This window comes from Mytilus edulis, chromosome 4 (genome assembly GCF_963676685.1).
Source record: "Mytilus edulis chromosome 4, xbMytEdul2.2, whole genome shotgun sequence".
NCBI lineage: Eukaryota > Metazoa > Mollusca > Bivalvia > Mytilida > Mytilidae > Mytilus > Mytilus edulis.
This window is the reverse complement of record NC_092347.1, coordinates 56,771,028-57,059,385: the sequence shown is the minus strand read 5'-3', so window position 1 is coordinate 57,059,385 and position 288,358 is coordinate 56,771,028. Positions and strand designations below refer to the sequence as shown.

General features: G+C 34.4%; 4 protein-coding genes, 2 long non-coding RNA genes and 1 pseudogene across 24 annotated transcripts; 2 read left to right on the top strand and 5 right to left on the bottom strand.

Moving 5' to 3' along the window:
- Window positions 1–26,691: 26,691 nt before the first annotated feature.
- Window positions 26,692–42,959, bottom strand: LOC139518478 (uncharacterized). Of its 2 annotated transcripts, none has more exons than XR_011663367.1 (2): window positions 42,661–42,959; window positions 26,692–26,843 (listed from the first exon to the last, which is right to left on the bottom strand). It is a non-coding gene; the product is annotated as an uncharacterized lncRNA (long non-coding RNA). The 2 variants fall into 2 exon arrangements; XR_011663368.1 differs by lacking the exon at window positions 42,661–42,959 and adding an exon at window positions 35,786–35,981.
- Window positions 42,960–61,288: 18,329 nt separating this feature from the next.
- Window positions 61,289–65,152, top strand: LOC139520021 (uncharacterized). Its single transcript, XR_011663790.1, has 4 exons — window positions 61,289–61,409; window positions 62,095–62,162; window positions 62,426–62,489; window positions 63,258–65,152. It is a non-coding gene; the product is annotated as an uncharacterized lncRNA (long non-coding RNA).
- Window positions 65,153–68,492: 3,340 nt separating this feature from the next.
- LOC139520015 (uncharacterized) lies at window positions 68,493–266,116 on the bottom strand. Of its 18 annotated transcripts, none has more exons than XM_071312392.1 (20): window positions 146,469–147,189; window positions 142,381–142,514; window positions 141,496–141,585; window positions 133,089–134,021; window positions 131,914–132,018; window positions 125,579–125,676; window positions 118,821–118,884; window positions 118,236–118,409; window positions 108,139–108,246; window positions 102,564–102,731; window positions 92,845–93,761; window positions 91,316–91,418; window positions 89,230–89,330; window positions 87,879–87,977; window positions 87,420–87,605; window positions 84,060–84,144; window positions 83,387–83,452; window positions 75,541–75,692; window positions 73,956–74,075; window positions 68,493–69,149 (listed from the first exon to the last, which is right to left on the bottom strand). In XM_071312392.1, the coding sequence occupies exons 18-20, from the start codon at window positions 75,581–75,583 to the stop codon at window positions 68,818–68,820; spliced, it is 495 nt and encodes a 164-aa protein (XP_071168493.1). In that variant the 5' UTR covers window positions 75,584–75,692; window positions 83,387–83,452; window positions 84,060–84,144; window positions 87,420–87,605; window positions 87,879–87,977; window positions 89,230–89,330; window positions 91,316–91,418; window positions 92,845–93,761; window positions 102,564–102,731; window positions 108,139–108,246; window positions 118,236–118,409; window positions 118,821–118,884; window positions 125,579–125,676; window positions 131,914–132,018; window positions 133,089–134,021; window positions 141,496–141,585; window positions 142,381–142,514; window positions 146,469–147,189; the 3' UTR covers window positions 68,493–68,817. The 18 variants fall into 18 exon arrangements, with proteins under 18 accessions (XP_071168493.1, XP_071168494.1, XP_071168490.1 ...); XM_071312393.1 differs by having other exon boundaries at window positions 73,956–74,069; XM_071312389.1 differs by lacking the exon at window positions 89,230–89,330 and having other exon boundaries at window positions 146,469–147,220.
- LOC139520017 (uncharacterized) lies at window positions 121,823–122,962 on the top strand. Its single transcript, XM_071312402.1, has 2 exons — window positions 121,823–122,009; window positions 122,699–122,962. The coding sequence occupies exons 1-2, from the start codon at window positions 121,884–121,886 to the stop codon at window positions 122,960–122,962; spliced, it is 390 nt and encodes a 129-aa protein (XP_071168503.1). The 5' UTR covers window positions 121,823–121,883.
- On the bottom strand, window positions 236,312–240,748 carry LOC139520019 (cilia- and flagella-associated protein 206-like). The gene is made up of 4 exons (XM_071312405.1): window positions 240,573–240,748; window positions 239,929–240,012; window positions 239,388–239,478; window positions 236,312–236,658 (listed from the first exon to the last, which is right to left on the bottom strand). The coding sequence occupies exons 1-4, from the start codon at window positions 240,657–240,659 to the stop codon at window positions 236,600–236,602; spliced, it is 321 nt and encodes a 106-aa protein (XP_071168506.1). The 5' UTR covers window positions 240,660–240,748; the 3' UTR covers window positions 236,312–236,599.
- Window positions 254,036–265,865, bottom strand: LOC139520020 (uncharacterized; annotated as a pseudogene).
- An 8,574-nt stretch (window positions 266,117–274,690) lies between the features above and the next one.
- On the bottom strand, window positions 274,691–276,414 carry LOC139520013 (52 kDa repressor of the inhibitor of the protein kinase-like). Its single transcript, XM_071312381.1, has 2 exons — window positions 276,273–276,414; window positions 274,691–275,512 (listed from the first exon to the last, which is right to left on the bottom strand). The coding sequence occupies exons 1-2, from the start codon at window positions 276,310–276,312 to the stop codon at window positions 274,770–274,772; spliced, it is 783 nt and encodes a 260-aa protein (XP_071168482.1). The 5' UTR covers window positions 276,313–276,414; the 3' UTR covers window positions 274,691–274,769.
- Window positions 276,415–288,358: the final 11,944 nt, after the last annotated feature.

Sequence of the window (288,358 nt, the reverse complement as noted above, 5' to 3'; positions counted from 1 at the left end):
CTAATTGCGCCTTTTCTTTTTTTCTAGCAGGGCGCGACGCAGATTGAGGATTGCCAGGTATGTTTTCTGTTAAGACCTTTGTGTATGTCTAATGGTTTCTTTTTTTTTCCTTTAGGTCGTGTGGCCTTTTTTTTTTTGCAGGGCCCGATGCAAATTGAGGATTCCCAGGTATGTTTTCTGTTAAGACCTTTGTGTATGTCTAATTGCGCCTTTTCTTTTTTTCTAGCAGGGCGCGACGCAGATTGAGGATTCCCAGGTATGTTTTCTGTTAAGACCTTTGTGTATGTCTAATTGCGCTTTTTCTTTTTTTCTAGCAGGGCGCGACGCAGATTGAGGATTCCCAGGTATGTTTTCTGTTAAGACCTTTGTGTATGTCTAATTGCGCCTTTTCTTTTTTTCTAGCAGGGCGCGACGCAGATTGAGGATTCCCAGGTATGTTTTCTGTTAAGACCTTTGTGTATGTCTAATTGCGCCTTTTCTTTTTTTCTAGCAGGGCGCGACGCAGATTGAGGATTCCCAGGTATGTTTTCTGTTAAGACCTTTGTGTATGTCTAATTGCGCTTTTTCTTTTTTTCTAGCAGGGCGCGACGCAGATTGAGGATTCCCAGGTATGTTTTCTGTTAAGACCTTTGTGTATGTCTAATTGCGCCTTTTCTTTTTTTCTAGCAGGGCGCGACGCAGATTGAGGATTCCCAGGTATGTTTTCTGTTAAGACCTTTGTGTATGTCTAATTGCGCCTTTTCTTTTTTTCTAGCAGGGCGCGACGCAGATTGAGGATTCCCAGGTATGTTTTCTGTTAAGACCTTTGTGTATGTCTAATTGCGCCTTTTCTTTTTTCTAGCAGGGCGCGACGCAGATTGAGGATTCCCAGGTATGTTTTCTGTTAAGACCTTTGTGTATGTCTAATTGCGCCTTTTCTTTTTTTCTAGCAGGGCTTGACGCAGATTGAGGATTCCCAGGTATGTTTTCTGTTAAGACCTTTGTGTATGTCTAATGGTTTCTTTTTTTTTCCTTTAGGTCGTGTGGCCTTTTTTTTTTTTGCAGGGCGCGACGCAGATTGAGGATTCCCAGGTATGTTTTCTGTTAAGACCTTTGTGTATGTCTAATTGCGCTTTTTCTTTTTTTCTAGCAGGGCGCGACGCAGATTGAGGATTCCCAGGTATGTTTTCTGTTAAGACCTTTGTGTATGTCTAATTGCGCCTTTTCTTTTTTTCTAGCAGGGCGCGACGCAGATTGAGGATTCCCAGGTATGTTTTCTGTTAAGACCTTTGTGTACGTCTAATTGTGCTTTTTCTTTTTTTCTAGCAGGGCGCGACGCAGATTGAGGATTTCCAGGTATGTTTTCTGTTAAGACCTTTGTGTATGTCTAATTGCGCTTTTTCTTTTTTTCTAGCAGGGCCCGACGCAGATTGAGGATTCCCAGGTATGTTTTCTGTTAAGACCTTTGTGTATGTCTAATTGCGCCTTTTCTTTTTTTCTAGCAGGGCGCGACGCAGATTGAGGATTGCCAGGTATGTTTTCTGTTAAGACCTTTGTGTATGTCTAATGGTTTCTTTTTTTTTCCTTTAGGTCGTGTGGCCTTTTTTTTTTTGCAGGGCCCGATGCAAATTGAGGATTCCCAGGTATGTTTTCTGTTAAGACCTTTGTGTATGTCTAATTGCGCCTTTTCTTTTTTTCTAGCAGGGCGCGACGCAGATTGAGGATTCCCAGGTATGTTTTCTGTTAAGACCTTTGTGTATGTCTAATTGCGCCTTTTCTTTTTTTCTAGCAGGGCGCGACGCAGATTGAGGATTCCCAGGTATGTTTTCTGTTAAGACCTTTGTGTATGTCTAATTGCGCTTTTTCTTTTTTTCTAGCAGGGCGCGACGCAGATTGAGGATTCCCAGGTATGTTTTCTGTTAAGACCTTTGTGTATGTCTAATTGCGCCTTTTCTTTTTTTCTAGCAGGGCGCGACGCAGATTGAGGATTCCCAGGTATGTTTTCTGTTAAGACCTTTGTGTATGTCTAATTGCGCCTTTTCTTTTTTTCTAGCAGGGCGCGACGCAGATTGAGGATTCCCAGGTATGTTTTCTGTTAAGACCTTTGTGTATGTCTAATTGCGCCTTTTCTTTTTTCTAGCAGGGCGCGACGCAGATTGAGGATTCCCAGGTATGTTTTCTGTTAAGACCTTTGTGTATGTCTAATTGCGCCTTTTCTTTTTTTCTAGCAGGGCTTGACGCAGATTGAGGATTCCCAGGTATGTTTTCTGTTAAGACCTTTGTGTATGTCTAATGGTTTCTTTTTTTTTCCTTTAGGTCGTGTGGCCTTTTTTTTTTTTGCAGGGCGCGACGCAGATTGAGGATTCCCAGGTATGTTTTCTGTTAAGACCTTTGTGTATGTCTAATTGCGCTTTTTCTTTTTTTCTAGCAGGGCGCGACGCAGATTGAGGATTCCCAGGTATGTTTTCTGTTAAGACCTTTGTGTATGTCTAATTGCGCCTTTTCTTTTTTTCTAGCAGGGCGCGACGCAGATTGAGGATTCCCAGGTATGTTTTCTGTTAAGACCTTTGTGTACGTCTAATTGTGCTTTTTCTTTTTTTCTAGCAGGGCGCGACGCAGATTGAGGATTTCCAGGTATGTTTTCTGTTAAGACCTTTGTGTATGTCTAATTGCGCTTTTTCTTTTTTTCTAGCAGGGCCCGACGGAGATTGAGGATTCCCAGGTATGTTTTCTGTTAAGACCTTTGTGTATGTCTAATTGCGCCTTTTCTTTTTTTCTAGCAGGGCGCGACGCAGATTGAGGATTGCCAGGTATGTTTTCTGTTAAGACCTTTGTGTATGTCTAATGGTTTCTTTTTTTTTCCTTTAGGTCGTGTGGCCTTTTTTTTTTTGCAGGGCCCGATGCAAATTGAGGATTCCCAGGTATGTTTTCTGTTAAGACCTTTGTGTATGTCTAATTGCGCCTTTTCTTTTTTTCTAGCAGGGCGCGATGCAGATTGAGGATTCCCAGGTATGTTTTCTGTTAAGACCTTTGTGTATGTCTAATTGCGCCTTTTCTTTTTTTCTAGCAGGGCGCGACGCAGATTGAGGATTCCCAGGTATGTTTTCTGTTAAGACCTTTGTGTATGTCTAATTGCGCCTTTTCTTTTTTTCTAGCAGGGCGCGACGCAGATTGAGGATTCCCAGGTATGTTTTCTGTTAAGACCTTTGTGTATGTCTAATTGCGCCTTTTCTTTTTATCTAGCAGGGCGCGACGCAGATTGAGGATTCCCAGGTATGTTTTCTGTTAAGACCTTTGTGTATGTCTAATTGCGCCTTTTCTTTTTTTCTAGCAGGGCGCGACGCAGATTGAGGATTCCCAGGTATGTTTTCTGTTAAGACCTTTGTGTATGTCTAATTGCGCCTTTTCTTTTTTTCTAGCAGGGCGCGACGCAGATTGAGGATTCCCAGGTATGTTTTCTGTTAAGACCTTTGTGTATGTCTAATGGTTTCTTTTTTTTCCTTTAGGTCGTGTGGCCTTTTTTTTTTTTGCAGGGCGCGACGCAGATTGAGGATTCCCAGGTATGTTTTCTGTTAAGACCTTTGTGTATGTCTAATTGCGCTTTTTCTTTTTTTCTAGCAGGGCGCGACGCAGATTGAGGATTCCCAGGTATGTTTTCTGTTAAGACCTTTGTGTATGTCTAATTGCGCCTTTTCTTTTTTTCTAGCAGGGCGCGACGCAGATTGAGGATTCCCAGGTATGTTTTCTGTTAAGACCTTTGTGTACGTCTAATTGCGCTTTTTCTTTTCTTCTAGCAGGGCGCGACGCAGATTGAGGATTTCCAGGTATGTTTTCTGTTAAGACCTTTGTGTATGTCTAATTGCGCTTTTTCTTTTTTTCTAGCAGGGCGCGACGCAGATTGAGGATTCCCAGGTATGTTTTCTGTTAAGACCTTTGTGTATGTCTAATTGCGCCTTTTCTTTTTTTCTAGCAAGGCGCGATGCAGATTGAGGATTCCCAGGTATGTTTTCTGTTAAGACCTTTGTGTATGTCTAATTGCGCCTTTTCTTTTTTTCTAGCAGGGCGCGACGCAGATTGAGGATTCCCAGGTATGTTTTCTGTTAAGACCTTTGTGTATGTCTAATTGCGCCTTTTCTTTTTTTCTAGCAGGGCGCGACGCAGATTGAGGATTCCCAGGTATGTTTTCTGTTAAGACCTTTGTGTATGTCTAATTGCGCCTTTTCTTTTTTTCTAGCAGGGCGCGACGCAGATTGAGGATTCCCAGGTATGTTTTCTGTTAAGACCTTTGTGTATGTCTAATGGTTTCTTTTTTTTTCCTTTAGGTCGTGTGGCCTTTTTTTTTTTGCAGGGCGCGATGCAGATTGAGGATTCCCAGGTATGTTTTCTGTTAAGACCTTTGTGTATGTCTAATTGCGCCTTTTCTTTTTTTCTAGCAGGGCGCGCCGCAGATTGAGGATTCCCAGGTATGTTTTCTGTTAAGACCTTTGTGTATGTCTAATTGCGCTTTTTCTTTTTTTCTAGCAGGGCGCGACGCAGATTGAGGATTCCCAGGTATGTTTTCTGTTAAGACCTTTGTGTATGTCTAATTGCGCCTTTTCTTTTTTTCTAGCAGGGCGCGACGCAGATTGAGGATTCCCAGGTATGTTTTCTGTTAAGACCTTTGTGTATGTCTAATTGCGCCTTTTCTTTTTTTCTAGCAGGGCGCGACACAGATTGAGGATTCCCAGGTATGTTTTCTGTTAAGACCTTTGTGTATGTCTAATTACGCCTTTTCTTTTTTTCTAGCAGGGCGCGACGCTGATTGAGGATTCCCAGGTATGTTTTCTGTTAAGACCTTTGTGTATGTCTAATGGTTTCTTTTTTTTTCCTTTAGGTCGTGTGGCCTTTTTTTTTTGCAGGGCACGATGCAGATTGAGGATTCCCAGGTATGTTTTCTGTTAAGACCTTTGTGTATGTCTAATTGTGCTTTTCTTTTTTTCTAGCAGGGCGCGACGCAGATTGAGGATTCCCAGGTATGTTTTCTGTTAAGACCTTTGTGTTTGTCTAATTGCGCTTTTTCTTTTTTTCTAGCAGGGCGCGACGCAGATTGAGGATTCCCAGGTATGTTTTCTGTTAAGACCTTTGTGTATGTCTAATTGCGCCTTTTCTTTTTTTCTAGCAGGGCGCGACACAGATTGAGGATTCCCAGGTATGTTTTCTGTTAAGACCTTTGTGTATGTCTAATTGCGCTTTTTCTTTTTTTCTAGCAGGGCGCGACGCAGATTGAGGATTCCCAGGTATGTTTTCTGTTAAGACCTTTGTGTATGTCTAATTGCGCCTTTTCTTTTTCTCTAGCAGGGCGCGACGCAGATTGAGGATTCCCAGGTATGTTTTCTGTTAAGACCTTTGTGTATGTCTAATTGCACTTTTTCTTTTTTTCTCGCAGGGCGCGACGCAGATTGAGGATTCCCAGGTATGTTTTCTGTTAAGACCTTTGTGTATGTCTAATTGCGCCTTTTCTTTTTTTCTAGCAGGGCGCGACGCAGATTGAGGATTCCCAGGTATGTTTTCTGTTAAGACCTTTGTGTATGTCTAATGGTTTCTTTTTTTTTCCTTTAGGTCGTGTGGCCTTTTTTTTTTTTGCAGGGCGCGACGCAGATTGAGGATTCCCAGGTATGTTTTCTGTTAAGACCTTTGTGTATGTCTAATTGCGCTTTTTCTTTTTTTCTAGCAGGGCGCGACGCAGATTGAGGATTCCCAGGTATGTTTTCTGTTAAGACCTTTGTGTATGTCTAATTGCGCCTTTTCTTTTTTTCTAGCAGGGCGCGACGCAGATTGAGGATTCCCAGGTATGTTTTCTGTTAAGACCTTTGTGTATGTCTAATTGCGCCTTTTCTTTTTTTCTAGCAGGGCGCGACGCAGATTGAGGATTCCCAGGTATGTTTTCTGTTAAGACCTTTGTGTATGTCTAATGGTTTCTTTTTTTTTCCTTTAGGTCCTGTGGCCTTTTTTTTTTTTGCAGGGCGCGACGCAGATTGAGGATTCCCAGGTATGTTTTCTGTTAAGACCTTTGTGTTTGTCTAATTGCGCTTTTTCTTTTTTTCTAGCAGGGCGCGACGCAGATTGAGGATTCCCAGGTATGTTTTCTGTTAAGACCTTTGTGTATGTCTAATTGCGCCTTTTCTTTTTTTCTAGCAGGGCGCGACACAGATTGAGGATTCCCAGGTATGTTTTCTGTTAAGACCTTTGTGTATGTCTAATTGCGCTTTTTATTTTTTTCTAGCAGGGCGCGACGCAGATTGAGGATTCCCAGGTATGTTTTCTGTTAAGACCTTTGTGTATGTCTAATTGCGCCTTTTCTTTTTTTCTAGCAGGGCGCGACACAGATTGAGGATTCCCAGGTATGTTTTCTGTTAAGACCTTTGTGTATGTCTAATTGCGCTTTTTATTTTTTTCTAGCAGGGTGCGACGCAGATTGAGGATTCCCAGGTATGTTTTCTGTTAAGACCTTTGTGTATGTCTAATTGCGCCTTTTCTTTTTTTCTAGCAGGGCGCGACGCAGATTGAGGATTCCCAGGTATGATTTCTGTTAAGACCTTTGTGTATGTCTAATGGTTTCTTTTTTTTTCCTTTAGGTCGTGTGGCCTTTTTTTTTTTTGCAGGGCGCGACGCAGATTGAGGATTCCCAGGTATGTTTTCTGTTAAGACCTTTGTGTATGTCTAATTGCGCCTTTTCTTTTTTTCTAGCAGGGCGCGACGCAGATTGAGGATTCCCAGGTATGTTTTCTGTTAAGACCTTTGTGTATGTCTAATTGCGCCTTTTCTTTTTTCTAGCAGGGCGCGACGCAGATTGAGGATTCCCAGGTATGTTTTCTGTTAAGACCTTTGTGTATGTCTAATTGCGCCTTTTCTTTTTTTCTAGCAGGGCGCGACGCAGATTGAGGATTCCCAGGTATGTTTTCTGTTAAGACCTTTGTGTATGTCTAATGGTTTCTTTTTTTTTCCTTTAGGTCGTGTGGCCTTTTTTTTTTTTGCAGGGCGCGACGCAGATTGAGGATTCCCAGGTATGTTTTCTGTTAAGACCTTTGTGTATGTCTAATTGCGCCTTTTCTTTTTTTCTAGCAGGGCGCGACGCAGATTGAGGATTCCCAGGTATGTTTTCTGTTAAGACCTTTGTGTATGTCTAATTGCGCTTTTTCTTTTTTTCTAGCAGGGCGCGACGCAGATTGAGGATTCCCAGGTATGTTTTCTGTTAAGACCTTTGTGTATGTCTAATTGCGCCTTTTCTTTTTTTCTAGCAGGGCGCGACGCAGATTGAGGATTCCCAGGTATGTTTTCTGTTAAGACCTTTGTGTATGTCTAATTGCGCCTTTTCTTTTTTTCTAGCAGGGCGCGACGCAGATTGAGGATTCCCAGGTATGTTTTCTGTTAAGACCTTTGTGTATGTCTAATTGCGCCTTTTCTTTTTTTCTAGCAGGGCGCGACACAGATTGAGGATTCCCAGGTATGTTTTCTGTTAAGACCTTTGTGTATGTCTAATTGCGCTTTTTATTTTTTTCTAGCAGGGTGCGACGCAGATTGAGGATTCCCAGGTATGTTTTCTGTTAAGACCTTTGTGTATGTCTAATTGCGCCTTTTCTTTTTTTCTAGCAGGGCGCGACGCAGATTGAGGATTCCCAGGTATGTTTTCTGTTAAGACCTTTGTGTATGTCTAATTGCGCCTTTTCTTTTTTTCTAGCAGGGCGCGACGCAGATTGAGGATTCCCAGGTATGTTTTCTGTTAAGACCTTTGTGTATGTCTAATGGTTTCTTTTTTTTTCCTTTAGGTCGTGTGGCCTTTTTTTTTTTTGCAGGGCGCGACGCAGATTGAGGATTCCCAGGTATGTTTTCTGTTAAGACCTTTGTGTATGTCTAATTGCGCCTTTTCTTTTTTTCTAGCAGGGCGCGACGCAGATTGAGGATTCCCAGGTATGTTTTCTGTTAAGACCTTTGTGTATGTCTAATTGCGCCTTTTCTTTTTTCTAGCAGGGCGTGACGCAGATTGAGGATTCCCAGGTATGTTTTCTGTTAAGACCTTTGTGTATGTCTAATTGTGCTTTTCTTTTTTTCTAGCAGGGCGCGTCGCAGATTGAGGATTCCCAGGTATGTTTTCTGTTAAGACCTTTGTGTTTGTCTAATTGCGCTTTTTCTTTTTTTCTAGCAGGGCGCGACGCAGATTGAGGATTCCCAGGTATGTTTTCTGTTAAGACCTTTGTGTATGTCTAATTGCGCCTTTTCTTTTTTTCTAGCAGGGCGCGACACAGATTGAGGATTCCCAGGTATGTTTTCTGTTAAGACCTTTGTGTATGTCTAATTGCGCTTTTTATTTTTTTCTAGCAGGGCGCGACGCAGATTGAGGATTCCCAGGTATGTTTTCTGTTAAGACCTTTGTGTATGTCTAATTGCGCCTTTTCTTTTTTTCTAGCAGGGCGCGACGCAGATTGAGGATTCCCAGGTATGTTTTCTGTTAAGACCTTTGTGTATGTCTAATTGCACTTTTTCTTTTTTTCTAGCAGGGCGCGACGCAGATTGAGGATTCCCAGGTATGTTTTCTGTTAAGACCTTTGTGTATGTCTAATTGCGCCTTTTCTTTTTTTCTAGCAGGGCGCGACGCAGATTGAGGATTCCCAGGTATGTTTTCTGTTAAGACCTTTGTGTATGTCTAATGGTTTCTTTTTTTTTCCTTTAGGTCGTGTGGCCTTTTTTTTTTTTGCAGGGCGCGACGCAGATTGAGGATTCCCAGGTATGTTTTCTGTTAAGACCTTTGTGTATGTCTAATTGCACTTTTTCTTTTTTTCTAGCAGGGCGCGAGGCAGATTGAGGATTCCCAGGTATGTTTTCTGTTAAGACCTTTGTGTATGTCTAATTGCACCTTTTCTTTTTTTCTAGCAGGGCGCGACGCAGATTGAGGATTCCCAGGTATGTTTTCTGTTAAGACCTTTGTGTATGTCTAATGGTTTCTTTTTTTTTCCTTTAGGTCGTGTGGCCTTTTTTTTTTTTGCAGGGCGCGACGCAGATTGAGGATTCCCAGGTATGTTTTCTGTTAAGACCTTTGTGTATGTCTAATTGCGCCTTTTCTTTTTTTCTAGCAGGGCGCGACGCAGATTGAGGATTCCCAGGTATGTTTTCTGTTAAGACCTTTGTGTATGTCTAATTGCGCCTTTTCTTTTTTCTAGCAGGGCGCGACGCAGATTGAGGATTCCCAGGTATGTTTTCTGTTAAGACCTTTGTGTATGTCTAATTGCGCCTTTTCTTTTTTTCTAGCAGGGCGCGACGCAGATTGAGGATTCCCAGGTATGTTTTCTGTTAAGACCTTTGTGTATGTCTAATGGTTTCTTTTTTTTTCCTTTAGGTCGTGTGGCCTTTTTTTTTTTTGCAGGGCGCGACGCAGATTGAGGATTCCCAGGTATGTTTTCTGTTAAGACCTTTGTGTATGTCTAATTGCGCCTTTTCTTTTTTTCTAGCAGGGCGCGACGCAGATTGAGGATTCCCAGGTATGTTTTCTGTTAAGACCTTTGTGTATGTCTAATTGCGCCTTTTCTTTTTTCTAGCAGGGCGCGACGCAGATTGAGGATTCCCAGGTATGTTTTCTGTTAAGACCTTTGTGTATGTCTAATTGCGCCTTTTGTTTTTTTCTAGCAGGGCGCGACGCAGATTGAGGATTCCCAGGTATGTTTTCTGTTAAGACCTTTGTGTATGTCTAATTGCACTTTTTCTTTTTTTCTAGCAGGGCGCGACGCAGATTGAGGATTCCCAGGTATGTTTTCTGTTAAGACCTTTGTGTATGTCTAATTGCGCCTTTTCTTTTTTTCTAGCAGGGCGTGACGCAGATTGAGGATTCCCAGGTATGTTTTCTGTTAAGACCTTTGTGTATGTCTAATTGCGCCTTTTCTTTTTTCTAGCAGGGCGTGACGCAGATTGAGGATTCCCAGGTATGTTTTCTGTTAAGACCTTTGTGTATGTCTAATTGCGCCTTTTCTTTTTTTCTAGCAGGGCGCGACGCAGATTGAGGATTCCCAGGTATGTTTTCTGTTAAGACCTTTGTGTATGTCTAATGGTTTCTTTTTTTTTCCTTTAGGTCGTGTGGCCTTTTTTTTTTTTTGCAGGGCGCGACGCAGATTGAGGATTCCCAGGTATGTTTTCTGTTAAGACCTTTGTGTATGTCTAATTGCGCCTTTTCTTTTTTTCTAGCAGGGCGCGACACAGATTGAGGATTCCCAGGTATGTTTTCTGTTAAGACCTTTGTGTATGTCTAATTGCGCTTTTTATTTTTTTCTAGCAGGGTGCGACGCAGATTGAGGATTCCCAGGTATGTTTTCTGTTAAGACCTTTGTGTATGTCTAATTGCGCCTTTTCTTTTTTTCTAGCAGGGCGCGACGCAGATTGAGGATTCCCAGGTATGTTTTCTGTTAAGACCTTTGTGTATGTCTAATTGCGCCTTTTCTTTTTTTCTAGCAGGGCGCGACACAGATTGAGGATTCCCAGGTATGTTTTCTGTTAAGACCTTTGTGTATGTCTAATTGCGCTTTTTATTTTTTTCTAGCAGGGTGCGACGCAGATTGAGGATTCCCAGGTATGTTTTCTGTTAAGACCTTTGTGTATGTCTAATTGCGCCTTTTCTTTTTTTCTAGCAGGGCGCGACGCAGATTGAGGATTCCCAGGTATGTTTTCTGTTAAGACCTTTGTGTATGTCTAATTGCGCCTTTTCTTTTTTTCTAGCAGGGCGCGACGCAGATTGAGGATTCCCAGGTATGTTTTCTGTTAAGACCTTTGTGTATGTCTAATGGTTTCTTTTTTTTTCCTTTAGGTCGTGTGGCCTTTTTTTTTTTTGCAGGGCGCGACGCAGATTGAGGATTCCCAGGTATGTTTTCTGTTAAGACCTTTGTGTATGTCTAATTGCGCCTTTTCTTTTTTTCTAGCAGGGCGCGACGCAGATTGAGGATTCCCAGGTATGTTTTCTGTTAAGACCTTTGTGTATGTCTAATTGCGCCTTTTCTTTTTTCTAGCAGGGCGCGACGCAGATTGAGGATTCCCAGGTATGTTTTCTGTTAAGACCTTTGTGTATGTCTAATTGCGCCTTTTGTTTTTTTCTAGCAGGGCGCGACGCAGATTGAGGATTCCCAGGTATGTTTTCTGTTAAGACCTTTGTGTATGTCTAATTGCACTTTTTCTTTTTTTCTAGCAGGGCGCGACGCAGATTGAGGATTCCCAGGTATGTTTTCTGTTAAGACCTTTGTGTATGTCTAATTGCGCCTTTTCTTTTTTTCTAGCAGGGCGTGACGCAGATTGAGGATTCCCAGGTATGTTTTCTGTTAAGACCTTTGTGTATGTCTAATTGCGCCTTTTCATTTTTCTAGCAGGGCGCGACGCAGATTGAGGATTCCCAGGTATGTTTTCTGTTAAGACCTTTGTGTATGTCTAATTGCGCCTTTTCTTTTTTTCTAGCAGGGCGCGACGCAGATTGAGGATTCCCAGGTATGTTTTCTGTTAAGACCTTTGTGTATGTCTAATGGTTTCTTTTTTTTTCCTTTAGGTCGTGTGGCCTTTTTTTTTTTTTGCAGGGCGCGACGCAGATTGAGGATTCCCAGGTATGTTTTCTGTTAAGACCTTTGTGTATGTCTAATTGCGCCTTTTCTTTTTTTCTAGCAGGGCGCGACACAGATTGAGGATTCCCAGGTATGTTTTCTGTTAAGACCTTTGTGTATGTCTAATTGCGCTTTTTATTTTTTTCTAGCAGGGTGCGACGCAGATTGAGGATTCCCAGGTATGTTTTCTGTTAAGACCTTTGTGTATGTCTAATTGCGCCTTTTCTTTTTTTCTAGCAGGGCGCGACGCAGATTGAGGATTCCCAGGTATGTTTTCTGTTAAGACCTTTGTGTATGTCTAATTGCGCCTTTTCTTTTTTTCTAGCAGGGCGCGACACAGATTGAGGATTCCCAGGTATGTTTTCTGTTAAGACCTTTGTGTATGTCTAATTGCGCTTTTTATTTTTTTCTAGCAGGGTGCGACGCAGATTGAGGATTCCCAGGTATGTTTTCTGTTAAGACCTTTGTGTATGTCTAATTGCGCCTTTTCTTTTTTTCTAGCAGGGCGCGACGCAGATTGAGGATTCCCAGGTATGTTTTCTGTTAAGACCTTTGTGTATGTCTAATTGCGCCTTTTCTTTTTTCTAGCAGGGCGCGACGCAGATTGAGGATTCCCAGGTATGTTTTCTGTTAAGACCTTTGTGTATGTCTAATTGCGCCTTTTCTTTTTTTCTAGCAGGGCGCGACGCATTTTGAAGATTCCCAGGTATGTTTTCTGTTAAGACCTTTGTGTATGTCTAATTGCACTTTTTCTTTTTTTCTAGCAGGGCGCGACGCAGATTGAGGATTCCCAGGTATGTTTTCTGTTAAGACCTTTGTGTATGTCTAATTGCGCCTTTTCTTTTTTTCTAGCAGGGCGCGACGCAGATTGAGGATTCCCAGGTATGTTTTCTGTTAAGACCTTTGTGTATGTCTAATGGTTTCTTTTTTTTTCCTTTAGGTCGTGTGGCCTTTTTTTTTTTTGCAGGGCGCGACGCAGATTGAGGATTCCCAGGTATGTTTTCTGTTAAGACCTTTGTGTATGTCTAATTGCGCCTTTTCTTTTTTTCTAGCAGGGCGCGACGCAGATTGAGGATTCCCAGGTATGTTTTCTGTTAAGACCTTTGTGTATGTCTAATTGCGCCTTTTCTTTTTTCTAGCAGGGCGCGACGCAGATTGAGGATTCCCAGGTATGTTTTCTGTTAAGACCTTTGTGTATGTCTAATTGCGCCTTTTCTTTTTTTCTAGCAGGGCGCGACGCAGATTGAGGATTCCCAGGTATGTTTTCTGTTAAGACCTTTGTGTATGTCTAATGGTTTCTTTTTTTTTCCTTTAGGTCGTGTGGCCTTTTTTTTTTTTGCAGGGCGCGACGCAGATTGAGGATTCCCAGGTATGTTTTCTGTTAAGACCTTTGTGTATGTCTAATTGCGCCTTTTCTTTTTTTCTAGCAGGGCGCGACGCAGATTGAGGATTCCCAGGTATGTTTTCTGTTAAGACCTTTGTGTATGTCTAATTGCGCCTTTTCTTTTTTTTTCCTTTAGGTCGTGTGGCCTTTTTTTTTTTTGCAGGGCGCGACGCAGATTGAGGATTCCCAGGTATGTTTTCTGTTAAGACCTTTGTGTATGTCTAATTGCGCCTTTTCTTTTTTTCTAGCAGGGCGCGACACAGATTGAGGATTCCCAGGTATGTTTTCTGTTAAGACCTTTGTGTATGTCTAATTGCGCTTTTTATTTTTTTCTAGCAGGGCGCGACGCAGATTGAGGATTCCCAGGTATGTTTTCTGTTAAGACCTTTGTGTATGTCTAATTGCGCCTTTTCTTTTTTTCTAGCAGGGCGCGACGCATTTTGAAGATTCCCAGGTATGTTTTCTGTTAAGACCTTTGTGTATGTCTAATTGCACTTTTTCTTTTTTTCTAGCAGGGCGCGACGCAGATTGAGGATTCCCAGGTATGTTTTCTGTTAAGACCTTTGTGTATGTCTAATTGCGCCTTTTCTTTTTTTCTAGCAGGGCGCGACGCAGATTGAGGATTCCCAGGTATGTTTTCTGTTAAGACCTTTGTGTATGTCTAATGGTTTCTTTTTTTTCCTTTAGGTTGTGTGGCCTTTTTTTTTTTTGCAGGGCGCGACGCAGATTGAGGATTCCCAGGTATGTTTTCTGTTAAGACCTTTGTGTATGTCTAATTGCGCCTTTTCTTTTTTTTTCCTTTAGGTCGTGTGGCCTTTTTTTTTTTTGCAGGGCGCGACGCAGATTGAGGATTCCCAGGTATGTTTTCTGTTAAGACCTTTGTGTATGTCTAATTGCGCCTTTTCTTTTTTTCTAGCAGGGCGCGACACAGATTGAGGATTCCCAGGTATGTTTTCTGTTAAGACCTTTGTGTATGTCTAATTGCGCTTTTTATTTTTTTCTAGCAGGGCGCGACGCAGATTGACGATTCCCAGGTATGTTTTCTGTTAAGACCTTTGTGTATGTCTAATTGCGCCTTTTCTTTTTTTCTAGCAGGGCGCGACGCATTTTGAAGATTCCCAGGTATGTTTTCTGTTAAGACCTTTGTGTATGTCTAATTGCACTTTTTCTTTTTTTCTAGCAGGGCGCGACGCAGATTGAGGATTCCCAGGTATGTTTTCTGTTAAGACCTTTGTGTATGTCTAATTGCGCCTTTTCTTTTTTTCTAGCAGGGCGCGACGCAGATTGAGGATTCCCAGGTATGTTTTCTGTTAAGACCTTTGTGTATGTCTAATGGTTTCTTTTTTTTCCTTTAGGTCGTGTGGCCTTTTTTTTTTTTGCAGGGCGCGACGCAGATTGAGGATTCCCAGGTATGTTTTCTGTTAAGACCTTTGTGTATGTCTAATTGCGCCTTTTCTTTTTTTCTAGCAGGGCGCGACACAGATTGAGGATTCCCAGGTATGTTTTCTGTTAAGACCTTTGTGTATGTCTAATTGCGCCTTTTCTTTTTTCTAGCAGGGCGCGACGCAGATTGAGGATTCCCAGGTATGTTTTCTGTTAAGACCTTTGTGTATGTCTAATTGCGCCTTTTCTTTTTTTCTAGCAGGGCGCGACGCAGATTGAGGATTCCCAGGTATGTTTTCTGTTAAGACCTTTGTGTATGTCTAATGGTTTCTTTTTTTTTCCTTTAGGTCGTGTGGCCTTTTTTTTTTTTGCAGGGCGCGACGCAGATTGAGGATTCCCAGGTATGTTTTCTGTTAAGACCTTTGTGTATGTCTAATTGCGCCTTTTCTTTTTTTCTAGCAGGGCGCGACGCAGATTGAGGATTCCCAGGTATGTTTTCTGTTAAGACCTTTGTGTATGTCTAATTGCGCCTTTTCTTTTTTCTAGCAGGGCGCGACGCAGATTGAGGATTCCCAGGTATGTTTTCTGTTAAGACCTTTGTGTATGTCTAATTGCGCCTTTTCTTTTTTTCTAGCAGGGCGCGACGCAGATTGAGGATTCCCAGGTATGTTTTCTGTTAAGACCTTTGTGTATGTCTAATGGTTTCTTTTTTTTTCCTTTAGGTCGTGTGGCCTTTTTTTTTTTTGCAGGGCGCGACGCAGATTGAGGATTCCCAGGTATGTTTTCTGTTAAGACCTTTGTGTATGTCTAATTGCGCTTTTTCTTTTTTTCTAGCAGGGCGCGACGCAGATTAAGGATTCCCAGGTATGTTTTCTGTTAAGACCTTTGTGTATGTCTAATTGCGCTTTTTATTTTTTTCTAGCAGGGCGCGACGCAGATTGAGGATTCCCAGGTATGTTTTCTGTTAAGACCTTTGTGTATGTCTAATTGCGCCTTTTCTTTTTTTCTAGCAGGGCGCGACGCAGATTGAGGATTCCCAGGTATGTTTTCTGTTAAGACCTTTGTGTATGTCTAATTGCACTTTTTCTTTTTTTCTAGCAGGGCGCGACGCAGATTGAGGATTCCCAGGTATGTTTTCTGTTAAGACCTTTGTGTATGTCTAATTGTGCTTTTCTTTTTTTCTAGCAGGGCGCGACGCAGATCGAGGATTCCCAGGTATGTTTTCTGTTAAGACCTTTGTGTTTGTCTAATTGCGCTTTTTCTTTTTTTCTAGCAGGGCGCGACGCAGATTGAGGATTCCCAGGTATGTTTTCTGTTAAAACCTTTGTGTATGTCTAATTGCGCCTTTTCTTTTTTTCTAGCAGGGCGCGACACAGATTGAGGATTCCCAGGTATGTTTTCTGTTAAGACCTTTGTGTATGTCTAATTGCACTTTTTATTTTTTTCTAGCAGGGCGCGACGCAGATTGAGGATTCCCAGGTATGTTTTCTGTTAAGACCTTTGTGTATGTCTAATTGCGCCTTTTCTTTTTTTCTAGCAGGGCGCGACGCAGATTGAGGATTCCCAGGTATGTTTTTTGTTAAGACCTTTGTGTATGTCTAATTGCACTTTTTCTTTTTTTCTAGCAGGGCGCGACGCAGATTGAGGATTCCCAGGTATGTTTTCTGTTAAGACCTTTGTGTATGTCTAATTGCGCCTTTTCTTTTTTTCTAGCAGGGCGCGACGCAGATTGAGGATTCCCAGGTATGTTTTCTGTTAAGACCTTTGTGTATGTCTAATTGCGCCTTTTCTTTTTTTCTAGCAGGGCGCGACGCAGATTGAGGATTCCCAGGTATGTTTTCTGTTAAGACCTTTGTGTATGTCTAATGGTTTCTTTTTTTTCCTTTAGGTCGTGTGGCCTTTTTTTTTTTTGCAGGGCGCGACGCAGATTGAGGATTCCCAGGTATGTTTTCTGTTAAGACCTTTGTGTATGTCTAATTGCGCCTTTTCTTTTTTTCTAGCAGGGCGCGACACAGATTGAGGATTCCCAGGTATGTTTTCTGTTAAGACCTTTGTGTATGTCTAATTGCGCCTTTTCTTTTTTCTAGCAGGGCGCGACGCAGATTGAGGATTCCCAGGTATGTTTTCTGTTAAGACCTTTGTGTATGTCTAATTGCGCCTTTTCTTTTTTTCTAGCAGGGCGCGACGCAGATTGAGGATTCCCAGGTATGTTTTCTGTTAAGACCTTTGTGTATGTCTAATGGTTTCTTTTTTTTTCCTTTAGGTCGTGTGGCCTTTTTTTTTTTTGCAGGGCGCGACGCAGATTGAGGATTCCCAGGTATGTTTTCTGTTAAGACCTTTGTGTATGTCTAATTGCGCCTTTTCTTTTTTTCTAGCAGGGCGCGACGCAGATTGAGGATTCCCAGGTATGTTTTCTGTTAAGACCTTTGTGTATGTCTAATTGCGCCTTTTCTTTTTTCTAGCAGGGCGCGACGCAGATTGAGGATTCCCAGGTATGTTTTCTGTTAAGACCTTTGTGTATGTCTAATTGCGCCTTTTCTTTTTTTCTAGCAGGGCGCGACGCAGATTGAGGATTCCCAGGTATGTTTTCTGTTAAGACCTTTGTGTATGTCTAATGGTTTCTTTTTTTTTCCTTTTGGTCGTGTGGCCTTTTTTTTTTTTGCAGGGCGCGACGCAGATTGAGGATTCCCAGGTATGTTTTCTGTTAAGACCTTTGTGTATGTCTAATTGCGCCTTTTCTTTTTTTCTAGCAGGGCGCGACGCAGATTGAGGATTCCCAGGTATGTTTTCTGTTAAGACCTTTGTGTATGTCTAATTGCGCCTTTTCTTTTTTCTAGCAGGGCACGACGCAGATTGAGGATTCCCAGGTATGTTTTCTGTTAAGACCTTTGTGTATGTCTAATTGCGCCTTTTCTTTTTTTCTAGCAGGGCGCGACGCAGATTGAGGATTCCCAGGTATGTTTTCTGTTAAGACCTTTGTGTATGTCTAATGGTTTCTTTTTTTTTCCTTTAGGTCGTGTGGCCTTTTTTTTTTTGCAGGGCGCGACGCAGATTGAGGATTCCCAGGTATGTTTTCTGTTAAGACCTTTGTGTATGTCTAATTGCGCCTTTTCTTTTTTTCTAGCAGGGCGCGACGCAGATTGAGGATTCCCAGGTATGTTTTCTGTTAAGACCTTTGTGTATGTCTAATTGCGCCTTTTCTTTTTTTCTAGCAGGGCGCGACACAGATTGAGGATTCCCAGGTATGTTTTCTGTTAAGACCTTTGTGTATGTCTAATTGCGCTTTTTATTTTTTTCTAGCAGGGCGCGACGCAGATTGAGGATTCCCAGGTATGTTTTCTGTTAAGACCTTTGTGTATGTCTAATTGCGCCTTTTCTTTTTTTCTAGCAGGGCGCGACGCATTTTGAAGATTCCCAGGTATGTTTTCTGTTAAGACCTTTGTGTATGTCTAATTGCACTTTTTCTTTTTTTCTAGCAGGGCGCGACGCAGATTGAGGATTCCCAGGTATGTTTTCTGTTAAGACCTTTGTGTATGTCTAATTGCGCCTTTTCTTTTTTTCTAGCAGGGCGCGACGCAGATTGAGGATTCCCAGGTATGTTTTCTGTTAAGACCTTTGTGTATGTCTAATGGTTTCTTTTTTTTTCCTTTAGGTCGTGTGGCCTTTTTTTTTTTTGCAGGGCGCGACGCAGATTGAGGATTCCCAGGTATGTTTTCTGTTAAGACCTTTGTGTATGTCTAATTGCGCCTTTTCTTTTTTTCTAGCAGGGCGCGACGCAGATTGAGGATTCCCAGGTATGTTTTCTGTTAAGACCTTTGTGTATGTCTAATTGCGCCTTTTCTTTTTTCTAGCAGGGCGCGACGCAGATTGAGGATTCCCAGGTATGTTTTCTGTTAAGACCTTTGTGTATGTCTAATTGCGCCTTTTCTTTTTTTCTAGCAGGGCGCGACGCAGATTGAGGATTCCCAGGTATGTTTTCTGTTAAGACCTTTGTGTATGTCTAATGGTTTCTTTTTTTTCCTTTAGGTCGTGTGGCCTTTTTTTTTTTTGCAGGGCGCGATGCAGATTGAGGATTCCCAGGTATGTTTTCTGTTAAGACCTTTGTGTATGTCTAATTGCGCCTTTTCTTTTTTCTAGCAGGGCGCGACGCAGATTGAGGATTCCCAGGTATGTTTTCTGTTAAGACCTTTGTGTATGTCTAATTGCGCCTTTTCTTTTTTTCTAGCAGGGCGCGACGCAGATTGAGGATTCCCAGGTATGTTTTCTGTTAAGACCTTTGTGTATGTCTAATTGCGCCTTTTCTTTTTTTCTAGCAGGGCGCGACGCAGATTGAGGATTCCCAGGTATGTTTTCTGTTAAGACCTTTGTGTATGTCTAATGGTTTCTTTTTTTTTCCTTTAGGTCGTGTGGCCTTTTTTTTTTTTGCAGGGCGCGACGCAGATTGAGGATTCCCAGGTATGTTTTCTGTTAAGACCTTTGTGTATGTCTAATTGCGCTTTTTCTTTTTTTCTAGCAGGGCGCGACGCAGATTAAGGATTCCCAGGTATGTTTTCTGTTAAGACCTTTGTGTATGTCTAATTGCGCCTTTTCTTTTTTTCTAGCAGGGCGCGACACAGATTGAGGATTCCCAGGTATGTTTTCTGTTAAGACCTTTGTGTATGTCTAATTGCGCTTTTTATTTTTTTCTAGCAGGGCGCGACGCAGATTGAGGATTCCCAGGTATGTTTTCTGTTAAGACCTTTGTGTATGTCTAATTGCGCCTTTTCTTTTTTTCTAGCAGGGCGCGACGCAGATTGAGGATTCCCAGGTATGTTTTCTGTTAAGACCTTTGTGTATGTCTAATTGCACTTTTTCTTTTTTTCTAGCAGGGCGCGACGCAGATTGAGGATTCCCAGGTATGTTTTCTGTTAAGACCTTTGTGTATGTCTAATTGCACTTTTTATTTTTTTCTAGCAGGGCGCGACGCAGATTGAGGATTCCCAGGTATGTTTTCTGTTAAGACCTTTGTGTATGTCTAATTGCGCCTTTTCTTTTTTTCTAGCAGGGCGCGACGCAGATTGAGGATTCCCAGGTATGTTTTCTGTTAAGACCTTTGTGTATGTCTAATTGCGCCTTTTCTTTTTTTCTAGCAGGGCGCGACACAGATTGAGGATTCCCAGGTATGTTTTCTGTTAAGACCTTTGTGTATGTCTAATTGCGCTTTTTATTTTTTTCTAGCAGGGCGCGACGCAGATTGAGGATTCCCAGGTATGTTTTCTGTTAAGACCTTTGTGTATGTCTAATTGCGCCTTTTCTTTTTTTCTAGCAGGGCGCGACGCAGATTGAGGATTCCCAGGTATGTTTTCTGTTAAGACCTTTGTGTATGTCTAATTGCACTTTTTCTTTTTTTCTAGCAGGGCGCGACGCAGATTGAGGATTCCCAGGTATGTTTTCTGTTAAGACCTTTGTGTATGTCTAATTGCGCCTTTTCTTTTTTTCTAGCAGGGCGCGACGCAGATTGAGGATTCCCAGGTATGTTTTCTGTTAAGACCTTTGTGTATGTCTAATGGTTTCTTTTTTTTTCCTTTAGGTCGTGTGGCCTTTTTTTTTTTTGCAGGGCGCGACGCAGATTGAGGATTCCCAGGTATGTTTTCTGTTAAGACCTTTGTGTATGTCTAATTGCGCCTTTTCTTTTTTTCTAGCAGGGCGCGACGCAGATTGAGGATTCCCAGGTATGTTTTCTGTTAAGACCTTTGTGTATGTCTAATTGCGCCTTTTCTTTTTTCTAGCACGGCGCGACGCAGATTGAGGATTCCCAGGTATGTTTTCTGTTAAGACCTTTGTGTATGTCTAATTGTGCCTTTTCTTTTTTTCTAGCAGGGCGTGACGCAGATTGAGGATTCCCAGGTATGTTTTCTGTTAAGACCTTTGTGTATGTCTAATTGCGCCTTTTCTTTTTTTCTAGCAGGGCGCGACGCAGATTGAGGATTCCCAGGTATGTTTTCTGTTAAGACCTTTGTGTATGTCTAATTGTGCTTTTCTTTTTTTCTAGCAGGGCGCGACGCAGATTGAGGATTCCCAGGTATGTTTTCTGTTAAGACCTTTGTGTTTGTCTAATTGCGCTTTTTCTTTTTTTCTAGCAGGGCGCGACGCAGATTGAGGATTCCCAGGTATGTTTTCTGTTAAGACCTTTGTGTATGTCTAATTGCGCCTTTTCTTTTTTTCTAGCAGGGCGCGACACAGATTGAGGATTCCCAGGTATGTTTTCTGTTAAGACCTTTGTGTATGTCTAATTGCGCTTTTTATTTTTTTCTAGCAGGGACGACGCAGATTGAGGATTCCCAGGTATGTTTTCTGTTAAGACCTTTGTGTATGTCTAATTGCGCCTTTTCTTTTTTTCTAGCAGGGCGCGACGCAGATTGAGGATTCCCAGGTATGTTTTCTGTTAAGACCTTTGTGTATGTCTAATTGCACTTTTTCTTTTTTTCTAGCAGGGCGCGACGCAGATTGAGGATTCCCAGGTATGTTTTCTGTTAAGACCTTTGTGTATGTCTAATTGCGCCTTTTCTTTTTTTCTAGCAGGGCGCGACGCAGATTGAGGATTCCCAGGTATGTTTTCTGTTAAGACCTTTGTGTATGTCTAATGGTTTCTTTTTTTTTCCTTTAGGTCGTGTGGCCTTTTTTTTTTTTGCAGGGCGCGACGCAGATTGAGGATTCCCAGGTATGTTTTCTGTTAAGACCTTTGTGTATGTCTAATTGCACTTTTTCTTTTTTTCTAGCAGGGCGCGACGCAGATTGAGGATTCCCAGGTATGTTTTCTGTTAAGACCTTTGTGTATGTCTAATTGCGCCTTTTCTTTTTTTCTAGCAGGGCGCGACGCAGATTGAGGATTCCCAGGTATGTTTTCTGTTAAGACCTTTGTGTATGTCTAATGGTTTCTTTTTTTTTCCTTTAGGTCGTGTGGCCTTTTTTTTTTTTGCAGGGCGCGACGCAGATTGAGGATTCCCAGGTATGTTTTCTGTTAAGACCTTTGTGTATGTCTAATTGCGCCTTTTCTTTTTTTCTAGCAGGGCGCGACGCAGATTGAGGATTCCCAGGTATGTTTTCTGTTAAGACCTTTGTGTATGTCTAATTGCGCTTTTTATTTTTTTCTAGCAGGGTGCGACGCAGATTGAGGATTCCCAGGTATGTTTTCTGTTAAGACCTTTGTGTATGTCTAATTGCGCTTTTTATTTTTTTCTAGCAGGGTGCGACGCAGATTGAGGATTCCCAGGTATGTTTTCTGTTAAGACCTTTGTGTATGTCTAATTGTGCTTTTCTTTTTTTCTAGCAGGGCGCGACGCAGATTGAGGATTCCCAGGTATGTTTTCTGTTAAGACCTTTGTGTATGTCTAATTGCACTTTTTCTTTTTTTCTAGCAGGGCGCGACGCAGATTGAGGATTCCCAGGTATGTTTTCTGTTAAGACCTTTGTGTATGTCTAATTGCGCCTTTTCTTTTTTTCTAGCAGGGCGCGACACAGATTGAGGATTCCCAGGTATGTTTTCTGTTAAGACCTTTGTGTATGTCTAATTGCGCTTTTTATTTTTTTCTAGCAGGGACGACGCAGATTGAGGATTCCCAGGTATGTTTTCTGTTAAGACCTTTGTGTATGTCTAATGGTTTCTTTTTTTTTCCTTTAGGTCCTGTGGCCTTTTTTTTTTTTGCAGGGCGCGACGCAGATTGAGGATTCCCAGGTATGTTTTCTGTTAAGACCTTTGTGTATGTCTAATTGCGCCTTTTCTTTTTTTCTAGCAGGGCGCGACGCAGATTGAGGATTCCCAGGTATGTTTTCTGTTAAGACCTTTGTGTATGTCTAATTGCACTTTTTCTTTTTTTCTAGCAGGGCGCGACGCAGATTGAGGATTCCCAGGTATGTTTTCTGTTAAGACCTTTGTGTATGTCTAATTGCGCCTTTTCTTTTTTTCTAGCAGGGCGCGACGCAGATTGAGGATTCCCAGGTATGTTTTCTGTTAAGACCTTTGTGTATGTCTAATGGTTTCTTTTTTTTTCCTTTAGGTCGTGTGGCCTTTTTTTTTTTTGCAGGGCGCGACGCAGATTGAGGATTCCCAGGTATGTTTTCTGTTAAGACCTTTGTGTATGTCTAATTGCACTTTTTCTTTTTTTCTAGCAGGGCGCGACGCAGATTGAGGATTCCCAGGTATGTTTTCTGTTAAGACCTTTGTGTATGTCTAATTGCGCCTTTTCTTTTTTTCTAGCAGGGCGCGACGCAGATTGAGGATTCCCAGGTATGTTTTCTGTTAAGACCTTTGTGTATGTCTAATGGTTTCTTTTTTTTTCCTTTAGGTCGTGTGGCCTTTTTTTTTTTTGCAGGGCGCGACGCAGATTGAGGATTCCCAGGTATGTTTTCTGTTAAGACCTTTGTGTATGTCTAATTGCGCCTTTTCTTTTTTTCTAGCAGGGCGCGACGCAGATTGAGGATTCCCAGGTATGTTTTCTGTTAAGACCTTTGTGTATGTCTAATTGCGCTTTTTATTTTTTTCTAGCAGGGTGCGACGCAGATTGAGGATTCCCAGGTATGTTTTCTGTTAAGACCTTTGTGTATGTCTAATTGCGCTTTTTATTTTTTTCTAGCAGGGTGCGACGCAGATTGAGGATTCCCAGGTATGTTTTCTGTTAAGACCTTTGTGTATGTCTAATTGCGCCTTTTCTTTTTTTCTAGCAGGGCGCGACGCAGATTGAGGATTCCCAGGTATGTTTTCTGTTAAGACCTTTGTGTATGTCTAATTGCACTTTTTCTTTTTTTCTAGCAGGGCGCGACGCAGATTGAGGATTCCCAGGTATGTTTTCTGTTAAGACCTTTGTGTATGTCTAATTGCGCCTTTTCTTTTTTTCTAGCAGGGCGCGACGCAGATTGAGGATTCCCAGGTATGTTTTCTGTTAAGACCTTTGTGTATGTCTAATTGCGCCTTTTCTTTTTTTCTAGCAGGGCGCGACGCAGATTGAGGATTCCCAGGTATGTTTTCTGTTAAGACCTTTGTGTATGTCTAATGGTTTCTTTTTTTTTCCTTTAGGTCCTGTGGCCTTTTTTTTTTTTGCAGGGCGCGACGCAGATTGAGGATTCCCAGGTATGTTTTCTGTTAAGACCTTTGTGTATGTCTAATTGCGCCTTTTCTTTTTTTCTAGCAGGGCGCGACGCAGATTGAGGATTCCCAGGTATGTTTTCTGTTAAGACCTTTGTGTATGTCTAATTGCGCCTTTTCTTTTTTCTAGCAGGGCGTGACGCAGATTGAGGATTCCCAGGTATGTTTTCTGTTAAGACCTTTGTGTATGTCTAATTGCGCCTTTTCTTTTTTTCTAGCAGGGCGCGACGCAGATTGAGGATTCCCAGGTATGTTTTCTGTTAAGACCTTTGTGTATGTCTAATTGTGCTTTTCTTTTTTTCTAGCAGGGCGCGACGCAGATTGAGGATTCCCAGGTATGTTTTCTGTTAAGACCTTTGTGTTTGTCTAATTGCGCTTTTTCTTTTTTTCTAGCAGGGCGCGACGCAGATTGAGGATTCCCAGGTATGTTTTCTGTTAAGACCTTTGTGTATGTCTAATTGCGCCTTTTCTTTTTTTCTAGCAGGGCGCGACACAGATTGAGGATTCCCAGGTATGTTTTCTGTTAAGACCTTTGTGTATGTCTAATTGCGCTTTTTATTTTTTTCTAGCAGGGCGCGACGCAGATTGAGGATTCCCAGGTATGTTTTCTGTTAAGACCTTTGTGTATGTCTAATTGCGCCTTTTCTTTTTTTCTAGCAGGGCGCGACGCAGATTGAGGATTCCCAGGTATGTTTTCTGTTAAGACCTTTGTGTATGTCTAATTGCACTTTTTCTTTTTTTCTAGCAGGGCGCGACGCAGATTGAGGATTCCCAGGTATGTTTTCTGTTAAGACCTTTGTGTATGTCTAATTGCGCCTTTTCTTTTTTTCTAGCAGGGCGCGACGCAGATTGAGGATTCCCAGGTATGTTTTCTGTTAAGACCTTTGTGTATGTCTAATGGTTTCTTTTTTTTTCCTTTAGGTCGTGTGGCCTTTTTTTTTTTTGCAGGGCGCGACGCAGATTGAGGATTCCCAGGTATGTTTTCTGTTAAGACCTTTGTGTATGTCTAATTGCACTTTTTCTTTTTTTCTAGCAGGGCGCGACGCAGATTGAGGATTCCCAGGTATGTTTTCTGTTAAGACCTTTGTGTATGTCTAATTGCGCCTTTTCTTTTTTTCTAGCAGGGCGCGACGCAGATTGAGGATTCCCAGGTATGTTTTCTGTTAAGACCTTTGTGTATGTCTAATGGTTTCTTTTTTTTTCCTTTAGGTCGTGTGGCCTTTTTTTTTTTTGCAGGGCGCGACGCAGATTGAGGATTCCCAGGTATGTTTTCTGTTAAGACCTTTGTGTATGTCTAATTGCGCCTTTTCTTTTTTTCTAGCAGGGCGCGACGCAGATTGAGGATTCCCAGGTATGTTTTCTGTTAAGACCTTTGTGTATGTCTAATTGCGCCTTTTCTTTTTTCTAGCAGGGCGCGACGCAGATTGAGGATTCCCAGGTATGTTTTCTGTTAAGACCTTTGTGTATGTCTAATTGCGCCTTTTCTTTTTTTCTAGCAGGGCGCGACGCAGATTGAGGATTCCCAGGTATGTTTTCTGTTAAGACCTTTGTGTATGTCTAATGGTTTCTTTTTTTTTCCTTTAGGTCGTGTGGCCTTTTTTTTTTTTGCAGGGCGCGACGCAGATTGAGGATTCCCAGGTATGTTTTCTGTTAAGACCTTTGTGTATGTCTAATTGCGCCTTTTCTTTTTTTCTAGAAGGGCGCGACGCAGATTGAGGATTCCCAGGTATGTTTTCTGTTAAGACCTTTGTGTATGTCTAGTTGCGCCTTTTCTTTTTTCTAGCAGGGCGCGACGCAGATTGAGGATTCCCAGGTATGTTTTCTGTTAAGACCTTTGTGTATGTCTAATTGCGCCTTTTCTTTTTTTCTAGCAGGGCGCGACGCAGATTGAGGATTCCCAGGTATGTTTTCTGTTAAGACCTTTGTGTATGTCTAATGGTTTCTTTTTTTTTCCTTTAGGTCGTGTGGCCTTTTTTTTTTTGCAGGGCGCGACGCAGATTGAGGATTCCCAGGTATGTTTTCTGTTAAGACCTTTGTGTATGTCTAATTGCGCTTTTTCTTTTTTTCTAGCAGGGCGCGACGCAGATTGAGGATTCCCAGGTATGTTTTCTGTTAAGACCTTTGTGTATGTCTAATTGCGCCTTTTCTTTTTTTCTAGCAGGGCGCGACGCAGATTGAGGATTCCCAGGTATGTTTTCTGTTAAGACCTTTGTGTATGTCTAATTGCGCCTTTTCTTTTTTTCTAGCAGGGCGCGACGCAGATTGAGGATTCCCAGGTATGTTTTCTGTTAAGACCTTTGTGTATGTCTAATTGCGCCTTTTCTTTTTTTCTAGCAGGGCGCGACGCAGATTGAGGATTCCCAGGTATGTTTTCTGTTAAGACCTTTGTGTATGTCTAATTGCACTTTTTCTTTTTTTCTAGCAGGGCGCGACGCAGATTGAGGATTCCCAGGTATGTTTTCTGTTAAGACCTTTGTGTATGTCTAATTGCGCTTTTTATTTTTTTCTAGCAGGGTGCGACGCAGATTGAGGATTCCCAGGTATGTTTTCTGTTAAGACCTTTGTGTATGTCTAATTGCGCTTTTTATTTTTTTCTAGCAGGGTGCGACGCAGATTGAGGATTCCCAGGTATGTTTTCTGTTAAGACCTTTGTGTATGTCTAATTGCGCCTTTTCTTTTTTTCTAGCAGGGCGCGACGCAGATTGAGGATTCCCAGGTATGTTTTCTGTTAAGATCTTTGTGTATGTCTAATTGCACTTTTTCTTTTTTTCTAGCAGGGCGCGACGCAGATTGAGGATTCCCAGGTATGTTTTCTGTTAAGACCTTTGTGTATGTCTAATTGCGCCTTTTCTTTTTTTCTAGCAGGGCGCGACGCAGATTGAGGATTCCCAGGTATGTTTTCTGTTAAGACCTTTGTGTATGTCTAATGGTTTCTTTTTTTTTCCTTTAGGTCCTGTGGCCTTTTTTTTTTTTGCAGGGCGCGACGCAGATTGAGGATTCCAATGTATGTTTTCTGTTAAGACCTTTGTGTATGTCTAATTGCGCCTTTTCTTTTTTTCTAGCAGGGCGCGACGCAGATTGAGGATTCCCAGGTATGTTTTCTGTTAAGACATTTGTGTATGTCTAATTGCGCCTTTTCTTTTTTCTAGCAGGGCGTGACGCAGATTGAGGATTCCCAGGTATGTTTTCTGTTAAGACCTTTGTGTATGTCTAATTGCGCCTTTTCTTTTTTTCTAGCAGGGCGCGACGCAGATTGAGGATTCCCAGGTATGTTTTCTGTTAAGACCTTTGTGTATGTCTAATTGTGCTTTTCTTTTTTTCTAGCAGGGCGCGACGCAGATTGAGGATTCCCAGGTATGTTTTCTGTTAAGACCTTTGTGTTTGTCTAATTGCGCTTTTTCTTTTTTTCTAGCAGGGCGCGACGCAGATTGAGGATTCCCAGGTATGTTTTCTGTTAAGACCTTTGTGTATGTCTAATTGCGCCTTTTCTTTTTTTCTAGCAGGGCGCGACACAGATTGAGGATTCCCAGGTATGTTTTCTGTTAAGACCTTTGTGTATGTCTAATTGCGCTTTTTATTTTTTTCTAGCAGGGCGCGACGCAGATTGAGGATTCCCAGGTATGTTTTCTGTTAAGACCTTTGTGTATGTCTAATTGCGCCTTTTCTTTTTTTCTAGCAGGGCGCGACGCAGATTGAGGATTCCCAGGTATGTTTTCTGTTAAGACCTTTGTGTATGTCTAATTGCACTTTTTCTTTTTTTCTAGCAGGGCGCGACGCAGATTGAGGATTCCCAGGTATGTTTTCTGTTAAGACCTTTGTGTATGTCTAATTGCGCCTTTTCTTTTTTTCTAGCAGGGCGCGACGCAGATTGAGGATTCCCAGGTATGTTTTCTGTTAAGACCTTTGTGTATGTCTAATGGTTTCTTTTTTTTTCCTTTAGGTCGTGTGGCCTTTTTTTTTTTTGCAGGGCGCGACGCAGATTGAGGATTCCCAGGTATGTTTTCTGTTAAGACCTTTGTGTATGTCTAATTGCACTTTTTCTTTTTTTCTAGCAGGGCGCGACGCAGATTGAGGATTCCCAGGTATGTTTTCTGTTAAGACCTTTGTGTATGTCTAATTGCGCCTTTTCTTTTTTTCTAGCAGGGCGCGACGCAGATTGAGGATTCCCAGGTATGTTTTCTGTTAAGACCTTTGTGTATGTCTAATGGTTTCTTTTTTTTTCCTTTAGGTCGTGTGGCCTTTTTTTTTTTTGCAGGGCGCGACGCAGATTGAGGATTCCCAGGTATGTTTTCTGTTAAGACCTTTGTGTATGTCTAATTGCGCCTTTTCTTTTTTTCTAGAAGGGCGCGACGCAGATTGAGGATTCCCAGGTATGTTTTCTGTTAAGACCTTTGTGTATGTCTAATTGCGCCTTTTCTTTTTTCTAGCAGGGCGCGACGCAGATTGAGGATTCCCAGGTATGTTTTCTGTTAAGACCTTTGTGTATGTCTAATTGCGCCTTTTCTTTTTTTCTAGCAGGGCGCGACGCAGATTGAGGATTCCCAGGTATGTTTTCTGTTAAGACCTTTGTGTATGTCTAATGGTTTCTTTTTTTTTCCTTTAGGTCGTGTGGCCTTTTTTTTTTTGCAGGGCGCGACGCAGATTGAGGATTCCCAGGTATGTTTTCTGTTAAGACCTTTGTGTATGTCTAATTGCGCTTTTTCTTTTTTTCTAGCAGGGCGCGACGCAGATTGAGGATTCCCAGGTATGTTTTCTGTTAAGACCTTTGTGTATGTCTAATTGCGCCTTTTCTTTTTTTCTAGCAGGGCGCGACGCAGATTGAGGATTCCCAGGTATGTTTTCTGTTAAGACCTTTGTGTATGTCTAATTGCGCCTTTTCTTTTTTTCTAGCAGGGCTCGACGCAGATTGAGGATTCCCAGGTATGTTTTCTGTTAAGACCTTTGTGTATGTCTAATTGCGCCTTTTCTTTTTTTCTAGCAGGGCGCGACGCAGATTGAGGATTCCCAGGTATGTTTTCTGTTAAGACCTTTGTGTATGTCTAATTGCACTTTTTCTTTTTTTCTAGCAGGGCGCGACGCAGATTGAGGATTCCCAGGTATGTTTTCTGTTAAGACCTTTGTGTATGTCTAATTGCGCCTTTTCTTTTTTTCTAGCAGGGCGCGACGCAGATTGAGGATTCCCAGGTATGTTTTCTGTTAAGACCTTTGTGTATGTCTAATTGCGCCTTTTCTTTTTTCTAGCAGGGCGCGACGCAGATTGAGGATTCCCAGGTATGTTTTCTGTTTAGACCTTTGTGTATGTCTAATTGCGCCTTTTCTTTTTTTCTAGCAGGGCGCGACGCAGATTGAGGATTCCCAGGTATGTTTTCTGTTAAGACCTTTGTGTATGTCTAATTGCGCCTTTTCTTTTTTTCTAGCAGGGCGCGACGCAGATTGAGGATTCCCAGGTATGTTTTCTGTTAAGACCTTTGTGTATGTCTAATTGCACTTTTTCTTTTTTTCTAGCAGGGCGCGACGCAGATTGAGGATTCCCAGGTATGTTTTCTGTTAAGACCTTTGTGTATGTCTAATTGCACTTTTTCTTTTTTTCTAGCAGGGCGCGACGCAGATTGAGGATTCCCAGGTATGTTTTCTGTTAAGACCTTTGTGTATGTCTAATTGCGCCTTTTCTTTTTTTCTAGCAGGGCGCGACGCAGATTGAGGATTCCCAGGTATGTTTTCTGTTAAGACCTTTGTGTATGTCTAATGGTTTCTTTTTTTTCCTTTAGGTCGTGTGGCCTTTTTTTTTTTGCAGGGCGCGACGCAGATTGAGGATTCCCAGGTATGTTTTCTGTTAAGACCTTTGTGTATGTCTAATTGCGCCTTTTCTTTTTTTCTAGCAGGGCGCGACGCAGATTGAGGATTCCCAGGTATGTTTTCTGTTAAGACCTTTGTGTATGTCTAATTGCGCCTTTTCTTTTTTCTAGCAGGGCGCGACGCAGATTGAGGATTCCCAGGTATGTTTTCTGTTAAGACCTTTGTGTATGTCTAATTGCGCCTTTTCTTTTTTTCTAGCAGGGCGCGACGCAGATTGAGGATTCCCAGGTATGTTTTCTGTTAAGACCTTTGTGTATGTCTAATGGTTTCTTTTTTTTTCCTTTAGGTCGTGTGGCCTTTTTTTTTTTTGCAGGGCGCGACGCAGATTGAGGATTTTCAGGTATGTTTTCTGTTAAGACCTTTGTGTATGTCTAATTGCGCCTTTTCTTTTTTTCTAGCAGGGCGCGACGCAGATTGAGGATTCCCAGGTATGTTTTCTGTTAAGACCTTTGTGTATGTCTAATGGTTTCTTTTTTTTTCCTTTAGGTCGTGTGGCCTTTTTTATTTTTGCAGGGCGCGACGCAGATTGAGGATTCCCAGGTATGTTTTCTGTTAAGACCTTTGTGTATGTCTAATTGCGCCTTTTCTTTTTTTCTAGCAGGGCGCGACGCAGATTGAGGATTCCCAGGTATGTTTTCTGTTAAGACCTTTGTGTATGTCTAATTGCACTTTTTCTTTTTTTCTAGCAGGGCGCGACGCAGATTGAGGATTCCCAGGTATGTTTTCTGTTAAGACCTTTGTGTATGTCTAATTGCACTTTTTCTTTTTTTCTAGCAGGGCGCGACGCAGATTGAGGATTCCCAGGTATGTTTTCTGTTAAGACCTTTGTGTATGTCTAATTGCGCCTTTTCTTTTTTTCTAGCAGGGCGCGACGCAGATTGAGGATTCCCAGGTATGTTTTCTGTTAAGACCTTTGTGTATGTCTAATTGCGCCTTTTCTTTTTTCTAGCAGGGCGCGACGCAGATTGAGGATTCCCAGGTATGTTTTCTGTTAAGACCTTTGTGTATGTCTAATTGCGCCTTTTCTTTTTTCTAGCAGGGTGCGACGCAGATTGAGGATTCCCAGGTATGTTTTCTGTTAAGACCTTTGTGTATGTCTAATTGCGCCTTTTCTTTTTTTCTAGCAGGGCGCGACGCAGATTGAGGATTCCCAGGTATGTTTTCTGTTAAGACCTTTGTGTATGTCTAATTGCACTTTTTCTTTTTTTCTAGCAGGGCGCGACGCAGATTGAGGATTCCCAGGTATGTTTTCTGTTAAGACCTTTGTGTATGTCTAATTGCGCCTTTTCTTTTTTTCTAGCAGGGCGTGACGCAGATTGAGGATTCCCAGGTATGTTTTCTGTTAAGACCTTTGTGTATGTCTAATTGCGCCTTTTCTTTTTTCTAGCAGGGCGCGACGCAGATTGAGGATTCCCAGGTATGTTTTCTGTTAAGACCTTTGTGTATGTCTAATTGCGCCTTTTCTTTTTTTCTAGCAGGGCGCGACGCAGATTGAGGATTCCCAGGTATGTTTTCTGTTAAGACCTTTGTGTATGTCTAATGGTTTCTTTTTTTTTCCTTTAGGTCGTGTGGCCTTTTTTATTTTGCAGGGCGCGACGCAGATTGAGGATTCCCAGGTATGTTTTCTGTTAAGACCTTTGTGTATGTCTAATTGCGCCTTTTCTTTTTTTCTAGCAGGGCGCGACACAGATTGAGGATTCCCAGGTATGTTTTCTGTTAAGACCTTTGTGTATGTCTAATTGCGCCTTTTCTTTTTTTCTAGCAGGGCGCGACGCAGATTGAGGATTCCCAGGTATGTTTTCTGTTAAGACCTTTGTGTATGTCTAATTGCACTTTTTCTTTTTTTCTAGCAGGGCGCGACGCAGATTGAGGATTCCCAGGTATGTTTTCTGTTAAGACCTTTGTGTATGTCTAATTGCGCCTTTTCTTTTTTTCTAGCAGGGCGTGACGCAGATTGAGGATTCCCAGGTATGTTTTCTGTTAAGACCTTTGTGTATGTCTAATTGCGCCTTTTCTTTTTTCTAGCAGGGCGCGACGCAGATTGAGGATTCCCAGGTATGTTTTCTGTTAAGACCTTTGTGTATGTCTAATTGCGCCTTTTCTTTTTTTCTAGCAGGGCGCGACGCAGATTGAGGATTCCCAGGTATGTTTTCTGTTAAGACCTTTGTGTATGTCTAATTGCGCCTTTTCTTTTTTCTAGCAGGGCGCGACGCAGATTGAGGATTCCCAGGTATGTTTTCTGTTAAGACCTTTGTGTATGTCTAATTGCGCTTTTTATTTTTTTCTAGCAGGGCGCGACGCAGATTGAGGATTCCCAGGTATGTTTTCTGTTAAGACCTTTGTGTATTTCTAATTGCGCCTTTTCTTTTTTTCTAGCAAGGCGCGACGCAGATTGAGGATTCCCAGGTATGTTTTCTGTTAAGACCTTTGTGTATGTCTAATTGCGCTTTTTTCTTTTTTTCTAGCAGGGCGCGATGCAGATTGAGGATTCCCAGGTATGTTTTCTGTTAAGACCTTTGTGTATGTCTAATTGCGCCTTTTCTTTTTTTCTAGCAGGGCGCGACGCAGATTGAGGATTCCCAGGTATGTTTTCTGTTAAGACCTTTGTGTATGTCTAATTGTGCTTTTCTTTTTTCTAGCAGGGCGCGACGCAGATTGAGGATTCCCAGGTATGTTTTCTGTTAAGACCTTTGTGTATGTCTAATTGTGCTTTTCTTTTTTCTAGCAGGGCGCGACGCAGATTGAGGATTCCCAGGTATGTTTTCTGTTAAGACCTTTGTGTATGTCTAATTGCGCCTTTTCTTTTTTCTAGCAGGGCGCGACGCAGATTGAGGATTCCCAGGTATGTTTTCTGTTAAGACCTTTGTGTATGTCTAATTGCGCTTTTTCTTTTTTTCTAGCAGGGCGCGACGCAGATTGAGGATTCCCAGGTATGTTTTCTGTTAAGACCTTTGTGTATGTCTAATGGTTTCTTTTTTTTTCCTTTAGGTCGTGTGGCCTTTTTTTTTTTGCAGCGAGCGACGCAGATTGAGGATTCCCAGGTATGTTTTCTGTTAAGACCTTTGTGTATGTCTAATTGCGCTTTTTCTTTTTTTCTAGCAGGGCGCGACGCAGATTGAGGATTCCCAGGTATGTTTTCTGTTAAGACCTTTGTGTATGTCTAATTGCGCCTTTTCTTTTTTCTAGCAGGGCGCGACGCAGATTGAGGATTCCCAGGTATGTTTTCTGTTAAGACCTTTGTGTATGTCTAATTGCGCCTTTTCTTTTTTTCTAGCAGGGCGCGACGCAGATTGAGGATTCCCAGGTATGTTTTCTGTTAAGACCTTTGTGTATGTCTAATTGCGCTTTTTATTTTTTTCTAGCAGGGCGCGACGCAGATTGAGGATTCCCAGGTATGTTTTCTATTAAGAACTTTGTGTATGTCTAATTGCGCCTTTTCTTTTTTTCTAGCAGGGCGCGACGCAGATTGAGGATTCCCAGGTATGTTTTCTGTTAAGACCTTTGTGTATGTCTAATTGTCCTTTTCTTTTTTCTAGCAGGGCGCGACGCAGATTGAGGATTCCCAGGTATGTTTTCTGTTAAGACCTTTGTGTATGTCTAATTGCGCTTTTTCTTTTTTTCTAGCAGGGCGCGACGCAGATTGAGGATTCCCAGGTATGTTTTCTGTTAAGACCTTTGTGTATGTCTAATGGTTTCTTTTTTTTTCCTTTAGGTCGTGTGGCCTTTTTTTTTTGCAGCGAGCGACGCAGATTGAGGATTCCCAGGTATGTTTTCTGTTAAGACCTTTGTGTATGTCTAATTGCGCTTTTTCTTTTTTTCTAGCAGGGCGCGACGCAGATTGAGGATTCCCAGGTATGTTTTCTGTTAAGACCTTTGTGTATGTCTAATTGCGCCTTTTCTTTTTTCTAGCAGGGCGCGACGCAGATTGAGGATTCCCAGGTATGTTTTCTGTTAAGACCTTTGTGTATGTCTAATTGCGCCTTTTCTTTTTTTCTAGCAGGGCGCGACGCAGATTGAGGATTCCCAGGTATGTTTTCTGTTAAGACCTTTGTGTATGTCTAATTGCGCTTTTTATTTTTTTCTAGCAGGGCGCGACGCAGATTGAGGATTCCCAGGTATGTTTTCTATTAAGAACTTTGTGTATGTCTAATTGCGCCTTTTCTTTTTTTCTAGCAGGGCGCGACGCAGATTGAGGATTCCCAGGTATGTTTTCTGTTAAGACCTTTGTGTATGTCTAATTGTCCTTTTCTTTTTTCTAGCAGGGCGCGACGCAGATTGAGGATTCCCAGGTATGTTTTCTGTTAAGACCTTTGTGTATGTCTAATTGCGCCTTTTCTTTTTTCTAGCAGGGCGCGACGCAGATTGAGGATTCCCAGGTATGTTTTCTGTTAAGACCTTTGTGTATGTCTAATTGCGCCTTTTCTTTTTTTCTAGCAGGGCGCGACGCAGATTGAGGATTCCCAGGTATGTTTTCTGTTAAGACCTTTGTGTATGTCTAATTGCGCTTTTTATTTTTTTCTAGCAGGGCGCGACGCAGATTGAGGATTCCCAGGTATGTTTTCTGTTAAGACCTTTGTGTATGTCTAATTGCGCCTTTTCTTTTTTTCTAGCAGGGCGCGACGCAGATTGAGGATTCCCAGGTATGTTTTCTGTTAAGACCTTTGTGTATGTCTAATGGCGCTTTTTCTTTTTTTCTAGCAGGGCGCGACGCAGATTGAGGATTCCCAGGTATGTTTTCTGTTAAGACCTTTGTGTATGTCTAATTGCGCCTTTTCTTTTTTTCTAGCAGGGCGCGACGCAGATTGAGGATTCCCAGGTATGTTTTCTGTTAAGTCCTTTGTGTATGTCTAATGGTTTCTTTTTTTTTCCTTTAGGTCGTGTGGCCTTTTTTTTTTGCAGGGCGCGACGCAGATTGAGGATTCCCAGGTATGTTTTCTGTTAAGACCTTTGTGTATGTCTAATTGCGCCTTTTCTTTTTTTCTTGCAGGGCGCGACGCAGATTGAGGATTCCCAGGTATGTTTTCTGTTAAGACCTTTGTGTATGTCTAATTGCGCTTTTTATTTTTTTCTAGCAGGGCGCGACGCAGATTGAGGATTCCCAGGTATGTTTTCTGTTAAGACCTTTGTGTATGTCTAATTGCGCCTTTTCTTTTTTTCTAGCAAGGCGCGACGCAGATTGAGAATTCCCAGGTATGTTTTCTGTTAAGACCTTTGTGTATGTCTAATTGCGCTTTTTTCTTTTATTCTAGCAGGGCGCGATGCAGATTGAGGATTCCCAGGTATGTTTTCTGTTAAGACCTTTGTGTATGTCTAATTGCGCCTTTTCTTTTTTTCTAGCAGGGCGCGACGCAGATTGAGGATTCCCAGGTATGTTTTCTGTTAAGACCTTTGTGTATGTCTAATTGTGCTTTTCTTTTTTCTAGCAGGGCGCGACGCAGATTGAGGATTCCCAGGTATGTTTTCTGTTAAGACCTTTGTGTATGTCTAATTGCGCCTTTTCTTTTTTCTAGCAGGGCGCGACGCAGATTGAGGATTCCCAGGTATGTTTTCTGTTAAGACCTTTGTGTATGTCTAATTGCGCTTTTATTTTTTTCTAGCAGGGCGCGACGCAGATTGAGGATTCCCAGGTATGTTTTCTGTTAAGACCTTTGTGTATGTCTAATTGCGCCTTTTCTTTTTTTCTAGCAGGGCGCGACGCAGATTGAGGATTCCCAGGTATGTTTTCTGTTAAGACCTTTGTGTATGTCTAATTGCGCTTTTTCTTTTTTTCTAGCAGGGCGCGACGCAGATTGAGGATTCCCAGGTATGTTTTCTGTTAAGACCTTTGTGTATGTCTAATTGCACCTTTTCTTTTTTTCTAGCAGGGCGCGACGCAGATTGAGGATTCCCAGGTATGTTTTCTGTTAAGACCTTTGTGTATGTCTAATTGTCCTTTTCTTTTTTCTAGCAGGGCACGACGCAGATTGAGGATTCCCAGGTATGTTTTCTGTTAAGACCTTTGTGTATGTCTAATTGCGCCTTTTCTTTTTTCTAGCAGGGCGCGACGCAGATTGAGGATTCCCAGGTATGTTTTCTGTTAAGACCTTTGTGTATGTCTAATTGCGCTTTTTCTTTTTTTCTAGCAGGGCGCGACGCAGATTGAGGATTCCCAGGTATGTTTTCTGTTAAGACCTTTGTGTATGTCTAATTGCGCCTTTTCTTTTTTTCTAACAGGGCGCGACGCAGATTGAGGATTCCCAGGTATGTTTTCTGTTAAGACCTTTGTGTATGTCTAATGGTTTCTTTTTTTTTCCTTAAGGTCGTGTGGCCTTTTTTTTTTTTGCAGGGCGCGACGCAGATTGAGGATTCCCAGGTATGTTTTCTGTTAAGACCTTTGTGTATGTCTAATTGCGCCTTTTCTTTTTTTCTAGCAGGGCGCGACGCAGATTGAGGATTCCCAGGTATGTTTTCTGTTAAGACCTTTGTGTATGTCTAATTGCGTCTTTTCTTTTTTCTAGCAGGGCGCGACGCAGATTGAGGATTCCCAGGTATGTTTTCTGTTAAGACCTATGTGTATGTCTAATTGCGCCTTTTCTTTTTTTCTAGCAGGGCGTGACGCAGATTGAGGATTCCCAGGTATGTTTTCTGTTAAGACCTTTGTGTATGTCTAATGGTTTCTTTTTTTTCCTTTTGGTCGTGTGGCCTTTTTTTTTTTTGCAGGGCGCGATGCAGATTGAGAATTCCCAGGTATGTTTTCTGTTAAGACCTTTGTGTATGTCTAATTGCGCCTTTTCTTTTTTTCTAGCAGGGCGCGACGCAGATTGAGGATTCCCAGGTATGTTTTCTGTTAAGACCTTTGTGTATGTCTAATTGTCCTTTTCTTTTTTCTAGCAGGGCGCGACGCAGATTGAGGATTCCCAGGTATGTTTTCTGTTAAGACCTTTGTGTATGTCTAATTGCGCTTTTTATTTTTTTCTAGCAGGGCGCGACGCAGATTGAGGATTCCCAGGTATGTTTTCTGTTAAGACCTTTGTGTATGTCTAATTGCGCCTTTTCTTTTTTTCTAGCAGGGCGCGACGCAGATTGAGGATTCCCAGGTATGTTTTCTGTTAAGACCTTTGTGTATGTCTAATGGCGCTTTTTCTTTTTTTCTAGCAGGGCGCGACGCAGATTGAGGATTCCCAGGTATGTTTTCTGTTAAGACCTTTGTGTATGTCTAATTGCGCCTTTTCTTTTTTTCTAGCAGGGCGCGACGCAGATTGAGGATTCCCAGGTATGTTTTCTGTTAAGTCCTTTGTGTATGTCTAATGGTTTCTTTTTTTTTCCTTTAGGTCGTGTGGCCTTTTTTTTTTTGCAGGGCGCGACGCAGATTGAGGATTCCCAGGTATGTTTTCTGTTAAGACCTTTGTGTATGTCTAATTGCGCCTTTTCTTTTTTTCTAGCAGGGCGCGACGCAGATTGAGGATTCCCAGGTATGTTTTCTGTCAAGACCTTTGTGTATGTCTAATTGCGCCTTTTCTTTTTTCTAGCAGGGCACGACGCAGATTGAGGATTCCCAGGTATGTTTTCTGTTAAGACCTTTGTGTATGTCTAATTGCGCTTTTTATTTTTTTCTAGCAGGGCGCGACGCAGATTGAGGATTCCCAGGTATGTTTTCTGTTAAGACCTTTGTGTATGTCTAATTGCGCCTTTTCTTTTTTTCTAGCAAGGCGCGACGCAGATTGAGAATTCCCAGGTATGTTTTCTGTTAAGACCTTTGTGTATGTCTAATTGCGCTTTTTTCTTTTATTCTAGCAGGGCGCGATGCAGATTGAGGATTCCCAGGTATGTTTTCTGTTAAGACCTTTGTGTATGTCTAATTGCGCCTTTTCTTTTTTTCTAGCAGGGCGCGACGCAGATTGAGGATTCCCAGGTATGTTTTCTGTTAAGACCTTTGTGTATGTCTAATTGTGCTTTTCTTTTTTCTAGCAGGGCGCGACGCAGATTGAGGATTCCCAGGTATGTTTTCTGTTAAGACCTTTGTGTATGTCTAATTGCGCCTTTTCTTTTTTCTAGCAGGGCGCGACGCAGATTGAGGATTCCCAGGTATGTTTTCTGTTAAGACCTTTGTGTATGTCTAATTGCGCTTTTTATTTTTTTCTAGCAGGGCGCGACGCAGATTGAGGATTTCCAGGTATGTTTTCTGTTAAGACCTTTGTGTATGTCTAATTGCGCCTTTTCTTTTTTTCTAGCAGGGCGCGACGCAGATTGAGGATTCCCAGGTATGTTTTCTGTTAAGACCTTTGTGTATGTCTAATTGCGCTTTTTCTTTTTTTCTAGCAGGGCGCGACGCAGATTGAGGATTCCCAGGTATGTTTTCTGTTAAGACCTTTGTGTATGTCTAATTGCACCTTTTCTTTTTTTCTAGCAGGGCGCGACGCAGATTGAGGATTCCCAGGTATGTTTTCTGTTAAGACCTTTGTGTATGTCTAATTGTCCTTTTCTTTTTTCTAGCAGGGCACGACGCAGATTGAGGATTCCCAGGTATGTTTTCTGTTAAGACCTTTGTGTATGTCTAATTGCGCCTTTTCTTTTTTCTAGCAGGGCGCGACGCAGATTGAGGATTCCCAGGTATGTTTTCTGTTAAGACCTTTGTGTATGTCTAATTGCGCTTTTTCTTTTTTTCTAGCAGGGCGCGACGCAGATTGAGGATTCCCAGGTATGTTTTCTGTTAAGACCTTTGTGTATGTCTAATTGCGCCTTTTCTTTTTTTCTAGCAGGGCGCGACGCAGATTGAGGATTCCCAGGTATGTTTTCTGTTAAGACCTTTGTGTATGTCTAATGGTTTCTTTTTTTTTCCTTAAGGTCGTGTGGCCTTTTTTTTTTTTGCAGGGCGCGACGCAGATTGAGGATTCCCAGGAATGTTTTCTGTTAAGACCTTTGTGTATGTCTAATTGCGCCTTTTCTTTTTTTCTAGCAGGGCGCGACGCAGATTGAGGATTCCCAGGTATGTTTTCTGTTAAGACCTTTGTGTATGTCTAATTGCGTCTTTTCTTTTTTCTAGCAGGGCGCGACGCAGATTGAGGATTCCCAGGTATGTTTTCTGTTAAGACCTATGTGTATGTCTAATTGCGCCTTTTCTTTTTTTCTAGCAGGGCGTGACGCAGATTGAGGATTCCCAGGTATGTTTTCTGTTAAGACCTTTGTGTATGTCTAATGGTTTCTTTTTTTTTCCTTTTGGTCGTGTGGCCTTTTTTTTTTTTGCAGGGCGCGATGCAGATTGAGGATTCCCAGGTATGTTTTCTGTTAAGACCTTTGTGTATGTCTAATTGCGCCTTTTCTTTTTTTCTAGCAGGGCGCGACGCAGATTGAGGATTCCCAGGTATGTTTTCTGTTAAGACCTTTGTGTATGTCTAATTGTCCTTTTCTTTTTTCTAGCAGGGCGCGACGCAGATTGAGGATTCCCAGGTATGTTTTCTGTTAAGACCTTTGTGTATGTCTAATTGCGCCTTTTCTTTTTTCTAGCAGGGCGCGACGCAGATTGAGGATTCCCAGGTATGTTTTCTGTTAAGACCTTTGTGTATGTCTAATTGCGCTTTTTCTTTTTTTCTAGCAGGGCGCGACGCAGATTGAGGATTCCCAGGTATGTTTTCTGTTAAGACCTTTGTGTATGTCTAATTGCGCCTTTTCTTTTTTTCTAGCAGGGCGCGACGCAGATTGAGGATTCCCAGGTATGTTTTCTGTTAAGACCTTTGTGTATGTCTAATGGTTTCTTTTTTTTTCCTTAAGGTCGTGTGGCCTTTTTTTTTTTTGCAGGGCGCGACGCAGATTGAGGATTCCCAGGTATGTTTTCTGTTAAGACCTTTGTGTATGTCTAATTGCGCCTTTTCTTTTTTTCTAGCAGGGCGCGACGCAGATTGAGGATTCCCAGGTATGTTTTCTGTTAAGACCTTTGTGTATGTCTAATTGCGCCTTTTCTTTTTTCTAGCAGGGCGCGACGCAGATTGAGGATTCCCAGGTATGTTTTCTGTTAAGACCTTTGTGTATGTCTAATTGCGCTTTTTATTTTTTTCTAGCAGGGCGCGACGCAGATTGAGGATTTCCAGGTATGTTTTCTGTTAAGACCTTTGTGTATGTCTAATTGCGCCTTTTCTTTTTTTCTAGCAGGGCGCGACGCAGATTGAGGATTCCCAGGTATGTTTTCTGTTAAGACCTTTGTGTATGTCTAATTGCGCTTTTTCTTTTTTTCTAGCAGGGCGCGACGCAGATTGAGGATTCCCAGGTATGTTTTCTGTTAAGACCTTTGTGTATGTCTAATTGCACCTTTTCTTTTTTTCTAGCAGGGCGCGACGCAGATTGAGGATTCCCAGGTATGTTTTCTGTTAAGACCTTTGTGTATGTCTAATTGTCCTTTTCTTTTTTCTAGCAGGGCACGACGCAGATTGAGGATTCCCAGGTATGTTTTCTGTTAAGACCTTTGTGTATGTCTAATTGCGCCTTTTCTTTTTTCTAGCAGGGCGCGACGCAGATTGAGGATTCCCAGGTATGTTTTCTGTTAAGACCTTTGTGTATGTCTAATTGCGCTTTTTCTTTTTTTCTAGCAGGGCGCGACGCAGATTGAGGATTCCCAGGTATGTTTTCTGTTAAGACCTTTGTGTATGTCTAATTGCGCCTTTTCTTTTTTTCTAGCAGGGCGCGACGCAGATTGAGGATTCCCAGGTATGTTTTCTGTTAAGACCTTTGTGTATGTCTAATGGTTTCTTTTTTTTTCCTTAAGGTCGTGTGGCCTTTTTTTTTTTTGCAGGGCGCGACGCAGATTGAGGATTCCCAGGTATGTTTTCTGTTAAGACCTTTGTGTATGTCTAATTGCGCCTTTTCTTTTTTTCTAGCAGGGCGCGACGCAGATTGAGGATTCCCAGGTATGTTTTCTGTTAAGACCTTTGTGTATGTCTAATTGCGTCTTTTCTTTTTTCTAGCAGGGCGCGACGCAGATTGAGGATTCCCAGGTATGTTTTCTGTTAAGACCTATGTGTATGTCTAATTGCGCCTTTTCTTTTTTTCTAGCAGGGCGTGACGCAGATTGAGGATTCCCAGGTATGTTTTCTGTTAAGACCTTTGTGTATGTCTAATGGTTTCTTTTTTTTTCCTTTTGGTCGTGTGGCCTTTTTTTTTTTTGCAGGGCGCGATGCAGATTGAGGATTCCCAGGTATGTTTTCTGTTAAGACCTTTGTGTATGTCTAATTGCGCCTTTTCTTTTTTTCTAGCAGGGCGCGACGCAGATTGAGGATTCCCAGGTATGTTTTCTGTTAAGACCTTTGTGTATGTCTAATTGTCCTTTTCTTTTTTCTAGCAGGGCGCGACGCAGATTGAGGATTCCCAGGTATGTTTTCTGTTAAGACCTTTGTGTATGTCTAATTGCGCCTTTTCTTTTTTCTAGCAGGGCGCGACGCAGATTGAGGATTCCCAGGTATGTTTTCTGTTAAGACCTTTGTGTATGTCTAATTGCGCCTTTTCTTTTTTTCTAGCAGGGCGCGACGCAGATTGAGGATTCCCAGGTATGTTTTCTGTTAAGACCTTTGTGTATGTCTAATTGCGCTTTTTTTTTTTCTAGCAGGGCGCGACGCAGATTGAGGATTCCCAGGTATGTTTTCTGTTAAGACCTTTGTGTATGTCTAATTGCGCCTTTTCTTTTTTTCTAGCAGGGCGCGACGCAGATTGAAGATTCCCAGGTATGTTTTCTGTTAAGACCTTTGTGTATGTCTAATGGCGCTTTTTCTTTTTTTCTAGCAGGGCGCGACGCAGATTGAGGATTCCCAGGTATGTTTTCTGTTAAGACCTTTGTGTATGTCTAATTGCGCCTTTTCTTTTTTTCTAGCAGGGCGCGACGCAGATTGAGGATTCCCAGGTATGTTTTCTGTTAAGACCTTTGTGTATGTCTAATTGCGCCTTTTCTTTTTTTCTAGCAGGGCGCGACGCAGATTGAGGATTCCCAGGTATGTTTTCTGTTAAGACCTTTGTGTATGTCTAATTGCGCCTTTTCTTTTTTCTAGCAGGGCGCGACGCAGATTGAGGATTCCCAGGTATGTTTTCTGTTAAGACCTTTGTGTATGTCTAATTGCGCTTTTTCTTTTTTTCTAGCAGGGCGCGACGCAGATTGAGGATTCCCAGGTATGTTTTCTGTTAAGACCTTTGTGTATGTTTAATGGTTTCTTTTTTTTTCCTTTAGGTCGTGTGGCCTTTTTTTTTTTTTGCAGGGCGCGACGCAGATTGAGGATTCCCAGGTATGTTTTCTGTTAAGACCTTTGTGTATGTCTAATTGCGGATTTTCTTTTTTTCTAGCAGGGCGCGACGCAGATTGAGGATTCCCAGGTATGTTTTCTGTTAAGACCTTTGTGTATGTCTAATTGCGCCTTTTCTTTTTTTCTAGCAGGGCGCGACGCAGATTGAGGATTCCCAGGTATGTTTTCTGTTAAGACCTTTGTGTATGTCTAATTGCGCCTTTTCTTTTTTCTAGCAGGGCGCGACGCAGATTGAGGATTCCCAGGTATGTTTTCTGTTAAGACCTTTGTGTATGTCTAATTGCGCTTTTTATTTTTTTCTAGCAGGGAGCGACGCAGATTGAGGATTCCCAGGTATGTTTTCTGTTAAGACCTTTGTGTATGTCTAATTGCGCCTTTTCTTTTTTTCTAGCAAGGCGCGACGCAGATTGAGAATTCCCAGGTATGTTTTCTGTTAAGACCTTTGTGTATGTCTAATTGCGCTTTTTTCTTTTTTTCTAGCAGGGCGCGATGCAGATTGAGGATTCCCAGGTATGTTTTCTGTTAAGACCTTTGTGTATGTCTAATTGCGCCTTTTCTTTTTTTCTAGCAGGGCGCGACGCAGATTGAGGATTCCCAGGTATGTTTTCTGTTAAGACCTTTGTGTATGTCTAATTGTGCTTTTCTTTTTTCTAGCAGGGCGCGACGCAGATTGAGGATTCCCAGGTATGTTTTCTGTTAAGACCTTTGTGTATGTCTAATTGTGCTTTTCTTTTTTCTAGCAGGGCGCGACGCAGATTGAGGATTCCCAGGTATGTTTTCTGTTAAGACCTTTGTGTATGTCTAATTGCGCCTTTTCTTTTTTCTAGCAGGGCGCGACGCAGATTGAGGATTCCCAGGTATGTTTTCTGTTAAGACCTTTGTGTATGTCTAATTGCGCTTTTTCTTTTTTTCTAGCAGGGCGCGACGCAGATTGAGGATTCCCAGGTATGTTTTCTGTTAAGACCTTTGTGTATGTCTAATGGTTTCTTTTTTTTTCCTTTAGGTCGTGTGGCCTTTTTTTTTTTTTGCAGGGCGCGACGCAGATTGAGGATTCCCAGGTATGTTTTCTGTTAAGACCTTTGTGTATGTCTAATTGCGCATTTTCTTTTTTTCTAGCAGGGCGCGACGCAGATTGAGGATTCGCAGGTATGTTTTCTGTTAAGACCTTTGTGTATGTCTAATTGCTCTTTTTATTTTTTTCTAGCAGGGCGCGACGCAGATTGAGGAATTCCAGGTATGTTTTCTGTTAAGACCTTTGTGTATGTCTAATTGCGCCTTTTCTTTTTTTCTAGCAGGGCGCGACGCAGATTGAGGATTCCCAGGTATGTTTTCTGTTAAGACCTTTGTGTATGTCTAATGGCGCTTTTTCTTTTTTTCTAGCAGGGCGCGACGCAGATTGAGGATTCCCAGGTATGTTTTCTGTTAAGACCTTTGTGTATGTCTAATTGCGCCTTTTCTTTTTTTCTAGCAGGGCGCGACGCAGATTGAGGATTCCCAGGTATGTTTTCTGTTAAGACCTTTGTGTATGTCTAATTGCGCCTTTTCTTTTTTTCTAGCAGGGCGCGACGCAGATTGAGGATTCCCAGGTATGTTTTCTGTTAAGACCTTTGTGTATGTCTAATTGCGCCTTTTCTTTTTTCTAGCAGGGCGCGACGCAGATTGAGGATTCCCAGGTATGTTTTCTGTTAAGACCTTTGTGTATGTCTAATTGCGCTTTTTCTTTTTTTCTAGCAGGGCGCGACGCAGATTGAGGATTCCCAGGTATGTTTTCTGTTAAGACCTTTGTGTATGTTTAATGGTTTCTTTTTTTTTCCTTTAGGTCGTGTGGCCTTTTTTTTTTTTTGCAGGGCGCGACGCAGATTGAGGATTCCCAGGTATGTTTTCTGTTAAGACCTTTGTGTATGTCTAATTGCGCCTTTTCTTTTTTTCTAGCAGGGCGCGACGCAGATTGAGGATTCCCAGGTATGTTTTCTGTTAAGACCTTTGTGTATGTCTAATTGCGCCTTTTCTTTTTTTCTAGCAGGGCTCGACGCAGATTGAGGATTCCCAGGTATGTTTTCTGTTAAGACCTTTGTGTATGTCTAATTGCGCCTTTTCTTTTTTCTAGCAGGGCGCGACGCAGATTGAGGATTCCCAGGTATGTTTTCTGTTAAGACCTTTGTGTATGTCTAATTGCGCTTTTTATTTTTTTCTAGCAGGGAGCGACGCAGATTGAGGATTCCCAGGTATGTTTTCTGTTAAGACCTTTGTGTATGTCTAATTGCGCCTTTTCTTTTTTTCTAGCAAGGCGCGACGCAGATTGAGAATTCCCAGGTATGTTTTCTGTTAAGACCTTTGTGTATGTCTAATTGCGCTTTTTTCTTTTTTTCTAGCAGGGCGCGATGCAGATTGAGGATTCCCAGGTATGTTTTCTGTTAAGACCTTTGTGTATGTCTAATTGCGCCTTTTCTTTTTTTCTAGCAGGGCGCGACGCAGATTGAGGATTCCCAGGTATGTTTTCTGTTAAGACCTTTGTGTATGTCTAATTGTGCTTTTCTTTTTTCTAGCAGGGCGCGACGCAGATTGAGGATTCCCAGGTATGTTTTCTGTTAAGACCTTTGTGTATGTCTAATTGTGCTTTTCTTTTTTCTAGCAGGGCGCGACGCAGATTGAGGATTCCCAGGTATGTTTTCTGTTAAGACCTTTGTGTATGTCTAATTGCGCCTTTTCTTTTTTCTAGCAGGGCGCGACGCAGATTGAGGATTCCCAGGTATGTTTTCTGTTAAGACCTTTGTGTATGTCTAATTGCGCTTTTTCTTTTTTTCTAGCAGGGCGCGACGCAGATTGAGGATTCCCAGGTATGTTTTCTGTTAAGACCTTTGTGTATGTCTAATGGTTTCTTTTTTTTTCCTTTAGGTCGTGTGGCCTTTTTTTTTTTTTGCAGGGCGCGACGCAGATTGAGGATTCCCAGGTATGTTTTCTGTTAAGACCTTTGTGTATGTCTAATTGCGCATTTTCTTTTTTTCTAGCAGGGCGCGACGCAGATTGAGGATTCGCAGGTATGTTTTCTGTTAAGACCTTTGTGTATGTCTAATTGCTCTTTTTATTTTTTTCTAGCAGGGCGCGACGCAGATTGAGGAATTCCAGGTATGTTTTCTGTTAAGACCTTTGTGTATGTCTAATTGCGCCTTTTCTTTTTTTCTAGCAGGGCGCGACGCAGATTGAGGATTCCCAGGTATGTTTTCTGTTAAGACCTTTGTGTATGTCTAATTGCGCCTTTTCTTTTTTTCTAGCAGGGCTCGACGCAGATTGAGGATTCCCAGGTATGTTTTCTGTTAAGACCTTTGTGTATGTCTAATGGTTTCTTTTTTTTTCCTTTAGGTCGTGTGGCCTTTTTTTTTTGCAGGGCACGACGCAGATTGAGGATTCCCAGGTATGTTTTCTGTTAAGACCTTTGTGTATGTCTAATTGCGCCTTTTCTTTTTTTCTAGCAGGGCGCGACGCAGATTGAGGATTCCCAGGTATGTTTTCTGTTAAGACCATTGTGTATGTCTAATTGCGCCTTTTCTTTTTTTCTAGCAGGGCGCGACGCAGATTGAGGATTCCCAGGTATGTTTTCTGTTAAGACCTTTGTGTATGTCTTATTGTCCTTTTCTTTTTTCTAGCAGGGCGCAACGCAGATTGAGGATTCCCAGGTATGTTTTCTGTTAAGACCTTTGTGTATGTCTAATTGCGCCTTTTCTTTTTTTCTAGCAGGGCGCGACGCAGATTGAGGATTCCCAGGTATGTTTTCTGTTAAGACCTTTGTGTATGTCTAATTGCGCCTTTTCTTTTTTTCTAGCAGGGCGCGACGCAGATTGAGGATTCCCAGGTATGTTTTCTGTTAAGACCTTTGTGTATGTCTAATTGCGCCTTTTCTTTTTTTCTAGCAGGGCGCGATGCAGATTGAGGATTCCCAGGTATGTTTTCTGTTAAGACCTTTGTGTATGTCTAATTGCGCCTTTTCTTTTTTTCTAGCAGGGCGCGACGCAGATTGAGGATTCCCAGGTATGTTTTCTGTTAAGACCTTTGTGTATGTCTAATTGTGCTTTTCTTTTTTCTAGCAGGGCGCGACGCAGATTGAGGATTCCCAGGTATGTTTTCTGTTAAGACCTTTGTGTATGTCTAATTGCGCCTTTTCTTTTTTCTAGCAGGGCGCGACGCAGATTGAGGATTCCCAGGTATGTTTTCTGTTAAGACCTTTGTGTATGTCTAATTGCGCCTTTCCTTTTTTTCTAGCAGGGCGCGACGCAGATTGAGGATTCCCAGGTATGTTTTCTGTTAAGACCTTTGTGTATGTCTAATTGCGCTTTTTCTTTTTTTCTAGCAGGGCGCGACGCAGATTGAGGATTCCCAGGTATGTTTTCTGTTAGACCTTTGTGTATGTCTAATTGCGCCTTTTCTTTTTTTCTAGCAGGGCGCGACGCAGATTGAGGATTCCCAGGTATGTTTTCTGTTAAGACCTTTGTGTATGTCTAATTGCGCCTTTTCTTTTTTTCTAGCAGGGCGCGACGCAGATTGAGGATTCCCAGGTATGTTTTCTGTTAAGACCTTTGTGTATGTCTAATTGCGCTTTTTCTTTTTTTCTAGCAGGGCACGACGCAGATTGAGGATTCCCAGGTATGTTTTCTGTTAAGACCTTTGTGTATGTCTAATTGCGCCTTTTCTTTTTTTCTAGCAGGGCGCAGCGCAGATTGAGGATTCCCAGGTATGTTTTCTGTTAAGACCTTTGTGTATGTCTAATTGCGTCTTTTCTTTTTTCTAGCAGGGCGCGACGCAGATTGAGGATTCCCAGGTATGTTTTCTGTTAAGACCTATGTGTATGTCTAATTGCGCCTTTTCTTTTTTTCTAGCAGGGCGTGACGCAGATTGAGGATTCCCAGGTATGTTTTCTGTTAAGACCTTTGTGTATGTCTAATGGTTTCTTTTTTTTTCCTTTTGGTCGTGTGGCCTTTTTTTTTTTTGCAGGGCGCGATGCAGATTGAGGATTCCCAGGTATGTTTTCTGTTAAGACCTTTGTGTATGTCTAATTGCGCCTTTTTTTTTTTTCTAGCAAGGCGCGACGCAGATTGAGGATTCCCAGGTATGTTTTCTGTTAAGACCTTTGTGTATGTCTAATTGTCCTTTTCTTTTTTCTAGCAGGGCGCGACGCAGATTGAGGATTCCCAGGTATGTTTTCTGTTAAGACCTTTGTGTATGTCTAATTGCGCCTTTTCTTTTTTCTAGCAGGGCGCGACGCAGATTGAGGATTCCCAGGTATGTTTTCTGTTAAGACCTTTGTGTATGTCTAATTGCGCCTTTTCTTTTTTTCTAGCAGGGCGCGACGCAGATTGAGGATTCCCAGGTATGTTTTCTGTTAAGACCTTTGTGTATGTCTAATTGCGCTTTTTTTTTTTCTAGCAGGGCGCGACGCAGATTGAGGATTCCCAGGTATGTTTTCTGTTAAGACCTTTGTGTATGTCTAATTGCGCCTTTTCTTTTTTCTAGCAGGGCGCGACGCAGATTGAGGATTCCCAGGTATGTTTTCTGTTAAGACCTTTGTGTATGTCTAATTGCGCATTTTCTTTTTTTCTAGCAGGGCGCGACGCAGATTGAGGATTCCCAGGTATGTTTTCTGTTAAGACCTTTGTGTATGTCTAATTGCGCTTTTTATTTTTTTCTAGCAGGGCGCGACGCAGATTGAGGAATTCCAGGTATGTTTTCTTTTAAGACCTTTGTGTATGTCTAATTGCGCCTTTTCTTTTTTTCTAGCAGGGCGCGACGCAGATTGAGGATTCCCAGGTATGTTTTCTGTTAAGACCTTTGTGTATGTCTAATTGCGCCTTTTCTTTTTTTCTAGCAGGGCGCGACGCAGATTGAGGATTCCCAGGTATGTTTTCTGTTAAGACCTTTGTGTATGTCTAATTGCGCCTTTTCTTTTTTCTAGCAGGGCGCGACGCAGATTGAGGATTCCCAGGTATGTTTTCTGTTAAGACCTTTGTGTATGTCTAATTGCGCTTTTTCTTTTTTTCTAGCAGGGCGCGACGCAGATTGAGGATTCCCAGGTATGTTTTCTGTTAAGACCTTTGTGTATGTTTAATGGTTTCTTTTTTTTTCCTTTAGGTCGTGTGGCCTTTTTTTTTTTTTGCAGGGCGCGACGCAGATTGAGGATTCCCAGGTATGTTTTCTGTTAAGACCTTTGTGTATGTCTAATTGCGCCTTTTTTTTTTTTCTAGCAGGGCGCGACGCAGATTGAGGATTCGCAGGTATGTTTTCTGTTAAGACCTTTGTGTATGTCTAATTGCGCTTTTTATTTTTTTCTAGCAGGGCGCGACGCAGATTGAGGAATTCCAGGTATGTTTTCTGTTAAGACCTTTGTGTATGTCTAATTGCGCCTTTTCTTTTTTTCTAGCAGGGCGCGACGCAGATTGAGGATTCCCAGGTATGTTTTCTGTTAAGACCTTTGTGTATGTCTAATTGCGCCTTTTCTTTTTTTCTAGCAGGGCGCGACGCAGATTGAGGATTCCCAGGTATGTTTTCTGTTAAGACCTTTGTGTATGTCTAATTGTCCTTTTCTTTTTTCTAGCAGGGCGCGACGCAGATTGAGGATTCCCAGGTATGTTTTCTGTTAAGACCTTTGTGTATGTCTAATTGCGCCTTTTCTTTTTTCTAGCAGGGCGCGACGCAGATTGAGGATTCCCAGGTATGTTTTCTGTTAAGACCTTTGTGTATGTCTAATTGCGCCTTTTCTTTTTTTCTAGCAGGGCGCGACGCAGATTGAGGATTCCCAGGTATGTTTTCTGTTAAGACCTTTGTGTATGTCTAATTGCGCTTTTTTTTTTTTTCTAGCAGGGCGCGACGCAGATTGAGGATTCCCAGGTATGTTTTCTGTTAAGACCTTTGTGTATGTCTAATTGCGCCTTTTCTTTTTTTCTAGCAGGGCGCGACGCAGATTGAGGATTCCCAGGTATGTTTTCTGTTAAGACCTTTGTGTATGTCTAATGGCGCTTTTTCTTTTTTTCTAGCAGGGCGCGACGCAGATTGAGGATTCCCAGGTATGTTTTCTGGTAAGACCTTTGTGTATGTCTAATTGCGCCTTTTCTTTTTTTCTAGCAGGGCGCGACGCAGATTGAGGATTCCCAGGTATGTTTTCTGTTAAGACCTTTGTGTATGTCTAATTGCGCCTTTTCTTTTTTTCTAGCAGGGCGCGACGCAGATTGAGGATTCCCAGGTATGTTTTCTGTTAAGACCTTTGTGTATGTCTAATTGCGCCTTTTCTTTTTTCTAGCAGGGCGCGACGCAGATTGAGGATTCCCAGGTATGTTTTCTGTTAAGACCTTTGTGTATGTCTAATTGCGCATTTTCTTTTTTTCTAGCAGGGCGCGACGCAGATTGAGGATTCGCAGGTATGTTTTCTGTTAAGACCTTTGTGTATGTCTAATTGCGCTTTTTATTTTTTTCTAGCGGGGCGCGACGCAGATTGAGGAATTCCAGGTATGTTTTCTGTTAAGACCTTTGTGTATGTCTAATTGCGCCTTTTCTTTTTTTCTAGCAGGGCGCGACGCAGATTGAGGATTCCCAGGTATGTTTTCTGTTAAGACCTTTGTGTATGTCTAATGGTTTCTTTTTTTTTCCTTAAGGTCATGTGGCCTTTTTTTTTTTTGCAGGGCGCGATGCAGATTGAGGATTCCCAGGTATGTTTTCTGTTAAGACCTTTGTGTATGTCTAATTGCGCCTTTTCTTTTTTTCTAGCAGGGCGCGACGCAGATTGAGGATTCCCAGGTATGTTTTCTGTTAAGACCTTTGTGTATGTCTAATTGCGTCTTTTCTTTTTTCTAGCAGGGCGCGACGCAGATTGAGGATTCCCAGGTATGTTTTCTGTTAAGACCTATGTGTATGTCTAATTGCGCCTTTTCTTTTTTTCTAGCAGGGCGTGACGCAGATTGAGGATTCCCAGGTATGTTTTCTGTTAAGACCTTTGTGTATGTCTAATGGTTTCTTTTTTTTTCCTTTAGGTCGTGTGGCCTTTTTTTTTTTGCAGGGCGCGACGCAGATTGAGGATTCCCAGGTATGTTTTCTGTTAAGACCTTTGTGTATGTCTAATTGCGCCTTTTCTTTTTTTCTAGCAGGGCGCGACGCAGATTGAGGATTCCCAGGTATGTTTTCTGTTAAGACCTTTGTGTATGTCTAATTGCGCCTTTTCTTTTTTCTAGCAGGGCGCGACGCAGATTGAGGATTCCCAGGTATGTTTTCTGTTAAGACCTTTGTGTATGTCTAATTGCGCTTTTTATTTTTTTCCAGCAGGGCGCGACGCAGATTGAGGGACCCAGGTATGTTTTCTGTTAAGACCTTTGTGTATGTCTAATTGCGCTTTTTATTTTTTTTTAGCAGGGCGCGACGCAGATTGAGGATTCCCAGGTATGTTTTCTGTTAAGACCTTTGTGTATTTCTAATTGCGCCTTTTCTTTTTTTCTAACAAGGCGCGACGCAGATTGAGGATTCCCAGGTATGTTTTCTGTTAAGACCTTTGTGTATGTCTAATTGCGCTTTTTTCTTTTTTTCTAGCAGGGCGCAATGCAGATTGAGGATTCCCAGGTATGTTTTCTGTTAAGACCTTTGTGTATGTCTAATTGTGCCTTTTCTTTTTTTCTAGCAGGGCGCGACGCAGATCGAGGATTCCCAGGTATGTTTTCTGTTAAGACCTTTGTGTATGTCTAATGGTTTCTTTTTTTTTCCTTTAGGTCGTGTGGCCTTTTTTTTTTTTGCAGGGCGCGACGCAGATTGAGGATTCCCAGGTATGTTTTTTGTTAAGACCTTTGTGTATGTCTAATTGCGCCTTTTCTTTTTTTCTAGCAGGGCGCGACGCAGATTGAGGATTCCCAGGTATGTTTTCTGTTAAGACCTTTGTGTATGTCTAATTGCGCTTTTTTTTTTCCTTTAGGTCGTGTGGCCTTTTTTTTTTTTGCAGGGCGCGATGCAGATTGAGGATTCCCAGGTATGTTTTCTGTTAAGACCCTTGTGTATGTCTAATTGCGCCTTTTCTTTTTTTCTAGCAGGGCGCGACGCAGATTGAGGATTCCCAGGTATGTTTTCTGTTAAGACCTTTGTGTATGTCTGTTTGCGCCTTTTTTTTTTTTCTAGCAGCGCGATGCAGATTGAGGATTCCCAGGAATGTTTTCTGTTAAGACCTTTGTGTATGTCTAATTAGGCTTTTTCTTTTTTTCTAGCAGGGCGCGATGCAGATTGAGGATTCCCAGGTATGTTTTCTGTTAAGACTGTTGTGTATGTCTAATTGCGCCTTTTCTTTTTTTCTAGCAGGGCGCGACGCAGATTGAGGATTCCCAGGTATGTTTTCTGTTAAGACCTTTGTGTATGTCTAATTGCGCCTTTTCTTTTTTTCTAGCAGGGCGCGACGCAGATTGAGGATTCCCAGGTATGTTTTCTGTTAAGACCTTTGTGTATGTCTAATTGCGCCTTTTCTTTTTTTCTAGCAGGGCGCGACGCAGATTGAGGATTCCCAGGTATGTTTTCTGTTAAGACCTTTGTGTATGTCTATTTGGGCCTTTTCTTTTTTTTCTAGCAGGGCGCGACGCAGATTGAGGATTCCCAGGTATGTTTTCTGTTAAGACCTTTGTGTATGTCTAATGGTTTCTTTTTTTTTCCTTTAGGTCGTGTGGCCTTTTTTTTTTGCAGGGCGCAACGCAGATTGAGGATTCCCAGGTATGTTTTCTGTTAAGACCTTTGTGTATGTCTAATTGCGCCTTTTCTTTTTTTCTAGCAGGGCGCGACGCAGATTGAGGATTCCCAGGTATGTTTTCTGTTAAGACCTTTGTGTATGTCTAATTGCGCCTTTTCTTTTTTCTAGCAGGGCGCGACGCAGATTGAGGATTCCCAGGTATGTTTTCTGTTAAGACCTTTGTGTATGTCTAATTGCGCTTTTTATTTTTTTCTAGCAGGGCGCGACGCAGATTGAGGATTCCCAGGTATGTTTTCTGTTAAGACCTTTGTGTATGTCTAATTGCGCTTTTTATTTTTTTTTAGCAGGGCGCGACGCAGATTGAGGATTCCCAGGTATGTTTTCTGTTAAGACCTTTGTGTATTTCTAATTGCGCCTTTTCTTTTTTTCTAGCAAGGCGCGACGCAGATTGAGGATTCCCAGGTATGTTTTCTGTTAAGACCTTTGTGTATGTCTAATTGCGCTTTTTTCTTTTTTTCTAGCAGGGCGCGATGCAGATTGAGGATTCCCAGGTATGTTTTCTGTTAAGACCTTTGTGTATGTCTAATTGTGCCTTTTCTTTTTTTCTAGCAGGGCGCGACGCAGATCGAGGATTCCCAGGTATGTTTTCTGTTAAGACCTTTGTGTATGTCTAATGGTTTCTTTTTTTTTCCTTTAGGTCGTGTGGCCTTTTTTTTTTTTGCAGGGCGCGACGCAGATTGAGGATTCCCAGGTATGTTTTTTGTTAAGACCTTTGTGTATGTCTAATTGCGCCTTTTCTTTTTTTCTAGCAGGGCGCGACGCAGATTGAGGATTCCCAGGTATGTTTTCTGTTAAGACCTTTGTGTATGTCTAATTGCGCTTTTTTTTTTCCTTTAGGTCGTGTGGCCTTTTTTTTTTTGCAGGGCGCGATGCAGATTGAGGATTCCCAGGTATGTTTTCTGTTAAGACCCTTGTGTATGTCTAATTGCGCCTTTTCTTTTTTTCTAGCAGGGCGCGACGCAGATTGAGGATTCCCAGGTATGTTTTCTGTTAAGACCTTTGTGTATGTCTATTTGCGCCTTTTTTTTTTTCTAGCAGCGCGATGCAGATTGAGGATTCCCAGGTATGTTTTCTGTTAAGACCTTTGTGTATGTCTAATTAGGCTTTTTCTTTTTTTCTAGCAGGGCGCAATGCAGATTGAGGATTCCTAGGTATGTTTTCTGTTAAGACTGTTGTGTATGTCTAATTGCGCTTTTTATTTTTTTTTAGCAGGGCGCGACGCAGATTGAGGATTCCCAGGTATGTTTTCTGTTAAGACCTTTGTGTATTTCTAATTGCGCCTTTTCTTTTTTTCTAACAAGGCGCGACGCAGATTGAGGATTCCCAGGTATGTTTTCTGTTAAGACCTTTGTGTATGTCTAATTGCGCTTTTTTCTTTTTTTCTAGCAGGGCGCAATGCAGATTGAGGATTCCCAGGTATGTTTTCTGTTAAGACCTTTGTGTATGTCTAATTGTGCCTTTTCTTTTTTTCTAGCAGGGCGCGACGCAGATCGAGGATTCCCAGGTATGTTTTCTGTTAAGACCTTTGTGTATGTCTAATGGTTTCTTTTTTTTTCCTTTAGGTCGTGTGGCCTTTTTTTTTTTTGCAGGGCGCGACGCAGATTGAGGATTCCCAGGTATGTTTTTTGTTAAGACCTTTGTGTATGTCTAATTGCGCCTTTTCTTTTTTTCTAGCAGGGCGCGACGCAGATTGAGGATTCCCAGGTATGTTTTCTGTTAAGACCTTTGTGTATGTCTAATTGCGCTTTTTTTTTTCCTTTAGGTCGTGTGGCCTTTTTTTTTTTTGCAGGGCGCGATGCAGATTGAGGATTCCCAGGTATGTTTTCTGTTAAGACCCTTGTGTATGTCTAATTGCGCCTTTTCTTTTTTTCTAGCAGGGCGCGACGCAGATTGAGGATTCCCAGGTATGTTTTCTGTTAAGACCTTTGTGTATGTCTGTTTGCGCCTTTTTTTTTTTTCTAGCAGCGCGATGCAGATTGAGGATTCCCAGGAATGTTTTCTGTTAAGACCTTTGTGTATGTCTAATTAGGCTTTTTCTTTTTTTCTAGCAGGGCGCGATGCAGATTGAGGATTCCCAGGTATGTTTTCTGTTAAGACTGTTGTGTATGTCTAATTGCGCCTTTTCTTTTTTTCTAGCAGGGCGCGACGCAGATTGAGGATTCCCAGGTATGTTTTCTGTTAAGACCTTTGTGTATGTCTAATTGCGCCTTTTCTTTTTTTCTAGCAGGGCGCGACGCAGATTGAGGATTCCCAGGTATGTTTTCTGTTAAGACCTTTGTGTATGTCTAATTGCGCCTTTTCTTTTTTTCTAGCAGGGCGCGACGCAGATTGAGGATTCCCAGGTATGTTTTCTGTTAAGACCTTTGTGTATGTCTATTTGGGCCTTTTCTTTTTTTTCTAGCAGGGCGCGACGCAGATTGAGGATTCCCAGGTATGTTTTCTGTTAAGACCTTTGTGTATGTCTAATGGTTTCTTTTTTTTTCCTTTAGGTCGTGTGGCCTTTTTTTTTTGCAGGGCGCAACGCAGATTGAGGATTCCCAGGTATGTTTTCTGTTAAGACCTTTGTGTATGTCTAATTGCGCCTTTTCTTTTTTTCTAGCAGGGCGCGACGCAGATTGAGGATTCCCAGGTATGTTTTCTGTTAAGACCTTTGTGTATGTCTAATTGCGCCTTTTCTTTTTTCTAGCAGGGCGCGACGCAGATTGAGGATTCCCAGGTATGTTTTCTGTTAAGACCTTTGTGTATGTCTAATTGCGCTTTTTATTTTTTTCTAGCAGGGCGCGACGCAGATTGAGGATTCCCAGGTATGTTTTCTGTTAAGACCTTTGTGTATGTCTAATTGCGCTTTTTATTTTTTTTTAGCAGGGCGCGACGCAGATTGAGGATTCCCAGGTATGTTTTCTGTTAAGACCTTTGTGTATTTCTAATTGCGCCTTTTCTTTTTTTCTAGCAAGGCGCGACGCAGATTGAGGATTCCCAGGTATGTTTTCTGTTAAGACCTTTGTGTATGTCTAATTGCGCTTTTTTCTTTTTTTCTAGCAGGGCGCGATGCAGATTGAGGATTCCCAGGTATGTTTTCTGTTAAGACCTTTGTGTATGTCTAATTGTGCCTTTTCTTTTTTTCTAGCAGGGCGCGACGCAGATCGAGGATTCCCAGGTATGTTTTCTGTTAAGACCTTTGTGTATGTCTAATGGTTTCTTTTTTTTTCCTTTAGGTCGTGTGGCCTTTTTTTTTTTTGCAGGGCGCGACGCAGATTGAGGATTCCCAGGTATGTTTTTTGTTAAGACCTTTGTGTATGTCTAATTGCGCCTTTTCTTTTTTTCTAGCAGGGCGCGACGCAGATTGAGGATTCCCAGGTATGTTTTCTGTTAAGACCTTTGTGTATGTCTAATTGCGCTTTTTTTTTTCCTTTAGGTCGTGTGGCCTTTTTTTTTTTGCAGGGCGCGATGCAGATTGAGGATTCCCAGGTATGTTTTCTGTTAAGACCCTTGTGTATGTCTAATTGCGCCTTTTCTTTTTTTCTAGCAGGGCGCGACGCAGATTGAGGATTCCCAGGTATGTTTTCTGTTAAGACCTTTGTGTATGTCTATTTGCGCCTTTTTTTTTTTCTAGCAGCGCGATGCAGATTGAGGATTCCCAGGTATGTTTTCTGTTAAGACCTTTGTGTATGTCTAATTAGGCTTTTTCTTTTTTTCTAGCAGGGCGCAATGCAGATTGAGGATTCCCAGGTATGTTTTCTGTTAAGACTGTTGTGTATGTCTAATTGCGCCTTTTCTTTTTTTCTAGCAGGGCGCGACGCAGATTGAGGATTCCCAGGTATGTTTTCTGTTAAGACCTTTGTGTATGTCTAATTGCGCCTTTTCTTTTTTTCTAGCAGGGCGCGACGCAGATTGAGGATTCCCAGGTATGTTTTCTGTTAAGACCTTTGTGTATGTCTAATTGCGCCTTTTCTTTTTTTCTAGCAGGGCGCGACGCAGATTGAGGATTCCCAGGTATGTTTTCTGTTAAGACCTTTGTGTATGTCTAATTGGGCCTTTTCTTTTTTTTCTAGGAGGGCGCGACGCAGATTGAGGATTCCCAGGTATGTTTTCTGTTAAGGCCTTTGTGTATGTCAAATGGTTCCTTTTTTTTCCTTTAGGTCGTGTGGCCTATGGGACATTTGCAGGTATGTTTGTTGTTAAGGCCTTTGTGTATGTTTAATGTCGTCTTTTTTTTTCTGGCAGGGCGCGTCGCAGATTGAAGATATTTAATTTTTTCATTTTCTTGCTTAAGACATAAAATCTTGCATATGTTTAATTACATTTCCTATAAAGTTATCTCTTAGCTTAGCATTTTTTTTACAGTATAAAATAAAATGGGCTTTATCCTCCATTGTATTACAGGATGTGCACAGTCTTTTTTCTCTAGATAGGTATTTTTAAATGTCTTCCTTTTTCTATCACTAAATTATGATAGCTAATTCTCATTTTTGTTGTTACTTCTCTTTTCAAAAGATTTACAGTTTAAGTAGTTTTCCATTTTAAAAATTTGCTTTAAACTTTTATATAAATACAATTTACTTTTTTTATCTATTTTTTCAAATTTTTGTTAAAATATATTTGTGTAGAAATTAAATAATTGATGTTTTAAGGTTGTTTTTTTTTTAAATTTCAGTATTTTTTTCTTTTGTTTCCCTCAAGAATGGATATGTCCATGTTTACCTCTTTCAAAATATTTTTAACATATGTAAACCAGGTATAGCAACCTGAATTATCTAAACTTATAGAAAGTAAAAAGGATTCATATAATAATGGATTAATTTCAGAATTTGGTAATCTTGATATAAAGTAAAGTATACTTTGAGTTTTTATATGCATCTCTAGTGGGTATCTCCCTAGCTCTGTTCTCACAGCTATGTTTGATGAAGATTTTCTTGTTCTGAGGATATACTTACAGACAGACAAATGTATTTTCTACACTTGATTTTTCAGTAAAAATAAGGGGGGTCTATATTTGTTACATTTGGACTATCCTGGAATGTTTTCTTTCTTAATTTTTTTACTATTTGTTTGTATTTAGGCAACAACCATTTTATTATCTGGGGGGGCCTGGGATTTTTTTGAAAAAAATATTTTAATGGCCTAGATGAACAAAAAAAAATTATGTTTTAAACTGTAGCTGAAAAAAAAATTGTGTTTTGCAATGTAGCTGAAAAAAAAATTATGCTGTCACCTGCTTGAAATTTTTTTTTGCACTGCTGAATTTGAGAATAGTGAAAATAACAACAGTTGAGACAGTGAAACAGTGAAACAGCAGATTATAAACATCTGTCCAGTCTACAGATTAAGCTAAGATTTATATTTATACCTTATTACTTTTTGTATTTTCCTGTAAGTGTTTGATCCAGAAATATTTAAAAGCATTCCAAATCTCCCGCATGTACATGTATGCTACTAGATTAAGACATACTTAAAACTGCAAATATTATAAACATGATATGCAGGCACGGATCCAGAGGGGGGGTTCCAGGGTTGGAACCCCCCCTTTTTTTTGGCCGATCAATGCATTTGAATGGGAGCATATAGCTGGAACCCCCCCCCCCCCATTACTCTGGGTTGGGAACCCCCCTTTTTAAAATGGCTGGATCCGCCCCTGATATGGTCATTTTATAACAGGGATAGATATGGTATCATATTAAAGCAGTCTTTTAAAGTAGCCCTGATTGCGTATTTTCCTTTGTATCATTCTGCATCATTTTTTATACCTCTTTTTTCAATGGAATATTAATTATCATAGTTGGAAACAGTGGATGTTTATAATTTGGAGCTACTCACTCTTACATATGGCAATGGTGGCCACTTCAATTGCAGTATTAAAATTCAAGGACTGTGGTACCTGTATGACGGACTCAGAGAATATCATTATGTAGAAAGTGGGCTAAAAAAACCAACAGAGACAACAGCCAATGCCAGGATATAGACAGAGCCATGCAGTTTACATTTTACATCAATTAAAAAATTAAAATGAATTAATATGTAAATTTTATGGTTTTGAGAAAAATAGAATGTATTTCTGTTCCACATTATAGGAAAAAAAATTATCGGAGGAAGCTTAGGTTCCGAATTTTTTTTTTATGAACATAATAAAAATCCCAGGTGAAAGATAAGACTTCAATATTTGTAATTCGTTGTGTCCATGTGTCCAGACACATGCATGTCAATTTTTGCACCGGAACCTTGCCCTAATCGAAAATAAAGGTGGAATTTCCCCTTCTCGGAAGCTCTCTGGCTTTATCAATACCGGTGTCCTAAAAGTTTGAAAATGAGCAGCGAGAGTTTTCTGAATTTTTGGTATGTTTTGGGATAAAAGTCAAACTTTATGCACACCAAACCTTATCGGAAAAGAGCAGGTGGATTTTTTTTTTAATTGTCATTATGTTTTGATAGACAATTAAGGGAAAATAACTGTGTTCTCCGGCCTTTATAGGACAAATTTATGGACGTTTTGGTCCCCTAATTTGCACCATTTGCTTCAAATTTGAAATGCAAAGGTATTTATTTCATTGTTAATTCATAGTAAATGATTGAAAAATAATTTTTGATGCCTTTTTTACCATATTTTGGGGTTGTTAAGTTTATATGTTGAAACTTTTGCGGCAAATCTCAAATTAGGGGCTCATAATTTTTCTGTTTTGGGCAAATATTTCATTTAAAGGACTTATTCCAAAATATTGAGCAAATTTACAAGAAAAAACTGCCCCTAAGTAATATTAGATTAAATGTTTACTTTATTTAATTGGTGTAAACACCAATTTCACATATCTTTTTGAAGGATTTGGGTGGTCCTTAAAAGGACCTTTGGTTGCATGAGTTGCTGGGTTACTGTCTCATCTATGGTGCTGGTAATAGTTTTCTCTTGCAGTTAGTACTATGGCTAAGAAAGGCAGGTACTGGGTCCAACTGTCCTTTTCTGTAAACATCTTGCTCTTTACTTTTTAGCTTGGCCTCTCTATGTTCCACTATTTTTTCCCCACTCTGTGTAACAATGTGTAAGACATCTATGTTTAACTTCAGGGTTTTTTTCATAGTCTTGCTTGTAGGTAAACTGTTTGTCCATGCTTTGCTGAGTTTCTGGCATGTTGTTTCTGTGAATTCCAGATGCCAATCTGGCCTCCATGCCTCTTGAGAAGGTTACATACATTCTTAGGTAAATTTACACTCAAAGACCTGTGTTGTTGGTGGTGTTGTAAAGCTTCATACTACTAATTGCATCTTCGCTAAGCTTCATTCTCAAGATCTCTTGTAGTAACAACTTTTCTTTTTCGTCCATTTGTAGGATAGTAATGTTATGACAGCCAAGGATGCAATTCTGAAAACTGTAGGTTGAGTTTTGAACTTTTCATTGATTTTTCTCAAATAATCTGGGTAGGAATTTATGTGATTTGAAATGAATTTAGAAAAGTAACCTTAATTACACAATGATATGTTCTTCTTTTGGAATTTTATTATTGATTTAATTTCATCAATGTTTTTACTTTAACAAACACTTTAGTTTTTTCCAAAAACTTGCACTAATAAAAAAGTTATGAGCATTTAAATATAGAAGGTATTTTGAGGGAAATGAAAATTCCATTCCAGAAAAATGATAAAATTTTGGTGTGAAGGTTGTGCTAATTGTCTGCATTGGTCAAAGGGAATTTTTTTTTAAATTTTACAAAACTGGAAAGAAAACCTGTTGCGACTAATATTTATAGCCTTTCCATCATTATTTAAAGCAAATTTGTAATATAATAAATACATAAAAATTGTAAACACATATATCATGTTATGGGGGTATTTGCGAAAAAATATTAGTTATAACTTGAGGGACTGTTAAATTTTCCGAGCCGCTAGACAAGGGTATTTGGTCTCGAGGTATTTTTAAGGTGTCATTAACTGTTAACAAAACTTGGAACTTTTGAAAAACTAAGGCTTTTCTTCCTCAGGAATAGATTACCTTAGCTGTATTTGGCAAAACTTGAAGGAATTTTTGGTTCTCAATGCTCTTAAACTTTGTCCTTTATTTGGCCTTATAAACATTGTTTGATTCGAGCGTAACTGATGAATCTTTTTTAGACGAAACATGCTCTTGTATAAATATAATATTTTGAACCTGGTATCTATGATGAGTTTATTATATTTGAAATACCATTTAGTTATACATCAAATTGCTGGCCAATCCAACAGAAATCTGATTGCCATACTTTTAATAGGGATCATACTTTAGTTGAAGTAGTTTCTCATGAGTCCATAAGAGTCCAAAATAATTTGAATGCTTTCATTATTACAGGGATTCCTTTTAAGACTTCCAACAGTTTTCAAGAATTGCAAACAATTAGAATTATTAAACCAAGTAGTTTTAAATTTAAGTTTAAATTTTGTTTAGTTTTGACTGTTATCCTTTTAAGGAACCTGGGGATTTCAAGAGTTAGTTGATGATGATCTTACACTAAATAACTCAAAATGTGGTGATTAAGTTGAAAGCATCTATCCCATTGAACTAGAGATAAAGGATACAACAGATACAATTACGTCTGCCTCATATCTTGACTTACATCTAGAAATTGACAAAGAGGGTTGGTTGAAAACAAAACTTTACGACAAAAGCATGAAAAGAGATGATTTCAGCTTCCCAATTGTGAACTTTCCATTTCTATGTAGCAACATTCCAGCAGTGCCTGCATACAGAGTACATCTTCCAATTGATGCCATATTCCCTGGCTTGTATTTCCTATCATGATTGCCTTGATAGAGGGCAGGTGCTCACAAGGAAGCTATCAAATAAGAGTTCCAAATAATGAAGTTGAGATCATCCTTTCATAAATTTTCTGGATGCCATCACAATTTGGTTCACCTTTTTTTATGGAATAACCGTTTTACAGATGATATCGGAAATGTTCCTTATGTCATTACTACAATCCCCTTCCCTTTTTACATATGTGACCTATCGAATTAAACTATTACCAGGTTTAAATGAACAACACGACCTTCTGCTTATCCTTTCAGAGCACCGTTATTACTGCTGGTTTTTGACTGTCCCACTGGTATCTTTCGCCCCTCTTTTGAGACTTCTGAAGGATCACGTTAAGAATATTTTAAAGACGAAAGGCACGTCTGGCGTACTAAATTATAATCCTAGTACCTTTGATAACTATTTAAAGAATCATGGTTAAATGCTTTCCAATTTTACCCTTATGCTAGCCGAAAAGGACCATTTGACGTCTAACGGCAAAAGGCATTACTACCCTCATTACTAGACTGAACTTGTCGACCTGGAACTTAATTCATAACACTCAAGTAATATTAATCATTTCAAAATGAAAGGGTCCAGAATTGAGTATTTTTTAATCAACGGCATTGTCCTATGTTAGTTATAAATAAAGCTGAATTCTTTGATTCACAGTTTTTACGAAATATTTTAAAAGCTAAGAAAACTGTATCTTATAATCAGCATGACTTTATCAGATGACAATACCAAAAAAATACTAAAAGTTCAGGCTAAAATAAGGCTATACATAGTTATATACTGAAATTCAGTCACAAACCCATGATATCGCAGGGGTGTTCTAGTACATCTTAATAAAAGTGTAAGGGGTGGTAGAAATTGTGGGGTACTACACTTTTTGTTAAATTTTGAAAGTTTAAAATCATATATGGTATTTTTGTCTGAATTAAATAAATTATTTGTATTTTACTACTCCAGTTGCCATGGTTGGATAAAAAAGATATTGGGAGATAGTTTGGGATATTCTGGTGACTGAAAAACAGTAATTGGCGCAAAAGGACTGCTGCCCTGGTTTTGTACCAACAAAGACTGGTAGTTTAAAAGATATGTTAACATGTCAACTTAAAGCAAAGTAAAGAAATGTTATATACTGTACACCATTATTGTAATGCTCAGTTAATTATTCTTTTGCATCAAATATTGTTTCAATTATTTTTCTCAAATTGTTTTTCCATATCGCAGCCAGCAGAGCATTATTCCATGGAAGATGGTTAAAGAAATCTTCAACCAAGTCAGAAATTCTGCAGCTTTACCAAGAAAATAAGAAAGGCAAGTTTATTTAAGACTAACAATTTCTATACATTTTCTAGTAATATTTGATAAAAATTAAGAAACTTCTTATTCTTCTTCCGAATACAGGAGCAGTGGCGGATCCAGAACCAGGGGGGAAGGGGGGGGGCGCTCCAGTCGTGCTTCAATGATTCCCTATATAATCAACCAAATTTTTCCCACGAAAGGGGGGGCCCGGGCCCCCCAGGGCCCCACTGGATCCGCCTATGGGGAGAAGACTCCTAGTTAGGAGTGTAAAACTTACCGGGAAACAAGAAACAAAACTTCATTTTTTACATGCAAAACACTGAATTATTTTACCTGTTAAATATTTAAAGATACGTGTACCAGGTATATCAACAAGATTTACTATTAAAATTATAAAAAGTAAGCCTACAGATTGAAATATTACTTCCAAGGGGAGACAATTTCAACCAAGATTTGTTTATTCAATAAGAGATAACTCAGTAAATTATTGAGATTTTTGTGCAGTTGAAATCAAGTCATTATTCTTTTACTTCTTTTTTGTATTACATCTTTATAGGAATTTTACAAACTTAAGTGTTGATATAATACTAATCTGATTTATGTAGTAAGAAATCAAAACAATATTTAGTAAATGTTATCTTGACAAGTGAAATGGATTTGTAAAATATTTAATGTATCCATTTTATTTTATTTTTAGGTTCTTTCAGTGAGATGTTTTCATGTTCTTGGCAATAAACTTGGTTGTCTTATACAGCTTATACAAAGGTATGTACCAGTCTGTTATTTTGTTAAAAAAAAATATATCTATTTTTTTTATAAAATTTCTTTATTGCTCTAGGAATATAAGAGTTGGTCAGAAGTCTACTCTCATTTATCAGTACCACTACATGAGTAAATTAAAGGATATTTGTTAATTGCATAAGTAATTGCTGTGTTGCTGGATAGCTGTCTAATCCATATATTCTCAACATGTATTACCTTTATATACTATAAACCAATTTTTGATGATGAAGCATTTTATATTTTAGGTTAGCATCACAGCTTGTCCATAAGGATAGAGGCTGGCAATAGCCACTGGAGCTGACCTTTATGGTGAGAAACAGGAGACAGATTAATGAACTATTTATCTAATAGCATGTCAATGTTGATTTTTACCACTATGATAAAATTAAGAGATGCAGTGTGATTGCCAATGCAATGAGTCAATTGACACATATGACAAAGATTTTAGCAACTCATATCACTTTACCACCTTCAACAATGAGAAAAAACCTATACTGTATTGTTAACTATAAAAGTCCACAACATGAAAAAATGAGAAGCGTAATGGCCTGATGCAGATTTCTTGAAATTTACACGGGGAATGAAACGTAAACGCTAGAAAAATTGATATCACAACCTTTTTACATCCTTAGTCTAGTATGTATTAATTTGGAAGAAAAAAAACAACACACATTTCTTTTTAAATAGATTTTATTTGTCTCACATAATTAATAGGTTTAAAGGTTTAAATGTTTCAGCTGCCATCGGTTCACTTCTGTTTCTTAGTTTGTGTCCAAAACGGACGTTGATTAGAGAAGCTCAAGATTGGACGTCGATTAGAGAATGCCAAAAAAAAAGGACGTCGATTAGATAGACATAAAATTGGCCGTAGATTTGGAATGTTATTTCATTGTGTCGTCAGGTTTGGACGTCGATTTGAGGAACGGACGTCTATTAGAGACCGGACGTCGATCTGAGTCTTACATATATATTATTCTTATTGTTTAATGTCCAGATAATTATTCTCTTGCATTAAATAGTGTTTCAATTGTATAGTTATGACTGAGATATGTTTAAGAATCTATATTTCTTTTTCAGGTAACTTCTACTGTGGCTGCATAAAAGGTTTGTGGTGGATAACTATAACAAAAATACAATGTAATTCAGACAATTTTTGTGTATGCACAACAACAACAGACCATGGAGAAAATGGCAACTCTGACCTAAAGCCACAGCAGAACCAATAGCCAAATGGATTCCACCGGTAGAAGCTAGCACTAAACAGGAAATAACTCCAAAATTTAGAATCGTAGCAGCACCATCTAAATACCCAGCCTAAACTCTGGTTAACACATAAAAGACACCAGAAAAATCAACCGTAGATGTACTGACAGAGAATACTTACACCTCAGCAATCCTGAAGATTAAGATGACGATGTAATATGTGTTGAAACGGCAGGATTTCAGAAATACAGTACAAACCACCACTGCTATTTAGTGGAAGAAGAACATACATACCAGACTACCAGTAGTTATAAAAAAATACCAGTAATAATTGAAGGATAATTGAATGACACAAGTAACAGTACGAGGAATATATAACATCTTCACCAGTGGAAAACAGTGGACAATGATATTTTAATTTCTAAATTGTATTATTTTGAAAACTTTGCAACTTTATTAACATATTCTTTTAACTCAATACATTCAACACATAAGTAACGCATACTAAGAGAGACAATAGATAGAACATTATGATGTAAAAAACTTTAACCAAATTAGTGACATACAAAGAGTTGAATAAAACTCAAGTTGATTACTATATTAAGGTGGTACCTAACACTACAGGGAGATAACTCTGTAAAATCAACTAAACATTTAAATTACGTTGTGTTGTTAAGGGAATATTAAGCTGCTCGATTATCAAAATAAGTGCTTGTCAAACTGCTATATAACCAGTGTAATTTTTCTGATAAGACGGTTGGTTCAAATTTTTTGAAATTTTTATATTTTGTCAAAGGGTCAAAGTTAATACTTTGTCAAAATTTTATGAAAATTAAACGAGCCAAATTATATATTTCTTTTATAGATAGATCACCTTTGAAAAGGTTCATTTATCATTCTGTAAATATATACATGTATTGGGTGTTAGAAAATGCTCAACAAATTTGGCAACTCAGCTTGAAGTTGGAAGGTTACCAATAGAAAATTTTATTTAAGTCCAGTCTCTACTTTATTTGGCTAGGCAGCCTAGGCTACACACTAAAGATACTAATCCTCTTTTTAAAGAATCATTTGAAATTTGTAAGATGTTAGAAAAATGTTATCAAAAGAGGAATTTCAAATAAATATAAAAGCCTCTATAAAACTAATATTGAAAATTTATGTGAACATAATAAACTTTTTCTCTACAAAGATCTCAAAACAGATACTGAGACAGAAATTTACTTGTTACATTCAAACTTTGAATTTCGTAAACTTATTACGATCCTAGTCTGTAACTTGAATTAGGTAGACATAAAAAATTACCACGAAATCTTAGATAATGTAATTTTTGCCCTATTAAAGATAATTGATGATAAATTTCACTTCTTCTTTCATTGCGTAATAAATAAAAATTTAAGAAATAATTACTTAACTGAAAATGCTTCTCAAAATCCCAACTTTATGAGTTGCACTAATAAAAAAAGCTACAATATATACTTAATCCATCAAATTTTCAACATGTACAAAGTTTAGGTACCTTTTTAAAACAGTCAATGGAACTGAGGTTAGGGGACTCCTAATATACCAGGGTTAAAAGTTTTGTGTTATATTATTATGTTGTAATTGGTATTTTGACTTGTCACTATATTTCATACTTGCAACAATTGATATATATATACATTTGTACTAGTATATATACATATGCATGAGTGTATGTTAGTTTTTTTTGTTTTAGTTTGTCACAAACGTGTTTCATTTGTTTATATGGCAATAAAGATTGTTTATTATATTGTTTGATTTGTTTAAGCCTAAATATTTTAGGGGTAGAAGTTATAGTAACTAGATATAAGAAGATGTGGTATGAGTGCCAATGAGACAACTCTCCATCCAAGTCACAATTTGTAAAAGTAAACCATTATTATAGCTCAAAGTACAGCCTTCAACATAGAGCCTTGGCTGCTGAAATACCATTCAAACAGGAAAACCAACTGTCTAATTTATATAAAAAACGAGAAATGAGAAACACTTATGAAACACATCAACAAACAATGAACATCAGGTTCCTGACTATGGACAGGTGCAAACAAATGCAGCAACGCTATAATAGGCGCTTAAAAATACTGGTCAAGTCAGTTTTTTTTACAATAATTGTTTAAGAGTTGTGGCTTGCCTTTGAAAAGGGTATTTCATATATTTCTGGGTGATAGTTTTAGTCCCACTTGTGATTTTTGTGATTTTACTTTTGACCCAATCCTTTGAAATTGTATACACTATTGTGGATCATCACAATGCAGTTTAAGGTCTATTTTTTATGGTTTTTGTAGACTTCTGTCACAGAAAGCTCGACATAGGGATAGTGATCTGGGTAGCGTTAGTTAAATTATTAATAGCTTTATATTTTAGAAGGTGGAAGACCTAGATGCTTCATACTCTGTATATAGATGTCTTATGTTCCTTCTTTTACATGTCCATTGTCCTTGACCTCTTTTTCATGGTTCAGTGACTACTTGAAAAAAAAGTTGAGTTTTTGTAATGTTAGTTTGTCTTTTATTATGAGATATAGGATAACAATATTTGGTATGTGTGTACCTAGCAAGGTCATCATGCCTGTCAAACTTTTTTCACTTGACCCTAACCTCAGTTCATGGGTCAGTGAAATAGGTTTAGTTTTGGTGGTCAAGTCCATATCTCAGATACTATAACCAATAGGTCTAGTATATTTAGTGTATGAATGGATTGTAAGGTGTACATGTCCAACTGGCAGGTGTCATCTGAACTTGACCTCATTTTCTTGGTTCAGTGGTTATAGTTAAATTTTTGTGTTTTGGTCTGGTTTTCTTATACTTTATGCAATTATTATAGGGACTAAGTTCTATCATATTTGGTGCATGGAATGATTGCAAGGTGTATATGTCTAGCTGGCTGGCAGGTGTCATTTGACCTTGACCTCATTTTCATATTTCAGTGGTCAAAAGGTAGATCCGGTAAGTCCTGATTTTGGCCTCAATTTCAGGTTCATCTGACAAAGATTTTGCACACTTTTTAAACACTTTAAAAGAGACCATTTCAATTGATTCAATTAGTTTAAGTGAAAGATCTCAACTGATTTTTAAAATCATTAAAAGCGCTCCGATTCTAGCTGAAATATGAAAAATCTATAAAAATTATCACTTTTCAGATGTTTTTTGTCAAAAATGAAAGTGGACGCAGGGTTGGGATCCCGCTAACATGTTTAACCCCGCCACATTATTTATGTATGTGCCTGTCCCAAGTCGGGAGCCTGTAATTCAGTGGTTGTCGTATGTTTATGTGTTACATATTTGTTTTTCGTTCATTTTTTTACATAAATAAGGCCGTTAGTTTTCTCGTTTGAATTGTTTTACATTATCTTATCAGGGCCTATTATAGCTGACTATGCAGTATGGGCTTTGCTCATTGTTGAAGGCCGTACGGTGACCTATAGTTGTTAATGTCTGTGTCATTTTTGGTCTTTTGTGGATAGTTGTCTCATTGGCAATCATACCACATCTTCTTTTTTATAGCATCCGTGCTCATTCTCAACCTTTATACATGTTATGTTTTATCATCAAATACAACTTACATTTCAATATTAAGAATGAACACAAATGTGGCCACTATCATTTAAGACAGAAACCGTCTAAAATTCAACTAAAATGCTAAAATCGTGAAAATTTCAGTAATTTAACATGACTCAATGATGCTAGTACACAAGAAATGTGCATTGAATTGTCAAAAATAGCCCATATTTATGTAGCAGAAGCATTCTACTTTCCAATAAATAACTAACAGGTTTCATTTTAATAATGTTGTAAAACTGCTATAATTTTGGACCTACTCCTTTAAGTTTTTGACTTTTTGACTTTTTTCTTATACTACTACTGTATATGCAATAGGTCAACTATATTTGGTCACTTTGGTGTATGGAAATATTTTATGATGTACATGTCAGTATCACAGGTTTTATTTGACCTTGACCTCATTTTCATGGCTCATTGCTCAGTGTTAGGTTTTTGTGGTTTGGTCTGTTTTTCTTAGACTTCAAGCAATAGGTCTGATATATTTGTTGCAAGGAAGGAATGTAAGCTGTACATGTCTGCCTGGCATGGTTCATCTGACCTTGACCTCATTTTCATGGTTCATTGGTCAATTTTCATTTTCTTGGTTAAGCTTGTTTTTTAAAACTATAGGTTGCAATTCTGTAAATATAGACAATGCAATTTGCCATAGGAACTTGGACCTTTGCAGCTAAAACTGACACTTTTACTAGGAAGTTTCTTGAAAAATAACATCCCAGAAAGGAAAGTGTATATGCACTTCTAAAGACATGTGACAGAGTTGTCAAGCCACAACAGTTTGGGTCTCATAACTGGGGATTTTTTATCATTTTTTTTGGCGTACCCAATGTTTTTTGTGTGTTGAAACTGCATATCCTGTGTAGCCATTTTTACTTGATAATAATAGAAGATAAGGGGTTTTCAAATTTTTATTCATCATATATATTTTAAGATATGTAATAAGAAGTTACAATAACAGAACAATATAAAATTTCAAACAATAGTCCCTATGTTGAATGTTTCTTATAATGTTTATACTAAAGCACTAAATCAATAAGTTATTTTACACAACAGTTAAAGCACACTTGTTTAAATGTCACAAGAGAACATGATTTTAAATAAACATATAAAGCACAGTTTTTACAAGAGCAAGAGCTCTAATCATTGTTAAACATTAATTAGTTCAACCACAATTTAAGAAAGTGACTGTTTGTATAAAGCACAAGCTGCTTTGCGGCTTTGACTAGTTCTAGTAGTACTATTTTATCAAAGGTCAAAATATAGCGGTGTGTGGTATATTTTCAACATTAATACGTCCTGAACATCTAAAATTTTAAACTGACACTAAAATTCTATCTTTACCTTCATTTTTGGACCTTATTCGGTGAAATATTTTTGATGAACAATATGAAAAGAAATTAAATTCCAAAAATTAATATATTCTTACTTAAAAGATGGGTTTTTTTTTTTCGTTTTCAAAAGAGCACTTACTCGTACTGCCGAGCCGGCTTCAGCTGGTTGAAATGGGTAACCAAAGTTTGAAATTTTGATATATCTTAAAAAACAGAATTTAAACAATTTTTCAAGATACTTTAGATGTCATAGTTTCCAAAGGTAACATATAATCACATATATTTAATTCTTCCAGTAATTTACAAATACAAACCGTCATTAGTAAATAAAATAGAAACTAAGACGCCAGAATAAAACTTTCTACAACTATAAATAATATGCAGTAAATAATTGGAAGAAACATGACTTTAGAAACATTTGAAACATGACTTTAGAAACATTTGAAACATGACTTTGGAAACATTTGTCCACTTAAATATCTAACTCTGATGGAGGTTCATGGTTTTCTGCATTGTGGAGAGTTGTCATGGTAGCAATGTAGTAAAAATGATCATCACAATTTTCAAAAATAGGGCCATCACTCTCGGTGAATAAATACTGAAAGACATTGGTGTATCACAGTATAATTGAAAGACTGGTTTATTAAAGCTTCTGTTTGCCTGTCTTGGTAGCTGCACAGGTGACACTAAAGTTTTGCCATGTACCCGATACTGAGTTTTTGGATATGTATCACTTGGTGTTGCATCACTATTAGTTGATGAGTTATCTCCCTTTCTGTTATTTTGTTCATTTTCCATGATGCTCAATTGAGGATAATTTGTTGCATCAAGGCTTGTATCCAGGTCCAGTCTATTATCTACAAATATATAGACGTAAAGTATATAGTGTATGCTGTAACAAGAAAGTCTTCTAGTTTGCTATTGACCAAAATTCAATTAGTAAAAGAAAATCTTTAAGGCAGAAAGACTATATAGCACATGATATAAACTATTTTTTTTGGAAAAGGGAATTCTTGCAATCATATCTGCTTAAGAAAAGTTTACAATAATGAAAATATATTCAGTTTATGATTATTCACTAAATATTTGTTTTTACATTTAAAAGTAGATCATTTTAACTTATCATAGTTTACACATATACTGTTTTCCTCAGAAACAATATGATTTTTATCACTGATTGAGAATAGTTTGTTTAAAGACAAATCCTTCTATTCAGATCTACCAATAATATCTTCTTTATATTTTCTTTTTACTTTAGGTTAGGTAAAAGCTTCAAAATAGAAAATAAAAAATTGGGGTCACCGACCTCGTTTTCGATTTAAAACGCCATCTTTTTTATGGAATTAAGAAATCAGGACTTCTAGTCAATAGCAGTGTAATATTTTTTTTAAAGTTGGTATCCCATAAAACTTGTTTGTTCTGTTAACCTAGTTGTTAATACAAACTATTTTAATAATATGACCATTTTCTGAGTGGAAAATAATAAAGATAAGTTGCTATAATAGTTTTCCCGCCTTTTTTTATTGTGAAATAACTATAAAAAAATTAAGTTTAATAAGTTTAATAAAAATTGACCAATAATTTCTCTTTGAGTATTCAACAGAATAAGCGTTATTTTTAACTAAATAAAATCATGAAATAAAATGGAATGGAAAAAGAGATATTTCTAAAAAAAAAAAAGGTAAACAATTTGAATTGGCGGGAATACATTGTGCCAATTCTAAAACAACGTCGAAAGACGTTTGGCCAGTTTGAGCGATATTCTTACATATAACGGACAACACAGTTCTCGTTATTTGCTGTTTTGTTGTTTGTTTGTTTTCAACTACAATAAATGCACATTAATTTACACATGATAGTAATAGGTTTTCAGTCAGTTTCACAGATACGTAATATAAATGCGGTGGTTGGAAAACAATGCATTGTACAAATGTACTCACGAATGCTTCTATTAACAACATTTCTATTCAGGTTATTTATAGTGCTTACATGTCGGTGTTGAACAGAAATTCTTCTTAAAATAGTGAATACATTATTTATATTATTTCATAGTTCAGTCAAAGTATATATCTGAAAGACAAAACAGAACTTTGCTTTCGATTTCATGAATTTAAATTTCGGTTAAGAATGCTGTTCCTTTTTATTTTGATGACAATTACTTAAAATCAATAGAAATCTAAGACCGTGCTTCCACACAATAAAGATCGCCGATCTTTAGTATTGCAAAAATGAGAAAGATCGATCTCCATCGGACTTAAAAATACCACCTCCTGGATTGCTTTTAATATCGTAGCGGCTACATAGGGCTACGTAGATTTATGACTATTGATCGAGTAGCTAGTCTAGCTTCTATCAATATCTATGTAGTAGCTAGGCTTGCTACACATTCAATAGTCAACAATCTAAGTACCCCAATGTAGCAGCTACGATATTGAACGCAACCCTGATATTTGTTTAAGTGTATACGCTTAGATACATCGCGATAGACCGATCTAGAATTCAAAGTGTTTTATGAAGATATAAAAATAAATCTGCGCATGGTCAGTTTAATATTCTTATAAGTAACTGATTTCAGTGTTTCATCCATATTCTCAAATGATTTGGCAGAACATGGAGATAAAAATAAAATAAAATGTATACAACGTTTTTGCGTCATTCTTCTGAAAGATAAATAGAAAAAATGAGATGTGGTATGATTGCAAATAACACAACTTCCCGCAAGAGACCAATTAACACAGAAAATATAGGCCACCGTACGGATTTTAACAATGAGCAAATATCATACCGCATTTACAGCTATAAAAGGTCCAGAAATGACAAATGGAAAACAATTCAAACGAGAAAGTAACGGCTTAATTTATGAACCAACAAGCTTCTGACTTGGGACAGGACCCGTTTCAGTGCTCGACTGATACCGTTACTTATTCGTTCCGTATATGCTAATTACAAGTTGTAATACATTGCAACTTTTAAGAAAAACATCTTCTCTTTTTTTATTTTTTTATTGTCTCTGGTGTTAGCTATTGGTTATTAAAGGTGAAACATCCCTATTAGCGCGAATGTACCCGTATCAGCGCTAGACCAATGCCTTGTAACATATTCGCTTATAACAATTTTTTTCAATTTTTTCTTGCGTCTGGTAAATACTCGGTTCAGTACTTGACTAATGCCCTGTTATTTATTCATTCCTTGTTCGCTTAATATACGTGTGTTACGCGGTGCACATTTTAAACAAGAATGTGTCCAAAGTACACAAATGCCCCACTTGCACTATCCTTTTCCATGTTCCATGGACTGTAAAAATTTGGTAGTAATCTAATTTGGCATTAAAATTAGAAAGATTTTACTATAGGGAATAAATGTACTAAGTTTCAAGTTGATTGGACTTCAATTTCATCAAAAACTACCTTGACCAAAAACTTTTACCTGAAACTCCCACTTTCATTTTCTATGTTTAGTGAACCGTGAAATTGGGGTCAAAAGTCTAATTTGGCATTAAAATTAGAAAGATTATACTATAGGGAACATATTTACTAAGTTTTCAAGTTGATTGGACTTCAATTTCATCAAAAACTACTTTGACCAAAAACTTTAACCTGAAATTCCCACTTTCATTTTCTATGTATAGTGAACCATGAAATTGGGGTCAAAAGTCTAATTTGGCTTTAAAATTAGAAAGATCATATCATAAGCAACAAGTGTACTAAGTTTCAAGTTGATTGGACTTCAGCTTCATCAAAAACTACCTTGACCAAAAACTTTAACCTGAAATTCCCACTTTCATTTTCTATGTATAGTGAACCATGAAATTGGGGTCAAAAGTCTAATTTGGCATTAAAATTAGAAAGATTATACTATAGGGAACATATTTACTAAGTTTCAAGTTGATTGGACTTCAGCTTCATCAAAAACTACCTTGACCAAAAACTTTAACCTGAACGGACGCACGGACGCACAGACGAACGGACGGACGAACCCAGAAAACATAATGCCCCTCTACTATCGTAGGTGGGGCATAAAAATATTTTTTTTATTTTCTGTAAATTCCTCATCTTCAAACCAAATGACTGTTATAAGTAAAATTATTCTGACATTTCTTTGTTTTTAAAGACTTATGACATGTTAATTAAAAAGATAATTAATAAATGTAGAAGCATATCTAATGAACCAAATATTTCCTGGCTTATTCTATTTTCTACGATTTTTTAACGAAATGATTAGACCGATTGTTTTAAGATTGCAATGTATACTAAATGTAAACACACAAGTTATAAAAAGATCGTAAACGAGAGATGCTCTTAAAAGATCGATTCCATTTTGTGCAAGTGTTAACGGGGTCTATTTAACATACTTTCTGTTTTGATCATGCATCTATGGGCATCTATGCATATCGAAATATTCAGTAATGTTGCTAGAAACTCAGTCTAAGTATACTCATACAGTTGTCATACCGTGATTATGAATGGAACCTAGTCCAACCTTTTTTTCTCAAATCAACTATTGATTTTTTTTTCATATGTATTCCTCTTTAATTCTTTATTCCGACAACTTTTAAACACAGGCACGATTATGTTGGTTTTTTTATATAAATATTGTGCACCTAGTACTTAAATATAAAACTTGGCAAATCGGATCAGACTCGGATTTGTCAAATACAAAAACCTACAATCATTATGTTAGAAGCGTATATGTTAACTTCTCTAGATGGACTTTATTTTACACGTTTGCGTCCATGGTTACTGTTTTGTTGGTGTTTATCAGAAATCTAAATATTATATTCGTGTAAAAATGTAATCGCCGTACACATTCAAAATATGTATGTGCAATTTGCCATATCCATATATAGGTATATATGTACGAAATGTACCTTTTGCTATAGATACATTGAATTTTGATGACATGATTGATGATTTTCGTACTTTCTTAATGACTTGTGGAAATATAAATACAATTATAAACCTACCAAAGAGATTGACTCTAAAGAACAGATAAGTCCATACACGTAGCAAATTATGGAAATTAGTATTATATTATAATTTAATTGGCTCAACTTTTTGTTGAGTATCCAGATTTTGTTTCGGTTCTTGACAGCTCGTTTTGTGTGTTTTTTGTTGTTAGATTGCTGTATAGTTGACTTTCTTTTTATTCATATATTTTGTTATTTGCTGTTTTGTTGTGTGTTTCAGCTACACTAAATTCACATAATTAATGTGTATATTTAATTCTGGAACATGTCTATTATATAAAAACAATTTTCATTTTCTTCTCGGCAAATCTACCTATCAAACGATTGTCACTCTCTCCATCGGGTCAGAGGAATAACTCTCATTAACGTTTCAGGTTTGCGGAAACCGCGACGTCATAAACCGCTGACGGCATAGTACTGTTGCGCTTGTATATGCGCAAAAACAATAGAGGGATTTGTCTTTAATGTCAAGTTGCAAATATTTCAATCATATTCAAAACAGGTTTTTTTTTAATTTTAAAACAGTAGGTTTTCCCAGGGGTGTTGACTAAGACAAAGAACAAACATTTTGAGACTCGCTCTATAGGAGGTATGACAGATGGGATTCCGATTGAAAAGATGATATATGCAGGGGGTGAGTGTAGGTCATCAATTTGTTGCAAGCATTTTCTAGGATGAAAAGAACCATGGGATATACCTTGATCATGTTTATCATAAATTTCTGCATCTACTATCAGGTTACTTTCCAAAAATCTCCTGCCCATTAATGCTGCCATTTCTTTAGTTATAAGAATATAATCTGTAGGCAAACCTGGAACTAAAATAGATAATAAAAAAATATATTAGTTTCTGTCCATCATTCTTTTAAATTATTCCTAGACTTCTATAAGTTGAGAGAGACTTACAAGTGTATGAAACTTTGAAGTTTATTAACCATACCCCATTTTAAAAGATTATAAGTGTCTCTATAGAAAAGTTACAAAATAAGATCGATATTTGATATTGTAGAAAATACCACAAATAATATCTGAGGATTTTTTGTACTTTCGACCTTTTATATCCTTTATCATTATCTACGGGAGTTTCGTTTAAACTTTCAATCTGGTAGAAAATGTGCTTTTCTATGCTCACTCACAAACAATGGTAAACATAAAAATAAACGTTGGTTTTCCCGTTTGAATGATTTTACACTAGTAATTTTGGGGCCCTTTATAGCTTGTTGTTCGGTGTGAGCCAAGGCTCCGTGTTGAAGGCCATACATTGACCTATAATGGTTTACTTTTATAAATTGTTATTTGGATGGAGAGTTGTCTCATTGGCACAGATGCCACATCTTTCTATATCTTTTTTATTATTGTGTCTTTTGTGTTGTTTGAGAGATCACAAGAATATGTATGTATACTTCATAAAAACATCTGATTTCATAATGTCAACACAGCAACCATTGACTGGTTAAAAATGTTTTTTAATGGTGTTCCATTGATTATTGTCATCACCCTAACGTTTTGCATGTCATGTAAAAAAAAAAGGAAGACATTTACACATATATTAGTATATCTTGTGTCTGTAATGTTCAAAACCTTCAACTTTTATTATACTCCAATGTTGAAATTAAAGTGTTTTTTCATTTGTGGTACTCATTTGTTTGATATTGATCAACTGTTCGTTAAAGTCTTATGAAAGGAGTGACTAGTGAAAAATAGTGTTTATCCAATTCTTGAACCAATGCATTTATATATCATAAATTTAGTATTCTGTGCATGATTTTATCATTTTTTAAGGATCCATATAAAGTATAATCGTCAAAAAAAATTTCTCACAATCTGTTGATTTGAAAATATGGCAGCTAATTAATTGTCGTGTTTTGAGGCTGAAGTGTACAGATTGTCACCTTATAGTAAACAATCAAAAAAGAAGCATGGATATTGAGTGCAGGTTATTCAGTGTACACCACATTTTTGAAGTTATTTCTTCATAGACAGAAAAAAATATGACAGTTATTCCTTAAATTAAAAACGTATTCATAATTTTTTTTTATTTGAAGTTTCATTTGATTTATAAAAGTAAGTTAATGTTGATTACAACTTTAACAATTCAATACAGTTATTTTTTCTCATGTATTTTCCCATTCAGTGAAATTTGTACGCAGTGAAAATTTAACCTGCCATCATATCGTGAAAAAAAGCCAACACATGAAAAATCTTATATACGGTAATAATTTATATACCACAACCAACAAAATATAGATGAGGGAGAAAATCTGAGACCACTGTTTGACTTACCTAATTGTGAACTCAGTGGTTTAATCAAGTTATGGTTTTCCATTATCCACTTGACAAACTCTGATCTGCTGAAACCTGAAAAACTGTATGATTTAACAACACTAATAAAAACATAACTTCACTTCAGAAGTGTTTGCTTTGCTCTGGGAAACCTGAAAATCATTTAAAAATAAAATATGAGATGCATAATTTCAAAGGTACAGAGGTTTCTGTGTTTATATTCAATCGACATAGGAACAAACAAATCTTTTGAGTTACGTTAATTTCAGAAATTATTGCAGGCTTTTTTTTATTGCATATTATGGTTAAGACTGGTTAAGTATCGCAATAATAAGATCTCATTGGTTGATGTGCCTTTACATCGACCAGTACTATTTTCTAGCTATGTTAGGAAAACACTAAATGATATTGAAATGTTACTTATAAATCATTCATAAGGTCTTTGCTTACATGAAAGTACAGCCAAATTAAGCAAAAAGTTCCTATAACTCCTGTAAAAATCATTAATGACTAGAACACACCCGCGAAATCACGGGAATTAGAGCTTGGTTGAAAGTAATATAAACTGTTGTAGGTAAATTTTTTGTAAAAGATTTTGAGTCTGGAGAATTTCAGTAAAAGATTGCATGTCTGGAGAATTTTGGAAAAAGGTATCAAAATTCATAAGTACTAGAAAACAGCCCTTTACTCTCTCTTGTTTCCAACATTCGTTATTATTTTTTTTTTTCTGTTAAATTCTATCATTTTCACGTTTCTGTACACTATGAACATACGTTTACTATAAATAAAGTGTATTTGCTATTAACTATCAATTTTAAATTTCTTCTTGACTCCTAGGCGATCACTGCTATATTGTATAGAGAGTCTCCATCAAAGCGATAATTATTGTCCTGTCCCTGAGTACTCTTATGAAATTTTTGTCCATGTTTAAAACAGGAAGTCATGTTTGACTTAAAAGGGAAATCGCAGGCATTTTAAGCTTGGTTGAAAGTATGTTAACTATTTTAGGTTGATTTTTTGTAAAAGATTTTATGTCTGGAGAATTTAAGAAATGATATCAAAAGTCACATGGAGACAGGACAATATTTTTAAGCTCTCTCTCTTTTTTTCAAAGTCAGTGATTATTTTGTTTTCTGTTAAAGTCCATTATTTTTGTCCATGTTTAAAACAGGAAGTCATGTTTGACTTAAAAGGGAAATCGCAGGCATTTTAAGCTTGGTTGAAAGTATGTTAACTATTTTAGGTTGATTTTTTGTAAAAGATTTTATGTCTGGAGAATTTAAGAAATGATATCAAAAGTCACATGGAGACAGGACAATATTTTTAAGCTCTCTCTCTTTTTTTCAAAGTCAGTGATTATTTTGTTTTCTGTTAAAGTCCATTATTTTTGTCCATGTTTAAAACAGGAAGTCATGTTTGACTTAAAAGGGAAATCGCAGGCATTTTAAGCTTGGTTGAAAGTATGTTAACTATTTTAGGTTGATTTTTTGTAAAAGATTTTATGTCTGGAGAATTTAAGAAATGATATCAAAAGTCACATGGAGACAGGACAATATTTTTAAGCTCTCTCTCTTTTTTTCAAAGTCAGTGATTATTTTGTTTTCTGTTAAAGTCCATTATTTTCGAGTCTCTGTATACTAAGAACATACGTATCTATATTATAAATATTAAAGTGTATTTAATTTTCTATTAACTATTAATTCTAAGTTTCTTCTCCATAGCGATCACTGCTATATTATATAAAAAGTCCCTTTATACTATAGTAGTATATAAATCATAGTATACATGCAGATAATGGCGAAATAATTGTCCTGTATCCGTCCAAGTACTTATGAAAATTATGTGTAAGTGAAACCAAGGTTTAATAGTAGTGGTTCTTAAGATCTAAATACCACGATATCACGCTCTGATTGGCTTATTTATTTTTCATTTTTATTATCTATCATACAATTGGTTCTCAGTGTTAAAACCGGTAGTCATGTCTGTCTTAAAAGTCAGTCAGATGTTGGAAACAGTGTCCAGACGCCTTTATTTTCTTTTTTCTCCCAAAATAACCCAAACTGAATACTCATAAGAATGGATGACAAATGCGACTATGCATGGGTACCTATAGGACATAGAGTATGATGATTAATTTATTGTGGGAGGAAGAGAAGCTTCACACAAAATGAGATCTTCTCGTTTGATAGTATAGATACCCTGATTTTTCTATTCCTTGATTAAGAAATTCAAGAGGAGATAATCAGCCAAATAGATAAACTTAAAGCTACAGAAAGAAGTTGTGATGACCTGATGATGGTTCCCTTCCCTGATTTTTAATAATATTCATTATACCTACCAGTGAAAATTGACATTTATTAAATTAGAATATAATTCGTGTTAACTAGTTCTCATCGCAAACATCTAGGTGATCTAGAAATAAAAACATCCCTAGGATGTCCGATCACCTTACCTGTGTAATACACCCCACTACAGGTAAATATACAGGTATTCTCATCAGTTTTAATTTTTGCGAGCTAGCGAACAGATGTTCTCGTCGCTGCAAAGTTTTCAACAAAATTAGAAATTTAGTTTTTTTCTATTGAAGACTTCTTTAGATAACAAAGTTTTAATAATATATCGTTTAAATTGAAAATTTAAATATATTTTTGAGCATGGAATCCGATCTCGAGGTGCACGAGAATTCGGAGGAGGTAAACAAAGATACGCCATCTTTTTTACCGGCAAGTAAAGATATGTCCAGAACCAAAACCACTGGTAAGGCTAAGAAAAAGCCGTCAAAGTCAACTGCATTGCAGCAGGAATATGACAAGAAAATCCAAGGTTTGCAAGACAATTTTGATAGTAAATTTGATACATTATTTAGCATGATGCAGTCGTTAGCCAATGTTAGAGGGGCAAATAACGAGAGTATAGTTCAGAATAGGGATATGCAAGGTATGCCCAGATCTGAAACTAATCCAGATTCAAGGGGTCAGAATAGAGAAACACAAGGTTTGCTCAGATCTGACACCCTTAGACCCATTATCCCACTAGTTTCAAATCTAGACGAGGATTTGGGTTCTCCTAGAATTTCTAGAAATATAGATTTCGACGCAAGGTCGGAAATTTCTATTCATGTAAATCCGATAGAAAGGGATATACTTGGTGATATTCGCTCTGACAATGAGTCAGATAATGAGAGCGAAATTAGATTTGAGCAGTCAACAGGTAGTGTTGCTAGAAAAGGTGAAAGGTTTATGAAACATGTACAATTAAAAACTGTTTCAAATGATGTAAACAAAGATGTTGAGTTAAGCTCAGACAATATAACTAGACATAATGTTTTGTCAGAATTGTTTAGTGAGGATATTGCCTCAAACAATGATAAAGGTAGTGTTGGGTTGATTATGGATCAGGCACAAGTCACTATTTTGGAAAACTCCTGGCGGTGTCAGCACCCAGAGAAACTTTCCGCTTATAGAGAGGAATACAGGAGTTGTTTTCCTGTGCATGATAGTGCTGTAGAGTTCTTGCAAGTTCCTAGTCTGGACGACTTGCTAGAGCCAATGATGAGAAAGAATCATGGGCCAAAGGCAGTAAAGTCATGGGATACTGGCCATAGGCAATTATATACACAGCCTTTAAAACAAATTGAAAAACTTTCATATCAAGGGCAAATGGCGTCTCGAATGAATGTGATTTCAGGCATGTATATGCAACAGACAATGGGTACTCTGCTTGGGAAGCTTGAAAATTCTCCGTCTTTAGAGCATGAGGAGAAAGAATCATGTTGTCAAATTGTGAAAGATTTGTTCTCAATGTCAACTAAGTCTTTGGACCAGTCGGGTAGGACTGGTGCATTCTTTCATTTAGTCAGACGTAAGGCTGCATCACATGAATCAGGTCTTGTGAATTTGTCTGATATAAAAGACAAAACTCAATATTTGCCTCTATCAGGAGAAGGTGTTTTTGGGAATGGTCTTAAGACATGCCTTGAAAAGCGCAAGGAACAAAAAGATCAATTGAATGATTTATTACCTGAACTAGGTCAGGGTAGGAAGAGAAGGGCAGATTTTGACAGAGATTGGCAAAATAAAACTCCCAAGTTCAATGTTGAGCATAATATTGTAAATGCCAATAAGACTAGAGGCTCAAATAACAATAGGTTCAATGTGCCTAAGACATCAAATAGTGGGAGACAGCCACAAAGAGACAATCAAGGCTATAAGGGTCCTGCAAAAGAGTCAAATAAGGACAAGACCAACAAGGCTGGTCAGAGTAGCTGGGGGTCTTTTCGGATCCCCAGAAAGAACAACAGTTGACTCAAAGGTAGGCTCATGTTTAATGATGTGTACAGAGATTCCGGTAGGGGGGCGTCTAAAATATTTTCTTCAAAATTGGAAAATGATAACAACAGATCAGTGGGTACTTTCTATAATAGAGGAAGGTTACAAACTGGAATTTCTTCAAAGACCTGCATGGACAGGCATCAAGAAAACAATACTATCTCACAAAAACGCAGATATATTTTTGGCAGAAATAAATTCTTTATTAGAAAAAGATGCTATAGAAAAAGTATTTTTTCCGGAATCTCTCACAGGTTTTTACAGTACACTATTTCTGGTGCCAAAGAAAAACGGGAAAATGAGACCTGTGACAAATTTAAAACCATTAAATGCACATCTAAAGAAAGTCCATTTCAAGATGGACACAATGAGCAAAGTCATAAATCTAGTGAAACCAAAAGATTGGGCAATTTCAATAGATCTGAGCGATGCATATTTCCATGTACCAATTTTTCAGAAACATCGTCCGTACATGAGGTTTTGCATAGCAAATCAATGTTATCAATGGAAAGCAATGTGCTTTGGCCCAACATGTGCTCCTCGAATTTTTACAAAACTGGTGTCAGTAGTAGCTGCATATCTGAGAACTCAAAATATCAGAATGTCAGTATATTTAGACGATTGGTTGATAGTCAATCAAAACCAACAGCAATTAGTTCAGGATCGTCTGAAATGTCTCAATCTGTTGGTTTCACTAGGCTTTATGATAAACATAGACAAATCGAGCCTAGTTCCAAGTCAAGTGATAACTTACTTAGGGGGAGTTTTTCATTTAGACAAGGGCCTAGTTTATCCAACAATGGAAAGGATAGAAAAATTACAGATTTTACTAGAAAAAATGATTTCAGGTCAGAATTTGGCTCTAGATTTTTTGAAAATTTTGGGGATGATGGCATCATGCATCGAATTGATTCCCAATGCTCGTCTGTTTATGAGACCCATCCAACTTCATTTGTTAAGTTTTTGGAGACCAGTCAGCAAAAATATGTTGGCACATGTTCCATTGACACAACATCTGAAATCCCATCTTTTATGGTGGAAAAATTCAGCCAACACTCTGAAAGGCCGATATTTGCAATTGCCGAAAATCAATGTGACCATAACGACAGATGCTTCAATGAAAGGTTATGGGGGTCATATGGGAAAACAGATTTTTCAGGGAGTTTGGAACTCAGAACAGAAACTTTGGCACATAAATTGTTTGGAAATGAAAGCTGTAACTTTGACAGTTCAGCATTTTCTGAAAATTTTGAAGGGAAAATGTGTTCTGATAAGGAGCGACAACACAAGCGTAGTGCAATACATAAATCGTCAAGGGGGGACGAAGTCACCAAATTTATGTTACTTGACTTGGGAGCTATGGCAGATAGCAATTCAAAACAACATAGTATTGAAAGCAGCCCATATAATGGGCAAGAAGAATGTTTTGGCAGATCATTTGAGTCGGGAAAAGGTTTGTCCCACAGAATGGTCTCTGAACAAGTCAATAGTGCAGCAGATTTTTCAGATATGGGGAACTCCTTTGATAGATTTGTTTGCGTCATGGGAAAATCGCCAGACAGAAATCTTTTGCACTTGGATTCCTCATCCCAATGCTCTGGCCTTGGATGCTCTGACAATTCCTTGGGAGAACATGTACGCGTATGTGTTTCCCCCAATTTGTCTGATTCCAAGGATATTGCAATATATGAGGCTGTTCCACTGTCAGATTATCTTGATTGCACCCCAGTGGCCAAGGAGACACTGGTACACAGAGATTTTACAGTTACTGATAGCATGCCCAATAAGACTACCAGTAATGGACAATTTGTTGTCTCAGTCCAAAATGAAAATGTTTCATCCAAATCCAGAAATATTAAATCTGACAGCATGGCTTCTTTCGACAGACGTTTTAAAACAGAGGGATTTTCTGAATCAGCAAGAACATTGCTCTCAGCTTCATGGCGCGATGGTACAAAAAAGGACTATTCCTCAAAATTCGAAAAGTTTAATAGCTGGTGTGGTGAGAGACAAATTGATCCATATTCAGCAAATTTAAATCAGATTGCCGATTTTTTGGCTTATTTATTTCATTCTGGTTTGCAATATAGGACAATAGCAGGTTATCGATCTATGTTATCTGCAGTGTTACCTCCAGTGCAAAATTTTCCTGTCGGCCAACATCCTAACATAGTTAGAATTATCAAAGGTGTTTTTAATTCTAGACCTCCTAAGGTTAAAATTCTGCCTGAATGGAACTTAGAATTATTGTTACTGGCTCTTGAGAAGAAACCTTTTGAGCCTATGCAAGAAGTTGATTTAAAGCATGTAACTTTAAAAACAGTGTTTTTAGTTGCCATAACTACATTCAGAAGATGTAGTGATTTGCAAAGTCTCCGTATTGATGACAAGTCAATGAGAGTTCAAAGTAAGGGTATTACTTTTGTAAGACATGGCTTAGCCAAGCAAGATAGACAAAAACATTTTGGAGAAAAATTATTTGTTCCCAGTTTTCCAGAGAAAACTTTAATAGATCCAAAAAGAGCTCTTTCAGTTTATTTGGATAAAACTAAGAATTTTCGAGGAAAGTTGAGTGAATCAGAAAGAATTAAGCTTTTTCTGGGAATAAATGAACCGCACAAACCGGTATCAACAGCAACTATTTCAAGTTGGATTGTACAGGCTATTAGAATAGCATATAATGATGACAATATGAAAGTAAATGCACATTCCACACGTGCTATAGCTCCAAGTTGGGCTTTGAACAAGGGAGCTTCTTTGAAATCAATTCTAGATTCTGCCGACTGGGCAGTTGAATCAACATTCGCAAAGTTTTATTTGCCAGATTTTGATGCCACTAAAGTTTTAGAATAGGATATAAGCATACAAATTCATTTATTTGTATGATATTTTATTTGTATTTGCAGTATAACATGTAGCTGTATATAGATGTAAATAGTGGGTTTTTTGTTATGGTGGTAGTATTTTATCCTGTTGGAAAGATATTTGTTTGTGGATTTTTTCTTGAAGAAAAGGAAATTCATCCACCACCGTTGAATGAATTCAACACTGCTTTGGAATCAGTGAGTATTCTAATTTAATAAATGTCAATTTTCCCTGGTAGGTATAATGAATATTATTAAAAATGGAACAATTTGTTCCCAAGTTGAGATTTTTAATAATAGAGTTATACCTACCAGTGAAGGGGCCACCACCATCCCCCAGATGAATTTCGAGATACATGTAAGTGTAGATTGAAGGAACATGACAAAAATCAAAACTGATGAGAATACCTGTATATTTACCTGTAGTGGGGTGTATTACACAGGTAAGGTGATCGGACATCCTAGGGATGTTTTTATTTCTAGATCACCTAGATGTTTGCGATGAGAACTAGTTAACACGAATTATATTCTAATTTAATAAATGTCAATTTTCACTGGTAGGTATAACTCTATTATTAAAAATCTCAACTTGGGAACAAATTGTTCCATTTTCAAAATTCAAGGGGAGATAATCAGCCAAATAGATAAACTTACAGCTTCAGGTAAGAGTAGCAATACCCTGATGGTTCTCTTCTGTTCTGTCATAAACTTCATTACATGCTGGAAAAACAAATATCTGAACACTTTTAATTGGATTTAAATTAATATAACAAGATGACAAATTAGTAATCACATTTTCAATAAAAGTAAATTTTCAATTTTCACTCTGATCAAATGCAATTAAAATTTGACAGTTAGCAAAAATATCTTAAACATACATTTTTATATTTCAATAGATATATATTGGGGTAAAAAAATTATTTTGGCATTAAAATTATAGATAATTTCGTAGGGAACATGTGTAAGGTATAAAGTTTCAAGTTGATTGGACATCAACTTCATCAAAAACTACCTTGACTGAAAACATTTAACCTGAAGCAAGACAGACGGACAAACAAACAAACAAACAAACAAACAAACGAACAGACCAACTGATCGTGAAACATAATACCCCTAGGTTGAGCATAAAAACAAAATCCTCATTTTCATGTATCTAACAATGATCAAAACCATTCCTTTACATTCAATAGTTAGCAAATTCTGTTTACCTCTGCATTAGAATGTTTAGTCTATGTTTTCCCATATTCTTCAATTTTTTTTCTTCATAAAATGCAAATAAAAAATAAAAGAAGATACCCTTTTACCATTTTTATTGGTTTTAACATACCGTAAAGGCATTGTATCAAGAGCTGAGCATATTCTACAGAACCATGATCTCCTTTAAGTACCCCAAACACTTGTTTTTCAAAATTCTAGAATAAAAAAGACAATATATGACTAACAAAAAGACCTTTTATTATTAGTTAGTGGCTTTGAACTAGCTGTCAGATAACTGCAAGTACTCTCAGATCTGTTCCTAGTTTCTTTTTGTTGTTGGGATGTACAAGTACACGGCCACATCCACTTGAATTTTTGTCCATCTGATGAGTTAAGCCTTTTTCAACAGATTTTTATAATTCGTTCTTATGTTGTACTGTTATACCAATGTCCCAGGTTAGGGGGAGGTTGGGATCCCACTAACATGTTTAACCCCCGCTGCATTATGTATGTATGTGCCTGTCCAAAGTCAGGAGCCAGTAATTAAGTGGTTGTCATTTGTTAATGTGTTACATTTTTGTTTTTTGTTCATTTTTTGTACATAAATAAGGCCATTAGTTTTCTCGTTTGAATTGTTTTACATTGTCATTTTAGGGCCTTTTATAGCTAACTATGCGGTATGGGCTTTGCTTATTGTTGAAGGCCGTATGATGACCTATAGTTGTTAATTTCTGTGTCATTTTGGTCTCTTGTGGACAGTTGTCTCATTGTCAATCATACCATATCTTCTTTTTTTATATTATATCAGTAGATAAAAGTAAGAACCCAAGTTTTTATTGATTATTTATAACAGAAAAAGTGTCATACTTAAATTGGATTTTTAATAAGGAAAACTTTTGAACAATTTATCTAAACAAGACCTTTGGTTTTCCCAGTTTGAATGGTTTTACACCAATAATTTTGGGTCCCTTTATAGCTTGTTTTTCATTGTGAACCAAAGCTCCGTGTAGAAGGCCGTACATTGACCTATTATGGTTCACTTTTATAAATTGTTATTTGGATGGAGAGTTGTCTCATTAGCACTCACACCACATCTTCCTATATCTAAGAATTCATAATCTAAAATTGACAAAGTTTCAAGAAAACTCGTAATGTTTAGGAACTATTATGTTTTGACAAGGTGTTGCTAAGCAATCGGATAAAATCAAGCTTAATGTGAGCTTAAAATGGTACCCTTTGCAAGGTCCATGAGTTTGCTTATGAATACCCCCAAAATAATTTGGATAAAAAAAAGAACTAGAGGGTCCAAGGACCCTGTGTCGCTCACCTGATATTTTTATTTACAATTGTTGCATGATAAATGCAACTGTTGTACTGTCGTTTAGTTTCAGAGATATAATACTAAAAAGTGCATTTGAAACCTATGTTTTATTTCAGCCATGTGGGCAGGCAGGGTCATCATACACAGTGGTCTCTGGATATCCTAGTGGTGATTTAAACCAAGTTTGTTTAAATTCGACAGTTGTTTCAGGGGAGAATTTTTGTAAAATTTATCTAACAAGAAATGCAAAGTAATGAGAAAGTTGTGAAGTAGTTTTGTTGTTGCGTAACCCCCCCCCCCCCCACTTTGCCACCAGTGCAAGGGTTGTATAGCCAGCTGAGGTCGTGAAAAACTCTCTTTCTTTTGTTGTTGCAGATAGATCTTGACCTGATAAACAATTTACCACATGTCAGATTTGCTCTAAATGCTTTGGTTTTTGAGTGATAAGCCAAAAACTGCATTTTACCCCTATCTTCTATTTTTAGCCATGGCGGGCATCTTAGTTGGTTGGCTGGATCACCGGACACAATTTTTAAACGAGATACCCCAATGATGATTGTGGCCAAGTTTGGTTTAATTTAATCCAGTAGTTTCAGAGGAGAAGATTTTTGTAAAAGATAACTAAGATTTACGAAAAATGGTTAAAAATTGACTTTAAAGGGCAATAACTCCTAAAGGGGTCAACAGACCATTTTGGTCATGTTGACTTATTTGTAGATCTTACTTAGCTGAACATTTTTGCTGTTTACAGTTTATCTCTATCTATAATAATATTCAAGATAATAACCAAAAACAGCAAAATTTCCTTAAAATTACCAATTCAGGGGCAGCAACCTATCAAAGAGTTGTCCCATTCATCTCAAAATTTCAGGGCAGATAGATCTTGACCTGATAAACAATTTTACTACAGTCAGATTTGCTCTAAATGCTTCGGTTTTTGAGTGATAAGCCAAAAACTGCATTTTACCCCTATGTTCTATTTTTAGCCATGGCGGCCATCTTGGTTGGTTGGGCGGGTCACCGGACACAATTTTTACACTAGATACCCTAATAATGATTTTGGCCATGTTTGGTTAAATTTGGCCCAGCAGTTTCAGAGGAGAAGATTTTTGTAAAAGATAATTAAGATTTACGAAAAATGGTTAAAAATTGACTATAAAGGGCAATAACTTCTAAAGGGGTCAACAGACCATTTTGGTCATGTTGACTTATTTGTAGATCTTACTTTGCTGAACATTTTTGCTGTTTACAGTTTATCTCTATCTATAATAATATTCAAGATAATTACCAAAAACATCAAAATTTTCTCAAAATTACCAATTCAGGGGCAGCAACCCAACAACGGATTGTCCGATTCATTTGATAATTTCAGGGCAGATAGATCTTAACCTGATAAAAATTTTTACCCCTGTCAGATTTGCTCTAAATGCTTTGGTTTTTGAGTTATAAGCCAAAAACTGCATTTTAACCCTATGTTCTATTTTTAGCCATGGCGGCCATCTTGGTTGGTTGGGCGGGTCACCGGACACAATTTTTAAACTAGATACCCTAATAATGATTTTAGCCATGTTTGGTTAAATTTGGCCCAGCAGTTTCAGAGGAGAAGATTTTTGTAAAAGTTAACGACGACGGACGCAGGACGACGGACGACGACGGACGACGCCGGACGCCGGACGCCAAGTGATGAGAAAAGCTCACTTGGCCCTTCGGGCCAGGTGAGCTAAAAAAAATAGCAATGCAATGCAAAATGTTTATGGTGAACATTCTGAGAAATTTTCAATGTAGGGGAAGTTGCTGATATACAAAAGTTGAACAGACAAGTGAATAGACAGACAAAGAAAATAACTCACAGATGGACTCCCCATTACTAAATACTGCATGATTTTTGTACATTGTATAGAAAAAAAATCTTCTCTTTCCCATTTCTAAAGACAAACCAAGAGAAAATGATTTAATACTTTCTTATTCATTTCAACATTGTCCTCTTTTTGAGAAAGGCTAATACATAAAAGAATAGCAAATAGAAAAGGTGGTTGTGTCAAAGAGACAACTACCCAACAAAAGAGCAGAAACAGACAGATCTGTGCTTTGGCTGGTGCCTAAACAATAATGTATATTATTATGCCATTGAGTGAACTAAATGTCTGTGGTTTTTTATGTTTGACTTACCCGGACTATAAAAATCCAGAGAAATTCCATGACTCTTCTGTAACAGCTTCTGTATAACCACTCTTGTAATGAGTTAATGTAAGACTGTAGGAACTGTGTTAATGGTAATAGACATACTTCTACTGGTACCAATAGCCTCTTCAGGGATAGTAATACAGTCACTGCATCATTCACAAATAAATTGATCTATAATAAACAAATAATACCAGGATAATTTGTCGACTTTCCAAGAAATGATATAGTTTTTATTCTTAGAGGATTTGATTAAATATAAAAAAAAATTATGGTATGATTGCCTATGAAACAACTCACCACCAGATACCAAATGATATAAATACATGATTATTTACCTTGTTTTAACCAGCCTTTTGAATTAAGGAACAAATTAATTCTATAATGACCTTGCTTTTGATTGTCAATGATATGTTTACAATGTTTAAACCTTTCTAAGATAATTACCCTGTATGCCATAATTCGACACAATACACTAACTACATGTGATATATGACAGCAAATCTGCTGGATTCTGGGACGTCTGCTCCTTCCAATCATCACTATCTGTATAAATATTGGAAAGTAGAAAAAAATTCATAATTCATTAAATAACTTAAGATATACATGTTGTTGTAAATCTTAATCTGCTGAGATTTCAATGAAAAGTTTTGTGATCTATCTCCAGTCTCAATTAGAATTTCAAAAAGTCTTTAATTAAGTTTTCCTAACAAGTAATTTTTCTCCTGGAAAATTAATATTTCCCCCTTATTGGATAACGCAGTGAAAAATTGATCTATATTTTTGAATTGAAATCTCCCCTAATTCTATAAGATTATAGTCCTTCATTATAAAACCTTATCCTTCAGATTGTTTCCAACACAAAGATTGGGACGTACATGTATACAATGGAAAAATTGAAGTATTAGCTATTGATAGTTATCAAAATAAGTTTAAACAGTTATCTTACATGTAAGACCTGCTGTGAAACAGGGTTATACAAAGGCTAAAATTATAATATACCTGTGCTTTTCTGTTGCTGTGAAACAGGGTTATACAAAGCCTAAATTACAATATACCTGTGCTTTTCTGTTGCTGTGAAACAGGGTTATACAAAGCCTTAAATTACAATATACCTGTGCTTTTCTGTTGCTGTGAAACAGGGTTATACAAAGCCTTAAATTACAATATACCTGTGCTTTTCTGTTGCTGTGAAACAGGGTTATACAAAGCCTTAAATTACAATATACCTGTGCTTTTCTGTTGCTGTGAAACAGAGTTATACAGAGCCTTAAATTACAATATACCTGTACTTTTCTGTTGCTGTGAAACAGGGTTATACAAAGCCTTAAATTACAATATACCTGTGCTTTTCTGTTGCTGTGAAACAGGGTTATACAAAGCCTTAAAATACAATATACCTGTACTTTTCTGTTGCTGTGAAACACGTTATACAGAGCCTGAAATTACAATATACCTGTGCTTTTCTGTTGATGTGAACCATGGTTATACAAAGCCTTAAATTACAATATACCTGTGCTTTTCTGTTGCTGTGAAACAGGGTTATACAGAGCCTTAAATTACAATATACCTGTGCTTTTCTGTTGCTGTGAAACAGGGTTATACAAAGCATTAAATTACAATATACCTGTACTTTTCTGTTGCTGTGAAACAGGGTTATACAAAGCCTTAAATTACAATATACCTATGCTTTTCTGTTGCTGTGAAACAGGGTTATACAAAGCCTTAAATTACAATTTACCTGTGCTTTTCTGTTGTTGTGAAACAGGGTTATACAAAGCCTTAAATTACAATATACCTGTACTTTTCTGTTGCCACTTTAAAAATGTTTCCTAATCTTTTATAATAGACATCTATACATTCCAACAGCATGAACACATTATTAATCCTAGTACACATCTACAAAGTAAACATTCAATTAAAAAAATATACAAATATTCCTGTATTCAATTTGTCCTAAAACGCTTAAGTTCTGAATTACAGAAATCCAAGCAAAAAATAGTTTTCATTTTTAAACTTGTGAGTGAAAAGAGTAAAAATATTAATGTTAAGCAATATATTGTATCATACTCAATTCCACTATATTTCCTTTTGTTTTATTTACTCTTTAGATCTTTTCAGAAACTTATTTCAGAAATAAAGAATTTTACTCTATAACAATAAACAAGAATGCACACTAAGCATCCCCTACTCATAATTTAAAGTTTGGTATGGGCAAATAGACAAACAAGATGGATGCCATATAGCCCCACTTTTGGTATATAAAAAATATTAATAAATCACTGGATCCGGCTTTGTTGACAATCACTGAATTGAGCCAATTTATTAGAATCATAAATGACAAACTGGATTCTCTCTGATGGTAACCTGTCGGCTGTACTGCTTCTGATAAGGTTGTAATATAGTAATAACTCATGTGTGTGCTTCCTCAAAAAATGTACAATGTATGTTTTTCTGTATACCTTTGTTCAACTTAGGTGATACCAGAAAAATTTGTAAGGGTTCCGCGGAACCCAGTGTCTCGCCTATTTTTGCTGTAAATCGCAGGCTCAACAACAATGAGGAAAAAAATCAATAAAAATATTCCTCTTGTTACTATTTAATGATTGTAAGAAAATCTAAGTCCATTTAAAATTAAATTACAGAAAAAACAGAGTAATCTTTTTACAAACTTTACTTCTGGATACAATCTTATGATCATAAATAAGCTTCTGTCGAAGTTTGGTACAAACCCAGGATAGTTTAAGAAAGTTATTAAAATTTTAAAAACTTTAACCAGAGTGAATGTAATGGTTCCCCGCAGAAAAACTAAGTCCATTTAAAGGTAAAATATGGAAAAAAATGGATTTATTTATTTACAAAATTTACTTCTGGATACTATCTTATGATCATAAACAAGCTTCTGTCCAAGTTTGATACAAACCCAGGATAGTTTAAGAAAGTAATTAAAATTCTAAAAACTTTAACCACAGAGTGAATGTAATGTTTCCACGCAGAAAAAAACTAAGTCCATTTATAAGTAAAATACGGAAAAAGAGAATTTTATTTTTACAAAATTTACTTCTGGATATTATCTTATGATCATAAACAAGCTTCTGTTCAAGTTTGGTACAAACCCAGGATAGTTTAAGAAAGTAATTAAAATTCTAAAAACTTTAACCACAGAGTGAATGTTTTGTTTCCCCGCAGAAAAACACTAAGTCCATTTATAGTAAAATACGGAAAAAATGGAACTTTATTTTTACAAAATTTACTTCTGGATACTATCTTATGATCATAAATAAGCTTCTGTCCAAGTTTGGTACAAACCCAGGATAGTTGGAGAAAGTTATTAAAATTCTAAAAACTTTAACCACAGAGTGAATGTTTTGTTTCCCCGCAAAAAAATTAAGTCCATTTATAGTAGAATACGGAAAAAATGGAATTTTATTTTTACAAAATTTACTTCTGGATACTATCTTATGATCATAAACAAGCTTCTGTCAAAGTTTGGTAGAAATCCAGTATAGTTTAACAAAGTTATTAAAATTTCAAAAACTTTAACCACAGAGTGAATATTTGTTGACGCCGCCGACGACGCCGACGACGGAATGTAGGATCGCTTAGTCTCGCTTTTTCGACTAAAGTCGAAGGCTCGACAATAATATGATATACTACATCAAAAGACTCTAGAATACTGTCATAGCTCAAATAGGTTTAATAGCGACTTTAGTCAAAGCTTGATATTATAAACTTTAGAGCTAACAAAATGCAAGATGGAAAAAAAAATGTTGAGGTTATGAATGTTTAATGATAGTTTGTAATGACATGCTTTACAAGTATTTTTCCCTCCTTATTTCTATTGGCTTTTAATAAACTGGTAGATGAAGAGTAAAGATACTCACCAAGGAACCAGTCAACTTCCTTGTCTCACTATTTGTAGTTCGTTCCACACAAGTCAAAACATAAAATGTTATTTGCATACAAGTGAAGAATGTTATTCATCATCTACAAAATAAATATTAATCCATACATGTTTTAAAGCAAAAGTATTTGATGGAAAATAATGTTATCGATTTCAAAAAAAAAAGAGAAGAAAAATGATTGTTAAAAGTATCTAATCAACCTATTTTAGGACAACAATTTGCTATCAATAAATATAATTGAAAATTGAAAATAAATAACTAGCGAAGTTCATATTATTTAAGATAAAAAAAAATCTTCATCAAATACCAAACATTTATCTTTTAATATATCTTGTGTTTTAAGACACTATTTATCTTTTGGGCAGGGACAGTTTTTTTTAATGAACAAACAAATCTTCATACTCAAAGTCAATTTTTTTTTATATTGTTATACAGGAATAAGACCTAACCTTTTATTCAATTTCCTTCTGGAATAAATATCTTTTTACTAGAAATTTTGAACCAAACAATTTTTTATTTTAAAGAAAATTTGACCATCCCTCCCTCCCTATCCCAACAAAACAAGAGGCTCTCAAGAGCCTGAATCGCTCACCTTAATTCTTTTGGTTAAATCTCTCATCAATGATTATTTTGGCTTTTCAATTTATTTAAATGTTTTTTGGATCGTCCTATTTTCTTCAAAAGCCAAAAAAAATAATCATTTTCTCCTATGTTCTATTTTAGCCATAGGAGCTATGTTTCTTGACATACAAGGAAATAAAATATAAAATTTATACTAGATACTCTGAAACTCATTTAGCCTAAGTTTGGCTGAAATTGATACAGCAGTTTCAAAGGAGAAGATTTTTTAAAGTAAGTCAACATGATGAACAAATTGTGAAAAAAGTCTTTAAAGGGCAATAACTCCTTAAGGGGTCAATTGACAATTTTGGTCAAATTGACTTAATTGAAGATCTTACTTTGCTGAACATTATTGCTGTTTACAGTTTATTTCTATCTATAATTATATTCAAGATAATAAACAAAAACAGCAAAATTTCCTTAAAATTATCAATTCAGGGGCAGCAACCCAACAACAGGTTGTCTGATTCATCTGAAAATTTCAGGGCAGATAGATCTTGACCTGATAAACAATATTACCCCATGTCAGATTTGCTCTAAATGCTTTGGTTTTTGAGTTATAAGCCAAAAACTGCATTTGACCCCTATGTTCTATTTTTAGCAATGGCGACCATGTTTGTTGATAGATCAAAACTTCGGATACAATTTATAAATAAGATACCCTAAGGAACATTCAGTTAATGTTTGAAAGTATTTGGCTTAGTAGTTTCAGAGGAGAAGATTCTTGAAATAGTTTATGAAGACAGACGACAGACGACGACAGACGACGGACGACGACGGACGCCAAGTGATGGCATAAGCTCACTTGTCCCTTCGGGACAGGTGAGCTAAAAAGATGAATGGTTGGCATCTAAACTATTCATAGATATCTATATGAATCACTGTACCTTTATATTTGTTTCATGTAATTTCCTCTTCATTTCATAAGAAGAAATGGAAGCCATCTGGTATGTCCCAACTGTCCACACACTCTGCACAAATGACTGACACAATGTTTGACTGAATTCCACTAGTTTTTGTAAAATAACAACTATATCCAGAACTGGACCTGATACAGGTAGTACAGCTGTTTTCTTCACCTTTGAACTTGTATTGCTACACGAGGAGATTAACCTTACAGACGGTTCTGCTTTAAGTTTATGGGCAATTGGCTTAATAAGTTTTGGACCGGCAGTTTTAATGTTCCCAACATTCTCACTTTGATCTGAATCTGAATATGGTACAAGTGGTACAGTTTTAATATGTCATGGTTGGCCAGGTTCCTCATGTACAACATTTTTTATCACAGTTTTTACAGGATCTAGGTTGGTCATCAGTTTGAGCAATTTCAGACAATGGAGGGAAGCTGAATTCATCTGAATGATCCGAATGATCTGAATCTGTATGATCCATTTCAACGTCATCTTCATTGATGTCATTTTCAACCTAATCTGCTTTCTCTCCCTTTTTATCATTGTGTGTTTTTATCATTTACATCACTTTCATTGTCATTTTATCATTGTGTGTTTTTATCATTTACATCACTTTCATTGTCATTAATTTTAACCTTATCTATTCCATAATCCTTTTCGACACATTCTATTTTTGTAACATCATCTATTTTGACGGTTGTTTCAAAGTTGTCTATTTTATTGTCATGTTCAATACTCGCTTTTCTACCATCACCTCTTTTGAAATCATTTTCAAAATTGTCTGGGTTATATCTATGATTGAAAGAGCTGGTTGTCTTTATTGATTCAGAAGTTTTTGGTTTGAAAGCTGAGGTTTGTACATTTGATTGGGATACGTCACCAGGATGGCTCCACTGAAGTAAAACATATAACACAGGTAACATAGAACACTTATATATGAAGAAAAAGTAATGTACGAGTATAAAAGCATGTATTACTATTATCAAAAATTGTAGGTCATACAATTAATGTTAATTTTTTTTTTAAATTGTGTCTTTCTAAAATTAAAGAAAAAGCAAATAAAACTAGAATTGCCATTGCAAGCAATAGCGGATGTCACCCTTCCCCCAATGGCCACTAAGCGGCAGCCATTTCAAAATTGTTTAACAGTGAATGCACATATATGCATTGCAGTACATCTTTCTGTAAATTTTCAGTACATTGAGAGCATTTTAGAAAATTTCACATTTTTGCTGTTTCCATGGCAACGGCAGCCATTTTGAAAATTCCGAAGTCAAAAGTCTCATCTATACATGCAAGTTAACAATAATATTAAGTTTCATAAAGTTTGGAGCATTTTGAAAATATTTGACATTTCTGCAGTTTCCATGGCAACGGTGGCCATTTTGGAAATTCCAACTCCAAAAGTCTTATTCAGACTTGTCAGTGTACCATCATATTAAGTTTCATCAATTTTGGAGCATTTTGAATTTTTTGAAATTTTTGACATTTGGGATGGTTCCTATGGCAACAGAGACCGTTTCCAAAATTGAATGGCATATACCACATTGGTACATGGGAGGGACCATACCATCAAAGTTTCAATCAATTTGACCTACCATTTTAAGAAAGTAAATGCCACTTAAAGGTTTTTGGACTATTTTGACCTGTGTTGCATTGTTTCCATGGTAACTGCAGACATTTTCGATATTGCAACACCAAATTCCACATCTACCAATGTTGCTCATCATTACTGTGAAGTTTTATAAAATTTGGAGCATTTCCATATTTTTGAAATTTTTGGTGTAGTATCCATGGCAACATAGCAGTTCCAATGATTGCCAAAATCATCCAAAACCAGTATATGCCCGGCACCTACATTGTATCAAAATATAATGATTCTAAGTTAAAGCATTTCCAAATAATTCATCAAAACCAAAAACTGGAATTTTCCATTATTTTTCGGTTTCCATGGTGATGGCAGCCATTTTTTAGTTCCAAAGTTGCACTGCAACTGGAAAGTCAGGGTTCCTTGTTATAGTGCACCATCATTCAGATTGGTTCCTTTGGCTCTGAGAAAACTGCCGGACAAAACTAGGTGGAAGAAAAATAATAATAACTAGAATTGCCATTGCAAGCAATAGCGGATGTCACCCTTCCCCTCATTGCCACTAAGCGGCACCCATTTTAAAACAACTTAACAGTGAATGCAGATCTATGAATTGCGATATATCTTTCTGTAAATTTTCAATACAATAACAGCATTGTCAAAAGTTTCACATTTCTGCTGTTTCCATGGCAACGGCAGCCATTTTGAAAATTCCGAAGTCAAAAGTCTCATCTATACATGCCAGTAAACAATAATATTAAGTTTCATTAAGTTTGGAGCATTTTGAAAATATTTGACATTTCTGCAGTTTCCATGGCAACGGTAGCCATTTTGGAAATTCCAACTTCAAAAGTCTCATGCAGACTAGACAGTCAACAAATATATTAAGTTTCATCAAGTTTGAAGCATTTTGAAGTTTTTGAAATTTTTGACATTTTGGCTGGTTTCTATGGTAACACAGACCATTCCAAATTTTTAATGGCAGATACTCCATTGGTACATGGAAGGGAACATACCATCAGAGTTTCAATGAATTTGACCTACCATTTTAAGGAAGTAAATGCCACTTTTAAGGTTTTTTAAAGCGTTTTGACCATTTTTGCCTTGTTTCCATGGTAACACAAGACATTTTCAAAATTCCAACGCCAAATTGCACATCTACCAATGTTGCTCATCGTTCCTGTGAAGTTTCATTAAATTTGGAGCATTTTGATATTTTGGAAATTTTTGGTGTAGTATCCATGGCAACATAGTAGTTCCAATGAATGCCAAAAATCATCCAAAACAAGTATATAGTGGGCACCTACATTGTATCAAAATATAATGATTCTAAGTCTAAGCATCTCCAAATAATTCCCTAAAACCAAAAAGTGGAATTTTTCACAATTTTTCCGTTTCCATGGTAATGGCAGCCATTTTTAATGGTCCTATGACCTACTACAACCCGAAATTTTGTGTTCCTCATTATAGTTGACTATCACTAAGATTGGTTCCATTGCCTTCAAAAAATCTGCCGGACAAAAATCATTGGAAGAATAAGAAGAACTAGAATTGCCATTGCAAGCAATAGCGGATGTCACCCTTCCCCCATTGCCACTAAGCGGCAGCCATTTCAAAAACTTTTAACAGTGAATGCACATATTTGCATGGTAATACATCTTTCTGTAAATTTTCAGTACATTCAGAGCATTTTAGAAAATTTGACATGTTTGCTGTTTCCATGGCAACGGCAGCCATTTTGAAAGTTTCAAAGTCAAAAGTGTCATCTCTACTTGCCAGTTAACAATAATATCAAGTTTCATAAAGTTAAAAACATTTTATAAATCTTTGACTTTTTTGCAGTTTCCATGGCAACAGTGGCCATTTTGGAAATTCCATCTTCAAAAGTCCCATCCAAACTTGCCAGTCTACAAACATATTAAGTTTCATCAATTTGGACATTGTCGATCGGGTGACATAATAACTAGAATTGCCATTGCAAGCAATAGCGGATGTCACCCTTCCCCTCATTGCCACTAAGCGGCACCCATTTTAAAACAACTTAACAGTGAATGCAGATCTATGAATTGCGATATATCTTTCTGTAAATTTTCAATACAATAACAGCATTGTCAAAAGTTTCACATTTCTGCTGTTTCCATGGCAACGGCAGCCATTTTGAAAATTCCGAAGTCAAAAGTCTCATCTATACATGCCAGTAAACAATAATATTAAGTTTCATTAAGTTTGGAGCATTTTGAAAATATTTGACATTTCTGCAGTTTCCATGGCAACGGTAGCCATTTTGGAAATTCCAACTTCAAAAGTCTCATGCAGACTAGACAGTCAACAAATATATTAAGTTTCATCAAGTTTGAAGCATTTTGAAGTTTTTGAAATTTTTGACATTTTGGCTAATTTCTATGGTAACACAGACCATTCCAAATTTTTAATGGCAGATACTCCATTGGTACATGGAAGGGAACATACCATCAGAGTTTCAATGAATTTGACCTACCATTTTAAGGAAGTAAATGCCACTTTTAAGGTTTTTTAAAGCGTTTTGACCATTTTTGCCTTTTTTCCATGGTAACACAAGACATTTTCAAAATTCCAACGCCAAATTGCACATCTACCAATGTTGCTCATCGTTCCTGTGAAGTTTCATTAAATTTGGAGCATTTTGATATTTTGGAAATTTTTGGTGTAGTATCCATGGCAACATAGTAGTTCCAATGAATGCCAAAAATCATCCAAAACAAGTATATAGTGGGCACCTACATTGTATCAAAATATAATGATTCTAAGTCTAAGCATCTCCAAATAATTCCCTAAAACCAAAAAGTGGAATTTTTCACAATTTTTCCGTTTCCATGGTAACGGCAGCCATTTTTAATGGTCCTATGACCTACTGCAACCCGAAATTTTGTGTTCCTCATTATAGTTGACTATCACTAAGATTGGTTCCATTGCCTTCAAAAAATCTGCCGGACAAAAATCATTGGAAGAATAAGAATAATAACTAGAATTGCCATTGCAAGCAATAGCGGATGTCACCCTTCCCCCAATTGCCACTAAGCGGCAGCCATTTCAAAATTGTTTAACAGTGAATGCACATATATGCATTGCAGTACATCATTCTGTAAATTTTCAGTACATTGAGAGCATTTTAGAAAATTTCACATTTTTGCTGTTTCCATGGCAACGGCAGCCATTTTGAAAATTCCACAGTCAAAAGTCTCATCTATACATGCAAGGTAACAATAATATTAAGTTTCATAAAGTTTGGAGCATTTTGAAAATATTTGACATTTCCGCAGTTTCCATGGCAACGGTGGCCATTTTGGAAATTCCAACTTCAAAAGTCTCATTCTGACTTGTCAGTGTACAATCCTATTAAGTTTCATTAATTTTGGAGCATTTTGAAATTTTTGAAATTTTTGACATTTGGGATGGTTCTTATGGCAACAGAGACCGTTCCCAAAATTGAATGGCATATACCACATTGGTACATGGGAGGGACCATACCATCAAAGTTTCAATCAATTTGACCTACCATTTTAAGAAAGTAAATGCCACTTGAAGGTTTTTAGACCATTTTGACCTGTTTTGCATTGTTTCCATGGTAACGGCAGACATTTTCGAAATTGCAACACCAAATTCCACATCTATTAATGTTGCTCATCATTACTGTGAAGTTTTATAAAATTTGGAGCATTTCCATATTTTTGAAATTTTTGGTGTAGTATCCATGGCAACATAGCAGTTCCAATGATTGCCAAAATCATCCAAAACCAGTATATGCCCGGCACCTACATTGTATCAAAATATAATGATTCTAAGTTAAAGCATTTCCAAATAATTCTTCAAAACCAAAAACTGGAATTTTCCATTATTTTTCGGTTTCCATGGTGATGGCAGCCATTTTTTAGTTCCAAAGTTGCACTGCAACTGGAAAGTCAGGGTTCCTTGTTATAGTGCACCATCATTCAGATTGGTTCCTTTGGCTCTGAGAAAACTGCCGGACAAAACTAGGTGGAAGAATAATAATAATAATAATAATAATAATAGTGAAAAAGAAACAGAGGAATAGCAATATGTCACCCGACATTGTCGATCGGGTGACATAACTAGAATTGCCATTGCAAGCAATAGCGGATGTCACCCTTCCCCCAATGGCCACTAAGCGGCAGCCATTTCAAAATTGTTTAACAGTGAATGCACATATATGCATTGCAGTACATCTTTCTGTAAATTTTCAGTACATTAAGAGCATTTTAGAAAATTTCACATTTTTGCTGTTTCCATGGCAACGGCAGCCATTTTGAAAATTCCGAAGTCATAAGTCTCATCTATACATGCAAGTTAACAATAATATTAAGTTTCATAAAGTTTGGAGCATTTTGAAAATATTTGACATTTCCGCAGTTTCCATGGCAACGGTGGCCATTTTGGAAATTCCAACTTCAAAAGTCTTATTCAGACTTGTCAGTGTACCATCATATTAAGTTTCATCAATTTTGGAGCATTTTGAATTTTTTGAAATTTTTGACATTTGGGATGGTTCCTATGGCAACAGAGACCGTTTCCAAAATTCAATGGCATATACCACATTGGTACATGGGAGGGACCATACCATCAAAGTTTCAATCAATTTGACCTACCATTTTAAGAAAGTAAATGCCACTTAAAGGTTTTTGGACCATTTTGACCTGTTTTGCATTGTTTCCATGGTAACGGCAGACATTTTGGATATTGCAACACCAAATTCCACATCTACCAATGTTGCTCATCATTACTGTGAAGTTTTATAAAATTTGGAGCATTTCCATATTTTTGAAATTTTTGGTGTAGAATCCATGGCAACATAGCAGTTCCAATGATTGCCAAAATCATCCAAAACCAGTATATGCCCGGCACCTACATTGTATCAAAATATAATGATTCTAAAATAAAGCATTTCCAAATAATTCATCAAAACCAAAAACTGGAATTTTCCATTATTTTTCGGTTTCCATGGTGATGGAAGCCATTTTTTAGTTCCAAAGTTGCACTGCAACTGGAAAGTCAGGGTTCCTTGTTATAGTGCACCATCATTCAGATTGGTCCCTTTGGCTCTGAGAAAACTGCCGGACAAAACTAGGTGGAAGAAAAATAATAATAATAACTAGATTTGCCATTGCAAGCAATAGCGGATGGCACCCTTCCCCCATTGCCAGGCGAGCGGCAGCAAACTAGAGGATTCCAAAGTCAAAGAGTGCATCTACACATTCAAATTATCATTTTTGTAAAGTTTAATGAAGTTTGGAGCATTTTGAAATTTTGTACATTTTGCTGTTTCCATGGTTACGGCGGCCATTTTCAAAATTCCAACTTCAAAAGTCATGTCTGCTTATGCCATTGAGCATTCCTGTAAAGTTTCATCCAGTTTGCAGCATTTTTATTTTTTTTGAAATTTTTTGACCTTTTAGCATTGTTTCCATGGTAACAACAGATATTTTGGAAATTCCAACTCCAAATACCACATCTTCAAATGTTGCTCATCGTGACTGTGAAGTTTTTATAAAATTTGGAGCATTTTGATATTTTTGAAATTTTTCGTGTAGTTTCCATGGCAACATAGAAGTTCCAAAGATCGCCAAAATCATTCCAACACAAGTGTATAGTGGGCACCTACATTGTATTAAAATATAATGATTCTGAGTTTAAGCATATCCAAATAGTTCACCAAAACCAAAAACCGAAATTTTTCACAATTGTTCCGTTTCCATGGTAACGGCAGCCATCTTGAACCATTCCATGCTTACTGCAACTCTTCAACTGTGGGTCCTCAATATAGTAGAGTTCCATCAACATTGGTCCATTGGAATTCGAGAAATCTCGCGGACAAAAATGTGTGGAAGAAAAATAATAAAAATAATAATAAGAAAAAAAAGAAACGTAGAATAACAATACGTCACCCCAACTCCGTTGAGGGTGCCATAATAATAATAGTGAAAAAGAAACAGAGGAATAGCAATATGTCACCCGACATTGTCGATCGGGTGACATAATAATAATAGTGAAAAAGAAACAGAGGAATAGCAATATGTCACCCGACATTGTCGATCGGGTGACATAATAACAAAGAAACGGAGGAAAAGCAATATGTCACCCGACATTGTCGATCGGGTGACATAATAATAACAAAGAAACGGAGGAAAAGCAATATGTCACCCGACATTGTCGATCGGGTGACATAATAACTAGATTTGCCATTGCAAGCAATAGCGGAGGATGTCACCCCGTTCTTGACATTGTCACAGTAGCAGCAACCAGTTTGAGTGTATCAAAGTCACATGGCACGTCTAGTATACATGCCTTTGACCGCCCCCCCCCCCTTTTTCTCTTCTCGTAGACTAAGAGTGATGTCTATTTATAGTTGGGGAACTCTTTAAAATCTTAAATTAGACACACGCTTGAGGAAGAAAGGTGCTGTCACGTGATACTGAAGTATATTATCGTGGAGTTAGTACATTACTATTCTTTTTAGAGGGGACCTTGGACAGACAACATGTGTATATATTGACGGAGCGGCATACTAACTGTTCATTTTATTCTTCAATATCTCGCGTATCACACGATACAAGTATTTTATCTTGTACAATTTAATTACACGCTTATCGATTGATTTCAGCTAATGTGTATATTTTTGCAGGTGTTCGATTAACGGATGTGTACTTTAATGCAAGTGCAGAAATGTCAATTATGTGTACTCTTCATGTTTCTCTCTCTCTCTCTCTCTCTCTCAGTGGCGATTTTCTCTTCAGAGCACGATTTTTGTATAGAATAGAAAGAAGCACGTTAAATTATATATTCGTTTTCTTCTAGCATATTCTAGAAGATGTTTTGCACATAGTCTTCATCACAGAATTTTGTCTCAAATTTTCGAGTTTTTTTTTTTTTTTTTTTTTTTTTTTTAAAGGCTGTTTCCATGGCAACGGCGGCCATTTTGAAAATTTCGAAGACAGATGACAATACAATAGCATTTAAACGGGAATGAGCTTAAAATTTGTACGAAAATGTTACTTTGACGTTTTTTACCATATGGGTCCAATGTGCACTTTTAGCGTTATCTCCATGGTAACAGCAGCTATCTTAAAAATTCCAACGTCAATGAATTCTACAGTTTATACTGCTGTTTTCTACTTACGGTTTTTTTTGCCGTATCTGTAGCGGTTTATTTTCTATGAATTAATTAAGGATTTATTTTCGTTTTTTTCACGTTTGGACCGTTTCCATGACAACGGTAGCCATTTTAAAAGTTCTTAAGATGGATGTCACGCCTTCAAACGATGAGTTATTAGTTCTGAAAGTTTCATTAAATTTGGACCATTTTTCGGTTTTTTACATTTTTGCCGTTTCCATGGAAACGGCGGCCATCTTGAACCATTCCATGCTTACTGCAACTTTGCACATGGGGATTGTCATTATGGTGCAGTTTTATAAATATATGTCAAGGCATCTCCGAGAAATCGGCTGGACAAAAAGTGTGGAAGAAAAAATTCGTAGAATAACAATATATCCCCCCTTTTTCAAAGGGGTGACATAATAATAGTGAAAAAGAAACAGAGGAATAGCAATATGTCACCCGACATTGTCGATCGGGTGACATAAAAACAATTTTCTGACAAATTCCAGATGGATTTGGTGTTTCGAGTTTTGTACTCTGGTACTGACACTGAGAGCATGCTCTACATATACCTTAAGTCTAAAATAGAATTAGCGAATTAGAAATGTGAAATATCATATCATTACACTATATGTATTTAGAAAGGTTGATGCTTGTAAGACAACTGCATGTGTTTATACCTTTATATAGAAGTTTATATCTTGACATCAGTTATTCTCAAAATAACATTTAATTTAATTTCCCATACTTCAAATTTTTTTTCAAAAATCATGATGTAGTATTCGTTTTATTTTATTTTCGGGGTATTAGTAACCCAAACTTAATAAATTTGCCTTGTTTGCTAAGATTTGCATAAAAATATATTAATAATAATGATATTAGAATTCAAATGTACTGGTAACCCATAATCTCTTAGTAAAATGGTGGAAAAGCTATGATAACTTTAAGTATACCTACAATATTACTGTAAACTGGTGTGAAATTAGACGATACTAGTCCACTGAATGCACTGTTGATGGATGGTGTTATTTATTTCAAAGACATTGTTCTATCTCTGGGACTGGATACAGAACTTAATGATACTTGGTATGTTGATCCAATATTATCAAAGCACTGGGTAGTAAACTGAAAAAGAGACCAACTATTGTCACAGAATTGAGGGATAGAAGGAGGTCTCAATTAAAATTCAATAGAAATAAAGCAACTATCAACATTTTCTTTTAAAATTATGCAGTCTTGAATTGCTGTGACACCAGATCAAAATGTCATTCTTAAGCAGATACACAGTTTTTAAATATATTCATGTGCGGTTCGCGTATGATTTTTGAAGTATGTAATTTAACAAGCAAGTTGTTTATAGTAAGATTTCAAAATGGTTGTAAACCAGTTTTGGTTGTCAGTATATAATGAAAGTTTGCACAAGATTTAACTATCGAGGTTTGGGCAGTGACCATTGTCGCACGTTTCTTTTGTATTGAAGTTTAATTTCACTATGTCTGATATCGAGCCTGATAACCTACCTGATATGGAAGGTGTAGAGCTGCCGTGTCAAGCTGACTCTGATGAAATTACAAATGCTGATTTGTTGTCGTTGATGAAAACCTATTTTTCCAGAAAGTTGACGGGAATCTAGAGAAATTTTGCAGATACCACACATGATTTTGCCAAAAGGTACAGAAATCTGAGAGTTCCTTTAAGTTCAAGGGTAACAAAGTTCAGTTTGACTTAAATTCTGATATGTTGGACAATATTGATATTGCTGTAGACTGTATAGAGCACCAGAGATATGAGAAGGCCGTCAAAGTGCTGAAAGAATCGGGGAAATCTTTGAAGAAAAGGAATAAGCTGATTCGTACAGCGAATAAATCTGAAGGTGGTTGGAAAACTGTCGAAGAGTATTTGAATGATAACGTGGCTAGTGACTGAGAGGATGAGAAGCGTATTCGAGCAGCTGATGGCAGAGCATAATGAAATTGAAAACCGTGAAGCAGAATAAGCGTCAAAACATAAAGAAAAGGCCCGTGGAATCTGCTGGTGGTCTGTCAAGTAATGCTCACAACGGTAATAATGGAGGTTTTTCACAGCAACAGCCCTTTTATGGCAAGGGGGCCTCCGCCCCCATCACATCTCGTCAGAACAGACCTAGGGACATCTGTTACAATTGTGGTCTGTATGGACATTGGGCTAAAGACTGCCAAAAAGGGGGAAATTCAGCAGCTTCCAGAGGACCACCCTACTGAGAGATGTCCAGATATTCTTAAGGTACAGAATGTAGACAATTTTGACTCTTTTTATGATTATGAATCCCATACCTGTCAACCTGTGACGATGAAAATGCAGGTTATAACCTGCACTGAAGAATCAAATCTCAGGTCATAACGCGTACGAACTTTTTCGAGCTGAATTTCAGTATTTATTGTACATTTTTCTTATAATTTAAATCAAAGTTACCAAAACATCAATGCATGTTCACTTGGTTAAGTAATTTTAAATCTGATTAATTATTGTTTCATTGCACTTTTAAAAGATTTTTATAAATTTGTGTCACAGTCTTATGTTCTTTACTCATCGTGGTGATGTAATTCAACCTCACACACCAAATACTAGGATATATTTTCCATAAGTAATTCTATAATGTTTGAAACCAGCTGTTCAGCCATAAAACACATCATTAAATTTCAATTGAAATTAGACTTATAATAAAATATAGTAATACAATTAAAAGAAGTATAGTTGAACAAAATAATTTTCAACTTTTTTTTTAAATTGTATAAAGGTATAAAAATAATGAAAAGTTATATTTCAATATGTATTTGAATTTTATTTTTTTAAGATTTAATCTTTTTCACCCCAAAAACGTAAATATAAGGAATAATTTTGAATGGTGACAAAAAAGGGGAAGTAAATCTAGTTGAAATATGTTTGTAAAACAACAGTGCAATTTATTTACGACCTTAAAGCTAAAGTAATTGGTATTAATTAACAGTGTGTTTGACACCAAAGCTGTCAAGTGAAGCCATGCACTTAATGGGCAACTTAATCTGACAGTTTACACAGGTAGATGAACTTCCTGTTCATGGAAGTATTACGAATTTGCCGGTATTTCAAAGGAATATTACTTTTGAAATCAATCTCAAGGCTAAGAAATACGGGTGAAAACGGGTCATTTTCAGAATTCTTGGGTTTTTCAATGACCCGGTGGGTGTCCCGGGTGATCCCTCAGAATTGTGAAAATCTCAGGTCACACCCGCAGAATACGGGTCAGTTGACAGGTATGGAATCCGGTACTTCTTGTATAAATGTTAAAAATAGACTGAAAAATTCTTTGGATTTTTGGAAAAATATTAATGCTTCAAAGTTTTTTTTAGATTTAATTGAGAATGGTTATAAAATACCTTTAATTAATGAACCAGAGAGTGTTTTGCTAAGAAGTAATAAATCTGCTTTAGAACATAAAGATTTTGTAAAAAAGGCAGTTCAAGAATTAATTGATGCTAGCTTGATAAAAGAGGTATCGAACAGACCGCATGTTGTTAACCCGTTAACTGTATCGATTAATTCATCAGGTAAAGGTTGTTTAATTTTAGTCTTGAGACAAGTAAACAAGCAAGTTGTTAATAGTAAGATTAAGTTTGAGGACTGGAAAACTGCCAGTCAGTTTTTGACAAGCCATTGTTTTGGTTTTGCCTTTGATTTAAAAGCAGGATATCATCACATAAACATTTTCCCCAACCATCAGAAGTATTTGGGGTTTTCTTGGAAGTTTGGTGAAAGGTAAAATATTTTGTTTTTACAGTTTTGCCGTTTGGCCTCTGTTCAGCAGGGTACGTATTCACTAAAGTTGTAAGACCTTTAATTGCTCACTGCACAAAGACGGTATAAAAATTACAGTGTATTTAGATGATGGCTTATGTTTAGCGGAGACTGAAAAGACTTGTTGTGAACAATCTGTGAGGGTCAAAAACGATTTGATATTATCAGGTTTTGTTCCTAACAAGGACAAGTGTATATGGACACCTGTTCAAACTTTAGTTTGGCTTGGTTTCACTTGGAATTTGAAAAGTTCTTTGATGGAGTTGCCGTTAATTAAAATAGAAAATTTTATCAATTTGATTGATGTAATTCTGTCGAAAGCTTTTAAAGTTAAAATTAGATTATTAGCTAAATTATGTGTAAAAATAATTTCCTTCTCACCAGCTATTGGAAATGTTATTCAAATTATGACAAGGTGTACTTGATGCTCGTGCAAAATCTACAGTAGAAAAAATTGCTGGATATTTTCAGAGATTCGTTAAATGGACTGGAAAATACTCTGAAATTAAATGTGTTTTACCCTCTCAAGAATTATATGTAGGTCTATATTTACAAAATTTAATGCAATCAGCTAATCATTATAGCATTATAGAATCCGCTTTTTATGGAATTAAATGGGCACATAATCTTGCTGGGGTAGCTAATCCATGTATTCTGAAATGGTAAGATTGATCATAGAAGCATCAAGAAGAAAATTAAACAGACCTATAGAGAAAAAGAGTCCAGTAACTTCTGATATTATGATCAAATTATTTTCAAAGTACAATTCAGTTGGTTGTTCTCTTAAAGATTTACGCCTATTAATAATGTGTGCACTATCTTATACCGAATTTTTAAGGTATCAAGAACTTTGTAGTATAAAAGCAAAGCACATTTCAGTTTGTAATCAATATATAGACATTTTTATTGAGAAGAGACTGTTACAGGAAAGGCAGACATGTATTGATACAAAAGCTTGACACTCCACAATGTCCATGTATAATATTGGACTGCTATTTAAGGTAGATCATAAGTATATACTTTTTGAGACAGAGTTTTCTTATAATTTGCCAAAATGAAGATTTTACTATGTTTTTTTCAAAAATATAATAAAAAGTATGGGTCACCGTGCTATTTTTCAACCTAATTTTGGTTAGATTGTTCATAAAAAAAGTTCTACGAAATAGAATTTTGAAATAAATTGTAAGAAGATAGGTTTTATTACATGTTTTAAGAAAATAAAAAGAAAAAATGGTGTCACCGAACATGTTTTCTTGCTACAAGCATAAATTAAAAAAAATCCCTATTAGTCCAGTATAATTTTTTTCACTAAAAGAGTTATCTCCCCTTAAATGGTTCTTTGAAAGAAATGATTCTTACAACAATAGAAAATGATATTTGTTTAAATATTTTGGATAATACAATAAATCGCCAAGTTTTTCTTGTATAAATAAACAGTCTAACCATTAAATTGCAAATCTGTCTCAAAATTTGAACATTTGGGCAAATAACTAGACCGATTTTGTATTGTGATTGTACAATCCAAGATGGCAGTATACCATGTACCTACCTTAAGAGAAGCAAATATTGACTTATCTTCTGATATGTATATTTTTAGACCTTTGTCATTCTTGAAAAAATCACAGAATTTTGTTCTTAGGAAGAAAAACTATAGTCTGTCATATAACAGAGCGAGAGAATTAATTAAATGTGCATTATTCGAGATTGATTGTAACTCTAAAGATTTTGGTCTACATAGTTTTAGATCAGGTGGTGCTACAGCTGCCGCTCAAAACAATATTTAAGATAGGTTATTTAAAATGCATGGTTGGTGGAAATCAGATCAAGCTAAAGACGGCTATGTATTAGAAAGTTTACAGAAGCGTTTGTCAGTATCTCAAAATCTTGGTATATGATATGTACTTAATGTCAAGTTTGCTTTCTTTGTGCGTCGAGATGGTCATTGCGCCTAACAATACCTAAATATGTATTTAGTTTTCTATTATGACTTTATCGTATAAAGGTACATATCTGAATGTGCTCAGATATGTATGCTTTACAAAAACCTAGAGAGATTTAGCACATAAATACTTTATGTTTGTTTGAACACAGTGAATTTAGAACATAATGCTTATTATGTTGGTTTATGTAGATAAAGTAAAGTTATCTCCCCTTTATTAAGATTCTGATCAGTTGATGGACATGTGTTTGGAATAGCCTTCAGTATATTTCTTTCAGAACCATTACACTCAAGCCAAACCTAAGTAATAAACAGTTGATAAATCAAACAATTGTAAAATTTAAATTAAAAAATTCATTTTGGTCTCTTTGTGGACAGTTGTCTCATTGGCAATCATACCACATCTTCTTTTTTATACTTGCAAGTGTGGTATTTCACTGTCAAATTGCATCAATTATATTATTATTTGTAAAAAAGCTACTGACTGTAAAAACTCTCTGCTAAGACAAAATGTTTCCATAGAGTTTTATTTATAACATAAATAATGAAAACATGTTTGTGTAATGGTACATTATATGCTTCAAGCTTTGCACTGTTGTTTTCTTTTACTTATTCATTATCAGAGGCAAGTTAGAGGGGGGGGCCCTTACCTGGAAAAAATTTGGTTGATTTTATAGGGAATCACTGAAGCATGACTGAAGCTGGCCCCCTTTTTACAAGTTTAAGGCAGTCAGCAGGCCTATACCATGGAAAACCTTAATACAGTTATACATCACTTACTTTATCATTTGCCCATTTCTTGTACAAGAATTTTGATTTTCCATCATCTCCAAGGACAAATTTAATAGTGTGTGGTTGGGAATGGCCACTGATTGGATTGATAAAATCCTGAAATAGAAGAAAACAGTGTTAAATATTTTAGTGTTAATAAGCTGTTTCTGCACTGGCCCTGTTTTAGATTCAAGGTTAGCTGTATTGGACCTGAGACTAATGTGCATTACTAAATCACAGATTTCCATTACAAGTCATTAGACCTTACAAAACACTGAACATCATTTAAACTTTCTTTATATGATATTGAGTTAAAAAAAAAAAGTTGCCACTTATTTAAGCGACATTTTGATTCAACCAATGTTCCATTCGTGTTAATTATAATGCATAGCTGTGATTTTCTAATGCATTTCTGTAGCTAATTCTTCATTCATAATGACCAGTTGTCGAAACTTTCCTTTTATAAAACATGGGCATTTCTATACATAATGTAGTTAGTTGGTTAATAATTATCAATAATAGGCTGTTTTACAAGTTAAGTATGTTGGCAGTATTAACTATATATCTCCTATCATTGCTGCCTAAGTTATATGACTAGGACAGACTTCCGATGTGTCCCTTCCTAATTTTTCCCTTCCCTAAAAGTTAGGGGTCTGACATCATTCCAGTTATAACTAAGAGTGTGCAATAACATGTATATTGACACCTGCTGAATAATGCCTTTCTCAAAGGGCAATAAGTATCATGGCACTTCTCAGTACGTAAACAAACAAATTATAAGATATAAATAAATAAAAGAAAGGGAATTGTCCTTTTAAAAAGAACTACATTGACACCAAAAACTTTAACCTGAAACTCCCACTTTCATTTTCTATGTTCAGTGGACCGTGAAATTGGGGTCAAAAGTCTAAATTGGCTTTAAAATTAGAAAGATCATATCATAAGCAACAAGTCTACTAAGTTTCAAGTTGATTGGACTTCAGCTTCATCAAAAACTACCTTGACCAAAAACTTTAATCTGAACGGACGGATGCACAGACGAACGGAGCCACAGACCAGAAAACAAAATGCCCCTTTACTAGGTGGGGCATAAAAATAACTATAAAGGGCAATAACTCCTTAAGGGTAAACTAAAAACTTTGGTCATGTCGACTTATTTGTAGATCTTTCTTTGCTTCACATTATTGCTGTTTACAGTTTATCTCTATCTATAATAATATTCAAGATAATAACCAATCAAAGTGCTGGATAGCACCACTGGAAAGTTTGCAACTGTATATGTGTATTATTTCAAATAGGTTATTGACGTGTATTATTTTAAATATGTATTTAAATCACTGTTCAGTGGCGGATCCAGAACTTTTCCTAAGGGGGGGCCCGCTGACTGATCTAAGGGGGGCCTGCTCCAGTCATGCTTCAATGATTCGCTATATAATCAACCAAATTTTTCCCACGAAAGGGTCCGCCTATGCTGTTTTGATTTTTTAAACTAAACCATTGTCTCGCCAGCAATTTCCAAAAATCACTTTTTATGCCCCATTTATGGGCATTATGTTTTCTGGTCTGTGCGTCCCTTCGTCCGTCCGTCCATTCGTCTGTCTCATTCAGGTTAAAGTTTTTGGTCAAGGCAGCTTTGGATGAAGTTGAAGTCCAATCAATTTGAAACTTAGTACACACTAGAACACACCCGTGATATCGCGGGTCTGTGACTGAATTAAAGTATATAACTATGCCTACGCCTTATTTTAGTATTGGGATTGCCATCTGATAAAGTCATGCCGATTATAAGATGCACAGTGTTCTCTGCTTTCAAAATCTGTCTGTTTGAACCCGTCGACCTGGAACTTATCAATTATTGGTAATATTAATTGAAAACAAAAGGTCCTGGAATGGGGTATTTTTTAATCAACAGCATTGTCCTATATTTATTAATTTAGTTATAAATAAAGTTGAATTCTTTGATTCGCTGTTTTATGTCATGTCCGCTAACAAATTGAAAACTGTACCTATACACCTTATTTTAAGTCCAGATTTTTAGTACTCGTATTGTCATCTTAGATAGTCTTACTGCTTAAAATACTACAATAGGGAACAATTTGACAAGGATTGAATTTAGTAGTGTCAACCCTGTGACTATGACCCGTGTACATGGCAAAATCCAAAATACACTGTTTGGTGGTGCGCCTGTCAGATGAGAAACGTACCGATAAGTAATAGGTAACAGGTGAATATTAATTATGTGGAAGAGTGCTGTAATTTTTTTAAATCAACACCATTGTCCTATATTGGATATATATAAAATTGAATTCTTTGATTTGTCGTTTTTACCCCATGACGGCTGATAAATTGGACCTCGTCATTTTAGTATTATAGTTGTTCCCTATGATATAATCTTTCTAATTTAAATGCCAAATTAGAGTTTTTACTCCATTTTCACGGTCCACTGAACATAGAAAATGATAGTGCAGATGGGGCATGCGTGTACTGGGGACACATTCTTATATATCTATACTTCTAAATCTAAAGACCGTTTTTATGTTTATGTTTTATATATAAAGGTATATATACTTGATAGGGTATACTGAAAATTTCACCCCTTTACATCTAGAATGGTAAAAGTGACGCCAAAAAAATTCAAACTTGACTTGTGTTTTGTGGTTGTGTATAAGTTTCATAAAATTTGGTTCAGGCAAACTAAAGTAAGAGAACAGAAATCAATTTTGGGATGTATGGACGTACGTACAAGTAAGGGACGTACATACTTACAGAAAAAAACAAGGATAAAACTCAATATGGTGGGGGCATAACAATAGTAGTATGACCTCAGGAATAAAAAAGTTTATATACACTACTAGTCTAGATTCATACAATGTTGATCTGAAATGCTTATAACCCTGTAACACATTTTAGTTGCTGCTGCGTAATTGCCATTGAGGCAATGCCATTTGAGACTTTTGTTTTAAGCCATTTATTTAATCATTGCCTCTGTGGGGACACATTATTAATTATAGGTCAATCTTAAAAAATCATACTGCCCCAGGAATAAAGTGAGGATAAAAAGTTCTGGATCCGCCACTGCATTGTTAAGCACTAAGAAAGTCATTTTGCTAGTACATGGACAAATGTTATTAAATCATTTTAATAATTTCTACAGCACTTGTCTTTAGCTTGATCTCGGTCTTAATACACTGAACTATAATATTCTTAGAAGTAGTTGATGACTCAGTTGCTTTTAAATTATACGGATGCTATGATACTAATTGTCATTAAGACAATGTTTTTTCTGTTGTCAGTATGATCCACTTGAACATGCTGAACGAGTGAAGGTCCTTATATCCACATTGGAATGTGAAACAGCTAGTACTTAACGAATTAAAAGTTTTCAAATGATTTTTGGCATCAAAACTTTCAGATCGATGTCAGTTTGACAAAAACAATGCACTTTTCTATTAATTCTATAAGCTGGTATTTACCTTTAATCGTCCTTGGCGTGAGACATAAGCCATATAATTATCGATTATTTTATATTCTATCACCTGTGTATTGTTAAAATAAATCAAACCATTATCACTTGTCAATTATCCAACAATTTTGTCAAATATCAACTTGTTCTCGCATACAGGACTCTTTCGATGCACTCGGGCTTTTACTTATTCAATAATAAACAGTTGTAAATATCGTACATAGTAAAAAATAGTGCTGGAAAATGTTCATTCATGAAATATTCATGAATGAAACGCTGTCTCGCGTAGATTTCTTTGATTTTCTCTTCAGCCAATGGCCGATCCGCAAAGTAGTGTTTGTGATACTTATTTTCAATATGAAGCTAAATTCATCTGAATTGTCGTTGAACATTCATTCCTTTTTTATTCAAGCTGTAATCTTTTCGAAAGAGTAGCAACTCAAAGTATCCATGAATCAGAAGTCGATCACTAGTACTACATTATCTTGGAGCAGAACATTGGGATAGTCTGTCTCACCGGAAGTTGAGACCGACGCCTAAGGAAAGTAGCAATAGCAAGCTATAGCAAACTTTCCAAAAACTGCAAAATGTCCTTTAAGTTACTAATTCTGGGGCAGCAACCCAACAACAGGTTGTCTGTTTCGTCTAAAAATTTTAGAGCAGATAGAAATTGACCTGATAAACAAACTTACTCCGGTCAGATTTGCTCTAAATGCTTTGGTTTCAGAGATACAAGCCAAAATCTACATTTTGCCCCTATGTACTATTTTTAGCCATGGCGCCTATCTTGGTTGGTTCGCAGGGTCACGCCACATAATTTTAAAATTAGATACCTGCATGATGATTGTAGCCAAGTTTGGTTTAATTTGGCCCAGTAGTTTCAGAGGAGAAGATTTTTTAAAAGAATACTAAAATTTTAGAAAAAATGGTTAAAAATTGACTATAAAAGGGCAATAACTCTTAATGGGTCAACTGACAATTTTGGTCATGTTGACTTATTTGTAGATCTTACTTTGCTACACATTATTGCTGTTTACAGTTTATCTCTATCTATAATAATATTCAAGATAATAACAAACTAGAGGCTCTCAAGAGCCTGTGTCGCTCACCTTGGTCTATGTGAATATTAAACAATGGACACAGATCATTGCAGATGGATTCATGAAAAAATTGTGTTTTGGTGATGGTGATGTGTTTGTAGATCTTACTTTACTAAACATTCTTGCTGCTTACAATTATCTCTATCTATAACAGTACTTTCTGTGGAAAATGTTATTGAAAATCTTCAAATTTTAAGAAAATTGTTAAAAATTGACTATGAAGGGCAATAACTCCTTAGGGGTCAATTGACTATTTTGGTCATACTGACTTATTTTTAGTTCTTACTTTGCTGTACATTATTGCTGTTTACAGTTTATCTCTATCTATAATAATATTCAAGATAATAACAAAAAAACAGCAAAATTTCCTCAAAATTACCAATTCAGGGGCAGCAACCTAACAACCGATTATCTGATTCATCTGAAAATTCCAGGGCAGATAGATCGTGACCTGATCAACAATTTTACTTCCTGTCAGATTTGCTCTTAATGCTTTGGTTTTTGAGTTACAAGTCAAAAACTGCATTTTACCCCCATGTTCTATTTTTAGCCATGGCGACCATCTTGGTTTGTTGGCCGAGTTACCGGACACATTTTTTTAACTACATACCCCAATGATGATTATGGCTAAGTTTGGTTAAATTTGGCCCAGTAGTTTCAGAGAAGATTTTTCAAAAGATTACTAAGATTTACGAAAAATGGTTAAAAATTGACTATAAAGGGCAATAACTCCTAAAGTGGTCAACTGACCATTTTGGTCATGCTGACTTATTCGTAGATCTTACTTTGCTGAACATTATTGCTGTTTACAGTTTATCTCTATCTATAATAATATTCAAGATAATAACCAAAAACAGCAAAATTTCCTTAAAATTACCATTGCAGGGGCAGCAATCCAACAACGGAATGTCCGATTCATCTAAAAATTTCAGGGCAGATAGATCTTGACCTGATGAACTAAAAATGGTTAAAAATTGACTATAAAGGGCAATAACTCCTAAAGTGGTCATCTGACCATTTTGGTCATGTCGACTTATTTGTAGATCTTACTTTGCTGAACATTATTGCTGTTTACAGTTTATCTCTATCTATAATAATATTCAAGATAATAACCAAAAACAGCAAAATTTCCTTAAAATTACCATTTCAGGGGCAGCAACCCAACAACGAAATGTCTGATTCATCTGAAAATTTCAGGGCAGATAGATCTTGACCTGATGAACAATATTACCCCGTCATATTTGCTCTAAATGCTTTGGTTTTTGAGTTATAAGCCAAAAGCTGCATTTTTCCCCTATGTTCTATTTTTAGCCATGGCGGCCATCTTGGTTGGTTGGCTGGGTCACCGGACATACTTTTAAAACTAGATACCCCAATGATGATTGTGGACAAGTTTGGTTTAATTTGGCCCAGCAGTTTCAGAGGAGAAGATTTTTGTAAAAGTTAACAACGACGATGGACGACGACGGAAGCCGGACGCCGGACGCAAAGTGATGGGAAAAGCTCACTTGGCCCTTTGGGCCAGGTGAGCTAAAATAGGCAAAATTTCCTTAAAATTACTAATTCAAGGGCAGCAACCCAACAATGAATTGTCCGATTTGTCTGAAAATTTCAGGGCAGATAGATCTTCACCTAATAGACAATTTTAACACATGTCAGATTTGCTCTAAATGCTTTGGTTTCAGAGATAGAAGCCAAAATCTACATTTCGCCCCTATGTACTATTTTTAGCCATGGTGGCCATCTTGGTTGGTTCGCAGGGTCACGCCACATAATTTTAAAACTATATACCCCAATGATGATTATGGCCAATTTTGGTTAAATTTGGTCCAGTAGTTTCAGAGGAGAAGATTTTTGTAAAAGTTTACAGACGACAGACAACGGACGCCAAGTGATGAGAAAAAAATTAAACCAAATACTGAAACAGTTCACTACTATCAACAAAAAAATCTGGAAAATGACAGATATATCACGTATCATGATAACACTCTTAAAACTGTAAACTTGTGTTGTTTATAATATAAATTCAAGTTCTTCGTGTACATATTGTCAATATTTCCATTTCATTTCTTCAAAAACAAATTTGGTGTAGAAAATTCAGGGAGGCAGTTGCCTCCCCTGCCTCATAGGTAGTTACGGCCCTGCATCAAGTTAAATCTTATAATAACACGGCCGACACTCGGCTAACCGAGAGATTGGTCGGTTAATCTATATTGAGTATGCGGCTATATCGGCGGTTGGTCTGTTAATCGGGTTGGCTAAAGTCTGTTAAGCAGGTGTTATCGAGAAAATCATTGAAAGTTCAGCATGTTTCATTGTATAACTTTCTAAATATATTTTCATCATAAAAAGTATTCATGTCTAACAAAACAATTCAATGTACTGAATTCAGTGGTGTAATTATTATTTTTCTAACTTCGATGTACGATCTATAAAATGAAAAGGCGGGTTACTCATCAATAAATTTATACACATTTTACACACATAAAATGTACACAAAATGACAAATTGGTTAAATTTACTTGCATTCAATATTTTGAACATCGAAAAAAGAAAGGCATTATGTTTGTTAACCATATTGTTATCATTGTTTGAAAAATCTACACGAAAATCTGTATTTTGGTGACATAAATCAATCTTTATTTAAAACCTGGTCTGTTAATGGGTCGGATGTATAAAACCCAGTCTGTTAATTGGTCTGTTAAGAGTTATGAATGGCAATAAAAGTATAATTGTATTGCTATATGGGGTGTTATCGGATCAAATGAGTAGACTCAAGACGAGCGGCTAAAATATACGAAAACAGCACATGAGCAATGAAACATATAACATATACAGAAACAACACATGAAATTGAAAATTGATAAAAATGGTTTCAACAAATGTAATATTAATTTCATCCAAGAATGATTGCATATATCATGTTGATTCTGTTTAATTGTCATGAATGACACAAATTTGTCATCTACATTGGTAACCAGTATATAAATCAGAGATAAACGTCGTAATGTAACTAAACATCAGTAAGTAAAATATATTGGGATGACAAAATATGAAAAATAAAGAAAGAATAATGAGTAAGATAAATAAAATGTAGAAAAAAATGACATAACAATTTAAAGAATACAGAGATAAACAATACCCCCAATCCGGACCCTCATAGTATACACGAGAATCCGGATGGAAACGCAGAATATAGAATAATATATATAGACAGTACTAGACGCAACGTCAGATATTGCTACATGTACCACTTGGTGTAACAGAAAAATGACGTTAAAATTAGAAAGAGCACTATGTTTGTGCTTTCTTAGTTGTGTAAATGTAAAGTATTACACAACAGTATAAATGCCCTGTGATTCCAACCCAATAGGATTTTATTATTGACATAGGATATAAAATGTAATGTTAGTAATTTTATGGTGTTTGGGGAATATTTTTGCACATATTAAAACCACATCGAATATTAGTTTAATCTAGCGGTGGTCAAAGAGACAATACATGTAATTATGATACTTAAGTTTTCTTACTTTTATTTATATGTTCATATAGGTGGGTATTCTTTGTATTTGTGCATAATTTCGTTTTGTTGAAAGCAGTACATTACAGTAGGCGGAGAAATGAACTTGTGAATGCATGTTTATGCTGTTCCTGACATATTACGCATGTTGCAACATCAAATCATGTTAACGGACAACCTTGTAAGACATTTTTATTGGTCCGTATTTTTCATAGACAACCTGTAATCTTAATACAATTTGGTGTTCCAAATATAAATTTTAAAGTACTTTTTATTGGTACAGTCTTCAAAGCCGAAAAATAATCTACACAAAATTAACTCCCCGGATTTTAGCCTTATCAGTTTTGTGAAGGCATGACAGTTTACTTCGGACATTTTCGCAAGACATTGCAAACCTATTGTTTTGAATTGAATAAGTAACTCAATTTATGTTTTAAGTTTGTTACATGGGACAACGCTAAGTTAACGTTTTTCATAACAATCTGTATCTTCCAATACATCATACATTATATATTTTATTCTTCTTCTGTCATAATGTGAAAATTTGAGATACAACCTTTATTTTCATATATTAGTTGACATATTTCAGTATTTCGAAGAAAATTTTCCCGTTAAATGTTTACTTAACACTATTTTTCATGGTAGTAGCAATATCTAACGTTGCGACAGACTTAGAGAGTGATACATTGCTAAAAACGAGAGAAAAATAATACTTGTTTAAGAATATACACATGAAACACCGATGGCTGTTGAAACAGTAACGGATTGCGATGTACTTATATTGGTGACAAATTCTAGAAGTTTACATGCGGACAACTATGGTGGCAGGTTAATGCTATTTTGCGTTTTAGCGCTTTAGCGTTTTCACCTTACATATTCTATATAGAATATGAAAGGCGAAATCGCGAAAACGCGAAATGGACTTCACCGGCCACCATAGACACCTGTTGTTCTCCTCTGCACTTATGTAGAAAGGAACTAAAAGGAATAAAATGAATTGAAACTTAAAATAACCAAATGTAGCTGCATTCACTCATTTCCGTTTACCTCTTTAGAGTGATTTGTAAACAACATATGATTAAATAATAGAAGAAAAGAACCAATTGGATGATGCTGACGAATTAGGGTTTAACTTCCAGTGACAAATATCATTTGTTATATGTACCCTGTGTTGTATTAGAAAGACACTTTCAGTCGGAATTGAGATCGTGCTACTTCGAACAGACACAAAAATTAAGGCTGATTGAAAACGTCAATAAAAAAAATCATGCATATTCCAGAGGCAAATCCATATCACTCTATATTGAAGTGACACACCCTTCAATAAAATGCAAATACAGTCAAAATAAAAATGCTCCTTCTATCATACAGTGGCACCGTATTGTCATTTTTGTTTACTCAGGAACATCTCATTCTTAAATTTTTCAAGGGGAAAATATAAAGGTAGCAAAATTATTGTCGTGGCTAAATAACTCTTAACTGACACAATTTCAATTGTCCAACCCATTAACAGACTTTATTCCCATAATTTGCACTAAAACGTGGTATTATTCACGTTATTTTACAATTATGAAATATTTACTAATGTCAATTTATTTTTTAGAACCACAGTACTATTTTTTGTCCTTTAAATGATATCTAAATTTGTTTGTTTCGCCTTTTATTAAAAAAATTGCTATGCGTATAAGCATAAATACTACATACTTGCGCGACGCCTTTTAGTTTTACTTAAAAATGCGCAGACTAAGAAATGTTTTTACAAGTGCAAAATGTTAGATGAAAGATATCATTTTGTCAGACACTTTTCTTTTTTTGATTTGGTTCTTATAACATGCCAAAAATCTGTATATTTAATAGAGTTTAACATTAAATTAAGCGTTTTACTCTTAACAGACGTATAACCAACCCGATTAACAGACCAACCGCCAATATAGCCGCATACTCAATATAGATTAACCGACCAATCTCTCGGTTAGCCGAGTGTCGGCCGTGAATAACCAACTACATTTTCTATAGTTCTTACCTTATCATTCAGAGCAGAGTTTTCTGATTGAAGTTCAGCATTTTTTGTGGCATTAGTTTCTCCATTAATTCTACTTTCTCAGATTCTCTCCTTTAACACCCTTCCATTTCTATGCTTAAATCTTTATTGCTAATTTTAAGTTTTGCATCCAATGAAGCTATTGTATTTTGTGCTCTGAATAAAAAGAGAAATTTTGTTTAATATCATCTACAAAAGATTTTCTGGTTTCCAAAATAAAGATTATTATTTATTGCCTAAAAAATATTGTCTTGTTTAAAAACAAAACCTGGAAAACCTTTAAATTTTCTCAGTATATAAATTAAGTTTTGTGGAAAATTGTATGACTGGCATTGTACCTTAGAGATACCTTTTAAATATTTTTCCTGGTTATTTTTTATGATGTGATAATAAGTGCAGATCTACATTTAAAATGAGTGCATCAAAAGAAGCACCTGGTAGAAACTTTACTGATCTTTTCCCTACTTTTACACAAAATAACCATATTTTGGTGTCATTTTGGTCTCTTTAGGACAGTTGTCTCATTGGCAATCATACCACATCTTCTTTTTTATATATTATATATACCTTTTTAAATCTGATTCATGTGTTCAGTTTTATCTTGAACTGTTTTATTTTCAATTTTCTGTTTCTGTAACATATGTTTATAAATTTCAGAGGCGGATTTAGGGGGAGGCCCCCCCTTTTTGGGAAAAAGTTTGGTTGATTATATAGGGAATCACTGAAGCGTGACTGGAGCGGGCCCCCTCTTAGGTCAGTCAGTGGGCCCCCACTTATGAAAATTTCTGGATCCGCCACTGAATTTATTCAAAGTTTCTTCATCTGTTTTGTGTTCCTCTTTCAAGCAAATGATTTTATTTTGGTATGTATGAAGTTCTGAAAGTGTCTCACGATGTTTCATTCTTAACTGTTCAAGTTCCTTCATGGCTGTTGTATATGGAAGCAAGTCATTTTGAACCCTGTCATTTCGTACACGAATCTGCCATTTTGTACCAAACATTTACCATTCCCTACCCACGATAATATCCAGTTCATACCCAATGGGCCAAATGCATCTACCATTTCGTACCTCATGGACTTAATACATGTAAGCTATTTTTGTATAGTTTTTCATGATTTTAATGGGTTTTTTTTATAAAAATAAAACATGTTAAATAAAATTGTGCATCTAGACGTAACAATTTTATAAAGATCGATGAATAGTTTGATTAAGCAGCATTTGGAAACTTCAATAGTTACAGTTACAATTTGTTTGTTTGCAGGATTCGCCCCAACCTTGTTGTTCTTGAAACAATCTTTACTTGTATTCTTGTAAGTTTTCTGATGTATAAGTGCCATTGAGGATGAGTTCTAGAGGTTCTTTCTACCAGGCAAAGCAGACTAGTAGCATTTCGTTAATTTGATTGTTGGGACAGACGAGACCAACCACTTGTATACAGATAAACAGAATTACCATATAAGCTTATGTTGTCAACACTATCAGAGAAGAGTTCCCATAGTCGAATGTGGTACAAGAAGGCTTCCAATAATGTACAAGTGACATGTCTGACTCAAATAGTTAGTAAACGGACTTAACAGTGACCTATAGACATAGACCGCTAATTGTTCTTGATATTTGAAACTGCATGCACATATACGTTTTTGAGAGAGATTATTTATCTTGTGTCTGACGAAAACTAAATGCCTGCATGGTTATATCTTGCCATACGTTCGTGTTGGTTTGTTGAGTGTTCTCTCAAAATAGTAATTCAAAAATTGTTTTAGTGAGATGTAGATTTACACCAATACCGAATTTGGTATATATATTTCACAAGTAAATACCACGGAGAAGCTCTGAAGGTATTTTAACTACTTCCATTTTGTTTGGGTGTTAAACATCGATGTTTGCAGCAATATTTAATGAATAAAATGATGATGGTTGAAACAAATATGAGCGTCATGTGGCAAATATTACATGATCTCGGACCATGAGTTGTCAATCTGTATTCCAATACAACTATATTGAGTTGTTAGTAATTTACAGGGTTCTTATGTCGTTTGACTCTGACACACATCTTTTACTTTAAGATGTATGAAAATTCTCTCTCTCTATATATATATGATATGTAACAATAATCAAACTGGTATGAAGATTTTTTTTATACAGTTTACACAATCATTAATAAAGAATCACAGCAACACTACGATATAACAAATGGAAAACTTAATTATTTTTAAGTTATAACCATGCTATGCAGACATCAAGTAAGTGCATGTGAACATCAATTAGGAACACGATGTGTGATTTTGTATAACTAAAAATATCAAAGCGAGCAATAACTTTGTCATGCAAACATTTGTTTCCCAATGTGCCTCTCTTTTTATCTCCCCTCCTTTGCAATAACTATTTCCCTTTTTTGTCGATCATTTATAATAGATAAAAAACAAGAATGTGTCCTCAGTACACGAATGCCCCACTCGCACTATCATTTTCTATGTTCAGTGGACCGTGAAATTGGGGTAAAATCTCTAATTTGGCATAAAAATTAGAAAGATCATATCATAGGGAACATGTGTACCAAGTTTGAAGTCGATTGGACTTCAACTTCATCAAAAACTACCTCGACCAAAAACTTTAACCTGAAGCGGGACAGACGGACGGACGGACGAACGAACGGACGGACGGACGGACGCACAGACCAGAAAACATAATGCCCCTCTACTATCGTAGGTGGGGCATAAAAATGAAGAAACTATACCAATTCAAGAAATCCACTTCAAGGATTATTTTTTTTTTAAGAATGATAAATAACGACATTTGTATTATTATATGTACATGTAATAGATGAATACATAATGAAGGTGTTAATGGGTGTACATTCATGACGAATAATAATAAAAATTCTTGCCAATTTTTTTTCAAAAATGATGGTAACATTAGTAATTTGAGATCTCTGACAAATCACAGTAAAATTTTAATCAATTTAATGCTAACGGTAACTGAAAATGACCGCTTGTCGCCTGACAGTAAAGGATATTATTACCCTCAATAATGCTACATGTAATTGTTTTGTCTTTCTTTGTACCATGCATGCATGAAAAGGGTTTATTTCCACTTGTTCATAATTTTGTCATTTTTTTCAGCGTCAGCGACAAAATGGTTCAATATATTGGTGGTGCTCTGGACGTTCAAACAAATCTAGATGTCCAGCAACAGTTATCCAGTCCGGTTCAAATTTCAGACCAGGTTCTCATCAACACAACCATGACTCAGCTCCTGGAGCAATTATCAAACTGAAGATAGTTTCACAGGTATTTACCTATTAATTTTTATAACATACCTATGTAAATATCGAGAACATAATTTAAAATAACAGTTTACATTTCCATGTTATCAACATTTAGAATTATTTGAAAGATATACAAAAAAGGCGATGTGGTATGATTTCAAAGTAGACAACTATCAACCAGAGTTCAACTGACATAGATAGAAAGAAACTATTTATATAACTTAATATTTGTTCCAGTAAATTTTACTAAATTGATCTTGTTTCATATGAAATCAAACTTAACATATTTTTCCATTCACTGTCTAAGCAAGAAGCCACAACCAATGCCTTCAAGCCAGCAGTACAGATAGTCAATGATGCCATGGTTAGTCATTCCGACCATACAGCCCCAGCAGGTAGCAGACCTAATGTACACAACCTTCAGACGTCCACTAACCGTCTACGTGAGAAAAGCAGACCAAAAGATCCAACAGATTTAAACTTTGAGGTATGATTTAAAGTAAGTGAATGGTTTCTTCCAGTATTATCAGATTATTTACAATAATTATATGATATGTAATTTATTATCCGAAAATATAAATAAAATTGATATAAGATGTGGTATGAGTGCCAATGAGACATAATTGAAGTGTAAAAACACGTACAGCTCAGCAACATGAAGATTAGTGCGTCCTTCAACAATGTGCAATTATTTATCCGAAAATATAATAAAATTGATATAAGAAGATATGGTATGAGTGCCAATGAGACATAATTGAAGTGTAAAAACACAGCTCAGCAACATGAAGATTAGTGCGTCCTTCAACAATGTGCAATTATTTATCCGAAAATATAATAAAATTGATATAAGATGTGGTATGAAAGCCAATGAGACATAATTGAAGTGTAAAAACACAGCTCAGCAACATGAAGATTAGTGCGTCCTTCAACAATGTGCAATTATTTATCCGAAAATATAATAAAATTGATATAAGAAGATGTGGTATAAGTGCCAATGAGACATAATTGAAGTGTAAAAACAACATTGTGCAAAACCCAACCTCACAGCAAATATAAAACATTTTATAGCATTATCCATTGTACTAATTTGTTTATTACAATAAAAATACATTGTACTAATTTGTTCATTACAATAAATATACATTGTAATATAATAGTATTTATTCCCTATTTCAGATCAACTATGACTTTCTACCAGAGAACTTTTTCAAGAAAGATGTTGTTGTTGACAGCAATCGACACCTCATTTTTGCCACTGATAGCCAGTTAGACGTTTTATCCTCAGCCAAAGTGTGGTACATGGATGCAACTTTCAAGATCATCAGTAAACCATTCTACCAGATGTTTTCGATACACCCATTCATTCGTACTGGTGAAGATAACGCACAATTATGTCATAGGAAAGATTTTGAAGTTGAAGCAAAGGAAAAAAAAATATGAAACAAGTATAACATTTTAAAAATAAATTAAATAGTCCTGAGTCTAAATCCGAGACAGGTTTTTTTTTTATCACTTTCCTATTTTCTTGTGTTAAGATGACTAATTGGTAAATTTTAAAAAGCTCAAACAGGTGCAATATTTTAAGCACGTACACACTAAATTAATTACAATGCTTCATAGATAAGACATAGATAAGACATTTACATATGTAGTGCAGAAGATCTCATGTTTTTATCTCATGTTTTATCTCATGTTTTTGTGCTCGTTTGCCATTTTGGCATTATATGATTGTTTTTATTAGTGCTTTCTGTTTATATTGTTTTGTATATGCATACCAACAGTACAATAAAATATTTATTAAGTCTGTTTGTTTTTTTTAATTATTCATGATTGAGTAATTGTTTATTATGCACATGTGGACTATACGTCTTTGAAACAGTCTCACCAAGACACGCAACACATAAAAATGAAATGCCATACATAATAATCTTCCATGAGGTACAAAAAGCATACATAGCAGGCGCGTAGCTACGTTTACGTCAAAACGCCCGGGCGTACACTTGAATTTTGATTTAAAAAAAAAAATGAATCTAAAGAAAATAAAAAGAACTTGTTAGACACACATCAGTTTTATAATTCTTTCTTCATTTGCTTGTAATTGGGGATCAAATAGATGAAATTTACTTTTCAGCCAAATGGTATCATGTATATTATCTATTTGTTCATTTTCTGTCAAGTCTGAATCTATACTGTGAGTTCTATACTCACTTCTCATTTGTTTAAAGAAATTCATTATCTGCTGAGATTCGTTTTGTGGTTTACAGTTTTGTGGCCCCGGACGGTGACATATTATTTATGACTCAAAATCGAGACATGGCGATCCTAGATTTCGTTGGCGGCGTCAATATTTAGGTTCAGTATGTTGTTCAACTAGTTTTTTTTAAATAACAATAACTTTGCCAAACCTTTGTGAAATTTTACGATAGTTGAACAGAAACTGCTTATGGCCAAAAGAGTAAAGTGACTGAGAGCATAGTATTGAAATTATATGGAGTTAATTTTCCAGTGTTTTACAGACAAAAATTAACAGGTACTATTAGATAATAGTCTGCATGGGGCTTACATTTTTTACACAATTTCTTTGTCAACATTTCATCGAATTAAATGAAACTTTAGCAGAATCCAAGCATTTTTTACATTTTTTGTCTGAAGCAAAGTTTTGAAAGTAAAATATAGAATGCAAATAGGGAATTTGTTAAAGAGACAACAACCAGACCAAAGAGTAGACAACAGCCAAAGGCCACCAATGGCAATGGGTCTTCAATGTAGCGAGAAACTCTCACACCTGGAGGCGTGCTTCAGCTGGCCCCTAAACATGCTAAACAAAAATGTACTAGTTCAGTGATAATGGACGTTCAATGTTTATTCATTTTTCAGTATTATACTGAGAGACTGCATGGCTTTTAAAAAAATAATAAATGCATATTAACCTTCATAGTTTGTCATGAAACTTGGGCCGAAACTAATATTCGAGATCAAGAAAAATATTTAAAGAAAATGTTTTTTGTATAAATCCTGTAATGGAATGATAAATGGATACTCTTCGTGCAGAGAAAATCTCAGACGAGGAGTTTTTGTTGGTTCAGTGCCCCTACGGCTCTCTTTAAACATATTTCAAAGTTACTGGTTTTGACATTTTCTCTAAATCCAATGACCATTATATTTCAAATTAACAAAATGAATAATTTAACATAACAAATACACCATTTAGATTCTAAAGCATGTTGCAACTGGTGATTTTTTAATGACAGGAATGGTATCCATTCTTGATTAATCGTTATCCTCCGGGGGCTTCGCTCCTTAGCTCTAACCTACTACCAGCAAGTGTTTGACATGGACCCGTTTGGGGTCCTCAGACCCCTCGCCAAGGTTCAGGCGTACATATAAAAATGACCTAGCTACGCCACTGCATAGTTATCTTCCATGCGGTACAAAATGGTATTACATATAAATATTCGATGAGGTACGAAATGGCATACATATTAATCTTCCATGAGATTCTTCCATGAGGTACGAATTGTTATTACATGTTAATATTTGAAATGGTCAAGGTATGAAATGGTCAGGGTATGAAATGGTTTTTGCAAAGTACGAAATATGGGGTACGAAATGACTATAATTCTTGTATATATCTGTAAACAAATAAAAATAAATATATTGGTTATTTAGAAGTTTTATTAAATTTCTACAAGCTGCATCAAATTTTAATGAATTGGTACAGCACGGCTGATACCAATAAATAATTTTTTCAACAGTCTAAATGTTTGGTTAATTGGTTATATTCTGAATGGCATATGCAATGGTAACCTTTAAAATTTATGTGCTCTTTTGTGTTGTTTTTTTTATGTTTCATAATACATGTCAATTCCAATGCACTGACTCCTGAGCTGATGATACTCTCGGAGACTAGGAGTCCACAAGCAGTGGCAGTATCTCTTCAGGGCTAAAAAATGAAAATCATATTTTATAAATTTGGTGTAGTAGAGGGGCTTCTGAGATTCACCTTTGTCAGGAATACTCAATGTAAATTAAGACAGACAATAAACATTTATCTACCTCTTCTTTGTCTTTATTTTCTGTCTTCTGAAGTAAAAGTTCAGTCTGTTTTTCTTCACTTGTTGATTCGGACTGTTGGATTTTATCTCCTCAGATTCCTATAATAAAACACACAGTTATTTTGCAATTACAATAATGAATTTCAGCAACCTTATTTAAACTTTTTCTGAACACTTTAATATGTGAGTATTTACATTATCAAGGGCAAAATACATTACAGCTATTTTTATACACCCACAAAACAATTTTTGGAATCATATAATGGTATGATGTCGTAGTCCTCTGCGTTCTTTGAAGACACATTGGTTTCCGGACAATAACTTTAGTTTACGTGAATGGATATTTGAAATTTTATAACAATGTATAAGAAGCCTCAATACCACGAAAAGAAGGTTGGGATTGATTTTCAGGATGATGGTTCCAACTGTTTATAACTGGAATAAGGGCCCCAAAAGAGGTCCTAAACAAGCATTTTTCTACTTTCAGGGTAATAACTTGTGTATAAGGTTGCATTTCTGTAAATATTGACAATGCAATTTCCCATAGGAACTCCTTTTACGGCTAAAACTGTACCACTTTTACTATGAAGTTTTGAAAAAAATCTTATCCTAGAATTGAAAGTTCATATGCACCACATTTTTTTTCAAAGGTCAAAATATAGGGCTGTGCGGCATATTTTCAACGTTTATATGCCCTGAACTTCTCAGAGTTTAAACTTATACTAATTTTCTTAACTACCCCTACCTCGAATGAAAGGTTACCACAGATTTCAATGTAAACAATATGCACGTGTTTATTTACTGGTAACATTCCCAAGTTCTGTCTCTGCGATATGGAACACAGAGAGCATAACTGGGAACCAGTATGTAAACAAAATCAATTTTCTATGAATATTCAATTACTCCCCAAAAGAGGCGTGTTTTGAGAAACAGCTGTATTTACAAAGTGCAACCTATACAGACATTTATTCAAATAGAAAACTCTCTAAAATCAGTTTTTCTCACATTAATACTCATTTATCAGAATTAAAGTCTTAAAGAAATCAGTGTATACTCTAAATTTTTCTTTACTATACATTTTATACCCCCTCCCCTGTTTCAATTTTTAAAAGAATTTGAAATCAAAACTTTAATTATTGCCAGCTTACCCTATTTGCATATTTTCTGATAAAAAATGCCTAGAACCTGTTAAAAACTGTTTTGATAACATATTGAAAGCATATCAGAATATCATAAATGTAATGTTTAGCAGTCAATCATTACAACATTCAAGATTATATAAAGTATCCAATCCAGCCTCTGTCTCCAGTCCACATCTTACTGTATGCCTATTTGTCAATTGAAGGACACATTTTCTGCCTCAAATGGTCAATTTAGAATTCTTGTCACAACAGTATCATCTGTAACCATATATCTGACACAATTTAGCTACTATATATACTAGAAGTGTTCAAACAAAGCCATATTTGCAATAGTTGTATGTATGCAGATACCAGTCTGAGATATAAATCAGACCTGCCAACTTTTGAAAATCTCCATGGGGGATTTAGCGCGCGTCTAGATTTTTAAGGGTTACAATTTTAGCGACTTTTCTGTGTGCATTGTTTTTTACTCCTAAAATAGTCTAAGTTCTCTTCTTTTTTCTTTAGGTATATTACTGATGAGCTTGTAGGCTTTGATTTCTTTTATTTGCATTATTCTTGTGCTATTAATTTATAAAATTGACAAAATAACTGAAGAATAGAGAAAAATGGTATTAAAAATAAAGGATTCAAAGTAGAGACCCCCCTTTTCCCCTCCAAAGACCTTTTTATCTATGAATCTTGACTCAAAAGACCTAAAACTACATGTCCTAAAGTTAGAAGGATGAAGACAGATTTTGAATTAGTCTTGCTTATGGTCTTATCAGTGTCAATGAGAAAATGGATAAAATTTGAGTTATCTTTCTTTGTATTCAGAGGTGCTCTTACTGGCGGAGGCTTATACAGTAACACAGTAGAAGTGAATACAAAATGGCGTCCATTTTAAATCAACAGACACACGATGTGTGGTTTCAAAAATTAAACAGATTTCAAGATAGAAGATGTTTTCTTGAGAGTTCATTACAGTTCTCATCTTTCAATTAATTATGATTTTGTTGTGGAACTACGGCAAATGTTGCAAATTGTGCTTGTATGATAAATTGATTAAAAATGAAAGGCTGTTTGACCAAATTTGTGTATACAAATTAATTTTGAGGACTGTTACGACCCATTAGGTAATCTGATTACATACAACCAATAATTATGACACCTGTTGTGACTGTTGATTAGCGTAGGGTCGTTAACTTGTCATAATATGTCCCCAGGTAAAATTATAGATTTTTAAAAATTGATCAGAAAAACTTCAAAATCGGTAAACAATAATTTTTTCAGGTATATTTGGTGAAAATCGGGATTTTGACTAGTTTTACGATCCCGATATCGGGATTCGGGTTGAGGGATAAAAATCGGGATGATACCGCGAAAATCGGGATAGTTGGCAGGTCTGATAAATTCACTTAAAATGTTGTAGAGATGACTGCTAACATCTGATTTTTGCATAACTTCCAAGAATAGTTATTGTTTTCTATATCAAGAACTTTAAAATCATAAAATCATAGCATTTACAAGTTAAATTATTTGTTTTATGACACAGGGGGTAGGCAATTTTCTATGTTTTTTGCCCCTGGGGCCTCAAATTTCCTAAATCATTCTGCTGTTTCTAGCAATTTGGAATATTTAGTACATATTCAGGATAGAACACACTATTGTAAGTTTTCTTGAGATATTTTTGTTTTTCTAGCTTGTATTTATTATGCCGTGGTGACAAAAAAGCAGATTTAGGTGTTGCGGCTTACTTTTGGGTTATCGAAAGGACACAAATACCCCATAAATAATATTCAGGAAGGATCTATGAGTTTCAATGACTGCGAAGAGTAAATATAAGCACTTCTTAACAATTTAACTTACAAATATGCAAATATTATGATTTAATTTTGTATCCAGGACTTTGAGTAAACTTTGCATACTGTAAACTGTGAATGTATGCTGAGTCATCATATTTAAGGCCCAGGATTCTATCAATCTTCATTAAATATTTATAAAACTTCTTATTTGAGTTAATTTCTTTAAAATCTGTGAAATAAAGCAAATTTGGTTAAATTCTGAATGTTCCCCTTTTTCACCCTATATAGGTTGCATTTCTGTAAATATTGACAATGCAATTTCCCATAGGAACTCCTTTTACGGCTAAAACTGTACCACTTTTACTATGAAGTTTTGAAAAAAATCTTATCCTAGAATTGAAAGTTCATATGCACCACATTTTTTTTCAAAGGTCAAAATATAGGGCTGTGCGGCATATTTTCAACGTTTATATGCCCTGAACTTCTCAGAGTTTAAACTTATACTAATTTTCTTAACTACCCCTACCTCGAATGAAAGGTTACCACAGATTTCAATGTAAACAATATGCACGTGTTTATTTACTGGTAACATTCCCAAGTTCTGTCTCTGCGATATGGAACACAGAGAGCATAACTGGGAACCAGTATGTAAACAAAATCAATTTTCTATGAATATTCAATTACTCCCCAAAAGAGGCGTGTTTTGAGAAACAGCTGTATTTACAAAGTGCAACCTATAAGTATTTCAATTGCTCTGAAATTATTCCACAATGTTTAATACCACAAGTAGAAGGTTTGGTTTCAATTTGGGGGTTATGGCGCCAACAGTTTTGGAATTAAGGGACAAAAACACATTTTTGTAGTTTCTGGACAATAGCTTGTATGTAAGAGTACAAAATGTATGGATCTATCTGACACTGTACCACAAGGTTTCATATCACAAAAGGAAGGCTTGGATTGAGTTTGGGGGTTGATACCCCATTCATGCAGGAATTGGATCCAAAAAAAAGGGCCAAAATTGAGCACATATTTAGTTTCCAGATAATAACTTGTGTTTAAGGGTATGGATCTCTCTGAAATTGTACAAGGTTCCATACTACAAGGGAAAGGCAAAGATCAAGTGTGGGGGTAATTGTTCCAATGGGGATTTCAAAAAGTTTTGGGAGGTTCCAATTTTTATAAGGGGTTCAATTTTTTTTCAATTTTTTTTTAAAGTTTTAAGAAGAAATCTTTAATTGCACAGTATTGAGCAATAGATTTGTAAGATCTTGATATTTGTTTTGTGTCAGAAACCTATTTTATGACAAAGGAGTAGGGACTATAATGGCCTATAATAGCCCAAGTTTATAAGATAAAAAAAATTCTTACAGAGCAGTTTTTTCTCCATAAATTATTTGAATATGATTCAATGATTAATAAAAACTGTTTTTATCTTAAAAAAAAAAAAAAAAAAAAAAAAAAAGTTCAATGACGTCACAATGGTAGTGGCAAATGACGTCATACCTGGGGAAATAAGCAAAAATACAGAAATTTTTATGTTTTTTCTAAATTTTGACGACCTTACTATACTTGCACCTATTAAAAATTTTAACATTTTGACAAGTTCATACATATCAAACTAAAAAGATAAAAAATCTTTTTGGTGCAAAGTTGTGCGATAGTTTATTTTATATTTTTCATAGCCAAGCAGAGCAATAAAAAGCTGAAATTTGCCTTCCAAATTGGACCTATTCATCTGACAAAGTTTAGTTTATACATTCTTATGCCTATAGAAACTTTATTTTTTTGTTTATGAATGTAACGTGTATTCCTAATATTATTTCTGTTAGTATATGTCTAGTTACACTTCTTAAAAAAATCCGAAAGCAATGAACTACATGTGTAAGGGAGTCAATAACAACTTTGAGGATATTTTGTTTTAAATTATGAAATTTTAGATAGACATGCAATATAACAAAATCTGTACATTATTTATGTTTCTGCTAATTATCAATTCAAAATCTGGTGTTTGAATGTGGCAATCTTCTCTCCCTGGTATTCTCTCTCTGGTATTAGGGTCAGATCCATGATTTTATGTTAGGAAAAAGGGGGGGGATGGGGGGGACAAAGTATACAGAATTTAAAAGATTGTTTTGCTTAAATTACATAATAAGTGAGAAACATGAAAGGAGTAGGTTCGGTAAGGGCCAATTTTGGCCTCAAATTTCAGGTTCATCTAACGAAAGATTTTGAACATTTTTAAACACTTAAGTGTCTATTTCAATTGATTCAATTAGTTTATGTGAAAGATTTTAACTGATTTAGGCATTAAAAACGCTCCCTTTCAAGCATTAATATGAAAAATCTATCAAATATGCCAAAAATCGTCACTTTTCATATGGTTTTTGTCAAAATTATAAAGTAGCCGAATCCGTGTTCATCCTCAACCTTTATATATGTTATGTAATATCATCAAATACAACTTACATTTCAATATAATGAATGAACACAAATGCGGCCACTTTCATTAAAGACGGAAACTGTCTAAAATTTAACTAAAACGCTAAAATTGTGAAGATTTCAGTAATTTAGCATGACTTAATGATGGTAGTACCCGATATATGTGCATTGTATTGTCAAAAACAGCCCATATTTATGTAGCATAAGCATTCTACTTTCCAGTAAATAGCTAAAAGATTACATTTTCACAATTTTGTAAAACTGCTATATTTTGGGGATAAAAAGGGGTCTTACTGAACCTACTCCTTTATTTTAAAAATGAAAATACCTATATTCCAATTGGATGTGTCTTTGTTGGTAATGAACATAGAGAACAAGTTTTATCAAATTTGGTGGTAAGAGAACGGAAATGGCAAAAGGTAGACAAGATAAAAAACCATAAAAAATTTGGCCCAACTGTTCAGGGTTCAACCTCTGCAGTTGTATCAGGCTGCGCTCAGCAAACATTTCATAATATGCAAGTATGTGTAGAAATTTTAAGATACAAACAATAAATCAAGGTAGTTTTATTTGTATGAAAATCATACCATTATAGGAAAAAATTACTTTCCCATTGATTCAAGGTATTCCTGATATTCTGTGATTGCAATTTTGGTAGAATGGACATCAACGATAAATTAGCCATTACATGAAATGCTGTATACAAATTATGCTATCAAAATTTTAAGTGTGTGTATTTGTATTTGCTATACCTATAGCAAGTAGGGGGTGTAGGATGTTCTCGCTGTGTTGAAGACTCATTGGTGGCAGTGGGCTGTTTTCTGCCTTTTGAGGGGGTTGTTGTCTCTTTTACACATTCCTCATTTCCATTACTATTCTGTCACAGTTTTCTCAATAATAAAGACATCCTAAAAATTTCTTGTTTACATTGTTCTTTCAGGCCAATATCAGAATAGGTATTAAAACCATACCTGGTAAGTTTTGATAATGTCCCGACAATTCCTCCCGATTTGTTCTGTTTCTTCCTTCGCTTCTTTCAATCACAGATTTATTTTCTCTAAATTTGCTTTTGTTTCCTTAAAGAAAAAAATCAAATATCAATAACATTTGTTCATTTCACTAACATATATATTTCAATAGGTAATGAATGGGTTATAATATCTATTGTGCAAATATTAACATTTGAGGAGAGACCCACTTACATGTATGTATATCATCTTACAAATATATTGATTAGCCGTATTTCCTACACTCTTTCATGTCATTCTAAAATGAAAATAAACAAAGTTATCTACCTTGAATTAAAAAAAATTTTAATCTCTTTGTTTATACTGATGAACTTCATTGTTTGTCTTATTTTCTTTTTTTTTTATTAAAATTGAATTTTGATGCTAGTTTTATACTATCCACAACATCAATAGAATTGTGAAATATTATCATTGGAGAAAAAGAATTATATTAACTCTTTAGAAAATTGCTTTAATTCCAAATTACCATTGAACCACTGAAAAGTAGGGTAACTTAATCCACACATATGTTTTTATTTGGCTTTATCTGCATTTTGCACGCTGACGTCATAGAGCACAGATTTAAAAAAAAAAAGAAAATAGACATAAACAATGCAGTTCATCTGTATAAGCAAAGAGGTTAAAAAAAAATTCAATTCAAGGTAGATAACTTTGTTTATTTTCATTTTAGAATGACATGAAAGAGTGTAGGAAATACGTTTTTATTGGCGTAGGAAGCCGTATTGCCCGAAGAAAACCACTGACCCTCCATTGAAATGGAGTGCACTTGTAATCACTGGATTCGAAATAACAAGCTCAGTGTTGACTGGCTAGTGATTACAGTAATAACTACTTAGACTAACTCAGCCACCTAGGCGCATGTAGGATTTCTTAAAGAATCATAAAGCTGTAAGGAAAATATAAATATCATTGCAACATTTTCAAATCAAAATTTAATTCATCTTTCAAACTTCTTTTTTTTTGGTCCTTAGCTTACTTAGTGTGTGATTCCATTGTTGAAGGCTGCAGTCACCTATGGACCTTGTTCTGAATATATTTTAGTGTTCTGCGTTAACGGGATTAATGTCTCATGAATTATAACATTATTGCATGTTTCTTTATCTATACCAAAAACAAACCTTATAATCAAGCTTTAAATACTGTTTACAGTTGGATAATTGTTGGAATATACCATCTTCCCATTCTTTGCCCAATACATTTACAATTTTCTTCAGGTCATCAATATCTTTGGCTCCATCAGCTGCATAGTTATCTAGACCTTTCATACTTTTTCTGATATTAGGTTCAGTGGGCTGTAATATTCTCATATATGATCTGTCACTTGCCACATCACCAATTCCTGATTCCCTACAAAAAGTCTGGTACTGTTCTACAACACGAGAGCAAACACTATTCAAAATTATTTGAGGTACTTTATAAAGTTCTCCATTTGATAGTTTTAATTTTGTTTCCAGAAATGGTGAATCAGTCATTACGCTTGGAGACAAAACAAAATCAATAAAGCATTTAGTTTGATGTTCAGACAACCCTTTGCGGGTATATGGTGAAATTTATACAGGCTGTCCTTGTCCTTTTTCTGGCTGCTGTATATCTATCTTTTGTTAAATCTGGAATATAAGTACTCATTTCTTTAAAAGTAAAGTTATTTGCAAATACTGACAAAATCTGTCTCTGTGTTCCCCAATCAGATGATAAATCATAAGCTGTAGATTTTCAAGCGTTTTGTCAGATGATGTTGAAGGAGATAAATTCATGACTGAATGTAGAAGATGACTTCCTTGTCCTGGTGCAAGAACATTAACCACCTGTACAAATATCTGTTCGATCTTCATTGTATAGTCATATTGGGTGTGTTCGGATGATTGATTCCAGTTGATTTTAAGTTGTTTCTTCACAGGGCTAAGACCACAGGATTGCAAAAAATTATCAAGTGCTTTACGCTTCACTGAAATATCATAATGAGGGATATCTGAATTGTCTATATGTTCACTGGTGTCAGTGTACTGGCTATTCGGTAACCACAAACTACCCTGAGAATCAGCATTTAACATCTGAAAAGATAAGAAATATTATGATAATCTAGATAAAATTGAGATTCAAACCATCTCTTGAGTCTTGAGGCTGCGTAGATAAAATCATGAAGCTGAGTCAGTTTATATTTGATAACCAAAAGTAAGAGTTATATAAGTGCCTCAACATGGTCAAATTTATCAGAAAGTAATCTTTATTTGCAATGCATGGACACACCATTCATGCTCGATACAGCTCAGAATTTGAAGTGTGATTAAATATTTGACACAGCATAGGTTTCTGACAGAGAATGAAATTGGTCCAAGAACTTAAAAAATTTAATTTGGACATCTAAAAGTTGAGAATGGAAATGTGGAATGTGTCAAAGAGACTACAACCCTGAAGGTCAGCAAGAAACTCCTGCACCCAGAGGTGTCCTTCAACTGGCCCCTAAACAAATATATATACTAGTTCAGTGATAATGGACGTCATACTTAACTATAAATTATACACAAGAAACTTAAATTAAAAATCATACAAGACTAACAAAGTCCAGGGGCTCCTAATAATGTGACGGGTTAATTAAACATTTTTTGGAGATCTCAACCCTCCCCTATACCTCTAGTCAATGTAGAAAAGTAACGCATAACAATTTACCTATTTAGGTCCAATATCCAAAATCTTAATTTGTGGTTAGATACAGCATATCAAAGAACCTTAAGAATTCAATTTTTGATGAAATCAAACAAAGTTTAATTTTTTACCCTTTTGACCTCAATATGGACCAATTTGCTGATATGGCCAAAAAATCAAATATCTAAATACACGGTTAAATTCAGCATATCAAAAACCCCAATATATTTAATTTTTGTTGAAATCAACAAAGTTTAATTTTGGACCCCGATTTGGATCAACTTGAAAACTGGGCCCATAATCAAAAGAAATCTAACACCAGGTTTAGATTTAGCATATAAAAGAACCCAAAGATTTCAATTTTCGTTAAAATCAAATTCAGTTTATTTAAGACCCTTTGGACCTTAATGTAGACCAATTTGAAATTGGGATAAAAAAAAATAATCTAAATACAGTTAGATTAGGCATACATATATCAAAGAACGATCCATACACTTACACACAAGTTTATAATTGTCTGCAAAATCGTATTAAAGAACCTTAGTGAGCACGCTCACATACCCCATGTCCCCACATTGTCATTGGAGAAATGAAATATGTGTAAGAAAAAAAACAAGAATGTGTCCCTAGTACACAGATGCCCCATCCACACTATCATTTTATAATAAGAATAAGAATTTTATTAGTATAAAATCCAAATAATAGGATTGTTACTAAAATATACAACAAAAACAAACAAACAGACAGTGGCATATTAAATACAAAACGATAGTCATTAAACACTACAAACATGTAGCATTGAAAGAAAAACAAAAACATAGATTATTAGTATTAATTATAATACTATTTTTGACAGCATGCCTCCTCTTTAAAATTATCAATTAAAATATTATGCTTATGTTACAAAAAATATGTTATAATATATATAACATTATAAGTTGAGCCATCAATTACACAGTTCATATATTGACATTATAATTGTTTCTTTCATTATACATTTCACTTATGTAGTTAATTAACCCTTTCGCGGCGAGTGTATCCTTGAGGATACACAATGCGCAGGGCGGATGTATCCTTGAGGATACACGATGCGCAGGGCGAGTGTATCCTTCAGGATACATAAATATTGACCCAAGAAAAGCCGCAATTTTACGCTATTTGCCGTTCTTAACAGTTGAAATCAATGTTTCAATTAAAATCTGCGATATCTGAGGGTATTATTTCAGTTCTTCAACATCATTAAAAACATCGTGAAAGGTAAATAAATCAAATCGGAAAATTTTATTTTCTAAAATTAGAACCGGAAACACGTTTTGAGGTCATGTGGGGTTTCAAAATGGCTCCTCTCGATAACGAGGAGTGGAAGTACAGCTGTTTTCTGTGTTTTGATGAAGCCCTTTATTATTCTTAGGTAGTTTTAACTATACAATAAAAATAAATGGTTCAATATATCTTAAATAAATATGATAGCGATCTTTTTTATTCCCCCCACAAATCGGAACTAGACAAGTATTAAAGTTTTTTTCGCGTTCATGGCTTTGCTACAAAAACAATTCTCGATTTCGAGGGAACAAGAGATATGGCTTTGAAAAGCTGGTACTCGGGTGACACATACACTTTGATTGAAATAAGCGGATAGGGTTGTGAATGTACGGGAGAACAATGCACGAAATTGAAAGCAGTTTAGGAAGTGCAACTTCGTCTGCTAGTATTTCAGTGTGAAAATGTCGTCAGACGAAACTGATGTTATTAATGCCGGAAAAGAGGTCTTACTTACTTAATGAGGAAAGCTTAAGAATTGGTCAGAATGGGCAGGGGAAAGATGACAGTGAGGGCTATAATGAGTCAAATAATGAGGAAGCCAAAGGGGAGCAGGAGGTTAATATTAATTGGTGAGGAGATGGTGGTGATTTGTGGCACAAACAATGAGATTAGTAGTGTTGAAAAAGTCTACGCATATATTTGCCCCTTGTGGGAATACTGGGCTAAGTCATGTCATGGGTACTGAAAAGGAGGTGTCAGATGTAGGGCAACTTTATATGGACAATCCTTTTCTTGAATGCATTCTAAATCAACAAAACTGATAACTTGAAGCTTTCCACTGATTTTTAAAGGTGCTGTTATGTCACTATCCCAGATAAGGGGGAAAGGTTGAGCGCTCACAAACACGTTTAACTTTAACCCTGCCACACTCATTATTTGCCTGTCCCAAGTCAGGAGCATGTAGTTCACTGCAGGTTGTTGTTGGTTCATGTCTGTCATTTTCATTTTAGATTAATTGTTTTGTAATCAAGAACATGTAGCTATATATATATAGGCAGTTTATAGTTTTCTCAGTCGAATTGTTTAATATTTCTCATGTCTGGTGGGCCTTTTATAGCTGACTTTACATTATAGGATTTTCTCATTGATGAAGGCCATATGGTTGCCTATAATTGCTTACATCCACTGTATTTGAACTTTGGTGGATAGTGGTCTTATTGGCAATCATACCTCATCTCCCTATTTTCATATTCACTACAAAGGCAAAGGCCAAATGACAACAAAATGCCTTGGAGCTAAGAAATGAAAGCATTTTTTTGGTCTTGCATACCATTTACTAAGTTGTATTGGTTAACAGATCCAATAATGGTCACCTCAATATTTTCTTGTACAATGATTAGGGACAGGTATACCCATATTTTATGGTACCTTCATTTCTCTGACCATCATAGTAAATGAACAAAATGTTGATCCTTTCTGTAATATTAAACCTGTTGTTTCATTTATAGTTGAAACTCTGAAGAACAAAACAAATGTCTCAATCTTGTTAATATAATATATATATTGGTCAAGTTAAATGTGTACTAAATTTTGGCCAGTTAGCAAGATAAGAGGTTAAACTACCCCTTTGCCATTGTTGACTACCCTTCAAACAGGGGTGGCTGACCAATACATCTAGTATTATTGATATTATCAAAAAACCTTGCAATGGCTCAAAAAAGTATATTTCATTTTACTTGGGATAGTTAAATTTGTAATGCCTACATATTATTTACCATTCATCCAACCTAAAATTTCTTCAGTTTTCTTGTTTGCTGGTAAAAAGGATTGATAAATAGATATTTTGTGCTGGGGTAAGCAGGGTAAGGCCATTACTAGACATAATTTCACACACATGCCTTCAAACTGGAACAATAAAGAGAAAAGTCAAGTTTGCTGTATTTAATTTGTTCTTGTTGTTTGTTAAATTTTATTGTTGAAAGTTCATAATTTAGTTATCAAATTCTCTTAGTTAATTGTAATACTGATTATATAAATGGGAAAAAATTGCTTAATTTTTTATCAAAATCTAAAGTTTTGTGACTTGATATGGGAAAAATGAAACTGCACTGAATTATCAAGAAAAGGATGAAACATATGACAGATATGTGTACATATGTAATGAGAGTAGAAATTCATTGTGTAAGTGATTATTCTTCACATGATTACAATGTACATGCATATATATGATAACTAAAGTATCTATCATAATTAAAATAGTAATTTAATATATTTTATATACTCAGTGATTAAAAGTTTTTCAAATTACATAATCAGAAAATCTAGAACAAAGCTGTTGCATATTGGTAATCATGGTAATAGAGGAAGTTGAAAAAACACCAAACCTTTAAAAAAGAGAACAACTACAAAAATACTTGTATATTTATATATAATGGTTGACCCTGGTAAATAATTAATCCATTTTTGTTTATCTACTTATAAAAGATAATCATGACCAACTATATTCTGCTTTTTTATTCTTCAAAAATAGGCAGCATGGAAATTGAACCAGAGACGTTTATGTCTGATTGAACCAAAAATAATTTTTTTAGCAGATTTTTTTTTTTTTTTTTTTTTATAAAGTATTGTTATGTTTACAAGGGAAAATGAAACAACAAACATATCTTGTTTGTTTAATAACACTCTTTAATACCAGTGTTTACAATATCAACAACGTATCCGTGGTATCCGTATATGAGTATATGATCGTATCATGATCTATCACTTTGAAAACGAGTAGTCGTTCGTCGATTGACAGAGTTGTCTTTTCATCAATACAAATGGCGGTCGGAAACGAAAAGTCAAACGGTTAATTTAGGAGAGATAAAAAGCTTCGGTTTTGCTATAAACGATGTTTAAATGACAAAAAACGAGTGATAAGATAAATAAGAAGACTCGGTTATAATGATTTGCTGAATTATATCCGTTTAAACATATTTTTAACGTAAAAAAGTACATCCGAATGTCGACATTTTGGCAACATTGAGCTAAAAAGGTAACAAAAATCGATCTTTCAAGCATTGTAAAGACATTATTTTTTGTTTTAATTTTAATTCACTAGGAAAATCTTTTACAGAGCAACCTTTTTAACTTCTGTATCAGTTGTTTAGGCGATCTGAGACTGCGTTCTCGAGTTACAGGACGTTTTTCAATTTGCAACTTTTCTTGAAGCACCGGTCACGAAATTAATTCAGGCTGGGGAATCTGAGCGTGCAAATTTGCCTCGGCCACAGAAACCCGCGGAAAAAATAAAATCAGTAGTGAAAGTGTTAACAATGATAAGTAAAATATCACATTCTTCGCAGGAAAATATAAAATCAAATTTGTTTTCTTCACTCATTGAATTAAAACAGGGGACAATACTAGATATTTCATCAAACATTTTGATCCTAGTTTTATTAATTTCTGAACATGTTATGAGAAAATGAAATTCATCTTCCACCTCTTTATGGCATAAAGGACATATTCTATTTTCTAAAGCTGTTTTGTTGTATCTACCACGTTCAACAGCCAGCATATTATTACTTATTCTTATTTTAGCATAACTTTTTGTAACATTTTTATCTAAATTCAATAAAAGGTACTTTTCTAGTTCATACTTTACTTTAAATTTTCTGTAGGTTCTTAGTTTATTTCCATTTATTGAATTATCATCATTAAAGAGACAATTTCTCCAAAATATAATGTAATTTTCATTGAGCTTCTTCACGATGGCTAAAAGTAATCTGTTTTTAGAGAAGGTACATTGATTTTCCAAAACATGAGTGGAATTCAATTTTGAAAGTAGCATTTTAACTTTTGAAGCAAATCCATCATTTAACTGCTTGTTAGCTTTATAAACTTTATATAATAATGACTGATTTTCATTTGACTTTAAAATGTTTATGTTCAGTGGACCGTGAGAATGGGGTAAAAACTCTTATTTGGCATTAAAATTAGAAAGATCATATCAGAGGGAAAATGTGTACTAAGTTTCACGTTGATTGGACTTCAACTTCATCAAAAACTACCTCGACTGAACACTTTAACCTAAAGCAGGACAAACGGACGGACGAACGGACGCAGACCAGAAAACATAATGCCCATAAATGGGACATAAAAATGAATCTTAATTTCCTGTCAATATGCACATCTACATAATATTTCCTTATTATCTACAAAGTTTCATGAAATTCTATTGTGTAGTTTCAGAGGAGTTGTAGTACATTAATGTAAATAAGTTCAAAGGGACGTAACTCCAAGTAAAAAAATTGAATCCTAATTTCCTGTCGATATGCACAGCTACATTGTATGTCCTTATTATCTAGAAAGGTTTTGTGAAATCCTGTTGTGTGGTTTGAGAGGAGTTGTGATGACAAGAAACAGGATGGACGGACGGACAGGGCAAAAACCCTCTGCAACTTCAATGCATGGGGTTTAATAATGCTTCTTTGGGCCCTTTTTTATGCTCTTAATTTGTTAACTATTGGGACCATAATCCTCAACCTTCCTTTTATGGTTTCAAACTTTGCGTTAAAATTACAGGAAACTAAATATCTTCAGACGTCGCTGACGACAACAACATGATACCAATATACCACCTCAAATTTTGTTTACGGTTGTATAAAAAGTAAATACATGTGTAGATTACACAAAGTATCACAAGAATTCAATTGTGGTTAAAATCAAACTAAGTTTGAGTTGGAATCCTTTAAACCTTTATGTGGACCAATTTAAAAAAAACAGACGAAAAATCTTTAAAATTTAGATTAATTTTTTTCAATTAAGCACATTTAGGTCCCATAGAAATAATTTTTTGTTGAGGTCAAATAAAGTTTAATTTTGGACCTTTTAGACATAAACATTGACCCTATTTGAAAATTAGGCACAAAAGGTATTGACAAGCTTATACAGAGATATTTCTTGCATTATGAAATTTTGACATGGTTAAATGAATATTTTGAAATTAAAAGTGCAATATTTTGAACATGTTTACAACATAATAATAAATATCAAAGTCAAAATCTTCAGTCATGACGAAAAAATCTGGGAAACTGATCAAACTGATTATGCAAGTGAATTTTTTGAAGTTCAATTATAATTCTGCACAAAATTATCAGATCAGAACAAAAATCAAAATTGATCTGTAACTTGTCATGATAAAACAATATACCAAATATCAAATCAATATCTTCAAGCATGCAGGAAAAAGTGTGGAAAACTGATTTGCAGGACTGTCAGAATGGACATGCAGAGGGTCTGAGGAAACACAGTTATTTCGTGGTGCATTTCCTTAAGACAATAAATGGAAATAAAAAAATCCCACCTGCAGTTTCTCAATAAAATTCTTACAGTGTGTTGTTCTACTTTTGGGACAAATTATATCAAAATTATAGAAAACTTTATCGGCTCTAACTCACAATACGGACACATGTACAATAGGGAACATAATTGTGGACAACAAATATTCAAGGGACAATAACTGTGTACTCAGCCCAGAGTGCAAACCTTAAGTTCACTTCGCCTTCAACATTGTTTGCAAACTAGAGAATTCTTGTATTTTGGCCGTTAAAGTTAGGACAGTTAAGGTTTTCATTTTACCTGTGTGCTACAGCTTGCAGCATCTTCTTCCTGATATTCATCATTTTTGTTCTGTTGGAAATCACAGGAAATATTGTCTGGGCTTGCTCTCTGTATCATAATAAAAGAAATAGATTGTATACATCAAATGAACTTAATAGGGCAATATTATATATATGAATTTACAATATTTCACATACATGTAATATTGACCTCATGTGGCTTATTTTGTAATTTACACAAAGCTTATTTATAGCTAAAACAAATATAAAGGGATGTAAAAATTGGTCAAATACTTGAAATTGGTTAACAGATATATCTTTTGCAAAATCCTGTTTATATTTTCATCAGAAAATATTACTTTCCTAATTATGCTAATGCGTGTTACAATTTATTTTTCAATATTTTAAATCTTGCTATTTTTTTCTGGAGTTCAGAAGAAAAAGGAAGAAGCTTAAGTATTGGAGGCTTTTCTTAAATAGTTTTAAAGGAAGGATCATCTTCATCAACATCTTACATGCATGATGATGCATATTATTGGCAGTTTAGTGAATTTGCATGATAGTCATTTACGAACCAATAATTTGTTGTAATGTTAGAAAAAAATGCAATTTAGATGATGTCAGTACATACATGTAACTGCTCCATTCTACTGTTTTACTTGGAGAAAAAAAAAAGTTGTTTTGATACTTTTTTTATAAATCAATAGCATCTTACAATTACAGTTTCTAAGAAATACCGTAGCTACTTTGTAATACTTATTTTAAAACACAATTTGTACTGACTTTCCCAAAAGTAAATTCTTACATTATATATCATATATATTTTCACCCTAACAAACATCTCACAGTAATATTTCAATCATACATGTATCTGTTATCATGGTTATTGTAATAGAATTCCTACCTCCTCTGAGACAGTAGTAATGGTGGTACATGTATCTTCAGAATTTGCATTTATAGGTGCATATAGGCTTTCTGTAGGATTATCTTTGTCCAGGATGGCATGCACCATGTCACTTCTACATTTTCGACAGACTTCTGTGATGACAAACAAAAAATACAATTTTATCACCAGATTATAGACCTTTTTAATACAATGTACATATATATATTAATTGGAGAAAAAAATGAGCTACATGTACTCAAGTATTGATACAATGGTCTTCCTCTAGATTATATAAATATAGGAATGACTGTAACCATACATTAATTCATCCTGCAACAAACCAACTATTCAACTATTGTACAAATTGCAGGTACACAAATACCCTGTACAGAAATTGCTAACAAAAGCACATAAGTTTCACATGTGAAGCACATGAGATGCAAGTAAGAATTATATGCAAATCAGGTTGCTCGTATGTGCAGTTTGGTAGTTCATATGTGCCCACAAAAATCTAACATAATGCTCACGTGTGCAATTCAAACCTCAGGTGAGCTTTTATCATCCATGTTAGTTTTATGTTAGTTTTGTACCTTGAAAAGTTTTTCCATTCTTCTAACCATTTAAAACTAACCTACATCATTGCTCATATGAGCTTTTTCAAAATGACAAGCCCAGTCATGTACTTCCTGTAAATTCAAATTCATGAAAAGCATGCAATAATTGGAGGGAGATGGATATGAAAAATATTAAGTCCTACATTGTGCTATTTGAAGAAAATAACATTGTTGAAATCTGATAAAACCAGTGTGGCTGTGGTTAATTATTTGTAAGTTATATCATTTCTATTTCATTATGTTCATTTTTGTGTCAGATTTTGAAATATATTACAATTTTAAGTCCTTTATGGGAATATTATATATGCAGGTTGCTTCAAAATTAGTACTACATGTATGAAGACCAAATGATATGAAAATCATAATTAACTGACAATAATTAAATAATAACTGTTTTAACATGATGTATCAGTTATTTTATTTTCAACTGAATTATATATTTAAGATTTTCATTTAAATTTGAAAACTATTCCTATTTTGAAGCAGCCATTTTGTTTTGGTCAACTATAATATTCATGTGTGCAACTGCTCATATGAGCAATCTAATAAAATGTGCATGTGAAACAAAAGCTCATATGAGCAGTTGCACGTAAGGTTTTTAACATGCAAATTAGGTTAGTTTCATATGTGCAATTTTTTTGCTCACAAAATGCTCACCTAATTTGCATGTTAAAAAACTTGTGTGCAATCATGTTAGTTTCTAACGTGAGCATCATATGTGCAACTTATGTGCAACATGTTAGCACTTTTTGGTAAGGGACATGCATTGACAGGTATAATTAAAGCTCCACCTTTTCTGCAGGACTACTATTATGTGAAATTGATCTTGTACTGTGTGCGTGCCCTAGGCCTCCTTTATCAAGGTTAATGTTGCAAAGGTTTTATTATGTCTATAGAAAGCTCTTTTTTTGAGAGCCCAGGTGGTCGTGTGGTCTAGCGGGACGGCTGCAGTGCAGGCGATTTGGTGTCACAATATCACAGTAGCATGGGTTCGAATCCCGGCGAGGGAAGAACCATAAATTTGCTAAAGCAAATTTACAGATCTAACATTGTTGGGTTGATGTTTAGACGAGTTGTATATATATATATGACTAAAATAACATGTACAGATAATAACACAACTGTAAAATAAAGTACAAAATTCCAACATTTCAGTTCTTATGATTTGAGTTTGCTTTTCAACTGACAATGCAACAAGAATGTGTCCCTGGTACATAAATGCCCCATTTGCACTATCATTTTCTATGTTCAATGACTGTGAAAATTGGGGAAAATCTCTAATTTGGCATTAAAATTAGAAAGATCATATCAAAAGGAACATGTGTACTCCATCAAAAACTACCTTGACCAAAAACTTTAACCTGAAGCAGGACAGACGGAGGGACGAACAGACGAATAAACGTACGATGGACGGACGCACAGACCAGAAAACATAATGCTCTTAAATGGGGCATACAATAAAATTGAGAAAGGAAATGGTGAATATGTCAAAGCGACAACCACCCGACCATAGAGCAAACAACAGCCGAAGGCAACCAATGGGTCTTCAATGTAGCGAGAATTCCCGCACCCATAGGTGTCCTTCAGCTGGCCCCTAAAATATGCATAATAGTACAGTGATAATGGACGTCATACTAAACTCCGAATTATACACAAGAAACTAAAATTTAAAGTCATACAAGACTAACAAAGGCCAGAGGCTCCTGACTTGGGATAGGCGCAAAATTGCGGCGGGGTTAAACATGTTTATGAGATCTCAACCCTCCCCCTATACCTCTAGCCAATGTAGAAAAGTAAAAGAATAACAATACGCACATTAAAATTCAGTTCAAGAGAAGTCCGAGTCTGATGTCAAAAGATGTAACAAAAGAAAATAAATAAAATGACAATAATACATAAATAACAACAGACTACTAGCAGTTAACTGACATGCCAGCTCCAGACCTCAATTAAACTGATTGAAAGATTATGTCTTCATCATATGAATATCAGGTACAATCCCTCCCGTTAGGGGTTTAGTATCATACTATCATAAAATATATGAGAAGAACATAACCCATGTCATGCCAACAACTGTTTTTTTAGAAGTAAATGTGTTTAGTTCCGATGCAAAGACCCTATCAGTGAATCAATGTTAAAGCCAAAATATGCAATCTTTAATGACCTGACAACAGTATCGTAACTATATCCCCTTTTAATAAGTCTCTTTCAAGGGCCTTAAATGTTGACTGGCAGGAAGAGAATAGGTGAGGTGAGGTGACAAATCTTTCATGACGGTTGAAAATAAAATAACAAGAGTGAACCCGCTGAAATGTCTCTCCTTCTTTACTAATCATTGATATTATGTTGATACATTACCGGTAGTCCTAAATATAAAAGCTTAATTACAATTTAAACATAAACTTACACTGAGCAATGAACCATGAAAATGAGGTCAAGGTCAAATTCAATCTGAGCGACCGACATATAGTCATCAAATATTTCCATACACCAAATATAGTTGACTTATTGCATGGTATTGGATAAACACCAAATATAGTTGACTTATTGCATATAGTATTGGATAAAAAGACCAAACTCAAAAACTTAACTATAACCACTGAACCATGAAAATGAGGTCAAGGTCAATTGACACCTGCCAGTTGGACATGTACACCTTACAGTCCTTCCATACACTGATTACAGTAGACATATTGCTTATAGTACATGTACATGTATCTGAGATATGGACTTGACCACCAAAACTTAACCTTGTTCACTGATCCATGAAATGAGATTGAGGTCAAGTGAAAAATGTATGATCGTAATGAGGACCTTGCAAGGTATGCACATACCAAAATATATAGTATCCTGTTACTTACAATAAGAGAGTATTTCATATTACAAAAAATCTTTTTTCAAGTAGTCACTGAACAATGAAAATGAGGTCAAGGAAATTGGACATGTGACTGTCAGAAACTTGGTAACATGAGGCATCTATATACAATTAAAGTATGAAGCATCCAGGTCTTCCACCTTCTAAAATATAAAGCTTTTAAGAAGTTAGCTAGCGCCGCCGCCGGAACACTATCCCTACATGTATGTCCAGCTTTCTGCAACTTTTTTTCAACAAAAATGATAGTCTCATATTATACACTAGGACAAAACATGCTTATACATGTAAATAACAAAAAAAAGAAATAATTGTTTACAAAAGCTTACAAACCTGGTCTACATGTGAGTCACATGTACATTGTATATGTAGGTTAGCATAACTTGTTGCATTCCTTAATACCAGTAAACTGAGATACATGCATGTTTCAAATAAGTAACACAAATGTCATGTATGTTGAGTTGATTTTTTTCTAAACCAAGAAGTGGGAGATACAAAGTTAAATAATCATGGCTTAAGTCAGGGTATTTGTAATTTACATGTAAAAAATGTTCAATGATCATATTAAGTTGAAGAATTTAATGTTATCTTATATATACATGTACATGTTGTATATTTACCTTAACTTTGGGACCAGGGCCAGGGGACTGATTCTGTGAGTCTGAGTGTGAGTTCTTGGAATGGGTGTATAGAGAACTGCAGTCTCTTTCTGTTGCATTAGGAGTTAATCCTCTGGGTGGGCAGAATTTCTTTCCTTTTGGTGTTAGAAGGGGTTAAACAGTCCCTGTTTCGCCTTACACTACGTACATATTCTAACTTAATGGTGAGATTCTTAAAGTTATTAGAAACTTTTTTTTTAGAGTGTCAGTCAACTGTTTGCATTGTTTCTGGCTGTTGTATAATTGTTTTAAGAGATTTAAAACATGCATCACATACATAAGGGTCTTCATTTTCTTCAACATGATATACTTTCTCAACAGATTTTCCTCCAACTGGTATCAATTTGCAGTAGTTTCAATTAGATCAACATCACTATGTTTCATAAGTTGTTTACGCCTTCGCTCCGTTTTTAAATTGTTCACATCAAAAATTACAAAATAATGTTGACCAAGGATTTGTAAGACTAATTAATACAAATCCTTGTGTTGACAATGCAAACACGTGTTGTCAAATTCCATTGTTATTAAGGTGTTTACTTTTAATCATGCTCCGCCTTCTTTTCCAAGTATTTGCGAACAGGTAAATAGGTAATATAACCTAAGGAGTTTACTGTAATCGTATCATCTGTTTATGCTCCGCCTTTTTCTCCCGCCAAATCTGTAATTGTAAACAATTGCCCATAATTCACCGCGTCAATCAATTTCCGCTTTGACGCATTTCCCGATTTCTCGATTTCGCGTTTTCGCTCTCTCGATTTCTCGATTTTCCGATTTCCCGATTTCTCTATTTCTCGATTTCCCGATTTCCCGATTTCTCGATTTCTCGATTTCTCGATTTCGCGTGAAAGTGAAAGGAGAAAACGCGAAAAGGCGAAATGGCCGCATTCGGCCACCATATTATATAGTTTATACGGCAATAAATATTTGAATTGAAAGAATAAGAATATTTTATTATTCCAATCAAGGACCCTTGATGGGCAGCATAACATGTACACATAGAACAATACATCATGATTTGTAACAGAAAACATTAAAAAAAAGTTCAGACAGGTGTTATTATCTTCATTCTATAAAAATCAAATACATTTAGTTCCAGGCAGGATCAGAACCTTAAAATCATTACATTATCATTGTTATTACATACATTAATTAACATTTCGTCTTACATCTAGACATGTAATAATATAGCTCCCTAAATATTTAAGTACAGACACATTTTCATTAGTAAATAACCAAACAAATTTTGCCTCATTTGAAAGGGCAGGGTGCTTGTCAGAAAAGGAGCAATTTAACGCGTCAATGGGTCCGTGTAACACTTATCAATTCAAAGTTTTAAAACGTTTTGAAATTTTAGATTTTTGGAATTTTGATCAAAGTTTTAAAATATCAAAATTTCAAATTGCGTAAAAGTTTTGAAATTTAGAAAGTTTAACCAAATAATTAAGATATCAAAATTCTAAATATCGTTTTTAAATTTGATAGTTTAAAAATTTGATCAAACTTTTAAAATACTAAACCTAACGTGCAATTTTGATTATTTCACTTTTTGAAAGTTTGATATTTTAAATTTTTGATTAAAATATCAAAAATAGAAAAGGGGCGAAAAGAGGGAAACATAAACACACGGCACCTATTTAAACCGGCATCAAAAAGGCCAGAGGCTCCTGAATTGGGACAGATGCAGGCCCACAAATGCACATGTTTCGTGAGATCACAACCCCCCTTCTACCTCTAGAAAATGTAGAATGAACTAACATTCACACAGTTAATTAAACACACTTTAAAAGAAATCCAAGTCCTATGTAAGAATAGGAAACATAATAAAGTAATCAAAATGACAATGTTAATAAATTAACAAAGGACTGCCATATATATAAAGCCAGCTCCAGACCTCAATTAAACTAATTGAAAGATAATGTCTTCATCAAATGAATAACAAACACAAATCCTCCCTGGTGTATTTATTGCTATCATTCATGAAATATTTGTCACTGACAACCAAAAATCGATAATTCAAAATAGGTTCTTTACATACAAATTTCAAAGAAACTCTGGATTCAGCTGGCTCGGGCAAAGTAGCCCTTATAGATGTATTTTGGTATGTTTAATAGATAAAGGAAGATGTGGTATGCGTGCCAATGAGACACTCGACATCCAAATAACAATTTATATAAGTAAACCATTATGGGTTAAGGTAAGGCCTTCAACACGGAGCGTTGGCTCACACCGAACAGCAAGCTATAAAGTGCCCCAAAAACTACTAGTGTTAATCATTCAAACGGGAAAACCAACGGTCTTATCTATATCAAAACGAGAAACACGTATGAACTACATCATCAGAAGACAACCATTGTACATCAGATTAACTTCATTTTAGCGAAACACCTCTTCAATTGATTCGGTTCTTATATATACTTCACTTTCAAATATTCAGTTTTCAGTGTTCTGTAGGTGAATGCTTTACTTGAAATTCAGCATTTTACAATGTACTGTTTTTTCGAGAGCAACATTGGTGTATGGCCAAAAATGGAAAAATCCATCATGCAGCTGACAGCGTGGCACTCTCTTTACACGTCCCATTCTGATTGGACGTACCTGTGTTCTTTTACTTTGATTAAAGTTGATTATCGTTCGATAACTTAAAAATGCATAAATAACAAATACGGAAAAATGATATCTCTTGATACCAAAAAAAAAACCCTTTTCCTTTTATGTGCTATTTAAAAACAGAGATTGATTTAGAGCCCCCAATGGAGCTACGTATATGATAAATGCATATACTTTTTACAAGCATCAGTCCAAACGTTATCTAAGGGAGCGCCCATTTAACTCCAAAAGTTGTTTTATTGAAGTAAAAAAATCGCGCTAAGCTCTTAAAATTTAATTTATGAAGTTTTTTCTATCGCTATTGATCAAATTATTTGGTTCAAAATTTAACACTTTAAGGTATGGGGGGAATCTGAATTCAGATGATATTTGTTTTGTCCTCTGCTTGCACAGATTTTCCCCTATCAAACTGGGGTTCAAAATATTTTTATGTACCATTATTGAAGCCCCTCGTGAATGTATCCAAGTAAAATAAAATTTAAAAAAAAAAGTGTCACCTTAGTGACAATATTTATATATCAGATTCCCAAATAAGATTACCATTTATCGCTAAAATAAAATATTCAAAATATTTTTTTAATTTTCAAAATGCCGACGCCTACAAGTGGATAGATGGGGCATAATGTACAGCGGCAACTTTTACATTAATATGAAGCCTGGAAATAATGTGTATGGTATACGTTTATGATAAATATGATGAATGTGTTCAGCTTTTACAAAACCAGAACGATAAGTTGTATGTTAATGTTTCTTATTTTTTTTTTTTTTTTTTACCTTTTTAATTTAATTTGGTTTTATTGGCTTTTTTTAAACTATATTTGATTCGAGTGTCTTTGATTAGTCTTTTGTAGACGAAACGCGCGTCAGGCGCAAATAAAAAATTTACACTCGGGCAACTATCTATGAAGAGTTTACACGGTGGGTATGGTTGTCCTGCGAGAGAATGTTCTGTGCTGGTGATTTGGTCCTGTCAGGTGCTGGTGGGTCCTGATTCTGTGCTGGTGGGTTTGTTTACATTATATCAGAACGGCAATAAAACGACAGTTTTGTTGCTTAATTTTTCTCTGATGCGTCATAAGTACCATGCAAAGTATATTACAACAATATTATATTGCAAAAGTCGTGCAAGTTCGTTAAACGGAATTGTCCTGACGCTGTGCTGGTGACAAGAAAAACGGTCCTGGTTCTGTGCTCCTATGTCCTGGTTCTGTGCCTTTATATTTTAGTTAAAAGTGGCATATATTCTAGATCATTGATGCTGTACTGTTATTGACTAATTAACTGTTGTCTGCTTTCTTGAAATTGACATTGTTGTGAATCTGTTTACTGTTATTATGAGAGAAAAAATACCCCTATTTTTTTTTTTTTTTTAATTAACTGTAATTTTATTTATTGGCCTGTTAATGGAACCCTTCTTGCCCCCTTTTAAGATAAGAAAATGTGTTTACGATTTTCGGGATTACGATCATTTTGCAAGATCACCAAAATACGTTGTAATTTATACAATACTTATATAAAGTAGATGATGTGGTATGTTTGTTGTCAATGGACTTTCCATAAGAAACCAAAGGAAGTATGTGTTAACAACCATACGTCATCGTACGACCTTCAACAATAACCCATAAAATAAAAATGTAAAAGGTTTTGCATAAAAATGGAGAGCAAAAATATAGAACAAAAGACTTTCTGAGCGTTTGAATCATATGTCTAGCAGCTTAAAACACATTTGTTTGTGAACAATTTAGTGCTGACTATAAGAATGACAATATTATAGTATTGCGGGTTTGTTTGTTTGGTTTTTTTTGGGGGGTGGGGGATAAGTTAGAGCGAGGTTACAGTGAAAGTTTTAAGCTTGGAGTAGTTTCCAGTAAGATTTAAAAGTTGTATATTTTAAAAGAAAAATGTATCTTATAGCTATTAAGAACCACTTGCTGTATCTGTAAGATTTTTTCATCATATTTTTTTTGTCTGAACGGTTATCAGGTATTTTTTTTCGAAAGTTCGATAGAACACTAAAAAAAAATCACTATTCAATGAAAGGGCAGACTAGAATATGTCAATTTCAAAAATTAAAATACCCCGTAGCTTCATACTACCAATTGAGTAGAAAACAAGTATATAAGTTTAAAAAAGAAATTCTTAGATTAAACACCTACATTTAACTTTAAAAGGTCACAACAGTTTAAAACAATACAAATCTACACACACACAAAACTGGCTTAATTTCAACTGGTTATCAACCCGAATCGCTATAAGATCATATATAAGCTCACCTGTGTCGAGGGGGTCGTGTGAGGTTCATGTAGTGTCTTGACGTCCGCAATTACATTAAGATATAATCTGAAATTACTTGACCAAATGTTACCAAATGGTTTTTCAAGAGTGAATCTAGGGAAAACAACATGACCACTGTCTGTTAAAATGTATTCGAGTTTTTAGTGACGTTTCGTCCCCGAGGGTATCACCAGCCCAGTAGTCAACACTTCGGTGTTGACATGAATATCAATAATGTGGTCATTTTTATAAATTTCCTGTTTACAAAACTTTGAATTATTCGTAAAACTATGGATTTTCTTATCCCAGGCATAGATTACCTTAGCCGTATTTGGCACAACTTTTTGGAATTTTGGATACTCAATGCTCTTCAACATTGTACTTGTTTGGCTTTATAAATATTTTGATATGAGCGTCACTGAGGAGTCTTATGTAGACGAAACGCGCGTCTGGCTTACTAAATTACAATCCTGCCCATGGCCAACTATTGTCCTCAGTGTAAGCCAGTACGAGTTATCGCGCATGATTTTGATTTCTTATCCGTCTGATCAGTCTTTTCTGTGTGTGATATCTTATCAAGACAACATGCTGAGTTTGTAAAGACAATGTTGACACTTGAAATAATTTGACTACCCTAAGTAAACAATATTATAAATATATGACACTGTAGCATGCTAGGTTCCGCGGCATGAATACGAGTTGTATAAAGATTATAAACTGACTTTATTTCCCGAAAGATATACAATTCGATTTTACCGAATATCAAACCATGCATACAAAATAAAAAGTCGAAAAAGGATAAATATGATATCATGATTACCAAACATATATATATTACGGATTACAAATGTGTCGAGGTTTGTGATTGGATAACAACACAGAGATGTCAGTATATATTCAGGAAACTGCCGGGGTATATATATGGCGTATCATTAGGGTCAAAAGTATATTTTGTTGCAAATGCTATATTAAATACCGCAAATGCTCTAATAGATATAGCAAATGCTATAAATAATACTGCAAATGCGGTAATTGTAACTGCAAATGCGACAAATTGTAACTGCAAATGCGACAATTGTAAATGCAAATGCGACAATTGTAACTCCAAATGCAAAAATTAAAGCTGCAAATGCTATTTTTGTTTTAATTGTAGCATTTGCTATTCTCTCACGTATCAAAAGGGTCAAAAGTAAATTACTGCAAAAACAGCAAATTGTAGCATTTGCACCATTTGCAATTTCATTTCGCAAATGCATTTAGAATAAATTGATTAATCTTCAATAGTCCGCCTACTTTTTGCTAAATGATTATATCTTATTAGAATAAATTTGAATATGTAATCCACCTTATTTTATGAAATGGTGAAATATGGCATGAATGAATAATAAATATTACAATGAATCATTTATTATACATTCATGCCAATTATAAAATTCTATAATGCAGGTGTGTTAGTCAGTCATCTATGCAGTTTCAATTATTGCAGAATGATACCCGAAACTAGCTATAAAGATCAAGGGATTCAAGAACTTTTTTAACACTTTGTTAATATCAGGCACCGACCATTTATGTTCTTCTTTTTTACCGGGTTGGTTTAGGGGTGGTTGGGGGGGGGGGATTTTTAACCATTTTCTCGATTTAATAAATTTGGATATTAGTTATTGATGATGGAAAAAATATTTCAGTAATAAACACAATCTTTATTTATGAAACATAATATACAGTTAAACTGGGACTGAGAAATAGGGCCTGAGCCCTGACATCAAAAGTGTCCTAAGATTTGTCTTAAAATATATCTTGGGACAAATTACAGGACAGACCTAAGACAGTCTTATGATGTATCTCAGACTGTGCATCCAAGGTATCTTAAGACAATCTTAGGATAATATTAGCAGATGCGTAGTCCTTAGTGATTTTTTTTAGTTGCCGTATATTGCCAAAAAACATGAAACCCTGACGGGTTAAAATGTAAACATAGTACATTGTATACACAAGTGACAAGAAACATAACACATGATAAATGTTTTATAAAGTGAAGTTGATATTAATAACATATATCTATATATATTGACCAATGTGGACCTTATTTTCGCGGTTCCATGGCTAGATTGCTTTATATAGTCTACAACACTAGACAAAATATCTTTATTGGGATCTAGAATAGTTTTAAGTTTAGAGTTTGAGTCAAGCTGGTTAAAATTAGGATAATGGGTTTTAATTGCATTTATAAGGGAATGTCTTACATTACTGTTAATTTGGCAATGAAGGAAAAAGTGTTCCTCATCATCTAAAATTTTACAAACTTTGCACGGTCTGTGTTCTCTTTGAATTTTTTTATAACGTCCTAATTCAATTTCCAAATTATCACTTACACGTAATTTTGTTAAAAGTTGACGACTATTAAAATTGTTTAGATTGTGCAAGTAGTCCTCGAATTTAATTTCATTTTTAAGTTTACTATAAAGATAAAGTTTTGAACTGTTATCAATATTTGAAAGTTTTTCAAGAGTGATGTTATGATACTTTTCCTGCACAATATGTTTAAAAGTTTTTTTGAGTGAATTTTTTATAAGTTTAAAAGGTTTATCAAAATCAACATATTCTTCTTCATCAATATTAAATTCTTTAAAAATATGCTTGGCAAAAGTGTACCAAGTATATATTCCATCTTCAGACATAGACTTATTTACTGCAAAAGCTTCTTTAACAAGAGGGTTTATTTCATGGCAGTTTATTCTACAAAAATATAATAAAACTTGAGTTTTAATAAAGGAGTCAAGTGGAAATCGTCCTAACTCAGACTTTGCAGCTATATTACATGAGGTTTATTTAATTCCAAGAACAGTTTTACAAAATTTATGATGCACTTTCTCAAAGCTGAATCTATCTGTCAATGATAAAATATCACAGTTAGTTCCATGCAAAGTGACTTTATTTATGGCTCTAAAAATTGAGTAATAATCTTCCATAAACCAGATCTCGCTATTAGATAAAATTATGGGTTTAATTAGTGAATCAAATAATTTACATGATAAATCAACAGGGACATGATGAAAATTAGACATATATTTTTTTAATGAAAATAACGCTTTAAGCGCTTTCTTGGATAGTTCATGTGTAGATCTCTTAAATTTTCCTTTATTATCAATAATGTTCCCAAGAAAATTATACTCTTAAACTTCAGTGAACTGATTTTGTTTATAAAAAAAATTTGACTCAAAAAAAATTTCTAGAATGAAAAATCATAATTTTTGTTTCATTTGTATTTACAGTCAGTTGCCATTTTAGCAATATTTTTCCAGTTTATTCAAAGCAGATGGTAAACCGTTTTGTGATTTTGATAATATTAAAAGATCATCAGCAAAACTAAGACTACTTATTGTTGTTTTATCTAAGGACACAGGATCACATGTCCCATCAAAAATTGAATGGAGATCATTAATAAAACAATTAAACAATGTGGGGCTCAAACTGTCCCCTTGTTTGACCCCTTTATTTATTTCAAAAAAATCAGATTGTTTATTATCTATTTTAACTGAAGATTCACAACGATATAATCATTTTAACAAGTACATGTATTTATGTTTCTTGTAACATGTGTATATTATGTTTGCATTTTAACCCGTCTTTAAACATTTCTACATCTTATGGTATTTATTTATATTATAAGAAATAAGTACCATAAGATATTATAAATCAGTCGTGTAGTTATTTGAAAATATTCTTTTGACAAATATTGATTTTAGTCGAGATGATAGGACATTTTTTGAGTGAGAACTCACTTTTAAACATTTTAAAATTTAAAATAAAAAATTATACTAAATAATATGAAATAAAATAATATTTACAATATATAAAGAAAATTTTTAATAACAAGAAACATACAATACATGATTATAAAAGTTGATAATAAAAAATAATAATATATATATAAAATGACTGAATAAATAGTCAACGATAAATCTTATGGTTCATATATTTATGATACATATAGCCCTAGATATATCAATATATATAATTATTGACCAATGTACTTTATTTTCGCAATTCCATTAATATATAAAAGTTTTACGCCTTTTTAAAATCAAATGACCGCGGTTTTGGCGCACACACGTACCATATTTACATCTGATAATAAAAACACTTTGAGATTTTGGTCATCAATAGAAAATATGGTGCAGTATTTCAAAAATCAAGGTCAAAGGTCGCATGCCGTTTTCAAGGAAAAACAAAATTGAATATCTAATGCCAATTTGAATAAATACCCTTTTTACAGAAGAACGATCGACAAATTGAATCTATTTTCTTCCTTATTCAATTTTCATATACAAAGTGGAAATCTATTAGATCATTAAATGAATTTTTTCGACTACACGTATGCGACTTTACAAAAAGGGGATAGTTTTCAGTTTAAAATGATGTATTTTTTTCAAGTTATAAGAACAACGGCCGTCAAAACTTTACAAAATTGATTGAATATTCCATATAAAGCTAAATCCAGTGTTGTCAAATATGAATTAAATATGTTCAATCCATTTAAACTTATGCAATTCGGATTCGTTCGATTTGAACATTGTATGGTACAAAATGGAAGAAAGTTTATGATAATGGCAAATAATTCGGTTTTCCTCTTACAAAAGGTAACAACCTTCGTTTTCAACTGATTTATTTTTAATTTCCATTGTAGACAAAACTTTTCAAACGCTAACAGAGCTTTGATAGATCATAGACAAATGCTTATGACATTTGATCTCGAGGCTTTGCAAGTGGGAAACATCGTTCTCTAAGACGAAGTCTTCAAGATCATTTAAGTACACTGCAAAAAGAAAGGGTGAAATGTTTTCTCCTTGCCGAACTCTATTATCGCAATTAAAAAATGATGACATTTCGTCACCGTCTTTGATTCAAGATTTGACATCGCTATACAAATTATGGGTGATTTTATACACTTTACCTGTGGTTTCTGATGTTCGTAATTTGATCCACAATTCGGACCGTGATAGAGTGCCAAAACCTTAGAAAAGTCTACAAAAGTACAGCGAAACTAGCGTAATGGGTCTATAAGAGCTGTTCGGGTCAGATGTGTCTCCTTTATTTTTGACCCCAATATCACGGTCCACTGAACAAAGAAAGTATGCCCCACCTACAATAGTAGAGGGACATTATGTTTCCTGGTCTGTGCGTCCGTTCATCCATCCGTACTTCTGTGCTGCTGTACGAACGGACGCACAGACCAGAAAACCATTATGCCCACAAATGGGGAATAAAAATAGGTCGAAAAGGGCTGAACTCATCATATCGATAAAAAGCACACAAACTTTTAACACAAATACACACTTATTTTTCATTCAAAGATTGGTTCCATGAAGAGAATTATTTTGATATCATTGATTTTATGAAAAGGCCGTTTATATTGTTAAAATTTAAAGAATTAACTAAAGATAAACATGTTAAATCTTCAAAATTTGTTTTGAAGTTAACACAAAAAAAAACTTAACTATAATGGAAACAAAATGATGATTGTATTGGTTGTTCTTTTGGTTTATGTAAAGAACAGGTCTTGATACTGTTATTTGATATCAATGTGTTAGTTGTTATTTCTATTTTGTTTTGGCTCCGACTCTGACTGAGGCTTATGGTGATATAATAATAACTATATTATACTAGTATTGTAATATCTTAATGTTGACCCAATCTATACCCTCCGTGTGGGTATACTGTTTTACCTCTGTCCGTCCGTCCATCCGTCCGTCTGTCCTGCTTCAGGTTCAAGTTTTTGGTTAAGGTAGTTTTTTGATCAAGTTGAAAGTGATAGTGCGATTTCGGCATCCTTGTACTATGGACTCATTCTTGTTATAGTTTGTTTTTCAGGTTGTTGTGCTGTTACACCATTGGCCCAGGTTTAGGGAGGGTTGGTGCCTTCAAATATTTAACCCCGCCACATTCTTAATGTGCCTGTCCCAAGTCAGGAATTGCCCAAGTCAGTATATCTGGTAGTTAGGTGGTTGTCGTTGGTTCATGGCTGTCATATTTGTTTTTCGTAACTGGTTTTATTATAATTCATAATGCTTGCCCCTCCCCCAACCAGTATAAAAGTAGCATGTTTTTCGGGATTTTAAAATAAGCTCGCGATATAAAATCGGTACCCCTATATTGAGTGTCATCATCTATGTCTGATTGGTCACCACGATATTCATCAAATCGCACGGTTGGGTGTCTTAATAAATTGAGAGAATCTGGAATTGCTCATCTTTTTGGAACACATATTTCATCCTATTTGTCATCTTATTTTTTAAGGACCTGGGTTTGAATTTGTCTCCTGATTTTCTCATTTTTCGCTGAGTTACATTAGTCGCTAATTTTCGCTACAAAATTAGATAAAACTCAGATGAGTGATACATGTACAAGGGGTAGAAAGTGTTACGACCAAAGAAGGCGGGTACATAGGGTTATCCAACTCTTATATTTTTATTTGTGTAGTAAATAGTGGTGAATCAATCCGTTGAAACGAAAGGGGGAAACCGAAGATCTAGTAAAAAGAAAATAGATCAAGATAAAAAAAAACCCAGCGAACTAGAACACCACAGAAGGACAGTGGACACACAAACAACGAAAGAAGAACGAGGATAACTGAGCAGTTGCAATAAGTAAGTGTATCAACTCCAATATACTGAGACAAATACCCCGCATGAGAAGAACAATCGGAATCTAAACGGACAACCATACATATTATAGAGAACGGAGTTGGTCTTTTAAGAGAAAAATTTATCCATACACTTATGAAACCATCTTCGCTAGCCAAGGGTTACGATCCACTCCCCTCCTCTCCAGAGAGAGGGGAATGGATCGTACCCTCCAGAGAGAGGGGAATGGATCGTACCCCTTGGCTAGCAGAGAGAGGGGAATGGATCGTACCCCTTGGCAAGCAAAGATGTTATGAAAGATGCATTGTCGGAATAATGAGCTGTCGGAATAAAGGGATTTCGGAATAATGGTCTGTTGTAGTAATGGGCTGTCGGAATGATGGGGCAGCCCTGTTATTCCGACGCCCCATTAGTCCGATACACCATTGGTCCGACATAGTCCAACGCTCCATTAGTGCGACACCCCAGTAGTCCGACATTGAATAATTGAACAATATTTTATATAAATAATCTTTATTTCAAGAGAATAACCCCATTAGTTAATAGCTAATCCCTTGAAATAATAATAAAATATTCATAAAGTATTTAAGATATCAAAATTTTGCTTTATGTCCAGTGGCAAATATTACATGCATGCTCAGGTTGAAAACAATGTTATAATAAATAGAATAGGTAGGTCCTGTAACAGATGCTATCCGCAATGAAAAAAGGTCAATAAAAACTTGGATTGCGACTGGACACTCAGAATATTGAATATGGACAGGAAATTGCCTTGCAACGGGCTCAGACAAAAGCCACCGACAGCCCCTCAAGGAGTTGTTGCAATGGTTCTTAACCTGCAATGAGAGATGTACACAATGCATGGAATACCACGTCACCACTCTGCATGACATTTGTTGCATCCCGCACAACCAAACGGACGTCCAACTTTGGCAAGGGTTTACTACCATTCGGAAAAGACCAAAGTGATCATATTTCTATACCCACTTGCATTGTAAATATATATTAAAATCACTCGACCTTGTCCATCGAATGACTAAGAACAGATAATGCAATTTATCAAGGTTGGTTGGTAGATATGCTTTAGTGAAAATAGTGGGATATATTTACCCAAACAACGTTTAATTTATGATTTGGAATAATTGAGACGCGGAGTATCGAACATTTTGTCAAACTAAATATACTCTGTGAATCAATGGTTGTCGTCTCTTTATGTGGTTCATAAGTGTTTCTCGTTTCTGGTTTTTGTTTTTGGTTTTACACTAGTAATTTGTTGGGCCCTTTATAGCTTGCTGTTCGGTGTGAGCCAAGGCTCCGTGTTGAAGGCCGTCCCTTGAGCTATAACTGTTTACTTTTACAAATTGTTACTTGTATGCATGGAGAGTTGTCTCATTGGCACTCATACCACATTTTCCTATATCTATTTGTGAAGTTTTGTCGAATAACTAACGTGAAGAAACGCAGCTATATATCTCTCCCAAATATGTAGATTTAATATTCAAAGCAATGTCTAGCTAAATAAAATCTATGAACGGTCAGCACTGATTTAAAGTAGTGTCTCCTTCATGCCAGTCTTGATTTACCTGATAATGGTTTACTTTTACAAAGTGTGACTTGGATGGAGAGTTGTCTCATTGACACTCATACCAAATCTTCTTATATATATTGATCAGTAAAACACAATATTGAATGTAAGACTGTTATTTTCAGTGGTACAGGTTGACTGTCACTGGGGACAACAGTTCAACATAGAACCCTATGCAGAAAACCAGAAAACTCTTTTTGTCAGAAAACACTGTCAAACATCAAAACGTACTATTGACACTGATCTGTGTCCACATTTGTTTGTATAGAAAAATTGTCACCGATTGAACAATTTTACTATCGATGTCACAGTTTAAACTTAAACTCGCCAATTTTTGAGTGTATTATCAATTAACAATTCGACAACTCTCTGTTTGTTTTAAAAGTTTCTGGTCTTTGTTTCGTGTACAGTATAGCTGATGAATGTAAATAATAATGTTTCGATACAATAGTCCCACTTTATGGTAAAATGACACTTTAAGTTTTTATAGTTTTGACTGTATCCGAGACCTAATCATGTGAACATTATTCTTTATGATGAGAGACATCTCCACATCTGATGACATGTCCTTCTTAGTACAACGTGTTCCCATATAGATCACATTTTGTATATGTTTACCAAAACTTGCAAGGTTCTCGAGTCATGGTATTTCTTTAATAGTAATACCAGATAGGTGGTATGGTATTATCTGTTCTGTGATATACTTACAAAAAAAGAGTAGTTCAAATACTACGTCAACAACGATTCTACGAAGGAGGGTCTGGATTTGAGGGGGGGGGGGGCATACATTTCTGTATACTTTAATTTGTATGTATTTATATTTTAGCATCTTATTATACACTTTTCTTTATTTCTTGGTCCTTTTTTCTCTATTCTGTATATATTCGCCCATTATGTTCTCTGTTCTGTAAACCCCATCCACACCCTCATGAAGTAGATTTTCAATTACTGCAGTTATTAAACTTTGTCGGACTATTGGAGTGTCGGACTAATGGGGTATCGGAACATATTGGGGCGACCTCCGTATTTTACATTGAACCCCCTACTCTAGACCTTTTAATTTAAAAATTCTAGCTGTTATAACTCATTTTCGTAGTAATTATACTTCAATGAGTAGTTTGTATGTATTTTACTTGCTCGAACAGATGTTTTGAAAATTTTATTTTCAATGCATTCAGCCGGTTCAATGCAACATCCATAAAATTAAAGGAACCATCGTCATTTTCTAAAGCACGTTCTTTGTCATTTACAATGTTTTGAAATACGCCCAGAAATCCGTGCATGCAAATTATTGTTATACGCCATTTTGAAAACAGTTAACGAAAAACGCTGCACATGTTGTAGAAGTTTACCAAGTTTACAGGAATAATGTCAGAAGAGTTCTTATTCTGCCATGTCTAGCATGTAGTTAAAAGTGGTTGAAATAATTTTAGAAATGGGTGGAGACTCAAGTAAAAAGAAATAACAAGGCGTTTCCATAATTCTTGAAAATTTAAATAATTTAAACTATTGCAAACGCTTTATTTATAACTTGAAGTGGTAACTGAATTAGTGCAAATGGTATTTTAATTAGTGCAAATGCTATAACTATTAGTGCAAATGCTATACTTATAAGTCCAAATGCTACATTTATGATGGCAAATGCTAAAACTATTGGTGCAAATGCTATACTTATTAGTCCAAATGCTACATTTGTGATGGCAAATGCACCATTATATACTTTTGAGCCTTTTGATACGTAGGCATACAGCATTTGCTACAAATTAAGATAAACTACCTTTTGCTATAATAATTACAGCATTTGCAGTATTTATTATAGCATTTGCACTAATTATATAGCATTTGCAGTATTTAATATAGCATTTGCAATTGAAGATATAGCATTTGCAACAAAATATACTTTTGACCCTTATGATACGCCATATATATACGATGTTTTAATCCCCAATTGGAACCTCAAAAACGTCATCATAACACCGGTTACAATGTGACGTAGTCATAAGCTATCAGACTGTCATAGGCTCACAGAGGGAAAATAATGACGTGCTTCAGTCAATAATACATTTTTAATACAAAATCATGCAATTTACGCTTTTAATACTTAAATTTAATGTTAAAAGTGTTATTATAAATTATTACATACACGATAAAATTATGTTCACAGCAAATTAGAAAATCCTTCACGTATGCCGAACATATCAGGTTGGGTTTTTCAATATATGTGTTGTCAACAAATACCTGCACTGGAAAATAACATTAAGTCAGTGGTAATCCGTAATATATGTGTAATTCAGGTCTCAGAAAGGGTATATACTGTGACATTCCCGGCTTAGGGCTTATATCCCCTTCGCCTTCGGCTCAGGGGATATAAACTCTAAGCCGGGAATGTCACAGTATATACCCTGTTTGAGACCTGAATAACATATAATATCTTTGGAAGTAAACCCGAATATGAGACAGCGTAGAATTTGAATATACATACACAAACACAAACTCATTGCAACATTTTGCTTTTTTATTAAAAGAATAAATTCAGTCTTTATTAAAAGAATAAATTCAGTCTCTGATTTTACTCTTATTTTCAGTTACCTCCCAGAATTGTTTGTTGATCAATATTTGCTCTAACTTTTCAGCCATGATTTCTGAGAGAAAAAATGGTCTTCAACACTAAATGCTTAATAGTGCGTTTGCCCGCGACGATGCAGTTTAATAGTACTTTTGCCCGCGACGATGCAGTTTGTTTATAAATCACAATGGAAAACACGCTACAGTACATCAACGTATTGTCCTTAAAATAGCTTTAATTTTGCTATGTGAAAAAAAGACAAATGTCGTATTAATAATGAATAAGTATAAATGTACAGCTACATTTTCAAATTTCTTTAAAAATGTCTTCAGTTAAGACAAACTGTTTAACGATTTGAAAAGCAGCGTCTTCTATGTAAAATAAGATTGTAGATTTTGGCACTTCTATCACATTCACTGGCTACCTATAAAACAATAGACAATTTTTCAAATTGGATTGTTTTTTTTAAATTTGGATGTTCCGAGGTGACAAAGTTTTTGCAATAAAAGATCAGTTTGCAGGTGATCTTAGAATGGACACTATATCAATACATATTTCTCAGTTTCAACAATATTCATACACGCTTCACATGTTCGTTGATGGATGGAAAGGTCTCTCACTTACAATAATGATATAGTCTTAGATTATTTTTTTTTTATATAGATATAAGCCAATCGAAGCACATACTAATGAATTTATATACTGATATTCTCAAATTTTCCTAAAACCGTAAAGAAAGTCACACAGAAAAAGTGTTTACAATAATGTTCCGAGTATAATATATAAAAAAGGGGGGGGGGGGGAAATACCCTACCGGAAAATAATATTACTGATATGAATAGGAAAGTTTAAACCACGGATTTGACTGAACTTGACAGTGTTCTCTGAAATTCACAACAGCACAAATGAATGATGAACTTCACACGGATATCTTTAGAAAACATGCTAATCGAAACAACAGGGGTCGCAGGCATCTGTTTGCATGTATAATGCTAAATTTTAACGATTCCAACTATCTTATTCATTCGATAAATAAAAAAATAAAAAATTCTGCAAATACATGTACAATATAAATGCAAGAAGATTTCCGGGGATGAGTTGGTATGAGTTCCAATGAGAGAGCTCTCCGTAAACTTTACCTTAACAGAACAATAATTAAAATAAGTTTCCTTTTTAATACAAATTTTACATAAATGTTCAAGTATAAAATTAAATATATTTCCCGATAGAAACTTCTGAAAGGAGAGAGACAAATTAAAATTAATTTTATTTTGTTCTATGCGATTTATTTTTCTCAGTAACAGTTAAAATGATAAAAGGAGAATGTACATCAAACAAGCAATAGACTAGTATACATCACATGTACATGTAAGATAGTACAGCGATTCATATTGCCAATCAAAAGCAGTGAAAAGGTATAACATTGATGAAAGAAAATTTGACGTTTAAGATTTCATTCCAAATCTCCATCTACTACAAAAGATCTTCTGAAAGTGTTACTGCATCTGAAAAATTTAAGATAATGACACTTTTCCTGTTTCATCAAAACAAATTGGTCTTTTTAGAACATGAAAATAGAAAAATCTATTACTTCTATGTAAATCAGATGAGCATGTTTAAGTATCAAAATTGTTTAGTTACGGCCGCCTAATTATTTAAAAAAAAAACTTTTAAAAAGATATGTAAGAAAATTGCAAAAAAAAAAATCATTTTAGATGGGATTTCAATTTTTTTAATACGCTTCACGAAAAACATCCAAAAGTCTGAGTTAATGTAGTAGTGAAAGATTTTATATTATCAAAAATAAAGAAAACTGACGGCTGGACAAAAAAATTCTTTTAAATTAAAAGTTACACTTCTTTTACTACTATTTACTGAATTTTTAAATTCATGATATAAAACATTGCATTATTAAAATGTATAAATATTTTATGTGCAAATAGATTAAACTTTGTTTTGTGACTTGTGATCGAGCGATTTACTTGGTAGGACCATGGAAGTACTATATCAATATAATACTTCCATGGACTTAGAATTTTTCTCGCAATCTTCAAACAATGACAATAACTCCAGTTTTGGATAAAAAAGGCCCGATTCATTAAATTTTCTAAAATATCAAATATATATCATAGGAAAGATTATAAAGCAAAGAATATATATTTATGCCAATGAATTTATTTCTAAAAATAGTGAAAGATGTAATCTTATATGAAAACTCCTTTGCAAACGTTTTTGATTTTGAATTGTATGAAGTAATAGGGAATGAACCACTTTTTTGAAAATGAAAAAGGCCGTACCTTCTGCTATCCCGATTCAATTATAAAATATGTCATTAGAAAGCTAAGAAAATGTATTTTCTAATGTGATGCCAATGAAAAAGATATTTATTTTTGTTTACTGTCAGCTAACCAAAATTCAATATTTCCTTTAATGATCTATAGTAAATTTATCGATATCGATTGCAATCAAATTTAGCGCATGCACACTGCGGGTGCTGATAATAGTTGCGTATGACGGTACTTTTGATAACTATTTACACCACTGGGTCGATGCCACTGCTGGTGGACGTTTCGTCCCCGAGGGTATCACCAGCCTAGTAGTCAACACTTCGGTGTTGACATGAATATCAATAATGTGGTCATTTTTATAAATTTCCTGTTTACAAAACTTTGAATTATTCGTAAAACTAAGGATTTTCTTATCCCAGGCATAGATTACCTTAGCCGTATTTGGCACAACTTTTTGGAATTTTGGATACTCAATGCTCTTCAACTTTGTACTTGTTTGGCTTTATAAATATTTTGATATGAGCGTCACTGATGAGTCTTATGTAGACGAAACGCGCGTCTGGCGTACTAAATTACAATCCTGGTACTTTTGATAATTATTTAGTTACAGCCGATTCCATTGAGTATGTAGGCAGGGGTTATATCTTTGGTTAGCTTGCTTGTTAGCTAAACCGTGAAGTCATTGTTAGGTAAGGTATACTACCCTCCTTTCGAAGTAGTCTGGTCCTACAGACAGAAAGATGTGTCATTTGTCGGACTAGTCTACTCTTAAAGTAGGGTAGTTTACATAACCTAACAATGTCTTTTCTGTTCTGCAAGCAAGATAACCAAGGATATTCCCTTTGTTTACACACTCATTGAAATCGGCTTTAATATTGAAAAAGTTCAACCAATTAGGGCAAAACTTACCGAGTAAAAAAAAATCAAAAGGCCAATGTCTATCTACCTTGCACATTTCAGAAAATTCAGATCAGATAACGAAACTGGGTCCAGCAACATTTATAAGCAATTTAAGATTTTGACCCTCACAGTTTCCATTCACCACAAATATTCTCGTTACAACGAATCATTTTAAATACAAAAATACCAGTTGCAGCCTTTTGTTTATCTATTAATATATGTACACGGATAAAGCTATGAAAGGCAGCAGGGTCACCAGAGCGAGGAGTCCATGTCATCTGAAATAAATGCTAGTAAGCATAGATCTAGAAAGCGACAGATAATCATGACATTAAAAAAACTCTCTTCTTTTCGACTTTTTTCAAACAAATTGACACATACAATGAATTTTATAGTATTGTGGAATTTTTAACTTCTGTTAAATTCATTGGTTACACCTTTTACTAGGATAACAATCCTGTCAAGTATGAGCTGGGTAAAATATTTCAGAAAAGAAGATGGAAATGTGAAAGTTTCCGTGCGTCAGGTGCAAGAGCATACGAACAGCTAACATGCCTCGTCAGGGTGGAAGCCAAAAAGTCCACGAAAATTTGATTTAAAACCTTTATTCGTTCCAACAAAGTTATTGAGATTTTGTTGAGGATTTAACCATCTACGACAACAAGAATTTTTCTTTTAGAATTTACAGCTCTTCTATAAATATATGCAAAGCAAACCATTGATCAAATTGCTTGCTATGATTGTTTGGATGTTTGTAAACGACAGGTAAGTTGTCTGTTTACTATATACTAGAATTTGTTTGGACAATAAAAATTCCCTCCACTCCCATTTCGATGTAATAAAACAAAACTCAACACATAAGTAATGATAATCATATTTTGGCATAAATAAAAAAATTACAATCATACATATGTCATAAATAATTTCTCATTTTAAGTCCATATTCTTGATAATTATTAATTTCCAAAATATATAAATGCACTAGTCACTTCCCAAACAGACATCACATTCATCAATCTGCATTATCTGAAAAAGACTAACTTCTTCGATTTAATAAGGTATAACTCATGTACAAAAATCAAATAATACAAAATAAAATGGGTGGGAGGGTGGGTAAATTTAACGTGTTGAATTGAACAGTACACAATTCGAAATGACCAGGAAATATTTGTATGAAAATTTACCTGAAGTGAACAGGTATTTCTATTAACCAATCAAATGCGGTTAAATAACGAACGATAAATTTTGTACAAACAGGTAACGAGTAATGTCGAAAGGTAACGAGTAATGTCGAAAGCATCCGAGATGGAATTAAGTATTTTTAATTAATTAAAAATTTACCAATTCCCTCCACTCCCATTTCGATGTAATAAAACAAAACTCAACACATAAGTAATGATAATCATATTTTGGCATAAATAAAAAAATTACAATCATACATATGTCATAAATAATTTCTCATTTTAAGTCCATATTCTTGATAATTATTAATTTCCAAAATATATAAATGCACCAAACCAACGGCCACTATAAAGTGTTCAGTGTTAAAGAAAAACCTACATTAATTTATAATATAAACATACCTGATAATACAAACAACAACTACTGGAATCCTGCAAACTAATATAGGTTCACAGGTAAACCAGATGTAGAAGTAATGGTCTAGCCCAGCTTTCTTGACCATCATCTTCTGAAAAATAAAATTAAAAACCACAAAGTATCTTGACCAAAAATACATGTAAATACAATATTCTATAATTACAAATGATTAACTACACCTATAAAAAAGTTCCTTAAAACTGAAACACCAAAATAACTTAAATGTAATCTATCTTTACAAAAACATTTACTTTTATAAATTGATCCAGGTTGCTGAACAAATTGCTTATAAGTTTTGACAAATAAAATATTTTTCTTCAAAGATAACTTAGCCAAAGCTTTATTACAGTCTATTACAGTTTGTTTTGTGTCATCATAATCTAGGGGTCTTGGCAAAATTGCTGAAACTATTATTTTTAAAGAAGGAAAAACATTGCAAATAAAATCAATTAAGTTATTATAATATTGAATAATCAATTTACTAGATAAACCATTCCCAACATCGTTTGTGCCTACATGCAATAACAAATGTGTATATTTTCTTAAAAGTGATTTGTTGTCTTTTACAAATTGTTGGATTTTACCGGAAGTAGGGTTTTTGAAGACATCTTATCTATATCATATATCCAAAAGTAGTACAAAACAAAGGTTTGTACCAAATATTATGGTAGTAGCATGTTAATAACACCTTTTCACATACTAGCCTTCGATATTGGGCTAATTTAAGTATGATGTCCGCCATTTTGGATTTGACCGGAAGTGAGGCATTTTTTTTCAAATGCCTCCCTATCTGAAATGAAAGAGAAATAGTTGAGGAAGGTCTATGCCAAGTTTCATGCTTGTAGCAGGATGTGCACAATTTTTCACAAAGCCGCCGTACTACAATCCCAGTTCTTACAAATGTAGACATTTGACACAATTGTAAACCATGACGATATGGGTCACTGACATTTTTCTCTGATTTTAATATCTAACCATTTAATAATTTCTGAATTATCTATATTGACAATATCTTTGTATTTTGTGTGTTATCATGAACAGATCTTCAATTTGTTCAAGTAAATACACAATACATTGCTAATTCTGAGTATGCTCACATTAAGATTAGATGGCGATATACAATATTAGGTCAATGTCAGGAAAAATATAAACTTTTTGGTATGAGGCTGAGAAACTGGGGAAGGGCGGGGTTCTACCGAGCCCCTCCCTAGTTTTTCGCCGAGTACTAAACAAAATTTATATTTTTCTGACATTGACCTAATATTGTTTTTTTACTGCAACTAAAATTGATAAATTGATAGGTTTTTTTTAAATCTTAACACAAATGTCAAACTTATTTTCATCCCTTAAATGGACCGGCCTGATTGTGGAGAAAGTTTTCCATGGTGAAATTGACATTATACAAAATATAGCTTTGTTACTATATTTAGGAAATAGTTTTGAACTAATATGCCCATGAAACGTAGTCAATAGACAATACATTCTCATCATCCATATACATATATACATGTATGTAAAATAGCTATACTATAGTCTGCACGAAGCAACACATTGAAAATATAATTTCCACAAACATGATGTTCAATGGTAAAAAAATACATGCAATGAAATCTTTTGGTTAAAATACATATGTTTAATATATATAGTTGCATATGATTTCTGTAATGCTTTTTCCCTTCATATTAGTATTACAAAATGTACTTGTCCGCGATTACTATCACTTCCAAGGCCACGGCCCCAGCTTGTCTGACAAAACAGCGAATGTACGTGTATGACAGTATGCACTACATTTATTTTTTAAATGTTTTTCCAAAATAATGAGTATTATGTTTGTAAAACTCAGAAACGAGATGTTGATCCCTCAAGCCGGTCCTTTTTATGATTATGAATACTAAAACGCTCCCTATGAAGCCAAAAATGTCTTGCTTTATAGTTTTATCAATGCTAAATCATGCCCAATGTTTTAGAAAATGAATTATAAATTCACTAACAACTTGACTTATTTTTTGGCAGTCACCATTACATGAATGACAGCTGCAATTGTAGCTGAAAAAAGAGATAAAAAGTCACTTAAATATCCTGTACACTAGTTAAAAATATATTTTTTTTTGTGTACCAGCGCAATCGCAAAATTGAAATGCGCTAAAAATCCGAAGTCATTTCTTAAAGATGTAGTATGGTAAAAGAGACAAACACTTGTTTCGTCGCCATCTGCTGACGTACACTAACAGATGTGGTTAAGGGCTCAAATTAATCCTCAGATAACCAGCAATGTGATTTACTGTGCATCAAACTTCTATCATTATCGGTTTAGAGTCAAGTCGACTCCAATGACTTTTCTGTTGAAACCATGTGTTTTTCTTTGATTTTTGAAGAATATTTTCAAAATGAAGGGCTTAGAAAACTGTGCTTTTTGGTGGAATAATAACTTTTTTGAATAATTGTGCAGTGAGATTTTGAAGAATAGTATCAAATTAATAGTTATAACATGTACACTAGTTAAAAATTATTTTTTTTTGTGTACCAGCGCAATCGCAAAATTGAAATGCGCTAAAAATCCGAAATCATTTCTAAAAGATGTAGTATGGTAAAAGAGACAAAAAGTCAACAAAATATCCTGAACATTTTTGGCAAAGTTGAAATAGATGTAACAAAACATGGTTTCGTCAGTGTTGGGGTGTAATACAGTTGAAAACACTTTTGTTCAGATAAATGAACATGAATATTTTCAATGGGAAAATGACAGACTAAGGAGGTGATTCTTCTTCCTATATTTGCGTAAAAATCATGCATTTAGCAACAAAAATATATGATCTGAACACATAATTTCTTAAAAGAAATCAAACTGGGATAGGATCTTCTTAATTTTTTTTCTTTCGATTATTAGTAGAGTTAAGTACTTAAATTTTAAAATTTTCGAGACGTTGCCAGTGGTACAGGGGTATGCTGAACTCTCCCAAGGAAGAAAGGTTGCGTGTTCGAATCTCGCTGCCGGGGGTGCAAAAATCATCTCCTATATTAAATGTAACTTTTATTTCGGAGACATCCATTACCACTTAACTATAGTACACAGTTTAGTTTAACCATTCAAGCAAATTTTAAGATATTTTGGGGTCATTTCAAACACTTGTTTCGTCGCCATCTGCTGACGTACAGATGTGGTTAAGGGCTCAAATTAATCCTCAGAAAACCAGCAATGTGATTTACTGTGCATCAAACTTCTATCATTATCGGTTTAGAGTCAAGTCGACTCCAATGACTTTTCTGTTGAAACCATGTGTTTTTCTTTGATTTTTGAAGAATATTTTCAAAATGAAGGGCTTAGAAAACTGTGCTTTTTGGGGGAATAATAACTTTTTTGAATAATTGTGCAGTGAGATTTTGAAGAATAGTATCAAATTAATAGTTATAACATGTACACTAGTTAAAAATATTTGTTTTTTGTGTACCAGCGCAATCGCAAAATTGAAATGCGCTAAAAATCCGAAGTCATTTCTTAAAGATGTAGTATGGTAAAAGAGACAAACACTTGTTTCGTCGCCATCTGCCGACGTACACTAACAGATGTGGTTAAGGGCTCAAATTAATCCTCAGATAACCAGCAATGTGATTTACTGTGCATCAAACTTCTATCATTATCGGTTTAGAGTCAAGTCGACTCCAATGACTTTTCTGTTGAAACCATGTGTTTTTCTTTGATTTTTGAAGAATATTTTCAAAATGAAGGGCTTAGAAAACGGTGCTTTTTGGTGGAATAATAACTTTTTTGAATAATTGTGCAGTGAGATTTTGAAGAATAGTATCAAATTAATAGTTATAACATGTACACTAGTTAAAAATTATTTTTTTTTGTGTACCAGCGCAATCGCAAAATTGAAATGCGCTAAAAATCCGAAATCATTTCTAAAAGATGTAGTATGGTAAAAGAGACAAAAAGTCAACAAAATATCCTGAACATTTTTGGCAAAGTTGAAATAGATGTAACAAAACATGGTTTCGTCAGTGTTGGGGTGTAATACAGTTGAAAACACTTTTGTTCAGATAAATGAACATGAATATTTTCAATGGGAAAATGACAGACTAAGGAGGTGATTCTTCTTCCTATATTTGCGTAAAAATCATGCATTTAGCAACAAAAATATATGATCTGAACACATAATTTCTTAAAAGAAATCAAACTGGGATAGGATCTTCTTAATTTTTTTCTTTCGATTATTAGTAGAGTTAAGTACTTAAATTTTAAAATTTTCGAGACGTTGCCAGTGGTACAGGGGTATGCTGAACTCTCCCAAGGAAGAAAGGTTGCGTGTTCGAATCTCGCTGCCGGGGGTGCAAAAATCATCTCCTATATTAAATGTAACTTTTATTTCGGAGACATCCATTACCACTTAACTATAGTACACAGTTTAGTTTAACCATTCAAGCAAATTTTAAGATATTTTGGGGTCATTTCAAACACTTGTTTCGTCGCCATCTGCTGACGTACAGATGTGGTTAAGGGCTCAAATTAATCCTCAGAAAACCAGCAATGTGATTTACTGTGCATCAAACTTCTATCATTATCGGTTTAGAGTCAAGTCGACTCCAATGACTTTTCTGTTGAAACCATGTGTTTTTCTTTGATTTTTGAAGAATATTTTCAAAATGAAGGGCTTAGAAAACTGTGCTTTTTGGGGGAATAATAACTTTTTTGAATAATTGTGCAGTGAGATTTTGAAGAATAGTATCAAATTAATAGTTATAACATGTACACTAGTTAAAAATATTTGTTTTTTGTGTACCAGCGCAATCGCAAAATTGAAATGCGCTAAAAATCCGAAGTCATTTCTTAAAGATGTAGTATGGTAAAAGAGACAAACACTTGTTTCGTCGCCATCTGCCGACGTACACTAACAGATGTGGTTAAGGGCTCAAATTAATCCTCAGATAACCAGCAATGTGATTTACTGTGCATCAAACTTCTATCATTATCGGTTTAGAGTCAAGTCGACTCCAATGACTTTTCTGTTGAAACCATGTGTTTTTCTTTGATTTTTGAAGAATATTTTCAAAATGAAGGGCTTAGAAAACGGTGCTTTTTGGTGGAATAATAACTTTTTTGAATAATTGTGCAGTGAGATTTTGAAGAATAGTATCAAATTAATAGTTATAACATGTACACTAGTTAAAAATTATTTTTTTTTGTGTACCAGCGCAATCGCAAAATTGAAATGCGCTAAAAATCCGAAATCATTTCTAAAAGATGTAGTATGGTAAAAGAGACAAAAAGTCAACAAAATATCCTGAACATTTTTGGCAAAGTTGAAATAGATGTAACAAAACATGGTTTCGTCAGTGTTGGGGTGTAATACAGTTGAAAACACTTTTGTTCAGATAAATGAACATGAATATTTTCAATGGGAAAATGACAGACTAAGGAGGTGATTCTTCTTCCTATATTTGCGTAAAAATCATGCATTTAGCAACAAAAATATATGATCTGAACACATAATTTCTTAAAAGAAATCAAACTGGGATAGGATCTTCTTAATTTTTTTCTTTCGATTATTAGTAGAGTTAAGTACTTAAATTTTAAAATTTTCGAGACGTTGCCAGTGGTACAGGGGTATGCTGAACTCTCCCAAGGAAGAAAGGTTGCGTGTTCGAATCTCGCTGCCGGGGGTGCAAAAATCATCTCCTATATTAAATGTAACTTTTATTTCGGAGACATCCATTACCACTTAACTATAGTACACAGTTTAGTTTAACCATTCAAGCAAATTTTAAGATATTTTGGGGTCATTTCAAACACTTGTTTCGTCGCCATCTGCTGACGTACAGATGTGGTTAAGGGCTCAAATTAATCCTCAGAAAACCAGCAATGTGATTTACTGTGCATCAAACTTCTATCATTATCGGTTTAGAGTCAAGTCGACTCCAATGACTTTTCTGTTGAAACCATGTGTTTTTCTTTGATTTTTGAAGAATATTTTCAAAATGAAGGGCTTAGAAAACTGTGCTTTTTGGGGGAATAATAACTTTTTTGAATAATTGTGCAGTGAGATTTTGAAGAATAGTATCAAATTAATAGTTATAACATGTACACTAGTTAAAAATATTTGTTTTTTGTGTACCAGCGCAATCGCAAAATTGAAATGCGCTAAAAATCCGAAGTCATTTCTTAAAGATGTAGTATGGTAAAAGAGACAAACACTTGTTTCGTCGCCATCTGCCGACGTACACTAACAGATGTGGTTAAGGGCTCAAATTAATCCTCAGATAACCAGCAATGTGATTTACTGTGCATCAAACTTCTATCATTATCGGTTTAGAGTCAAGTCGACTCCAATGACTTTTCTGTTGAAACCATGTGTTTTTCTTTGATTTTTGAAGAATATTTTCAAAATGAAGGGCTTAGAAAACGGTGCTTTTTGGTGGAATAATAACTTTTTTGAATAATTGTGCAGTGAGATTTTGAAGAATAGTATCAAATTAATAGTTATAACATGTACACTAGTTAAAAATTATTTTTTTTTGTGTACCAGCGCAATCGCAAAATTGAAATGCGCTAAAAATCCGAAATCATTTCTAAAAGATGTAGTATGGTAAAAGAGACAAAAAGTCAACAAAATATCCTGAACATTTTTGGCAAAGTTGAAATAGATGTAACAAAACATGGTTTCGTCAGTGTTGGGGTGTAATACAGTTGAAAACACTTTTGTTCAGATAAATGAACATGAATATTTTCAATGGGAAAATGACAGACTAAGGAGGTGATTCTTCTTCCTATATTTGCGTAAAAATCATGCATTTAGCAACAAAAATATATGATCTGAACACATAATTTCTTAAAAGAAATCAAACTGGGATAGGATCTTCTTAATTTTTTTCTTTCGATTATTAGTAGAGTTAAGTACTTAAATTTTAAAATTTTCGAGACGTTGCCAGTGGTACAGGGGTATGCTGAACTCTCCCAAGGAAGAAAGGTTGCGTGTTCGAATCTCGCTGCCGGGGGTGCAAAAATCATCTCCTATATTAAATGTAACTTTTATTTCGGAGACATCCATTACCACTTAACTATAGTACACAGTTTAGTTTAACCATTCAAGCAAATTTTAAGATATTTTGGGGTCATTTCAAACACTTGTTTCGTCGCCATCTGCTGACGTACAGATGTGGTTAAGGGCTCAAATTAATCCTCAGAAAACCAGCAATGTGATTTACTGTGCATCAAACTTCTATCATTATCGGTTTAGAGTCAAGTCGACTCCAATGACTTTTCTGTTGAAACCATGTGTTTTTCTTTGATTTTTGAAGAATATTTTCAAAATGAAGGGCTTAGAAAACTGTGCTTTTTGGGGGAATAATAACTTTTTTGAATAATTGTGCAGTGAGATTTTGAAGAATAGTATCAAATTAATAGTTATAACATGTACACTAGTTAAAAATATTTGTTTTTTGTGTACCAGCGCAATCGCAAAATTGAAATGCGCTAAAAATCCGAAGTCATTTCTTAAAGATGTAGTATGGTAAAAGAGACAAACACTTGTTTCGTCGCCATCTGCCGACGTACACTAACAGATGTGGTTAAGGGCTCAAATTAATCCTCAGATAACCAGCAATGTGATTTACTGTGCATCAAACTTCTATCATTATCGGTTTAGAGTCAAGTCGACTCCAATGACTTTTCTGTTGAAACCATGTGTTTTTCTTTGATTTTTGAAGAATATTTTCAAAATGAAGGGCTTAGAAAACTGTGCTTTTTGGTGGAATAATAACTTTTTTGAATAATTGTGCAGTGAGATTTTGAAGAATAGTATCAAATTAATAGTTATAACATGTACACTAGTTAAAAATTATTTTTTTTTGTGTACCAGCGCAATCGCAAAATTGAAATGCGCTAAAAATCCGAAATCATTTCTAAAAGATGTAGTATGGTAAAAGAGACAAAAAGTCAACAAAATATCCTGAACATTTTTGGCAAAGTTGAAATAGATGTAACAAAACATGGTTTCGTCAGTGTTGGGGTGTAATACAGTTGAAAACACTTTTGTTCAGATAAATGAACATGAATATTTTCAATGGGAAAATGACAGACTAAGGAGGTGATTCTTCTTCCTATATTTGCGTAAAAATCATGCATTTAGCAACAAAAATATATGATCTGAACACATAATTTCTTAAAAGAAATCAAACTGGGATAGGATCTTCTTAATTTTTTTTCTTTCGATTATTAGTAGAGTTAAGTACTTAAATTTTAAAATTTTCGAGACGTTGCCAGTGGTACAGGGGTATGCTGAACTCTCCCAAGGAAGAAAGGTTGCGTGTTCGAATCTCGCTGCCGGGGGTGCAAAAATCATCTCCTATATTAAATGTAACTTTTATTTCGGAGACATCCATTACCACTTAACTATAGTACACAGTTTAGTTTAACCATTCAAGCAAATTTTAAGATATTTTGGGGTCATTTCAAACACTTGTTTCGTCGCCATCTGCTGACGTACAGATGTGGTTAAGGGCTCAAATTAATCCTCAGAAAACCAGCAATGTGATTTACTGTGCATCAAACTTCTATCATTATCGGTTTAGAGTCAAGTCGACTCCAATGACTTTTCTGTTGAAACCATGTGTTTTTCTTTGATTTTTGAAGAATATTTTCAAAATGAAGGGCTTAGAAAACTGTGCTTTTTGGGGGAATAATAACTTTTTTGAATAATTGTGCAGTGAGATTTTGAAGAATAGTATCAAATTAATAGTTATAACATGTACACTAGTTAAAAATATTTGTTTTTTGTGTACCAGCGCAATCGCAAAATTGAAATGCGCTAAAAATCCGAAGTCATTTCTTAAAGATGTAGTATGGTAAAAGAGACAAACACTTGTTTCGTCGCCATCTGCCGACGTACACTAACAGATGTGGTTAAGGGCTCAAATTAATCCTCAGATAACCAGCAATGTGATTTACTGTGCATCAAACTTCTATCATTATCGGTTTAGAGTCAAGTCGACTCCAATGACTTTTCTGTTGAAACCATGTGTTTTTCTTTGATTTTTGAAGAATATTTTCAAAATGAAGGGCTTAGAAAACTGTGCTTTTTGGTGGAATAATAACTTTTTTGAATAATTGTGCAGTGAGATTTTGAAGAATAGTATCAAATTAATAGTTATAACATGTACACTAGTTAAAAATTATTTTTTTTTGTGTACCAGCGCAATCGCAAAATTGAAATGCGCTAAAAATCCGAAATCATTTCTAAAAGATGTAGTATGGTAAAAGAGACAAAAAGTCAACAAAATATCCTGAACATTTTTGGCAAAGTTGAAATAGATGTAACAAAACATGGTTTCGTCAGTGTTGGGGTGTAATACAGTTGAAAACACTTTTGTTCAGATAAATGAACATGAATATTTTCAATGGGAAAATGACAGACTAAGGAGGTGATTCTTCTTCCTATATTTGCGTAAAAATCATGCATTTAGCAACAAAAATATATGATCTGAACACATAATTTCTTAAAAGAAATCAAACTGGGATAGGATCTTCTTAATTTTTTTTCTTTCGATTATTAGTAGAGTTAAGTACTTAAATTTTAAAATTTTCGAGACGTTGCCAGTGGTACAGGGGTATGCTGAACTCTCCCAAGGAAGAAAGGTTGCGTGTTCGAATCTCGCTGCCGGGGGTGCAAAAATCATCTCCTATATTAAATGTAACTTTTATTTCGGAGACATCCATTACCACTTAACTATAGTACACAGTTTAGTTTAACCATTCAAGCAAATTTTAAGATATTTTGGGGTCATTTCAAACACTTGTTTCGTCGCCATCTGCTGACGTACAGATGTGGTTAAGGGCTCAAATTAATCCTCAGAAAACCAGCAATGTGATTTACTGTGCATCAAACTTCTATCATTATCGGTTTAGAGTCAAGTCGACTCCAATGACTTTTCTGTTGAAACCATGTGTTTTTCTTTGATTTTTGAAGAATATTTTCAAAATGAAGGGCTTAGAAAACTGTGCTTTTTGGGGGAATAATAACTTTTTTGAATAATTGTGCAGTGAGATTTTGAAGAATAGTATCAAATTAATAGTTATAACATGTACACTAGTTAAAAATATTTGTTTTTTTGTGTACCAGCGCAATCGCAAAATTGAAATGCGCTAAAAATCCGAAGTTATTTCTTAAAGATGTAGTATGGTAAAAGAGACAAACACTTGTTTCGTCGCCATCTGCCGACGTACACTAACAGATGTGGTTAAGGGCTCAAATTAATCCTCAGATAACCAGCAATGTGATTTACTGTGCATCAAACTTCTATCATTATCGGTTTAGAGTCAAGTCGACTCCAATGACTTTTCTGTTGAAACCATGTGTTTTTCTTTGATTTTTGAAGAATATTTTCAAAATGAAGGGCTTAGAAAACTGTGCTTTTTGGTGGAATAATAACTTTTTTGAATAATTGTGCAGTGAGATTTTGAAGAATAGTATCAAATTAATAGTTATAACATGTACACTAGTTAAAAATTATTTTTTTTTGTGTACCAGCGCAATCGCAAAATTGAAATGCGCTAAAAATCCGAAATCATTTCTAAAAGATGTAGTATGGTAAAAGAGACAAAAAGTCAACAAAATATCCTGAACATTTTTGGCAAAGTTGAAATAGATGTAACAAAACATGGTTTCGTCAGTGTTGGGGTGTAATACAGTTGAAAACACTTTTGTTCAGATAAATGAACATGAATATTTTCAATGGGAAAATGACAGACTAAGGAGGTGATTCTTCTTCCTATATTTGCGTAAAAATCATGCATTTAGCAACAAAAATATATCATCTGAACACATAATTTCTTAAAAGAAATCAAACTGGGATAGGATCTTCTTAATTTTTTTTCTTTCGATTATTAGTAGAGTTAAGTACTTAAATTTTAAAATTTTCGAGACGTTGCCAGTGGTACAGGGGTATGCTGAACTCTCCCAAGGAAGAAAGGTTGCGTGTTCGAATCTCGCTGCCGGGGGTGCAAAAATCATCTCCTATATTAAATGTAACTTTTATTTCGGAGACATCCATTACCACTTAACTATAGTACACAGTTTAGTTTAACCATTCAAGCAAATTTTAAGATATTTTGGGGTCATTTCAAACACTTGTTTCGTCGCCATCTGCTGACGTACAGATGTGGTTAAGGGCTCAAATTAATCCTCAGAAAACCAGCAATGTGATTTACTGTGCATCAAACTTCTATCATTATCGGTTTAGAGTCAAGTCGGCTCCAATGACTTTTCTGTTGAAACCATGTGTTTTTCTTTGATTTTTGAAGAATATTTTCAAAATGAAGGGCTTAGAAAACTGTGCTTTTTGGGGGAATAATAACTTTTTTGAATAATTGTGCAGTGAGATTTTGAAGAATAGTATCAAATTAATAGTTATAACATGTACACTAGTTAAAAATATTTGTTTTTTGTGTACCAGCGCAATCGCAAAATTGAAATGCGCTAAAAATCCGAAGTCATTTCTTAAAGATGTAGTATGGTAAAAGAGACAAACACTTGTTTCGTCGCCATCTGCCGACGTACACTAACAGATGTGGTTAAGGGCTCAAATTAATCCTCAGATAACCAGCAATGTGATTTACTGTGCATCAAACTTCTATCATTATCGGTTTAGAGTCAAGTCGACTCCAATGACTTTTCTGTTGAAACCATGTGTTTTTCTTTGATTTTTGAAGAATATTTTCAAAATGAAGGGCTTAGAAAACTGTGCTTTTTGGTGGAATAATAACTTTTTTGAATAATTGTGCAGTGAGATTTTGAAGAATAGTATCAAATTAATAGTTATAACATGTACACTAGTTAAAAATTATTTTTTTTTGTGTACCAGCGCAATCGCAAAATTGAAATGCGCTAAAAATCCGAAATCATTTCTAAAAGATGTAGTATGGTAAAAGAGACAAAAAGTCAACAAAATATCCTGAACATTTTTGGCAAAGTTGAAATAGATGTAACAAAACATGGTTTCGTCAGTGTTGGGGTGTAATACAGTTGAAAACACTTTTGTTCAGATAAATGAACATGAATATTTTCAATGGGAAAATGACAGACTAAGGAGGTGATTCTTCTTCCTATATTTGCGTAAAAATCATGCATTTAGCAACAAAAATATATGATCTGAACACATAATTTCTTAAAAGAAATCAAACTGGGATAGGATCTTCTTAATTTTTTTTCTTTCGATTATTAGTAGAGTTAAGTACTTAAATTTTAAAATTTTCGAGACGTTGCCAGTGGTACAGGGGTATGCTGAACTCTCCCAAGGAAGAAAGGTTGCGTGTTCGAATCTCGCTGCCGGGGGTGCAAAAATCATCTCCTATATTAAATGTAACTTTTATTTCGGAGACATCCATTACCACTTAACTATAGTACACAGTTTAGTTTAACCATTCAAGCAAATTTTAAGATATTTTGGGGTCATTTCAAACACTTGTTTCGTCGCCATCTGCTGACGTACAGATGTGGTTAAGGGCTCAAATTAATCCTCAGAAAACCAGCAATGTGATTTACTGTGCATCAAACTTCTATCATTATCGGTTTAGAGTCAAGTCGACTCCAATGACTTTTCTGTTGAAACCATGTGTTTTTCTTTGATTTTTGAAGAATATTTTCAAAATGAAGGGCTTAGAAAACTGTGCTTTTTGGGGGAATAATAACTTTTTTGAATAATTGTGCAGTGAGATTTTGAAGAATAGTATCAAATTAATAGTTATAACATGTACACTAGTTAAAAATATTTGTTTTTTTGTGTACCAGCGCAATCGCAAAATTGAAATGCGCTAAAAATCCGAAGTTATTTCTTAAAGATGTAGTATGGTAAAAGAGACAAACACTTGTTTCGTCGCCATCTGCCGACGTACACTAACAGATGTGGTTAAGGGCTCAAATTAATCCTCAGATAACCAGCAATGTGATTTACTGTGCATCAAACTTCTATCATTATCGGTTTAGAGTCAAGTCGACTCCAATGACTTTTCTGTTGAAACCATGTGTTTTTCTTTGATTTTTGAAGAATATTTTCAAAATGAAGGGCTTAGAAAACTGTGCTTTTTGGTGGAATAATAACTTTTTTGAATAATTGTGCAGTGAGATTTTGAAGAATAGTATCAAATTAATAGTTATAACATGTACACTAGTTAAAAATTATTTTTTTTTGTGTACCAGCGCAATCGCAAAATTGAAATGCGCTAAAAATCCGAAATCATTTCTAAAAGATGTAGTATGGTAAAAGAGACAAAAAGTCAACAAAATATCCTGAACATTTTTGGCAAAGTTGAAATAGATGTAACAAAACATGGTTTCGTCAGTGTTGGGGTGTAATACAGTTGAAAACACTTTTGTTCAGATAAATGAACATGAATATTTTCAATGGGAAAATGACAGACTAAGGAGGTGATTCTTCTTCCTATATTTGCGTAAAAATCATGCATTTAGCAACAAAAATATATGATCTGAACACATAATTTCTTAAAAGAAATCAAACTGGGATAGGATCTTCTTAATTTTTTTTCTTTCGATTATTAGTAGAGTTAAGTACTTAAATTTTAAAATTTTCGAGACGTTGCCAGTGGTACAGGGGTATGCTGAACTCTCCCAAGGAAGAAAGGTTGCGTGTTCGAATCTCGCTGCCGGGGGTGCAAAAATCATCTCCTATATCGTCGCTGTTATACAAAAACCTCGTATCTAAGGTTTTGATTATTTCACACCAGGCAGTAAAAACTGAAATCTTTTTATCGATTATTTAGAATTAAATGTGTATGTTCCACTGTATGCGAAAATATCTGATCTTCTAACCAATAAATTACCAAGACGAGCAAAAATGTCTGCACCTATATTGTATTTTGAAAGCTTTTCACATTATTTCTAAGCTTTATTAGCTTTGAGAACCTAAAATTGATTCAGTAAACTGTAGCTGTTATGATGTCAGCTGCCGTGCCGTGTGTTTTTCTTTTGAGATACGATATTTTCGAACAACAAAATGTCTCACCAATCCGACTACACTTTTTCGTCACATGTCAGAATTCAGGTTAATGATTGGTTAGAAGATCAGATATTTTCGCATACAGTGGAACATACATATTTAATTCTAAATAATCAATAAAAAGATTTCCACAAAAAATTGAGATACGAGGTTTTTGCATAACAGCGACGATATTAAATGTAACTTTTATTTCGGAGACATCCATTACCACTTAACTATAGTACACAGTTTAGTTTAACCATTCAAGCAAATTTTAAGATATTTTGGGGTCATTTCAAACACTTGTTTCGTCGCCATCTGCTGACGTACAGATGTGGTTAAGGGCTCAAATTAATCCTCAGAAAACCAGCAATGTGATTTACTGTGCATCAAACTTCTATCATTATCGGTTTAGAGTCAAGTCGACTCCAATGACTTTTCTGTTGAAACCATGTGTTTTTCTTTGATTTTTGAAGAATATTTTCAAAATGAAGGGCTTAGAAAACTGTGCTTTTTGGGGGAATAATAACTTTTTTGAATAATTGTGCAGTGAGATTTTGAAGAATAGTATCAAATTAATAGTTATAACATGTACACTAGTTAAAAATATTTGTTTTTTGTGTACCAGCGCAATCGCAAAATTGAAATGCGCTAAAAATCCGAAGTCATTTCTTAAAGATGTAGTATGGTAAAAGAGACAAAAAGTCACTAAAATTTCCTGAACATTTTTGGCAAAGTTGAAATAGATGTAACAAAACATGGTTTCGTCAGTGTTGGGGTGTAATACAGTTGAAAACACTTTTGTTCAGATAAATGAACATGTATATTTTCAATGGGAAAATGACAGACTAAGGAGGTGATTCTTCTTCCTATATTTGCGTAAAAATCATGCATTTAGCAACAAAAATATATGATCTGAACACATAATTTCTTAAAAGAAATCAAACTGGGATAGGATCTTCTTAATTTTTTTTCTTTCGATTATGAGTAGTAGAGTTAAGTACTTAAATTTTAAAATTTTCGAGACGTTGCCAGTGGTACAGGGGTATGCTGAACTCTCCCAAGGAAGAAAGGTTGCGTGTTCGAATCTCGCTGCCGGGGGTGCAAAAATCATCTCCTATATTAAATGTAACTTTTATTTCGGAGACATCCATTACCACTTAACTATAGTACACAGTTTAGTTTAACCATTCAAGCAAATTTTAAGATATTTTGGGGTCATTTCAAACACTTGTTTCGTCGCCATCTGCTGACGTACAGATGTGGTTAAGGGCTCAAATTAATCCTCAGAAAACCAGCAATGTGATTTACTGTGCATCAAACTTCTATCATTATCGGTTTAGAGTCAAGTCGACTCCAATGACTTTTCTGTTGAAACCATGTGTTTTTCTTTGATTTTTGAAGAATATTTTCAAAATGAAGGGCTTAGAAAACTGTGCTTTTTGGGGGAATAATAACTTTTTTGAATAATTGTGCAGTGAGATTTTGAAGAATAGTATCAAATTAATAGTTATAACATGTACACTAGTTAAAAATATATTTTTTTTTGTGTACCAGCGCAATCGCAAAATTGAAATGCGCTAAAAATCCGAAGTCATTTCTTAAAGATGTAGTATGGTAAAAGAGACAAAAAGTCACTAAAATTTCCTGAACATTTTTGGCAAAGTTGAAATAGATGTAACAAAACATGGTTTCGTCAGTGTTGGGGTGTAATACAGTTGAAAACACTTTTGTTCAGATAAATGAACATGTATATTTTCAATGGGAAAATGACAGACTAAGGAGGTGATTCTTCTTCCTATATTTGCGTAAAAATCATGCATTTAGCAACAAAAATATATGATCTGAACACATAATTTCTTAAAAGAAATCAAACTGGGATAGGATCTTCTTAATTTTTTTTCTTTCGATTATGAGTAGTAGAGTTAAGTACTTAAATTTTAAAATTTTCGAGACGTTGCCAGTGGTACAGGGGTATGCTGAACTCTCCCAAAGAAGAAAGGTTGCGTGTTCGAATCTCGCTGCCGGGGGTGCAAAAATCATCTCCTATATTAAATGTAACTTTTATTTCGGAGACATCCATTACCACTTAACTATAGTACACAGTTTAGTTTAACCATTCAAGCAAATTTTAAGATATTTTGGGGTCATTTCAAACACTTGTTTCGTCGCCATCTGCTGACGTACAGGTGTGGTTAAGGGCTCAAATTAATCCTCAGAAAACCAGCAATGTGATTTACTGTGCATCAAACTTCTATCATTATCGGTTTAGAGTCAAGTCGACTCCAATGACTTTTCTGTTGAAACCATGTGTTTTTCTTTGATTTTTGAAGAATATTTTCAAAATGAAGGGCTTAGAAAACTGTGCTTTTTGGGGGAATAATAACTTTTTTGAATAATTGTGCAGTGAGATTTTGAAGAATAGTATCAAATTAATAGTTATAACATGTACACTAGTTAAAAATATATTTTTTTTTTGTGTACCAGCGCAATCGCAAAATTGAAATGCGCTAAAAATCCGAAGTCATTTCTTAAAGATGTAGTATGGTAAAAGAGACAAAAAGTCACTAAAATTTCCTGAACATTTTTGGCAAAGTTGAAATAGATGTAACAAAACATGGTTTCGTCAGTGTTGGGGTGTAATACAGTTGAAAACACTTTTGTTCAGATAAATGAACATGTATATTTTCAATGGGAAAATGACAGACTAAGGAGGTGATTCTTCTTCCTATATTTGCGTAAAAATCATGCATTTAGCAACAAAAATATATCATCTGAACACATAATTTCTTAAAAGAAATCAAACTGGGATAGGATCTTCTTAATTTTTTTTCTTTCGATTATGAGTAGTAGAGTTAAGTACTTAAATTTTAAAATTTTCGAGACGTTGCCAGTGGTACAGGGGTATGCTGAACTCTCCCAAAGAAGAAAGGTTGCGTGTTCGAATCTCGCTGCCGGGGGTGCAAAAATCATCTCCTATATTAAATGTAACTTTTATTTCGGAGACATCCATTACCACTTAACTATAGTACACAGTTTAGTTTAACCATTCAAGCAAATTTTAAGATATTTTGGGGTCATTTCAAACACTTGTTTCGTCGCCATCTGCTGACGTACAGATGTGGTTAAGGGCTCAAATTAATCCTCAGAAAACCAGCAATGTGATTTACTGTGCATCAAACTTCTATCATTATCGGTTTAGAGTCAAGTCGACTCCAATGACTTTTCTGTTGAAACCATGTGTTTTTCTTTGATTTTTGAAGAATATTTTCAAAATGAAGGGCTTAGAAAACTGTGCTTTTTGGGGGAATAATAACTTTTTTGAATAATTGTGCAGTGAGATTTTGAAGAATAGTATCAAATTAATAGTTATAACATGTACACTAGTTAAAAATATTTGTTTTTTGTGTACCAGCGCAATCGCAAAATTGAAATGCGCTAAAAATCCGAAGTCATTTCTTAAAGATGTAGTATGGTAAAAGAGACAAACACTTGTTTCGTCGCCATCTGCCGACGTACACTAACAGATGTGGTTAAGGGCTCAAATTAATCCTCAGATAACCAGCAATGTGATTTACTGTGCATCAAACTTCTATCATTATCGGTTTAGAGTCAAGTCGACTCCAATGACTTTTCTGTTGAAACCATGTGTTTTTCTTTGATTTTTGAAGAATATTTTCAAAATGAAGGGCTTAGAAAACTGTGCTTTTTGGTGGAATAATAACTTTTTTGAATAATTGTGCAGTGAGATTTTGAAGAATAGTATCAAATTAATAGTTATAACATGTACACTAGTTAAAAATTATTTTTTTTTGTGTACCAGCGCAATCGCAAAATTGAAATGCGCTAAAAATCCGAAATCATTTCTAAAAGATGTAGTATGGTAAAAGAGACAAAAAGTCAACAAAATATCCTGAACATTTTTGGCAAAGTTGAAATAGATGTAACAAAACATGGTTTCGTCAGTGTTGGGGTGTAATACAGTTGAAAACACTTTTGTTCAGATAAATGAACATGAATATTTTCAATGGGAAAATGACAGACTAAGGAGGTGATTCTTCTTCCTATATTTGCGTAAAAATCATGCATTTAGCAACAAAAATATATCATCTGAACACATAATTTCTTAAAAGAAATCAAACTGGGATAGGATCTTCTTAATTTTTTTTCTTTCGATTATGAGTAGTAGAGTTAAGTACTTAAATTTTAAAATTTTCGAGACGTTGCCAGTGGTACAGGGGTATGCTGAACTCTCCCAAAGAAGAAAGGTTGCGTGTTCGAATCTCGCTGCCGGGGGTGCAAAAATCATCTCCTATATTAAATGTAACTTTTATTTCGGAGACATCCATTACCACTTAACTATAGTACACAGTTTAGTTTAACCATTCAAGCAAATTTTAAGATATTTTGGGGTCATTTCAAACACTTGTTTCGTCGCCATCTGCTGACGTACAGATGTGGTTAAGGGCTCAAATTAATCCTCAGAAAACCAGCAATGTGATTTACTGTGCATCAAACTTCTATCATTATCGGTTTAGAGTCAAGTCGACTCCAATGACTTTTCTGTTGAAACCATGTGTTTTTCTTTGATTTTTGAAGAATATTTTCAAAATGAAGGGCTTAGAAAACTGTGCTTTTTGGTGGAATAATAACTTTTTTGAATAATTGTGCAGTGAGATTTTGAAGAATAGTATCAAATTAATAGTTATAACATGTACACTAGTTAAAAATTATTTTTTTTTGTGTACCAGCGCAATCGCAAAATTGAAATGCGCTAAAAATCCGAAATCATTTCTAAAAGATGTAGTATGGTAAAAGAGACAAAAAGTCAACAAAATATCCTGAACATTTTTGGCAAAGTTGAAATAGATGTAACAAAACATGGTTTCGTCAGTGTTGGGGTGTAATACAGTTGAAAACACTTTTGTTCAGATAAATGAACATGAATATTTTCAATGGGAAAATGACAGACTAAGGAGGTGATTCTTCTTCCTATATTTGCGTAAAAATCATGCATTTAGCAACAAAAATATATCATCTGAACACATAATTTCTTAAAAGAAATCAAACTGGGATAGGATCTTCTTAATTTTTTTTCTTTCGATTATGAGTAGTAGAGTTAAGTACTTAAATTTTAAAATTTTCGAGACGTTGCCAGTGGTACAGGGGTATGCTGAACTCTCCCAAAGAAGAAAGGTTGCGTGTTCGAATCTCGCTGCCGGGGGTGCAAAAATCATCTCCTATATTAAATGTAACTTTTATTTCGGAGACATCCATTACCACTTAACTATAGTACACAGTTTAGTTTAACCATTCAAGCAAATTTTAAGATATTTTGGGGTCATTTCAAACACTTGTTTCGTCGCCATCTGCTGACGTACAGATGTGGTTAAGGGCTCAAATTAATCCTCAGAAAACCAGCAATGTGATTTACTGTGCATCAAACTTCTATCATTATCGGTTTAGAGTCAAGTCGACTCCAATGACTTTTCTGTTGAAACCATGTGTTTTTCTTTGATTTTTGAAGAATATTTTCAAAATGAAGGGCTTAGAAAACTGTGCTTTTTGGGGGAATAATAACTTTTTTGAATAATTGTGCAGTGAGATTTTGAAGAATAGTATCAAATTTATAGTTATAACATGTACACTAGTTAAAAATATTTGTTTTTTGTGTACCAGCGCAATCGCAAAATTGAAATGCGCTAAAAATCCGAAGTCATTTCTTAAAGATGTAGTATGGTAAAAGAGACAAACACTTGTTTCGTCGCCATCTGCCGACGTACACTAACAGATGTGGTTAAGGGCTCAAATTAATCCTCAGATAACCAGCAATGTGATTTACTGTGCATCAAACTTCTATCATTATCGGTTTAGAGTCAAGTCGACTCCAATGACTTTTCTGTTGAAACCATGTGTTTTTCTTTGATTTTTGAAGAATATTTTCAAAATGAAGGGCTTAGAAAACTGTGCTTTTTGGTGGAATAATAACTTTTTTGAATAATTGTGCAGTGAGATTTTGAAGAATAGTATCAAATTAATAGTTATAACATGTACACTAGTTAAAAATTATTTTTTTTTGTGTACCAGCGCAATCGCAAAATTGAAATGCGCTAAAAATCCGAAATCATTTCTAAAAGATGTAGTATGGTAAAAGAGACAAAAAGTCAACAAAATATCCTGAACATTTTTGGCAAAGTTGAAATAGATGTAACAAAACATGGTTTCGTCAGTGTTGGGGTGTAATACAGTTGAAAACACTTTTGTTCAGATAAATGAACATGAATATTTTCAATGGGAAAATGACAGACTAAGGAGGTGATTCTTCTTCCTATATTTGCGTAAAAATCATGCATTTAGCAACAAAAATATATCATCTGAACACATAATTTCTTAAAAGAAATCAAACTGGGATAGGATCTTCTTAATTTTTTTTCTTTCGATTATTAGTAGAGTTAAGTACTTAAATTTTAAAATTTTCGAGACGTTGCCAGTGGTACAGGGGTATGCTGAACTCTCCCAAAGAAGAAAGGTTGAGTGTTCGAATCTCGCTGCCGGGGGTGCAAAAATCATCTCCTATATTAAATGTAACTTTTATTTCGGAGACATCCATTACCACTTAACTATAGTACACAGTTTAGTTTAACCATTCAAGCAAATTTTAAGATATTTTGGGGTCATTTCAAACACTTGTTTCGTCGCCATCTGCTGACGTACAGATGTGGTTAAGGGCTCAAATTAATCCTCAGAAAACCAGCAATGTGATTTACTGTGCATCAAACTTCTATCATTATCGGTTTAGAGTCAAGTCGACTCCAATGACTTTTCTGTTGAAACCATGTGTTTTTCTTTGATTTTTGAAGAATATTTTCAAAATGAAGGGCTTAGAAAACTGTGCTTTTTGGGGGAATAATAACTTTTTTGAATAATTGTGCAGTGAGATTTTGAAGAATAGTATCAAATTTATAGTTATAACATGTACACTAGTTAAAAATATTTGTTTTTTGTGTACCAGCGCAATCGCAAAATTGAAATGCGCTAAAAATCCGAAGTCATTTCTTAAAGATGTAGTATGGTAAAAGAGACAAACACTTGTTTCGTCGCCATCTGCCGACGTACACTAACAGATGTGGTTAAGGGCTCAAATTAATCCTCAGATAACCAGCAATGTGATTTACTGTGCATCAAACTTCTATCATTATCGGTTTAGAGTCAAGTCGACTCCAATGACTTTTCTGTTGAAACCATGTGTTTTTCTTTGATTTTTGAAGAATATTTTCAAAATGAAGGGCTTAGAAAACTGTGCTTTTTGGTGGAATAATAACTTTTTTGAATAATTGTGCAGTGAGATTTTGAAGAATAGTATCAAATTAATAGTTATAACATGTACACTAGTTAAAAATTATTTTTTTTTGTGTACCAGCGCAATCGCAAAATTGAAATGCGCTAAAAATCCGAAATCATTTCTAAAAGATGTAGTATGGTAAAAGAGACAAAAAGTCAACAAAATATCCTGAACATTTTTGGCAAAGTTGAAATAGATGTAACAAAACATGGTTTCGTCAGTGTTGGGGTGTAATACAGTTGAAAACACTTTTGTTCAGATAAATGAACATGAATATTTTCAATGGGAAAATGACAGACTAAGGAGGTGATTCTTCTTCCTATATTTGCGTAAAAATCATGCATTTAGCAACAAAAATATATCATCTGAACACATAATTTCTTAAAAGAAATCAAACTGGGATAGGATCTTCTTAATTTTTTTTCTTTCGATTATTAGTAGAGTTAAGTACTTAAATTTTAAAATTTTCGAGACGTTGCCAGTGGTACAGGGGTATGCTGAACTCTCCCAAGGAAGAAAGGTTGCGTGTTCGAATCTCGCTGCCGGGGGTGCAAAAATCATCTCCTATATTAAATGTAACTTTTATTTCGGAGACATCCATTACCACTTAACTATAGTACACAGTTTAGTTTAACCATTCAAGCAAATTTTAAGATATTTTGGGGTCATTTCAAACACTTGTTTCGTCGCCATCTGCTGACGTACAGATGTGGTTAAGGGCTCAAATTAATCCTCAGAAAACCAGCAATGTGATTTACTGTGCATCAAACTTCTATCATTATCGGTTTAGAGTCAAGTCGACTCCAATGACTTTTCTGTTGAAACCATGTGTTTTTCTTTGATTTTTGAAGAATATTTTCAAAATGAAGGGCTTAGAAAACTGTGCTTTTTGGGGGAATAATAACTTTTTTGAATAATTGTGCAGTGAGATTTTGAAGAATAGTATCAAATTAATAGTTATAACATGTACACTAGTTAAAAATATTTGTTTTTTGTGTACCAGCGCAATCGCAAAATTGAAATGCGCTAAAAATCCGAAGTCATTTCTTAAAGATGTCATATGGTAAAAGAGACAAACACTTGTTTCGTCGCCATCTGCCGACGTACACTAACAGATGTGGTTAAGGGCTCAAATTAATCCTCAGATAACCAGCAATGTGATTTACTGTGCATCAAACTTCTATCATTATCGGTTTAGAGTCAAGTCGACTCCAATGACTTTTCTGTTGAAACCATGTGTTTTTCTTTGATTTTTGAAGAATATTTTCAAAATGAAGGGCTTAGAAAACGGTGCTTTTTGGTGGAATAATAACTTTTTTGAATAATTGTGCAGTGAGATTTTGAAGAATAGTATCAAATTAATAGTTATAACATGTACACTAGTTAAAAATTATTTTTTTTTGTGTACCAGCGCAATCGCAAAATTGAAATGCGCTAAAAATCCGAAATCATTTCTAAAAGATGTAGTATGGTAAAAGAGACAAAAAGTCAACAAAATATCCTGAACATTTTTGGCAAAGTTGAAATAGATGTAACAAAACATGGTTTCGTCAGTGTTGGGGTGTAATACAGTTGAAAACACTTTTGTTCAGATAAATGAACATGAATATTTTCAATGGGAAAATGACAGACTAAGGAGGTGATTCTTCTTCCTATATTTGCGTAAAAATCATGCATTTAGCAACAAAAATATATGATCTGAACACATAATTTCTTAAAAGAAATCAAACTGGGATAGGATCTTCTTAATTTTTTTCTTTCGATTATTAGTAGAGTTAAGTACTTAAATTTTAAAATTTTCGAGACGTTGCCAGTGGTACAGGGGTATGCTGAACTCTCCCAAGGAAGAAAGGTTGCGTGTTCGAATCTCGCTGCCGGGGGTGCAAAAATCATCTCCTATATTAAATGTAACTTTTATTTCGGAGACATCCATTACCACTTAACTATAGTACACAGTTTAGTTTAACCATTCAAGCAAATTTTAAGATATTTTGGGGTCATTTCAAACACTTGTTTCGTCGCCATCTGCTGACGTACAGATGTGGTTAAGGGCTCAAATTAATCCTCAGAAAACCAGCAATGTGATTTACTGTGCATCAAACTTCTATCATTATCGGTTTAGAGTCAAGTCGACTCCAATGACTTTTCTGTTGAAACCATGTGTTTTTCTTTGATTTTTGAAGAATATTTTCAAAATGAAGGGCTTAGAAAACTGTGCTTTTTGGGGGAATAATAACTTTTTTGAATAATTGTGCAGTGAGATTTTGAAGAATAGTATCAAATTAATAGTTATAACATGTACACTAGTTAAAAATATTTGTTTTTTGTGTACCAGCGCAATCGCAAAATTGAAATGCGCTAAAAATCCGAAGTCATTTCTTAAAGATGTAGTATGGTAAAAGAGACAAACACTTGTTTCGTCGCCATCTGCCGACGTACACTAACAGATGTGGTTAAGGGCTCAAATTAATCCTCAGATAACCAGCAATGTGATTTACTGTGCATCAAACTTCTATCATTATCGGTTTAGAGTCAAGTCGACTCCAATGACTTTTCTGTTGAAACCATGTGTTTTTCTTTGATTTTTGAAGAATATTTTCAAAATGAAGGGCTTAGAAAACTGTGCTTTTTGGTGGAATAATAACTTTTTTGAATAATTGTGCAGTGAGATTTTGAAGAATAGTATCAAATTAATAGTTATAACATGTACACTAGTTAAAAATTTTTTTTTTTTGTGTACCAGCGCAATCGCAAAATTGAAATGCGCTAAAAATCCGAAATCATTTCTAAAAGATGTAGTATGGTAAAAGAGACAAAAAGTCAACAAAATATCCTGAACATTTTTGGCAAAGTTGAAATAGATGTAACAAAACATGGTTTCGTCAGTGTTGGGGTGTAATACAGTTGAAAACACTTTTGTTCAGATAAATGAACATGAATATTTTCAATGGGAAAATGACAGACTAAGGAGGTGATTCTTCTTCCTATATTTGCGTAAAAATCATGCATTTAGCAACAAAAATATATCATCTGAACACATAATTTCTTAAAAGAAATCAAACTGGGATAGGATCTTCTTAATTTTTTTTCTTTCGATTATTAGTAGAGTTAAGTACTTAAATTTTAAAATTTTCGAGACGTTGCCAGTGGTACAGGGGTATGCTGAACTCTCCCAAGGAAGAAAGGTTGCGTGTTCGAATCTCGCTGCCGGGGGTGCAAAAATCATCTCCTATATCGTCGCTGTTATACAAAAACCTCGTATCTAAGGTTTTGATTATTTCACACCAGGCTGTAAAAACTGAAATCTTTTTATCGATTATTTAGAATTAAATGTGTATGTTCCACTGTATGCGAAAATATCTGATCTTCTAACCAATAAATTACCAAGACGAGCAAAAATGTCTGCACCTATATTGTATTTTGAAAGCTTTTCACATTATTTCTAAGCTTTATTAGCTTTGAGAACCTAAAATTGATTCAGTAAACTGTAGCTGTTATGATGTCAGCTGCCGTGCCGTGTGTTTTTCTTTTGAGATACGATATTTTCGAACAACAAAATGTCTCACCAATCCGACTACACTTTTTCGTCACATGTCAGAATTCAGGTTAATGATTGGTTAGAAGATCAGATATTTTCGCAAACAGTGGAACATACATATTTAATTCTAAATAATCAATAAAAAGATTTCCACAAAAAATTGAGATACGAGGTTTTTGCATAACAGCGACGATATTAAATGTAACTTTTATTTCGGAGACATCCATTACCACTTAACTATAGTACACAGTTTAGTTTAACCATTCAAGCAAATTTTAAGATATTTTGGGGTCATTTCAAACACTTGTTTCGTCGCCATCTGCTGACGTACAGATGTGGTTAAGGGCTCAAATTAATCCTCAGAAAACCAGCAATGTGATTTACTGTGCATCAAACTTCTATCATTATCGGTTTAGAGTCAAGTCGACTCCAATGACTTTTCTGTTGAAACCATGTGTTTTTCTTTGATTTTTGAAGAATATTTTCAAAATGAAGGGCTTAGAAAACGGTGCTTTTTGGTGGAATAATAACTTTTTTGAATAATTGTGCAGTGAGATTTTGAAGAATAGTATCAAATTAATAGTTATAACATGTACACTAGTTAAAAAAAATTTTTTTTGTGTACCAGCGCAATCGCAAAATTGAAATGCGCTAAAAATCCGAAATCATTTCTAAAAGATGTAGTATGGTAAAAGAGACAAAAAGTCAACAAAATATCCTGAACATTTTTGGCAAAGTTGAAATAGATGTAACAAAACATGGTTTCGTCAGTGTTGGGGTGTAATACAGTTGAAAACACTTTTGTTCAGATAAATGAACATGAATATTTTCAATGGGAAAATGACAGACTAAGGAGGTGATTCATCTTCCTATATTTGCGTAAAAATCATGCATTTAGCAACAAAAATATATGATCTGAACACATAATTTCTTAAAAGAAATCAAACTGGGATAGGATCTTCTTAATTTTTTTCTTTCGATTATTAGTAGAGTTAAGTACTTAAATTTTAAAATTTTCGAGACGTTGCCAGTGGTACAGGGGTATGCTGAACTCTCCCAAGGAAGAAAGGTTGCGTGTTCGAATCTCGCTGCCGGGGGTGCAAAAATCATCTCCTATATCGTCGCTGTTATACAAAAACCTCGTATCTAAGGTTTTGATTATTTCACACCAGGCTGTAAAAACTGAAATCTTTTTATCGATTATTTAGAATTAAATGTGTATGTTCCACTGTATGCGAAAATATCTGATCTTCTAACCAATAAATTACCAAGACGAGCAAAAATGTCTGCACCTATATTGTATTTTGAAAGCTTTTCACATTATTTCTAAGCTTTATTAGCTTTGAGAACCTAAAATTGATTCAGTAAACTGTAGCTGTTATGATGTCAGCTGCCGTGCCGTGTGTTTTTCTTTTGAGATACGATATTTTCGAACAACAAAATGTCTCACCAATCCGACTACACTTTTTCGTCACATGTCAGAATTCAGGTTAATGATTGGTTAGAAGATCAGATATTTTCGCAAACAGTGGAACATACATATTTAATTCTAAATAATCAATAAAAAGATTTCCACAAAAAATTGAGATACGAGGTTTTTGCATAACAGCGACGATATTAAATGTAACTTTTATTTCGGAGACATCCATTACCACTTAACTATAGTACACAGTTTAGTTTAACCATTCAAGCAAATTTTAAGATATTTTGGGGTCATTTCAAACACTTGTTTCGTCGCCATCTGCTGACGTACAGATGTGGTTAAGGGCTCAAATTAATCCTCAGAAAACCAGCAATGTGATTTACTGTGCATCAAACTTCTATCATTATCGGTTTAGAGTCAAGTCGACTCCAATGACTTTTCTGTTGAAACCATGTGTTTTTCTTTGATTTTTGAAGAATATTTTCAAAATGAAGGGCTTAGAAAACGGTGCTTTTTGGTGGAATAATAACTTTTTTGAATAATTGTGCAGTGAGATTTTGAAGAATAGTATCAAATTAATAGTTATAACATGTACACTAGTTAAAAAAATTTTTTTTTGTGTACCAGCGCAATCGCAAAATTGAAATGCGCTAAAAATCCGAAATCATTTCTAAAAGATGTAGTATGGTAAAAGAGACAAAAAGTCAACAAAATATCCTGAACATTTTTGGCAAAGTTGAAATAGATGTAACAAAACATGGTTTCGTCAGTGTTGGGGTGTAATACAGTTGAAAACACTTTTGTTCAGATAAATGAACATGAATATTTTCAATGGGAAAATGACAGACTAAGGAGGTGATTCTTCTTCCTATATTTGCGTAAAAATCATGCATTTAGCAACAAAAATATATGATCTGAACACATAATTTCTTAAAAGAAATCAAACTGGGATAGGATCTTCTTAATTTTTTTTCTTTCGATTATTAGTAGAGTTAAGTACTTAAATTTTAAAATTTTCGAGACGTTGCCAGTGGTACAGGGGTATGCTGAACTCTCCCAAGGAAGAAAGGTTGCGTGTTCGAATCTCGCTGCCGGGGGTGCAAAAATCATCTCCTATATCGTCGCTGTTATACAAAAACCTCGTATCTAAGGTTTTGATTATTTCACACCAGGCTGTAAAAACTGAAATCTTTTTATCGATTATTTAGAATTAAATGTGTATGTTCCACTGTATGCGAAAATATCTGATCTTCTAACCAATAAATTACCAAGACGAGCAAAAATGTCTGCACCTATATTGTATTTTGAAAGCTTTTCACATTATTTCTAAGCTTTATTAGCTTTGAGAACCTAAAATTGATTCAGTAAACTGTAGCTGTTATGATGTCAGCTGCCGTGCCGTGTGTTTTTCTTTTGAGATACGATATTTTCGAACAACAAAATGTCTCACCAATCCGACTACACTTTTTCGTCACATGTCAGAATTCAGGTTAATGATTGGTTAGAAGATCAGATATTTTCGCAAACAGTGGAACATACATATTTAATTCTAAATAATCAATAAAAAGATTTCCACAAAAAATTGAGATACGAGGTTTTTGCATAACAGCGACGATATTAAATGTAACTTTTATTTCGGAGACATCCATTACCACTTAACTATAGTACACAGTTTAGTTTAACCATTCAAGCAAATTTTAAGATATTTTGGGGTCATTTCAAACACTTGTTTCGTCGCCATCTGCTGACGTACAGATGTGGTTAAGGGCTCAAATTAATCCTCAGAAAACCAGCAATGTGATTTACTGTGCATCAAACTTCTATCATTATCGGTTTAGAGTCAAGTCGACTCCAATGACTTTTCTGTTGAAACCATGTGTTTTTCTTTGATTTTTGAAGAATATTTTCAAAATGAAGGGCTTAGAAAACGGTGCTTTTTGGTGGAATAATAACTTTTTTGAATAATTGTGCAGTGAGATTTTGAAGAATAGTATCAAATTAATAGTTATAACATGTACACTAGTTAAAAAATTTTTTTTTTGTGTACCAGCGCAATCGCAAAATTGAAATGCGCTAAAAATCCGAAATCATTTCTAAAAGATGTAGTATGGTAAAAGAGACAAAAAGTCAACAAAATATCCTGAACATTTTTGGCAAAGTTGAAATAGATGTAACAAAACATGGTTTCGTCAGTGTTGGGGTGTAATACAGTTGAAAACACTTTTGTTCAGATAAATGAACATGAATATTTTCAATGGGAAAATGACAGACTAAGGAGGTGATTCATCTTCCTATATTTGCGTAAAAATCATGCATTTAGCAACAAAAATATATGATCTGAACACATAATTTCTTAAAAGAAATCAAACTGGGATAGGATCTTCTTAATTTTTTTCTTTCGATTATTAGTAGAGTTAAGTACTTAAATTTTAAAATTTTCGAGACGTTGCCAGTGGTACAGGGGTATGCTGAACTCTCCCAAGGAAGAAAGGTTGCGTGTTCGAATCTCGCTGCCGGGGGTGCAAAAATCATCTCCTATATTAAATGTAACTTTTATTTCGGAGACATCCATTACCACTTAACTATAGTACACAGTTTAGTTTAACCATTCAAGCAAATTTTAAGATATTTTGGGGTCATTTCAAACACTTGTTTCGTCGCCATCTGCTGACGTACAGATGTGGTTAAGGGCTCAAATTAATCCTCAGAAAACCAGCAATGTGATTTACTGTGCATCAAACTTCTATCATTATCGGTTTAGAGTCAAGTCGACTCCAATGACTTTTCTGTTGAAACCATGTGTTTTTCTTTGATTTTTGAAGAATATTTTCAAAATGAAGGGCTTAGAAAACTGTGCTTTTTGGGGGAATAATAACTTTTTTGAATAATTGTGCAGTGAGATTTTGAAGAATAGTATCAAATTAATAGTTATAACATGTACACTAGTTAAAAATATTTGTTTTTTGTGTACCAGCGCAATCGCAAAATTGAAATGCGCTAAAAATCCGAAGTTATTTCTTAAAGATGTAGTATGGTAAAAGAGACAAACACTTGTTTCGTCGCCATCTGCCGACGTACACTAACAGATGTGGTTAAGGGCTCAAATTAATCCTCAGATAACCAGCAATGTGATTTACTGTGCATCAAACTTCTATCATTATCGGTTTAGAGTCAAGTCGACTCCAATGACTTTTCTGTTGAAACCATGTGTTTTTCTTTGATTTTTGAAGAATATTTTCAAAATGAAGGGCTTAGAAAACGGTGCTTTTTGGTGGAATAATAACTTTTTTGAATAATTGTGCAGTGAGATTTTGAAGAATAGTATCAAATTAATAGTTATAACATGTACACTAGTTAAAAAAATTTTTTTTTGTGTACCAGCGCAATCGCAAAATTGAAATGCGCTAAAAATCCGAAATCATTTCTAAAAGATGTAGTATGGTAAAAGAGACAAAAAGTCAACAAAATATCCTGAACATTTTTGGCAAAGTTGAAATAGATGTAACAAAACATGGTTTCGTCAGTGTTGGGGTGTAATACAGTTGAAAACACTTTTGTTCAGATAAATGAACATGAATATTTTCAATGGGAAAATGACAGACTAAGGAGGTGATTCATCTTCCTATATTTGCGTAAAAATCATGCATTTAGCAACAAAAATATATGATCTGAACACATAATTTCTTAAAAGAAATCAAACTGGGATAGGATCTTCTTAATTTTTTTCTTTCGATTATTAGTAGAGTTAAGTACTTAAATTTTAAAATTTTCGAGACGTTGCCAGTGGTACAGGGGTATGCTGAACTCTCCCAAGGAAGAAAGGTTGCGTGTTCGAATCTCGCTGCCGGGGGTGCAAAAATCATCTCCTATATTAAATGTAACTTTTATTTCGGAGACATCCATTACCACTTAACTATAGTACACAGTTTAGTTTAACCATTCAAGCAAATTTTAAGATATTTTGGGGTCATTTCAAACACTTGTTTCGTCGCCATCTGCTGACGTACAGATGTGGTTAAGGGCTCAAATTAATCCTCAGAAAACCAGCAATGTGATTTACTGTGCATCAAACTTCTATCATTATCGGTTTAGAGTCAAGTCGACTCCAATGACTTTTCTGTTGAAACCATGTGTTTTTCTTTGATTTTTGAAGAATATTTTCAAAATGAAGGGCTTAGAAAACTGTGCTTTTTGGGGGAATAATAACTTTTTTGAATAATTGTGCAGTGAGATTTTGAAGAATAGTATCAAATTAATAGTTATAACATGTACACTAGTTAAAAATATATTTTTTTTTGTGTACCAGCGCAATCGCAAAATTGAAATGCGCTAAAAATCCGAAGTCATTTCTTAAAGATGTAGTATGGTAAAAGAGACAAAAAGTCACTAAAATTTCCTGAACATTTTTGGCAAAGTTGAAATAGATGTAACAAAACATGGTTTCGTCAGTGTTGGGGTGTAATACAGTTGAAAACACTTTTGTTCAGATAAATGAACATGAATATTTTCAATGGGAAAATGACAGACTAAGGAGGTGATTCTTCTTCCTATATTTGCGTAAAAATCATGCATTTAGCAACAAAAATATATGATCTGAACACATAATTTCTTAAAAGAAATCAAACTGGGATAGGATCTTCTTAATTTTTTTTCTTTCGATTATTAGTAGAGTTAAGTACTTAAATTTTAAAATTTTCGAGACGTTGCCAGTGGTACAGGGGTATGCTGAACTCTCCCAAGGAAGAAAGGTTGCGTGTTCGAATCTCGCTGCCGGGGGTGCAAAAATCATCTCCTATATCGTCGCTGTTATACAAAAACCTCGTATCTAAGGTTTTGATTATTTCACACCAGGCAGTAAAAACTGAAATCTTTTTATCGATTATTTAGAATTAAATGTGTATGTTCCACTGTATGCGAAAATATCTGATCTTCTAACCAATAAATTACCAAGACGAGCAAAAATGTCTGCACCTATATTGTATTTTGAAAGCTTTTCACATTATTTCTAAGCTTTATTAGCTTTGAGAACCTAAAATTGATTCAGTAAACTGTAGCTGTTATGATGTCAGCTGCCGTGCCGTGTGTTTTTCTTTTGAGATACGATATTTTCGAACAACAAAATGTCTCACCAATCCGACTACACTTTTTCGTCACATGTCAGAATTCAGGTTAATGATTGGTTAGAAGATCAGATATTTTCGCATACAGTGGAACATACATATTTAATTCTAAATAATCAATAAAAAGATTTCCACAAAAAATTGAGATACGAGGTTTTTGCATAACAGCGACGATATTAAATGTAACTTTTATTTCGGAGACATCCATTACCACTTAACTATAGTACACAGTTTAGTTTAACCATTCAAGCAAATTTTAAGATATTTTGGGGTCATTTCAAACACTTGTTTCGTCGCCATCTGCTGACGTACAGGTGTGGTTAAGGGCTCAAATTAATCCTCAGAAAACCAGCAATGTGATTTACTGTGCATCAAACTTCTATCATTATCGGTTTAGAGTCAAGTCGACTCCAATGACTTTTCTGTTGAAACCATGTGTTTTTCTTTGATTTTTGAAGAATATTTTCAAAATGAAGGGCTTAGAAAACTGTGCTTTTTGGGGGAATAATAACTTTTTTGAATAATTGTGCAGTGAGATTTTGAAGAATAGTATCAAATTAATAGTTATAACATGTACACTAGTTAAAAATATTTGTTTTTTGTGTACCAGCGCAATCGCAAAATTGAAATGCGCTAAAAATCCGAAGTCATTTCTTAAAGATGTAGTATGGTAAAAGAGACAAAAAGTCACTAAAATTTCCTGAACATTTTTGGCAAAGTTGAAATAGATGTAACAAAACATGGTTTCGTCAGTGTTGGGGTGTAATACAGTGTTATATGTCAGTTTGGTATGGCAAGTCGTTTGGTAAAGTTAACATACTTTTATGAGAGTTATCTCTCCTTAACCAGCCTTTTGTGTATTGATATGCGGATTGCATTCCGTATTTGTATGATATGTTAGTTTAATATCTTGTTCTCTTGTTTTATTGTAACGATTGGATATGGATGTGTTTTGAAGAATAGAACATCATTAATTTGAACTGTTGTTTAATTATTTATGCCAAGTTCAGCATAAAATGGTGGAGGAACCCGGTTGTTAGTAAGAACATTCAAACACAATTCAGTCTGCACCGTTAGCCACTAGTCCGATGCCCCAGACTACTAAATATTGATTCGGACTAGTGAAAATTTTCAAAATTTTATATAGTCCGATAAAGACAACGATTGATATTTAGTTTACAGACTAGTAGATGAAAAAGTTTTTGGCGCAGACTGACACATTACTTATAACAAAACAACATCTATTTAAGCACGATCCTGTGAAATTAACCCCAGTGGGAAGGCGGCCATGCGGTCGGACACGTGGAAGTATTGCATTTTCTTGCGTACATAGCCTATGGAAAATCATTGGTAGACTTTGAACTGATTATTATAATTTCGATGTATTACGATTGGGATGATGATAAAGTAAGGTACAGTGACAGTGAGGAAGACTTGTACATAAACCCTTCGTATCGAGATATAACAATTCTAGACAATACTTTTGTAAACACATACCTTACAACATCGATAAACCATGATTCCGCAAATATACCTGCCTTCAATGATTTACCTAATTCTTTGAACGATCAACCCAATAAAAGCAAACCACCAAAGAAAAACATTATGGACAAATTAGCCTCCTGTAAAAAGTTTTCCGGATACCCCAAAGACAATGGCTCAAAATTTATAAAAGAATTTGAATCCTTTGCCACTCTCCATGAGCTTGATGATGCCAAAATTCTAGCAGCATTTCACCTCCATCTTCAGGGCCCCGCGCTAACATGGTACAACGGACTAACTTCTGATTTAGACTGGCAAACAATTAAAGAACTTTTTAACGCTAAATATGTTAAATTCAACTGGGAAAATCCATCCGTCGTTATTGAAAATCAGTTATTCAATAGTTTGAAATTAAACCCCGGACAAGAGATTGAAGATTTTTATTGTCAGCTCGTAGAAAAAGCGGACTTGCTTTCCAAACCTGAACACGAAGTCATGTCAAAATTTGTTGATGGGTTGCCTGACAAACTTGCATTTTATGTCCGCGCAAGTAAACCAAAAGATGCATCAGACGCATTAACACTAGCGAAAACAGGCGAGGCGTATAAATACAGGGAATGTGAAAATACAGTTGCCGCCGCACGAAATATTTCAACAAGCCAATCCGAAATTTCGAGTTTAAGATCTCAAATGAATCAGCTGACCGATCTCATGAATGATATGAAAACACAAAAACAAACAGACTACAATGTAAAACCACCTATGGGCTACAATAATTTTTCTCACAACACATATCCAAGCGCACCACGTCGAAATTTGCCCTGCTATAAATGTAATGCAACAGGACACTTCAAAAGAAATTGTAATTGGAACGGTACGGGAAATCTCTCTCCTCAAAACATATGCCAATTATGCTCTCAAAATGGACATGTTGCTTTGCAGTGTTTTATTTTCGGACAAACAGTTCAACACAATGACACTAACATGCAATGCCAAATATGCAGACAGACGGGACATTCGGCAAAAGAATGCGGTCAACTTCAGAAGGGAAACTCTTTCCTCCTGGGGGCCACACAGCACGCTCCCCTAGGAGACCGTCCATAAGTGCTTCAAGAATTCGGAGTAGATCTAGATCTCGTGTAAATAAATGTATGAATGTAAATAAAGATTTTTGTGTTGAGAATATGACATTGTATACTGGTGAAAATGATGTAATTACGTCATCCGAAAATGATTCTGGTACTGATTCCTTCATTTCTTCGGACTCTAAATTTTTATATTTAACTGTTCGTTTTGATTCTTTGAAAGTTTCTGCATTGGTTGATACAGGAAGTTCAGTGAACATTATTTCAGAACAACTTTATGATTCGTTGCCGTATAGTAAGAAGTCAGATTTTAATGCAGATGTTCGTGAGTCCATTGTTTTAGCTAACAGTCAAAAGATTGAAGTTGTTGGTACGGCTTACGTACAAATGAATATTTCAAGAGCCAATCATCGTGTTTTTACTTATATTTTGAAAATGTCATCACATCCTATTATTTTGGGAACAAACTATTTAATTGCGAATAAAATGGTGATTGATTTTAGTGAAATGTCCGCTGTTCCAAAAACATCAAATGTATATTGTACAAAAAGGACAACGATTTTACCACATACAGAGACAATTATATGGGGAAAAGTTCCGTCAAATATTTATTATGGAAAACAAGGAATTTGTACGTCTAGTAAATATATTGTATCTAGAGGATTGGTTATTTCTAAAGGAGTCGTTTCTGTGTCAAAAGGTAGACTTATTCCAATTAAAATAATAAATCCAAACAGTTGTAGTATTGACTTGTATAAAGGAAAAACATTAGCTATGTTTGACGAAATTACATCTGAACACTCGCTTCTTCCGTTCAACGATACTACAGATCATTGCGTTCAAAACGTGAATTTGATAAACGATACAAATAGTGTAAACAGTAAAAGTGACCCGGTTAGGCTTGATTCTACTGTACAATCCGAGAACAACAACACGTTTAACAGTGAAATCACGGATTTTATTGCGAATTTTCTGTTTGAAAAATCTAATTTGGACAAAGTTCAGCGTAACGATTTACACAAGTTTTTGTACAACAATAAAGACATTTTTGTGACAAAGTCAGATCCTGCTTTAGGATTCACGGATTTAGTTAAACATAAAATACTGTTGAAACCTGATGCCAAACCGAAGTATCAGAAACCTTATCGTTTGTCGCCCGATAAAAAGGACGTTTTAAGGCATCATTTGGACAATTTGCTTGAGCAAGGAATTATTTCTCCTGTATTTCCAGATGAAGACCTACCGATAACAAGTCCGATTGTGCTAGTTACTAAGCGTGTACATGGAACAAAACAAGGACCTCCATATGACAAAGACTCCAGTCTTTCGCAATTTCGTTTTTTGCTGCGACTTCAGATATCTAAATTCTCAGTGTAAAATTTTCTCATATAATATACCGGATTTACAAGACTTAACAGAATCTTTTTCACAAAGAAAACCAAATTTCATAACATCCATTGACATGAGTTCCGGATTTTTCCAAATGAAAATAGACCCTTCAAGTTCGAAATATACGGCTTTCAATACATGTTTTGGGACATACAAATTCAATCGATTACCCATGGGACTTAGCTCAGCACCGAACTCGTTTCAACTTTTAATGGACAAAGTTTTGTCCGGACTAACTTTCAGGTCATGTCTTTGCTATTTGGACGATGTGTTAATCTGTTCAGAGACATTTCAAGAACATATTAATGACTTGACCGATGTATTCAATCGTTTTAGAAGTGCTGGTCTTAAACTGAACCCGAAAAAGTGTCAATTTGCAGAACAGTCATGTATATTTCTTGGACACCATATTTCGTCAAAAGGAATAAAACCGCCCCCAGATCGTGTTCAAGCTTTACAAACATATCCGTCACCTCGAAATTTAAAAGAACTCCGCAGAGCTTTAGGTTTATTTGGATGGTTCCGAAAGTTTATACCGAACTATAGTGAAATAACTCAATCATTGACAAAATTATTGCGAAAAGGTGCCTTATTTCAATGGAACAAAGAACAAGAAACGGCATTAAATGCACTTATCCCCGGCTTAGTATATATCTAGGATTTTGATTGGTTAACGCACGTCGTTACAAAACCCATAGCCCCTGGGTGTTGCTAACCCATATCCCCGGACGTTGCTAACCATTATCCCGGGGAACTTCACTCAAGTTTTCCTTAGTTCCATGATTGTTCCTTGTAAAATATTGAAATCTGTAGATTATCTATGATGTTTGTAATTAAATATTTAATTCATTAACGATTTGTCCTATTATGCCGATCATTTACACTCATTTCATTAAATGCATCACTTGACTGCCACATTTTCAAGGAATGGGACTACTGACATGCTATGCAAATTACCCACGTTGACGTCACACCATCTATGGCGTAACGCTCATAACATTGAGCGCCAAATTTGACTCAATCCAGTTTCTCTGTCTCCGTATTAAAAACGTCTTATATTTGACTACCTGTAGGGTTCTACCAAAGGTAGTACCCTACACCCCGTAAAAAATATGTAAAATTTCCAAATTTCAATAAAACCTTTTTAGATAATGAAAAAAACGTTGTTTTCGCGTTACACTTTGTACCCGAATTTCCATAAAACTCGCCCGATTCGGACTAAGACCGGGGATAAATTCGTTATCTACGTTCATATCCGTAGATATGGATATTTTAACACCCTTCAGTACCCTGTACACCCTTCGGCTACGCCTCATGGTGTACTGAGGTACTTCAGGGTGTTAAAATATCCATATCTACGGATATGAACGTAGATAACTTATATTAAAACACGTTTACTCAACTCGGAAATCTTAGCCTTTCCTCAATTTAACCTTCCGTTTTATTTGGCCGTTGATTCATCTTCAAAAGGGATAGGATATATGTTGTACCAAAAACATCCTGATGAAAATAAAAACATTGAAAAAGTTAGAGTAGTCCGTTTTGGTTCGAAAGCTTTAAATCATTGGCAAAGGTCATACGGTTCAACTAAACTCGAGCTATTAGGAGTCGTTACAAGCGTTACTGATTGTTCAAGTTACCTAAGATTCATCGTTGAGTGTGACCACAAGGCATTGCGACCGCTAATTGAAAAACAACTGAAAGGAGCGATATATGATCGTTGGCTTGCTATATTACAACAGTACAATTTCGAAATTCGTTACAAACCAGCCGCGCAAATGCAAGTACCGGATGCATTATCTCGTTGTATTGGAAGTGATGTGTCCGGTGAGAATTTAAGTCCGGCGGAAGATGACCTCTTTTTCCCGTATGTTCAGGAAACGACAGGACAAATTAGTATTTCGAATCCCGTTGAGAACAATACACAAACTTTAAACTTTATCGACTTTGAAACAGAAGAAACCGATCTTGACGCAGGATATACAGCCGATACCGAATATGAATATATTTCTCCAAAATTAAGCGAAAATCACTGCATTAGTACAGTATTTACATTGCCTAAATGTAGCCCGATTGAGCAGACAGAGGATGAAGCGAATCGTATTGAATTAGAATTTTTCGATTCTCCGTGTGAAGATACAACTGCGCTTTTGAAACCGACGCTGCAACAAAAATGTAAACATTCCGCCGATGCTCAGGACGTAGCAAAGGTGGAAATTGAATGTATTACTGAAGATCAATGTTTTGCACTAAACTACATAGACAATATTAGTATGTTAAAACCGTTGGAAGCCATAGATGGAACTTATTTGATGAATGAAAGTACTCATAATTGCGACACTCAAGACAATGTTTTACATGAATTTGACCCTTTGAAAGTTAAGACACAAGATGAACAATTAAACGACGAAATAGATTGCAATTCCGCATTGAACTTGCACGAGCGTGAATGGTTGAAATTCACAAATGCTTCCAATTTAAATGACATTTCTGTAAATGCAGTGCAGAAAATTTTATTAGGTGAAAAAAGTGACAATGAACTTACAAATGAAAGTCAAAAGGATAATGATACATCGACAGAGGACGATACATCGATTGAAAATAAACCTGTTCCGATAGTTTCAAGTGACGACGAACTTGTGAAACGAAGCATAGAACTATTTAAGCGAAGTGATTTTAGTCCAGACAGTGTGAAAGAATTGCAACGAAATGATGTTAATTTACGACAAATTATTGACTATCTTGAAAATCAAGTTTTGCCACATTTACAACGAGATGCACGACGGCTTATACTACGTTCTGCAGATTATTTACTGATGAATAATTTGCTTTTTCACAACCGAAATGCTAAGTGCAAACGAACTAGAGACCACAAGCCAAAATACCAGTTAGCTTTACCGAAAATACTCATAAGACCAATTATGGAAATTTTTCACGATTCGCCTATGGGAGGCCATGGAGGCATACAAAACACTATAGATTTAATAAGTGAGCATTTTTATTTCGACAAATTTGTCAATCTAGAAAAATGACAAAAGCTCATACTAAAACTGGAATTATATCGTACCGTACACCTTCTGGACCATTTCAAATATGGCAAGTTGACCTCTATGGACCTTTACCGACATCACAAAGATCGTATACACACATTTTATCAGCTATAGATATGTTCAGTAAATTTGTATATAATGTGCCTATTCCAAACTGTGACGCAATGACAGTTTCATATGCTCTTTTTGATATGTTTTGTCAATTTGGTGTTTGTGATACGATTATATCTGACAACGGAAGTGAGTTTATTTCAAACTGTACTAAGGAAGTGTGTAAATTGCTTGAAATTCGTCAAAATTTTACGCCCAGTATGATTCATCATTGTTTAGGAGCATGCGAGAGAACTCATCGAACGTTAGCCGAGAGACTAACTCCATACATTCAAAAGGGAACGCAATGGGACAGTGTACTACCTGCCGTTACGTTTTCTATGAACGCTTCGATAAATTCCTCTACAAAGTATTCGCCTTATGAGATTATATATGGAACAAGACCTAAATTTCCGCTTTGTTTGTCACATCAAACCGATTTCTCAACTTTACCTGACGATTATCGTGACTATGTAGAAAAACAGGCCAAAAAGTTAGATATAATTAGAGAAGAAATTCGTACCAATGCACAACGATCAGGAGAACTTATGATGGATCGATATAACAAAAAGACTAATCCGTTGTATTTATCTGTTGGAGACTATGTATATATGCTTAAAGATCCGAGTGGCCCAGGACGAAAGTTTCAACCAAAATACAGTGGACCCTTTATCGTAAACGCTATAAAATCACCTCACATTGTGAATCTTAAAGAACCATCTTCCGGCAAAATTCTTAAATATGACACACATTTGGATAGACTAAAAATTGCATATGTTCGTGCACCCGAACCGTCAGACTATTTTTTATCAAAAGTTCATACAGCCGAAATTAACCGTGAATCAGATGATCCTTCTACAGACAGTGATTCAGAACATACAGAAGCTATCCCACCGTTACCACAGACTCAACCGGTTGTCAGACGTTCAACACGAACTAGAAAACGTCCTATTCGTTTTCAACTTTCCACTTTAGATACAAACTCGTCCGATGAATTTACGACCCAATCAGACACTTATTATAAAGTTAAGAGAATTTTGTCTCAACGTAAAATAAATGGAAAAACTGAATACCGTGTGCAATTTAAAGGTGAACCGGCACAAAATGCGTTGTGGATTCCATTTGAACAGCTAAATGAACATACAAAGAAGATGGTACAGTCCAAACCACCGCCATGTGCTAACTAATTGTGTATTTTTTTATGAACATTAATAAATTATGTTTTATGGCATTTAAAACCATGTTAATTTTGACAAGAACTATTTCAAGGACTAGATTCTTTAAAAGAACAATGTGTTTAATTGTAATTTCGTTTAACAGTAATAATATGTGTATAAATTGATAGTGAAATTTTTGTGAGAAAAGGAAACAAATATTGACAATGTAATCAATGGGTGTCAGTTGATTGGGAAAAGTATTTTGTAAATAGATTTGTTGAAGTATTACTCTGTAATAAGAATTTGTTTTATACAAAATATCGAGAGAATATTTTCGTAAATATTGCTATGGTAGCAGTTTTAAAAGATTTTTACTTCAAAGTTACTGTTTTTGATATTTTGTTGAAGTTTTATTCTTAATTGTATATTTTTTAGTTACGGATCAGTTACGATTTGAGAAGAGAAGTTAATTTAGTAGAGAAAGTTTTGAATTTAAGTAATTCATTTTGTTGAAGAAAAATATATTTTAACGTTTGCTTTCAAATGAATAGTCATAGTTATGGATCAGTTACGATTTGAGAAGAGAAGTTAATTTAGTAGAGAAAGTTTTGAATTTAAGTAATTCATTTTGTTGAAGAAAAATATATTTTAACGTTTGCTTTCAAATGAATAGTCATTTTTGAAGTTTGATTAATAGCAAATATTGCATTTAGGCAATTAAAATGAAATTACTGCGTTTTAATGAGCATTTACAGTGTTGTCATTTGTAATGACGGATTTGGTGTACAATGCCAGAAATAACCTATTTGTTTATGGTTATATTTTTTGAGCCAGCGTAAATGGCCATTGTGTTGCTTTAATTGTATTTCCATTTAATAAGAGCTAGGGTCTCTGCTGGTGTCATCATTTATTAAAGTTTGCTCTATATAACCAATTTTATTATGGAAGATGCAGTAGGAAGTAATTTTTATTTTGAGTATAGTCAAAGATTTTGATATTGATTGAATGAATAATAGCTTGGAAGAAATAAAAAGCCATAATTTTTATGAAATTAATTATTTTTTTGAACTATTTTAAATGACCAAACGCCTTGACCATTGAAAACAAACGGGGTTTGTTTATTTGTTCGAGGGGATGTTATATGTCAGTTTGGTATGGCAAGTCGTTTGGTAAAGTTAACATACTTTTATGAGAGTTATCTCTCCTTAACCAGCCTTTTGTGTATTGATATGCGGATTGCATTCCGTATTTGTATGATATGTTAGTTTAATATCTTGTTCTCTTGTTTTATTGTAACGATTGGATATGGATGTGTTTTGAAGAATAGAACATCATTAATTTGAACTGTTGTTTAATTATTTATGCCAAGTTAAGCATAAAAACAGTTGAAAACACTTTTGTTCAGATAAATGAACATGTATATTTTCAATGGGAAAATGACAGACTAAGGAGGTGATTCTTCTTCCTATATTTGCGTAAAAATCATGCATTTAGCAACAAAAATATATGATCTGAACACATAATTTCTTAAAAGAAATCAAACTGGGATAGGATCTTCTTAATTTTTTTTCTTTCGATTATGAGTAGTAGAGTTAAGTACTTAAATTTTAAAATTTTCGAGACGTTGCCAGTGGTACAGGGGTATGCTGAACTCTCCCAAAGAAGAAAGGTTGCGTGTTCGAATCTCGCTGCCGGGGGTGCAAAAATCATCTCCTATATTAAATGTAACTTTTATTTCGGAGACATCCATTACCACTTAACTATAGTACACAGTTTAGTTTAACCATTCAAGCAAATTTTAAGATACTTTGGGGTCATTTCAAACACTTGTTTCGTCGCCATCTGCTGACGTACAGATGTGGTTAAGGGCTCAAATTAATCCTCAGAAAACCAGCAATGTGATTTACTGTGCATCAAACTTCTATCATTATCGGTTTAGAGTCAAGTCGACTCCAATGACTTTTCTGTTGAAACCATTTGTTTTTCTTTGATTTTTGAAGAATATTTTCAAAATGAAGGGCTTAGAAAACTGTGCTTTTTGGGGGAATAATAACTTTTTTGAATAATTGTGCAGTGAGATTTTGAAGAATAGTATCAAATTAATAGTTATAACATGTACACTAGTTAAAAATATATTTGTTTTTGTGTACCAGCGCAATCGCAAAATTGAAATGCGCTAAAAATCCGAAGTCATTTCTTAAAGATGTAGTATGGTAAAAGAGACAAAAAGTCACTAAAATTTCCTGAACATTTTTGGCAAAGTTGAAATAGATGTAACAAAACATGGTTTCGTCAGTGTTGGGGTGTAATACAGTTGAAAACACGTTTGTTCAGATAAATGAACATGTATATTTTCAATGGGAAAATGACAGACTAAGGAGGTGATTCTTCTTCCTATATTTGCGTAAAAATCATGCATTTAGCAACAAAAATATATGATCTGAACACATAATTTCTTAAAAGAAATCAAACTGGGATAGGATCTTCTTAATTTTTTTTCTTTCGATTATGAGTAGTAGAGTTAAGTACTTAAATTTTAAAATTTTCGAGACGTTGCCAGTGGTACAGGGGTATGCTGAACTCTCCCAAAGAAGAAAGGTTGCGTGTTCGAATCTCGCTGCCGGGGGTGCAAAAATCATCTCCTATATTAAATGTAACTTTTATTTCGGAGACATCCATTACCACTTAACTATAGTACACAGTTTAGTTTAACCATTCAAGCAAATTTTAAGATATTTTGGGGTCATTTCAAACACTTGTTTCGTCGCCATCTGCTGACGTACAGATGTGGTTAAGGGCTCAAATTAATCCTCAGAAAACCAGCAATGTGATTTACTGTGCATCAAACTTCTATCATTATCGGTTTAGAGTCAAGTCGACTCCAATGACTTTTCTGTTGAAACCATTTGTTTTTCTTTGATTTTTGAAGAATATTTTCAAAATGAAGGGCTTAGAAAACTGTGCTTTTTGGGGGAATAATAACTTTTTTGAATAATTGTGCAGTGAGATTTTGAAGAATAGTATCAAATTAATAGTTATAACATGTACACTAGTTAAAAATATTTGTTTTTTGTGTACCAGCGCAATCGCAAAATTGAAATGCGCTAAAAATCCGAAGTCATTTCTTAAAGATGTAGTATGGTAAAAGAGACAAAAAGTCACTAAAATTTCCTGAACATTTTTGGCAAAGTTGAAATAGATGTAACAAAACATGGTTTCGTCAGTGTTGGGGTGTAATACAGTTGAAAACACTTTTGTTCAGATAAATGAACATGTATATTTTCAATGGGAAAATGACAGACTAAGGAGGTGATTCTTCTTCCTATATTTGCGTAAAAATCATGCATTTAGCAACAAAAATATATGATCTGAACACATAATTTCTTAAAAGAAATCAAACTGGGATAGGACCTTCTTAATTTTTTTTCTTTCGATTATGAGTAGTAGAGTTAAGTACTTAAATTTTAAAATTTTCGAGACGTTGCCAGTGGTACAGGGGTATGCTGAACTCTCCCAAGGAAGAAAGGTTGCGTGTTCGAATCTCGCTGCCGGGGGTGCAAAAATCATCTCCTATATTAAATGTAACTTTTATTTCGGAGACATCCATTACCACTTAACTATAGTACACAGTTTAGTTTAACCATTCAAGCAAATTTTAAGATATTTTGGGGTCATTTCAAACACTTGTTTCGTCGCCATCTGCTGACGTACAGATGTGGTTAAGGGCTCAAATTAATTCTCAGAAAACCAGCAATGTGATTTACTGTGCATCAAACTTCTATCATTATCGGTTTAGAGTCAAGTCGACTCCAATGACTTTTCTGTTGAAACCATTTGTTTTTCTTTGATTTTTGAAGAATATTTTCAAAATGAAGGGCTTAGAAAACTGTGCTTTTTGGGGGAATAATAACTTTTTTGAATAATTGTGCAGTGAGATTTTGAAGAATAGTATCAAATTAATAGTTATAACATGTACACTAGTTAAAAATATTTGTTTTTTGTGTACCAGCGCAATCGCAAAATTGAAATGCGCTAAAAATCCGAAGTCATTTCTTAAAGATGTAGTATGGTAAAAGAGACAAAAAGTCACTAAAATTTCCTGAACATTTTTGGCAAAGTTGAAATAGATGTAACAAAACATGGTTTCGTCAGTGTTGGGGTGTAATACAGTTGAAAACACTTTTGTTCAGATAAATGAACATGTATATTTTCAATGGGAAAATGACAGACTAAGGAGGTGATTCTTCTTCCTATATTTGCGTAAAAATCATGCATTTAGCAACAAAAATATATGATCTGAACACATAATTTCTTAAAAGAAATCAAACTGGGATAGGATCTTCTTAATTTTTTTTCTTTCGATTATGAGTAGTAGAGTTAAGTACTTAAATTTAAAAAATTTCGAGACGTTGCCAGTGGTACAGGGGTATGCTGAACTCTCCCAAGGAAGAAAGGTTGCGTGTTCGAATCTCGCTGCCGGGGGTGCAAAAATCATCTCCTATATTAAATGTAACTTTTATTTCGGAGACATCCATTACCACTTAACTATAGTACACAGTTTAGTTTAACCATTCAAGCAAATTTTAAGATATTTTGGGGTCATTTCAAACACTTGTTTCGTCGCCATCTGCTGACGTACAGATGTGGTTAAGGGCTCAAATTAATCCTCAGAAAACCAGCAATGTGATTTACTGTGCATCAAACTTCTATCATTATCGGTTTAGAGTCAAGTCGACTCCAATGACTTTTCTGTTGAAACCATTTGTTTTTCTTTGATTTTTGAAGAATATTTTCAAAATGAAGGGCTTAGAAAACTGTGCTTTTTGGGGGAATAATAACTTTTTTGAATAATTGTGCAGTGAGATTTTGAAGAATAGTATCAAATTAATAGTTATAACATGTACACTAGTTAAAAATATATTTTTTTTTGTGTACCAGCGCAATCGCAAAATTGAAATGCGCTAAAAATCCGAAGTCATTTCTTAAAGATGTAGTATGGTAAAAGAGACAAAAAGTCACTAAAATTTCCTGAACATTTTTGGCAAAGTTGAAATAGATGTAACAAAACATGGTTTCGTCAGTGTTGGGGTGTAATACAGTTGAAAACACGTTTGTTCAGATAAATGAACATGTATATTTTCAATGGGAAAATGACAGACTAAGGAGGTGATTCTTCTTCCTATATTTGCGTAAAAATCATGCATTTAGCAACAAAAATATATGATCTGAACACATAATTTCTTAAAAGAAATCAAACTGGGATAGGATCTTCTTAATTTTTTTTCTTTCGATTATGAGTAGTAGAGTTAAGTACTTAAATTTTAAAATTTTCGAGACGTTGCCAGTGGTACAGGGGTATGCTGAACTCTCCCAAAGAAGAAAGGTTGCGTGTTCGAATCTCGCTGCCGGGGGTGCAAAAATCATCTCCTATATTAAATGTAACTTTTATTTCGGAGACATCCATTACCACTTAACTATAGTACACAGTTTAGTTTAACCATTCAAGCAAATTTTAAGATATTTTGGGGTCATTTCAAACACTTGTTTCGTCGCCATCTGCTGACGTACAGATGTGGTTAAGGGCTCAAATTAATCCTCAGAAAACCAGCAATGTGATTTACTGTGCATCAAACTTCTATCATTATCGGTTTAGAGTCAAGTCGACTCCAATGACTTTTCTGTTGAAACCATTTGTTTTTCTTTGATTTTTGAAGAATATTTTCAAAATGAAGGGCTTAGAAAACTGTGCTTTTTGGGGGAATAATAACTTTTTTGAATAATTGTGCAGTGAGATTTTGAAGAATAGTATCAAATTAATAGTTATAACATGTACACTAGTTAAAAATATTTGTTTTTTGTGTACCAGCGCAATCGCAAAATTGAAATGCGCTAAAAATCCGAAGTCATTTCTTAAAGATGTAGTATGGTAAAAGAGACAAAAAGTCACTAAAATTTCCTGAACATTTTTGGCAAAGTTGAAATAGATGTAACAAAACATGGTTTCGTCAGTGTTGGGGTGTAATACAGTTGAAAACACTTTTGTTCAGATAAATGAACATGTATATTTTCAATGGGAAAATGACAGACTAAGGAGGTGATTCTTCTTCCTATATTTGCGTAAAAATCATGCATTTAGCAACAAAAATATATGATCTGAACACATAATTTCTTAAAAGAAATCAAACTGGGATAGGACCTTCTTAATTTTTTTTCTTTCGATTATGAGTAGTAGAGTTAAGTACTTAAATTTTAAAATTTTCGAGACGTTGCCAGTGGTACAGGGGTATGCTGAACTCTCCCAAGGAAGAAAGGTTGCGTGTTCGAATCTCGCTGCCGGGGGTGCAAAAATCATCTCCTATATTAAATGTAACTTTTATTTCGGAGACATCCATTACCACTTAACTATAGTACACAGTTTAGTTTAACCATTCAAGCAAATTTTAAGATATTTTGGGGTCATTTCAAACACTTGTTTCGTCGCCATCTGCTGACGTACAGATGTGGTTAAGGGCTCAAATTAATTCTCAGAAAACCAGCAATGTGATTTACTGTGCATCAAACTTCTATCATTATCGGTTTAGAGTCAAGTCGACTCCAATGACTTTTCTGTTGAAACCATTTGTTTTTCTTTGATTTTTGAAGAATATTTTCAAAATGAAGGGCTTAGAAAACTGTGCTTTTTGGGGGAATAATAACTTTTTTGAATAATTGTGCAGTGAGATTTTGAAGAATAGTATCAAATTAATAGTTATAACATGTACACTAGTTAAAAATATTTGTTTTTTGTGTACCAGCGCAATCGCAAAATTGAAATGCGCTAAAAATCCGAAGTCATTTCTTAAAGATGTAGTATGGTAAAAGAGACAAAAAGTCACTAAAATTTCCTGAACATTTTTGGCAAAGTTGAAATAGATGTAACAAAACATGGTTTCGTCAGTGTTGGGGTGTAATACAGTTGAAAACACTTTTGTTCAGATAAATGAACATGTATATTTTCAATGGGAAAATGACAGACTAAGGAGGTGATTCTTCTTCCTATATTTGCGTAAAAATCATGCATTTAGCAACAAAAATATATGATCTGAACACATAATTTCTTAAAAGAAATCAAACTGGGATAGGATCTTCTTAATTTTTTTTCTTTCGATTATGAGTAGTAGAGTTAAGTACTTAAATTTAAAAAATTTCGAGACGTTGCCAGTGGTACAGGGGTATGCTGAACTCTCCCAAGGAAGAAAGGTTGCGTGTTCGAATCTCGCTGCCGGGGGTGCAAAAATCATCTCCTATATTAAATGTAACTTTTATTTCGGAGACATCCATTACCACTTAACTATAGTACACAGTTTAGTTTAACCATTCAAGCAAATTTTAAGATATTTTGGGGTCATTTCAAACACTTGTTTCGTCGCCATCTGCTGACGTACAGATGTGGTTAAGGGCTCAAATTAATCCTCAGAAAACCAGCAATGTGATTTACTGTGCATCAAACTTCTATCATTATCGGTTTAGAGTCAAGTCGACTCCAATGACTTTTCTGTTGAAACCATTTGTTTTTCTTTGATTTTTGAAGAATATTTTCAAAATGAAGGGCTTAGAAAACTGTGCTTTTTGGGGGAATAATAACTTTTTTGAATAATTGTGCAGTGAGATTTTGAAGAATAGTATCAAATTAATAGTTATAACATGTACACTAGTTAAAAATATATTTTTTTTTGTGTACCAGCGCAATCGCAAAATTGAAATGCGCTAAAAATCCGAAGTCATTTCTTAAAGATGTAGTATGGTAAAAGAGACAAAAAGTCACTAAAATTTCCTGAACATTTTTGGCAAAGTTGAAATAGATGTAACAAAACATGGTTTCGTCAGTGTTGGGGTGTAATACAGTTGAAAACACGTTTGTTCAGATAAATGAACATGTATATTTTCAATGGGAAAATGACAGACTAAGGAGGTGATTCTTCTTCCTATATTTGCGTAAAAATCATGCATTTAGCAACAAAAATATATGATCTGAACACATAATTTCTTAAAAGAAATCAAACTGGGATAGGATCTTCTTAATTTTTTTTCTTTCGATTATGAGTAGTAGAGTTAAGTACTTAAATTTTAAAATTTTCGAGACGTTGCCAGTGGTACAGGGGTATGCTGAACTCTCCCAAAGAAGAAAGGTTGCGTGTTCGAATCTCGCTGCCGGGGGTGCAAAAATCATCTCCTATATTAAATGTAACTTTTATTTCGGAGACATCCATTACCACTTAACTATAGTACACAGTTTAGTTTAACCATTCAAGCAAATTTTAAGATATTTTGGGGTCATTTCAAACACTTGTTTCGTCGCCATCTGCTGACGTACAGATGTGGTTAAGGGCTCAAATTAATCCTCAGAAAACCAGCAATGTGATTTACTGTGCATCAAACTTCTATCATTATCGGTTTAGAGTCAAGTCGACTCCAATGACTTTTCTGTTGAAACCATTTGTTTTTCTTTGATTTTTGAAGAATATTTTCAAAATGAAGGGCTTAGAAAACTGTGCTTTTTGGGGGAATAATAACTTTTTTGAATAATTGTGCAGTGAGATTTTGAAGAATAGTATCAAATTAATAGTTATAACATGTACACTAGTTAAAAATATTTGTTTTTTGTGTACCAGCGCAATCGCAAAATTGAAATGCGCTAAAAATCCGAAGTCATTTCTTAAAGATGTAGTATGGTAAAAGAGACAAAAAGTCACTAAAATTTCCTGAACATTTTTGGCAAAGTTGAAATAGATGTAACAAAACATGGTTTCGTCAGTGTTGGGGTGTAATACAGTTGAAAACACTTTTGTTCAGATAAATGAACATGTATATTTTCAATGGGAAAATGACAGACTAAGGAGGTGATTCTTCTTCCTATATTTGCGTAAAAATCATGCATTTAGCAACAAAAATATATGATCTGAACACATAATTTCTTAAAAGAAATCAAACTGGGATAGGACCTTCTTAATTTTTTTTCTTTCGATTATGAGTAGTAGAGTTAAGTACTTAAATTTTAAAATTTTCGAGACGTTGCCAGTGGTACAGGGGTATGCTGAACTCTCCCAAGGAAGAAAGGTTGCGTGTTCGAATCTCGCTGCCGGGGGTGCAAAAATCATCTCCTATATTAAATGTAACTTTTATTTCGGAGACATCCATTACCACTTAACTATAGTACACAGTTTAGTTTAACCATTCAAGCAAATTTTAAGATATTTTGGGGTCATTTCAAACACTTGTTTCGTCGCCATCTGCTGACGTACAGATGTGGTTAAGGGCTCAAATTAATCCTCAGAAAACCAGCAATGTGATTTACTGTGCATCAAACTTCTATCATTATCGGTTTAGAGTCAAGTCGACTCCAATGACTTTTCTGTTGAAACCATTTGTTTTTCTTTGATTTTTGAAGAATATTTTCAAAATGAAGGGCTTAGAAAACTGTGCTTTTTGGGGGAATAATAACTTTTTTGAATAATTGTGCAGTGAGATTTTGAAGAATAGTATCAAATTAATAGTTATAACATGTACACTAGTTAAAAATATTTGTTTTTTGTGTACCAGCGCAATCGCAAAATTGAAATGCGCTAAAAATCCGAAGTCATTTCTTAAAGATGTAGTATGGTAAAAGAGACAAAAAGTCACTAAAATTTCCTGAACATTTTTGGCAAAGTTGAAATAGATGTAACAAAACATGGTTTCGTCAGTGTTGGGGTGTAATACAGTTGAAAACACTTTTGTTCAGATAAATGAACATGTATATTTTCAATGGGAAAATGACAGACTAAGGAGGTGATTCTTCTTCCTATATTTGCGTAAAAATCATGCATTTAGCAACAAAAATATATGATCTGAACACATAATTTCTTAAAAGAAATCAAACTGGGATAGGATCTTCTTAATTTTTTTTCTTTCGATTATGAGTAGTAGAGTTAAGTACTTAAATTTAAAAATTTTCGAGACGTTGCCAGTGGTACAGGGGTATGCTGAACTCTCCCAAGGAAGAAAGGTTGCGTGTTCGAATCTCGCTGCCGGGGGTGCAAAAATCATCTCCTATATTAAATGTAACTTTTATTTCGGAGACATCCATTACCACTTAACTATAGTACACAGTTTTGTTTAACCATTCAAGCAAATTTTAAGATATTTTGGGGTCATTTCAAACACTTGTTTCGTCGCCATCTGCTGACGTACAGATGTGGTTAAGGGCTCAAATTAATCCTCAGAAAACCAGCAATGTGATTTACTGTGCATCAAACTTCTATCATTATCGGTTTAGAGTCAAGTCGACTCCAATGACTTTTCTGTTGAAACCATTTGTTTTTCTTTGATTTTTGAAGAATATTTTCAAAATGAAGGGCTTAGAAAACTGTGCTTTTTGGGGGAATAATAACTTTTTTGAATAATTGTGCAGTGAGATTTTGAAGAATAGTATCAAATTAATAGTTATAACATGTACACTAGTTAAAAATATATTTTTTTTTGTGTACCAGCGCAATCGCAAAATTGAAATGCGCTAAAAATCCGAAGTCATTTCTTAAAGATGTAGTATGGTAAAAGAGACAAAAAGTCACTAAAATTTCCTGAACATTTTTGGCAAAGTTGAAATAGATGTAACAAAACATGGTTTCGTCAGTGTTGGGGTGTAATACAGTTGAAAACACGTTTGTTCAGATAAATGAACATGTATATTTTCAATGGGAAAATGACAGACTAAGGAGGTGATTCTTCTTCCTATATTTGCGTAAAAATCATGCATTTAGCAACAAAAATATATGATCTGAACACATAATTTCTTAAAAGAAATCAAACTGGGATAGGATCTTCTTAATTTTTTTTCTTTCGATTATGAGTAGTAGAGTTAAGTACTTAAATTTTAAAATTTTCGAGACGTTGCCAGTGGTACAGGGGTATGCTGAACTCTCCCAAAGAAGAAAGGTTGCGTGTTCGAATCTCGCTGCCGGGGGTGCAAAAATCATCTCCTATATTAAATGTAACTTTTATTTCGGAGACATCCATTACCACTTAACTATAGTACACAGTTTAGTTTAACCATTCAAGCAAATTTTAAGATATTTTGGGGTCATTTCAAACACTTGTTTCGTCGCCATCTGCTGACGTACAGATGTGGTTAAGGGCTCAAATTAATCCTCAGAAAACCAGCAATGTGATTTACTGTGCATCAAACTTCTATCATTATCGGTTTAGAGTCAAGTCGACTCCAATGACTTTTCTGTTGAAACCATTTGTTTTTCTTTGATTTTTGAAGAATATTTTCAAAATGAAGGGCTTAGAAAACTGTGCTTTTTGGGGGAATAATAACTTTTTTGAATAATTGTGCAGTGAGATTTTGAAGAATAGTATCAAATTAATAGTTATAACATGTACACTAGTTAAAAATATTTGTTTTTTGTGTACCAGCGCAATCGCAAAATTGAAATGCGCTAAAAATCCGAAGTCATTTCTTAAAGATGTAGTATGGTAAAAGAGACAAAAAGTCACTAAAATTTCCTGAACATTTTTGGCAAAGTTGAAATAGATGTAACAAAACATGGTTTCGTCAGTGTTGGGGTGTAATACAGTTGAAAACACTTTTGTTCAGATAAATGAACATGTATATTTTCAATGGGAAAATGACAGACTAAGGAGGTGATTCTTCTTCCTATATTTGCGTAAAAATCATGCATTTAGCAACAAAAATATATGATCTGAACACATAATTTCTTAAAAGAAATCAAACTGGGATAGGATCTTCTTAATTTTTTTTCTTTCGATTATGAGTAGTAGAGTTAAGTACTTAAATTTTAAAATTTTCGAGACGTTGCCAGTGGTACAGGGGTATGCTGAACTCTCCCAAGGAAGAAAGGTTGCGTGTTCGAATCTCGCTGCCGGGGGTGCAAAAATCATCTCCTATATTAAATGTAACTTTTATTTCGGAGACATCCATTACCACTTAACTATAGTACACAGTTTTGTTTAACCATTCAAGCAAATTTTAAGATATTTTGGGGTCATTTCAAACACTTGTTTCGTCGCCATCTGCTGACGTACAGATGTGGTTAAGGGCTCAAATTAATCCTCAGAAAACCAGCAATGTGATTTACTGTGCATCAAACTTCTATCATTATCGGTTTAGAGTCAAGTCGACTCCAATGACTTTTCTGTTGAAACCATTTGTTTTTCTTTGATTTTTGAAGAATATTTTCAAAATGAAGGGCTTAGAAAACTGTGCTTTTTGGGGGAATAATAACTTTTTTGAATAATTGTGCAGTGAGATTTTGAAGAATAGTATCAAATTAATAGTTATAACATGTACACTAGTTAAAAATATATTTTTTTTTGTGTACCAGCGCAATCGCAAAATTGAAATGCGCTAAAAATCCGAAGTCATTTCTTAAAGATGTAGTATGGTAAAAGAGACAAAAAGTCACTAAAATTTCCTGAACATTTTTGGCAAAGTTGAAATAGATGTAACAAAACATGGTTTCGTCAGTGTTGGGGTGTAATACAGTTGAAAACACGTTTGTTCAGATAAATGAACATGTATATTTTCAATGGGAAAATGACAGACTAAGGAGGTGATTCTTCTTCCTATATTTGCGTAAAAATCATGCATTTAGCAACAAAAATATATGATCTGAACACATAATTTCTTAAAAGAAATCAAACTGGGATAGGATCTTCTTAATTTTTTTTCTTTCGATTATGAGTAGTAGAGTTAAGTACTTAAATTTTAAAATTTTCGAGACGTTGCCAGTGGTACAGGGGTATGCTGAACTCTCCCAAAGAAGAAAGGTTGCGTGTTCGAATCTCGCTGCCGGGGGTGCAAAAATCATCTCCTATATTAAATGTAACTTTTATTTCGGAGACATCCATTACCACTTAACTATAGTACACAGTTTAGTTTAACCATTCAAGCAAATTTTAAGATATTTTGGGGTCATTTCAAACACTTGTTTCGTCGCCATCTGCTGACGTACAGATGTGGTTAAGGGCTCAAATTAATCCTCAGAAAACCAGCAATGTGATTTACTGTGCATCAAACTTCTATCATTATCGGTTTAGAGTCAAGTCGACTCCAATGACTTTTCTGTTGAAACCATTTGTTTTTCTTTGATTTTTGAAGAATATTTTCAAAATGAAGGGCTTAGAAAACTGTGCTTTTTGGGGGAATAATAACTTTTTTGAATAATTGTGCAGTGAGATTTTGAAGAATAGTATCAAATTAATAGTTATAACATGTACACTAGTTAAAAATATTTGTTTTTTGTGTACCAGCGCAATCGCAAAATTGAAATGCGCTAAAAATCCGAAGTCATTTCTTAAAGATGTAGTATGGTAAAAGAGACAAAAAGTCACTAAAATTTCCTGAACATTTTTGGCAAAGTTGAAATAGATGTAACAAAACATGGTTTCGTCAGTGTTGGGGTGTAATACAGTTGAAAACACTTTTGTTCAGATAAATGAACATGTATATTTTCAATGGGAAAATGACAGACTAAGGAGGTGATTCTTCTTCCTATATTTGCGTAAAAATCATGCATTTAGCAACAAAAATATATGATCTGAACACATAATTTCTTAAAAGAAATCAAACTGGGATAGGATCTTCTTAATTTTTTTTCTTTCGATTATGAGTAGTAGAGTTAAGTACTTAAATTTTAAAATTTTCGAGACGTTGCCAGTGGTACAGGGGTATGCTGAACTCTCCCAAGGAAGAAAGGTTGCGTGTTCGAATCTCGCTGCCGGGGGTGCAAAAATCATCTCCTATATTAAATGTAACTTTTATTTCGGAGACATCCATTACCACTTAACTATAGTACACAGTTTTGTTTAACCATTCAAGCAAATTTTAAGATATTTTGGGGTCATTTCAAACACTTGTTTCGTCGCCATCTGCTGACGTACAGATGTGGTTAAGGGCTCAAATTAATCCTCAGAAAACCAGCAATGTGATTTACTGTGCATCAAACTTCTATCATTATCGGTTTAGAGTCAAGTCGACTCCAATGACTTTTCTGTTGAAACCATGTGTTTTTCTTTGATTTTTGAAGAATATTTTCAAAATGAAGGGCTTAGAAAACTGTGCTTTTTGGGGGAATAATAACTTTTTTGAATAATTGTGCAGTGAGATTTTGAAGAATAGTATCAAATTAATAGTTATAACATGTACACTAGTTAAAAATATTTGTTTTTTGTGTACCAGCGCAATCGCAAAATTGAAATGCGCTAAAAATCCGAAGTCATTTCTTAAAGATGTAGTATGGTAAAAGAGACAAAAAGTCACTAAAATTTCCTGAACATTTTTGGCAAAGTTGAAATAGATGTAACAAAACATGGTTTCGTCAGTGTTGGGGTGTAATACAGTTGAAAACACTTTTGTTCAGATAAATGAACATGAATATTTTCAATGGGAAAATGACAGACTAAGGAGGTGATTCTTCTTCCTATATTTGCGTAAAAATCATGCATTTAGCAACAAAAATATATGATCTGAACACATAATTTCTTAAAAGAAATCAAACTGGGATAGGATCTTCTTAATTTTTTTTCTTTCGATTATGAGTAGTAGAGTTAAGTACTTAAATTTTAAAATTTTCGAGACGTTGCCAGTGGTACAGGGGTATGCTGAACTCTCCCAAGGAAGAAAGGTTGCGTGTTCGAATCTCGCTGCCGGGGATGCAAAAATCATCTCCTATATTAAATGTAACTTTTATTTCGGAGACATCCATTACCACTTAACTATAGTACACAGTTTTGTTTAACCGTTCAAGCAAATTTTAAGATATTTTGGGGTCATTTCAAACACTTGCTTCGTCGCCATCTGCTGACGTACAGATGTGTTTAAGGGCTCAAATTAATCCTCAGATAACCAGCAATGTGATTTACTGTGCATCAAACTTCTATCATTATCGGTTTAGAGTCAAGTCGACTCCAATGACTTTTCTGTTGAAACCATTTGTTTTTCTTTGATTTTTGAAGAATATTTTCAAAAAGAAGGGCTTAGAAAACTGTTCTTTTTCAGGGAATTATTTAGTTAAAAATATCATTTTTAGTGTAGCAGCGCAATTGCAAACTTGAAATGCGCTAAAAATCCGAAGTCATGTCTTAAAGATGTTATGGTAAAAGAGACAAAAATCACTGAAATATCCTGAATATTTTTTTGCAAAGTTGAAATAGATGTAACAAAACATGGTTTGTCAGTGTTTGGGTATGATAAAGTTGAAAACACTTTTGTTCAGATAAAGGAACATGTATATTTCACTTCTTTACGTAAATCTCTCCAGCGTTGGAGCACACTTATTTACAGCTGTGTTCCCCTATAAGCAATGTCTAGCTAAATAAAATCTTTGGACGGTCAGCACTGATTTAAAGTAGTGTCTTCTACATGACAGTCTTGATTTTGTTCCTGATAATGGTTTACTTTTAGAAAATGCGACTTGGATGGAGAGTTGTCTCATTGGCACTCATACCACATCTTCTTATATATACTGAACAGTAAAACGCAAATTTGAATATAGACAGTTATGTTCAGTGTTTGGTACAAGTTGACTGTCACTGGGCACAACAGTTCAACATAGAACCCTATGTGGAAACCAGAGGCCTTTTTTTTTTTTAACAGAAAACAGTCAACCATTCAAACGTACTATCCATACTGATCTGTGTCCACACTTGTATCATTACAATCTATTCTATAAAAATACATGAGTGTTTGAGTTTTTATATAGGAGTCCAAAGTAAATCTACCTAATTCTGATCTAGCATCTATGTTAGTGGCTGTATTTGTTAGTCCTAATACTGCTTTAATTACAAAATTTATAATAAACCTTCTCAAAGGGATATTTTATGCTAATGCAAGAGTATCACCTAATTACTTAGCAATGCTAAATATTGATGATGTGAAACACCATAACTTACGATATGTCTCTGCACAGTCGCTTGAATTTTAGTGATATATGTATGAAAAAAAATAAAAAAATACTGTTATATGTATATACATGTACTGTTATATGTATATGTATACATATAACAGTATTTTTTTATTTTTTTTTCATACATATATCACTAAAATTCAAGCGACTGTGGTCTCTGATAATGATCTATTTGTTCTAAGACCAAATACAAATTTTAGTAAAAAATCTTTTCATTATTCTGCAACCAAAGTAAGGAATAATCGTAATGTGGAATTATTCAAAAAACATTGTTATAATCATTTTCTTGAAAAGTATATGCAAGTCAAATATTTTTTTCTTCTTTTTTTGTTGTTGTAAGAACAAGTATGGACACTGATAAGTGTGGATAGTAATTTCTTATTTTAGGTTTTCTCTGATGAAGCATGTTCCATAGTTGTTGCTTTCATGAATATATATATTGATAGGTCAGTTGAGTAGTACAGTATGTATACTGTTTGTTGTTTTTTTTTAGTTATATCCTTTTATTTTTAATTCTGTTGTACCTAGACTTCCAAGGCCTTGTTGACATTATTTAAATTGAATATCAAATGATTTTCTTTAGGGGTAGTAATTTAGTAAACATGAATTTCAAACATGGAAAGCAGTGCAGGATTTTGAGTTTTTATTTATATTAAGATGGAGATACAAATGATCCTTGTAATTGGTAAATTGATTTTAAAAACTAGTATAAAATTTTGGGGTTTGGGAGTCTGTTTGGCCTTGCAAGTTTCGTCCTGTATATAAACATTAATAAAAGACCATTTGTGCTCAGGACTCTTCAGTAGGTAACACATATGGCTATAAGATCTTCAAAAACAGATTTGAAAAAGGCACATTAAGGTGGTTCGCGGGTCTAAATCAAAATTTTATTTCAATGTAGTATTTCGCTATATTTTTCTACAAATGAACTTTATCTTATACTTAATAAGAAAATAAAATAAAAAGATGGGGTCACCGTTCATTTACGCTAACAATCTGCCTTGGAAAGAAGTATACATTTTTTTCTGTTGAACTAATAGGAGAAAAAATAGGTAACATCGAAATAAAAAAAGAACTAAATTACAGAAATCGCTCAAATTTTACAAAAGTTTAGTGGCACACTAAAAATTGAGAACAGGTATAAAAAATTCACTAGTTTTCCATTTGGAAAGGGGCATAACTGTTACAGTGATGCCACTATAATTGATGCGTGTTTTGTTGTGTAAATATATGCTTAGTAAATATTTGGCCAAGAGATAGTTTAATTAGAGAACAGAAACCTTGGAAAGTTTCAGCAGACATACATGGAAGTCTGGCTGTTTGCTGTGGTAGGTGGGGTTTTTAAAATCAGCTTCACTCTAAACATAAAATCAAATTTTACAACATTTCACAGGGCAAACAAATATATATTTACATTGTATTTCAAGAGGTGTAAATTTGCAAATGTTGATAACCATATCAAGCCTTAGTTTTCTCCTTTGAATTATTTTACATTGTCATTTCAGGGTCTTTTATAGCGGACTATGTGGTATGGGATTTGCTCATTGGTGAATGCCATATGGTTACCTATAGTTGTTAATTTCTGTGTCATTTTGGTCTCTTGTGGAGAGAAAAGTGTCTCATTGGCAATCATACTACATCTTCTTATTTTGTGTTGATCAGAAAAGTTATCTTACATAATAATCTGCCATATTATTCTTTTTTTAATGATGTATTGAATGTAAAGTATTTTGATACTGGGAAGAGTAGATGGAAGTGTTTGTCAACTGTAATGATTTATTCTAAGAAGGCATGGTTTGAGATTCTCAGTAATATTTATAATCACATGCCCAGTAGTAATACTTGGGTCAAAATAGTCATAAAATGATCTGTTTACAAAACTTTGTATTGCTTAAAATAGATTTTCTAACTTGGGAATAGATTAACCCTTGCTGTGAATGAAGATAAAGAATATATAGAGTCAAAAGAAATTTTTTTTGTCAGTTTTTCACCGATGTGTGAATGATTACATATTTAATATGCTGGTTTATGATATATATATAATCTGCATTTGATTTGATTATAGTATGTTCATGTTTCGTCGATCATATAATGATCATACAATACTTGACATCAAGGTTTGCTGCTTCATATAACACATAGACTCCCAAGGCCATGTTGACATTATCACAACTATATAAATTTAAACTTTTGCTTCTAGAAACTAATCTAGAATGATTAATCATATTGTGTCAAAATATACTTCACTGAATCATATAAGAGAATTAATTTTGGGTCAGTCAGGCCTTGTGAGTTTCGTCCTTTCTAAATGCTGAAATAAAAAAAAAAAAAAAAATGTGTTTTGGTTCATATGCAATTAGGACTCATCAGTAGGTATTGCATATGGGTTGCAATAACGAACTCTGTTGCAGATGATTAGAAGGCTGCTTTTTAAACAATGTTTATGTCTTGTATATATCCAGGAAGACTTTTTAACAGGTGGATCCCCTTAATTTCTAATAAATAATAACGATTGAAGCCTATCTGTGAAATGGACAACGGTTAATAGTATACATTCCATGGCTATAAAAAAAACCTGAAGCAGTGTATGGAATTGCCAAACAGAAATGGGTTATTTTTCGCCCTCACTATCGCTCGGGCAAAAATAATCACGAATATAATGCCTACCCATGTCAAAATTAAAATAAAGTATAGCTTGCATCAATTATTTCTTAACTCAGATATACTGTAACTTGAAATGGTGTGGGCAGGGTGTTATAGAATGTCAGAGACACTTGACAATATATGACACAAAGCAGCCAGTAGCCCAGTACCATGCTTCTTGTACAAATCAGGTTAAAATTTGAAGAGTTTGTTTATATATTTGTTATTATTTTCTTATTTTATCAGATATGTAATATTCTTGCATGTTATACTTGTTTGTGTTTGTTGTGAAGAAAAGAAGACCAAATTTAAGTATTTTCACTGGTTTACACATTGTGTCAGATTTTATGTTTGATTTTTCTGCACTATGTTTTATCCATTGTTATGCAAAGATCTCTCCAAGCTCACAGACATACAACTCATGGTAGCTGACAAAACAGAACAGGATTATAATAACAGTTTCATTTCAAACTTAAATTAATTCATTGTCTAAAACTTCTTTTTTCTCACAAGGTTTCTTTTTAATGTTTTTAATTTTGTAATTCTATTTCTATTGCAGCAGTTATTAAACATCCAGAAAAGATGATGCCTTATCAAAGATTGAATCAACAATAAAAAGGGAAATTTAAATTTAAGTAACATGTTACCTTTAAATGAGGCCAATAGTTATTATAAGGTGTGTTAAAAGTAGCTGAAAAATGATAGAAGGCAAACAGGTAAAAGTAATAGTTGAAGTGATATTAAATGAAACCAACATTCCATATTATATATATATTGGCAGCAGAAAATCTAACTCTAACGCTGTTTGGTGTAATTTTCAGACTTATATATACATATTTATCTGCAACTATTCCATCTTTATGTCTTACTATATCATGTACTGTATTACGACGCTAGATTAAAACTGACGAGGAAAGGAAGTCGTATATGTATATAAGATATATAAGATTATTTCATCTGTAAATGGTTGTCGAGCTAAGGAAGTACTTCCCTTGTAACACAACACAGAGGTACTGGTGGAGACAAAGATGATTTTGTGAGAAAAATCACACAACACAGAGGTACTGGTGGAGACAAAGATGATTTGGTGAGAAAAGTCATACTCTCTTATCACAGTTGCTTCACGACAGAGACATGTGACACCTTGAGTTACAGAACACTATCATTCTTCTACATTACACATAAATGGCCTGTATGGTCTACCATAAACAAACTTTAAGATTAGGTCATATACATGTATGACTTAGTAAGCTCAGTAATTATGTCAGTATTGAATTCTGTCACTGAGATTGACACTATGTACCACGCTTGAGGACACAGACTAGCTGATGATTACCACTTTTATCGCATACCGAAGACATATATGCAGGAGAAGACAAAAAAGGTATAAAAAAAAGCTAAAATGATTGCACTTACAATCAAGGACAAAAAGACAAAATTAATGTACATCAACACAGAGAGACTGCCTGCCATATTTTTAGAAGGGACACAGGTCGTAGCATTAGGCTCACTTAATAACCAAGGATTGTGTATAATTATCAGAATAGGAAAAGCTATATCAGCATTCATTATACATTGTGTACTAGGTGACATCTTGAAAAAAAGTCTTTTCAGAGAAGACCAAGCTCAGACTCTACAAAAGCTGTGTATTATCTGTACTCCTTTATGGCTCTAGCTTCAATAACAGAGGTCTGAGGGAGATGGTGAAAATATTCTGGCCAAACAAATCTTCAACAAAGACCTACATGAGATTACCAATCACACAAAACACACTAACATGAATGGACTATAAAATAAAATGCTGAAAATATTGAGATTATTGAGATTAATGGCAAGTGTTGTAATAGAAACATTCTTTCATTTCAAATTTCGTACAAGTTAAAACTATTTTTAAGCAATATTTTGTACAGGTAATAACATCTACGAGGTACTTTTGTACATGTTATAACTTGTATTTTTGCTTTGTACAAATATTTTGTACATGTTCAACATGTAACCTGTACACAATCGCAACTTGTACACAACATATATATATGTAATATTTTTCCGTCTAATTCGATGTTAGAGTGTTATATCTTATAATATGAGGAAGGCGCTACCTTAAATGCCAGCTTTATACCAAGACAATGTCCTATATTGATTGGTTGTTGGTTGCTTAACGTCCAGTGGCAAATATTTCATGCATGTTCAGGACGAATGTCCTAGGCTACACTAACATATATTTTTTGTCTAAAATGAAATAAAAAGTTCAGATGGAAAATTTTTAGGGAAATGATTAATGTTTCAATGTTTCAATGAACTTCAAAAGGCAGGAGGGGGTATGGTATTTTTTTTTAACAAAAAAAATATTCAATTTCCAAATTGATGAAAAAAATATCTGTTCAAGCAGAGGACAAACAAAATATTTTGAATCCAGATCTTCACCAAAAACGATTTTATCTTTCAGATATGCAAAATAAATTTAACTTTTATATATCTAAAAACATTTAAAACTTCCCAAACTGCACAGGTAAGTCTGTACACAGTATTTTTTTAGGTGAAAATTCGGTCGTATTTGCCAATTTGTCATGATGAACCTAAATACTAGTGTTAAATTTTGACTAAATAATTTATATCTATAGCACTGTAAGAAGGGCTTTGGTGAAAACAATCTAGTTTACTTTTCAAGTTTTCATTATATGACAGCAAAATAAAATTGAGCATGGAAATGGGAAATACAAGCATGTCAAAAATTTGCTTTTAGAGTAATGCTTTTATATCATATCATAGTTGTTTTCAACAAACATATAATACAATCATAAGTCTCTGTTTTCAAGAAGACACATTTGGTTTCCAGACAATAACTTTAGTTTAAGTGGATGGATTTCTATGAAATTGTGCTAGAAGGTTCAGTACTCAAAAGGGAGATTAGAATTGATTTTGGGGTTATGGTACAACATTTTTTGGGGTGTTTTTTTTACCAAAACTTTGGGTTTTTCTTCAAAAATTTACCAAATATTTACATTGATTGTTACTCATTTAGTATATTATAGATGCAACTAATACTGATTTTGCAGGAGATGCACACAAAATAGGGTGGTTTAATTATTTTATCCAGGGCCGTAACTAGGGTTCGAATTCAGGGGAGGCAGGGGCTTGGCAGAGGCTTGGCAGCCGCCGATTGGGGCCTCCAAGAGAGGTTTTTTTTTCTCGGTAAAATGGCTAAAAATAACCCGTATTCCTTCAATTTCCTTACTTTCAGAAACATCAGTATTGCTTGCACCTGGAAGCAATTTTTATGCAAAAACAAGCTGTCTGAGCCTGAGATTGCTGCTCAGGGTAAGCCAAGGCTCCGTCTTGATGGCGGTACTTTAACCTATAATTATTGACATTAAATACATTGTGACCGCCGATTTTTTTCTCTCAGTTAAATGTCTAAAAATAACCCGTTTCCTTCGATTTCCTTACTTTAAGAAACACATCAGTATTGCTGGATCCTGGAAGTAATTTTTATGCAAACAATTATTATCTGTATTTAAAGATTATTTTGTTAGAAATCAAACTGGTAAGTTTAAAAAAAACCCATATAAAGCAAGATCATAGAACGCAAGATATTTCTTTTTATTGAGGACCTTGAATTTCAATATCGTTGTAACAGACATGTATATAACTACAACCAGGGACTTTCTATTTTAAGTATTACACTTAGTATAGAAAGTCCCTGCTACAACGCATGGGAGTGTTTTACTACTAAGGCATTGACCATAATGTTCTCGTATGATCGGGTGACGTTAAAAAAACGATCCAACAGCTGATTCAACCGGTGACGAATTTCCGATATCATAAAAGATTCACAATACGAAGGGAACTTCCTCTGCTTAATTGAGCCCCTAAATGAATGTGAATAGTTTTATTGTCGAAAGCAAAGTTTCATATGTGTTCTTGTACGAATATATACTGAATAACAGACAGACGGCCACACGAAAAAAAAAAAAATAAAACTATACTGAAACGGTTAACTTTCGATCAAAAATTCGGAAAATGACAGATATATCACGTATCATGATAACACTGTTAAAACTATAAACTTGTGTTGTTTATAATATAAATTCAAGTTCTTCGTGTACATATTTCATTTTATTACTCCATAAAAAAATTGGTGTAGAAATTTCAGGGGAGGCAGTTGCCTCCCCTGCCTCATAGGTAGTTACGGCCCTGTTATCTGTAATTTGTGCATTTTTTCTTACGATGTGTAATCCTTCATAGTATCATGATAAAGAAAATATATTTGGTAAGTATATTCACAATTGACATGCGCCAGTGTGTGTCAAAAGGATTTTTTTCACTTTAATTCCAAAAATTGCACTTGATTTTTTTTCTCTCACAGAAACACATGAGTTATTTGGTAAATAAAACACTTGTCATTGTTTGAAACTTTAAGTAATCAAAATTTAGTTTAAAGCCTTTTTGAATGTTTCACTGATTGTGTGAATATTTTATCAGAAAATATAAAAAAACACTTGATATAAAAATTGCATTATCTGTAGAATTATTGATGACTTTCCTTACTATTCACAAGGACATATATATCTAACATATTGTACATGCTATTCTGATCTGAGTTTTTATTCATACATATACTGGCATGGCTGGTGCTGTTCCAAGTTGTCTTCTTTTTTTGCTTCTTGAGAAGTATTTGTTTAACCTGTTCAGTCACTATAAAGTGTTACAATTCTTATTTAGACGCAACACATAAATAGTGACCAAAAAGGTACTGCTTTCACATGAGAGAAGCTAGAAAGAAAAAAATCTACACATTTTAAATATTTTTGTAGGACTATTATATAAAATTAAGGAGATATGTAGTTAGAGACTGCTGCTGAATAGAAATGTTTGGGTTCACCTGATACCTGTTTTCAAATTAGTCCATATTGAAGTTTGAAGGGTCCAAAATTAAAATATGCTTATTTTCAACTGACATAAAAAATTTGGTGTTTTTTTATATGCTCAATATACATCTGTACCGTGGTCGTATCAGGCTGTGCATGGCGAAGCATTTTATTGCCTTTAGGTTTGTTCTTATTTTTGTTTTGGTCCTAAAAATAAATTTGTAGTTGTGAAGTTGCTAACATGAGAGTACACAAATTGCACCTATATTGTCAGTTTTTTCACCAACTTATTTTTATGAACCATTCTGTGCTTATTTTGTAGACTATTCTTGATTACAATATAGGTACACTAATTTAATTTTGAGTCCATGTATGTAGAGTCATAGAGAAATGGGTTTGAACTGACCTCTAAACAATCCACGATTCTGTAATGAAGTCAGTACCAAAATTCCTTACATCATTACATGTTTAATTTCAAATCCTTAAAACTGGAATATAAACAGATGTTTTGTTTTATTTCTTCAAATATTTGAACAATTTGACATTATTCCATGCTTCAAATATTATTTTTTGAAGAAAAGGATGTTGGTGTTACAAAGTTATTTTTTTGTTTTACACTGTCAAAATTAGGGTCTTTTATAGCTGACTATGCGGTATGGACTTTGCTCTTTTTGAAGGCTGTACGGTAACCTATAGTTGCTTATTTCTGTGTTATTTTGGGCTCTTGTGGACAGTTGTCTCATTGGCAATCATACCACATCTTCTTTTTTATAATTAATTTGCCCTTTTTAAAAATATGATAATTATATAACTTCACATGACATGCATGATGGTGAAAGAAAGCTTGAAAGATTTCTGCAGCTTTTTTTGTTGAATACATGTAGGTGCAATTTGGTTACTGAGTGCAATTTTGGTACTGTGATGTTATATAACCAAAGTGTGTATTGCTAAATAGGTTGAAATGTGAACCTGATAGTGATATAGTGATAAAGTACTTGGTAGATTGAAAATGTTATGATCAGGTTTAAAATATACAGGCCACTGCTGCAGCTTGAATTTTAAAGGATGTAGCCCACATGCTTCCAAGTAACATGCCCTGTATATATCTATCAACGTCATGGTATTCTCATGAGTTATCATAATAACTCCATCTTCCCATAAAATCTAATTTTGGACAAAATGGGAGCATACAATATACATGTATACAGTCAGTACTAAATGTACTACTCAGACTCAAGTCTCATTTATTTTTTTATTAAACTTAGAGAGAGAAAACAAACAGTCTCCATCTCCTGTGACTTATAAGGTAGATATCTGATATTTGACATAATCACTGAAAAGATTTGTTGAGAGTTTACTTTGTCAAAGGAAGTACAGAATTTAATTAGAAGATTGTGAATTATTTGAATATTTCTTTTTTGTTTTAAACGTTTGTTAAGTTTTGAATTAGTCTGTGGCAAGCTACCATAGGCGGATCCAGGGGTGACCCCCCCCCTCTTTTCGTGTGAAAAAAAATCTGTTGATTATATAGGGCATGACTGGCTGATTTAAATTGTTCATTTAATATGTTATCTTTTTTCAAGGGATCTGTATGAAGTAAACCTTCACTTATAAGAGGTGCAATACCAGTGTTTTCATTGTTTTGGCCTTTTATGTAAGAAAAGAGTGTTTTAGGTTGTTTGTTAAATCTCGAATTTTCAGGCTCTTGTATTTCAATGTCAAAAATCATGTTTTCGATATAATTTCAATCATCTCTTTCTGTAATTGTGTTTTAATTTGTTTGAATTTTTTTAGTATGTTTGCTATCATGTTTTTTCTTTTTATAAAATTTGTTTTTCTTATTTATCAGTTTTTTTCAATTTTGAGTCTATCCATGGTAGGTGGGTTTTATTTCCTATTAGCTTAGTTGGTATTAGTCCAAATAATTATGCCGTCTAGAAAGGCTATTTTTGATTTTGCTGTTACGTCATCCTACGTTAAAGGAAGGCGTCCAAAATTTTTTATCAAAAAGTCGTACTAAAACGGCATAATTATTTGGACTAAGTTGGTATATGCTTTTGGATACTTTCTGTTGTTTTTGTTTTAAAGAAATTCCACATATTGTCTATATTAAGTTCTAATTTGTGTTTTTCCATATGTGTGTATGTTTCTTTTAAGTCTTTTCCAATTTTTTCCCAGTCTGCTCTCTTGTAAATCAATACTTTGTGTGGTGACTGTTTGGCTTTCGAGAGGGAATTAAAGATTTATTTCACTGAAGATTATGTCATGGTCACCTAGTGGTGGTACATGAATTACTGTGGTCACATTCAACAGTATAAGCAACGTCATTATCACTGTTCCTTAATGTGGGGAATTATGCGGCAGATGAACATAAGTAGTCATGGTCAACCAGTGCATCGGAGTTTACCCCGCATGGCCATTTAAAAAAAAATCGAAATGTATTGCTTGTGGAGGTTTTTTCTGTGTTCCTGTGGCTGGACGGAACTTTTACGCTAAATATGTTATCGTTAATTATGATTTTGTGACTTTTAAATAAAGTACCTGTGATTATTTAAGTAATTTGTTTTGACCTCACTGATATTATGGAAAGTCGAAGCAGACGAAACATGGCGTCAAATGTTGTTGTCCTAACTTCGGTAATTTCCGTGGTCATTGTGGTACATTTAAAATTTAAATTAACTACAGAAGTTACGAAAATTTCTGAATTATTGTTTTTGTAAACAAATAAAAATTCGGGTCTTATTTAAAATCAAAATTATTCCCAACTGTCCCGTTTTTTCAAGTTCGCGTTGAAACGTTAAATTTGGCCGCCATTAAAAAAAAATAATCGTACGAGATTTCACGAGAGTGACGAAACTTTTCAGATGGGTCGTGTAGAGAGAGTTATCGTTCTTTATTCCAAAACGATGCTTCTACCATAAGTGCCAGCTAAAGCTGGCATAACAAGTACAACGACTTTTCAGTTTGAATGTATTTATCCAATTTTCACTATATTCCGTTTACTATTCAGGCCTCTACAATAACTTTTTTTTCAACTTGTGTAGGACAAGTACATACCAAAATTAACTTGTCCGAATGAAATTGTTACTTGTCCAAAAAATTTCTATTAAAAATATTCTTTTTACATTTTTAGTTGATTAAAGGAGCAAAACGAATTTAAACAATATAACAAAATTTGATGTATTTCTTTTTGAAATACTTTTCAAAAATATGAGTGACTCAAGTACATCTGCGAAACTAGTCATGTCACAGGAATTAGGTTCTAGTTTTCATCAATGCCAGTATCATCAGACTCTTAACATGAGGCACCATCTGACAGGCCTGTACACTCATTGGATTTGTATTCTGTTGGGTTTTTTTAAGTTGAAAAAAGTTACTCAAATGCAATCAATAAAAAGAAGAAGATAAGCCATGATTTAAAACAATGAAACAGAATTTGTTTTAATCTTTTGAAAGACTTTTCAAATATATGAGTCGAGAACAACTGAATCAAGTCATGTCACAGGACTTAGGTTCTAGTTTTCATCAAACTTCAAAGCCAAAGTCTCATCAGACTCTGCACATGAGGCAAAGTCTGATAGACCTGTCAATGTACACTCAAATACAATCAATAAAAAAAGAAGGTGAGGTATGCCAATGAGACAACTCTCTGCAAGAGACCAAATTACACAGAAATTAACAACTATAGGTCACCATATTGCAAGTATTGTTATTTCAAATATGATTTTGTGAATTTTATGGTAAATAAAAAAAAATGTTTTTGTGAAAAAAATTACTGGTATGGTATTTATTATAAGGAACAGAATAAGGTAGCAAAATGAGGTACTGATTTGTCTTGGTCCCGAATTGTCTCCTGCCTTTTCAAACTGTCTATCAATCATGTCTACTTTTATGTCTCCTACGGTGCCAAACTGTCTATTAAACTTGGAGCTGAATCTTTTGAGATGACGAACTGTCCTGTAAAGTTACCTTATCTACAATGCGCATCATTGATTCGGATCAGTAAGACTGGTTTCCGAGAATAGTATACCTGTTACCTGTTTAAAAGTACCTGAAAAAGGACCAGTTAAAAATTATCGATTGCAAGTATCCATGTTGAAGAAAAAGGTTTTGCATTTGAAATAACAGAATACAGAAACATGTCAAATTAATTATTTGTTTTCTTGTTGTTGTTTTTTTATAATTACTTTGTTCATCAAAGCTGGATTAAATTCATTTTCTGCAGAATAATTGTGCTTGTCCCGACGGACAAGCTTGATACAGCTTTTACTTGTCCGACCTTTTTCCTTCTGGTACCGGACAGTCGGACAAGCGTTATTGTCGAGGCCTGCTATTATTTTAACTTTTTGTTTTGAAAATTTACATATTACTATGGTTTACCAATAACATCTTAGTGATGAACTTCTCTGGAATCATGGATACAAGTAGTACTATAATGAAACACTGGCTGTGGCTTGAACAAATATTCATCCAATAAGTCTCCTGAAAATATGTAATAAACTCATATGCCATTTCTGGAATAGAATTAAATTGTTGCATGAAATAACATTCTTTGTGGTATAAGGGAGATAACTGCAATTCAAATTGTTTGATACAAATTAAACCAAAATAACAATTAAGGTGGTTCATCTTATACTTGTAAAATGTAGATTTCAGCCTATTTTTTTATAAACATACTATAAAGTATGGGTCATTTTGTTATTTAAGATTTAAGATTTATAAAATTGCCCATTTTTGCATAGATTATTAAAAAACAAGAATGTGTCTGAAGTACACGAATGCCCCACTCGCACTATCCTTTTCCATGTTCCATGGACCGTGAAATTTGGTAATAATCTAATTTGGTATTAAAATTAGAAAGATTATACTATAGGGAACATATGTACTAAGTTTCAAGTTGATTGGACTTCAATTTTATCAAAAACTACCTTGACCAAAAACTTTAACCTGAAACTCCCACTTTCATTTTCTATGTTCAGTGGACCGTGAAATTGGGGTCAAAAGTATAATTTGGCTTTAAAATTAGAAAGATCATATCATAAGCAACAAGTCTACTAAGTTTCAAGCTGATTGGACTTCAGCTTCATCAAAAACTACCTTGACCAAAAACTTTAACCTGAACGGACGGACGCACAGACGGACGCACAGACGAACGGAGCCACAGACCAGAAAACATAATGCCCCTCTACTATCGTAGGTGGGGCATAAAAACAAGAATGTGTCCATAGTACACGGATGCCCCACTCACACTATCATTTTCTATGTTCAGTGGACCGTGAAATTGGGGTCAAAATTTTGGAATTAAAATTAGAAAGATCATATCATAGGGAATATCAATTCAAATCTACTTACTAATATAACTCTAAGGAAAGCCTTATGTTGTCTTGTATTTATCAGTGATTTCTTTAACAACTGGGTGGATGGACCTTCACTTGATTCATCAGAATGCATCTTTTCTATCAAAGCTAAAAAAATGAAGAAACATTGATTGAAGCCGCAACAGTACTTTCAAAGGAATAATATTATCTTTACATATTTACATTTTTTAAACTACACATTTTTTTCAAAATCTGCGGACAATTTAAATCTGACTAGATGGCTTAGGTATTTGACCATGACTGAAGGCAGTTAGATGTTTTTTAGACATATTCCTGGTATCTGCTTTCATTTATGAGGTGTCCTAGCAGTCATATTCAGAGACATGGTTACATTTTAACCTAAACTTTCAAATGAAAACAATATCACATAAGATAAACATGAGTTGTCTCCCATGTGCATTTGTCTATCATCAATTCTCTATGTAGTACAGTGCTGAAACAAGAATTCAAAATATAATTACCTGTATATTTTTTTGCAGCACGCAATGTGGCCTGGATTTCTGAATCTTCATTCTGTGTTGTGGCAGGTACTGCTTCGTCTAAAATGGCTGGTACGATAGAAAGAAAATAAGATGCCATGTCAGTTAAAAACTAATGAAAATGTGATGAATCATATCAATGTTGTATAGATGCTACTATCATTTTATAATAAGACTTAATGTTTATAATTTTAAGAAAACTGATTTTTTAAAAGTTAAGTAACCTGATTCAATATTTCTTTTAAAAATGGTGCTAAATGTTGCTGTATAAGCATGATCAGACAAAATTTCTCTCTAAGTTGTCTTATTGTCTAAAATCTTGTGAAATTTACTGAAATTATTTGAACATCAAACTTACAATCATCAATTCCTTCTCCTTCTTTACCACATTCCTTATTGAACAGTCTAATACCAGTCACAATCATTGTCAATTCCAGGAGTTGTCTTTCTTTGTCACGCTTTGTCAGAGACATGAAAGTTCCCAATTCTGTTTGTGGCAATACATTCTGTAGAGCTGCAGTTGCCTCCCTTACTACAGCTATATATGTGGGGCTACCAAGACCAGATCTTAATAAAACAACTGAGACAATTTTACGTTATAAGCTCTCCAACTCTTCCCGTGTTCTTGCCCTACTGTCTGTGATTTCACGGATCACTGGTTGTAACCTAGGCTAGATTCCAAAACTCTTCTGTGTTCTTCTAAAAAGTCAGCTAAAATTAAATAATAATTTCATTAACATTGTAAAAGATGTTAACCATTTAATCAAAGAGCTTCTTAAAGATATCTGCAATTCTAATGTTTACTATCACATTGGTACTTAATACCAGGGCCGTAACTACATTGAGGCAAATGATGCAAATGCCTTGTGTAATAAATTTAAAAAAAAAACCTGAAACAAAAGATTGTCTTCATATCAAATTGTTTTCACGGAAAGTGTCTTGCAAGAGTTTTCTTCACTCTCTGGTGTTGCCCCTGCATGTTTTTCGTGATCCATATTCTATTTTGCTTTTAGTTTTCAGAGTTGATGGTCTATTGTTTGTACTTCTTGATCCTGGGTTTGTCTTCTGTTCATTTATTGTCCTACTTTATGACTATAGTCTGAGTGTTGATTTTCATTTGTAAACGTGTGGTTTTGCAATGTTGCATGTCCACCGATGTCCAGACATTGTGCGAGAAAATATTTTAAGAATATACGATGCTACTGGACACAGAAAAAATGGTGTGTTTCTGAATGGAGAATTGAACTTGATATCAAAGATTACAAGACTGACTTTTTTTGTAGATAAAACTAGATAGCTGACATGGTTTAAATTAAAGTAAGGTCATGCATTTCTCAGTATCAAACAATTAAAAAAAAAAACAACAAGAGACCTTTCACAATGAAAGGGTTAAACTTGCATTAAATCGTGTTCATACCCTTTCCCAAAAAATACAGGAATATGGAGTAAAGGTGCACAGGACAGGCTAATCGCACACAAAGTCAATGCATAGACAAAATGATCAATGGTCAAAGTTTTTATTCCTGTTCTTCATCTTAATAGTTGCTGGAGGGACTTCAATAATAAATAAAAGAATCATTAATACTGTAAAACAAGGTAAAGATGGTCCCTAGCGTCGACTTAAGCATTACTAGTACTTAAAGTATAATACTGCACTGTCACCATATCTAAATCTAGTCATAAAAAATCACCACAGTCTTAGCACATTACAAGACAATAACAGACAGACAGATTCGGTATTAATGATTATGAGAATAACGATTTTTGCTTGATCATACATATCGATCTTTTAATGTTGTCCACTAAAACCTAAAAGTCTTAAATAACAATGAATCTATGTTTTTGTTTTGAGACCAGAATATTATCGAAAAAAAAGCTAAAAACTATTTATGTTTCAATGTAAGAAGGAGTCCAGGAAACGCTCAGAATGCTCGATTTTGAGTTATTTTTCTCAGAATTTCTAGGGGGCTTCAGCGGCCCCAGACCCCTCTCCAAAAAATATATTTTGCCTCACTATTAAAAGAGACTAGTTACGGTCCTGAGTACCAATTAGTTTCTATTGCATAGATTTTCTTACAAGATTGTTACCCTGGTGATGTGTCTTGTACTTCAAATGTTTAAAGAAGGGCAAATCATATTTTGTCCAATGCCTTTTTCTTACAAAAATATGTAACACTGTATTAAATCTGCTGTTTTCCTAAGATCCTGAGATGTGAACACTGTTATTATTTGCAGTTTTCAACTGAAGAGATCTATGTTAGCATCTTGTAAATCTATACAGCATATACTAATTTTATTCATTCTTGGTTTGTTTTTATAAGAAAAAAATGTCATTTACTTTTTGTGCTTCAATGCCATAATTAACTTGCACGAACTGTATGTGCCCTTTTTGCAATGATAACAGCTATCTTAAAAATTACATTTAGCTCTTGCACTGGTGTCAAAATTTCTTAAAAAGTTGTATATTCATAAATTGCTTAGATATCTCCTTAATTTGCAGAAATCCTAATACATTTTTAATCAAGGTTGGCAAAAAAGTGGTCAATACTAATATTGACCATGCCAGTGGTAAATACCAGTAAATACTTGGAAATACTGGCAAATACAGGTCAACTGAATTTACCAGAGGTCATTACTATAAAAAACACTCTCTAACTGGTAAATTACTATTAATAATGAAATATAGAAAGTGTTCAAATCATTGTTTATGCTTTCAGTGATCTACATTACTTTTTTCTTACTTTCAACCCATGTACTGTCATATTCATTGGGGCTGTTGTTTTAGAAATTAAAGGAGAAGGTTCAAGAAGGGTTAAAATTGGCCCTAAAAATTGGATGTTTTTTTCAAATCGGGCCAAAAAATTACAAATTTCACATAGCAATACTTGTGATAATACTATAAAAACAAATATATCTTTCTGGCACTTTCCTTTACAATTTATGAAGCTATGACCCATTAAATAAACAATATTTGTATTTTAAGGTCAATTTTGGTTCTTTTTTCCATAATTTTAATTGGTTTTGGAATAATTGACCTTGGCCGTCAGCCTCGATCCAAAAAGTTTTTATATTCATGAATCTATATCAAAATTGAAATATTTTGGTTACAACATATTTCAGATCATAGGTAGCAGCCAAGGTGTTTCTAACTCTTTTAGGTCGGAAAATTGCACAAAATCATCATATTTTGACAAAATAACCAAAATGGGCTTGCTTTGGAGAATATTGTGTACGTTTATGAAAAGAACTGATGTATTTAGCATTAAGACTTTTGAAATAGACCCATTTACGAACCACATTGTGACCTTTTTGGTGTTATATGATGAAGTTGATATTTAAGGCCACTTTGTGCCATAAGTGAACCTTGTCCTTTACCGCCCAACCTTGTTTTAAATGTTCCAGAAAAAAACATATTTTGAATAAGCTTAATTAGGACTTACATCTAGTTGTATAATTCATATCAAAATAGACCTGCATTTTAACAGTGTCTAAAGATGGTGTCCTTGTATCCATCAGTCTATCAACACACAACTGAAAAAGAATAATACAATTACAATATATAAACATGCATACCAAAAGTATATAAAAGCTTTACCCCCACCATCCATGTGCCTATTCAAAGTCTGGGCACTGAGGCGTTAAACGTGGTAAAACATATTTAAAATCATTATATTTTTTTTTTGTTTGAGTGTTGACTTCATTTTGTACTGCTACATTGCTGTCTCAATGAAATTTATACCTTAAATCTATTTGTTATTAAGGTATTAACTATATAAAACATATGTTCCTAAAGAAGACATTGCCACTGCATCAACAGAAAATAATTCAACAAAATCTAATGATATATTTTAATTCTTTCATTTGTATATACACTGTAAATGAAGATCTCAGTTAGTGTGGATCCAAGTTAGATACTGGAATTTATATTTTTTATTAAAATTATTGAGCAAACAACTATTTTAAAATGTTACTAATATTCACCTTGATAAGTTTCTGTACATCGTCTTTAGTGAGAGTTCTGTCCACATTAAACTCATTTGCTGGATCAAGCACCACTGCTATCACCTACACATGTAAAAATTTATAATGTAATATTGTATAAATATTTAACATATATATATATGTAAGCAAGACGTGGCTTCATCAAGTTAATATTATATGATCGACATCAGATTTAAGAAATCCTGAAAATAAATTACTTGTCAAAGTTTAAGTTTAAATATATACTGCTATCCAATGAGTTAATATTTGTCACCACGACTAATATGTGTTTTACGAGTTAAATACAGTGTATCTAAAAATAGCATTTACACATCATATTAAGATTGAAAAACGTTTCAAATCATGTATGTGTTTTACATGTGGCAACCAGCACTATTTGAAGTTTTATTTTTAGTAAATTTATATGTTAGAAGGTAACTGACATACATTTTTTGTACATCTAAAAGTCAGAGTTAAACTGTCAAAATTGAGTCAAAGTTCAATATGCGTCATAATACAGATTAGAGCAATGTTTACCACATTGTTTTCTTTATATCCAATTATTACTCCAAAGAGTTTTCTAACTAGTCTAGATCTACAGAAACCTTTTTTTACATTTTTTCTAAAAGGTACACTGTACTCACCATAAATGCTACAAGAGTTTCTGATACAGCTTGTGCTATTTTTCTGATGCAGTTTTTGATCACACTTTCTGCTTGAGCTCTCGACATGGTTAGTTTTTAAAGACCCAAATAAAACAATAATTATATGAACTTTTTAAACAAAAAGTAGATAATGATAGTAACCTCAACTTACTTGAAAAGGAATGTTCTGTGTTCAAGTTGTAATGACCTTACTTTTGTTTTAAAACAAATTTCTCAGGCAAGATGATTTATTGTGATATTGGTTAATAGATCTTAATTTAAAATTTACACTAAAAAAGGGAGCCATTTTAAGACCTTACCGAACCTACTCCTTTATTACGTTTCAGCAGTGTGTTTCATCAGAGACAAAATATAACAACTACTAGTATACAAATTTTAAGTTAAAGATTTATCTGATGAAAAAAAGTTGATTTTTATACTCAATCCATTAACACCATCACAAGTAAATAAATTGGGGTCTACATCAAAAAGTAATTAGAACTGAGGACAGGGGACACTGAATTATTTACTGTTATTAAATGATTGTAGATAGATATAGGAAGATTTGGACTATGAGTGCCAATGAGACAACTCTCCATCCAAATAACAATTTATAAAAGTAAACCATTATAGGTCAAGGTACGGCCTTCAGCACAGAGCCTTGGCTCACACCAAACAACAAGCTATAAAGGGCCCCAAAATTATATATATCAGCATTTGCTTATCTTGTTCTAGTTGTTCTGTTATTACTGGATACTCCTTTGCAAAATAAAAACATTGATTATTTTCTAGAGTCATATATGATTACTTGATACTATACTCGTCACGATTGTATAATCATCTGTGGAAACTTATTCCTTTTTCATAAATGTGACAGCAATGAAGAATATTGGTGACCTAAAATTGTTAATTTCTGTGTCATGTGGTCTCTTGTGGAGAGTTGTCGCATCAGCTATCATACCATATCTTCTTATTTTTATAAATACTTGTTCTAGAAGACTGGACTGCCTTTACCTTAGTATTGTGTGGTACTTTTTTTACTTGAAAGAGATAAATATCCTGCCAGCTCTGAAAGAAAAAAACTGACTATGTATGGGGCAGTACTTGTCAGACACTAATTGATTTTGATTTTTTGTGTTTTAGCACAACTTTTAAGCACCGCATTTAGGCTATTTCATGGTGATCAGTTTTTTTTTTGGTGGAGGAGGCCGGAGTGCCCTGAGAGAACCACTTACCTTCAATAGGAAAACTGACAATCCTAGTCAATTAAGATTGGAGTCAAGTTCACCTGCAAGAGCGGGGTTCATACTTACAAACTCAGTGTTGACTGGCTAGTGATTACAGTAGTAACTACTAAGACCATTCGGCCACATAGGCCCCTTGTCAAACACTTAAGGACTGGATCTATTGTATGTATATTCGCCATTCTTGTTAGGCTTGAGGGGGTTATGAACCTACATGCTGTGAAGGACTTAATTGCCTGTTTGAATGGGTCATACTTGTTGAACTTGTGGGACTTAATGATGATAAGGATCCTACCTGCTCTGGAGGACTGGATTGCCTATTATATGAGTTGGCTCTGGCTGTGAATGAGAATTTGGTCCATCACCATTTGTAAGAGTATTTAGGGAACCAGTGTAGCTTGTACCAGATCCAAGACTTGCACTTTCTTTTTCTCCATTGGCTTCAAAAGTTTCAAGCTTCCTTCTTGTTTGCTGTAACTGTCTTGTCAAATCCTTAAAGTAAAAGATACAATGTTTAATGAATAGAATAAAAGTTTTTCATTCAGTATGAATTCCACAGTATCTCAGCTTTGGTGTGCCTGGTAATCTGTTAAAAATAATTTCAATAAATAATATAACGGGAAAAATATATAAAGTATATTGTATGAAATAAGACATCTCTTACAGTAAAGCTTGGTTTATACATAGCTCTTACTGTAAATCATGGTATATACTGGTTTAGTTGATTCTTAAAGTATAATCTGACAAGATTTTTATTATCATAGACGTCTCAATGTGCACTACATAGCATTTCAAAGGCAACACAACTGAGTTTATGTATTCACTTAAAAGAAAGTTCAAGAATTCAACACTATTCCTTACATGTTGGTCTGTTCTAAACAAATTACAAAAAAGACAAATGACAAATGTGAAGGATCACTACCTTCATGCTGTTGACATGCTTTCTCTATAAGGTTTTAATCTCATCTTTTTCATCATCAATTCTTGTTGACAGTTCATCAACTGAAACAAATGATACATATTTAGTCACAAACATCTACATCAAGACATTCAAGAAGAACTATAAATACAAACATCAGTATTACAAATTGAACAAATACAGCTGAGGAGAAAATAATGGGGGAGGGGAGGTTGGAACTTTTTTTGCCAAGTCAGACAAATTGTACAATTGTTTAAAAAGTCTTTACCAACTTCACCCTCCCCTTACAGAAAACACTTTCTGAATATAATATTGAATCATCCCTTTCACTCTTATCTCCATTAATTTTGAACTTTAAATTTACCTTTATCATAATGTTGTTTTTACTTTAATAGACATGCCTTGATGTCTGCTCTATGGTCGGGTTGTTGTTGCTTTGACACATTCCCCATTTCCTTTCTCAATTTTATGCCTTGATGGTTCTTTTGGTTGTTTCTTTGTTTGAACTATAATTGTGTTGTGTGATACCATTTCATTAGCCTTTTCAGACTTTTTAGTTGCAGTTTACATATATATGTGTGTTTACCTTGACTTTGGTGCTTTAGAAGATGCCATCTGATTGAAGCTTTCATTTGCCTGTGTTAATCCTAATACTGCTATAGCATTAGACCGAGATGTATATTTTGATACCAATACCAATAGTTCTTCTTTCAGGGATTCATTTGTTAGTGGATTACCACCTGGAAGGCTCCTATACCTAAAATTGTATTGCATGCAACATCAATTCATATAGAATATATGGTTACCGCCAAACAATACTGAATTAATTTGACCAGCATTAGAAAATATGTAGCTCAATTGAAGCTCTTGTTTTTTTTTCTTTCTAGATACCATGTCAAATAAATAATGTATTGGCTTATTATTATCATTCTGCTACTTTTATATTACCGGTACTATAAATTCAGAAATTATTGCCAAAAATTTGACAGGATTAAACTTGCATTAATTTTAACTCACATTTTAACTGAAATTTTTAATATGAATTGAACAAGATATTTCTCAATATCACAAAAATCAAAATCGCCTTTTTAGTTTAAAATGACATAATCACAATAAAAAACTAGAGGTTCTCAAGAGCCTGTGTCGCTCACCTTGGTGCATATTAAACAATGGACACCGATAAAATCATGACAAAATTGTGTTTTGGTGATCCTGATGTGTTTGCAGATCTTACTTTACTGTACATTCTTGTCGCTACAATTATCTCTATCTATAATGAACTTGGCCCAGTAATTACAGTGGAAAATATAATATTCTAAAAATTTACAAAAAATTTACAAAAATTTATGAAAATTGTTAAAAAATGACTATAAAGGGCAATAACTCCTTAAGGGGTAAACTGACAATTTTGGTCATGTTGACTTATTTGTAGATCTTACTTTGCTGAACATTATTGCTGTTTACAGTTGATCTCTATCTATTATAACATTCAAGATAATAACCAAAAACGGCAAAATTTCCTTAAAATTACTAATTCTGGGGCAGCAACCCAACAACAGGTTGTCTGTTTTGTCTAAAAATTTCAGGGCAGATAGATCTTGACCTGATAAACAACTTCTACCCTTGTCTGATTTGCTCTAAATGCTTTGGTTTCAGAGATATAAGCCAAAATCTACATTTCGCCCCTATGTACTGTTTTTAGCCATGGCGGCCATCTTGGTTGGTTGGCAGGGTCACGCCACACATTTTTAAAACCAGATACCCAAATGATGATTGTGGCTAAGTTTGGTTAAATTTGGCCCAGTAGTTTCAGAGGAAAATATTTTTTAAAAGAATACTAAAATTTTAGAAAAATGGTTAAAAATTGACTATAAAGGGTTATAACTCCTTAATGGGTCAACTGACAATTTTGGTCAAGTTGACTTATTTGTAGATCTTACTTTGCTGAACATTATTGCTGTCTACAGTTGATCTCTATCTATTACAATATTCAAGATAATAACCAAAAACAGTAAAATTTCCTCAAAATTACCAATTTAGGGTCAGCAACCCAACAACGGGTTGTCCGATTCATCTGAAAATTTCAGGGCAGATAGATCTTGACCTGATAAACAGTTTTAACCCATGTCAGATTTGCTCTTAATGCTTTGTTTTTTGAGTTATAAGCCAAAAACTGCATTTTACCCCATGTGTTCTAATTTTAGCCATAGCGGCCATCTTGGTTGGTTGGCCGGGTCACCGGACACATTTTTAAAACTAGATACCCCAATGATGATTGTGGCCAAGTTTGGTTTAATTTGGCCCAGTAGTTTCAGAGGAGAAGATTTTTGTAAAAGTTAACAACGACGACAGACGAAAAGTGATGGAAAAAGCTCACATGGCCCTTTGGGCCAGGTGAGCTAATGAGTGTAATAATTGCAGAATTTACAGTATGTGCATCATTCCAATGGAAAAAGATTAATTAAGATTGAGAATGGTGTTGGTATTAGGAAAGTCAGAAAAAACTGCAGGAAATGGCAAGATCCTTAAAGTTTATTAGTTTATCAGGAACATGATAAATAAAACATATTTTAATTAGGCTTTTATTACATAGGTACACAGACTCCTGGATATCTGATGACTCTTTTCACAGAAAGAGGCCCTATTATGCTACTAGCATAATAAAACTAAAGAATTCACATGTTTTCTTAGACTTTTTGTAAAGAAGGTTTATTGGTCATTGGTAATTTAGAATTTTACCTATAGGATACTTAGTACCTTATCTGAATCATAAAATCTTACTTAAAATTTGTTGGATTCTCTTCATATTTACACCATGTGACCTCTCTGCAACTGTCATGATTGCCAAATATATGTGGTACAATTCTGTCTAGAGATACTTTTATATCATAATTGCATACATGAAACATCTCAGTATATATTCTCTGGTATCATCCTGTTTAAGTTCCTTGTACATTGTACCTTCAAATTCAAAAAGTTATTACCTTGGTTTATTCAATTAACAAGAAAAATAACAATTTTATTTTTGTTATTTTATCCAATGAGAATGTGTTTTTAATGTTGTCAATATAAATTTTCAAATTTATCACCAGAGAATTACACATTATTCAACCAACATACATTAATCCCTCCATGCTCTGTATGTATGTCTCTGTCCCAAGTCAGGAGCCTGTAATTCAGTGGTTGTCATTTGTTGACGTGTTACATATTTGTTTTTTCATAGATTATTTTAAACCTTAACAAAACGTGCTAACATGTTGCACATAAGATGCTCACGTTAGAAACTAACATGATTGCACATGAGGTTTTTAACATGCAAATTAGGTGAGCATTTTGTGAGCAAAATAATTTCACATATGAAACTAACCTAGTTTGCATGTTAAAAACATATACGTTTAATACCTATTTGAAGCAATTTGCAAAATAATGCTCTGTTAAATTAGGACTAAAATTGTACTATATTGAAATGATAACTTACAAATAACCACAGTCACACTGGTTTTATCAGATTTCAACAATGACATTTTCTTCAAATAGCACAAAATATGGCTTTTTTCATATCCATCTCCCTCCAGTTTATTGCATGCTTTGAATTTGAATTTACAGGAAGTACATGACTGGGCATGTCATTTTGAAAAAGCTCATATGAGCAATGATGTAGGTTAGTTTTGAATGGTTAGAAGAATGGAAAAAAATTTCAAAGTACAAAACTAACATAAAACTAACATGGATGATAAAAGCTCACCTGAGTGAGGTTTGAATTGCACATGTGAGCATTGTTAGATTTATGTGGGCACATATGAACTACCAAACTGTACATGTGAGCAACCTGATTTGCATACAATTCTTACTTGCTTCTCATGTGCTTCACATGTGAAACTTACGTGCTTTTGTTAGCAATTTCTGTACGGATTAAATAAAATAAATTGTACATAATTTAGGCAGTTTGTTTTACATTTTTCATGTCCGGACCTTTTATTGTTGACTTTGCGGTATAAGCTTTGCTCATTGTTGAAGGCCATACAGTGAGCTACAGTTGTTAGTTTCTCAGTCATTTGGTCTCTTGTGGAGAGTTGTCTCATTGGCAATCATACTACATTTTATATATATATATATATATAGGATAAGGAATTCTGCTTTAGGATTATAAGTCAAATCTGAAAGAAAAAAAACTTTTTTGTTTAATTATAGTTAATTACTTAAGTGTAGCATTGGATGCATAGTGGATGAATAGCTTATTTTATAGACATTTGATGCAAACTTTTGGATAATATAAAAAAAGAAGATGTGGTATGATTGCCCATGAGACAACTATCCACAAAAGACCAAAATGAAAAAAACATTCTTTCTTCACCTGAAATGAAATTTGCCTGAACCAAATGTGATAATGAATGAATACTGTTATTTGTATATATTTCTAATGTAGAATGAGCAATATTTCAGCTATATGAACATATGTAGTGCATTGAAATTGTCTGCTGAGCAAGGTTTCATAGGAAATATAAGTAGGGACATCTTATACTTCAGACAAGTTCTTCTTTTGAAACCAAATTTCCCTTGTAAAATGTATTTGTAATTCAAATAACATACCTTTTATTTCACACCCTTCATTTTTTAATGTGTGTGCCATCGATACTGCCATATCTGATTCCATGGCCTTACTTGACCCATACCAGTTTTTAGAACAAAGGTGGTCTGGAATCTAAGTTTGATTTGCAAGATGATATTCACAGGTCTTGAATGATCTGCTTCTTTGATCCCAGAGCATTATTTTTCCAGTTTCTTTTCTAATCATAGTTGCATGGTCTGTCAAAATTAAAACCTACATTGTACTGATAAAATGTTCATGTTAACTTAATTTCAGTAAATATAATCAATGAACTAGAAAGACATCTTCTAATTTAGGGATAAAAGATGAACTGGGTAGACAAACAATTTATGTTTACATTTTTCAAATTAGATTGCCTTAGATAATTGTCCCCCCCCCCCCCCCCCCCCCACTACCAGTTTTTCTGATACAGAATAGTAGTGAAACTGTATTGCTAATAGATATAGGAAGATGTGGTATGAGTGCCAATGAGACAACTTTCCATCCAAATAACAATTTTTAAGAATGCTGATTATGCACAGATGAATGAATGAATGACGAGGTCGTTAATAGGGTTCATTTTAAATTAGTTATAGGCACTTGAAGCCACCTACAGAAAAGTAATAACTAAGTTTCAAGATTGCAGTTCTAAAAATTATTTTAAATTCATAATTTGAAAACTATAATTTACAATGGACAACAACAGTTTTTTGCTTATTCTCAAATTTTCCAGCACAATTACCATTATCACTGTTATAATTCTATCCAGATCCTCTTTTCTGCCAACCACCATCAAAACTTGCTGCCACCTGTAAAACCAGCAAAATAACATAATAAATCCATGGTTAAATTTGAAACCAGAGGCTTCAAGGAGCCTTAAATTGCTCAACAGGTTGTCGATTGAGTTTAAAGGGAAATCACACTATTGTTTATACGCATCACTCTCGGCGCCGCCATAGTGTCGTAACTGTATTATGACGTCGCCGTTTTCGATTCCGCCGTAAAGGTTGCTAATTTATGAAAAAGCGAACGCTCAAAGGGATGTTCCACTAAAGCAGGAGAAATGATAATGGACATATCATATTTTTTACAACTGATATGTTGTACTAGCGAGTTTCTAGATTGTATTGGGGTTTACCTGCGGAATACAAAATAATGGGCAAATACTGTAGAATAAAAGGCAAAAAAAAAGATTAAATGATGAGGTGCTAAAATATAAAGAATAAAAAATATTGGAAACACAAAATAAACATTAACAAATGAATGACCCACTATCCAGACCATTATGATAAAAAGGATCTACCAATACAAAACACATATCATCATGCATAATCAATACTAAGAACGTTGGAATTTCATCCTCTCCGATCATTTTCTCGATAACGAAGTCGGTGACATATAATTTTTTTTTAATTTTCTGATGTATATGTTCAATATCTAATTGAATTCTAAATTTCCAAAAAAATTCTGGACTCATCTTGACCTTAAGTGCAAAAAGGAAAATGCTACTCGAAATGGACAAAATGTATGGCAAAAAATAGCCGAAAGTGGTCATGAAAACTTTAGCAGCGTATCGCCGCGATGCGGTATGTAGGGTTCATATATTTTTTTTTTGAGGGGGGGGGGGGGGTACATATAGACCAAGAGTATCAGCATGTTAGCGTATAGCTATCGGAATCCGTAGTTTTCTGTTCAAAAGTTGGTTGTAAATAAGAACAATGAGTTTCAACTTACAGTTTTCTCATATCACATGCATGCAACGTCATAACTATTATAGTCTTCTATTCTACATGTATAAATAATTCATCAAACATCCCATTTCATATAAGTATTTATCCGGCTCAGCCTGTCGGGTTTTTACAAAGCAGAGTCAAATTCATATGTTCAAGTTCTATTTGAAATCGTTATTTATTTCACGTGTGACGACAGAAATGATCTAAGTGTCGTCCATCTTTCCCAAATGTTCCTTTGATATCTAACGCCTCTGAACCCTGAACAGTTGGGGCAAGTTTGTATACAATATTAAAGCTTGATACGGTCTAAATTTGGATTGTGATAAAAATTTTGACAAAATATAGGTTTCTGACACAAAATAAATGTGGTCAAAGGTATTAAAAATCTATTGTGCACTACTGTGCAATTGGAGATTTCTTTTTGAGATATTTCGAAAAATTTGCAAAAAAAAAAATGAAACGCCACCCCTCCCCTCTTGGAGTAATTACCACCAAACTCAATCCCAGCCTTCCCTGTGTGGTATGGAACCTTGTAGTACAATTTTAGATAGATCCATAACACAAGTTATTGTAAAATAGTAATTTTAGTACAATGCTTGTTTGTGGCCCCTAATTCCTGAACGTTTTGAGCAATTATATGTACCCCTTTAATCAATTTCAGCCTTTCATTTGTGATATGGAACCTTGTGGTACAATTTCAGAAAGATTCATTACATCTCAATGTCATATCAAAAATTTATGAAAATCAAAAGGGTATTAACATCAGTAGATATAAACAATTTATTAAAGTTATATGAAAATTGATGAAAGCGATATTGAGTTATAATTGTCCGAAAACTGGAAAATCCTCCTTTTTTAATGGAAAACTCGGAAACGTAAAATCAAAATTTATAAAAAAAAAGAAAAGGAGCTCACGTCAATAGATATAATCAATTTCTTTAAAGTTTTATGCCAATTGGTTAAAGCGTTTTTTAGTTAATGTCCGATATGTTGACTACGGACGGACGGATAGATGTATACCATAATACGTCCCGTAACCGGGCGTATAATAATTCAACACGTACTATACATTTGGCTTTACCAGTCTCCAACAAGAGAAATATTTAACACACACACACACACACACACACATGTATTTATGCAGAGATATACACATGTCTCACAGAGTACTGCTAAACTGTAACAAACACATTAATGGTCCGTCTGGTGAAAGAATATTCCACTCATATAGACAAATGTTTAGTGATGATGTTCATGTAAAATTTGCCACTGAAAGTTTTGCATGTGATCACTGTCGACAGTGATAAAGGGATATTGTCGGAGACCGTGACTGAAAAGGACATCCAGTTTTTTTACTCTTTATTCTTTGGTTCTTTAAACAAAAATAGCCAACATAATATATCAGAGAGTGCTTAAATATTGGCACACAAAGACATTTAATTATTTTCAAATTAACTATCATTAATGAGGGGTTGGGTTTTTTTTTTTTGGGGGGGGGGGGGGTTAGAGGGGTCCTGACCCCAAAATCCTGGGCTTAAAAACATGAAATCCCGAGGTCCAGAATTAAAAAAAAAAAATCCTGACATCCCGAACATCGAAAAAAGAAATCCCGGATCCCGAAATGGTCAATCCCGAAATCCCGAGCTTAAAAACACTTGATCCCGACGTCCCGAAAAAGGTCATGCCCCCCTCATTAATCAGTATTGGCAAAAATAGGTGCATTTACCACAATGAACGATAAATGTGATAAAAGAATATACATTCAAACAAAAAGAGGTGCACCAACAGAAAATAGAAACCACATTCTTACTCTTAATTTCATCGGATCTCAAAATTTGAACTCTTACCAGAATTTTTACTCTATCTTACAGTATAACTCAAGAAGTTTCTAAGTGTAACTCGAGCTTAAACTAGAAATCTAACTGGAAAAAATATTCGAAATCAAAATAAAACTCGAACTCGAACTTAATTTGTGTCGATTATGGAGCGTTGTGTAATAACAGAAATGTTAGCCAATTTTAAATTTCTTCCGAAAACGGTGTCATTGAGGGCTTTTTTTTTAAAGTGCCGAGTTTGTGGCTTTTTAAACACGGCATTTCGGGTTTTATCTTCCCGGTGCAATGGACAAGTTAGTGAATTTATTCTGTTTGTAGTCTAAATGGAACGTGTTACTTTTCAGCCCAGATACCCTCAATCTTTGGAAGATTCTAAATCTGCAAGCCGTAAATTAATCCTTTAATTTTTCCTATACAACAAATGCAATTAAAAAATTTAGGTGACTCCAACTTTGACAATTGCTTTTTAATAAATTGTTACTGTATGTTTAATAATGAATAATCAGGGAAAAATCCTTAAAAAAAATATTATTATATAAAAAAAAATATATATATATATAATTTTAACCCAATAGTTCCAAGCATTGCAAGAAATGCTGCTATGCTAGCAACGTCGTTCTATAACGAAAAAAGTTACAATTCCCGCCAAAAACTGATAATAAGATTATTTCCACTGTAGCGGATTTAAAACATCGGTGACCCCCCTTTTTTATTAATGCTTTTAAAATCTCCCCTGAAGCTGCAATTAATGCAGAAGTTTGAAGGAAAAAACATTAGCAGATTTTTTTTATTTCAAGAAAAATCTATAATAAACGGCAATTAAAAATGGCGGGAAATGTAAAAAGGCCTTAAAAAATAAGGAAACTGAGAAAAATAAATGTGTATAAGATAAAAGTTACAATTGACTGTTTTAGTTAAACCAGTTAAACATCGTTTTTCAATATTTTTGCCTTCTTTTGCATTTTTGAGCGCTACTTCTATATTACGGTATAACGCAATTCTTTACTTTTTGATGACGTCATATCTCGAAAATAACATCGGTGACCCCAATTTTTTTTTCGCCTAATATATTGAAATAAGTATGATCTGTCTAAATGCAAAATTTCAATGAATTATTATTAGTAGTTTAAATAGTGTGGTTTCCCTTTAAGTATGCACAGGAATTTTACCAAAGTTAGATTTTAGTAACTGTGGCCATCTTTAATGCTGAAAATCTGTTATTGTTTGCCATTTGAAGATAATGATAGCCACCCTTTTGGAAAGAGTGTCAGACAGGGACTTTTGGATTAATTTACACATGAAAAAACATGACTGCTGAGTTCAGCAAAGTACATGTATTTGGTAATAAATTAACAAACAAAATCTAAATACAGCTAAATGCAAGCATACAATGTCTACTATGAAAATTATTTTGAATATATTTATACATATATACTGGCAATATACAACCTGTAAACAAATATACAATAAGCTTCAAGCTAAAAGTAAAGACTTTAGCAAGAATTTTGTTGTACATTTGTCCTCAGTAGGAATTGAACCTACATACAAAAGTATTCTCCATGTCAGATGAAGACTTAAGTTGTATACATAATTGATCAAGCAAATAAATACCAAGAAAAATGATAAGTTTGTAATTGTATTTGGTTTAAGTCAGTCATGTCGTTATTTATGCTAAAGAAATCTTAAAAGGAATCGTTTGCAGATGAGTTATTATTTATATAAATGACATGCTTTGCCATGACTTAGAAGTATTTCTTGATGTTGAGCTTCTCTGCAGGAGGTCATATCAACATCATGTATTGTCTTACTGAACTCTTTCTCCTTTTTGCGCAATGTTGTATCACTAATTGGTGGTAAGTTGCATTCTGTTAAGAAGTTGTTTACATGGGATGGTCCCATTCCTGCATGTGTCATACCTGTGTATACAAATATACATGATAAATGTGTGTATATGTGGTGTTTTGTGGTCAAATGAGCAATATTATAGCTGTATTTAAGAATTGAATGCTTCTTTTTGTAAATTTATTGGGGTGTAAAAGTGTTGACCGAAGTACATTTTGTAGGAAGCGCGGAAACGCTTCATTCTAAAAATGTACGCACGGTCAACGCTTTTACAACCCTATAAAGTTACAAAAAGAAGCATTCAATACTTATAATTACATTTTTTAGCTAGGATCATGAAAACACGAATTTTATATATTTTATTATTTAATTCACCTGTGCACTTTATTGTTGGAGCACGTGTTATCATGAGTGAAAAGTTGTATTGAGCAATGCAACTGCTTACGGAATAACACGTGATGTGCAGTTAGCCAATCAGAATAAAATATTATAATGAAACATACATCTAATGTAATTATTATGATTTGAATAAGGTGTCCTGCATTAAAATAAATGTCACCTTTGGGTATACTAGCACACAATGCATTATGCAGGTTGGTATGTCAACAATCAAATATGTTTTGCAGTTTCCATACTTTGTAAATTAAAGGGTCATGACAGTGTTTTATTCTAGTGCTTGTTTTTTCTTTTCTTTTTTCAGACACTTGGCAAAACAATTTTAAAATAGACAAAAGATATAGATATATGTTACATTTAAGCGTGTCATTACATTAGTTCTGTTGCTAATTGAAGAGAGCATGTTTAAATGTTTATAAATGCATATGCAAAGATCGTCACTGAAATATAAGAGTCTGGGAGTGTTTTTGAATATATTGTTTCCCAAAGAGATAATGTTTTAGAATGGGAGATAATGGTACTAAAAATACAGTCACATAAAATTTTACTTGACAAAGCTTAAGGATGTTCTCTTCTGAAGAGTCAAAAATTTCCCGAATTAAACTTTTTAAATGAATATGATATTCCTGTAGACCAATAAATTCTGAAGTGTTTAAAAAAAAAAAAATTGTAGGTAGGTGCGCATTTAAGAAAACTACGGCCAATTGAAAATTGACTATTTATGGAATACGGAAAAAGTGAAAAATCCAATAAAAACAGACAAAACATGATTTTTTTTTCAAGTAATCAAGTAAACAACTTAGTTCCTGTGCTGTATCTCTTTAATACTATACATTACATAAAAATAATTTAAATAATACCTCATCTGAATACACTTTAATTTTTTTTTGTCATTACATGTATAGTGAAAAAAAATATTCATAATTTATCACAAAAAATAGCCCAAATTCCAACTAATACCAAAAAAATACTAAACTTCCCGAATTAAACTTTTTTTTAAACTTAGCAAACATGTGGACCCACATAACCTTAACATTTTAAGCAAAAAAAAAATTGGGGGTAGGTGCGCATATAAGAAAGTTTTATGCCATTCAACGATCCCTCACCCACAAGTCGCATATTATGAAAAAAACAAAAAATCCCATTAAAAACAGCAGATTTCTTGATTTTTTTCTTCAGTAATCAAGTTAAAACATTAATTTGTGTGTTTGATCTGCTAAATACATTGTTCTTTGGCATAAATAAAATATTAAAGAACACATGCCTTGCTATTTTAAAGTTTTTGGGGAAATTTATCATAAAAATAACCCTTAATTCCAAAATTTTCTTTACAAATAGCTTACTTCTAGCATTAAAATTTTTTCTGTGGTAATATACAATAGAACCAATATAAAATGAACATTGCAAGTCCTTGGAAATAGGTGCTTGGTGTGCATACAAGACAGTTTCATGTCGATTATCTCATAAAAAAATGAAATTATGATATATGTTTTGCTAGCTAATGCTTATTTCTTTCGCAGTTTTTAAATATCCCTAGAATTTTAATGATTATAACGTAAGACCAGATATATAAATGATGAAGAAATGGCAAATAAAAACAGTCTGAGGAATAAGAATGGAAAAATGACAAAAATTAGAAAGCATGTGTTGATGACTTGGTAACAATATCCCATTCATATTTCAAAGTATTAAAAATCAGATTTCAGAAATTATCTCATTTCACAACTCATCCCTGTTGACCTGCTGTCCAACATTGAAAATTAGACATAAATACAATGTAGATTAACTTAAGGTGGTACCTAACACTTCAGGGAGATAACTCTGTAAAGTTAGCTTAACATTTTAATGACGTTGTGTTGTAAAAGGAATATAAAGCTTCTCAATGATCAAAATTGGTGTTTGTCAAACTGCTATATAACCAGTGTAATTTTTCTGACAAAACAGTTGGTTCAAAATTTTTGAACTTTTAATAGTTTCGTTAAAGGGTCAAAGAATACTTTGACAAAATTTTATGAAAATTAAACGAACCAAATTAATTTTAGTGAAAGTGTTGGGTACCACCTTAAAGTCAATAATTAATTAACTTTCAGTCAAGTGTTGTTTGATAAAGTTTGAAACAGCAGTTATAATTTTTGACGACTTTGTCACTCTTGGTCCCTGGTTACAACATTCCTCTGAAAATAGTTGTCTAATTCCTTCTTCCTGGCCTCTGGAAAATGCTAGCAGAAGTGAAGATTTGTTTAAATTTGAAGATGCAATTTTATGAGCAATTCCAATGCTTATTACTTTCTGGTCAATAAATTCCCTTAGTGATGGAAGGTTTAACTTAGTCAAAATAATTTGGTCATGAGAAAAATATGCTGTCTGTACAGTGAAAGTTGCAGTGGAAAATTTAGGATCAGCTATTCTAATATTTGTGAAGTCCAATAGTTTTTGAAGGTAAATCACATCTTCTAGTGCATCATGTGCATCATAACTGCAATTCATAAGAGTTTTTATCAAATTAACTTGGCTAAAAGACTTGAGATCTGGATTGTTAATTTTAAAAAGCAGCCTGGTATCTACAAATCCTTCTACACATTTTTTCAATTCTTCAGTCTTTCCAACAGATTTAAGGGTATTAATTAAAATGTGACAATCGAAGGTCTTGATGTTATGGCCTGTGAGGTAGATGTTATGACCTGCAGCTTTAAGAAATTCTAGAAAGCCATCTAATGCTGTAGAAATTGTTGAAGATTCCACAACTTTTCCTTGGTGGAACATCCGTCCATTTCTCATAGTAAGACCTGTTACCTCACTGGCTTGACTGGAAATGGGTAATTTTGGTATTACGTAGGAAGTCCAGTGAGATTCTCCATTGAATGCTGCAATCTGTGTAATATGTGAGTCCCTTGCTATAAAAAAAACAATATTTTAATTTTAGTACATTACCAAGTGCAAGTGTTCAGAAAGAAAAGTGGTCCATGCAACTGTCCATCAGTCATTGTTTTCTTTTTAAATAGATATAGTTTTATGGCAAATATAATGGAAAATCTGCTCAAGTTGATCTATTTTAGAAATATATATCAAACATGCAGTTTTATACTAATTTGATAATTCTACCCATCTAAACTATGTTGAAAAAGCAACAATTCATTCATAAAGTATATACCAGTCTTATATAACTAAAGCATCAGTTTATCTAGCTTATTGTTGAAGGTCACATGTTTGCCTTTTATTGATTACATTAACTTCATTTGAACCATGGTGGATAAATAAACCTTATTGTCAATTATACCAAACCTCCTCATCTTTAATATTCCAATGAATGTTGATGTTGCTAAGTCTTTATAATAATTTTCTATGTTGTTTCTTGTATATCCTCTATTATTTGTCTGTTTGTCTTTTTCATTTTTAGCCATGTCATTGTCAGCTTCTTTTCAATTTATGAGTTTGACTGTCCCTCTTGTATATCTTTTATCCTTATATTATTGCAAACAGAGCTTCTATCTTACATGTAAACAACGTAATCAGTGACAAAAATATATATTTTTAAAAAGTTTGTGATTCTTTGCTATCATAGGTCAAAGTGTTATATTGCAAGAATATTTATATTGTTCTTGGAATTGTAATTATTATTTGAGCTTGTGTAATATGAAATTAAACTCTATATTCACCAGTATTCCTGCAATAACCTTGACCTATGTCATTAAAACAAATTATATACCTAAACTAGTGGTTTCCAAGTCAAAGCAAATAACTTTTGCAGTATTTGGAATATTGCAGTGAACTTCTGGTGGAACAGGTGCTGAAGGAATTTCAACAATGTCTTGGTGGTCCTGCAAATCAATTTGACAGCTGTAATTTGTGCCCTCACACATCTCTTTAACTGCATTTCTCTTCACCCTTCAAAAATAACATTTTCATTTAAAGTCATTCTAGCCTTTGTTAAAACAATAAATAATGTCAAATGATTTAGGTTTATTTTGACACTAATGTCACTGTAGTTGCAAAATTCATTTCTAAAACATTTGTTGCATTTGAAAGGTTGATAGAATTTGTAATTCTTTTTTTATTCTTTCCATGATCCTCAAATTTCTATATTCAGGTAATGAGAAACAATCTAGTACCATTTCCTCTTATATTTATGACATGACCACCCGTACAAAATTATAAGGAGTATAACGCCTGGAAATAAAGCGTAAACCAGACCTACATGTAGGAGCAGGAAAATTAAATTTGTAGTCCTTACAGGCGTAGTAATAAGTGGTCAATTTACCAGTCATTGTGAATCCACTGACATACATATAAATCTCCCTCTTTTTTTTTAAATGCAGTTGAAATAATTATTTACCTTCTGTTTCGTAGCTGGATCCTTCTGATTTTTTCTTTCCTAGTAATGCTTATTGCTCTCCTTTTCCTTGCTTGAAGGTCTCTAAGTATTGCAAGTCTTTTTGTATGAACACCTGGAGATAAGCCGATGTTGTTGTTGACCTGAAAAATATATTTATTCTATATATTTATACTCAAAAATTTGACAATACACATGTGTAAGTGAAGTACTGTGAGCATCACTATCAAAGATGTAAAAAAAAATTATTGCAGATATCTTTTTATTCAATTGATTTTATTGTTAAGTATTTACTTGTTTATCCACACATTTTAGACCACTTAATGTCAATAACATGATGTTTGCAGTGGACATTGCTTAAAATTGTATGCTTATTATATGCATACAATATTTAATTTTTAGTGACGACCTCTCCAACCTGTCTTTGTTTCCTATGTAAAAAGCAAAGCATGAAACAACTTAATATGCTGACTATGCGGTATGGGATTGCTCATTGTTGAAGGCCGTACGGTGACCTATAGTTGTTAATGTTTGTGTCATTTTGGTCTTTGTGGATAGTAATGTCTCATTGGCAATCATACCACTTCTTCTTTTTTATAATAACCTTTTTTCTTTAACAAATATTAACTTGCTTTTAAGTATCAGACATACCTTTATCAAATAGCACTGTCCATCATTTTTCTGTGCAACTGATGCAGCAACCCTCACATTCAGACTTGATGTGCCGCTATCAGGGATGGGGTCGATTACTTTAAAATGTAATCGATTAAATTACAATTACTTTGCTAATAAAATGTAATCGATTACATTACAATTACACCCTATTTCATATGTAATCGATTACATTAGATTACTTTTCTTTATTGTAATCATGATTACTTTAGATTACTTATGATTACATTGTATATTGCTATATCAAAGTTTTTTTATAACTTTTTATCCTCACAATAAAGATTATTTTGGTGATTTTTTTTTAAAAGCCTTAATTTATTTATCTTTTTAAAAGAATTTATAGACAAATACAGTGTAAAATGTGTAATTTGATAAAATAGCTATAGACAAGTGTCCTTTCTCTATGCTAAAGATATAACTTTAATTTTAACTACAAATTGTAACCAACTGCCTAATTAACAAAAAAACTGAAAATAAGGAAAAATTAATTAAGTATAGTTTTATTGTCTGTTGGGACATAATTGACACATCCATTAATGTTTTTACAGGTGTTAATCACTACTTCCATTTTTTTAAACAAACAATAGGTGGGCTTGGGTATTAAAATTTTATTGTCTTAATAACAATATCAATAAAGTTAAAAGTGGTTGATTGTCATTATTTGTTTGAAAATTTTTAATACTTGATCTAATTAGTAATAAATAGAATTATTGTCAGGTGAAAACACAAAACAGTTTTGTAACTTTTATACATTTCTCTTTATATTAAGAAACAGTTTATTGTATTAAAAGATATTTTGTATTGATGAAACTTCTGACGTCACCTATTGTTTGTAATATTATGCCATATGTATACACTGTATACACTGTACCTGTACTTGTTTATACTGGTGAGCCTTAAGGCCCGAATATAATAAAGAATAAAAATAAGAAAGCACATATTATACACGAATTTATGGAAAATAAAATTTATTCAATTTTGTCAATAAATGTAACCTAGTTTTAACTTCCATTTTGAATTAAGTAAGTGGGCTTATATATTTATGCCGACCATCAAAGTCAAATAGGAACTAAATGTTTTCTGCATTTGAATTTCAATGTAGTTATGTAAAAATATTGGGTAAACTGATATGAAATTGGAGTTAATATTAGAAGTTTTCAATCAAGGAAAAAAAATGCTTTCAAGGCATATTCTTGTATCATAAGAGCTCAATCTCACAAAGAAATATTGGAGAGTAAATTTCCTTTTGTAAACTGTTAACAAAATAAAACTCTTGGTTATACAGATTTGTTATATAGATGATCACTTTAAACAAGGTCCCATCATTGTGATTACTAGTTTAATGATTTTTCATTCAAGCTTTACATTTTCTTATTTTCATCTTGTCTATCAAAGACTATTTTCATATATATACAAGATTTGTAATCAGCAAGTAATCATATGAATGTAATCTTAAAGTAATCTAAAAGTAATCATGATTACACCTGTTTTTTGCCATGTAATCGATTACATTACGATTACTTGTAATCAGAAATGGCATGATTACTGATTACATAGGATTACACTGCAAAATGTAATCGATTACAGCTGATTACGATTACTGATTACGATTACCCCATGCCTGGCCGCTATAAAAATGAGATTTTGGCGCTTTTGATGCAACACTCTTGTTGAAACTCTCGTTTCCCTGGGTACTACCTAGCTTTGACAACTTTTGGCTCTGTTTCTTATATACTTTCATTAGGTCCGTCAAATCAGTCTGAAGAGGTATATCCTTTAAAGGCTTTCCAAAAGGCAAAGAAGAATATTTTTTTGAAGCATTTTCTTTGTGGGAACACCATGATTTGTCACAAAATGAGTGGTCACCAAAAGGATGTCTTCCTACCGCCTCCAATCCATTCTCTACTCCTTTAGGGTTATCTTGGTTTTGGCACAACATGTAGTTAAGGCAGTTAATCAAGTATTTGATTACCTTTGGTGTAAGTTTCTTATGTTTTGCTTTAAGCTGGTAAAGTGCGTTTGCTATATTTTTTTTAACATGATTCTTGTCAGACATTTTTTTGATGTTGGGATCAACAGATTTTCTTAATCTTGCTATTGTAGTAGTATCATCATCAGCTATGATTGTACCAACATTACTCCCTTTGCTTTTGATACTTTGGACCATTTCTACCACCATGTCCTGCTCCATTGCCTTTGCACTTCCATCCCAGTTCATTCTGCAGTCATGGGTCTTTGCCTGTACTCCTTTTCTGGTTGCTTCATCACACATTTTACAATACTTGCTGCGGACACTGAAGCCTAAAACTTTTCCTGTTTCTGTACCAATCATGGAACAGTGACCTGTAATTCAAAATATCAAATTGATTGTACAGCAATAAAATAATTCAGGTTTGATTTGAATTGTGTGCAGTGAAATTAAACTTTTTGTAAAAAGGGGAGGGGGAGGGGGTGCTGACTTACATAAGGGGGAGGGGCCACTCTGGTCATGCTTCAGTGATTCCCTGTATACTTAACCAAATTTTTCTTAAGAAAGGGGGGCCTTGGCCCTCAGCCCCCCCTTTTGGATCTGCCTATAAACACAACTCTCATAAGACACTTAATAGAGGGATTAGATGTAATATATGTAATATATTGAACTAGGAAGAAGTCTGAGTGTCAATATTATCTTTAAAGTCCATACATAATGTATTGAATGAGTGACAGCCCTGAATTTTCATATTACATATGTAAATAATGTATCAGGGAAAAAGTGTTCAATGCGCGCCATATGTTCGTTCTGTGTGGGTTTTTTTTTAAAAATTGCAAGAATTATAACATATAAAAAATAGATGTGGTATGATTGCCAATGAGACAACTCTCTACAAGAGACCAAAATGACACAGAAATATCCAGTGAATAACATGTAATTTTCTTTTTGTATGCTGGAGTGCTTCCTCTGTGGTTGTTACATGTGTGACGTCATGATATGTTAGAAAAAAGAAGATGTGGTATGATTGCCAATGAGACAACAATACACAAAAGACCAAAATAACACAGACATTAACAACTATAGGTCACCGTACAGCCTTCAACAATGACCAAAGCCCATACCGCATAGAATTTTTTTTTTTTTTTATTGACCACCTCTATACATATAAATTGATACATAGCGTCAATAAACATAAAGTTGAAACAAAGCTTAGGATATATGTAATAAAATAACCTCTGAAAATTGTAATCGTAATACCCAATGAAAACAATAGAATGTTATACCATATATGTATTATTGGATATTGTGAAAATATTAATTTTGTTGGTTTTCCATTTCCAAAGGAGTAGGTCTGGTAAGGACCGATTTTGGCCTCAAATTTCAGTTTCATCTGACGAAAGATTTTGACCACTTTTTAAACACTTAAGTGTCTATTTCATTTGATTCAATTATTTTTTTGTGAAAGATTTTAACTCATTTAGTCATAAAAAACGATCCGATTCAAGCTAAAATATGAAAATTCTACCAAATATGCGAAAAAATGCCACTTTTCAGATGGTTTTTGTCAAAGATGAAAGTGGCCGCATCCGTGTTCATCCTCAATCTTTATATATGTTATGTATTATCATCAAATACAACTTCCATTTTAATATTTTGGATGAACACGAATGCGGCCACTTTCGTTTTACACGAAAACCGTCTAAAATTTAACTAAAATGCTAGAATTGTGAAGATTTCAGTAATTTAGCATGATTTTATGGTGCTAGTACTCAATATATGTGCATTGTTATGTCAAAAACAGCCAATATTTATGTAGCAGAACCATTCTACTATCCAATAATTAACTAAAAGTTTACATTTTAACAATTTTGTAAAACTGCTATATTTTGGGGCCAAAAAAGGCTCTTACCGGACCTACTCCTTTTCGTCTGTAGCTTATTTTCTTTGAAAAAAAGAAAACCTTAGTAACTTCAGAATTCACATTATACATACCTGAAAGACTGTCATATGACCTGCCACTTCCTCTTTTTTGCCATGCACCATCAACACTCACAGTCAACTCATTACTATCAAATTTCCTGGAAAAAATATCTGTATACTGTAATAATGACATTTTCAGATTTTTTTAGCTGAAAATATAGAAGAAAAGGTTCTTTTTCAGTTAGTCTCAATAACAAGCTTAAATAGTTTGATATAGACTGATTGGGGCATGAAAATAACATAATTAAATTCTTTAAACTTATCATTCCAGATGGCATAAATATTTACAACAGTAATAATGGAACACAGATATCATTAAATGCTGAACTACTTTGAATAAGAGTTGTTCCCCTTAGTCCAATATCTAGTGTGGTCTAACCAATTTGCTTCACCAAACATCAGCATTGCAAGACTATTTCTAAAACGCTACAATTTCAAATTATGTTTACTTTTGGAACCTTTTTATTTTATTTATATAAAATGTGGTAAATGTGGAACTTACTGTTTAGTGATATCTATTTCTTGAGATAAACATTCAGCTATAGTAGTCTCTGCTACTGTTTCAATGGCACTTCCAGATTCCTTTTGTCTTGCACTAAGTAAGGTATTACTCACAGGTGGGATATTTAGAGCAGTTAAAAAGGAATTAACTTGTCTACCACCAATTCCAGTATGCACCATTGCTGAAAGTACACATAAAATGTTCAATAATTACAAACTATTCAATATGAATGAAAACTGAGATGAACAATATATAAAATTAGTCATAAACTAAAATCAAACCAAAAAGACCAAAATTACATATATATTTTATCTATACAAGAAACTTATTCATATTTTTATCTAATAAAGAAGACAATGAATTTATCTTATATATAGATAGTTGGCTTTAGAAAAAATACAACATAATTTCCAAAAAAAACTGTTGATCATCACAACTTTGCAAAAGTCAGCACAGATCTAAACCTTTGATAATGTTGTTATTTATAAAAATCTGGCAAGAATTGTACATGTGATAGCACATACCTGTAGCTAATTTTGTGTTGGCATCCCATATTTTGTCATGTCTTTTTCCAGTGTGAACATTGTTCATGTGCTGACATCTTATATTATTACATGGTATCTAAAAAAGAATAGAATAAAATTATCAGTTAAAACATTTTGACATATTGTTTGCAATTGATCAGTGCATAATGATTTGGTACAGTCTATAAACTGTAGTAATAACATTTTTTAAAGAAAATGAAGAAATTCAGTGGATTTATGTGTACAATTCAACTTATTTTTTTACAGGGATAATCTAGTACGTGAAAGCTGTAGTCCTCATGCAGATTTGGTGTTCTCAAAATAAAACCTTGCTAAATTTATAATAAGTGCATTGTAGATTTTTTGTATGTTGGTAAAAAAAAATGTGTCAAAGTTGTGTGTACTGGGTAAAAATAGGTGTACAATTAACTGTTCTCCAAAGTTGAAGATAGTTCCTTGACCTACAATGGTTTACTTTTATATACTGTAAATTCAGAATTATTGTGTGCATTTATTATTGTGATTTTATCCTTTACAGCTTATTCCCTACTGCTTGTAGAGTAAAAGTTTGGTTGGATTCCTTTCTTTTTTTTTTATAATTGTTTATTTCAAGCCTTGTATATTAAGATTGACATCTTCATATAGGTATGTAAACCTGCATATATGATATTTAAATTCAATTGAACTTTATCCGGTTATAACTATACAAACAAAGCAAGAAAACTCCAAAGTGTTGCTCTACATGCATTAGGAAATTAGCTGTAAGACTTTAATGCGTTTTTAATATTTGCGACACGAAAAAGAAAACCTGTTTAATTCATATAAAATATTTCAAAATGTGAGTTTAAATTATTGAGATTAAAATCCAGTTGTATTTTTTTCAATAACCAAAACATCGCAATAATTACTGAATTAATGGTATTATTATACTTGAATGGAGAGTTTTCTAATTGGCATAAAAACCACATCTTCCTATATCTTATTATTAAAATAAACAACAACTAAAATAAATTTTAAATTCTGGTTGTAACATTTCTACCTGGATGAATCTATTTTTACTATGGTTGGTGGATGCTCAGTAAGGAGCTTTTAATTTTGTATTGTTAAACATGATATAAACTTATTATAAAAATATGGTAATTGTCATTTGAGGGGGGATAGCAACTTTATCCAGATTACATGTTTTAAGCCCAAGATTTCAGGATCAGCCTATTCAGGACCCCTTCTAACCCCTTTTCTCAATTGATACTCCTGAAAATATTTTTTTATACTGTAAACAGTATGTCTCGTAAAAGCAGACATACAGACTTCTTAACTAGTATATATTTGTTTAGGGGCCAGCTGAAGGACGCCTCCGGGTGCGGGAATTTCTTGCCTCATTGAAGACCTGTTGGTTGTTGTTTTTTTGTTTTTTTCTTTGGTCTGGTTGTTGTCTCTTTGACACCTTCCCGATTTCCATTCTCAATTTTATTCTATAAACCTGACGGTGTTGTACAATCAAACTGCCAAAATCAATCAAAATTCTATTACAAGTATGATAACATTCCAGTCTGTGCTGCTCAATAATAGAGGGGGGAATGGCCGAAATGAATTAAGTCCCAGAGGCGGATTTAGAGGGGGGGCAAGGCCCCCCCCCTTTTTGGGGAAAAAAAGGTTGATTATATAGGGAATCACTGAAGCGTGACTGGAGCGGGCCCCATCTTAGCGCAGTCAGTGGGCCCCCACTTATGAAAATTTCTAGATCCGCCAGCGAGTCCATAGATGAAAAAAAATTGGGCAGCAATTCCCCTAAGAAATGTGCGCTTCAACCTTAACTATATTAATTGCAGACCAACAGATTGGAATCAAGAAAGAAAACGATTGGTGTGGGACAGGTTCATTTATAAAACATGAAACCATACACCATTTCGTGCCTATGATAGAATAAGTAAAAAAAAATACTAACCTCATCTTTGTCCTCATACCATTTTCAATTTCAAAATAAACAAAGCCCATAAACCTTTTACAATGTGTCTTCTTAAGCATGTTATAGGTTAGGAGATTGGGGTATGAAATACTCAAATAGATAACAGTCTGAATGAGGGCTGAAGATTATTTGAAATAAATACGAACTTTTGGTGTACGTTTTGTAGTGTTTACCTTTATAATAGCTGACAATCCATATGTGAGAATGTCAGATGCGTAGGCCAATTGCAGAGGTAGTCCACATTTCTTACAGCCTGACAGACCCTCTGCGAGTACACCAAGCTCTACAATACGCCTTCCTGAATTCCATGACTTGACGTTTGAAGGGACATTCTGTTCACTGTCAAGAGACGAATAACAATGGTCGTGCAACTGCAAGACAGAGGGGTCTAGGTCGACATTATTTCTCCTTTCTAACAATCCCGCAGATACTTTCTTTAACCTTTCTTTCTGTTGTCTTGTTTTGAATCCTCCTTTTAATTTGCGTCCCATCGTATGTTATCGTCTGCTGCCTCATGAGTTATGTCCCGTTGAATGTTGTTTACATTGGCGACCCGTGCATCCGGGAAAGTGAGTGTTTCGTTCAACATTTTAAAATAATTTCTATTTAAGTTTTGAACATGTATTTCCCCAAAAAACATAAAAAGACAACATTTAAGTGTATTTAACAGTTTTTATTTATTTTCGGCGAACTATGAATTTTGTCATCAATTTTGCGACATTGTGATAAGATAAGAGTTATCTCCCGTAGACCGATTCCAAATTACGTTAAAATCGTCAGAAGAATACATCCTTAATTAAATCTACATTTTTATCATGAACAATTCATTAATTTTTTGGGCTAAATTTCTTGATGGCAGTTTAATAAAAAAAAAAGATGGTGGCAAAATAATAGCTGTATTGCAAGACTTGTTTTGTTAAAATATATCTTCATACCTATTGCAACTTTGGAATTTATGCAATAACTTCCATTTGGGGTTCTCTTGCCTGTATGCACATCAGTTGTTGCAAGACATGCAGTTGTCACATTTGATCAGTAATTAATACACTTGCCAAACCATACAACCTACAGAAGTAAATAAACAAAGTTTAAAAACAATTACAAATAAGCCTCTATAATATAATTTTAATAACAACTTTTTATAACCAAGTAAGTGCAGTGATTTTGCTAGCGCTCGTCACTTTCGTAATTTACAAAAGGGTTTTTGCATTGACGAAAGTATTTCAAATCAATTTCATCACTTTAATTTTGAAAGTGTAGAAATATTTTCGCATTAAAATACTATAAATCTACCTGTCTTTATGTTTTTGACAAGTTTATGACCCCCAGGTAATTAACAGGTGTTAAAAGTTGTGATTACAACTAATCTGCTTTTCACCATCCAATGGGTCACTTAGTCTGTTAATTATTAATAAATCTCATAATTGACCATTATAACTATTTCCCCAGGAAAACCAGTCAGTTGGCATTTAACAACCAGGAGTATAGTTTCGTCATTTGATCGAAATAATTTGTTACCCCTGGACTAGTCCAAATAATTATGACGTCTTGAAAGGCTATTATAATTTTTTTCTTTGACGCCTGACGAAGTAGGGCGTCAAAGAAAAAAATTATAATAGCCTTTCAAGACGCCATAATTATTTGGACTACCCCCGGACAAATCGCATTTGAATTTCATTATTTCTTAAACGATCACAATTTGAAGTTTTTTTTACTTAGATTCGTCATTCGAACGCATTTTCGTCATAATTGATATAAATTGCCATCAAAAACTTTCAACAATTTCCATTTAATATGGAACTATATTCAAAACGTTCAAATTGTCTTCACGAGTTAAACAGGTGCTTCCTGTACTCTGTGCTACGCATGCGTGAAAGTAGTCCTATAACTATTTATAGACCCTGATAAAAAAACGTAAAATACAAAATCATTTAGAATCAATTAAACGAGAGAGACAAATATATATCTCTAACTAAAGGAATTAAAACCGAAAAATGATAATTTTCTGATGAATGCGGACTCGTTTTGAATTTATTATCCACGTGTCACTTCCCATTTTTGTTTCATTTTAAACCCAAAAGTAGTAAATGTGATCTATTCTTGATTTGTTTACAACCTCCTTTCAGTCGTTATACTCGTTCCAAAAAGGATTTTATACAGTTCCAACTTTATAGAAATGATTTCCAAATATCGATTTAGACGTTTTATAAGGATAATGATTATGCAGTGATATAATCATTGCAAGTTAATTTCTGCTGTGATAAAAAAAAATGAATCCAACTTTTATTGATCAGGAATGTCCTCAAACTTAAGAGAAATTTTGAACTAAGTTTCCACATCCCATGTCAGAATCTTTCATAATATTCCCCCCTAAAAATCCTAGCTTAAACCCTGAGAAAGTGCCAGAGATACTTATTTAGCACTGGCTACAAATCCCCTATCTGGGAAATTTAGAATTAAAATTTTTGATCCCTGCTTTCAGTTTACTATTTGATATGTTGAAATGAACTGGAACTATTTAGATGAATTTTTTTAATATGATATATATGAATACATCCATATTTTTATAATTTTCCCTACAAAACAGATTAATTGCATTGCAAAATACAATGATTGCAAATGATGTTTCTTTTTTACGTTTTAAAATCATGGAAACTGGTTAAACTTGGTCCGCTACTATACTACTTAAAAGCTTGCATGCTTACATTTATCATTGTTTATGTAAAGAAAAAAAGTACCAAACAATTCAATCATAATGCAGGATACAACAATTTTTATTCTAGAAGTCCCTGATACATATTTATATAATATATATGAGGATTCATAGCCATGGCTAGTGCCTAGCTATTTCTGATCTGTTTAAGTAATTAATATTACTACTGGGGTACATAGTCAACCCAAGTTAATAGTGTGTATAAGTCATAAAGAACTCAGTGGGAAATGCATTCAATCATGTTTAGATTGTAATAAATGGTAAACAGGTCACTGAGGTGCCATACAACACATGTATGACAATCTAACTAATATTTAGTAATAATTTTATTGCTTATAAAAGTTTATTCTACTTTTTTTATTGGCTGAAATGTGAGATTCTGTAAATTCTAAAATTAGATTTTGCTGAGGCCAGAGTTGACACAGATTTTTGTGTTTACCTCCCGCCAACTGTGTTGGATAAATGTAATGGCAAGGAGGTGTTTTTTTAAGGTCATTATTCAGTTTTTAAAAAAAGAATGCCTTTTCGATTTTTTTCTAATAAAAAAGTCGGAATTGGTCCTTTCTCTGTCCATTATCCAAGTGTCTGATATTTCTGAAATTAATCTTCAATCATATGAACAGCTGACCAGCGTCTTTTTGTCAACATTAGATCTATGTCGATTAAACGCTTGAAATTGCATCATATATTCAAAACACTTCACTGACTCAAATTATGTTGTCTGTTAGAAAAGAGTTATCTCCCTGTAGTGTTAGGTACTACCTTAAACAGTTTATATGTCTTCTAACATGTATGTTACAGAATAAGTGTGACCCATTCTATAAAGCATTCATAGGAATAGGAAACTTTCCTTTGAAATATGAATATTATTTTACTATTAATGTCATTCAATATGACAAAATCTTGTATTTTTTTAAAATTGAGAAAGGAAATGGGGATTGTGTCAAAGAGACAACAACCCGACCATAGAGCAGACAACAGCCGAAGGCCACCAATGGGTCTTCAATGCAGCGAGCAACTACCGTACCCGTAGGCGTCCTTCAGCTGGCCCCTTAAAAATATGTATACTAGTACAGTGATAATGGACATCATACTAAACTCCGAATTATACACAAGAAACTAAAATTAACAAGAATGTGTCCAAAGTACACGGATGCCCCACTCGCACTATCATTTTCCATGTTCAATGGACCGTGAAAATGGGTAAAAAATATAGATAGGCATTAAAATTAGAAAGATCATATCATAGGGAACATGTGTACTAAGTTTCAAGTTGATTGGACTTCAACTTCATCAAAAACTATCTTGACCAAAAAGTTTAACCAGAAACTTGCACTTTCATTTTCTATGTTCAGTGGACCGTGAAATCGGGGTAAAAAGTTTAATTTGTCTTTAAATTAAAAAGATCATATCATAAGGAACATGTGTACTAAGTTTCAAGTTGATTGGACTTCAGTTTCATCAAAAACTACCTTGACCAAAAACTTTAACCTGACGCGGGACAGACGGACGGACGCACAGACCAGAAAACATAATGCCCCTCTACTATCGTAGGTGGGGCATAAAAATCATACAAGACTAACAAAGGCCAGAGGCTCCAGACTTGGGACAGGCGCAAAATTGCGGCGGGGTTAAACATGTTTATGAGATCTTAACCCTCCCCCTATACCTCTAGCCAATGTAGAAAAGTAAACGCATAACAATACGCACATTAAAATTCAGTTCAAGAGAAGTCCCAGTAAATACTTATCTTAACAAGTGTTGATGTGGCAATTTGATTATCATATAAGTATTAGTATCATAACTTATACCTGTGAGTAAGTTTTTATACTGGCAAATTGTGTATGAAGTTCTAATAGCTGTATTAACTCTGGACTTCTTTTGGCACCTTCAGCTACCAGACGAATAAATCTAAAACAGATATCAAACAAGTCATTAAGATTCAATCATAGACTCAAGTACAGTACATTCCGGTTATTTGCATAGCCTATTTGTCAGACGAAATTATGCAATAAAGCGGAGTATGCTTATATCCGAAATGCCAAAATACGGAGTCAAATAACATCGATAGTGCAGATCAGTAAAGGAAATCCTGAAAAAAGATGAACGTCCATAATCCACTTACAACATATTGAATGATTATTTATTCTAATAAAAGTCATTTGTCTAGTGTCATGCATTTTATTCTTTCAATAAAGTTTATAAACACATTTAGTTTTAGTTTATTTATGTACCGACTTTTCCTTTACCTGAGATACGAAAATAAAAAATTTCTAAAAATAGTTTGTATCTCTGACCCGGATGTACAAATTATATTGTTACGCTTTGATTAAAACAAACTGTTGAACAATGCTACACAGTTCATATTCATTTGATACAATAAATGTGTAATGAACTGCCTTTAATATGCAGTATTTATCGATTGCACAGTGATGTAACACTGTTACTTTAACCTCGTTAGTTTCGTATAACAGGTAATGGGGCCCTGCACAGGTTATTTGCTGGTCACGAGTGTTGAAAGTGAGAAAATATGATAATTTTAAGTTAATGTTCTTTTCAAAAAATATTAAAAATGAAAGATTGATGTATGAAATTCTTCAACCATATATAAATGCCCTGTAATATTTAACATTAATGTAGATCATCCCAGGGATTATCCAAATTACGAGATTGCATTGGATAATGATCGATAATTAGCAGGCGTTGTTGTTTTAAAAATACACCCAAAATGTAATCTATGAACAATGTTTGAAATGCAATCAATAATTAACACCTTTTGAGATAGAAGATCATAGAATGGTTGTGTTTTTACAACAATCAGCTGATTGACATTTTTATGACCTCGAGGCTTAAAATAGAATATGGGAAACTTTACCTGTGTACACATCGAGGCCTTTTTTATAACTATATAAACACGAAAGAAACTGTTTTAAAACTTTATTTAAATAACACAGAAGTAAATGAGAAATAATATCAAAAATTATGATGCATTCAAGAAAAATATACTTACCAAATTGCTGTTTCCGGTCAAAAATCTCTTCAGTTTTAACTAAGCATATCTAGCTAGCGATTATTTTCTATGCAATTAACCGAAATGCCACTTGTGGGGCTATGCATATAACCGTACAATTTAACATTAGATGAATGTGAAATGGTTTTGTGCAAGAGAAAAGTATGCAATTAACCGAATTATGCTATTAAGCGGTATGCAATTAAGTGGAATCGACTGTAATAACCTGAACATGACCGTTTTTGTGTATTAATGTGTTTTCGCTAAAGGTAGATATATTGTGATTATACTGGTTGATGATAATAGGCCGTCATATTAGAATAAATTTTATTTACTCTCTGACCATATCAATACAACAAGAAAACTATGAACTTATGACATTTAAAGATCTAAGAAGATACCATTCTTGTTTATATATTTTTATTTTAATAAATCAATTATAATAATGTGAAATAACTTACCCTATATTGCAGTGGTAATTTGTTAAAATGCTTTGTTGTATCTGGAAACAACCAATCCAAATCTTTAAAATCACTGGGATTTATTTTCTCTCCCTTTGACTGAAAAAGAAAGATTTATCTCCCCTGTCACAATTATATTGATAATGTGATGTAAATCCTGCTGCAGAACATTGTTTTGTATTCTTCTAATATACATATAGAATTTTCATATTGAAAAATTATTTTGTCAGATACATTGACTGATATTTGGGATATAGGATGTATTTTTCCTCCATTTACTTGTAAAATAAAATTAGATTTTTTTTTTTATTCTTTCAACTGAGATTTGAAATGTAAAATTTGAAAAATTAAATGTGTTTATGTTGCCGTGTAATGGCCTACATTATAATAAATGGGAATAACTATTTTGAAGGAGGAAATAAATTTCATAAAATATAATTACTTACTTCTTGAATTCTTTGTTGATCTGATTAAATGATGGCTCCATCTAAGAAGGGAGTCAGTATCTCATCTGTAAATAGTTCTCTGTGACCCTATTGAATAAGAAACATTTATACTATTATATTTTTCTAATGTATATTATCTATTATCAATTTTACAAAGTAACAAAAAACAATGGCATACAACTATGGTTCGTTGAACACAAACTAAAAGTTTAGAAAAAAATATTATTAAACCATTATCTATTATTTTAATTGCAATACTCATAGAAGAAGACCCTATATCAATACTGAACGAATAACAATGAGATGAAGAACAACGATCAAGAGTTGTTGACATATTTCTAAACTATGTTGAAGTCCTTCCTTAATCACAAAGTGATTAAAAATTAATCTAGAGTTGTCTCTCTTTATCTGTTGTTTTACAGTAATTCACAATTACCAAAATTGAAATGATACAGACTTTCTGGATATTATACCCATTTGAGAAGAGGTTCCATCCTCTGTTTTTCATTTATAACTTTTACAACTAATACAAAAACAATCTTTTGAATTAAACATACATTTTATTACACCAATTTGTATTTACATTTTCATGACTAGAATATACATTTTTACTTTGTGGCATTACTTTGGCAACCAAGTATTCTATAATATTTTGTTGAGGCGCCAGGGTGACTACCGATTACCTATACACAATGGCTATCAGCTGACCTATGTTGACCTGGTAGTTAAACACATTTATACCACCACCTACCATGGGGAGTGACCAGGGAAAATACTTGTATTACCAATGCTCCAGTTATTAGTGCCCCACCTGTTGGCAGGTGTAGGCCTCCTCTCTATAAGATGAGGTGGAGGAGGTCCCAGAGTTACCCATCTGTAGACCCCACCGTTATGTGGATGTCCAGGGAGACTGGTAGGGATTGGGGGATTATTTCACTCGGCCCTTGCTCTGGGCCTGACAAGTTCTACAATTTGCAGGTTTGGAAAATGTGGTTAGTAGTAATGGTGGGGTCTACAGTTGAGTAACTCTAAGACCTTCTTCACCTCATCTTATAGAGGGGATAAATTAAATGTCTTCAATGGTCAGCTAAGTGGGAGTTTTGCATTGAGGTATTTCATGCTGCTTGCAAATGTTAAATATTTCGAAAAATCAAAACAATTGAATTATTCATGTATATAATGAGATAATAATACAATTCATGTAAATTTAAAGGAGCTAGACATAATTTCCACTGTGCAATCCAGTTTTAAATTATGTCTATTACCATGTAATTCATACAGGATAAATGCAAGTCACATTCAAAGAAAATCAGGAAACTTTTTTTCAAAACATGATTTTTTTACCATTCTAGATAAAGTATGTAAAAGTTTGGTGTATTTTCATGACATCACTTGACTTGATGTTATCAGGACATATTTGTTAATAAATATTCTGACCTTTATTTCCACATTTCGAGCCGGACTTAGATCTTAATTCCCATTCTTCTAACTTAACAATGTTTTGTTTGTTTTTTGTTAAAAAAAAATACATTTCATTGTGGACTACATGTGTGTTTGTGGATGAATACTTACATAAACTTAAGCTGTAGGCACAGCCGTTTTTGATTGCACTGTGGCTTGTAGCTGCTCCATTCTTGTAGCTAATTGCTTTTCTAGTGATTTAACTTGATGAGCACAGCTAATAACATCATTCTAAAATTACAAATAAATAATTTAAATAGCAATAACTTTTTGACAAAAATCAAGAGAAAATCAGTCTAATCTTAGTATTTCTTATACAGATTGCGTACAAATATACCAATTTGAATGTTAAGTTTGTAACCTAAAAAGTCTTTGTTAATGGTAGTAAAAACTGATGTCTGCTTTCATTCATAAGGTGTCCCATCTTCAAAGCAGCCATATCTAAAAGGACAAGGTTACCTTTTAACCTTAACTTTCAAATGAAAACAATGTCACATAAGATAAACATGAGTTATCTCCCATGTTCATTTGTCTATCAATTTTCTATGTAGTACAGTGCTGAAACAAGAATTCAGCAAAACACAGTTACCTGTATATTTATTGGCCTCACACAATGTGGGCGGATTTCTGAATCTACATTCTGTGTTGTGGCAGTTACTGCTTTATCTAAAATGGCTGGTTCTATAGAAAGACAAAAGATGCCATGTCAGTTAAAAACTCATGAAAATGTGATGAATCATATCAATGTTGAACAGATGCTACTATCATTTTATAATAAGACTGACTGTTTATAATTCCAAGAAAACTGATTCTTCAAAAGTTCAGTAACCTGATTCAATATTTCTTTTAAAAATGGTGCTAAATGTTGCTGTTTAAAATAACCATGATCAGACAAAATTTATCTCTAAATTATCAAGTTTTGTCTCCATTTTCTTGAATTCAGAATTTCAATCTACATTTTTCGAACTTTTACATTTATTGTCTAAAATCTTGTGAAATTTACTGAAATGATTAGAACATAAAACTTACAATCATCAGTTTCTTTTCCTCCTTTACCACATTCCTTATTGAACAGTCTAATACCAGTCACAATCATTGTCAATTCCAGGAGTTGTCTTTCTTTGTCACGCTTTGTCAGAGACATGAAAGTTCCCAATTCTGTTTGTGGGAAGACCCTAGGTAGAGCTGCAGTTGCCTCCCTTACTACAGCTATATATGTAGGGCTACCTAGACCAGACCGTAATAAAACAGCAGAGACAATTTTACAATACAAGCTTTCTAACTCTTCTCTTGTTCTTGCTCTACTGACTGTGATTTCACAGGTTGCTGGTTGTAACCTAGATTCTAAAACTCTTCTGTGTTCTTCTAAAAAGTCAGCTTAATATTAAAAAAAAAAATTCATCAACATTGAATAGGTACTGATCTTCTTCATTCATCTTTCTCATTTCCTCTGCAGCTCTAAAAGGATCTACCTTACTGCCAGTTCTTTTTCCTGCATTGCAGCACCATGAAAATATTTTTGAAGAGTTGTATAGATATTTATATATGTTAATTGAAAGAAGAGGCATATAAGCATGTGTACAATAAAGTATGTCCAATAAAATTAATCTACAAGAATGTCTGGTAGCACTATTCTCCTAGGATTTCTCCTTGCATACTGCATCACCACCTCCTTTGGATTTACAGTCATGTTCCTATGGGCATACATCATGATTAGAGACGATAACCTACTTGTTGACATTGTTGATCGAAAATATGTCTTCACAAGTCTCAGTCTACTGATACTTCTCTCACACTCACATGAGGTTACTGTAAATGTTCCACAAATTTTCAAAATTTGGTGCACATTAGGAAATATAATAAAGTTACAGTTTTGTAATGCTGTGTTTATATCTGAAGGTGGATCAGACTCATTTGCCCATTTTAACTTCCACATATGCATTTCTTGCTCCAGTATTGAAGGAGATGGTAAATCAACCACAAAATACTCAAAATCATTAGTTGAGGATTGAGAAATCATGGTAGGTATTACCTGAAGTCCCATGGATGCCTTGATTTGCAGGTCACCAAACCTTGAGTTCATTTCTGTTAACATGTGATCAAGCAGAGGGATAGCAATTGTTTTCTTGTAATAATCCTCTGTTGATTCACATGGCACATTTGATCTTGTTGTCTGCCTGCCACATATTCTTGGTTTAGATTGGGTTACATCTAAATCATCTGCCATCTTCAATATTTCTGAATACCACTTAGCATGAAATTCACCAATATTGTCTCTTACATCCTGTAAAGCTTCCTTGACAAGGCTCACTGACTCAAGGGCACTCACAACAACAACAGCTCTACCTAAAGAATGAAAAAATATTTAAAAGTAGTTACTAATATATATAATTAAATCAGATCTGTGAATACAGTATTTGAGTTATCTCCCCTTTTCCTGTAGTTATTGACAAAATCAATCAGCATGTTTAATTTTTGTGTTTATGATTTTGAATTCTAATAACAATATGTTGTTGTTGGTAATATGTTCTTTTTGTAATGTAAATAAATTGATGAAAAAAAATGTTTCTGTTTTTGTTTTGCTTCTTTACAATATCAAATTAAATAAGAGTTGTTTCCCTTAGACAGTTATTGTCAGTACCTTGAAGGTTACAAGAGCGCAATTATTTGTAATGCATTTTCCATAGGACCCCAGTGGTATTCAAAAATTTATTTCTTGAAGAATAAACAAACTAGAAAAAAAAGGGTAGCAGTTCTTGAGACTATAGATGTCAGCCTTTTATTACAGCAAAAAAAAAGTATATGGTCATGCGGCACAAAGTGCCCTAAAATGCAGTTGTTATGGAAGCTTCCTAATTCCGCACTAAATTGGAAAGGCTAATTTTGAATGGATCCTCAGTTAATAAAAAAATTCTATCTTCTACACATTGTGAATTATGAATTTAATTTTCACCAATTTTCAAACCTAAATGGATAAGCTTTCAAATAAAAAATAATTCAAACTTGCATCATCCAATCAGGAGCTTCAAAGTATTTTTTTCTGAGTACCATCTTGGGGTAAAAAAGTTGCCGGTTGAATGTAAACAAATAATTGCGCTCTTGTAACCTGAAGTGATGTGATAAGTTGTTTCAGGTATCAAATACATCTCATTGTCACAGGCAGGGAGACTAGAAATTGAAAGGATGTTATGTTGTTTTCTAGACTTTGTGTGTCACTTATGGCAAAAAGTAAAATCACAAAAATACTGAACTTAAGAGAACAAGAGGCTCTCAAGAGCCTGAATCGCTCACCTTAATTTTTTTGGTTAAATCTCTCATCAATGATTATTTTGGCTTTTCAATTTATTTAAATGTTCTTTGAATCGTCCTATTTTCTTCAAAAGCAAAAAAAAAAATCATTTTCTCCTATGATCTATTTTAGCCATAGGAGCTATGTTTCTGACATACAAGGAAATGAAATATAAAATTTATACTAGATACTCTGAAACTCATTTAGCCTAAGTTTGGCTGAAATTGATACAGCAGTTTCAAAGGAGAAGATTTTCAACATGATGAACAAATTGTGAAAAAAGTCTTTAAAGGGCAATAACTCCTTAAGGGGTCAATTGACAATTTTGGTCAAATTGACTTATTTGTTGATCTTACTTTGCTTAACATTTTTGCTATTAACAGTTTATCTGTATCTATAATAATATTCAAGATAATAACCAAAAACTGCAAAATTTCTTTAAAATCATCAATTCAGGGGCATTATACCTGAAAAACCAGTTACCCAATTCCGCTGAAAATTTCAGGACAGGTAGACCTTGACCTAATATATACTTTAACTTCTTGTCTTATTTGCTCTAAATGCTGGAGTTTTTGAGATATAAGCCAAAAACTGCATTTTACCCTGTGTTCTATTTTTAGCCATGACGGCCATGTTTTTTGACGAAATAAAAAATAAAGCACAAACTTTATTTTATACACCCTACTGATCATTCAGTTGAAGTTTGGTTGAATTTGGTTTAGTAGTTTTAGAGGAGAAGATTTTTTAAAGTTAGCAAATATGATGAACAAATTGTGAAAAATTGTCATTAAAGGACAATAACCCCTTAAGGGGTCAATTGACAATTTTGGTCATATTAACTTATTTGTAGATCTTACTTTGCTGATCATTTTTGCTGTTTACAGTTTATCTTTATCTATAATACTATTCAAGATAATGACCAAAAACTGCAAAATTTCCTTAAAATTACCAATTAAGTGGCAGCAACCCAACAATGGTTTGTTTGATTCATCTGAAAATTTCAGGGCTGATAGATCTTGACCTAATGAACATTTTTACCCCATGTCAGATTTGCTCTAAATGCTTTCGTTTTTGAGATATAAGCCAAAAAACTGCATTTGACCCCTATGTTCTATTTTAAGTAACGGCGGCCATGTTTTTTGACGGATCAAAAACGAAGCACACACTTTGTGCATGATAATCTAAGGAACAATCATGCTAAGTTTCATCCAAATCCATTCAGTAGTTTCAGAGGAGAAGATTTTTTAAAGTTAGCAAATATGATGAACAAAATGTGAAAAATTGTCATTAAAGGACAATAACCCCTTAAGGGGTCAATTGACAATTTTGGTCATTTTAACTTATTTGTAGATCTTACTTTGCTGATCATTTTTGCTGTTTACAGTTTATCTTTATCTATAATAATATTCAAGATAATGACCAAAAACTGCAAAATTTCCTTAAAATTACCAATTAAGTGGCAGCAACCCAACAATGGTTTGTTTGATTCATCTGAAAATTTCAGGGCTGATAGATCTTGACCTAATGAAAATTTTTACCCCACGTCAGATTTGCTCTAAATGCTTTCGTTTTTGAGATATAAGCCAAAAACTGCATTTGACCCCTATGTTCTATTTTAAGTAACGGCGGCCATGTTTTTTGACGGATCAAAAATCAAAGCACACACTTTGTGCAGGATAATCTAAGGAACAATCATGCTAAGTTTCATTCAAATCCATTCAGTAGTTTCAGAGGAGAAGATGTTTGAAAAATTGTTAACGACGACAGACGACGACGACGACGACGGACGCCAAGTGATGAGAAAAGCTCACATGGCCTTTTAGGCCAGGTAAGCTAAAAATCAATTTGGAAAGTCCATAATCACATGGCAAAATCAAATAACAAAACACATCAAAAAAGAATGGACAAGAACTGTCATATTCCTGACTTGGTACAGGCATTTTCAAATGTAGAAAATGGTGGATTAAACCTGGTTTCATAGCGTTAACCCTCTCACTTTGATGACAGTCTCATCAAATTCCGTTATATTTACAATGATGCGTGAACTAAACAGACACAATAAATAAAAAATAGTCAAAACTGCAGTCATCATCGTGTAACAATTTTAAAAGGGGCAATTTAACAGAACACAAAAACATCTATCTACAAAAACATTCATTGATTCGTGTGTCTGACGTCAGAAAATTTTATACGTCACATATATCTGTCGTTCAATGTACATACAAACAATTTTAAAATTTCACATAGGCAATGTTAGCATTCAGGGTTAAAAATCAAAAGTATGTAAGAATAAATTTCAGAAATTGACCGAGATTTAAAATAGTCCAAAAGTTATATAGAATCTAAAAGAATCAACAAATAGTTAATTCCACTATGCGATTGAATGATTTTGACGTTTGTGGTTCAACGTATTTTGTAATTCATAATAGAAGCTGTGAGGTAATTCACATTTCCGCACATCTGGCATCTCAAGATAATAAGATTGGGTTGCAAGAAAATAATGTGATAAAAAAATATTCCCCCTGTCACTGGGGTAAAGCTGATGACCGTAACTGCATTCACGGTCATCCCAAGATGTCGGATGAAAAATTAGGTCAGTTTCTGTATTGTCTGTTAAAGTGTTTCTATATCATTTTCTTTACAAATCATACATTGAAACGATGTAAATTTATAAAAGAATCACTCGGAAATCACTAATTACTTCTGAGAAATGTGCATGAAACGGGAAATTCGATTTGAAAAAATCGCCAAGATGACCGTAAATCACAATCGAGATGACCGTAACAGAATCAGCGATTCATAACAAGGCTGACCGTAACTGCTTTAAAGATGACCGTAATTTGTAAATGATGACCGTAACTTTTAAAGGGATATTAATATGAGAGTTTTATCAGTGAAGGTGAGCTCCAGCAAAGTAGATCCTTAAAATAGCATTGTACGAAAAGCGTATCACAAGGCGGAACGTTGTCAATTTGTATATACAATGTATACAGAAATGTTATTCATACAGTCAGGATTCCACTTCTTCAAAATTATCTCCCCATTACGTGAGTTCATGCTCACAATCGTAGAAATGGAAGCCATTGTAGGGATGACGCTCTGCCAATTTTGCTCTTGAAAACTGATAAATTTATCCACATAGCACCATTACGATCGATCGTTATATGTCAGTTATATTTTAAAAGACAAATGTATCTACTAGCTAATGAGCATTAGTTAATGATCTTGTCTGCATTGATTCAACTTAAAAATATTGTCTGTTCGGATGTCAGATGGAATTTTTGAAAATTCTTAAGCATTTAAAAAAATTCTAATAAAATATTTCGTGGAAGGGCAGACTAAACAATTTTAGTGGTTGAAGATTATAAACCCTAGTTATCACACACAAGAAAATCATATTTTTTCGAAGATATCCATTTTCATCATCCAAATTAAAAGACTGTCGTCAAGTACTTTTAGAAAAAATAGCTATTCGAACACACCTACTCTGTTTTTGTGATTCATTAGATAGGTATCTCACTTGACCCATATATTTCATCTTTTCGTACTGTCATTTTTTTACGTTATAAAGTCAACCTGTAACTTTGATATATAATAATGATAGAATCTGAAGCGAGATGCTATATAAAATACTCTTTGCTTTGAACACCCAAACATGCCCTAACATAAAAAGGTGCACTCGATTTTTCTCTTTTCGATACAATCGTTACCTGTTTTGGGGATTTTTTTCTTGATTCACATAAGGGAAGGGCAGACACGAAAATTTCTGAACTAAAAGATTGATATGTTCTCCGTCCGTGATAAAAAAGGAGGTTATGCATTTTCTGCATCCAACTTATAGATACTATATATAAAAAAGAAGATGTGGTATTATTGCCAATGAGACAACTATCCAGAAAAGACCAAAATGACACAAACATTAACAATTATAGGTAACCGTAAGGCCTTCAACAATGAGCAAAGCCCATACCGCATAGTCAGCTATAAAAGGCCCCGATAAGAACCATGTCGTCGACTTGATATCTTATTGTTTTGCATTACTATGTAATAGATACATTGAAAACTTATGCAAATGGTGTTTTTAAAATAAGAAGTTTGTCGTTTTATTTGTTTCTATTAACTTTTTAAAATTTTGTTACTATATCAAACATTACAGTTAACATTTATCGCTTTCTTAATACACACAGAGCTTCGATTCTTTTGTTCTATTTCAAACGTGTTTCCGCCTGCATATATCAAGACAAATTAAGATTTTAATCTGCTTCCTCTGGAACCATACACATGGGCTCGATTACCAAATATTCGTATGTATTATTAATGTTTTTAATGCTCCATTTATTGGCATTATGTTTTTCTGGTCTGTGCGTACGTTCGTCCGTTCGTCTGTTTGTTTGTCCAGCTTCAAGTTAAATAAAATTGAAACTTAGTACACATTTTCCCTATAGTATGATCTTTTTAATTCTAATGCCAAATTAGTTTTATCTCATTTTCATAGTCCACTAAACATAGAAAATGATAGTGTAGATGAGGCATCCGTGTACTAGGGACACATTCATGTTTCTTCAAATTTTCGTCGTATCGCTGTCAATTTGTGTTAAAATTTTAACGTCGATATCAATAAATATTTCATTGTTTACGAGAAATATGCAATTTACTATCATTGTTATAAATCCTAAATATGGCCAATTATATTATAGTTTAAAAAAAGAATTTATGAAACATATTTATATCCGCTAACCGAGCCCCTATTGAGATCGACAAACTCAACAAAAAAGCTTTGAATACAATACGGATATTTCTTAGAATTGATGGTCATCCTATAAAAGTTACGGTCGTCCTATAAAAATTACAGTCAGTCTTTACAAATTACGGTCATCCTTTACAAGTTACGGTCATCTTTTTGCCAATCACGGTCATCCTTGTTTTATGTTACGGTCATCTTGAAAATATTTTGATTATGATTTACGGTCATCTTAACGATTTTTTCAAATCGAATTTCCCGTTTCATGCACATTTCTCGGAAGTAATTAGTGATTTTCGAGTGATTCTTTTATAAATTTACATCGTTTCAATGTACGATTTGTAAAGAAAATGATATAGAAACACTTAAACAGACAATACAGAAACTGACCTAATTTTTCATCCGACATCTTGGGATGACCGTGAATGCAGTTACGGTCATCAGCTTTACCCCAGTGCCTGTGCCCCCAATAAAAAATATTAAAATATATGAAATTTGAAAAAATATAAACTTTGTAAAATAGAACCTTGTAGTCCAATTTTAGAGAGCACCATACACTTAAACACAAGTTATTGTCTAGAAAGTAGAAAAATCCATACCCTTAAACTTAAGTTATTGTCTGGAAACCAAATGTCTTTGGACGATAAGGATGATAACAACAAAGTGATACCAATATACTACTGGAAATAACTATTTTGTTTTGTGGTCATATAAAAAATGATAAGATATCAAGATTATTGGATATATTTACAAATTTACTATATATACATACTACTTTCATTTCTTCAGCTGAAGTAACATCATGACCTTTATTTATGTATCACTTGATAACTGACTTAATATGGGAGGCTCTATGATCACATAGCCCTAAAATAAAGAAACAAAATGCAACTATTAAGCAAATAAATTTAGTATCTGCACAAAAATCTGCAGACATCTTTTCAACTTTAATTTGTTAAGAAATTCATTTTACATTTTGCCAATTTTTTGTAAGCGGTCCTCATAATGTTAAGTTTTGAAACAAAATAAATTTTGAAATGATTCAATGGTGAATTTATTATATACATTTTTTGTCAAGTGTATATAATAAATGCTGCAGATCATACCTTTGCCATCCTGAGCTTCTGAAAAGATTTGAGTTTATTGCCAACATCTCTTCTGAGTGAAGCCATCATTAATGTGTCCTGCATTGTCTGAATATATGTAGATTTCTTTAATATCTGGTATCAAGGTATGAAGATCAGCAACAATATCTTTGATCAGAGATGATGTTGTAGAGGAATTCTGAGATATCTGAATAACAAAAAGTTGACTTAATAAGACAAATATTTCTAAACTTAAATTTGAAACAACAAATATGCAAAAAATGTTTGTTTTCAAACTTTTTTTCTGTTTTTCTTTGCAACACTTGTGCACATATATGTAAATTCTTTCTACTTCCTGACAATTATTTCCTACACATTTAATTTGTAATTGTTGTAGCGCAATTGTTCTGTATTTGACTAAAGAGATTGTAAACATATCTTATTAGTTATTCTGTAATTTGTTAATAGCCCTTCATCTGTGAGTAAAAAAGGCATAGCTGTAGAGCTACTGTTTGCTATTGGTGCTTTCTTTTTGTTGAAGGCCTCCAGGTTCTTTCTGATCAAGAAAAAAATAATAAAAGGGCTGTTGCAACGCATTTTTATCTTTCTTGTTTCACTGTATGTGATTTTACATGTTGTTTTATGCATATTTACTATATAGTTTGATATATGCAGTGACAACATGTTCTTATCACAATATTCTAAATGTAACATACAAAATTGGTGAGTGAATTAAATGGTATTTTAGCAAGTAGAAATAAAGAATTCATACCTGAGCTGAAAATATATGCACATGTGTGAATTTTTTGATGCATCCCTGTTCTTTAAAAACTGACAAGGAAATGTGCTAGTTCATGCCTCTCTTTACAAACCAGTCGGTTTGACCCTCCCTATATTTTCTTGGCATCATCTTCATTGCCCAATCACAGGTCACTAATACTTGTCTATCTTTCAAATCTCGTACAAGATCTAACCTTGCATCTTCTTGGTTTCGTGATCTCATTAAATGGGCTTTCCAGTCTCACAGTAATGCTCATAATCAACAGCTGACTCAACCTAATGGAAGATTAATAAATAAAAAGTTGTAACACTTTAAGCACATTTCACTATGTGCATATTAAACAAAGGACACAGAAGGATTCATGACAAAATTGTGTTTTGATGTCGGTGATGAATTTGTAGATCTTACTTTACTGAACAATCTTGCTGCTTACAATTATCTTAAATTAAATTATTAAAAATTTACTATAAAGAGCAATAACTCTGTAAGGGGTCAATTGACCACTTTGGTCATTTTGACTTACTTGTAGCTCTTACTTTCATTGACATTATCACTGTTTACAGTTTATCTCTATCTATAATAATATTCAAGATAATAACCAAATATGGCAAAATTTCCTCAAAATTACCAATTCAGGGGCAGCAACCCAACAACCCTTTTCATCTGAAAATTTCAGGGCAGATAGATTTTGACCTGATAAACAATTTCACCCCATGTTAGATTTGCTCTAAATGCTTTGGTTTCAGAGTTATAAGCCAAAATCTACATTTTACCCCTATGTTCTATTTTTAGTCATGGCGGCCATCTTGGTTAGTTGGCCAGGTCATCAGAAACATTTTTTAAACTAGATACCCTAATGATAATTGTGGCCAAGTTTGGTTAAATTTGGCCCAGTAGTTTCAGAGGAGAAGATTTTTGTAAAAATTTACAGACGCTGGATGTTGACGGACGATGGACGCCAAGTGATGAGAAAAGCTCACTTGACCTAAAAAAAAAGGAAAACCTCTCTCAATGAAATGGCATTCTAAATCATAACAACATAATTATGCAATCATGTTCTAATTAATTATTTTGCAGTAGGAAAAACATGTAAAGTACCCGAAAAAGTACTGCATCTTTGTTCTCCCAATTCTAAACCAGGTGCTCCGCAGGGCACAGCTTTATACGACGGCAGAGGTCAAACCCTGAACAGTCGGGGCAAGTATGTACACAACATTCAAGCTTGATACAGCTCTGAAATTGGATTGTTATAAAATTTTTGACATAATGAGTTTTTGACACAAAATAAATGTCAAGATCTTACAAATCTATTGTGCAATATTGTGCAATCGAAGATTTCTTCTTCAAACTTTTCAAAAATTTGGAATTTGAGTATTTGAAGTATTAAGAAGTATTTATCTTATAAAGTAATAAATAATTTATTTATAAAATTAATACAATGTATCTCATAAAAACTATATTAATTGAGATATATGAATTTTATAAATCATATACGAGATATCCTACATATTATATGAGATATCTTACATATTATATGAGATATCTTACATATTATATGAGATATCTTACATATTATATGGTATATCTTACATATTATATGGTATATCTTTTATATCATATGAGATATCTTAAAGTTGAAATAGAAAGAACAATGGCTTGCCATAAATAAATCTTAGTTTAATATGAAGTTATGAGAAACATATTGCCAATGTTCTGATTTATTAGCCATTCAAGTTTTTTTCCACAAATTTCCAATATCATTGTTCTAAATATTCTGGTTTGTATGTGCATACTCTATATATATTACCTTAAAGTCTTACTTTAGATAGCCTTTACCACTAAGAAGACATGAAATCATCTCTTTCTTTCTCTCATCAGTGATCTCTAATTTTTCTGTTTTCCAGGTCCTTTCAGCCACATAGTAGTCTAATCCCTCTATACATAATCATTTTCATACAGATGCAGAACAATCATTTAAAATCTTGTATAATGTTTAGGTACCTGTAAAATGAGGTGTAAATTTATCTCAAAAATCCAATTTTAAGTTGGAGGAAGATAAAATTAATGTTCATGTGGTTATCATATAGAGGTCAACTAAATATTTTCATGAGGTTATCATATAGAGGTGCAACTTAATTTTCATCTTGTGTCGTTACATCTTGGATTAGTAAAATTAAAACATTTGCAAATTTCGAAAAATATGGTCTAAATTATCAAATTTTCAGGGGTAATCAACATGCATGATTCTCTCTTCATATTGTCTTGTATTCATTAAAGAATTATACACTCAGTATTCCATTCTAGTCACAAAATATTTTTTTATGTAGAAGTTCAAATAATAATTTTTACCCGGTCAGCTAAGACCAATTGTAACAGTTAATATTCTATTATACCTAATGGTTTGATATCTTCTGTTTCACAATATTGTATGTACTGGGTTAGGCCAATTAAAACTAATTGATAGATTTTCTTCCCTGCCCACCCCAATTTTTTTTATTTTAAAAAATTTACGATTTCTGGATTTTTTTCATGTCCGTTACCAGTAACCATTGATCATACTTTCATTTCATTCAAACCTTCCTGTGTCCAATTTCGGTTTTGTATTTCTTCGAGTAATCTTACGAAAATGATTAAGTCGACATATTCTGCTGGTTAAAGATGACAACATCATCTACCGAGAAAAGAGATTGATCACGAGAAGGGCATGAAATATTCGGGTTACAAGTAAAAGGCTGTGTCCAAGAACACAATTTGCAGTATGTGACAAATGATTAGATATTAGATTAGATTATTCTTTTTATATATACAATGACTTTATGTCAGGAAATTTGGACTATGTCTGATATCCAAAGCGCAAGTATCGTGGAACAAGTTGGTACAAAAAACATGACTGGATTAAAGAAATTGACACAAGCACAAACTTGTTAGATTTATGACTGTATATTGAGCCTGAGACTACTATATGCTCCCGCTTACTATAACAGTCTCAGATTGAGCTAAAAAAAAGTCGACAATCATTTAATATTATCATAGCAAGCCCTTAGATTTAAACATGGCTGTTGTTTTTTTGTTGACATCAATCACCCTCTGTCTCAATACTCTCAATATAACTTCTTTTTGGTTAAGTTTATGTTTAACATCATAATCATATTTGCATCTTGCTTTAAGTTAAAACACAAACAGTGTTGAAAGTAATAGGGTTTGTGTTTCAATTTTATTCTGTACTATATAACACTTGTGTTGCATACATTTGTACCAATTAATAAAAGTTTATGACGACTACAAACCTTCGCTTAGAAAGAAAAATAAATTATAAGTAGGTATAGTCCAACTGTTTTTATCTGCACTGGCACCTGTACATATGATTTTCACAGAGCACATTTTGGATGACACAACTTTAATTTTAACACATTCCTGTGATGTGTCAACCGACTCTTTACGGATTACCCTTCCGGCCATGTAGATGTAGAACTGAAGACAGCATTTCTCCACTTTTTTTATGTTTACTATATTTAGTTTTCTAATGTGTATAACAGTAAACTGTGGTTGCAAATCAGAGATATTTATTTAAACGTTTGAAAATCCTGTACGATTCCTTATACATGTAAAATAAAATTGAGAATGGAAATGGGGAATGTGTCAAAGAGACAACAACCCTACCATAGAGCAGAAGGTCACCAACAGGACTTCAATGCAGCGAGAAATTCCCACACCCGGAGGCGTCCTTCAGCTGGCCCCTAAACAAATATATATACTAGTTCAGTGATAATGAACTCCATACTAGATCATACTAAACTCCAAATTGTACACAAGAAACTAAAAGTTAAAATAATACAAGACTAACAAAGGCCAGAGGCTCCTGACTTGGGACAGGCGCAAAACATGACATGCAAGTTAATTTTACACTTGCTTATGCCCCCGTGGTATGAAGAACTTGTCACAATATGGTTAACAACAATACTAACACAAGTATTAGCCTTTCAAAAAAGGGCTAGCCGTCTCTTAGCTGATGAAAATGGAAAGTTTTCTCGCTTTGTAGATTAGTTCATTTAGAATAGCCACTTCCATCAATCAACAAATTTTACCACACACGTTATGAAGTAGTATATATCGTTTAACGTTGTTGTTTACGAAACTCCAGAAGAATCGACTATTTATAGATAAAAGTTTCCTGTGTACCAATATCATGAATATGCATGATTACTAATGACCATGCAAAATCTAATTGCTAAAATAGAGAGGACAAATCCAATACTCTACGAGACTGAAGGACATTTACTAGGTTTGGATTGTCCTAACCAATCAATAAACTTTGATTATTCACATCTTGTAATATCTTCCAATCAGGTAGTAAGAAGCATTCACGCACTGACTGTCCATCGTTCAATTCTTAATATCGTCTCCGAGGAGACAATAAAAAGATATTTTCATTTGACCAAATAGGTCAGAATTTCAAACTTTTCCATCCAGGTAAAACATTTTAACGTTGCAGACGACTCAAATTTTTCCATTGCAGTTACCACCCTTCAATTTTAGAATCAACTAAGCTCGATGAAATATTTATACTCCATCATTAAATCTCCAACAGGGAATTTTTATCAAAAAGTGTTACTCTCCACTTCAGTTTATGTATCATATGATTAATGATAGGATTTTTGTAATTTTTCTGAATATCAATTCAACTGTTAACGGACCGACCCCGGGTTCAACCGAGGTTAAACTGATTCACTCAAATGTAATTCTTAGAGAAAGATACTGGCAACGTCTTTTACAGATATATATACACATTTTATCATTAATGTATTGTCATGCTTCTGCATATTTACTTTTATTTATGCTGAACATTAGTTAAATTTAATTCTATACAAATTTTATTACGTCAAGCAATAGGTGAAAGAATATTTCGCGCCAAAACAAGAAAATAACCTGCATCCATCAGTGTTTTATTGTTATCTTTCTGACATTTCATTTAAATTGCGTTTAATACTAAATAAAGTGCAATCAATCTAATATTTTACAATTTTACAATAGTTGTGTTTCTGTTTGTTGGTTTGCTAATCAGTATACAGTCAGGAGTCTACTTCGTCAAAATTATCTCCCCATTACGCCAGTTCATTTTCACAATCGTAGAAATGGAAGCCATTGTAGGGATGACGCGCTACCAATATTGCTCTTGGAAACCGATAAATTTATCCACATTGCACCATTTCGATCCTTATATGTCAGTTGTATTTTAAAAGACAAATGTATCAACTAGCTAATGAGCATTAGTTAATAATCTTGTCTGCATTGATTC

Excerpts from the sequence above, each read along its gene's own strand:
- LOC139520017 (XM_071312402.1), top strand. The coding sequence starts at position 121,884 with ATGGTTAGTCATTCCGACCATACAGCCCCAGCAGGTAGCAGACCTAAT. Across the intron at positions 122,010-122,698 it reads CAACAGATTTAAACTTTGAG|ATCAACTATGACTTTCTACC; the intron begins GTATGATTTAAA and ends TCCCTATTTCAG.
- LOC139520015 (XM_071312386.1), bottom strand. Across the intron at positions 141,586-142,380 it reads TTACTACTGTCTCAGAGGAG|AGAGCAAGCCCAGACAATAT; the intron begins GTAGGAATTCTA and ends ATTATGATACAG. Across the intron at positions 134,022-141,495 it reads CTGCAAGCTGTAGCACACAG|ATGTTAAATGCTGATTCTCA; the intron begins GTAAAATGAAAA and ends TTATCTTTTCAG.
- LOC139520019 (XM_071312405.1), bottom strand. The coding sequence starts at position 240,659 with ATGTCGAGAGCTCAAGCAGAAAGTGTGATCAAAAACTGCATCAGAAAA. Across the intron at positions 240,013-240,572 it reads AAACTCTTGTAGCATTTATG|GTGATAGCAGTGGTGCTTGA; the intron begins GTGAGTACAGTG and ends TTACATGTGTAG. Across the intron at positions 236,659-239,387 it reads TATGAATTATACAACTAGAT|CTGACTTTTTAGAAGAACAC; the intron begins GTAAGTCCTAAT and ends ATTTAATTTTAG.
- LOC139520013 (XM_071312381.1), bottom strand. The coding sequence starts at position 276,312 with ATGTATTTGATACCTGAAACAACTTATCACATCACTTCAG. Across the intron at positions 275,513-276,272 it reads AACTTATCACATCACTTCAG|GTAGAGCTGTTGTTGTTGTG; the intron begins GTTACAAGAGCG and ends TTCATTCTTTAG.